Here is a 243,978-nt window from a genome sequence, read left to right on the forward strand (position 1 = left end):
TAAAAAGCATGAGAGCATGGACACATCCTTGTTACACTCCATTGGTAATTGGAAAATCTTGAGAGCATTGTCCACTATCCAGAATCAGGCCGTGAAAGTGATGTACAACCCTGATGAACTTCTCCAGGCAACCAAATTTTGACATAATTTTCCAAAAACCTCATGACTGACAGTATCAAAAATCTTAGTCAGATCTACAAACCTCTGTTCTCCTTCTGTCCTTTTTCCTGGAGTTGTTGAGCAGCAAACACCATGTTCCTTGACCCTTTCTGAAGCCTCACTGGCTCTCAGGTAGGTGACCATCTTATAATCCTGTTGAGAAGGACTCTGCCAAGAATCTTACCAGCAATGACTAAAAGAGAAACATCCCTGTGATTGTCAATCTATTGTGATTGACGATATTTTCCCTTTACCTTTATATAGATAAATGGTGGAGGCATCCTTGGATTCTTTGGTGTTAATCTCTTCATGTCATATAATCTGAAAAATTCCAGTCAGCTTTTGTATGAGCAATGGACACCCTCCCACCCATCTTGTAGATCTGAGCTGGAATAGAATCAGCACCAGGTACTTTGGCACTTGAAAGGAGCCTAATGGCATTCAAAACCTCTTCTTCAGTTACAACTTCAGCTAGGGATGGATTGACTTCAACTTGAAGTAAATGATCAATGATTTCTGAGTTGATTGATGACAGTCTGTTAAGAACACTATGGAATTGTGATTCCATCAGCACTGAGTAGTTGAGATGCATTATATGTCTTTGGCCCATAAGACTTCATAAAAGCATTTTGGATTGTTACTATCTGCATAAAACTGAATTTCATCTGCCTTCTGAGTCAAGATCCTGCATTTCTCTAAGCTTCGCTTATATTTTGCTTTTGATGGAATTAAATGCTGCCTTTTTAGAAATGGATGAACTATCCTGTAGTTAAACCCTCTGGAGTTCTCGTTTTTTCATTTTGCAGCATTCTGTATTCTCCCATCATTTTCATCAAACCAGTCTTGATGTTTGCAGGTGTTCTGACTCAGATGAGCAAATGCAGTGTTGTACACCAGATCTCTGAAAGCTACCCTTTTCTGCTCCTTTTCTGCTCCTCTGTTGACAACTATGTGTTGGTTCAGTTTTCCCCTCCAAGTTATCAACAAACTGTTCCCATTCAGGGAGACACTCTAATCTCTTGACATTACTTCTTCTGATAGCCATTTTGTTTAGGGACTGCTGCTTCAGTTGAATGAGAATATTTAACTTGGAGAGTATGAGTCTGTGATCTGGTCAGCACCTTGCACCACATTGCTTTTATCACTCTCATCTGTCTGACTCTTTTCCTTACATCACATAGTCTATTAGATGCTAATATTTTCTGCAATTGTGTTTAGGTAAATGGAAGACAATGTTTGTGATGAAAAGGTCATGAGATGCACAAGTCTTCAGTAGTAAGTGACCACTGCTGTTGGTGTTTCCAACCCCATTCCTCCCAAAGACTCCATGCCATGCCTGGTAGAACGAGTTTATACTAGCATTAAAGTCACCCAGAATTATAAGCTTGTCCTTTTTTTATTATATTGATGATAAGGGTCTTCAGGTCTTCATAAACTTTTTCTTTGATTTCATTAGGGTCCATGGTGGAAGCACAGGCACTGATGATGGTGGTATGGCATTTTTGTGTAAATGGCAATCTCATTGTCATGAGCCTGTGATTCACTCCTTTTGATAGGCGTGTAGGTTTATTGATGAGATTAATTTTGATTGCAAAATCTACCCCAGCTTCATGGTACTCCCTTTCACTGAAACCAATCAAGAAAAATGTGTAAGCTTACTTACAGTTTGCCAGCCTTGTTTCACTCAGGGTGCTATTTACATATGATAACTGTTGGGTTCTCTTGCAACAAGTCCTGTTCATCTTTTAGGTCTATTGGATCTTGTGTTGTCTATGAGTGTGCATACATTTCTTACTCCAATGGTGAGTGGAATCTTCTTTGAAGAAGTTTTTTTGCAGGTTTTTTTTTCATGTCTTGACTGTAGGATGCCATCCCTGCCTCAGTGGTAATCAGGCCAGGGTTAGGTAAGCAGGCAATTTTTAGGGGACCATTTCTAGCATCTTCCTCACACCAGGAGGTGAGCAGTGCAATCCTTAAAAGGAATGCTCATACACCCAGGGAGATGCTGAATTCCACTGCTTCTTTCAGTGGGGAACTGACCCTATGGTCTGGGCCACTGTTTGCTAGGGTGTGGCTACTATGCAAGGGTTGTGACTACAGCTCCTAGGGTATTCACACCTACTGCTTCATCATTTGTTTGAGAACAGAATAGTAAAGTAGTATGGGTGATGTCTTTTGATTCCTGCATAAATTGGACTTAAGTGAGACAGAGTTGCATGACTTTATTGGCCTCATTCTCTCTTCCAAAATCAAGATCCAGTAGTATGACAGAGTCAAGGCAACTGGTGATGGCTCTAGTTGCAGTGGATGACCTTGGCTTCTTGGAATTCTAACCAAATGGTTTGCTGGGGTGTGGCCACTATGCATACTACTGCTTCTTGGAGTCACTGGTGAGAATTCAGTGACTTAACAGTTTCTAAGTTTCATGTAGTGGAGTTTGTTTTGCACCAGAAATTCAGGCCATCACAGGTGGAAAGCAATCTCACATCAGAGGCTTGCTAACCCTTGCATCAGAGGTATTAATCTTTCTTGAACACACCCTATATCCCATATACATACATATGTATGTATACACACACACACACACACACACACACACACACTCACACTCACAGAGAGACAGAGATAATGATGATGATGATGATGATGATACTTGTCCTTCCTTTTCTAAGAAGTTCATGACATTAGGGTGGTGACACCATGACAAGCAAGTGGAATGGATTTGAGTGAGGGGGTGCTGTGCTAAGTTACCCAGCCTCATTTTCTCCTTCAGAGCCATCTCAATCCAGTGGCCAGACATGAATCAGGATGACTGGAGATAGATAGCCCTGGATGCAAGGCAATCAGAATTAAGTGACTTGCTTAAGGTCACACAGCTAGGAAGTTTCAAGTGCCTGAGGTTAGATTTGAACTCAGGTCTTCCTGACTCCAAGGCTAGTGCTCTATCCACTGTACCACATCATTGTCCTACAAATATATATATATATATATATATATATATATATATATATTATATATAATATATATACATACACATAAATAAAAATAAAATAAACTTATACACATATATGTATGGATTGATATGTATATACCATTTATATATTTGTATGAATATATATTATATATATACAACTATAATCATTCACACACATTTATATACACACATATGTGTGTCTGTTATTAAGACTTTAAGGTTGAGGTCTGAAAAACTCTGAAAATTTTGTAACTTTTTTGGACTGTCTATTTGTGATAGGTTTCACAAAAATGTGCAATTTAGTTTCTCATCCTAAGTTACAAGTGAATCACTTCATAAGAAGAGGGTATGTTTTGAGGCAAGATTCAGTCAATAATCAAACTAGGAGAACAAAGACCAGAAATAGAAACAGAAAAAGGCAAGGAAGGAGTCTGCCCCTTGGTGCTTGAAGAGATCTGAGTCCAACTAAGTCCAGCTAAGCAGATGACTCATGGGCAAGTTTTTGGACTGAGAGAAGAATGTTTTTCAAGTTTCACACCTATTACTAACCTAGTTGGAGAATTCACTACTAGTTACTGGTTGACAGTTAATTGAGAAAAGGAGATATTTGTCTGCTTTGCCTTTTTTTTTGCCACCTAGGACCTGAGAGAGGAAAAATCTCACAAGGATTTGCCTTGGTTTTTATTGTCTTATTTTGCTCAGGAAGTAGAAACCTCTTAAAGTTCTGTCTAGAAAGCTGACCTGACTAACTAACTCTTTGGATCCCAGAATTTCAAGAGCTGCTTTTGCCAAGAGAGCATAAAAGATTACCTTAGGAGCCATCAGTTGAGGAGTGATTTGAGCAGCTAACAGAGAACTGACCTCATCTGTCAAGTGGCTTTTGGGGCAGATCGTTTCCTAAGAAGATCAAGCCTGTAGTCAAGAAGCATTAATTTACCTGGGCATACAATTTCCCACCTCATGCACCTTCCTTTTAGGTTTCTGGAAGCTTGTGCCCACTTTGCCCTACTTTGCATTAGTGGGAGAGTGTGACTAAGCTTTACAGGTAGACTGTTATCATTATTCTTGATTTGTATTCTAGTTAGTAAATGTTTTATAATTGAGTGTTATCTTAACTTTGGATATGTTTAAATGGGAAGCACACTGGTGGGAGCTCAAAAGCTACAGTTGTGAATTTTGGATGTATAACTTAATCACATAGGTTTAATCCCAGGACGCTGGCAGTGACTTGTGGTCACCTAACTGCCTTCTCTGTGAAAATTCCTGTCTCTGAAAATGAGTGTTGATTGGGTGAATGAGCTAACCTAGCCCAGAGAAGAGAGAAGAATTGGATGTTGAGTTGCTCGTGCTCATAGCCATGCCCATGCTATCATATGTATAAATCAGATCTCTTCCCACCATGTTGTACTGGGAGAATGACCAGGAGAAACTCTTGACAAGCTGCTATTCACTAAGTACAAGGCTTAAGCAGTGGCAGAAGATTGTTTAACAAACTTCCAAATACCTCCAAATCTTTTCATTTGTTTTGTTTTGTTTTGTTTTTTCTATATCTCCCAAGGTCTTTTCAAAAACAAAGACAGCCTCAAAGTCAATTTACTCCCTGATCTATGGTTCAAACCTGCAGATGAAGTTACTACTGGGCAGAGGCAGCCTGTAATAATTAGGGGAAAGACCTTGGAAAATTGGAAGAAAGAGGTGATTCTGAAAACTGAGGCAAATATGTTCATGTATATATAATTACATATATTATATATACAGACAAATATATGTGGGTATGTCTCCCATATAATCAGATATGCTAGCCTATTATGTCATGATTGCAAAGGTAAGAAGGTAATATTGACCTCCCTTTCTCTGCCCTCCCTATATACTTCAGGCTTTATGTTACCTTCCTGGGACTTGTTTGTTTGTTTTTTTTCCCCTTCAAGATTGTCCTTGATATTCATTTTAATCTGATTTTGTCCATTACAAAAAATGACACCCAGCAGACTCTAACTTGACTTGGATTGAAAAAAAATACTTGTGAGATGATTTTGTCAAGGGGCTATGGAGTCAAAGGCAAGGTAAATTGACGTTTGAAAAATAGGCCAACACATTTCTATGATTCCAATCCATTGGGAAGATTGTCTAGGACTGTCCCAGTTGTTTGTTCTATCCATTTCCCTAAAACCCTTCCAAAAAAAGTGATGATCCCCCTGGCTAATGGGAAAAATGCCTAATTACTTTAAAAGTACCCCAATTTTGGTTTTAGACTTAAATATATTGATTCCCCTTTTTTCTCTCTCAGGGATTTCTCTAGTTTCTGTGGATCTGACTCTTATCTCTATGCAAATTATTCCCAAATCTATATATCCTATATTCATATCCTGTCCCATCCCTCCAACTGTCTGCTTGACATTTTCACCAACACTGCTTTGAGATTTCTCTGACTTTTCCATCATGCCTGAGGAATCTCATTATTTGAAAACCTCATCATTCTTCTTTAAGATCAGTCTTGATCACATCTCATCCATACCTTCTTCCCTTCTCCATTTAAGGAGGGGACTCAGGACAGACATCTTATTTCCCACCAGGCTGCACTATTGGGGAACTTTTCTGACTTCTCCAGCATGCCTGCTTGTCCTGTCTATACACAGGCACCGTAACATAATCTGTTTCTTTACCCAAAGGTTTGTTAAGAAACCTAGTTCTTTTCTCAGGGGGGGTTAACCCGAAATATATGTACACACACACACACACACACACACACACACACACACACACACAAACACGATTATGATTGTACCCATAATTTTTGGTGCAAAACAAACTCCACTACATGAACCTTAGAGACTGTTCTGGGTTTAAAATGAACTCATTATTGTACAAAAATTCTTTTTTGTTCTTTTTATTCTGTTGGGAACTTAAATACTGTGCTAATTTAAAAACAAATCTATAAGACTCAAAGATAGTTCCATCATGGTGAAGTCACTTCACCAGTATGGCCCTTGGTGGTTAGGTCCCAGCTCATAGACTCCTGCTGATTTTTTTCAGACAGAAAAATTTTAGACCTAGGAAATCAGTAAATGCCACAAAACAGGGCTTGATGTATTGCTTTGTTGATTGTCTAGACTTAAGAAAGAAATGAAGATAAGGTTAATAATGCAGATAAAGGGACCAGAACACCCTGAAAGGCAACAGAGAAACTTCCTCTGGAGACAGATCAGAAACTTTAGACATTGTTATAGACAGGAAAAGATAAATCCAGTCCTGCAACATTTCCAGGGAAGTTCCCCTGAGGAAGTCTCTTTGGAGGACTGGCCCGGCAAGCAGCAGGACTATTATAGGACTAGTGGGCCTCTGACCCTGACAAGTTGCACAGCTTAATGGAAAGACTTAAAGACCCTGTCCTTGACAAGTACTTGAGGGCAAAAGGAAATGAAACTGTGAACTCATGTACTTCAACTGCATACATGAATGTGAATTATCTGATAGTCCTGGTCAAACACAGCAGTGTCATAGATAGAAAAAAAATTTAAGTGAAAAAGGAAAAACTGCTGCCCCAATTCCTGTTGGTAATCAACTTTCTAGTGAGATTATTATTGAGAATGATGGTACCATCTGAAGCCAGAGTCTTAACAGAATGACTCAAGTAGTCATGGGACTAACAGGGCTGGACTGACCTAACCTCAAGCATCCATCCTGACTGTTAAAGAAATGAAAAGAATATAGACTAATATTCAAATTTCATTATCTATTCAAGAATTTTTATTCATTTTGTTTTTAAAATTCATTTTATTCATTTTTATTCAAAATTCAAATTTATATTATCAGTTTGCATTTCATATAAGCTGATATATTTCAAACTTGTATGATTGTATTTTATACAAACTGATGATGTAAAATCTTTTGGTTTTATTATAATTTTTTTTAAAAAGCTGGGACAATTTCCTTTTTACCTACATAGTTTTCATTTTTGATTTCTTAAAATCTAGCTATCTTTTATCTAGGTTTTTATCTAGTCATTGAATGGACATTACCCCAAACAACCCAAGACTGGGGAAAAACCTTAATCTAGAAAGGCCAATCACATGAGCAAGTCAAGACATCATCCTCACACCACCATCAAAACCATTTTGTTATATAGATAAATCCAGATATGTCTTATTATCTATCAATTAACATTGCCTCATTGCTTTCTAGTTGAGTAAGAGAAGTGTTTCATCTGGGAAAGGGAAGTTTATATATACTCATTGTAGAGACTAACATTGATTTGTTACAAGAAAAAAAGAAACTAACTCTGCTTGTGCTGATTTTTTTAAGGTAATATAACAGGTTATTATAGAGAAGAAACTAAATTTAACAACTGTAACCTTGAATGTCAAAGGACTAAACTTACCAAGTTAGGGGAATGGGAGGTAAAAAACAAAACAACACACAGTGAATGCATGTTAAGTATTAATATTATTTTTATTATTTATGCTGAGTTCATGTATGATTTACATCCTCTGATTAGTACTTTTAACCATGCCAGTTTTTGTTGTCATGTCTGAGATCATGGTTACTGCCCCTACTTTTCTGAATTTTACTGAATAAAAAAATTATTTTTATATAGTGTCCCTAAAATCTTAGTATAGTTTTGCACTATACTAGTTTAAATAACTGTCCCACTTTTTGCAAAGAAAAAAGATTGGAGAAAGAGAAGGAATTTGACCAACCCAAATGATTTATAACTAAAATTTCTGTTCTTATACTTCTTTCTTCCCTTCCCCCAGACCCCAACATGAAGTTTCTTTTATTTCTACCTCTCTTCCTCCCACCTCCTTCCCTCCCTTTCTCCTTTCTTTCTTCCCTCCCTCCCTCCTTCCCTCCCTCGCTTTCTTCTTTCCTTCCTTCTCGTCTGACAGACAGAATGTGATGGATATGAAGGAGTGATGATTATATGCTGGAGCCAAGTCTAAGTGTTTTTCAAGAGCCAATTGTTAAATTTTCAGTTGAAAATCTACCCCTTAGAAATCAATAATTACTACAAATTAGGGTTTGAGTTATCATTTTGTTGATTTCTAGACTTTAAAAAAGTGTTAATGCAGACTAAACTTAAAAATGTGAGTGTGTACATCCTCCCTTCTCTCCACCCCTAAAGAACCCAGTTATTAAACATTCACTAGCAGCTCTTGTATTGCTCTGTAAACATTACTTGAGTTCTTCAAAGATGCAGTAAAAGTCATCACTAGACTGGGGGCATGGTCAATAATGAAAATAACAATATTAATAATGGCATTTATATTGTTCTTTATTGTTTGCAAAGCACCTTAATTCATTATTTCATTTGAACCTCATAACACCTGGGAAGATCTAACTTTGATCATCTTGGATATTTTCTAGAATTGTTATTTTTGACTATTTTTATTTTTCTGGAAGTTTACTTCTAAGATTTTTCACTTTCTGGACTAAGTTATTTATATTTCTTCCATTTTCCTATCAGATGACTTATTTTCAAGTTAAATTTTTTTAAACTACTGCTTCATATCTTTCTCACAGAACTTGTGGACAATTTATTCTCCTTTTCTGCCTGCCTTCTCTTCCCTTCCTCTCCCAGTTCTGCTTATACTTATTATAGGGTTACTGTCTTTATCTGGTACTTTTTGGGTTTTGTGTATTTTTTGTGTATTATGAAGTTTAGTGTTTTCTTCTGTTGACTCATATTTCCTCTGGTTCTTCTCTTAGGCTTCAAGTTTGTTTATCAGGTTTGCTTATACTGGCTTCTATAGTGAAAACCCTTTCTTTTCTTCTGTCAAATTCAGGTTGTCTTTTTATGTAGTTCTAAATTGAAGGAACTAACTGCTCTTGTTCTTGGTTTTTCCTTATTATTTTACCTCTGGTCTTTTTAGATTTTACTGTTACTGTGTGTGGGAGATCTGAGATCCTCTACCACTTTTCACATCATTATGTTGCTAGTAGTCTCCATGGGAATAGTATATTCTGAACCTTGGTTATTGTACTACTCTGCTGGGCTGGGTGGGAGCAGAGTAGGTGGGACTTCTGGAACCTTGGTTATCTTTCAGGTTGGGTGGTGGTGTAGGATTATGTACTTAAAAACACCAACAAGATGGGTATAAAAAGATTGTATGTCTACAATATTCCCAAGTGAGTACTGAACATAATTAAAAATATTAATAGGAAGTATTTAAAAATATAAAATTTAATAGAACATAGATAATGTTAACATGGTTTTCTAAGTGAATATGCAGTCCATAGTGATCCGTATGCTCAGGTTTTTATTTGATTTTTATACCACTGTGTAGAATAGTTGGTGAAGCCTAAAACCACTTGGAATGACATAGAAGATAAAGAATTTGGGAAATACATAATGAGGATGAAACAGAGGAATGATATAGTAGTGATGGAGGATTTTATTTATCTGGACAGCCACCTGACCAACTAATAATGTCCTAGATAATATAATAATTTTTCCTTCTTTAACAAAACTAAAATCATTCTCTTTAATTAACAAAACTAAAAATCAATCACTCCTGGGTCCAGGGGGGCTGCGACATTCACTCTCCCCCTACTTTTCTAAAGGTCCCTTTTGTTCTCAGTCCATGTGTACAGGCTGGATACAGTCCTGGGGTACTTGTCCATTAACTAGATGGATTGGGGTTTTTCTTGAACTTTGGATTGGGAACTTTTTTTTGGCAAGGCAGATGGGGCTAAGTGGCACAGCTAGTTAATTATTAAATGTCTGAGGACACATTTGAATCCAAGTCCTGATTCCAGGGTAGGTGCTCTATCCATTGTGCCACCTAGCTGCTGCAATTGGGATCTTTCTTGAACTCTGTTTCTTTATAATATAATCTGGTAGTTTCAGGGGAATAAAATTATTTAAAGTTTAATTGTAACTCAAATCTAGGTTGAGAGAAGGGGGGGTAGAAATAGGAGGGAACTGAAAACATATATAATACTAATCAGGTAGAGGAAAGCTATTTGTTTTTTCCTTCAAAAGCCCTGCTTAACAAGCTCACATTAATTAAGTAGCAAATCAAAACGATTATATTCCCCTGAGAGACTTAAAATACCAAAATATGAAGCATTTCTGTAGGAGTGCTAAATTAGTATTTCATCTTCACACTAGTTCTGGGTCAATGTCTTTTAGCAAAGCAGGTCAGGGCTTGGCTTATCCCCTTTCTGGTGGACATCCTCTCTGAGAAGATATAGTTGCAGAACACTCCTGCCTGCTGTCAATCAATTCACAGTGAGGGACCCAGGACTATTGATCTCTTGAACTTCGAAGGCAAACTCCAAGGCTGTATTGTGTCTAGGCTAGGAGCACAAAACTGAAAAAGCAGCTAAGGATCTAAGGCTCAGTTTCAGGTTAATCTAGGCAGGAAAAATTTCCACTGACACATCAACAAACACAACTCTGTGAGAGTGGAGGTTACTGGTCCCCCCCCCCCAACTCCTGCTGGGATTTCTTGAAGAAGTCTTTTATGCTGAAAGTTCTGAAGAGATAAAGGAAGAGAGGTAGTGGAAACTGTTCATCTTTTTTAACTGATAAATTGCTGAAATGGGTTGGAGGGATAAGGAGAGGACCAAGGGATCGTTCAGGGCTTGCTGCCACCTCAAAATCCTGATCCCTTTATCATTGAGCTACACTGTTCTCAGAAGATGCCAAGGGAACTACCCACAAGCTCTATGCTGGTATATACTTCAAAAGATAGAGGAAATGAGAGGAACTACCACTGTTCTTGTCTGGATTGTCACTAAGAAGGAGGAATTGGATGCTGAAGCAGAAATGATGGGAAGCTGGGGTGGAGTGACCACAAAGAATTTGTGAAAGAAGAGAGGGAAACAGTGTGGTTTAACATCCCCTTTGATTCAAGAAGAGCAAGATTTCAGCAGATTGAGACAGGATGATACTGAGGATGTAAAATGGCATTGGGACAGTTGATGAAAAGTCAACTCAGAAAAGAAATGGAATTGCCTATGGAAAAAAGCAAAGAAACCAGCTGTGATTAGATTATAGAATACATTCAGGAAAGTAGTGTCAGATTAGAAGGAAATGGGAACTAGATTGTGGAAACTTTAAAAAACCAAGTAATGTAATTTATATTTTATCTCAGAGGTAATAGGAAGTCATTGAAGCTTTTAGGCAAGTGTTATGATCAGGTCATTTTTAGGAGCATCAGTTTAGCAGCTGTGCAGAGGAGAGACTTAGAAGAAGAGGGGGGGAAGGGAAAAAATGTCAATATTCCAGGTGTTGAAGTTCAGGGTGATTGTAGTCCAAGTGATTGTGCAACAGATGTTGAGGAGGTGGAACCAATAAAGTTTAGCAATTAATTGGATATGAGAGCATGAGAGATAAAGGCAATGAAGAATAGAATATGAACTCCTAGGTTACAACCTAGACTGGATGATTAGAAGCACTGTAGTGTTCTTAACATAAGTGGGAGGGGGTTGAATTTTGGAGAAAGATAATGAACTGTTTTAGACATGTTGAATTTTAATGGGAGATTCAGAGACTAGAGGTAAGGAGACCATTGAAGAATAGATATGAAGATTTGGGAGTCATCAGCATGGTGCATCTATGAGAGTTGATGAAGGAGTTTAGAGAAAAGACTCAAGAGAGGTGGGGTCCAGGATAATGATCCTGTAAAGATTCTGAGAAGGATCAGACAGGTAGAAGAGAGTAAAACTCAGGGAGAAGAAAATACCCAAGACAAGAAGGATTGAGAAAGAACCAATGGACTTAGTAATAGAGATCATTGGAGACTTTGGAGAGAACAGTTGCAGTTGAGTGGTGGGGTACAGAAGTCATCTTGGAATGGACTGAGTAGGTGAAAAGTGAGAGAGTGAAGGTAATGAATTCAGAAAGCTTTTTCTAGAAGTTTGGTTTTGGAAGGGATGAGGATTAATAAGGTTCTTCTAATTTTGGAAAGAGATTTAGAGAATTCCTTGCTTCCCAAGATCATTTCTGATATTCTGCCATCATTTCTGACTTGCTGCCATCCTTCACCAACTTTTCCTTTAGGCTCAAACTAGTGCCACATCCAGCCCTTGGTGGCAGTTAACTATTGGCCCTCAGGTCATTTTTCATTTTCACTGTTTTCCTTTCCTGTCTGCTACAACTCCTGCCCTTTACACTAGGGAACTTTGTTATTCATGCTGATTCCTTCAAATTCTATTTCCTTGTTCTATTGAATCCTCCTCCATTTAATGATTATGGATGTTATTTTCTGAGAGCAAGAACTCTGAAATTCTTTCATCTGACCATATCCTCATATCATTCCATTTCTCCCTATATCTTTCTCCTAGATCTATCCTTCATTCTTAGTGTGATCTCCATTACACCTGTCCTCTAGTACTTTTCTAAGCCATCACCTGTTTTAATTTCATTTTTATCTTTTCCCAATCTGTACCATTTAATTAATCAGTTGAACTAGTTACAATGTCTTTTGTTCTTCCATCTTACTCATAACAAATTCTGATCCTGGATTACTTCCAGTATCTGCTGATAGAGGTGTAGAACTTCATACATCCTTGTTGATTGAGTCCAATCTAAATTTATCTGAACTAGATCTTCACCTACAGCAAAGCAATCCTTTCATTTCTCTCTTCTTTATAATACACCCCTCCATAACTGCTCCAAATCTTCTCTCTTACAACTTCCAATAACATCCTGATGAGGATTTTCCCTCATACTTGAGAAAATTGAGTCTGTTATCTTCTGAGCTCCCTCTTTTCCTCTTCTCTATCTCACAAACCCTCAACATCACCCCCCCTTGCCTTTCTGTCTCTGATGAAGAGTTGGCCTCTCCTCAACAAGGCCTACATTTACCCTTATTTTCACCTCTCATCTTCTTTAACATGTTGCCCCTACAATCATCCTTTCTCTTTCTGTCTCTCTCATCTTCAACTTTTTATTATCTCCTGGTTCTTGCTGCCTATGAATATTATCTAAATCTCCCCTATTTATCAGCAGCCATGTAAGATCATCTACCACAGCCACCTTCACTAGACTACACTATCCCCTAAAGCTGTTGTGATACACACACACATGCATATGTATGTATATATATATATATATATATATATATATATATATTTCCTTTCTCAGACAAATTTCTAGAAAAAGGTAACCAATTATTGTATTAATTTCTTCTTTCACTTTCTTCTCAATCCTTTGAATGTGGCTTCCTTTTGAAACTGCTTTTTTTCAAAAAATACCAATGAATAGTGAAATCCTTCAACCACTTTCTCCTGAATTCTCTTTCCTTCTGGAATTTTCATGACATCATTCTCTCTTCATTTTCCTCCCATCTGTCTGAGCACTTCTTAATCTCCTTTGCCAATCATGATACATATCACAGCACCCAACTGTGGGTTACCACTGGAGTGGTAAGTGTTTTAAAAACTTACTCTCTAGGAAAAAATTTATGCACAATACTTTTTTTTAAGGTTTATTTGCAAAGGCAAATGGGGTTAAGTGACTTGCCCAAGGCCACACAACTAAGTAATTATTAAGTGTCTGAGACCACATTTGAACCCAGGTACTCCTGACTCCAGGGCCAGTGCTTTATCCACTGCACCACCTAGCCACCCCTGCACAATACTTTTAATCTACTTCATTAACATTTTCTCCATCACTTTAAATGTAAAAAAATTAAAAAAACAATAAATCAAGCCTTGATTTGTATCTGCCAAAACTATCCCACTGAAAATTTTATAATCAGTTCTCTAGAGCTAATTTGAGTTGGCTCCAGCATACTACTGATACCTAGATTCTGTCTTAGGGTGCTTTCTCTTCTCTCACCATAATCCCTCTCTGAGTAAACACATCAACTCGTGGGTTTAAGAATCATCTCTATCAGATCTATATAGCTAGTCTATCCTTTAACCTTTAGCCTCACATCACTAAATTGTCTGTCAAACATTTTGACGTGAATGTCCCATAAACTAAATAAACCCAAAAGAAATACTTTCTTCTTTGCAAACTTCTTTTCTGTTTAGAGTATCACTTTTCTTCCAGTCACTTAAGTTCAGCCTGTTGGTACTTCCTAGATTCTCCTCTTCCCCCACAATTCAATCATTGCCAAATCCTGTCATTTCTACTTCAACAAAGATCTTGCATTTCCCTTTTTTTCACTCATACAACCACAACCATAGTTTCAATCTTCATCATTGCCTAGACTATTTCAATAGTCTCCTAGTTTGTCTCCCTGCCTCAAGTCTCTTTCTAATCCAAACTATTCTCCATTCAGTTGTCAGAGTATAAAAGCAAGTCTTACTTCTCTACTCAGTAAACTCTAGTGGTGCCCGATTATCTCTAGAGTCATATGTAAATTTTGTCATTTAAACTATTTTACAATCTGTCTCCCTATCATTCCAGGTTTATTACACATTCTTCTCCATGCATACCATGGAGTAGCCAAATTAGTTTCTTTAATTAAGAATCTTCATGTGTGACACACCCATTCTGCCAATCTTTATAGACTCTGTTCCTGCCTTGGAATTCATTCTTTCCTCATCCCTATTCCTTAGATCTCTAGTTTCCTTTAAGGCCTGGTTTAAGCACCACCTTCTAGATGCAGCTTGCCTTGATCTTCCCATCTGTTAGTCTTTTTCCCTTAAAAATTAACTTGCAATTATTTTATATATTCCTATGTAATACCTATTTCAAAACCTTCTCTTACAGAAGCTTTAATAATTGTAGCTTTAAGAATAAAATGGGGGCAGCTAGGTGGTGCAATGGATAGAGTACTGGTCCTGGAATCAGGAGTGCCTGGGTTCAAATCCAGTCTCAGACACTTAATAATTACCTAGCTGTGTGGCCTTGGGCAAGCCACTTAACCCCATTACCTTGGAAAAACTAAAAAAAATAAAATAAAATGGAATGAAGTATAACTGGCCTTTTTAAAACCTATCAGACTATTCAATGTGAAGATGCTGCTTTTATGTCATGGCTAGAGGGAAGTTGAAGACGGAGGGAAAGAGATGGAGGAATCTTCTATCCAAATTGTATGGATTTATTTACAAGTCTCTCCTGTTAGAATGTAAACTCGAAAGCAGTGACTACTTATTGTTTTTCTTTGTAGCCTCAATATGTAATACACATTTACTATGTCTGTCACTTAGTAAAAGTGCTGATTGATGAAACTATTTTAAGCTTTATCTTGAGATGAGGGCTAACGAGTCTTGAGAAGAGTTTGCTTGGTAACTTAAGAATAGGGGAATTGTTTTTAGGAGAGATCATTTGCAGGTATAGTTAAGGTTAGAAGTAACTGTGATCATTCTCACATATAAAACATTGTAAATGTTTTGATTATTAGACTGTTAATATGTTATGTATTTAGTAACTTGAATATCATTTACTTATAGGAGCTTAAGGGTTTTCAGGACATATGAGTAACCACTTTGGGAAAGAAGTTTCTCTAGTTTATTAAATGAACAATAAATTGAGGTTGGAACTCTGAACTATTCAAGATGTAATTTAGTAATTAATGAAGTGTCCAGACATGCTCCTGTATTATCCCAGAACTAGGAGTTATCAGAATGAATATGGTCATCATTTACATTAGCAGACTAAAGGGTGACCTACAGGTGGGTGTGAGCAATGCTATAACCCCATTATACATACGTGAAAATACATGCTCACTCATTTGGGGGTATGTATACATACATATTTTTCCTTGGTTTTATTATAAACTCCTTAAAGTCAGACTATTTCACTTGGGTTTTTTTATCCCTCTCCTAAGATGTTTAAAAATGCTGGAAGGGAGAAGATACAGGTTGCGGATTTCAATGTATGGTAGCATCAAGTACAAATTTATTATGGATGAGGAGGATCTGGGCACGTTTGTAGACAGCAGAGGAGGCAATGGATAAGGGGAGGCTGAAAATTAGCAGGAGAGGAAGACTAGGGGCAGCTAGGTGGCACAGTGGATAGAGCACCAGCCCTGGAGTCAGGAGTACCTGAGTTCAAATCCGGCCTCAGACACTTAATAATTACCTAGCTGTGTGGCCTTGGGCAAGCCAATTATCCCCATTGCCTTGCAAAAACCTAAAAAATAAAAGAGAGGAAGACTAAAGGTTCAAGTTGCTGAAGAAGACAGGTGAGGATGAGTTCAAGGGCTCACAAGTAGAGAGGATGGCATTGAGAAGGGACACCTCATTTGCTGGAACTGAAGCAACAAGAGAATGGGGATTAAAAACCAACATATTTGAAGTGAGGAATTGGGTAGGAGAATGAGCTCATAATCAGTGATCTAAGTTTTTTCAGTGAATTATGAGGAAAGGTCCTCTGTAGAGAAGATGGTATTGTCTGTGGCATAAAGAGGAGAAAAAAAGTCACTGTGAACATCAATCAAAAAAAAAAAGAATAAAAGGCTTACTATATAGGAACGAGGGCCCAGTTAAGATATGGGTAACAAATATATAGGGGAACTGAGGACAACTGTTTGAATTTCTCCAACAGCATAAAGTGGAGGAGGTAGATGTGGGAATAATTCAGGGTTGGAGTTTGAAAGAAATAATTGATAGAATTGGGTAACTAAAAGGTCAATATTTCGAAGGTATGAAAAGCAGGCTAGAGTAGCTATTTGTTGCAGATTTAGGACGGATAAGCCATAGAGCGTCATTCACAACTCTTCTCTCTTCCTCATCACCATAGTCAATCAATTGACCAGTTGCCCACCATCTTTCAGATCCATTCCCTTCAGATCATTCACCCAGTCAGCAGAAGCCCTCATCACTGGTGATTCTTCACAACTGGTCTAGCTCCCTCTTCCAGTGTCTCCCCTCTCCAATCTTTCATGTAACTGTGAAGATACATCTACAAATATAGGCTTGACCATGCCCTTCCTCTTACCTCAGCCCCCTTGGTTCCAATCTTCAGGGTATCATGATTGCTTTTCCAATAAAATACAAACTCCTCAAAGCTCTTCTTAGGTTGGGGGTTGATTTCACATTATTTCTTTTCATACACATCACTTGGCCTTCCGTTTCTCTGTACAATTTTAACTCTATTTCTAGAATGCATTTTTACCTCTTGGGTTTTTTTTGGGGGGGTTGGTAGCAAATGTCAGAGAGAAATACTTGTTGAATGTTAGGTTCTATTCTGCTTCTGGATGGCTACACAGACTCTGGGCAGTTGACAAACTTTCTGAAAGGGCCATCAAGGCAAAGGAAGGTGGTGCAGTACAGGAAGCTAGAGGGCTGGAGTCAGAAGATCCAAGTTCAAGTTCAACCTCTGACCTTACTAGCTTAATTCTGGGCAAGTCATTTGTTTGCCTGTTCACTCAATAGAAAAATGAGGATAATCATAGCCCTTTTCAGTATTATTGTGAGGATCGAATATATCCTATGTGCCAGGTATATGAATGCTCATTCCTTTCTTTCCTTTCTTAGTGGAAAGGATGATTCTGGGTGGGACTAAGAATCTGCTTTCATTATTTTTAGGGATTGCTATTCTAAACTATTAAAAAGTTTATGCTTTTCTCCAATAGCCAAAATCTTCACCAAGGGTAATTCATGGGATATGCTGCATTAGATGAACCAGGTTTTAATTTTAAATTGGTTTACAGAATTTCAATTTTTCTCAAAGAAGATTTAATTCTGGAACAGAACAAAGACATTTCAAATTAAAAAATAACAAAAAAACCCATGAATGTTCATCTGTCTGTGAGTTAGTTAACTTTTGTTTTTTTTTAGATTTTTCAAGGCAATGGGGTTAAGTGGCTTGCCCAAGGCCACATGGCTAGGTAATTACTGTTTGAGGTTGGATTTGAACCCAGGTACTCCTGACTCCAAGGTCAATGCTCTATCCACTGTACCACCTAGCCACCCCCTTAACTCTTATAAAGTGACAAAGGGCTATGTGATTCCTCAAGGCTTGTTTTGACTCTATAGGCAGCTATTCAGAAAAGCAGTAAAGACTTTACCTTCTCCCTGGCAGGTAGCTATGCCAAAGTGGACAAAATGATCATCTACAATTAAGGGGACAGTGCTCCTAGGATCTAAAGTCAGTCCCCGTGACAAAGACTTTAGTTTTTTATGTCTTGTGTGTGCATGCACACAACCTTCAACAACCGTAACCAAAGCAGTTCTGTTCTGGTTGCTGCTATGTGCAGTTGGCTATTTGTAGTTTTAGTTTCAGATTTGAGGGAAACAAAAACTCTCCATCCTTTTGAAGCTGCAGGCTCTGGAAGTGCTGTGGTTCTATGGCTTTCTCTGCAACTGAGTTTTGGAAAGGGTGGCCAGTGTGGCCTTCAATTGCTTCCTTAATCTTAGTGCTTTCCTTCTGATACAATCCCTTGTGCCTCTTTGCTTGCTGTTCCCACAATTAAGGCATGAGCTCCTTGAGCACATGTACTATTTTTATTTGTTTTCTAGCATTAATGTTTTCTGATGAGGAAGGAATGGCAGTAAAGGTGATTTTTTTTATCTGCTAAATTCTCCTTTTAAAGGTCATCCTTAATTTGGTTTTTGAATCTAAGCATTGGATAACAAGGCAGTGTGGTGCCATGGGGAGGACCAGGGCAGAAATCTTCCCACTGCCCCAGGGCTCAGCAAGTTATTTATCTTCTTTGGGATGGACTAAATTGCCTCTTAGATCCTTCTGGTCTTAAATCTATGATCAGATGACTTGGGAATAAGACATCTTCATTTTAGGTTAGAACAAATCATATAAAAGACTTCTATACCAGAAGTTCCAAAGAGAAACAACGAAATGAAGTTGATTGCTGCCACGAAGCACCAAATATGGGAACATTTATGTGATTGTTTTATTTATACAACTATAAAGGTTGACAGTAGTAATTTTTTGTTGGGTAACACCTTGTATTAGCACTGCTAAATTATGCTGCTATAAATTTAGTTCAGGATCAGAATGAAATATAGGAGTGAGGGAGAAGAAAAAAGATCCCCCCCAACCACCCCCATTAAAACATGGAAACTTTTTACTTTACTTGTATGACTTCCCATAAGCCTCCTGATTTTTAGTCTAAGATCACAGGAAGCAAGGATTTCACTTTTTTGGAAAAGAGACTGCAAGCTAGGTTACTGCAAACAAGACAGAAAGCCCAATTTAGGTCTCTTAGCACAATGAGAGCAAAGGCAGAGTCCTAAATGTGCCTGATAATTCTTTTCTTTCAACCACCTTTAGCTAACCCTAGCACATATGTATCATAGTCTCTCTTTTACAAGCTATTGTTCAGAGGAAACTCAAGGAGGCATCTGTGGCATCTGCCTGAACTACAAAGAAAGCAGGGTGAGGTCTGACTAGACCCCTTGTGAATCCAGCCCCCAAAGTGGAATCAATGATTCAGGTCTCTAAAGAGAATTGAGAAGGCATGGGATGTTGGGCAAGGGGATTGCTTGCCTTAGGCAGACCTAACAACAGCTGCCTCTAATCCCACTGAAAATGACCAAACAGATTGATCCATCTTACTTTGATAACACAAGGGAGAAAACAGCTTCCCTTCTGAAAAAAGTGAAAAGGGAATGGGAGAAAAAGAGGGAAGAAGAGACAAAAATGATAAATGTAAATTTCTCTTTGTTATTAAACCTAGCTACAAGTTTCCTATAGTCCAGTTATCAATTTAAATTGCATTAAAGGAAGAAGCCTAATGGGGTCCCCCTCAGGAGTTCACTGCTTCAGGCTGGCAGGCCCTGGGCTTGCACTGAGGGAACCTCTTATGTTTAGTGGTGTTTGGGCCTGACGCCCCTTTTTGGATGAGGGGCTGGGTTGGTTTGGCTCCACGATGGTTCCAGTTCCATTGTTCCCTGCTGAGAGGGTCTGGCCTTGCTCATTTGTGTTTCCTGGAGACTGTGGAGCACTCTGATACCTGGACCCAAATGAATACCACGAGCCATTTCGGTAACGGCCCATGTTATCATGTCGCCCTTGGTTCGTGGGACCATTAGACCTTTGGCCTTGAGGACGGTAGCCTTGACCTCCTCTTCTATTTCCCTGTGACATCTGGGAAACAAAGAAGAAAGACTTAATAAATAAACATTAGCAACAGTATTTTGTTCTTAAGAGTGTCTATTTAGGAATTCCCAGGCTGGAACTCTAAGGAATAAAATGGAACACTATCAATCACCCCAACCCAAATCACAGCATCAGAATCCATGAAAGCTGAGGGCTAATTAATCTCTCCCTATCATTTCCCTACTCAAGAAATTTTCCTCTAGGATTCACTTTCTCTAGCTATTCAGGCTGGAAAAGGTATGGAAGAAGAGACTATCAAAGAAACATATTATAGGATTTGTTCATCTACCATTGATAGGTGTCATATCATTGTGCTGACCTTTTCATACTTTCAAGAAATTTGGAGAGAGTTAACTATCTATTTGGCACTAATTAAAACTATCACTAGTGCTTCATTTCATCATAGATGAGATAAAATCATATACAAAGTAATATATTGTGAGTGCTTCTGTTCTCATTGGAACTCAAAGAGCCTAAAATATAGTTGTCCTTTTCTTTAATATCAAGACTGCTAAACATTCTATACATTCTTATAAAGAAAAATCCCACTGATTTTGATTTCTAAAATATTTTTCCTCCAAATTAAATGATAAAATTTTTCCCTCAAGGACTGTGAATCTGATTTCAACTTTCAAGCCATTTTTTCCCCTTATCTACTCTACCTCAACCCCAGTCATTTCCCTTTTCTTCTATTGGTCCTATGCTGTATTAGTAGGGAGTTGTATCTTTTACTGTACTTGTGGTACTTGTCTATTTTGTGAACAAAGACATAATTCCCACTGTAATTAATGGGCAGTTCACCTACAACAGCTGGGATGACTCCCAAAACAAAACATGCAACAGTACTTGGGACTGGGTAACCTACACTGGTTGGTAGTTGAGAATGTACCAAATGCTCCTTCTGTGACTATGTGGGACTTTAGGGGTTCAGAATGGTGTAAAGAGGGAAGGAAATGAAGCTAAACTCATGTGGAAAACTGGGTGGTTTTGAGTTATCAGTCTGTCAGCATTTTAATTCAATGGCTTTTCATCCAAATTCAACGGGGAACATCAAGTTACCTCTCTATGAGGCTGGTAAGACCGGCTGTTGGGATTTGCTATGGTTGTAGGCATCTCTCCTGCTGGTGGGTTTTTCTTGTTGGCATTTGTAAGGCTAGGAGCAGAGGCACAGGTGGAACTGGAAGGAACAGTTGCATCACTGGGGCTGCTTAATGACATAGATGTAACTGAGCTACACCGAGATCTAGTTGAGTAGCTGTTCTTTGGATGGGACACTAAAAGGAAAACATTAACAGCTCATGTTAATGGCACGAGATGATGCACTCCACTGTTCCGTAGAGAAGAACTAATAATCATCACACTGAGGAGGAGCTCCAGGGACCAGATACCAGACTTGAGAATGCACTGCTCTGTCCTCTTGCCTTTACCCTCTCTAATATATGACAACTACTAGGACCTGACTGAGTCTGGAAAGAGGCACACAGGCAATATGTTCAAGTTTCTCTGTAAGAACATGGTTAACCTGGAAATATGTTTTACAAGACTTTACTTTTATAATCATATTATTTGCCTTTCTTTTTTTAAAAAGATTTTATTTACTTTGAATTTTACAATTTTCCCCCTAATCTTACTTCCCTACCCCCAACCCCCCCACAGAAGGCAATTTGTTTCCATGGTATATATTGATCCAAATTGAATGTAATGAGAGAGAAATCATATCCTTAAGGAAGAAACAAAGTATAAGAGATAGCAATTTCAGACAATAAGATATCAGTTTTTTTCTAAATTTAAGGTAATAGTCCTTGGTCTTTGTTCAAACTCCAAAATTGTTTCTCTGGATACAGATGATATTCTCCATTGCAGACAGCCCCAAATTGTCCCAGATTGTTGCACTGATGGAATGAGTGAGTCCATCAAGGTTGATCATCACCCCCATGTTGCTGTTAGGATGTATAATGTTTTTCTGGTTCTGCTCATCTCATTCAGCATCAGTTCATGCAAATCCCTCCAGGCTTTCCTGAATTCCCATCCCTCCTGGTTTCTAATAGAACAATAGCGTTCCATGACATACATATACCATAGTTTGCTAAGCCATTCCCCATTTGAAGGACATTTACTTCATTTCCAATTCTTTGCCACCACAAACAGGGCTGCTATGAATATTTTTGTAAAAGTGATGTTTTTACCCTTTTATTATTTGCCTTTTTTAATGGGTCCAGGCAGGGAAAGGATCTGGAACTCAAAATTTTAAAAATATGTTAAATATAAGTAAATAATTTAAAAATGTTTTCATAAAGGAGAAACAAGACAGAGGAGTTAAAGATGAATAGAAATAATCTTCACAATTCATATATATCATCCCAAGTCTTTTCTTCTACCAGGAAAATAGAAACAGACTCATGTCAGGAAGATCCTTAAATAATCATTTTATTTAATGGTTTGAAAATTTCTCCCAGGAAAGCTTCTGTTTTCAAAACTGAACTAATAATAAGATCTGTGAGACTGGGTCTCTCTAGCTTGCTCAGGATGGAAGTGCAGTGGCAATTCACAGGCCCAATCCCCTAAATGATCTCAGCTGAGCCAACTGGTCCTCATTAGACAGCCCAGCAAATCTGGCTTCCAGGGTGTCAGATACTGTGGAGCTTTACCATACTTCAGAACTCCTGAACTCAAGCAATCTACTTGATCCCAAATCTTCAGGATCATGGTTTACAGGCCCAGATCACTGGCTCTTCCTTAAATAGTGCCCCAGGTCCAGAATTTCACCTTTAGGATTAATTAGCTCACTGGGTTTGGGAGTCAGAAAGAGTTAAGTTGGTATCTGGCCTCAGACTCTTACAAGTTGTGGGATTTAACCTCTGGTATCTCAATTTCCCTCAATAGCTAAATGGTTTTAATAATAACCCTGACCTTTCAGGGCTGTTATGAAGATCAAAGGAGATAATATTTGTAAAGTATTTTGCTGGCACATGGGGGGCTGTAGAAATACTAGCTATTTTTTTTTATCAAGACAAAAATCTAAAAGGGATCTCCAGGCAAATAGAATTCTTTATATGGAAGCAAAAAGACTCATTAGAGTAAAATAAAATTATTAAAAATACCTGAGAATTCATATGTATAGAATGAGAAATATTCATACCAGGTGCTACAAGCATTTACTAAAACTCATAGTTTGAGAATAAGAAGGGAACTTAGCAGCTCATTTCACAGATGAGGAAACTGAGGCTCAGAGAAGTGAGATGACAGAATCAAGGTCACACAGGTAATAAGTGGCAGAGCCAGATAAATTCCATTTTTCCATTGTACCAAGACCATCACAACCTCATTTTTGTAGAGGAAGAAATTGAGGTAAAGAGGATTTAAGTATCTTTATTATTGAGCTTCAGAGAAGAAACCAGGACTTTGGACTCACCGAGCCCTTCATTCCTTGCCCCAACTTCCATTAGAAGGACTTACTCTTATCACAGCCCTAGTCAGCATCCCTATCTTACCTTGTCCAAATGAATCAAAGCTCATCTTCAGCGTGTCAATATCACATGTGAACCGGGCTACCCGTCCTAGATCCTCATCATATTTACGCTCACTAACAAAGTGCTGAAAAGAAGGAAAAGGAAAATATTCAGGTGGGATAAACATTTCTAAACATTTCTCATTGTCACACAAAAACAAAGAAATTTTGTTTATATATACATATTTATGTAATCTTTCTCTTTTTTGCTTCAAAGTTTACAAGCTTCAGTAGAAAGAGTAAATCATTTCACTAGAAGTTTTTCCTTTTTTTAAAAAATTCTGATCCAAATAAAAATAGCATTTTCATATACGTTGTAGAATAGGAGAGGACTGCATATGAAAATACCTATTTCTACTATGTAGAGCTTGCTTTTCTTTTAAAGTACATGACAGCTTCAACATAGAGCTTCCTGCTTGTCTGTGATTTCTTCTAGCTTTTATTCTCTTTTCATTAGGGAGCTGGGGGAAGAATTTGTTTTACTAATGCTCCTCTGCCTCTCAACTCTTTTGCATTTCAAGAAAAAAACAAAATAATACCTTCAAAACAAATATGCATATTTAAGTAAAGCAAAATCCCATAATACTCATGTCCAAAAAAGTATATTTCATTACTACCAGAGGTCTGAAATTGAACTCATTCATTTTTGCAAATTCTTAAGACAAAATACTTGTCTTCATTTTTAGAGGGTGGTAGGGGTGGAGGCTACATGGAACTAAATAAATTTATATGATAGTCAGATTTCTCAATATGATCATAAGGAAAAGAGAAAGGAGAAAACAACATGAAACTGACTTTCCACCATTGGTACCTCCCATTTTTCTACTTACTCAAATTAAAATCAAACAGGAAATTAACATTTATCAGTTACATATTTCCCATTTGATTTTTCTTTGTGATTTTATTTTTTAAGTTGAGTCTACATGTTTATGATTTCATCCTGTTAAAGATGTTGTTCCATAGCCTCATATTACAAACCTAAGCTTCTTCTTTGACTCTGAGTAAAGGAAGCTCATGAGTTCAAAGTTTATCTCTTATTGAGGCAGCTAGGTGGTGCAGAGGATAGAGCAGCAGTCCTGGAGTTAGGAAGATCTGGGTTCAAATTCAGTCTCAGACAATAATTACTTAGTTGTGTGACCTTGGGCAAGTCACTTATCCCCACTGTATTGCAAAAACAAAAAAAAAATAGTATGTCACTATTATTTAAAGAAAAACTCTGAGCTAAAGTTTAGAAGTTCAATACTCTCACAAAGCACTCTTAATTTTAAGGGAAATGTTATCCTAGTATCATCTACAAATCACAGATTTGTTATCCTTCATAACTTCAGCTCCTTAGAAATTCCATTACATCTGTGTATTATTCTTGAAAGCATTCACCAAAACTGACCTGGCCCCATCTCTACTTCTTTGTCCAATTAAAGGTGGTCTTAAACTCACCAGAAGCCAGTAAGTCTACATCCCTAGTCCACTATCAATGGTTTCAGGAAATAGTTGGGTCCCTTAAATCCATCCTCTAAGACAGAGAAGAGTGGTCCTAATCCCATGGGGATTTTCCTTAATATAGCCAGTTATGTCTCCTCCCCACCCATGCTGCCAACCTTTAACCAACTGCATCATTTTCTCTGTTCAGTTCTTTGCTCTACGTTTATAAGAATGAGTTGTATCTTCTATCCTTTGTCTTTTGGCTAGAAACTGGGGCAACCATTAGACCCATTTATTAATAGGTTCATATCCTGTCAAATAACTATTGTCTTGTTTGGAGAGAGTGTGCCTCAGTTTACTTTTGTTGAATTTCAGGAGCCATGGGAAATAGAGGCAGCAAAATAAACTGGGAAACAGACAAGCAAACAGACATGAGGTGCAGTCCTGTTGGGTGATAATTTGCTATACTTTATCAAATCAAGTCTTACTTTCATTCTCTACAAGTCATAGTTCACAAATCCTTGCTTTAAATTATTTGTTCAAAAAAGATAATTTGTGATGTGTGTCGCCGCGTGTCCTGAGGACAGAGCCGGGCTGCCCGCCGCCCGAGACCATCGCCATTGCCGAGTGGCTGAGGCCTGGGACATGCTGCGGGTCCACTGCCTGCGTGGCGGGAGCCGGGGCGCCAAGGCGGTGCATTACATCGGGTCTCGGCTGAGGGGAGCCCTCACAGGATGGGTGCAGCAAACTTTCCAGAGCACCCAGGCTGCAGCAGCCTCCAGGAAGCCCCTTGCTGCTGAGGAAAAGGCCATAGAGCCTGCCATGAAGGACTGCCCCGTCTCCTCCTATAACAAGTGGGACCCGCTGGAGGAGGTGATTTTAGGAAGGGCTGAAAATGCCTGCATGCCCCCCTTCACCGTGGAAGTCAAGGCCAACACATATGAAAAGTATTGGCCACTTTATCAGCAGCATGGAGGCCAGTACTTTCCCAAGGAGCATTTGAAAAAGGCTGTTGCTGAAATTGAAGAAATGTGCAATATTTTGAAAATGGAAGGAGTTACTGTTAAGAGACCTGATCCCATTGATTGGTCTTTAAAGTACAAAACACCAGATTTTGAGTCTACAGGTTTGTATGGTGCAATGCCCAGAGACATTCTGATAGTAGTTGGAAATGAAATCATTGAAGCTCCCATGGCATGGCGTGCATGCTTCTTTGAGTATCGAGCATACAGATCAATTATCAAAGATTATTTCCATCGTGGGGCTAAGTGGAAAACTGCTCCTAAACCCACAATGGCCAATGAGCTTTATGATCAGGATTATCCAATCTATTCCGTAGAAGACAGACACAAATTTATGACGACTGAATATGAACCATGTTTTGATGCTGCTGACTTCATTCGAGCTGGAAGAGATATTTTTGCACAGAGAAGCCAGGTAACAAATTACCTGGGCATTGAGTGGATGCGTAGGCATCTTGCTCCAGACTACAGGGTGCATATCATCTCCTTTAAAGATCCCAATCCAATGCATATTGATGCCACCTTCAATATCATTGGACCTGGCCTTGTGCTTTCCAACCCGGACCGACGTGTCATCAGATTGAACTTTTCAAGAAATCAGGATGGACTATAGTTACTCCTCCAACTCCAATCATCCCAGATGACCACCCACTCTGGATGTCATCCAAATGGCTCTCCATGAATGTCTTAATGCTGGATGAAAAACGTGTTATGGTAGATGCCAATGAAATTGCAACTCAAAACCTGTTCGAAAAACTAGGTATTTCAACAATTAAAGTTAATATTCGTAATGCCAATTCACTGGGAGGAGGTTTCCATTGTTGGAACTGTGATGTCTGTTGGCGTGGCACCCTGCAATCCTACTTTGACTAGAATTGGCCTGAAGAGTGGTGGTAGCTGCTTAGATTGAAATAAGCCTAGGAAGCTTAAGGTATAAGCTTCATTTTACTGCTAAAATAAATGCATGAGCTAGCTATATAGTGCTTTAAGCTATCATATTCTTAACAGTTTATTCTCACTCTCTTTCCATATAAAAGAAAAAAAAACTTAATTGCTTAGTCTTTGGGCTGACTTTTTGAAACACTTTGTGAACACTTGACAGAATGTGTTTCAAGACAAAGGTTAGCTGCTAGAATAACTTGGCCACTAATGTTTAACCATCTACCTCTGTTTAATGTTCTATCCAAAAGGCAGCTTTGGAATGATAGCCCTGAATTTAATATATATATATATATATATATATATATATATATATATATATATATATATATATATATGTATGTATGTCACTTTTTTTTCTAAGTAAGAAAAATACTTAAGTACTCAGATTTTAAGTGGTACCAGATAATTGCCTCTTTTTTATAACGGTGTTTTGGTTAATTTTTTATTTCTTTTTTTTTTAAGATAAGCTAAACTATGCAAACATCAAAGGGAATTTTCCAGGAATTCTGTTAATATGCTCATCTCAACATTCAACATTAGTATTATTTGCTTCTAAAAACACTTTCATATGACTTACCTCATTTCAATTGAAATATTTTTGTCCACATTTTCTGTTATTTTAAAGTTCTTACAAAAATATTCAATGTAGTAAGCTATAATAGTAATTTCCCACTCTTAAACTTCTTGGTGTACTATACACTAACTACTGCATCTGCAAGTTCCCTTTCTTTGGTAAGTTAAGATTTGTTTACATAAGTGCAAATTCTTTAATGCATAGCTGAGAGATAAGAGCATTCAGTAGTTGATGCAAAAAAAATCTACATACATATAATATGACCTGGTTTTAATGTTGGATACTAGACATGTATTTTTTTATGCTAATAAAAATTTTTGTGTTCAAAAAAAAGATAATTTGTAAAATGAGTACAGCTTTTGTTGCAAGTAATTTAATACTCGGAAGATTTTTTTTCTTTGGTTCATTCATAGGCTTATGCAAACTTAGTGGTACTTGAGAAGCAGGCTTTGATATGTGAAGAGAGAGTAGAAGGGTTAATGTATAGTTTTAGGTTGCCTGCCTTATAATTGGGACTGAAGACAACCCCTCAAGACCATTCATAAGTCAAAATTAAATTAGCTGGGAATCTTTGAAGTAAAATATCAGCCCAAACTTGAATGTCGAACAGTTCAAAAAAAGATGTAGAAAACATCTACATCCCAAACAGAAGGCAGTCACTGAAGTGAAGCTGACCATTTTCTAAAAGGTGTAGTATTGTTCTATACCGGGGGGAAAAAAAGCAAACAAAAACCCTTCTCTTTTCTTTCCAAAGAAAGTAGTAGTTCATACCAACATGCCCCCAAACTTAACACAATAACAAAGCTTCAAAAATGCTGGTATTATTCACAATCTCAACAATGGCATAGATGATGGAAGCCTAAAACTGGCAATCTGACAGGTAATTAAATCAATAAATAAATCAATAAGCATTTATTAAACATCTATTAAATATACAATGTTGGGTACTGTGACAGGTGCTAGAGATACAAAGTCAAAATGTGAAATAGTCTCTGATCTCAAAAATTACATTCTATTTGGAGAAACAATTTATACATAAATCTGCACATAAAGAATATAAAAGATATAACGCTAAGATGATGGAACATCAAGAAGCAGTACAGTACGTTCTACCTCCTCTATCTCTATTATGTCTTGATCTTAAGAAAAGAATAGAAAGAAAGAAGAGTAATACACTGGGGTTGAAGGGTGAGGGAGAATTATTTCATATAGTACATACACAGATAGATATCTATACAAAAACAAAGTAAAGGAGTGATTCTTACCTGAACTGATCAAAAGATAGCAAAAGGGTACAGAAATTCATTTAACATGGAGATAAGAACGAATGGCAAAAACACAGAAAGGCTGGTTAACCGAGAAGGATATGAACAGACAATTGTCAGATGAAGAAATTAAAGCTATTTATAGTCATATGAAAAAATGCTAGAAATCACCACTGATAAGAAAAATGCAAATTATCAGATTGGCTAAGATGAAAAGAAGAAAATGATCAATGTTGGAGAGGATGTGGAAAGATGGGGATATTAATGCAATGTTGGTGGAGTGCTAAAATCATTCAACCATTCTAGAGAGCAATTTGGAACTATGTCCAAAGGACAATAAAACTGAGTGTACCCTTTGACCTAGCAATATCAATGCTTGATCTATATCCCAAAGAGATAATAAAAAAAAAACCAAGAAAAGTACCACATGTTTAAGAATATGTATAGCAGATCTTTTTGAAGGGACAAAGAATTGGAAATTGAAGAGATGCCCATCAATTGGGGAATGGCTGAACAAGTCATGGAATACGAATGTTATGAAGTACTAATATTCTATGGAAACCACGAGTAGCTAGACTTTAGACAAACTTGGATGAGCTGATGCTGAATGAAGGGAGCAGAACCAAGAGAACACTGTACACGTTAACTACAACACTGTGAGATGATCAACTATGATGGACACAATTTCTCTCAGCAGTTCAGAGATCAAGGACTACCCTGAGAGATAGTTAAGGAAAATGCCATACACATCAATGTAACAAACTATGGATTCTGAATATAGAGCAAAGCATACTATGTTCATTTAAAAAAAAACTTCTATTATATTTTTCCTTTTTTTTTTTTAGGTTTTTTTGCAAGGCAAATGGGGTTAAGTGGCTTGCCCAAGGCCACACAGCTAGGTAATTATTAAGTGTCTGAGACTGAATTTGAACCCAGGCACTCCTGACTCCAGGGCTGGTGCTTTATCCACTGTGCCACCTAGCTGCCCTGTTCCTTTCTTTCTCATGGTTTTCCCCCCCTTAATTCTAATTTCTCTTTCACACCATGACTAATAATGAATTATGTTAATCATGAATGTACATGTACAACTTTTACTATTTTCCTCCCTACCATAGTGAGGGAGGAGAAAAGGGAGGATGGTGGAAAAATGTGGAACTTACAGACTTGCAAATAGATGAATGTTAAAAACTACCTTTGCATATAACTAGAAAAATTAAAACAAAATTTCAATTTAAAAAAAGGAAGAGAGAAGAAGGAATTAAGGAGAACTCTAAGGATATGTAAAACTCTAAGGATATGTAAATTTTTCTTAATTGGCAAAGAAAGGGAATCTGATGGAATACTATTGTGCTGTAAGAAATGAAGATTGGGGCAGCTAGGGGGCACACTGGATAGAGCACTGGTCTTGAAGTCAGGAGAACCAGAGTTCAAATCTGATCTCAGACACTTATTAATTGCCTAGCTTTTTTGGTAAAGGTCACTTTTTGGGCAGGTGACTTATGCCCATTGTCTTGGAAAAAACAACAAAAACAATAAAAAACCAATAAAAAAAAGAAATGAAGGATTTCAGAGAAACCTGGCAAAACTTAAATGAACTAATTTAGAAGGAAGTAAATATAACGAGAATAATTTATACAGGAACCATAACATGGTAAAACAACTCTGAAAGAATTAGATATTGATCTATGTAAATTAACCACGATTTGAGAGCATTAATGATAAAAACATGCTAACCACTTTTTTTTTTTAATTTTGCAAGGCAAATGAGGTTAAGTGGCTTGCCCAAGGCCATACAGCTAGCTAATTATTAAGTGTCTGAGATCGGATTTGAACCCAGGTATTCCTGACTCCAAGGCTGGTGGTTTATCCACTATGCCACCTAGCAGCCCCAGAATGATTTTTTTTTTTTTAGGTTTTTGCAAGGCAATGAGGTTAAGTGGCTTGCCCAAGGCCACACAGCTAGGTAATTATTAAATGTCTGAGGCTGGATTTGAACTCAGGTACTCCTGACTCCAGGGCTGGTGCTCTATCTACTGTGCCACCTAGCCACCCCACTAACTACTTTTTTTCCTAAATTTATTTTTTATTCTCATTTTGTACAAATGTTTTTTTTACATTAATAAAATATTCTTGTTTACAAGTAAACAAAATACCCCTCTTCCCCCATGAATATAGATAGACTTGCTTGGGCGAAAAAAGTAAAGGGGAGAGAAAAAAATTAAAATAAAAAAATAATAGTAATAATTGTAGGTATGGCCAGGTGGTGCAATGGATGAAGCACCAGCCCTGGAGCCACGAGCACCCAAGCCCATATCCAGCCTCGTAAACCCAACAATCACCCAGCCGTGTGACATGCAAGCTCCCCGATCCCCACTGCCCTACATAAACCAAAAAGAAGGAAAAAAAAAAAGACCCAAAATAAAATAAAATAGTAATAATAGTACGGGTGGCTGGGTGGTAGACAGTGCATTGTCCCTTGAGCCAGGAGCACCTGGGTCCAAATCCGTCCCCAGACACCCAAAGATCACCCTGCTATATGTGGCCCCAGGCAGGCCATCCAGCCCCACTTGCCCTGCACCCTCCCCCAAATAATAATAACAAAAATGTGCTTGAGTCTTTGTTCCAACACCAACAACTCTGTCATGGGTGGATCTCATTCTTTATGATAAGTCCATCACAAAAGTTACTTCCATATTTTTCCACCGTTGCCATTGCTGATCACAACTCCTTCCTTTCTTATTTCTCCACTATCATGTACTCTATTTTCTCTCTCCTTTCACTCTGACTCTGCTGTAGGGTCGTTGACTGGCTCAGCAGGCAGATCCCTGGTCCTGGGGCCAGAAGCCCTGAGCCCCCATACCACCCCTTAGGCCCAGAATCCACCTGGCCTCATGGTCCCGGACAGGCCATCCAATCCCAGCCCCTTGCAAGAAGTAAAAAAGAAAATGTGTTATATCTGACCACTCTTCCTCCATGGTCCATCCTCTCCTCCTTTATTCACATTCCCCACCCCTTCCCCCTGCTCCCCCCTCCTTCTTACTCCAGATGTCTATACCCCATTGAGTATATTTGCTGTTTCCTCTCCTAGCCACCTCTGATGAGAGCAAAGGTTCCCTCATTCCCCATTGCCTCTCCCCTTCCATATCATTGCAATAGCTCATTGTAATAAAAAAAAATCTTATGTGAAATATCTTGGACTATTCCCCCTCTCCTTTTTCTTTCTCCCATTCCATTTCCCTTTTTTTCCTATTGACTCCATTTTTATACCATATTTTATCTTCGAATTCAGCTTTCTCCTGTGCTTCAACTATAAAAGCTCTCTTTACCTGTTCTATTAACTGAGAAGGTTCATATGAGTATTATCAGTGTCATTTTTCTATGCAGGAATACATGCAGTTCATCCTCTTTAAGTCCCTCATATTTCCCCCCTCTCCTCCAAACTCCATGCTTCACTTGAGTCCTGTATCTGAAGATCAAACCTTCTGTTCAGTTCTGGCCATTCCAAAAAGAACATTTGAAATTCCCCTGGTTCATTGAAAGTCCATCTTTTTCCCTGGAAGAGGACATTCAGCCTTGCTGGGTAGTACATTCTTGGCTGCATTCTAAGCTCTTTTGCCTTCCAGTATATTGTATTCCAAGCCCTATGAGCTTCCAATGTAGTTGCTGCTAAGTCCTGTGTGATCCTGACTGCAGCTCCACGATATTTGAACTGTGTCCTTCTGGCTGCTTGTAATATTTTCTCTTTGACTTGGGAGTTCTGGAACTTGGCTATAATATTCCTAGGGGTTGGTTTTTGGGGATCTCTTTCTCAGGAGGATCGGTGGATTCTCTCCATTTCTATTTTGCCCTCTGCTTCTAGAATATCAGGGCAATTTTCCTGTAGTAATTCTTTGAAAATGATGTCAAGGCTCTTTTCCTGGTCATGACTTTCAGGTATTCCAATAATTTTTAAATTATCTTTCCTAAGTCTGTTTTCCGTATCAGTTGTTTTTTCAATGAGATATTTCAAATTTTCTTCTAATTTTTCATTTTTTTGGTTTTAAAGTATTGATTCCTGATTTCTGGTAAATTCATCAATCTTCCTGAATTCTATTCTTTGTCTGAAAGATTTGTTCTCCTCAGAGAGTTTTCTTATCTCTTTTTCCATCTGGCCAATTTTGCTTTTTAAAGCATTCTTCTCCTCAATAACTTTTTGAACTGTTTTGTCCATTTGACCTAAGCTGGTTTTTAGCATGCTATTTTCTTCAGCATTTTTTTGGATTTCCTTGACTAAGCTGCTGACTTCATTTTCATGCTTTTCCTGCATCTCTCTCCTTTCCTTTCCCAGTTTTTCTTCCAACTCCCTCATTTGATTTTTTGATCTCTGTCATAGCCTGAGCCCAATTTCTGTTTTTCTTGGAGTCTTTAGATGCAGGAGCTTGTGCTTCCTCATCTTCAGACTGAGTATTTTGATCCTTCTTGGGCTCATTTGCAAAATATTTCTCAATAGTCTTCCTTTTGTTTCTCTGCTTGCTCATTTTCCCAGCCTGGGCCTGGTTTGGGGTGCTTCCTGAGCTTTTGGGACACTCCCACAAGGGTCTCAGTGTGTGAGGCTCTGTCCTCCCTCTTGGTCTGTGAATGACCATAAGCACCTCCCTCTGCCACAGGGCTGAGGTGGGGGGGGGGGCTGCTGTTCTATGGGGGGGCCTAGACTGCGATCAAGATCTGAATGTAGTCAGAGTCCCAGAGTCCTGTTCCTGGGGCTGAGGACAGAGCTCTGCAGTCTCTCTTCACTCCCCTCCCTCAGCTCAATGGGCTTGTGCCCTGGGGGCTCCTGCTCACTGGCTCAGCCTGCTTCTGTTTCCTGGATCAGGGCTGGGCTCCATGTGCTCACTCTGGCAGAGGTCCCCTGCTGTTCCCCCACTTTGTGCCCGGTGCTCCTCAGGGTGCAGCTCAGGAGGCTCCCCCGCTGCTGTGAGCCGCGGCTCCCAGCACCCTGGGGTTCTTTCACTCTGGTTGGCCACCCCTCTGGCAGGCCGCCTCTCCGATCCCAGGGAGCAGAGCCTTTCTGCTCTTTTCCAGGTTACCTTGAGTAGGAGAACTGCCTCACTGGGTCCCTTTGTGGGTTCTGTCTCTTGAAAGTTTAGAGTCCTTAGCTGATGAGTTTTATCAGAGAGCTCCTAAGACTCGATCCCTTCTTGTCGCCATCTTGGCTCCTAACTACTTCTTGGTAAGAGAAGTGAAGGACTTTTATGAGTGTGCAGAATTGGATGCGTTTTCTTGGATGTAGAATTTTGCTTAACTCTATGTTTGAAATGGGTTTTGCTTTTCTTTGTTCTCAAATGGGAAGGGGAGAGTTGGGGGGACAGAATGTAGACTTTTGATGATAGAAAAAATATAATAATTTAAAAATGAATGAATGTACATAAAATAAACAACAAATATAACAAGATGATTAGAAAGGGAGGGAACTAGTAGTTTGGGCGGGGGAGGGTTCAGCAAAGATGTAAAAAGTAAGTCTTAAACTACACCTTGAAGAAGTGAGGGATTTTATGAGGCAGCAATGAAGAGGGAGTGCATTCTAAATATGGAGGATGGCCACTGAAAAGGTATAGTGATGGGAAACAGGATACCATATGTGAGAAACAAACTGGGAAGAATAATACAAAATATGATGAATAATATAAATAGATAATAAAATATATAAATATATAAACAGATTGGGCCAGGTAACTAAAGGCTTTAAAAGTTCAAAGGCATTTTTTATTTTATTTTAGAAAGAAATAAAATTCATTAATTGATACAATTTACGTATTTCTCATAATGGTGTATATATCAGTCCTAATTAAGAGGTAATATTTATTCCAAAGAAGTAGCTTGAATCTAGGTCAATTTTTTGTCCATCTTATAATTATAAAACAAATCCTAGTACTCACTTGAGCAAAAGATTTAGCAGGGTTAAAGAAGAAAAGTTAGCTCAACTTGAGGCATTTTTGAGTCCTAAAATCCTTAACTGCACTCACCCTTTTCAGCACACTAGAAATCTGGAGAGAAACAGAACCTTAGTGAGCCTGCAGAAATATTTCCAGAAGCTTTTCAGCCATGTAGGAGAACTAGATGAAGCCTTGATAGAGTCAGATTTTTCTTATCTATTCAGTTCAAAGGGGTTTTCCATATTCTCCCAGAGAACTGAATGGGACTGACAGGTATGAAAGAGTGGGAGATTTTTTTTTTTTAAATTTGCACTGTTGTTTTAGTTACACAGGAAAATGAAGTTAATTTCAATCAGAAAAAGGATTGAGTAGTCACAATATAGCACTAATTTCCTGAGAAACAAGAGGGACTTTGATACTCAGGCTACCACTTTTTATTTTAAGTTACATGGTTGTTCTAAAGTTGTCACAGCAATAATCTTCCTTTTGAATATTTCAATAAATCTAAATGGTTGGAAGAGAGAACAGGAAAAAGGTCAAATCATACTGATCCTATGTTCCACAACTTTGTTATTATTGCTAGAGAGTTATTTAGAGAGCTTGTCTCCTCAATAAGCCAGCAACTTGAGGCACTCCTTAACTGTACTCACCCTTAACTGTACTCGACAAATTTTCCAAGAATTCTTTTGCACCTAGATTGAGAAGGACTATTCTATTTAAGGAACCAAAAAAGAAAGAAGCTTGAACATGGAACCTGTGATCTTTATAGATTGTAGTTTATAGATTTATAGATTAGTTAGCAAGATATACAAGACCTTTTTTCCAATGATAATCAATGAAAGTGAAATTAAAAATCCCACAAAATAGATCATACACACACACACACACACACACACACACACACACACACACATACATTTTAGGTTTTTACAAGGCAAACGGGGTTAAGTGGCTTGCCCAAGTCCACACAGCTAGGTAATTATTAAGTGTCTGAGACCGGATTTGAACCCAGGTACTCCTGACTCCAGGGCCGGTGCTTTATCCACTACGCCAACTAGCCGCCCCTATATCACATATTTTTACATAAACTGAGACAAATAGTTGGCATAGTGGATAGGTTGCTGAAACACAGGATTCAGAAAGACTGCTTTATATTTTACTAGATGTGTTAGGCAAGTCACTTTACTTCTCAGTCTCAGTTTGTTCATCCAAGAAATGGGGATAATATAATAGTATCTACCTCACAAGGCTGATGTGAGGAAGGTACTCAAATGAGATAACACATGTAAGGGGGTTTAGTAAAACTTAAGAGCACCACAAAATGCTAACTATCCCTATTACTACTAATAAATTAAGGCTGCCTCCCTCTGGGAGGCCAGTCCCCTCTAGGGGAGCATAATCCCCCAAATAAATGTCTTCACTTGAATTTAAAAAATAATAAAACAAATTTATGAGATAGGCGAAAAGGAGAAGTAAACCTTTACCTTGATGTCAGCTCTAAGTTCTACCAATTGTTCCTCTGACATTCGAACAGCCACACCAGTCATCTTCTTGAGCATCTCAGCTTTTTTTTGTCGACTGAGCAATATTTCCACTGAAGAGAAGAAAAAAAGCTGCTGGGAGACTGAACCTTGAAAATTTTATTCTTTGCAACGCAACATCTAGATTGAAACACTGGGTTTCAAAGGGTCCGATGCTGCCAACCCTTCTGAAAAGTCTTTGATGGCCTAAGTTTTAATTCTTGGTCTATCTATGTAAGCATAAACATAAACCAGAATTCCTTTCTAAATTTTGTTCAAAGCCACATTTAAAAGAAGTTCACTCATCATCTAAGAGTGATTTAATGAGGGAATTATAACAGAAGGACAGCCTGAGTGTTTGATAATGGTAAGACACCTTATAGAAAGGCCATTGACAAACTGGATATATGAATGAAAAAGAAGAGCATTTATTTTGACCATGTGAACAGAAAAAGAAAGATGGTTCTAGCTCTCAAGAAGCTCATAGTCAAATTGGGGGAAGATAATATGAAATAGAGGTCACTTGCAGGGCAGACAGGTCTAGGTTCAGCAGTAGGGAAAATGGCAAGGTCTGGGGCGGGGAGATGCCTGCCCCTATAAAGGATTTATAGGATGACAAGCACATATGATCTAAGTTAAGAAGTTTGAAGGAGTATCCTTATCAATGAGATTATAGATCTATGGTGGAAGAAATACCACAACGTGAAATAATGTCTACTTGCTACAGTTTTCAAAAGTTTTAATTAAAAATTACTTACTTGGGGTGGCTAGGTGGCACAGTGGATAGAGCACTGGCCCTAGAGTCAAGAGGACCTCAATTCAAATCCGGCCTCAGACGCTTAATAATTACTTAGCTGTGTGGTCCTGGGCAAGCCACTTAACCCCATTGCCTTACCAAAAAAAAAAAAAAATTACTTACTTGCTTCAGCTTTTACTTTGTCCATTTCAGCTAGCAATGCTACTTCCCGATCCATTAGGCTAAGAAATGAAAGAAGAGAGAAAAGATGTGATAAGGAACCCCCAAAAGAAAACAGTATGCTGTTTTTATCAGACTGGGCAAAAGTTGATAAATATCTGGAAGGCACCTCAGTGCCCAAGTCCTCTGTAAAAAGGAATCCAACCAGTGCTCAGCCAACAGCCTCTGCATGAAAATCTACAAGCCCACTGCACTTATAGAGAGCTTTATTATAATCCTTTGGCATACAAAACTAGAGAGCCAAGGTGACTGTGAACTATTACCAACACTACTCTTAAGACTGTACATCCAAATAGTTCTGAATTCTAGTGGCATTCTTGTCTTATTCAAAACTTTCCACTTTCCCATAAGAATTCGATATAGGTTAATAAAAGCTTTGTTAAAAGCTAGGTAAATTAAACCTATAGCATTTCACTCATTAACTACTTAAATAATTTTGTCGCAAAAGAATATGAAGTTAATCTGGCATCATCTGCTTCTGATGAAGCTATGCTGGATGTTAGTAATCACTGCTTTCCTTTCTCTATCTTCACCAACCACCTCTTTAATGATCTGCTCTAGAATTTTCCTAGGAATTGAAGGCATACTCACTGGCCTATATCTTGTTGTATGGTTAATATATAGGATATAAGATTTTCCATGGTAAGGCCTTATAGTTTAGCTACAGAGAATTAATGACCCTCAGTTTACCTCTTTTATACAGAGAATCACTGACCCCCCAATTCATCCCTGATGAGTAGGATTGATCTCATGTACATTTTTTTTTAGTTTTTGCTAGACAATGGCATTAAGTGGCTTGCCCAAGTCCACACAGCTAGGTAATTATTAAGTGTCTGAGGCCGGATTTGAACTCCTGACTCCAGGGCCAGTGCTCTATCCACTGAACCACCTAGCTGCCCTCATGCACATATTTAAAACAGCTTGAGTAATTAAACGAACCACTGAAAGTCCTTGACTGGTCCCAGCCAGACTCTCAAGACTACAGTTGATTAACATTGCCTATCTCTTCAGGAACTAGCCATTCCTGAATGTAAACACCATAATTCTTGGGGTTCAGGGAGAGGTGGCTCCCTCCTTGGACAACCTGGAAAATTTGGTTTTATTCCACAAAAAATTGACAAGAAGCCTTCTTTGCTCTCAAGCCATTTAAGATCTAATTAGACCCTCTTCAGATTGGAGTTTCACCCATGGAGAGGATGCTCTGCCTAGGGCTTTCCCAATCGGACTCTGAAGGCTGTACCCCCTGGGACTCCCTAGCCGCTGTTGATTCAGATGTCAAAGTTCCCCCGATTGGTGATGTTTTCTTTTAATATCTATGTTTATGTAGGCTTTGTTTTTCTTTTTATTACATTGGGACTGATTGGTTACTTTTGCTTTAAAACTTATTTCTACCTGTTTTATAATCACTTTATTAAATATACTCTTTTTTAGTTTTGTTGGTGTGAACGTGTCATTTTGTAGGAGAGAACTGACACCAAAACTCCTTAATCAAACAAAATTGGTCTCACAAACAGGATCACTCTACAAAATGCCGTTTTTTAAGAAAAATACAGAAAAGGAAAGAGATATGTATATACTGTGTTGGGAAGATTTACAATATTCATCCCTTGCTAGAGAATGGGCGTATGGCAAGGGGCCAGGTGAAGATAGGGGAAGCCATATGAAACAAGGGTCTCCCACGTAAGTAACTGAATGTTTGAAGCAAACAACTGTGGAAAAAGGCAAAGGAATGGCAGGAGTCTGTAAAAGGGGCTGGGATCAGAAAGATAAGACTGTGGAAGAAATTCTACAATGTCAGAACTTTATTTTAGGAGATCAGATATGCAACTGTCAGAGTGTTAGCTGAAAAAGCTGCCATTACAATGTCATAGTTTAAATATAGGAAGAAAAAATGGAAGATTGATAAAAAAAAGAAAATTTATGCTATGGTGGGAGATGCAGATATATATGATTTGGCTTTGGTTGGAGCAGCCTGCTACAATACCTTAGTCCAGAGGGGCCCCCGGATACAAAAATTTGAAAATGACATTGACATTGCTGCTTAGTGAAGCAGGCAAGCCTCTAGCAGAAGTTTTGGACAAAATCTCCCAATTAGAGAACTCAGGCAACTGTGTGTATACTGATGGCAATAAATCTCAATATTGGAGTGGTGAACATGCTGCTAGTCAGTCTCAAAATAAGTACAAAAATAGAATGTCCCAAAAAGATTTGTTTATTGCCCTGCTATGAGCAGGAGTGGATAGGAATAAGACTGATGGACTCCCTACTCCTAACTTGTTTAGGATGAATAAAGAGAAAAAGGATAAGAAAGTAGAAATAGGGAAATTAGGGCCACTCCATCAGCACCCTCCTTTTACCCATATTTGATCTCTCTTAAAGAAGAATAGCAGATAGGGACCAAACCCCAGTAAGAGAGATCAGACGAGGAATTAACGGCCTCTCATAAGGTTAATTAATTTTAAATTGGAAAAATGGATATGCAACTGTTACTAAAGTTTGTTTGTTTCTTTGTTTTGTTTTGATATTGGGGCAAGACCTCTTTGATGTATGGCAATCCTAGTATATTTAGAAATGGAATGTCCGTTAAAATTACAGGCTTGGAAGGAAAAGAAATTAAAGTAAAACAAGTTAAAATAATGATGAAGATAGGTCAATTACCCAAAAAGGAGTACTCAGTGATGATTGTTCCCTTTCTCCCAGAGTACATATTAGTACATTTTAAGGGGGATGACTCTAAATTTACCTGATGAGAAATTATTCTTGCTAAAGTACAAGGATGATCACAATCTGTAAAATTTTAAGTATACAATGGAATCAGGGACATAGAAAAATTTTGCCCAAGAACTTGTAAATAGAACTATGCCTATTTAGCTGTGAAAGTAAGGTATTAAATAAGTCATTGGATCTGGTTAAGAACAGTATGTGTTAAAATAAAAGAAGAAGAAGAAGAAGAAGAAGAAGAAAGGGGGGTGAATAAAGTCTGAAACATGCTTAAATAATATATTAAGAGAAAATGCAAGTTGTGCAGTCTGAATACTGGATTTAAGGACCTGTGAAGAGAATAATGAAAGGGGTGCAAGGAAAAATTAAGAGGCATAGAAAAGGATGGGTTTTTTTTGAAGTATATCAAATTTATGGAAGCTAAAGCATGTAGAATGAAGGTATGAGCAAGTTTGACTGTATAAATAAGATATTGGTTTTGGAAGTTTTAAAAATTTATTTAAAATCAATATAAAGTAGGAAAGAATATAGAGAGCTATGAATCAACTAATAAGTTATGGAATTTCTTCTGGGAGTGTGCAACCCAGATTTGTACTAAATTGAGATGTATTCTTAAAAGTGATTGGGGCAATTTTAAAAATTTAACATTAGACTGCTACCTGTAGGGGAGAACTATACTCCTTTTGAACAATTTCTGGCTGCATATTGAGTATTAGAAGAAACTGAACAGCTCCCTTTAAAACATGAAGTTCTATTAAGACCCCAAATACCTATTATGAGCTGGATAAATGGGGACTCCAGCCTCTCATAAGATAGGACATGCACAGAAGTCCATTATAATTAAATGGAAATGGTATATACAGAACAGAGCTAAACCAGGAGAATCTGATGTCTCTCCCCTGCTTGAGAAAGTGTCTGAATTAACCTTAGTGCAGTCTCCACTGACTACTCCCCCTCGGAAGGCAGTTTCACCAGTCAAATGGAATCAAGGATTTGATGCCTTGAGTCCTGAACAAAAGAAACACACTTGGTTCACAGATGACTCTGTTAAATATTTAGGACAAATTAGGCATTGGAAGGCTGTAGCAAATAATATTTTGGAAAGGACAGAAAATCAGTCAGTGGACAGAACTGTATTGAAACAGGAGTGGAAACAATGTAATAATGTAATATTTTTTACAGACACCTGGGCAGTAGCAAATGGCCTAACCACTTAGATGACCACGTGACATACAAAAAATTGGGATTTTCATGGGAAGCAAGTTTGGGGTCATGAAATGTGGAAAGATATATGTATTTGGGTCCAGTATATTAATGTCTCAGTCTTTTATGTAGATGCCCATGTCAGTGTGGACACTCCGGAATGTGAGTACAATGCATATGCAGATGAGTTGGCAAAGACTGGAATCACACAATTGCTCCCAAAGAAACTGAAGAACCTGAAGATTTATTCAATTTGGCCAGACGGCTCCACGTCTGCAGGACATCTCACAGGTGGGCCCTTGCTCGGGGTATATCAATTCCCTTTTCACTGTTAAGACAAGTTACTGATCAATGTACCCAAAGTCAATTATTTGAAAGACAAATTCCCAACACTATTATTGGGGAAATAGGAAGGGGAACTCTGCCTGTCCAAATTTGGGAAATTGATCATATTTGGCCTTTGCCTTTTAGTCAAGGGTGTCAATATGCCTGTACCTGCATGGACAGCTATTCTGGAGTACTCATAGCCTGCCCCTACAGAAGAGCTACTCAAAAAAACACCTGTAAAACATTAGATGCTACAACTTTATATTATGGTTCTCCTATGCAAACACAGAGAGATAATGTGTCACATTTTAAAGGCAAAGAAATTGACCTCCTAAAAGATATTATGGTCAGTTAATCACCAGATCAAATATTGCTATTCAAAATGTACAAGTGGTGGGTGGGGCTATAGATAGTGATTATATAGGAGAAATCAAGGTGTATCTTCATAATTTTAGCACCCCCAATACATCCATAGCTTTTAAAGGAGCAAAAGTGTGTCAATTAATAATTATACCATGTTTAAAAGTAGAATGGGAACAGATCAAAGAACCACCCTCCTATACCACCTGCAGTGAAGGTTTTGGCTCGACTAATATTAAAGTGGGGGCTAAGATTTGGATAAGGACACATTTACATGAGACACCTAAGACTATGGAAATTATTGTTGTAATCTGTTATTTAGGGAGTGATAAATGGTATACTGTTCCATTAACTCAAGTGTTTTTTACACGAATTAAGTGTTTATTAGGGTGTTTCCTAATGTGGGTTCTTCTCAATGGATCAGCCTCATGGACTCCTGGAGTCCTCCTGAGATTCAATCACACCTGCGTCCATTTGTGGTAGAGGGACTCCACATCTTCCAGACAACAAGATAACTTCACCTGTCCTAACCAACCATGCCACATTGTTAATTGGACTACTATAAATGCTACTTTCTGGCAAGCTCCTTCCCCTGTGTGAACTGTATTGATATGCAATGCTGCTATAGTGAATATCACTATATGTTCTTGGGTAAATACCTTATGCTGCCTTAAGGCCATTCCATTTACTACCACACAGACTAGATTTCCCCACATGATGCTGCCATATAAAACTGTTCTAGATGGGTAATTACCCATGAAACTACTTTGTCATTCAATTTTACCAAGGACCAAGACAAATATCTTGTGTGTACTAATTCTACCAACATTACAAATCAATATCCGTATGTAGAATATGCTAATTATGGTGGCAAAAGTCATTACAAGGTCCTCCCTCAATTATTAGAACTCCCCATAGCTGTGTTAATGTATCTCAAAGTTCCCAAACATTTTTGTTGAATTATAATATCACTTTCCCCTTACTAAAGACTTGTACTAGCAAAAGGGGAAAATGTGCTTAGTATGATACCCTACTTGGTGGGGCTGGAACTGATTTGGGCTTAGTAAATTCAGTAGATCTTGAGGCCCTGGCCAGCAGACTGCGCAGTGCGGGACAGGATGTCGCTCAGGCTTTAACAATTAATGTTCAATGGTTGCCCATGATGGTCCTACCCCACCAACTAACCCTAAGATAATGAAAAGCAATTTTTAAACCATTTTTAATGCTTCTACCTTAGCTAACTTGCATATTGATTCTAATATCTCTACCCTATTTAACTGGACTCAATGTTCCCTGGAAAACATATATATGCTGTTGCAAAAGAAAAATGATCAGTGATTACTACAATCAGGAAATGCCAAATTGTAGGAAAATGCTTTTAGGAACTACCTCCCTAGAGATCATTGGATTGTAACATCTGTAACCTCTCCTCTTGTACTTATACTTCCTGCATAGGCACTGTTACTCATTTTAAGGTCAATACTACTATAACCATGTGTAATTTTCATGTCATTCCTTTTGTACTATATGATTACTATTTGCATTCATAGTTTAGCTGATTGTATTGTGTGTAATTCAGGAATAGGGTGTGGAATGGTTACATGGCAGATGGAGCCCTGTCTTTTGGACCATTCCTCTAATCTCTGTGATTTGACAATACTATCTTCAGTCTAATTTCTCTATGTTATATGAAGTATTACCTCTAATATTCAAATTGATCTGTCTTCTGTTGGCCAGACTGCCCCCTTTTCAGGCTTCCTGTCCAACATTTCATATCTCCACTGGCAGGGTAATGATTGTTTACTTTTTTCCCCTGACCAAGTGGATGAAGTAACTCTTAACTGGGTACCCAAATCTTTACCTCTTCCAAATATATATATATATATATATCTTTAGAACCTCTTATACAAATATTAAATGATTGAGATTCTCTACTATTGGAGAAAAATGAAAGAGCTCTTAATGAACACCGAACACAAATCCACATAGTTGTTGGTAAACTACTTGAGGCTTCTCACCTAGTAACTATTGATACTAATCATCATTGGTATGACTTTTTATTTAGATCAGCTTCAGCTCAAAAGTATCTTTCCATACTAGTACATCCTCTTCTTAATGTCTGCTGCACTGCTTCTTTTGTTATTCTTGTATAATATACATACACACACACACACACACACACACACACACACACAAGAATAAAGAAAATGTATGGGAAATTAACCCCCAAATTGGAATGGCCTATACCATGCCTAATCTTAGGGCCAAATGTATGGTTAATACATAGGATATAAGATTTTCCATGGTAAGGCCTTAGCTACAGAGAATTAATGACCCTCAGTTTACCTCTTTTACACAGAGAATCACTGACTCCCAATTCGCCCCTGATGTACAGGGAGGGGAGATGAGCAGGATGGATCTCATGCACATATTTGAAACAGCTTGAGTAATTAAAAGAACTGCAGAACTGGTCCTGGCCAGACTCTCAAGGCCATATTTGATTAACATTGCCTATCTCTTCAGGAACTAGCCATTCCTGAATGTAAACACCATAATTCTTGGAGTTCAGGGAAGGGTGGCTCCCTCCTCGGACAATCTGGAAAATTTGGTTTTATTCCACAAAAAGTTGGCAAGAAGCCTCCGTTGTTCTAAAGCTGTTTAAAATATAATTAGACCCTCTTTGGATTGGATGCTCTGCCTGGGGCTTTCCCAATCGGACTCTGAAGGCTGTACCCCCTGGGACTCCCCAGCTGCTTTTGATTCAGATGTTGAAGCTTCCCCGATTGGTGATGTTTTCTTTTAATATCTATGTTTATGTAGGCTTTGCTCTTCTTTCTATTATATTGGGACTTATTGGTTACTTTTGCTGTAAAACTTATTTCTACCTGTTTTATAATCACTTTATTAAATATACTCTTTATAGTTTTGTTGGTGTCATAAAACTCCTTAATCAAACACTTGTAGATTCTGTTCCTTTTTTCTGGTGGGGGGGGGTTCTGTGGTGCCACAATTCTGTGGTGCTTCTCCCATTTTCTATAATCAATGACTGCTTCTGCAATCACATAAGAGCCATATGATTCATAGGCGCTCTCTCACTATATCCTTTACCCTTACTTATTCTTGGTATCAATCAACTAACCAACTTTCTATTGGCTTTTTTTTTTGTTCTTTCATCTCCAAGTCTTCTGTCCGATTTGACAGAAGAAACAAAAGCAAGAACTGAAAAGTTCTAACTTCTTTCTGTTGTCAGTGCCCATCATGCTATCCATCAAAATCAAAGATTTTATCTCTTTTTTGATTTTCCCTTTTTCTACTAAAACTGATAGGAATGGAGGTCTGTAATGTCATTAGTCTAAGGAATTTCTGGATAGAAAAATTCCCTTTACCACTTCTCTGTCACTTTGAGTCTTAAGAGAATTGCCCAGAACCAAGTGGTTTATTCAGGGTCAAAATGCCAGTATGTGTTATATAGAAGGTCCTTGAATTTAAGTTTTCCTGGTTTTGAAGTCAGCTCTTTATTGTAACTAGATCCTATTTCCTATTCTAGTATTATTTAAAGACAAACAAAAAAACTAACTCTTTCAACTGTTTTATTTTCCCTTACCAGCTTCAACTTATTCTGAGCTTTAGCATTTGTACTATTATTTTTCCAAGACCATGTCATGTTCTTAAATTTATTTTCTATTACTTGGTCTTACCCTCTACACCTCTGCATATTCATTTTGAAAAACAAAATCCTGAGTTTGTTGTCATCTTTTCTGTATGTTCAAGGAGATCGCTTTAGAGCAATCCTATTTTCCCTCCTCACTGGAATTATTTCCCTTTGAGTCTTCAAATTTAATTTCTTGAGCATCTCCTGTGTTGACTTTCCCTTGGCTTTTTATTCTGTGGAACACCACCTGTCTTTTTCCTGAAAAATTTCTTCAAAACTATAGTGCACATCAGATTATATTCAAATTCTCCCTCCTTTGCTATGACAGAGAGTGACCTAGAAAGGAGTGACCCCCACCCCAGCAACACACAAGCAACAAGTTTCATCATGATACTATCAGAATTTTTCCCTCATTGGTCTTCTACCTTTTGATGGATGAAATTATCATTGACTCAAGTCAAGAAGTTATCCTTTTGGCAGAGAGTGAGGGGGCTCTAAACAGATATCTAGGTAACTGGAGTCTCCCCCACACCACTATATAGTGCCTTTGTGATGACAGGCTTGTGATGTTTCCTAAATGACTGTTTTTCTCTTTCTGTGCAGGTGGTCTTTAGTATATGTTAACATGATAATTTCTATTTCTTCCTCTATTGACCTTTATCTAAATATTCTCCTTGTGCTATCTCTGGTTCCTGGGTTTCCTGACATGATTTCCTTAATACAGTGCTAATCTACCTGTGTGTGTAGTGTGTGTGTGTGTGTGTGTGTGTGTATGTATGTATGCATGCGTGCGTATTTATGTTTTAAATAAGGTTTAACCATTCAGAACTACTATCCTGTCATCCTTATTAACTCCTACTTCATCAGAAGCTCTATAACCATTGTTTGTTGCCTAAAACTTGGGTATTTGTATTTTACCATTTGTGGCTAGAGGGTTTATTACAGTTTTTTTTTTTAATTTTAAGGTAATGGGGTTAAATGACTTGCCCAAGGTCATACAGCTGGGCAATTATTAAGTGTCTGAGGTTAGATTTGAACTCAGGTCCTCCTGACTCCAGGGCCGGAGCTCTATCCACTGCGCCACCTAGCTGTCCCCACTACTGATTCTTTTCTTAGATTTTTGGTTTGTAAACTTCTGAGTATCTCAACTCCTACATTTTCTATTTTATAGTTACTCTTCATGGTAGTAGCTTGAAGGATATACGTGGATGGTCATTTTCCCCCCACATCCTTTTAAAAGTGCTTTTGTTTAGATCTCTCAGGACATCTGACAAACATATTTTTACCAGTCTACCCCCAACATTTTAAGTTATGTTCTTGAAATCCAAATCCCATGTTCAGAAATCACATTCTTATCCAATTTTCACTTCCCAAATTAATTTTTCTCCTCTTCATCCCTTGATTTCAACAGTAAGGAAAATATAACTTTACTGATTTGATTTTAATTTTTACCAAATACCATATATATATATATATATATATATATATATATATATATATATATATATATATATTAGATTTTTGCAAGGCAATGGGGTTAAGTGGCTTGCCTAAGGCCACACGGCTAGGTAATTATTAAGTGTCTGAGACCAGATTTGAACCCAGGTACTACTGACTCCAGGGCCAGTGCTCTATCCACTGCGCCACCTAGCCGCCCCGAATACCATATATTTAATGCCATATAGAATACATTAAAGATTCACAGCCTTACTCTTTCAGCAAAAGAACAATTTTAACCAGTTTTTAAATGAACTTATGAAATTGTTCCTTCTAAATACTGAAACGGTAACAGAGATTCAGAAATCCTATCCTTTAGTCCTATAGTTTTAACACAACTAGTTACTGTTTCCAGCAGATGGCAGTAGAAAACTTCAAAACACATTAATGGCTACATTCAAATGCAAAGTCCAAGTGGAAATTAAACATGCACCTCACACATTTTTCATCTTATATCGTTGTCAAGAAACCTGACAGCTTTGCTTCCAATAAATTTTCAGCCAATACCCCTGCCAGGACATAGAAAATTCAGCCACGATTAGTTTGTGTTTATGAAACACACTACAGTTTCACAAACCTAAAGGTTTACTAAATGGCTAAAAATCAAGAGGAATTCAAGAAATTGTGCTGATTTCATGAGAAGAATTTAACAGTCAACTAAAAAATGGTTGTCAAACAACTCTGTCTTGATAAGGATTGTGTGTGTGTGTGTGTGTATGTGTGTGTGTGTGTGTATAAAATAATAAAGATAAGGAGGTGTTTTAAGTTTTCAATGAAATCAATATTCCTTTATCTCTTTGTCTGCTATGAGAAAGTTCTTTGATCAAACTTGGTAGAATTAAAGCCCAGCTAGTCACTGATTCTCTTTTAGGCTCAGCCATAAAAGCAAGATAGTGTTTAGGGCAAAAGACAGAAGGAACATTATGAGCTGAGACAGATGTAGAAAGAAATGGTCTCATGAAGCCCAGATGACTAACTTGGGAGCAGCATGAAAACACCATGAGAGAAGAAAGGACATCAGGGTCTTGCAGCACAGAAGGTATGTGAGTTGCTTGGGCCTCTACCAGTGTACTTTATGTGTGCCAATTCTTCCCTCTGACATTGCGTCTAGTTATAAGGGTTTTTTCTTGTTATAATTTTTCTCCTGACATCTCTATAAAATATGCCTTTATTTTAGGTTAAATGTGACTGCTGGTTCTTAAGGATGAGCCTGTGTGTTGAGGCTTGTAGGCTATAGTTTTAAAATCACAGCAGATGGCAGTAGTGTTCATCCCTTCTTACATTCTCCTCAAGGAAGTCAATTTGCATGTGTGAGTTGAGGACAGTTCAGAGAAGAGCTACCTGGTGGACACTTCATCTGGCACATACTTGGGGTATTCTATGGATTCACACAGATCCACCACAGATTCCCTATGTAGGCTCTTCCTTTGCTGTATTTTTGCAAAGAAAACCATGAGACAAACCACGAAGTGTTTTTTTTTTTTGTTGCTTTGCTTTCAGACTATTAATTATTTTCTTAGTATGCTTCCTTTATAAGTCAGAACAATTGCTCTGAACTGGTTTTGCATGACTGAATGCTCAAATACTAATATGTGCTTATTATTAGAGGACTTTTAAAGGAGTGGCTCATGATTTGGAGGGCAAGGACACTGAAAGTGTTCTATGTATATTTTTGGCTTTTTTTTTTGCAAGGCAAATGGGGTTAAGTGGTTTGCCCAAGGCCAGCCTTAAGTGTCAGGTTGGATTTGAACTCAGGTACTCCTGACTCCAGGGCTGGTGCTCTATCCACTGCACCACCTAGACGCCCCTAAACTTCCCTTTATTTTAAAACTTTTTTAGGTTACTTCCCTTTATTTTAAAGAGAAGAAACTGAATCCTTGGAAGCTGAGGAATATGTCCAATCTCCCAAAAGGACTCCAATCTAAGTCCTAAATTCAGCATTCTTCTCATTAACCCACAGTGTGGCTGATTGAGGCAAAGAAATAAAGTCTTATAATAAATCCAGTTTCCTTAGGGAAGACTCCCAAAGGAATTAGATAACATAAGCTGTTTAAATTTTTCCATTTACTACTTAAGTGTGCTCAATCAAGTCATTTCAACATTTGGAATGCATCTGTAAAATGAGGAGGCAGAAAGGTTGAAAAGGATGGCTCTAAGTCATGACAGCTCTAAACGTATGATTCTATGGATCTAATCTCTATTGGGACAAGTAAAGGTGCTCACTTTGAATTTAAATACAGGACAAACCTAATAATCATTATGAAAGCTGTTGAGATCAACAGGATAATGGACACTTAGGTTGACCATTCTAATCATCAATATAACTGGTGGCAGAGAGTGCCTGCTGAATGCATACTTTTCCAACTTTGGAATAGATCCAGAGAAATGTCTTTGGCAACTTTTTAATGCCCTGAGAAAGGAAACACATAGTAAGGGAGAAACAAAATTGTTCTTATTGTAAGAGTGGATGTGCCACAGAATCTTCTTTTTTCAGGAATGGGAAAGAAAGACTGTGCCTTTTGAAATGGAATAATTTTAGAAATTATCTGAAAGAACAAGTGATCAAATGTTATTACCAGGTACAGCAATCCATATGCATTACTTACAGTGGGAGGATGAAAGAAGATTGGAAAAATCTGGATTTTGAGTAAGAGAACTAGAGAGGATTTATACTATGCTAAATTATCCTGGATTGCTTGATTGGTAGGCAGTAGATTTTTACTGCTGGAGTTACATCAAGTAACCTCTGAGAGTCTGACAACCAAGAAAGACAAAATAAAAACAATTTTGATCTGCACATTGAGATTTTACAAGGCATCTTGAGGGTTTCAACACCTTATAAAAAAATGGTATAGATTTGGTACACTTAAATGACCTCAGTATTTTTGGAAGAGCATGGGGGAGAAAGACTAACTTAAGCAATGGATTGGTTATAGAAAGCTAGCATTAACAGCTTTAAAGTCTCTGTCAAATATGTGGGTCACATATAGTTTTTAGCATAAAGTGAGATCTGATCCAGAGAAAGAAATCCTCAGCTAGTTGTGTTTAAAGAATATTTGAGAATTTGTTAGGATTTAGTTGCTATTATCACAAATTAGCAAAGAGCTCTACCCCTACTGCCAAATCATTCAAAGATTTTTAATAAGGAAGAATCATAAACAACAAGAAAGGCCAGCTTGATCTAAAGGGAGATTTACAGGGAGAGAAATGCAAACAAATGTTTTAAGGATCTGTTCTATTGACTTAACTTATTTTTACACAGGCGCAGTGCTGGTTTATGTAAATCCCAAGAGGCCTTTTGTACTTAATACTAATGTTAGCTCAAAGGTCTGGGAGCAGTGCTAGATCAAGAGAATAAGGATCAACTAGAAACCCACTACACTCATCAACAGAGGATTTACTGATAGAGATTAGGTATCCTGCACAGGAATTGGAATTCTTGACTCTAAAATAGGTTCTCTCTCTCCCTCTCAGTTTTAATCAATGGTGATGCAAAAAGCAAACAAATTGGTCATTGTGACATTTTTTAAAAAGTACAGAACATAATAGAAAAGAATTCAAAAGGAAATACATATAAGTAAAGTAGTTTTTGAAAGAAATGTGGAGCCCACTAGGCATTTAGATGCCCAGGTCAAAGGGAGTGCCAGCTCCTGGCAACAGAAGCAGTTTCCTGACCTGGCAACCCAGGGAACACCAAGAACAACTTGGAAGATTAGCAAGGAAACCTCTGCCAGAGTGAGTGGGAGCCAGCATGGTCCTCAGCATAGCCACAGCCATCAGCATAGCTGTGGCCCTCAGTGCAGTCCAGATCCCAGGAAACAGAAACAGGTGCACAGAGTCACCTGGCAGGGAGCCACACAGCAGCTGCTCCACAGAAGGTAGGGGGGTGGGAGGAGACTATCGAGGTCTCTCCTCTGGCCCTGGAACAGGACTCTTGTGTTTGATTCTAGTCAAACCCTGGTTGCAGTCTCAGAGCCCCCATTGCCATCCACAGACCACAGCACAGGCAGGAGAGCAGTCAGAGACTGTCCAAAGACCCTGAAGGAACTGAGGTCCCTGAAAGGGTGTCCCAATAATAGTCATCAGCTTGGGAAGCACTACAAACCAGGCACAGACTGGGAAAATGAGTAAACAGAAAAAAAAGGAACCTGACCATAGACAATTACTTTAGTCCCATGGAGGTCAAATCACACAATCAGAAGATGAGCAAGTTCCAGCTTCTGCATCTAAATCCTCCAAGAAATATAGAAGTTGGTCTCAGGCTATTTTAGAGCTCAAAAAAGATTCTGAAAAATCAAGTAAGGGAAGTAGAGGGAAAATTGGGAAGAGAAATGAGAGAGATACAGGAAAAACATGAAAACCAAGTCAATAGCTTAGTCAAGGAGATCCAAAAAAATGCTGAAGAAAATAACATACTAAAAACTAGTTTAGGTCAAATGAAAAAACAGTTCAAAAAGTTAATGAGGAGAAAAATACCTTAAAAAGCAGAATTAGATGGAAAAGGAGATAAGAAAGCTCTCTGAAGAAAACAAATTCTTCAAATGTACAATGGAGCCAAAGGAAGCTGATGACTTTGCAAGGAATCAAGACACAATAAAACAATATCAAAAGAATGAAAACTAGAGGAAAACATGAAATATCTCACTAAAAAAACAGTAGATCTGGAAAGCAGATCCAGTAGAGACAATTTAAAAATTATTGGGCTACCTGAAAGTCATGATCAGGAAAAGAGTCTTGACTTCATTTTTAAAGAATTTCTACAGGAAAATTGTCCTCATAGGCTATAAGCAGAGGGCAAAATAGAAATTGAGAGAATCCACTGATCTCCTACAGAAAGAGATCCCAAAAAATAACCCCCAAGAATATTATAGTCAAGTTGCAGAACTCCCAAGTCAAAGAGAAAATACTACAAGCAGCCAGAAAAAAACAATTCAAATATTGTGGAGCTGCAGTCAGGATTATCCAGGACTTAGCAACACCCACAATAAGGGCTTGTAGGGCTTGGAATATATTCTGGAAGGCAAAAAAGCTCAGAATGCAACCGAGAATCAACTACCCAGCAAAATTGAACATCCTCTTTTAGAAAAGATGGACTTTCAATGAACCAGGGGAATTTCAAGTGTTCCTATTGAAATGAGCAGAGCTGAACAAAAAGTATGATCTTCAAGTACAGGACTCAGGTGAAACAGTAAGGATAAATTATGAAGGATTTAATGATGATGAACTACATGTATTCCTGCATGGGAACATGATACAGATAATACTCACATGAACCTTCTCATTTACTAGAGCAGTTAGGAGTTTTTATAGTCAAGACACAGGAAAGAGTTGAATTTGAAGGTATATTTTAAAAAATGGAGTCAATGTGTGAAAAGGAAATGTACTGGGTGAAAGGAAAGGAGGTAGAGTAGACTAAAATATTTCATGTAAGAGTCAAGAAATAGCTTTTGCAATGGTATGGAAGTGGTGAAGGTGAGGGGGTTTGAGGGAACCTTCATTTGCATCAGAAATGGCTCAGAAAAGAAACAACATTTATACTTAAGAAGGCATAGAAATTTAGAAGAAAAGGGAGAGAAATGGGATGGGGGAAGGGGGGGTGGAAAGGGATAGAGGAGAGGGTAGATCATGGGAGAGGATAGTCACATATATATTTTCTTTTTTACTTTCTCCAAGGTGGTGGGATTGGGTGGTCTGCTTGGGACCACGGGGCTCGGTGGGTGCTGAGTCTCTGGGACGGGTAGGCTTGGGGCCTCTTGGCCCCAGGGCCAATGCACTGTTCACTGTGACACTCGATTGTCTGACAGAAGGTGAGGGACAGAGTGAAAGGAGAGAGAAAATATAATATTGGTAGTGGGGAAAAATGGATGGAGGGAATTACAATCAGCAACATCAACTGTGGAAGTAACTTCTCTGATGGACTTATAATAAAGAATGCAATCCACCACAGAGACAGAGCTGATGGTATCGGAACACAGACAGAAGTAGGTTTTTTTTTCTTTCTTTCACTTTATTTCTCATGAAGTTTTTTATTTTTGTGGGGGGAGGGGGTATTCTTACAACAAGACTATTTTAGTAATGTATAAATAAAATTTAAAAACAACTAAAAAAATAAATTAAAAATTAAAAAACCACAAATTATATTTCTCACCAAAAAAAAGAAAAAAAGTATAGGGTCAGCTAAGTGGCGCAGTAGATACAGCACCAGTCCTGGAGTCAGGGGGACCTGAGTTCAAATCCGGCCTCAGACACTTAATAACCGCTTAGCTGTATGACCTTGGGCAAGTCACTTAACCCCACTGCTTTTCAAAAAAATAAAAAAAGGAAAGAAATGTGTAGAATTTATTAAATATTTTTTAAAAGTTATATGAAATAGAAAGTCATGGTTTTATATTAAATCCTCTTTTGTGCCCTGCTATATTGAAATAGTGTTTTTAAAGTCCAGAATTTTAAAAATTTTTCAAAAATTAATAATAAGTAGGCAACTACTGATAAGTTAAAAGTCTAGGTGTATGGAGCTAAATTTCAATATGGATGAAATACATTATTACTTATTGACATATTTTGACCAATGTCAGACTGGATGCTGATTGCATGGGATGGGCAATTATACTATCCTCCAGAAAAGATCAAAGTGGATACAGATGTTCTTGTCTAATAGTTCATACAGTACTGAAGTCAAAGGTGTGATTGCTATCAGGAAGCTGGACTGAAATTGAATAAAAGCTCAATGGATAGCTTGGGATTTCCATCATAAGGCATACTGTCAACTTTGTTGCACTAAACATATTCTCTTTGCCTCAGCTTTCCTTAGATGACTGGAAGAGACTATGAAAAGATGAAAGATGAAGGGAGTGCATCAACTTGGGTGAATGGCTGAAGAGGTTACACATGAATGTGACAAAATATTATTGTACTTTGAGTAATAATGAAGGGAATGGTTTCAGAAAAACCTGGAAAGTCTTACGTGAATAGATGCAAACAAAGTAAAGTGAGCTGAATAAGAACAATTTATATAGTAACAGCAATATTATAAAGATAATCAACTCTCAAGATTTAATGAAATAAACAATCACAATTTTAAAGGATTCATGATGAAACATGAATTTCAGAGTGAGCGAGAGAGAGAATTGTTAAGACTCAGAGTGCAGATTAAAGTGTATTTTCTTCTTTTTCTTTTTTTTTGGACATGGCAATATAGGGTGTTTATCTTTCATGACTACATATATTTGTAATAGATTTTGTCTTGTCTTTTGAATGGGTAGGAGAAGACTAAGGAGGAGGGAATTTGGAAATGAAAACAAATAAAACTTAATTAATAAACAAGATGACCCTCCAAGATTAATTCCTAAAAGGTTTATGAAGTCCTGGACTACTCATGTTTTAGTAAAAGGAAGCAATAGGATCTCCTCCAAGAATTTTGTTCTATGTTCATGAAAATTCCACATAATGACTGTTGACATATGGGTTTCTCCATCTTCCTATAATAATTGTTCACTGTCTATTAGGAAGAAACTATCTTCAACCATCAACTTCCATTCTCTCCTCCCTATTCTCTTCAACCCAATTCCATTCATTTTCTATTCTAATCCCCTCTGAAAACCCTGTTCCCTAATGAATAAACTACCATTTATTCTGGCCTCTTCCTCTCATATTTCTTCTATTTGTTTTCATTGTGACATTCCCCTAGACAACCCTGCATCCCTGATGATCTTTTCTAGCACTGACCGGAACTTACACTGGTCCTAGAGGGGAAGCCAAAATATTCCCTGCTTCTCAGCACTTCAAGGTTTCCCTTTTTGAACTATCATATATAGCTTCCTCTCCTTCCCAACTTCTTCCCTTTATACTAAAAGATTTTTGAAATTATGTTGTGCTCTTTCAAACTCCCTAACCTACCATTTTCTCAATCTCCTCTATCTAATGACCTAGTCCTTTCACTTGACCTCAGATGTGACCATTAATCAAGTATTCTACTTCCTTAATAAAAAACTGACATTTCTCTATTTGACTGTAACCTCCTATCATTCCATTTTCCCTTAACCAAATCAATTCCACACTGTCATCTCCTCTTGAATCTTTTACGTATTTGTCAAATTAATTTTCATCCCTTATCAAGTCTCAACTCTGAATTATTCCCACATGCTCTTGGAGCATGGAGCTAGAAGAAACCACATAGTACCACCTGGGTACACTACAAATTATTATTATTCAACTTCAACTGGGCCTTATCTACAATATGAAAATCCTTTTATTCTTTCCTAAGTGCTTCTTTATCTCACTGCCAACAAAAAGATATTCCAAATCCAAGATTTCTGGGTTGTCGTTTTCTTTGAAGCCTACTCTATCTCCCTCTCCCCTTTAACTTCATTAGCTATATCTATGCAGATGGGGAGCTATGTGTTGGGTATGGAGTAAGGAAAATCTGAGTTTTGAGTCCTATTTCAGAAATCTACTAGCTATGTACCCTGGGCAAGTCACTTAACCCCTTTAGCTTTAGTTTTTCATCTGTAAAATGATTTAGAAGAGGAAATAACAAATGACTTCAAGATCTTTGCCAAGAAAACTACAATGGGTTTACAAAGAATTGAACAGAACTAAAATGACTGAACAACAATATACAGATAACACTATTTGTGTGCATACACATATATATACACATAAGTTTATACAAATCCCTACACCCATACACACACACACACACACACACACACACAGCCCCAGTATCTCCCTTGAACTCCAAATCTGCATCACTAATTGGCTACTGGACATTTCAGAGTGGATGTTCCAGAGACATCTCAAAATCAATTGCCATTATCAAACTCTCTAACAAAGAGTTTCTTAGGTATTATGGGGAAAATATTTTTTAGGGAAAGGTTTTAAACCTGCAAAGAAACAACTCTAAAAAAAAGAGACTTTGAAAGCAATCTACTTAAGGAGATTTAGGCCACCCCAGCCACTTCCATGGTGGAGTCAGGGTGGTGGCGTGAAGCTAATAAATTCCCAGAGCTTTTCCCTACCAAAGATATATGAAGTGTCTATTCTGACACTCACACTATTGATCCCACCATGAAAAAGAGAAGATTCAAAGAAGTTTTCAACTTCAGACATCGTGGAGGATCTTCAGTGAAGGTCTGTCTCTTTGGGGGGAAAGGGAAAGAAAAGTCCAGGAGGTGGGAAAGCAGGAAAGCCAGCAGGAGGCTTTTAGCCACAGTGCAATCCAGGTCCTGACAGCTTAATAATAACAGAGGATCCCAACCTCACACAAAGTCTGAACCTAGAAACACCAGGTAGAAGACAGAACTGGGTTGGGAACAATCCTCTATTAAGTCAGAACCTAGACATAAAGGTGGAGGAAAAAAAAATCTGCAGAGGCATGGGCTGCATAGCTGCCATCTTGGCCAACAACAAGCCAGGGATCAGACCCCATCCCCAGAAAAAACAAAAGCTTGGATCTATACTCCTTATATCCTAGGAGCACAATACAACAAAGATGAGAAAAAAAGCTAAAAGAGTGCTCACTATAGAAAAGTACTTCACAGATAAAGATGACAGCAATGACAGGTCTGAAGAAGAAAGCTGTGAAACATCACTCACAAGAGAAATATCAAAAGAGTTTCAAATACAAATTGGACTCAAATACAAAACTGTATCAAAGAACTTGAAAAAGAATTTAAAAACCAAAGAAGAGAGGAAAAAATAAAAATAAAAAAAAAAAAGAAATGAAAGTCATGCTGGAAAATTGTGAAAAGCTGACCAGAGAATTCAACACCTTTAAAAAGGAAACACAAAAGGTAATTGAAGAAAAAATCCTAAAAAGTAGAATTGAACCAATGAATCCACAAGACTACAAGATTCCATCAAACAAAATTAAAAGGCTGAAAAAAACGAAGAAAATGTAAAGTACCTTCTAGGGAAAATGAAAGACCTGGAAAACAGATCCAGGAAAGACAATCTATGAATCACTGGACTATTAGAAAGCTTGGACCAAACAGAGGAACCTAGAAAACATGCAGAAAATTATAAGGGAAAACTTCCCCAATCTACTAGAACAAGATAACAATATAACAATTGAAAGAATCCACAGAACCCATCCAGAAAGAGACCCCAGAACCCTCAAATAAAAGAGAGAATATCGCAAGCAGCAAAGAGAAAACAATTCAAATACAAAGGGAACACAAACAGACTAACACAGGACCCAGCAGCCTCAACAGTGAAGGATCAGAAGAACTGGAATAACATTTCAGAGAGCTAAGGACCTGGGATTACAACCCAGAATGTACTACCTTGCAAAATTCAGCATATATTGTCAGGGAAAAAGATAGCTGCTCAATGAAATCTGTTGGTGGGTTTATAATAAATTTTGCATATATTAATAATTCAAGTTTGAATATGATGCTATGCATGTATTAAAATAATTCTATTGGCATATTCTAATAGGACACCAAGGGCCCTGCAGTACTAGTGCCGTGAATTGCCTGGTTTTGTTCTCTGGGTGTATACTTCTCTTACTAATATATTCAATATCAGTTTGTCGCTTCTTTTTACCTGACATGAAAGATAGTTGTGGAAGAGTATACCTCAAGTTAATCAATTAGGGGAATGTTTGTTACTACTACTCTTCTAAAGCCACTCCAATATTATGTACTAGTTGACTAGAAAAGGTCACAATCTCACAAAATAAATAATTTATAAGTGTGGATCCATAGAATACCTTGAGCCTAGAGTTGTGCCCCCCTGTGACTCAAATTGCAAGTGTGAATTGCTCGGGAGGTCCTGAAGAATAGGCATTAAACAGAAAAAAAGTATTCTTTTTGCTACAAAATACTTCCTGATTCACATAAAGATGTTTATTAAAATGAGTAAATGCCCAAATAGTCTTGACTAAGATATTGTTAAAAAATATCAGCTTAGAAGAAGTAATACAAGAAAAGCACTAAGTCTTAGATACTTGTACAAATAAGAAAACTCTAAGTCTTTCAAGTTAATAGCCCACAGTATCATAAAATCACACAACTGGAAGGAATTTAGAGGCCTTTACCAGATGCATGGTCCCTTGTCCAATCATAGTCATCTAGCCTTTGGTTAAATAACTCTGATGACAAGGAATTCACTACTTCAAGGGAGTTCATTCTATTTTTAGAACTTTAGGGAATTCTTCCTTTAAAATGAGCATAGTTCTTGCTTCTTATTATAATCTATTATAAATATGTCTACATTTAATTTAGTCCAACAAGTATTTGCTGGGTTTCTACCATGTTTTCTCAAAATTCAAATGATGTTATCTCATTGATGTGGGAGTTGTTTCTAACAATGCAGATTAATTGCAATAACATTAAAAGCTCTTTACAATCCAATCCCATCAGATTTTTTCCAGATATTTTGGTCCATCTAGTCATTCTTGTGAATGTCTTCCAAAAAGTTCTGTTTAAGAAAGTGAGCTGCTATTCTCAGCAATACAATGATCCAAAACAATCCCAAAGGACTAATGATGAAGTATACTATCCACCTCCAAAGATAGAACTGATAGTATTTGAATAGACTGAGGTAAGCTATTTTTTACTTTCATTCCTTTTCTTTTATTCATCTTCTTGTAAAAAATAATTAATATGAAAATGTTTTACATGATTGCACATGTATAACCTATATCTGTTTGCCTCAGGGAGTGCGGAGGGGAGGGATGGCCAGAAGGAGGGGTAGGATTTTAAACTTAAAAAACCCAAATGTTAAAAAATTGTTTTAACATTCAATTGGGGAGGAGAATTTTTACACACACACACACACACACACACACACACACACACGAATTTTTTTTAGAAAGATTTTATTTGTTTTACAATTTTTCTCCCTATTCTTCCTTGACAGAGACTATTCATTATAGTCTTTTTTTGTTATTCTCAGTAATTTGTTAAACAATCACTTGATAAATGTTTAATTGTTTAAATAATGTTTTCCCTTCTTTCTCAGTTTTTAACATCTTAATATTCACTCACCTTCAAAGACTTTTAACTATTCAGAACTGTTGCCACTATATTCAGTCTTTGTCTATCAGCAGGATGGAATCCTCCCCTTCTTAAAAATATAATTAATAGTTTTCTGATTCCAATTTCAGTAATGCCGTAGTGACAAAGACAATTAATTTCAACAATAATGGAAACAAATCAGATAATCACATAGATAATTATTTCAGGGGATGTTTTGAAATCATTTGATGGTACTTTTTTGAAAACATTTGCATTTGACTACAATTGATAGATCATAGTAGGACTGATTTAGATTAATTTCCATTACTTAATCCAAGTTAGAAACCTAAGGAAGACAAGTTGAAAAATGATGGAAACATCATTTTTTCCTTTGCAGTAATTTTAACCATGTTCAAAGAAACAAAAAAAACCCCATATCCAAATGGGATTTAAATAATTAGTCTGGAAACTAGTAGGGGGGGCAGAGCCAAGATGGTGACAGGAGAAGTGCCTCTCCTAAGTGTTCTCTCCATAATATTTCATATATATATGTATATATAATATTACATATATATATGAATTTTTTAAGAAAGATTTTGAGTTTTACAAATTTCCTCCTATTCTTGCTTCCCTCCTCCCACCGCCCACAGAAGGCAGTCTTAAGTCTTTACATTGTTTCCATGGTATACATTGATCTAAGTTGAATATGATGAGAGAGAAATCATGTCCTTAAGGAAGAAAAATGAAGTATAAGAGATCTCAAAATTATATAATAACAGTTTTTAATATGAATTCTTAATAATTAAGTCCATTGTCAAAAAAAATAAATTGCTATGGGTAGTAGGGTGGGGATTATTTGGCATTCTTACCTGAAGCTGGTTAAGCCAAAAGGACATGAACCTGCTGTGTCTATTTTCCTTCTTTCAAAAATGAGGAACAGTGAGCCACAAACAGTCTGGGAGATGAGTCCATGCTTGGATTTTCTGGTTTGACCCAGCCCAGTGATGGCTGAGATGTGGCAGTGAAAACTAGTTGTCATAATGCAAAGAGTCCTGAGAGTCAGAAAGACCCAACTTCAAAACTAGGATCAGATACTTCCTAGATGGGAAAGTCATTTAATCTCATTTGCCCCAACTTCAAAATCTGTAAAATCTTACAACATTGTTGTAAGGATCAAAATGAAATAATTATTATTTAAAAATTTTAGAGGCAGCTAGGTGGCATGTGGATAAGCGCATTGGCCCTGGAGTCAGGAGTACCTGAGTTCAAATCCAACCTCAGACACTTACTAATTACCTAGCTGTGTGAACTTGGGCAAATCACTTAACCCCATTGCCTTAAATAAAAATTTTTAAAAAATTAAAAGTTTTTTTTATACCAGAAAAGAATATTCTGTATACCAAATAAAACAAAATGGACTATTATATGAAACTACAAACCTCAATTATTATATTGTTTTTTTAAAAAAAGTATACAATAAATTCAATGTGTTAACTTTTAAAGCTTGTTCTGCTTGCGTTTCCTTCTTAACTTTCTACTCTCTTCTGTGCATTTAGGTTTGTTTGTTTGGGTTTTTTTGCAAGGCAATGGGGTTAAGTGGCTTGTCCAAGGCCACACAGCTAGGTAATTAGTAAGTGTCTGAGGCCGGATTTGAACTCAGGTACTCCTGACTGCAGGGCCAGTGTTCTATCCACTGCGCCACCTAGTCGCCCCTCTTCTGTGCATTTAAAAAGATGCTTCAATGATTTTTTTCAGCTCTCCTATTGCTAGATACACTTTTTCTCTTCCATAGTCTAATTTAACAGAATTTAGTAATATGGAGGATGGAATGCATTTTTCCATCTACCTTGCTTTGGTTATGCTTTCTTCACTTTGCAACGGTTCATACAATTCTTCCCATGCTCCTTTGTATTCTTCACACCTATTTTTTTTATAGTATAGTTATATTGTGTGTACATGCCACATTTAGTTTATTAATTCCTTGAATGGTATCTGCTTTGTTTTGACTAGTATAAAAAGGGTTATTATACATATTATCTATGGGACTTTTCTACTAAATGTTGATTTCTTTGGGGCTAATACCAGTAGTGAGTGATCTTAGTGACTTTCTTAATTTAATTTCAAATTGCTTTCCAGAATATCTGGAAAACTACTGGTTACATTTTATAGCCTGTCCACATGTACCAAATGCCTTTGCATTGCCCTCTGATATATTAATTTTGAATTTTTCAGACTGACGCATTTTTATATTTTATTTTCATATAGCAATATTAGTAGAGTGTTAAAGTTAAATCTTTGTTTATGAAAGTTTTATGGAACTATCATGATCTGCCTTGTTCTCTCCCTGATCATCTATAGCATTTAATATTATTGACTACTTTTTTCCTCCCTGTGTTTTCATGATATTCTCTTCTGATTGTTCTTCTACCAGACTGCACCTTTGCTAAAAAGCATGTCACATTTACTAACAGCAGGTGTACAGGGGCTTTCTTCTCACCATATTCTTTTTTTTTTATTAGGTTTTTGCAAGGCAAATGGGGTTAAGTAGCTTGCCCAAGGCCACACAGCTAGGTAATTATTAAGTGTCTGAGACCAGATTTAAACCCAGGTACTCCTGACTCCAGGGCCGGTGCTTTATCCATTACGCCACCTAGCCACCCCTTCTCACTATATTCTCTTTACTGACCTTATCAACTCAATGATAAGTCCTATGCAATGGTTCAATGATTAATTAGCCCTATGCAAGTGATTCTCAGATTTTTATATCCAGCCCTATTCCCAAACACCAAATGCCTACTGAATATTTCAAATTCAATGTCCCATAGGCATGTGACACATTCAAAATAGAACTCATTGTCTTTGCCCCTAACTCTGGCTCTGTTCCCAACTTCCCTATAAATATCAAAGGTCATTCTACCAGTTCACAACCATGAGTATTCACCCTACGTTACAAATCAGATTCTAGTGATCATAATCTGTTACTTGGATCATTAAAAAAGGGACATATAATATACAAAAATAGTTACAGCAGCTCTTTTTGAGGTAGCAAGAAATTGAAAATTGAGGGGCATCAATTGGGGAATGACTGAACTTGTTGTGGTATATGAATGTAATGGAATACTACTGTTCTGTAAGAAACAGGCATATTTCAGAAAAACCGGGAAAGACTTAAATGAATTGATATTGAGTAAGGTGAGCAGAACCAGGAGAACACTGTACACAGTAAGAGCAACATTGTATGATGATCAGCTACAATACTTAGCTCTTCTTAGCAATACAGTGATCAAATACAATTCTAAAAGATTTGTGGAAAACGCCATCCCCATCTGGAAAAAAACAATAGAGTCTGAATGAAGATGAAAGCATGCTTTTTTCACTTTTTAAAAATTTGTTTCTTGTTTTTTCTTTCTTATGATTTCCCCCTTTAGTTCTGATCTTTCTTTCACAACATGACTAATATGGAAATTTGTTTAACATGATTGTTCAAGAATAACCCATATCAGATTGCTTGCTGTCTTGGGAAGGGAGGGGGAAAATTTTACATTTAAATGGAAAAGAAGAAATAAAAATAAGGTTAAAAAAAACAAAACCACCTCACTTGAACTACTGTGATTTGGTCTCCCCATTCAGTCCCCAAAGTAATTTTTCTAAAATGTCCCATAAAGATCATGGGGTCTTTTTCTTTCTGACTTCTAGATAAAACCTATATCTGCTATTTTCTCCATTTAAATGTTGTTTTTTGAGAAAAGGAACTTTCTTTTCTGTTTCTTTCTCTAGCAGTAATCATGGACCTTTGCATCCAATAAGTACTTAACAAATGCTATTTCCTTTCACTCATTCATTTTATGGCCTTTTTGGTCAACAGAAAAGTAGTAAGGATTGGGTCCATTGTTGAGTATCACTGCCAAAAACGACTTATTGTTTATTAAAATTCCCATTGAGAATAACTTTAATTCATATATAGATGATTTTCTTAAGATTTTTCTATGAGAGGAGAGTTTAGTAGTTGCTCATTTTCTTGTATTAAGAAGGTCTAAGGGGCGGCTAGGTATATTAATAACTCACTTCTCTTAAAACTTTATGCCTCCAGCATTGGAATAAGCTTCGTTTCCTGTTCCTATTGTCTTTAGTGCCATTTCTCACTCTACACTAAGCACATCCACAATTGTGATATAAGGGTTAAAGTAAAATTGTTTCAACTTTCCTTGAAAATAATTTGTATGGTCTATCTTTTCCATTTTATCTTCCATTTGTTGTTCTCTTTCCATTTTTGTTCTTAAATTCTTTTAGAATGACTTTGCTTAGTAAACTCTTTTTTTTCAAGTTTTCTTTAAACTGATATTATCTTACATTGCTTCTTTCTGCTTTATAAAACATTTTCCATAAGAATTCATATCTTTCTAAGATTTTACTAATAAATTTGTATTCTAAACAGCTGTTGCCTTTGGCTGCTATCTGTCCATGGTAAGCAAGTCATATGTTTACTGACTAAGGTTGGTGATCATTGTGACAACAGATTTATATAAAATTACTGTACAAAATTATTATAATAAATGTCATTTCAACTGTCAGTTTTCCGTGGTCAATTACTTCTTTAAAGAATTTGATTGTTTAACTTTATGTTCTATCTTTTTCTTTTTTCTTGCTTTTAGTTATCCTAATCTTTATTCTGAAAAGTGGATGTTCTCACTGTACAGAAATAGGTGCATTCCCCCATCAATAACAAGTCTTTTCCTGTTCATAAAAATATTTTTTAAGATTTTATTTGGTGGTCATTATGTCCAGCACCAATGAATCTTTTACACAAATAAAATGCTAATATAAAGATGTGAGGCTTCTCTCATTTCCTACCTGCTTTCTTATTTTTTCCAGCCTTTGCAATTTAATTGCCAAACTTTCTTTGTAGAATCTCTTTTTGTAACTATTCATCCTCAGTAATCAATACAGGTACATAAACTACAATTATTTTCAGGGTAATGATTTTGTAAATAATTATTATTACCAATATCAAACAGATGAACGTTTTTTGTTGCCTCTAGGTGTATAAAAATCAACTTTATCAATTCCTGTTTTGACCAGGCTTATCTGAACTTACTTTTCAGTACTTAGTTACCACTCTTTTCTTTTACCTGTCTAGTGAGAGATTTTTTAAGACTTAGCTGACTCAGATACCTTAAGCAGTATATTTATTCACTGATCACTAGTCAAGAATTTAATTTAATATTTGTTATAATAATCATATATATTTAATGTTATTTATATTTTTATATTACTAATGCTATGTCAAGTCATATATATTTATATAAAATTTACAGATCATCTAAAAAGTGTTATTCTAAGAGCCTTCTGCCTCCTTCAATCTAATACTGTCAAATAAATCTGAGATTCATTTTGCGTACTTTTTTGTTTCATGGGTTGTCATATCAAAGAATTTCATCACTGATTGGAAATTTTGCTTTGAGACATGGGTTCAAATCCTACCTCAGATACTACCTATGACCATAGGTTAATAAGTTTCAGGGGTTGTCCTCCACTCTATTTTAGCACTAAATTTATGATTTTATAATAGCCTTGTAATATTTAGCTTAGGTTGGTCCCAGAAGGCAGATTTAGTGGTTTTTCCAGGGCCATATTTGAAGCTTTTCTAATATGGAAAAAACTGAATGAACTTGCACTAAAAATACTTTAAAATGGTATGAGAAATAGAGAAGAGATTGAAGCATAGTCCTTGTCATCATGGAGCTAAATCTTTTTTTTTTTAAGAGAAAATACCAAATCACTTACTTAACTGTGTGACCCTGGGCAAGTCACTTAAACCCTTTTGCCTTGCAAAATACCAAAAAAAAAAAAAAAAAAAAAGAATATACACCAGATACTCAATAATTATGGCAATAACAACAAAAACAAAAACAAAAAATCCTTGTCATGATACACATGGAACTTTCTCTAATCCTATGGAGAGAAAGCATGGAGCTGATTATTACTTTACAAAATGATATAAGAACTTGCAAAATTATCTGTTTCACCAAAGAATTGATTATGAAGAACCCTGTCATAATCCAGGAAATTTAACTGGAGCATCACTTTAGTCATCAAGGTGTCCATCTGATTTTATTTCTCTTGCTGAATCATCTTAGAATGTAGATACTGCTTCCAACAGAAGACAAATTTTGCTTCTCAAGTGAAACTTGTAAAATTTTAAGAGAATTTTAACAAATAAATGTTTTATTCTCAACTTAATATCCCCTCCTCCATGAAATAAGCTAAGCTACATGATATTTCTAATTAAGATGGGGGGAGTACAAAAATATTTATTACAGTTCTTTTCTGGTGACAAAGAATTGGAATTGAGGGAATGCACATTAGTTGGCTGAATAAGTTGTGGCATATAATTGTGATAGAAAGAATTACATGAACTGTAAAGTGAGCAGAACCAGAACACTGTACACAGCAATAGTAATGAATGTGAATGACTTAGCTGTTCTCAGCAATACAGTGATCCAAGACAGCTTGGACTTATGATGAAAAATGCTATCTATTCCCAGAGAAAGAAATGATGGAGACTGGGATTGAAGGATACCTATTTTTTACTTTATTTTTTTCTTAGGTTTCTGTTTTGGTCTATGTTTCTTTTACAACTAATATGGAAATATATTTTGCATGACTACTACATGTATAATCTATATCAAATTGCTTGCCTTCTCAATGAGGGAGATGAGAGGGGAGGGAGAGAATTTGGAACGCATTTTAAAAATAAATATTTATGTTTCTATATGTAATTAGGGAAAAATACTAAATTAAAAAATAAGGATAGGGAGAAAGTAAATCAATCAACAAGCATTTATTAAATGCTTACTATTTGTGTCAGGCACCGTACTGAAGATAGAAAAGAAAGGCAACTAAAAGTATACTCCTGGGGCGGCTAGGTGGCGCAGTGGATAGAGCACTGGCCTTGGAGTCAGGAGTACCTGAGTTCAAATCTGGCCTCAGACACTTAATAATTACCTAGCTGTGTGGCCTTGGGCAAGCCACTTAACCCCATTGCCTTGAAAAAAAAAAACAAAACTAAAAAAAGTATACTCCCTGTCTTAAGTTCACATACTTAGAATAGGTATTGAAGAAACAAAATTTTCAATCTTTGCAGAAGATAAGATGGTATATTTAAAGAATCCTAGAAAATCAACCAATAAAACTACTTGAAATAATGAACAACTTTAGTAAAGTTTCAGGACATAAAATAAATCCATAAACATCATCAGCATTTCTATAAATTACTGAAAAAATCCAGCAGCAAGAGTTAAATTCCATTTTAAGTAGCTCTAGACAATATAATATATTTGAGAGTCTCCTGCCAAGACAAACTCAGAAATTAAATGAAAATAACTATAAAATACTTTTCAAACAACTAAAATCAGATCTAAATAATTGGGTAAATGTCAATTGCTCATGGGTAAGCTGAGCTAATATAATAAAAATGATAATTCTACCTAAATCAAATTACTTATTCACTGTCATAACTACCAAAAAGTTACTTTATTGAGCTAGAAATAAATTCATATGAAGGAACAAAAAGGTCAAGAAAATCAAGGGAATTAACGAAAATAAATGGAAAGCAAGGTAGCCTAGCCCCACTAAATCTAAAATTATATTATAAAGCAGCAGTCATCAAAACTGGTACTGGCTAAGAAATAAACTGGTGGATCAAAGGAATAGATTAGGTACAGAAGAAAGAGTAATAAATGACTACAGTAATATACTGTTTGATAACCCCAAAAACTCCAGCTTCTGGAATAAAAACTCATTCTTTGATTTAAAAAAAAAACTGCTGGGAAAACTGGAAGACAGAATGGCAGGAACTAGGTGTAGACCAACACCTCACACCGTAAAACAAGATAAAGTCAAAATGGGTACATGATTTAAACATAAAGGGTGATGCCATAAGCCAATCAGGAGAACAAAGAATAGTTTATCTATTAGATATATAGAAAGGGAAGAGTTTATAACCAAAGGGGAGAGAGAACATTATAAAATGCAAAATGGATTAATATTGGATATGTTAAAATTGAAAAATTTTTGCACAAATAAAACCAATACAACCAAGAATAAAAAAGGAATGCAGAAAGCTAGGAAACAATTTTTACAGCTAGTGTTTTGATAAAGGATTCATTCATGACATATAGAGAGAACTGAGTCAAATTTATAAGAATACAAGTCATTTTCCAATTGATAAAAGATCAAAGAATAGGAACAGGCAGTTCTCAGCTGAAGAAATTAAAGCTATGGTTCTTATGGAAAAATCATTACTGATTAGAGAAATGAAGATTAAACCAATTCCAAGGTGCCACCTCACACCTATCATCAATATATCACACCAATACAAAAAAAAAGGAAAATGATCAATGTTGAAGGGGATGTAGGAAAACTGGGACACATGCACCATTAGTAGAGTTGCAAACTGATCCTACCTTTCTGGAGAACAATTACGTCCAAAGGGCAATACAACTACTAGGTCTATATTCTGGAGAGATCAAAAGGATAAAAACCCACATGTACAAAAATATTTATAGTAGCTCTTCTCGTACTCGCAAAGAATTGGAAATTGAGGGGATGCCCTTAAAACAGGGAATAGCTGAACAAATCGATATGAATGTGATGAAGTATTTTATTCTCTAAGATGAGACTTCAGAAAAGCCTGGAAAGACTTGCATGAAACTGATGCGGAATGAAATGAGAGAACCAGAAGAAATATTGTACACATCAACAGCAACATTGTGTGATGATCTACTACACTAGCTCAACTCAACAGTACAATGATCAGACAATTCTAAAGAACTTGTGATGAAAATATCATCCACATCCAGAGAAGGAACTATGAGTCTGAATGAAGCTTACTATTTTCAATTTTTAAAACTTGTTTTATGTATTATGTCTTCCCCTCTTATGGTTTTTTCCCTTTTTGATTTGATTCTCCTTTCACATCATTAACATAGTTATAAATATATCAGATTGTATATTATATTGCATTCTGTCAGGGAAGGGGGAAAAGGAGGAGGGAAGAAAAACTCAAACCTTAAAAAATGATTGTTGTAAATTATCTTTGCAGTAGTTGGAAAAATAAAATATTTTTTAAAAGTTCACAATCTAAAGGCTGTTTTTTTTCAGGTTTTTGCAAGGCAAATATGGTTAAGTGGTTTGCCCAAGGCCACACAGCTAGATAATTATTAAGTATCTGAGGATGGATTTGAACTCAGGTACTCCTGACCCTAGGGCCAGTGCTCTAAACACTGTACCAACTAGCTGCCCCAAAAGTTCACAATCTAATAGAGAAATCAATGTATCTACAAGAAATATATAGATAAATGAGAGGTAATCTTAGAAGAAGGCATTAGCAGTGAGGAAGAACCGAAAAGACCTCGGTTTAGGAGACAGTATTTGAGGTAGTCTTGAAGAAGCCAGGAAAAGGTAAGCATAGGGCAATATCAGTTAAAAAAAGCAGAGTGTTAACACACACACACACACACACACACACACACACACACACACACACACACAATTTCTTGAACAGAAATCCTTGAGCTTTAATTATAGAATGGTATTTTAAATGGAATATTTCACAGGCATATCAAACTTACCATGTCAAAAATAAAACTCTTTTTCTCCCCCACAATCCATCCTTCTTCTAAACCTTATTTCTGTTGTGGTCACTATCATCTTTCCAGTCACTGAGGTTCATAGCCTTTTTGTTATCTTAGGCTCTTCACTCTTCTTCGTTTCATATTCATTCAGTTGCCAAATCTTGTCACTTCTATCTCAATCATTCTTATTCCTTTTTCTCCAATCAGAAGGTCAATTCAGTGGTTTAGGCCCTTAGAATTTCTAATCTGAACAACTGCAAAAGACTACTAATCAGTCTCCTAGACTCAAGTCTTGTCATACTCCCAAACATCAAAGAGTGAGAAAGTGATTTTTATAAAAGCACATTTTTCTAATGTGATTTTTCCAATCATGTCATTCCCCTACTGAAACTCCAATGACCAATATGCCTCTGTTTGACTTTTAAAGCCCTACAAAACTTGGTGCAACTTTCTCACATATTATTCCCCTTCATGTACTTTATTATAGTCTAGCTAAACTGGCTTTCTTGGCAGAATATAGATTTCTTGAGGAGAGAGACTAATTCATTATAGTCTTTTTTTGTTATCCTCATCCTCAGTAATTTGTTAAACAAGCACTTGATAAATGTTTAATTGTTTAAATAATGTTTTCTCTTCTTTCTCAGTTTTTTAACAATCTTAATATTCACTCATCTTCAAAGACTGTTCAGAACTGTTGCCACTATATCTTTGTTTATCAGCAGGATGGAATTCTCCCCTTCTTAAAAATATAATTAATAGTTTTCTGATTCCAACTTCAGTAATGCCATAGTGACAAAGAATTAATTTCCATTTGTTCAACAACAAAATAATGGAAACAAAACAGATAATCACATAGATAATTATTTCAGGGGATGATCTGAAATCATTTGATGGTACTTCTTTGAAAACATTTGCATTTGACTACAATTGATAGATCATTGTAGGGCTGATGTAGATTAATTTCCATTATTTAATCCAAATTAGAAGACAAGGAAGACAGATGAAAAATGATGGAAACATTTTTTCCTTTTGCAGTGATTTTAACCATGTTCAAAATAACAAAAAAAAATCCAAATGGGCTTTAAAATTTAGTCTGGAAACTAGTAGAGGGGGGTGGATCCAAGATGGTGACAAGAGAAGAGCTTCTCCTAGGTGTTCTCTCCATAATATTTCAAAAATCATAAAATTATGACTCTAACTAAATTGTCAAGAGATAGAACCCACAAAAAGATCCAGTGAGGCAATTCTCCAGACCAAGGTAACCTGGAAAGCAGTGGAAAGACTCCGCTCCACGGGATTAGAGGGGTGGCCTGCCAGAGTGAAAGAACTTCAGCCTCCCAGTGGCAGCCCCAGGGCGCCTTGGGAGCCATGGCTCACAGCAGCAAGGGCAGTTTCTTGATCTACACCCCCAGGAGCACCAGGCACAACCTGGAAGATCAGCAGTGGGGACCTCAGGGCACTCAGCTTGCAGCTATGGCCATAGCAGCCCAGATTCAGGAAACAGAAGCAGGCGGAACCCATAAGCAGGAGTCCCTGGGCAACTGAGCCTTGAGTGCTCAGCCTACCAAAGGTAGGGGACTGGAAGAGAGACTTCCAAGGTCTGTCCTCTGTACTTGGAACAGGACCACATTCAGATCCTGATCACAGTCTAGGCCCCCCCATAGAACAGTAGCCCCCTTCCCCAGCCCCATGGCAGAGAGGTGTGCTTGCAGTCATTCACAGACCAGGAGGGAAGACAGAGCTTCATACACTGAGATCCTTTTTTTTTTGGGGGGGGGGGTGTCCCAATAATACTCAAAAGCTCAGGAAGCACCCCAAAACCAGACACAGGATGGGGAAATGAATAAACAGAGAAAAAAGAGGAACACCATTGAGAAATACATTGTCTGTGATCCCAAGAAGAATCAAAATACTCAATCTGAAGATGAGGAAGTACAAGCTCTTGCATCTAAAGACTCCATGAAAATGGATGTTGGGTTCAGGCTATGACAGATTCTGAAAATCAAGTAAGGGAGATAGAAGAAAAATTGGAAAAAGGAATGAGAAAGATGCAGGAAAAACATGAAAAAGAAGTCAGCAGCTTAGTCAAGGAGATCTAAAAAAAAAATGCTGCAGAAAATAATATGTTAAAAACCAGCATAAGTCAAATAGATAAAACAGTTCAAAAAGGTATTGAGGAGAAGAATGCTTTAAAAAGCAGAATTAGCCAGACAGAAAAGGAGATAAGAAAGCTCTCTGAGGAAAACAAATCCTTCAGATATAGAAAGGAGTTAAAGGAAGCTGTTGCCTTTATGAGAAGTCAAGACACAAAACTTCAACACCAAAAGAATGAAAAATTAGAAGAAAACGTGAAACATCTCATTGAAAAAAAATGGATTGGGAAAACAGATTCAGGAAAGATAATTTAAAAATTATTGGGATATCTGAAAGTCATGATCAGGAAAAGAGCCTTGACATCATTTTTAAAGAATTCCTACAGGAAAATTGCCCAGATATTCAAGAAGCAGAGGGCCTTGTACAATGCTGGCAAATAGTAAGCACTGAGTAAATGTTAACTATGGTTAAAAAAAAGAGTTAGCCTGAAAAAAGATCAATCAACAAAGTACCTACAATGTGCCAAACACTGTACTAAGCAAAACCAGTTCCTGGTCTTAAAGAGTTTACAACCTAATAGGAGAGAAAACATGAAAAGAAATATATACAAAACAAGTTATATAGAGAATAAGAAATATCACAAGGAAGATACTAGAAATTAAGAAGGGGCCAGGAAAGGCTTCCTGAAAAAAAAGGATAGAGAACCTTTTTTTCTGTGAAGGGCCCAAACTTCAAAAATTAACCTGCTATATTTAATCTAACATTTAATTAATTCACCCTTAAAAAGCTCCAAGATTTATTGAATTTCAAAGTCCAGACTATGGCTGCCTTGGCAGTGCCAGATCACATAATTTTGCCAGTCTTATAGGGTCCCAGGCCAGATGTCCCCCATATCCCTAATAAAAGATGGAATTTTAGTTGGTACTTAAAGCAAATTAGGAAGTCAGTATTTAGAGGGGAGGAGGGAGAACATTCTAGGCATGGAAGACAGAGAAAATGCTTGGAACCTAGAGAAGGAGTATCTTTTTTTATGGATCAAAAAGGAGGTCAGTGTCACTGGAAAGAAGATTGAATGGCAGGATCTAAGACAAGTATAGGAAGACTATAAAGATAAGAGGAGACTAAGTTATGAAGGATTTTGACCACCAAACAGAGCATTTTGTATGTGATGATGTATAGGGAGTCATCGGAGTTTACTAAGTAGGAGGGTTAAAACAGCTGGAATTGATTCAGAAAAATCACTTTGGTAATTAAATGGAGGATAGACATGGGAGAGATTCAAGAGACTTGGGAGAATATGACAATAAAAATGAGATCTATTGGGATATGGTAAAATAAGGGGAAAGTTTCTTGAAAGAACTGAGTTAACTCCTTTTATTTTTAGAAGAAAAAAAAGATTTTTTTACTTCCAAGAGAGAGTGAGAGCTTCTGGCACTGCTTTTCAATATTTTAAGCTCCCCATGAAAAAGATTTAATTTTATGCTGCCACCAATATACTACTGCAGTAGTTCAGGCATAAAGCAATGAAGATTTGCATTAGAGTGGTAGCAGAAGGGGGCATAAAGAAAAAGTTAAAATCTACAAGTCTTGGCAACAGGTTGTATATATGGTGGGTGACATTAAGGACTTGAGAATAAATTCCAGATTTCAAGCCTGAGGGACCGAGAGAATGGCATAGCTATTTATAATAATAGGAAAGGTAGGGGCAGCTAGATGGTGAATGGATAGAGCACCAGCCCTGGAGACTGGAGGAAAGTTAGGAGGTGGGGAGGAAACCAGCGGAAAAGACAGAAGGTCCATCTCAATAGTGAAAAATGCCTTTGAAGAACCAGTGGCATCATTTCTCAAAATAGCCTCATCCTGTTCTTTGTTCTTCTCGTAACAATTATAGGCATATGAATCATAGAATCAAGGAAAGTAAAGCTCCCAAGTGGTCATTTATTTTATAGAACTATATTCTTCAATTTTCTACATGGGGAAGGTAAAAAGCTATAGCCAAAATATGAAGACCTTATGACAAGTAACTAACCACATTTAAATTTGAAATTGGGATTCCCAGTGTTAGGATATTAGTATTTTTAAATACTTACATGAGATAGTTATGAATCCAATATATAAAGTTCAGAAGAGAAAGAGCTATGTGTGAAAGGGAAAAATGGAGAGTAGAAACAAAAGAGATACAAAAAGACAGGAAAGATGATGATTGATCTATTTAATATGATTGCACAGTCTCAGTATAGTATCCATCTAGTAAAGTCTATTAAGTCAGTTCTTGTAGATTAGTACACATTCCAAATACAGTATCTAGGAATATTTATGTATATACATACAATGGAGACAGCTTGAGAAATTTAGAAAAAGCAAAAACCAAAACAAAGTTTTAGAGAATTGAAACTGGAAGTTAACTTGGAGACTATGGTTCTGATCAATTTGGCATACAAGGTCTTTCATCAAATGCTCCTGATCCATCATGTCTAACCTTCCCATTCTATTCTTTCCAACACAGAGTCTCTATTCAGAAAGACTAATTGTTCCCTCTTCTGTTAGTACATATAATATTTCCCTCATGGCAATCCAAATCTCATAATGCTTTTGAAATTCATCTAAATACTCAGTTCTTCCAAACTTTTCCTAATAAATCCTATTGTACCCTAAAAGATCATGTTTTTATTGTCAAATTCCCTCAAAATTTATTTCCATTTAACATTTTCACAGTTGCATTATAAGTATGTAAGAAATAACCAGGAATTAGAGGACTTGGTTTTGAGTACTAAATCTGATACTTACTAGTCATGTATTCTATAGCAAGTCACTTAAGAAAAGTGAGGGTTAACAGCAACATGGGGGTGATGATCAACCTTAATGAACTTGCTCATTTCATCAATGTAATAATCAGGGACAATTTTAGAGTACCTGCAACAGATAATATCATCTTTTGAAAGAACTGTGGCATTTAACAAAGTCTATTACCTTCAATCTAAAAAAAAGTGTCTTATGTACTACATAATTTTGCTATCTTGAATATTTTATTTTCTCCTCAATGTTATGATTCCACTTTCAACATATTCAGTTTTGATCAATACATATCATGGAAACAATGTAAAGATTATCAGGGGCAGCTAGGTGGTGCAGAGTAGATAGAGAGCATCAGCCCTGGAGTCAGACCTGAGTTCAGATTTGGCTTCAGACACTTAATAATTGCCTTGCTTTGTGACCTAGGGCAAGACATTTAACCGTATTGCCTTAAATAAATAAAAATTTAAAAAAAAGATTATCAGGCTGCCTCCTGTAGAGGGGTGAGGGGAGGGAAAGGAGAGTGGGAGAAAAAATGCAAAATTCAAAACCTTACAAAAATGATAGGTGGAAACTACAATTGTATATAATTGGAAAACAAATTTTTTTAAAAAAAGAAGTGAGGGTTAGAGAGTTTATCTTCAAAAATCAAAGCAGCAGGGTGGCTAGGTGGTGCAGTGGATAAAACACCGGCCATGGAGTCAAGAGTACCTGGGTTCAAATCCGAACTCAGACACCTAATAATTACCTAGCTGTGTGGCCCTTGGGCAAGCCATTTAACCCATTTGCCTTGCAAAAACCTAAAAAAACAAAACAAAAATCAAACAGTAACATCCAGCCTTGTTAACCCACCAAGGTTGTTCTGGGGCTGAAACAAAAATTACATACATGTAAACACTGTAAATTATTTATTTTATGAGTGTCATTTTATCTAACTAAATTTAATTTGTTTCCTTAATATTAAGCAAATTAAATTCAGTTATTCAATCCATAGGACTATTTCATGGTGGGTAATAAAATAAACATTTACGTTGTTTATTTTGTCTTTTTCTTTTGTAAAAGATCATTTTAGAAAATAAGGCACTCTATTAGAGAAATGCAAATTAAATCATCTCTGGGGTACCACCTCACACCTCTCAGACTGGCCAATATAATCAGAAAGGACAATGATCAATGTTGGAAGGGATATGGAAAATCTGGGACACTAATACATTGTTGGTGGAGCTGTGAACTTACCCAACCTTTCTGGAGAGCAATTTGAAATTATGCCCAAAGGGCAATAAAAATGTGCATACTCTTTGATCCAGCAATACCACTACTAGGTTTGTACCCTGAAGAGATTATGAAAAAGGGTAAAAATATCACTTGTACAAAAATATTCATAGAAGCCCTGTTTGTGGTGGCCAAAATATTGGAAATTAAGTGAATGTCCTTCAATTGGGGAATGGTTTAACAAACAGTGGTATAGGTATGTGATGGAACACTACTATTCTATTAGAAACTAGGAAGGATGGGAATTCAGGGAAGCCTAGAAGGATTTGCATGAACTGATGCTGAGCAAGATGAGTAGAACCAGAAAAACACTGTATACCCTAACAGCAACATGGGGGTGATAATCAACCTTGATGGACTTGCTCATTTCATCAGTGCAACAATCAGGGACGATTTTGGGCTGTCTGCAATGGAGAATAGAATCTGTATCCAGAGAAAGAATTGTGAAGTTTGAACAAAGACCAAAGACTATTATCTTCAATTTAGAAAAAAAAAACTTATCTTATTATGTAATTTTTGCATCTCTTATACTTTATTTTTCTTCCTTAAGGATATGATTTCTCTCATCACATTCAACTTAGATCATTGTATACCATGGAAACAATGTAAAGACTAACAGACTGCCTTCTGTGGGGGTGGGAGGAGGGAAGCAAAAACAGGGGAAAAATTGTAAAACTCAAAATAAAAAAAGGAAAATAAGGCACTCTGACCACTTTGGAAGCACTTGCTAAATACATCCCTAAGCTAGATGATTTACACAGTACTTCATGTTTATGCTATATCTCAGTAACACAGCAGTCAAATATCACCACTTTCTTGTTTCCATGATATGCAGTTATTCCAAAAATACCTTGGTCTACAAGGCAGGAATAGAAGCTTGAATCTTTGGAGCTTTTGATATGGTTTCAAATACATCTGGGGGAGGCAGGGGAGAGAGGAAGGGAGCCACTAGTAAGTTGAGTTTAATAGAGGAAGCTAGAAGAAATTCTGAGAGATGAGTAACTCCTTCAATGGGAAGTTCTTGAATCCTTGAATTCTTAACTCCTAAGATCTGACTACAAATGAATGTGATTATATACATTTATCTGTGTAGTCTCATATTTTTCCTCTTCTTTCTTCCTCAAAATTCTCTTTTCTCAAATTCTTATTTTTGATATCTGAAAATAATTACTAAACATTTTCTTTTTATTTAAAAAAGGTGTGAACTTCTGGCATTTTTTCACTTAAACTACTGATATAGTCCAAGGAGATATATTTGTTCCAGTTTCCGGTTTCATAATATATTATACTAGTCTTAGACTTAAGTCAGCTGATGGCTCAGAGAACCAGATAGATTTAATTAATAAAAATGCTGCCTTGAATCTGAATATGATTGCTTTGCTAATGGATTTGGTGTTTCTTTTTGTTTGTTTGCTTCTGCAAGGCAACCTGGATAAGCGACTTGCCCAAAGCCACACAGCTAGGTAATTTTTAAGTGTCCCAAGTCAAATTTGAACTCAGGTCCACCTGACTCCAGGGCTGGTGCTCTAGCCATTGCGTCACCTAGCTGCACCAGAATTTGGTATTTCAACAACTAGAAGGCACTAGGGTGTTCACTCATGCAGATACAAGTCAATTTTCACATTAAAGAAAAATCACTATGCTGTGCAATTTTTCCTAATGTCCTCAGAGGAGAGGCACTTCTAGTAACTTGGTCCTGGAATTCACTGCTTTCTTTTTTGACAAACCATGGCTTCCTAAGTGACACTGACCTAATGCTGAAGTAGCAAGGGCAAAGGGCACCAAAACAAGGCAGTTTAAAACTCTCCTAGCCCATACAAAAGAGGTATGCACAGGCAAAAAAAGGGCAGTTAAAATCTTTTCTCAAGGTTAACTGACCTGGTACTTGTATCTGCTAAACAACCCTAAATACAAAGTTTCCCAAAAGGAAACTATTACAATAAGGCATTTACCTCAGCTCCAAGTAAGATTTAGGTAAGAATTTACATGCTTACCTCACAGAACTCTTATTTCCTGATTCATAAAGCTTTTTAATTGAATTGAATCCTATAATCTTGTATCCTACACATTTTTCAATGCAAATATTGTTGAACTACTCGTTTAGGATTTAATGAGATAATCTTGACCAAAGGACACTAGAATTCTCCTCAAGAAAAAAACTTGAAGGGATTTTCTTCAAATATTGTATGGGGGGGGGGGGGAGCAGAGGGGACATTAGGGTTGGAAATTAAACTGATTTTATCAGTTTGGTGAAAGCAAAGAAACCAAAGGAAACATTGAACTACCTCAAAAGAAACAGCAACATTGGTACACTTTTCTAGTAGCTTAGAGACAATTCTCATACAACAACTATGGAATCGGTAAATCACCCTGGGGCTTTAAAATGCACAGGACACTGTAGCAATGAAAAAAAAATTGCATGCTCTACTTCCTTTGTATGTTTTGGGGAAAATTAGATTCCTTGGGGGTGAATATGTACTTCTCCACAAAGTGTATTCTTCATTTAAAAGAAAATATTTTTAAAAATGTTATTGATGCCTTTGTTTTTTTAAATCACAATCATTTCCATATCTGCTTTTATCACCCCCCCCCAATTTCAATACTCTTTCCCTTGTAACAAAGAAACAAAAACAGTAACACAAAAAACAAAAACCAATTGACCCACTGGGCTCATCTGAAGCATATGCAAACATTTTATATCCACAATGTCTCAGCTCTCCACTGAAAGAAGCAAGATGCATTTTTTCATCTCTTCTTAGGTCAAAATTATACAGCATCCAATTTCATTTTGTTGTTCTTTATAACTTACATTGTTGTTGCATGTGTCATAAATATCATCTTCCTGATTCTGCTTATTTAATTCTTTATCAATTCATAAAGTCTTTCTGTATTTCACTTAATTTCCTGATACTGTTTCTCACAGCTCAGTAACATTTCATTATATTCATAGACCAGAAATTTTTGGCCATTTCCTCATCAATGTGAATCCCTTTTTATTTCCATTTTTTTCACTTCTTTTGGATTCAAAAGTTCATAAACATGTCAGTGTATATATGAGATAAAGGAGAGACTATGGAGAAAAGATTTATTTCTAAACATAAGTGAAAAGTATTATTAAATTATAAACAAGAACTGGACTATAATAATTAAAACCTAAAACCAAAAAAACCTACATCATCTGAATCAGATATAACATCAGTCAGATACTTGATTACAGGTTTCAAACATATGACACATGTTCTGTGGACCACATGCCACCCACAACATTCCCAAATAGGTCCAAACTAAAATGAAAGGTAATTGGAAAATAAATTATTGTCAAACAGAGGGAATACAACATATTTTAAAACTAAGCACTGGGGCAAGGGAAAGAAAATAAAAGTATAAAGACAGGTAAAGAAGAATTAAAATTATCCAAATTTGCTGAGGATATGGTGGTTTATTTGAAAAATCCTAGGGAATCTGCAAAGTTACTAATTAAGATAAATTAATAGCTACAGTAAAGTTGCAGGCTACAAAACAAAAATTATTTTAAGGTTATCAGCATTTCAACACTCCTGGGCCTATACCCTGAAGTGATGATGAAAAAACGTAAAAATATCACTTGTACAAAAATATTCATAGCAGCCCTGTTTGTGATGGCAAAGAACTGGAAATCAAGTAAATGTCCTTCAATTGGGGAATGGCTTAGCAAACTGTGGTATATGTATGTCACAGAATACTACTGTTCTATTAGAAACCAGGAGGATGGGAATTCAGGGAAGCCTGGAAGGATCTGCATGAACTGATGATGAAGCGAGATGAGCAGAAGTAGAAACACACTGTACACCCTAACAGCAACATGGGGGTGATGATCAACCTTGATGGACTTGCTCATTTCATCAGTGCAACAATCAGGGACAATTTGGGGCTATCTGCAATGGAGAATACTATCTATATCCAGAGAAAGAACTGTGTAGTTTTACCTTTAATTTAAGGAAAAAACTGACATCTTATTGTCTGATCTTGCTATCTCTTATACTTTATGTTTCTTCCTTAAGGATATGATTTCTGGGGCGGAGCCAAGATGGTGACAGGAGAAGAGCCTCTCTTAAGTGCTCTCTATATATAATATTTCAAAAATCATAAAATAAGGACTCTAACTGAATTTTCAAGAGACAGAACCCACAGAAGAATCCAGTGAGGCAGTTCTCCAGCCTAAAGTAACCTGGAAAATAGTGGAAAGGCTCCACTCCACGGGGATAGAGGGGCAGCCATCAGAGTGAAGGAAATTCAGCCTCCCAGAGGCAGCCCCAGGGCGCCTGGGGGTTGGGCTCATGGCAGTGGGGGCAGTTTTCTGACCTACACCCCGTGGAGCACCAGGCACAACTTGGAAGATGGGGGGGGGGGGCTCTGCCACAGCAAGTGTGAAGCCTAGACCTCAGGACACTCATCAAACAGTGAGGCACCCCGCAGCCCAGATCCAGGAAATGAAAGCAGGTGGAGCCCAGAAGCAGGAGCCCCCAGGCTTGAGTACTTGAGCCTTGAGTACTCAGCATACCAAGTAGGGGAGTGGAGAGAGACTTCTGAGGTCTGTCCTCTGTACTTGGAACAGGACTCTGGGGCTCTGACCACATTCAGATTCTGATCACAGTCTAGGCCCCCCATAGAACAGTAGGACCTCCCCCCACCTCAGCCCTGTGACTGTGGTCATTCACAGACCAGGAGGGAAAACATAGCTTCATACACTGAGATCCTTGTGGGGAGGTGTGTCCCAGTAATACTCAAAAGCTCAGGAAGTATCCCAAAACCAGGCACAGGCTGGAGAAATGAGCAGACAGAGAAAAAAAAGAGTACCATTGAGAAATACTTTGTCTATGATCCCAAGAAGGATCAAAATACTCAGACTAAAGATGAGGAAGTCCAAGCTCTTGCATCTGAAGACTCCAAGAAAATGCAAGTTGAGCTCAGACTAGGACAGAGTTCAACTTTATATTTTTTTTTAGGTTTTTTTTTTTTTGCAAGGCATACAGGGTTAAGTGGCTTGCCCAAGGCCACACAGCTAGGTAATTATTAAGTGTCTGAGGCTGGATTTGAACCCAGGTACTCCTGACTCCAGGGTTGGTACTTTATCCACTGCCACCTAGCTGCCCTTTTTTAGTTTTTTTGCAAGGCAAATGGGGTTAAGTGGCTTGCCCAAGGCCACACAGCTAGGTCATTATTAAGTGTCTGAGACCGGATTAGAACCCAGGTACTCCTGACTCCAGGGCCGGTGCTCTATCCACTGCGCCACCTAGCCTCCCCTAGGACACAGTTCAAAAAAAGATTTTGAAAATCAAGTGAGGGAAAGAAAAGAAAAATTGGGAACAGAAATGAGAGAGATGAAGGAAAAACATGAAAAGAAGTCAGCAGCTTAGTCAAGGAGATCCAAAAAAAAGATGCTGCAGAAAACAATATGTTAAAAACCAGCATAAGTCAAATGGATAAAACAGTTCAAAAAGGTATTGAGGAGAAGAATGCTTTAAAAAGCAGAATTAGCCAGACAGAAAAGGATATAAGAAAGCTCTCTGAGGAAAACAAATCCTTCAGATGTAGAATGGAGCTAAAGGGAGCTGTTGACTTTATGAGAAGTCAAGACACAAAACTTCACCAAAAGAATGAAAAATTAGAAGAAAACGTGAAACATCTCATTGAAAAAACAATTGATCGGGAAAACAGATTCAGGAAAGATAATTTAAAAATTATTGGGATATCTGAAAGTCATGATCAGGAAAAGAGCCCTGACCTCATTTTTAAAGAATTCCTAGGGGCGGCTAGGTGGCACAGTGGATAGAGCACCGGCCCTGGAGTCAGGAGTACCTGGGTTCTAATCCGGCCTCAGACACTTAATAATTATCTAGCTGTGTGGCCTTGGGCAAGCCACTTAACCCCATTTCCCTTGAAAACAATCTTATAAAAAAAAAATTCCTATAGAAAAACTGCCCAGATATTCTAGAAGCAGAGGGAAAAACAGAAACTGAGAGAATCCACTGATCTCCCCCAGAAAGAAATCCAAAAAAGAAAAAAACCCAAGAATATTATAGTCAAGTTCCAGAACTTCCAAGTCAAAGGGAAAATATTATAAGCCGCCAGAACAAAACAATTCAAATATTGTGGAGCTACAGTCAGAATCACACAGAACTTAGCAGCAACTACATTAAGGGCTCGTAGGACTTGGAATATAATATTCCCAAAGGCAAAAGAGCTCGGAATGCAACCAACAATCAATTACCCAGCAAAACTGAACATCCTTTTCCAGGGGAAAAGATAGACTTTCAACGAACCAGGGGAATTTCAATTGTTCCTGTTGAAACAACCAGAGCTGAATAGAAAGTTTGATCTTCAAACACAGGACTCAAGTGAAGCATATTGAGTGGAGGAGAAGGGTAAAATATAAGAGACTTAATGATGATGAACTGCATGTATTCCTGCATAGAAAAATGATAGTGATAATACTCATATGAAACTTCTCATTTAATAGAGCAGGTAGAAGGAGCTTTCATAGATGAAGTCCAGGAGAGAGCTGAATTTGAAGATATAATATATTGTAAAAATAGAGTCAATGGCTATAAGGGAAATGTAATGGGAATAAGAGAAAGGAGAGGTGGCATAGGCTAAGATATTTCAGATAAGATTTTTTTTTATTGCATTGAGTTACTGCAATGATATGGAAAGGGAAAAGGTGAGGGGGAATGAGGGAACCTGAGCTCTCATCAGAGGTGGCTCAAAGAGGAAATAGCCTATATACTCAATGAGGTATAGACATCTAGGGTAAAAAGGAGAGAAGGGGGACAGGGGGAAGGGGGGAATGTGAGTGATGGAGGAGAGGGTGGACCATGGGGGAGAGTGGTCAGATATAACACATTTTCTTTTTTACTTCTTAGAAGGGGCTGGGATTGGATGGTCTGTCTGGGACCACAGGGGCCTGGTGGTTGCTGGGCCTTAGGGGTGGTATGTGGGCTCCGGGCCTCTTGGCCCCAGGGCTGGTGATCAGTCTGCTACACCACTAACCTACCCTACAACACATTTAAGAAGAGGGACAGAGTGAAAGGAGAGAGAAAATATAGTGTATGGTAGTGGGGAAGTACAAATGGAGGGAGTTGCAATCACCAATAGCAACAGTGGAAAAATATGGAAGTAGCTTTTGTGATAAGACTTATCATAAAGAATGTGATCCACCTGCAACAGAGTTGGTGACATTGGAACACAGACTAAAGCACATTTATTATTATTACTGTCATTATTATTATTATCATTATTGTTATTATTATTATTTTTATTTTGGGTGGGGGGCTTTTCAGGGCAGGTGGGGTTGCATGGCTTGCCCAGGGCCACATAGCTGGGTGATTGTTGGGTGTCTGAGGCTGGATTTGAGCCTGGGTGCTCCTAGTTCCAGGGTTGGTGCTCTCTCCACTGTGCCACCAAGCTTCCCTGATTATTATTTTTTTCTCTTTACTTTATTGCTCATGAGGGTCTATACTTTTGGGGAGAGGGGGTATTATGTTTACTCTTAAGCAAGAATATTTTAATAATGTATAAAAATTATTTGTACAAAAATAAAAATAAATATAAAGGATATGATTTCTCTCATCATATTCAATTTGGATTGATGTATACCATGGAAACAGTGTAGGGACTGGCAAATTGCCTTCTGTGGGGGATGGAGGGAGGGAAGTAAGATTGGAGGAAAAATTGTAAAACTCAAAATAAATAAAATCTTAAAAAAAGATTATCAGCATTTCTATATAATAAAAACAAACACTAAGAAGCAATGGTAAGAAAATCCCATTTCATATAATTATAAAACAAATAAAATATCTGGGGGGAAGTGTCAACTTATTTAAGCACAACAAAAATTTGCATAGATTCAGTTACAAAGTATATGATTTTGAAATAAAGAATAGCTTAAGTAGTTAGAGAAATAGTCAGTGTTTTTGGCTAAACTGTGCCAATGTAATAAAAATGTCAAAAATCACCAAAATTAATTTATACTCTTAATGCTATCCTAACCAAATAACCAAATCATCAAAATAATTCTTTAGAGAATGATAGCCAATGATAAAATTCATTTGGAAAAATAAAAATATATAAAAAATCAAGAGAAATGATAAAAAAAAGACAAGAAAGGGAAATTATTACTTCTGGACCTCAAACTATATTAAAAAGCAACAGTATTCAACAACCATCTGGTATTGGCTAAAGAAGAGAGAGAGAGAGATCAATGGAAAAGACTAGACAAAGAAGATTCAAAAACAACAAAATTCAATAACCTAGTATTTGATGAAATGAAAAATATAAATCACCCAGGGAAAAACACTTTATTTCATAAAAACTGCTGGAAGAACTGGAAAGCAATCTGATAGAAATTAAATTTAAACAACTATGTTCCTCAATAAATTCTAAGTATATGCCACCATAATAAGGAAGAGCATACTAAAAAAAAAAATCAGAAAAGAAACAGACCCATACACCTCTCACACCTATGTGTAGGAAACAGTATTCTTACTCAAATAAGAGATAGAGGTAATTATACAAGATCAGCAAAAGCTTCTTCACAGACAAAATTAATGCATGTAGAATAAGAAGGGAAATGACTGAATGGGGAAAAAAAATCTTCTATCAAATTTCCCTTATAAGGGTTTGGTATCCAAAGTTACATCAATAATGAATAAATACACATAAGATTAATAACCATTCCCCAATAGATAAGTGGTCAAAAGATATGAGCACATAATTATTAAAAGAAGAGCAAAGTATTCATAACCACATGAACTAATGCTCCAAATTACTATCAGTAAGAGAAATAAATACAAATTAAAATAACCTTGGAGTTTCACCTTGGATTCTGCAAATTGGCAAATGTGACAAAAAATGGCAATGCTCAATGTTAAAGAGATTGTGAAATGATTGGCAAACTAATACACATTGCTTGTGGAGCTGTGAAATGATATAATCATTTTGGAAAGAAATTGGAATTATACAAATAAAGTGACTAAAATGTCCATACCCTCTGAACCAGAGACTCCATTACTGGGGCTCATATTCCAAGGAAGTCATTGATAAGAAGGAAGTCCTCATATACTCCAAAATACTTACAGCAGCATATTTTGTGATAGCTAAGAATTGGAAACAAATTAATGTCCATCAATTGGGGAATGGCTAAACAAATTTTGGTACATAAATGTAATGGAACTTTACTTGTGTTGTAAGAAATGATTTGAGGAATACAAAAAAGCATGTAAAGATTCATATGAGTTGATGCAGAGTGAAGTTAAGTAGAGTCAAGAAAACATTATATCCAGTAACTGCTACATGGTAAATGGGAATTACTACATGCTAAAAATCAAAAGTAAAACTTCATAAAATTGTTTATAATCACACCTGACTTGAATTAGGAGAGACAAAGAAGACATCCACCAGCTTAACCCTCAGCTGGAGATGGGAGATCTACAGGTGTCATACATGCATATGTTTTTGGATTTTTTCCAAGTCAGTGAATAATTGTATTTTTTTTCTCTCTAAAAACACCATTTATTATATAAATTGTCCCTCTGGGATGGGGGGAGGAGGAGATAATTGGGATACCATGGTGATGTAAAAAAAAAACAGAAGACATAAATAAAAACTTATTTTTAAAAAAAGTGACAATGGATATGAAGAAATTTTTTTTAAAAGGGAAGGCTTGTTACAAGTGATGTGGAACTACCTGATGCTAGAACAAAAGAACAGTGATGATTACAATAAAACAAATAAAAGCAAAACCAAAGGGGTCAGACTGGATCCTGGAAAAAAAGGTGAAACACACATTGCTTGAGGTGTGGTGTGTTATCAACTTTTGTCTGGTTTTGATGAATTGTTTATTTCAAGGTGGAATATTCACTTACATAATGGTATATGCATTAGAAAGTGACTGTGGCATGAAAAAACAAAAAAGACAACAACAAAACTAAAGAAAGAAAAATTTAAAAGTAAAAAAAGTTTGCTAATTTTTGATTTAGAGGAGTCTTACAAAAATAACAATTCAAGTCTCAGAGCCATATACACTCTATTTTACAATCATTCCCTAACATTCCTTCTATTTGATGTCCAAACGGCCTTATTAAACCCTCTCTAACTCTTAAGGTGACATTGCACCCTGAGATAGTATAATAAAAATCTAAATGAACAAATTTTTTTCCCCATAGGTACAAAGGGTATTTAAATAGATTATTGGTATGTGTGATCACCTCTGTGATACAATTTAATTTACCAACTCTGAAGCTCAGCAAAGGCTTGCTTCATTTTCTTAATGGAGGCATCCATTTCTTCTTTAACCACAACCTGATACCGTGCAAGAGAAACTGTACAACGCTGTAGGTCTTTCACAGATTTCTCAATATTGGAACCTAGGAAAAGAAGCAGTAAGAAATGATAGTGAGAGGTTTGTAAGTCTCTTGAAAGTTTGAATCTGGAAACCTATATATAAGTCATGTGGAATTAAGAATCTTTTCCAAATGATCCCCCCCAAAAGCAAAAACTGCTGATATTTTAAGCTGTAGTATGAAAACAAATCACAGGTTCTTTAAATGTCCATAATCTTCCCAATCCCCCTAAAATGGCTGAATTTAGACTAAGCAGTTTTACCAAGTGAATAGTATAATATATATATTTTTTAGGTTTTTGCCAGGCAAATGGGGTTAAGTGGCTTGCCCAAGGCCACACAGCTAGGTAAGCATTAAGTCTCTGAGGCCATATTTGAACTCGGGTACTCCTGACTCCAGGGCCAGTGCTCTATCCACTGCACCACCTAGACGCCCCTAAACTATACTATTAAGCATGGAAAAACTAGGTTAGGTTTGCTAGGTGACACAATGGTTAGAGCACTGGCTCTGGAATCAGGAGGACTGAGTTCAAGTCACTTAAACCCTCATTGTCTTGCAAAAACAAAACAAACAAAAAGAATGAAAAACTAACAGTACATAAATTTGCCAGACTTGTATGTAAATTAAAGAAATCTCTGAAATATTTTAAAATAATCATTAGCTCTTTCTAGGTTCACTATTCACCAGCATCATTTTGGGATACTTAATGGTGATGAGAGTCAAGTGACTACAGAAATACAGGATAGGGGCAGCTAGGTGGTGCAGTGGAGAGAGTACGAGCCCTAGAGTAAGGAGGACCTGAGTTCAAATTCGACCCTGGACACTTAATAATTACTTAGCTGTTTGACCCTGGGCAAGTCACTTAACCCCACAGCCTTAAATAAAAATTTTAAAAAAGAAATACACAGGGTAGTATCATGACACAGATTCTCTATTTTGATTTAAATTCTTCCTTATCATAGTTTTACTTTTCTTTTAGTGTCTTATCTAAATTTCTTTAAGGCCTTGGGCCTATGAAATCTATGCTAATTTTCCTGACTGGTTTTGTGCATAAGAAAAAATAAATCAGGCATATTATGAATCTTTCTAATTGTTTCATTTGCAACAGATGAAGAGAAATTCCATGCATATAAAGATGAGAAGGATTTTGAGCTCTATTGAACTAGGTCAGGTTAAGGACCAGCTAAGAAAAAGAAAACACTTTTAATTAAAAAATGGTGTTAGGAATCTGCATATTGCTTAGTGTCTTTTTACACTTTGCCTCTTAAAAATGAAATAAATCAGAGCTGTCAAATTCAGGTCACCTTGCAGCATTCCTGAGTGCAGCCTGAACCAGATTAAAATATAATGGGGAATATTTAACAAAATAAATAAAATACAATAGAACACATATGTAATAAAATATAGTATTCTAAGTCAATAAAGGTCAAATGAGATCATTATAGATTCAGTATGATAGTTCTTGTTGCTTTTTGAGCCCAACACCAATGAAACAGACAACCATGCACCAAAATGCATGACCACAGTTACTAATCAAATGTTTTTATTATCTCATCAGCTTAGATACTCCCTCCAATTACAGAGGTTAAAATGTGTTCATTTCTACTGTTGCTGTACAACTCTTGACAATGCCCTCCCCACTGGTTTGCCCCTTAGAAGCGCCACCTTATGAGCCGGGGAACCTTCCTCACCTTCTCCCAACATTAATCCTAGGATACCAGTGAACTGGTCAGACTGGACATCACCCTCACTATGTGACTGATCCATTTTTCTTGATGACATTTTTTACTCTTGTTTTTAAAAGTTCCTTATTTGTTACAGGTTATCACCTGTTCACATTTTTCATGCACCTTTCTAATGCTCTCTTTGAGATACTCATTTTCAGTTCTTCAGTGATTTGTTTCCTGTATCTAACAGCCATTTTATACTACTATATTAAATTATTGGCTGTTTGTAGTAATATTCCTTATATAAAAAATGTAAAAGAGCCATCACTACTAATATTTTCTGAGCAATGTTATCTAAAGTAGTGATCTTAGATATAGAAGTCTTAAGTCCATTAAGTACATAAAACTGGATTTTGAAGAGATTGTAAAGGTCTATTTAAAAACTGGGTTTCACATTATTTTATGGCTTTTTACTATTAGGTCAACCAAAAATAAAAAATTTAAAGGAAAAAGCATATAAGCTGAGAAGTTTTTGTAGTTTGGCAATAAAAGGAGGAGCTGAATGTTTGAAGTTGAGACTGACAGAAAAGGGATTGCTGTCATTTCAACAAGACTATGGTGTGAGATAACCATATCTGAATTGCTTTCAGATTCCAACTGTGCACAAGGAGGCTGACAAAAGAGCCCTAGAAGTAACTGACAAAAGAACAGAAAAGAGAGCCAAGTTTATACAACTAACTGTTCTAGATTATTGAAATCCTATCAATAAAATCATAAAGGTAAATTTTCTGACTGTTGCTCAAGACACTATTTTTTAGCTCCTTCTCAAGATAAGGCTCTGCTTTACCTAGTTTTTTGTTAGTAGAGGAGAGTGGTACATCTTCTATTGTGGAGAGAGAACCCAGGCTTGAAAACTGAGTGCCTGGAATGGATCTAGACAGAGATTTGGTGGGATTCCTGGACTCATGTTTCAGAGACTGTTGAGAAGTTTGAGTGGCATTCATGATCAGAGACTTGGACTCAAAATCAGAAACACCATTCTCCAGCACTGACACTGCCAAAGAAAAGGGAGAAAGTTACAACATCAAGTTTGGGGAAAATTAAGATAACTTGTTCTAAGAAAAAACAGAAAAGGTCAAAATGTTTTGGGAAAACCAATATCCCTTAAATGACTGCAATCAAAATGATCGAATCAAAAAGAACAAATACAGGCTTAGGTAAATAGTTATTAGTTGCTCCTGTCTTCCTTTCCCCATTTATCCTATGAATGATCAGGCAGATGAATATGGTGTCCCATTTCCAAATATTTTATTCCCTTGGCTTTGGGGTAAGGAAGTTAAAAGAATCAATATATTACCAGTTCCTTCCAACTCTATTTGATATCTTGAAAGAAGGGGAAGTTTGCATTAAACCACAAAAGCAGGAACCAGAATTGCTAGTTAAAGGTGAACACAAATTTGTTTAAAAAATAAAAGAGGAAACCCAAGGAAAATAAGGGATCTTTTGTGATCAGAAGATTTAGTAAGGGATAAATTAAAAGCACATTTTTGTTCAAGTTTAAGGAAAGAAAAATAATCTTAGACATGTCATATAAAATTTAATTCTTATATTTTTATTACATTTGCAAATCACTAATAGGAGGAAAAGAGGAAGTAGTTAACAAAGAAATGATAAAACTATTCAATGAAGAATTCAGATAAGTTCAGATGACAGAGCAAGCAGAACCAGGATAATAGTATATATAATGACTACAACAATATAACAGAAAGAACAAAAATAAAAAGAGTTTAGAAAATTCACACTACTTTCTTCTTTAAAGGGGTGGAAGTGCTATAGCATATACTACCAAACTTGGATGATATATTGGTTAGTTTTGCAAAACTATTAATTTTTGTTGTTGTTGTTATATGAATAGGGAAAGAGGGAGGCAATCTGTTTGGAAATGAGAGTGATATAAAAAATAGTATATCAACAAAAAATTTAAAAACTAAATCATTGAAAAAAAAGCCTACCCCTGAATCCTAGTTAAGAAAAATAGGGGCTTTATGAAAACCAAGAATGTGGTTCAGATGAAAATTACTAACTCACACTTATAAAATGCTTTAAGTTTGACAAAATGCCTACCTCAAAACTGGTAGATATTACTTGTAAGATAGAGATAATAAAACAATCTGCTTCACAGAAAATTGAGCTTAAAAAAGTAAGCTTAAATGATTTGACAGACAGTATCAAAACTTAAATTCAAATTCAACTCTTCTGACTCCATGTTCTGATTCCTACTACACGAAACTGTCTCAAGGTTACATTCATCATGCCTGTCTAGTGCACATACATATATGTCTACACAAACCTTTTCCCCTCTCCTTTTCTCAGCATTATCAGTTTAATCAATTTTCAAAGTATTTTATTTTAATTATATTTTACACAAAAGTGTCCACTCCCACTACTCAGCAGCAGCATCTAGGTACTAAGTTACCATCATGTCTGTGAAACTGGGGGATTTCTGGAAGAAGAGAAAAGAAGAGAGCGCACGTTTATTAAGCACCTATTATGCACAAGGCTGGGTAAAGTCTTTTGCAATCTTTTCTCATTTAAGTTAGACAACCACATTATTATAATTTGGCCCATAAAACCCTCAGTTAAGACACTGAAAAACTAGTCAACTGGATTCAATTTATTTAGCCTCTCTCTCAGCCACCAGCCAGTGTCTTTCAGTCAAGTTCCACTTAAAAACAAAACAAACAAAAGAGAAATTTCAGACAGCTCACCTGTTCTATCAGCTATGTCTGGTGTGGCAGATTCAGAATCTTCCAATTCTCTGGCATCTATTGAAAGTATCTCCAAGCCTTCACTCAGAGAGTCCACAGACTCCGTGTCATTCGCTGCCCCATTGACATGGTAACCATTAATCCCACCTTTATCCAAAGAAGCTACAGACTGCTCCTCTTGAGAGGCTGCCAGTTTATTTGTGTCCGGTAGGTTGTTACTTGCTTCTGCTGCAGGTTTTGGTTTGCTTTTCTTCTTTTTGTTCTAGGAGTTGTTAAAGATGGAAAGTGGGAGTGGAAAGAGGAGAAAGTACCCCATAACCCAAAGAGAAAGTTTAATTGCTAAACCCTTTAGCAACTTGTAAATTTAATCAGTAAGCATTGTTTAAGTGCTAGACTTTACTTCAGGGGCGGGGAGTGAAGAGGGACTATGAATAGAAAGAAAAAAAATTAAAGATTTGGGCCCTGGAGGAGTGTATATTCTAATGTAAGTATGTATATATGGATATATTTTTGTATGTATGTATATATGTATGTAAGTAAAAACAGTACATGTACAAAATAATTCCATGAATGTATCAGAGTCAGTGCAAAGGTATGGAGATGAGATGGGAGTGTAATGTGTGAGGAAGAACTAAGGAAGGGGGAAATAAAGAATTTGTGGTTATAATAAGACTGGAAAGGTAGGTTGGGGTTAGGTGGTGAAAGTCCTTAAAAATCAAATAGATGAGTTTATATTTTATATCAGAAACAGTAGGGGAGCCAACGGTTTACTGAATAGGAGTGCAAAATGGTCAGAAGTGCACATTAAGAAAAGCACTTTGGCAGTAGTATGTAGAATGGATTGGAGACCGCGGAAGCCTGAGTCTGGCAGCTACTATAAAAGTTCAGAGAATATATTATAAAGGTGGGCTTTGGGAAAAGATAATGAATTCTGTTTTGGATATATTAAAGTTTGAGATAGCAGTCAATATTGCTGGCCTGGAGATTGACTATACCGAAATAATTCAAATGTGGCAGCCATTGGCAGAAAGATAATAATTGAATTCTGGAAACTGATAAGGTCAATAAGAGAATTGACAATACAAAGAATAAAAAAGGGCACAGGATAGAGCTTCAGAAAAGAAATAGTTTGTTTTCTACTTTATGTTAATTAGAATGTAAGCTCACTGCAAATAGGGAAACTCAATTTTTTCAACTGTTATCCCCAGTAACTAGTACCTAACAATGTACCTAACACATGGGAGGTACTTAATACATACTCATTAACTGACTATTAAATAAGTTCAAGATGTATTTATTACACCCATATATCAGACTTGCTGATATTAATGTGTAACCAGAAATCCTGCCCACCACATGCAAAAATAGATCCAAAAATTCAGAATGATTATGGAAGGACACAAAGATGTCAGTTACCTAGACAATGAAAATGTTTAATTAAAAGTATAACAAATCGATTACAAAAAAGAATATCAACATTTCAGAACTAATATTAACATCAAGTTAATAAATCCAAAGAAGGAAAATCACAGCAAATGATATCAAGGTCAAATCTGAGTAGATCTCATAAATTGAAAGGGTAATGAAACATTTTTCCATGGTTGCAAAATTGGGAAAATATTTATTAACAAGCTTTCATCTAGTTAACCTGTTTCCAAAAAGACCTTTGGTTTTTAGTTGTAAAGGTGCCCCTTTGATCCATACATGGAAATTCTTAGCATCTCCTGAGAAACATCCAACAGGTTTAAGGCTAAGAGCATTTCTTTGGGCACCATTAGGTTTTGAGTTCCAGTTCTATAATTTCAGGGTCCACAATACAATGGGTGAGGAGTAAGAGCAATTGTTTGACCTAAAAAAAAAAGTTAGCCTTCTAACTGACTCAGGACACAAATGATTCTGAAAACCACTGGACAGATCATTTTCTTGAGCATTTCTGCTTTCCATGACATGCTCTACAATTTCACTTTCTGTCTAAAATCAATATCCCCCTCTGCAAATACAATACAGTAAAGCTCTCTGTTCAGAATTTTAAATCTTTATGTTGCATTGACATGGATTTGCTATCTCATTTTAGACATAGTTCCATCTCATTGATGGAAGAAAGTGACCATTATTTAAAATAGGTGAACAGAAAATATTCATAGAATGAATATATCTTTGTAAGTTTTGGTGTGTTTTTTTTTTTTGTCAAAACAGAGATTAAAAGCATAATACTAAACTCCATTCAAGTTACCTTTTTCTTGCCTGTTATTGTCCATTCTTTTAGTACTTCACTGGCATTGCCTGCAAGAGGAAAGCAACAATTTCCCCCCATAATTAATCAGAAACTAGTGTCTATGACTTGCAATAGTTGGAGAATTTCCAAAAGCTTATGATGGAAAATCAAATTTTAACATATTTGGCTTTGGGAAGTCTGCCTATTGTGACAGAATCACAGAATTTGAGAGCTAGAAGGAAACTCAGGAACGATCTACTCCTGCCCATACATGACAGGAATCTCTGATATAACATACTTGAAAAGGAGTCATCCTTGCTTTTCATTGAGGATCTCCAGGAGAAGAATCCACTACCTACCTCTCAAGGTAGTTTTTCCTGACATCAAATTTAAATTAGGTTCTTTCCAACTTCCACCTAGTATTGCTTCTGGCTCTGGAAATAAAACAAATCTAATCCTATCACCACACAATAGCCTTTCAAATACTTAAAGACAGCTATCATGTCTCCCCTTTCCTGCATGATTAAACATATGGAGTAACTTCAACTAATTCAGACAACTTCTCCTTAAATTTTTTTCCAGAAAACTCTTCTAAAGAAAAAAAAATAGTCTAATCTCACAAATATAGCCACTGAGGAGACGTATTCACTTTATACCTTAGAAAAAAGCAAAGTTATTTTTTACCCACATAGACCAATGCTATTTCCTATGCTTCTAACACATCAGTTTGCAAAGAGTTTCACATCACAAGCTCTCAGAACATGAATTAAATGATGATTTTAGTTAGAAAATAAATGAAGGTGGGAAAGTAAAAATTATCAGTATCATACTTTTTCAAACCCATTTTTATAATTTTAGAAAAAAGTATAATATGATTTTGTGATTTGGTAGAAACGTCTTGCTCCTTGGTTTCTACTAGTGTTTCTCTTCTAGGGTTTGTAGAATTTAATACTACTGTTTTTTTCAGATGGTGAAATTGAGGTCGAAAGAAGGAAAATCACAGCAAATGATGTCAAGACCAAGTCTGAGCAGATCTCATAAATTGAAGGGGCAATGAATAATTTTTTCCATGGCTGCAAAATTGGGAAAATATTTATCAATCTCAATACAACTGTCATTGGCACTATGGTTTTTCTTCTTGAATAGCAATAATAAACCATATTTTGAGAGGAAAAGATAAATCTTCTAAATGAACTATCATATAAGATATCTGAATGAATTTTTTTTTATAAAATGTCTACTTTTACTCCTAAGACTAGCCTCATCATGCCCTTGGAAAACCCCTAAAGCAAATTCTTTATTTGGAGGAATTGTATCAGCTTTGGTACTCATTCCTTTTCACTTATCCTCAATACTCTTTCCCAGAGCTTCCATTTAAAGATGAGCAGTCATCTTTTTTCTCCTTAACCCAGCAACTCCTTGAATTAGGGAACCGAGTACCATTTGGGATGGTCTTATCTCCCCTAGAGGAAGCAAGTTCCTTGAGGGTAGGAATTGTCTTTTTTTTAAAATCATACTTATATCTCTAGCACTTGATACAGTGTTGGGCAAACAGGAGTTTAATAAATATTTATTGACTGATTTAAAGTCCTCCATTTATATAGTGTACTTAGTAAGTGTGAAGCTGACTTACCTTCCATGAATGCTTGAACTGTTTTGTCCACACAGTTATCAAAATGCTGTAAGACCAGGATGATTTCATTGTTACTTCGATTGGGGACTATGGCACGTACTGCATTGATCTGTGAAAAGATGAGAGTGGTGGTCATTTTACTTATTAACCTTTTAAAATAATTGCCAAGAGTAATAGCATATTTCTTAGGGCACTGAAAAAAAGTGACATGTATTTCTTTAATAATTTTTATCACTCTATAGTATTAGTCAAAGCACATATTACTATCTCAGGAAAATTTAGGCATGTGTACACTACAGAAAATTAATTTTAAGAAAGTGATGCTCAGAGCCAATAACTTTTTAGAAGGAAGTTGATATTGAGAAATGTTTGTAATGAGCACTGGGGAGGGGAAGGAGTCAAGATGGAGGAATGAGAAGAGAAGCATGTTTGCCTAATTTGTCTAGCACACTTTTTCATAACAATCTAGAAAACATATCAGACTGAATTCTGGTAGACTAGCCAGGGGAGTTTAGAAAGAGGTTTATAGAAACTTGGGTAGGGGGTAGCAAGGAGTGCAGTATGGCAGTAGGAGACAGGAGCATTCTAGAGCCTAGGGACAAAAAAGAAAGTAGACACAGAGTATCAGGGCAGGAAGCATATCTGAGGGGACCCTGAACTTGCTCTGGGTACAGGAATGGATACTATCTCTTTAAATTTATTTATTTATTTATTTTTGGATTTTACAATTTCCCCCTAACCTTGTTTCCCTCCCCTCACCCCCCAGAAGGCAGTCTGATAGCCTTTACATTGTTTCCATGCTATACACTGATCTAAACTGAATGTATTGAGAGAGGAATCATATCCTTAAGGAAAAAAAAATAATGAGATAACAAAATTACATAATAAGTTAATAGTTTTTTTTAATTAAAGTTAATAGTCTTTGCTCAGACTCCACAATTCTTTCTATGAATACTGATGGTATTCTCCATCACAGATACCCTAATTGTCCCTGATTGGTGCACTGATGGAATGAGTAAGTCCATTACAGTTGATCATCAGCCCCATGTTGCTGTTAGGGTGTAAAATGTTCTTCTGGTTCTGCTCATCTCACTCAGCATCAGTTCATGCAAATCCTTCCAGGCTTCTCTGAAATCCCATCCCTCCTGGTTTCTAATAGAATAACAGTGTTCCATAACATACATATACCTCTGTGAAGGCAAAAAGAAAAGGATGGATAGATTATATCATGGAAACAACAAACAATAATTTGAACAGACTTCCAGAGATAGTGAAGTGGAGAAGGGCCTAGAGTGCTATGGTCCAAGAAGAAGAACTGGGCAGGTCTGAATGACTAAACAACAGCATGTGTTAGGCTCTGTCTTAAGCACTGGGGATACAAATAAAATGAAAAATAGTCCCTGCCCTCAAGGACTTTACAGTATGGTAGGGGAAGATAAGATAAACAATATTTGATAAGAGTCAGGAGGAAGCTAAAAAAGCAGGGTGGGAACATATGTGCCACCAGCAGGGTATCTGGCAGGACATGATGTTCTGTGAAATTCAAACTAAGCTGAGCTACTGATGGAAGATAAAGTTACCAGGAAAATTCAGATTCTAGTCCTCTATAAAGGAAAGCTTTGGGAGGAATTTAGTACTCTAAATCAGAGGGAAAAGAAGACAATGGTTAATAACTAATTATAAAAAATAGTATTTGTTAAAAGAAAAAAAAATGAATGTAACAGATAAAACATTGAAAGAAATCCAAAAACAAATGCAATATTTAACACCTGGGGCCTTCCCATCTCCAAGAGTTGGGAGTATCCTCATATCTCCTCATTTTCAGTCCTGATCTTTATAATTTTGTTATCTTTACTTTTGATGTTTTTGGTGAGTAGCTGTTCTTTCTTTTTATGATTGTAGTTACTAGGTATATTGTTTCCTTTGCTTTACTTGCTTCCTTTTGCATCAGTGAGCAAAATTTTTTCCATTCTTTATATTCATCACATACATTCATTACAGCACAATACTATTCCATTACGTTCATGTACTACAATTTTTTTAGCTACTCCCCAATTAATGGTCATTTAATTTGTTTCCAATGCTTTATAAGAAATGCTGAGGGGTGGCTAGGTGGCACAGTGGATAGAGCACCAGCCCTGGAGCCAGGAGTACCTGAGTTCAAATCCAGCCTCAGACACTTAATAATTACCTAGCTGTGTGGCCTTGGGCAAGCCACTTAACCTCATTAGCCTTCCAAAAATCTTAAAAAAAAAATGCTGATGTAAACATTTTGGTGTTTATGGGGGTCTTTTTTCTTACCAAGAGATTCCTTACCAAAAGATTCCTTCTTTCTATAATGAAATTTCTGTTTCAATTGTCAACTTAGTTGCTTCATTTGAATAATTCTTTATTTCTTTCCAAAATTATAGTATTATTCAAATCTCCAACAATGTACTAGTATCCATATCACCATAAATCCCTCCAATACTGACTACTGCCATTTGTGGGTTGTATTTGCCAATTGCAGGGTGGAAGTAAAACTGAAGGATGTTTTTATTTAGATTACTCTTATTATTAGTCGTCAAGAGCATTCTTTCATGTGGTTGTAAGTATTATGTAATTCCTTTAAGAAATGCTTGTTCAAGAGATAAGCAGAACCAGAAGAACACTGTACATCCTAACAGAAACATGGGGGCGATTATCAACCTTAATGGACTTGCTCATTCCATCAGTGCAACAATGAGGCACAATTTTGGGGTATATACAATGGAGAATACCACCTGTATCCAGGAGAAAGACTTGTGGAGTTTGACCAAAGACTATTATCTTTAATTAAAAAAAAAAACATTATCTTTTTATGTAATTTTGCTACCTCTTACATTTTATTTTTCTTCCTTAAGGATATGATTTCTCTCTCATCACATTCAACCTAGATCAATGTATACCATGGAAATAATGTAAAGACTTAACAGACTGCCTTCTGTGGGGAGTGGGGGGAGGGAAGCAAGATTAGGGGAAAATTGTAAAATTCAAAATAAATAAATTAATTATAAAAAAAGAAATGCTTGTTTATATCCTTTGAACACTTATTGGTCAAAAACTAATAGTTTTACATATGTATTTATTAATACACTGACAAATTGATAAATCTTGGATACTAAACCCTTATTAAGGAAATCTGATACAAGGATTTGTACCCATTTGACTATTTCCCTTCTTATCCTAGGTGCATTAATTTTGTCTATGCAGAAAAAAGCTTTCCGATTCCATTTAATTGAAGTTATGTTTGATCTTTTGCAATGGCTTCAATCTCATTTGATTAAGAATAGATTTCCCGGGGGTGGAGCCACGATGGCAACAAGAAGGGATCCAGTCTTGGGAGCTCTCTGATGAAATTCATTGGCTGGGGACTCTAACTGAACTTTCGAGGGACGGAACCCACAGGGGGACCCGGTGGGGCAGTTCTCCTACTCAGGATGACCTGGAGAAGCGGGGGGGGGGGCACGCTCTGCTCTCTGGGTCGGAGGGGCAGCAAGCCAGAGGGGTGGCCCACCAGAGCCGGGGAGCCTCAGCCTCCCGGAGGCAGCCCCAGGGCGCTGGGGGTCTCAGCTCACAACAGCGGGGGAGTCTCCTGAACTGCACCCCGAGGAGTGAGGGAACCGTGGGGGACCTCTGCTGGGGTGAGCACATGAAGCCCAGCCCTCAGGACACACAGAGAGCAGCTTGGTCTTTCCCCAGCCCTGATCCAGGAAACAGAAGCAGGTGGAGCCGGTAGGCAGGAGCCCCCAGGGCATGAGCCCATGGAGCTGAGGGAGGGGAGTGAAGAGAGACTGTGAGCTTGGTCCTCTGCCCCTGAAACAGGACTCTGGGGCTCTGACCACATTCAGATCCTGACCACAGTCTAGCCCCCCCCATAGAACAGCAGCCCCCCCCCACATCGGCCCCTTGGCAGAGGGGGGGCGCTTATGGTCATTCACAGACCAGGAGGGAGGACAGAGCCTCACACACTGAGACCCTTGTGAGAGTGTCCCAAAAGCTCAAGAAACACCCCAAACCAGGCCCAGGCTGGGAAAATGAGCAAGCAGAGAAACAAAAAGAAGACTATTGAGAAATATTTTGCAAATGAGCCCAAGAAGGACCAAAATACTCAGTCTGAAGATGAGGAAGCACAAGCTCCTGCATCTAAAGACTCCAAGAAAAACAGAAATTGGGCTCAGGCTATGACAGAGCTCAAAAAAGACTTTGAAAATCAAATGAGGGAGTTGGAAGAAAAACTGGGAAAAGAAAGGAGAGAGATGCAGGAAAAACATGAAAATGAAGTCAGCAGCTTAGTCAAGGAAATCCAAAAAAATGCTGAAGAAAATAGCATGCTAAAAACCAGCTTAGGTCAAATGGATAGAACAGTTCAAAAAGTTATTGAGGAGAAGAATGCTTTAAAAAGCAAAATTGGCCAGATGGAAAAAGAGATAAGAAAACTCTCTGAGGAGAACAAATCCTTCAGACAAAGAATAGAATTCAGGGAGATTGATGAATTTACCAAAAATCAGGAATCAATACTTCAAAACCAAAAAGATGAAAAATTAGAAGAAAATGTGAAATATCTCATTGAAAAAAACAACTGATACGGAAAACAGCCTTAGGAAAGATAATTTAAAAATTATTGGAATACCTGAAAGTCATGATCAGGAAAAGAGCCTTGACATCATTTTCAAAGAATTACTACAGGAAAATTGCCCTGATATTCTAGAAGCAGAGGGCAAAATAGAAATGGAGAGAATCCACTGATCCCCCAGAGAAAGAGATCCCAAAAAACCAACCCCTAGGAATATTATAGCCAAGTTCCAGAACTCCCAAGTCAAAGAGAAAATATTACAAGCAGCCAGAAGGACACAGTTCAAATGTCGTGGAGCTGCAGTTAGGATCACACAGGACTTAGCAGCAGCTACATTGGAAGCTTGTAGGGCTTGGAATACAATATACCGGAAGGCAAGAGAGCTTAGAATGCAGCCAAGAATGAACTACCCAGCAAGGCTGAATGTCCTCTTCCAGGGAAAAAGAGGGACTTTCAATGAACCAGAGGAATTTCAAAGGTTCCTTTTGGAATGGCCAGAGCTGAACAGAAGGTTTGATCTTCAGATACAGGACTCAAGTGAAGCATGGAGATTGGAGGAGAGGGGGGAAATATGAGGGACTTAATGAGGATGAACTGCATGTATTCCTGCATAGAAAAATGACACTGATAATACTCATATGAACCTTCTCAGTTAATAGAGCAAGTAGAGAGAGCTTTTATAGTTGAAGCACAGGAGAAAGCTGAATTCGAAGATAAAATATGGTGTAAAAATGGAGTCAATAGAAAAAAAAGGGAAATGGAATGGGAGAAAGAAAAAGGAGAGGGGGAATAGTCCAAGATATTTCACATAGATTTTTTTTTAATTACAATGAGCTATTGCAATGATATGGAAGGGGGGAGGCAAGGGGGAATGAGGGAAACTTTGCTCTCATGAGAGATGGCTAGGAGAGGAAACAGCAAATATACTCAATGGGGTACAGACATCTGGAGTAAGAAGGAGGGGGGAGCAGGGGGAAGGGGTGGGGATGTGAATAAAGGAGGAGAGGATGGGCCATGGTGGGACAGTGGCCAGATATAACACATTTTCTTTCTTACTTCTTGCAAGGGGCTGGGAATGGAAGGCCTGCCCAGGACCACAGGGCCAGGTGGATTCTGGGCCTAAGGGGTGGTATGGGGGCTCAGGGCTTCTTGGCCCGGGGACCAGGGATCTATCTGCTGCACCACTCAGCTACCCTACAGCAGAGTCATAGTAAAAGGAGAGAGAGAAAATAGAGTACATGGTAGTGGAGAAATAAGAAAGGAGGGAGTTGCGATCAGCAATGGCAAAGGTGGAAAAATATGGAAATAACTTTTGTGATGGACTTATCATAAAGAATGAGATCCACCCATGACAGAGTTGTTGGTGTTGGAACAAAGACTCAAGCACATTTTTTGTTATGATTATTTGGGGGAGGGTGCAGGGCAAGTGGGGCTGGATGGCCTGCCTGGGGCCACATAGCGGGGTGATCTTTGGGTGTCTGGGGGCCAGATTTGGACCCAGGTGCTCCTGGCTCAAGGGCCAATGCTCTGTCTGTCACCCAGCCACCCCTACTATTATTACTATTTTATTTTATTTTGGATCTTTTTTTTCTTTCTTTTTTTGGGGGGGGTTTTACAGGGCAGTGGGGATCAGGTGGCCTGCATGTCACACGGCTGGGTGATTGTTGGGTTTATGAGGCTGGATGTGGACTTGGGTGCTCGTGGCTCCAGGGCTGTTGCTTCGTCCATTGCGCCACCTGGCCATACCTACAATTATTACTATTATTATTTTTTTATTTTAATTTTTTTCCTCTCCCCTTTACTTTTTTCGCCCAAACAAGTCTATCTATATTCATGGGGGAGGAGGAGGGGTATTTTGTTTACTTGTAAAGAAGAATATTTTATTAATGTAAAAAAAAAAACATTTGTACAAAATGAGAATAAAAAAATAAAATAAAAAAAAGAACATTTCCCAGCCGCCTAGCGTGCGGCGTTCCCCGAGTGAGGCTGCAATGGGGGAGCAGTGGGCCGGCGAAGTGGCTGAGGCGACGTCTGCGGCTCCAGTTTCGGCCTCGAAGCCGGCAAACGCAGCTCCCAAGGAGCTTCTGTCGTTGGACCCGAAGCTGCAGACTGAGTTTCAGAAGCGGGTGGCGAGTGTCCACAAGCGCAGGGCTAATAAGCCAGAGAAATTGACTCCTGGAGTGGTTTATTTGGGTCACCTTCCCAGAGGACTCTATGAACCTCAACTCAAGGAATACTTCACTCAATCTGGAACTGTCAAAAGACTCAGGCTCTCCCAAAGTAAAAAGTAAGGGCTATGGATTTCTGGAATTTGAATCTGATGATGTTGCTAAGATTGTTGCTGATACAATGAACAACTACCTTTTTTGCGAAAGGCTATTGAAGTGTCATTTTGTGCCACCTGAAAAAGTACATGAAGAACTTTTCAAAGGCTGTGACATTCCATTTTCAAAGCCTTCTCATCCAGCAGTAAAACGCTATAACAAGGAACGGACATATGAAGAAAAGATAAGAATGGAGGAGCAATTTAAAAAGAAAGAAAATAAGCTCCGAAAGAGATTAGCTGAAAAGGGAATCGATTATACATTTCCTAAATTAGTTTTACGGAACAGGAGAAAAAAGAAAGTTGCAGGGACTACTGTTCAGAAGTCTGTTGATAATGAGGATTTATCCAAGAGGGAAAAAACAAGTATTTCAGATACTGCCTTTGAGTCTCTGGATAGCCAGGGCCCCTCACCCACTTGTTCACCAACATTCTTAGAAAGGTGTAAAACTCAAGTAGCTGAAATGAATGATGATGATGAAGATAATGAAATTGTACTTTAACTCCCACCAATTGTTAAAAAGAAAGCAACACCATCAACTCAGACTTCACCAAGTTCAAGAAGAAAAAAGGCAAAGAACAATAAAGGATTATCCTGAATATTACATCTGCCTAGGGAATTTGGGTTTTGTTATTAGAACCTATTCTTGTATATGATGGCAGTTTTGAGTGGTTCTTCTTAACCATTTGTTTATTATTAATTTTGTGGGGGAAATCTTTTATAAAATTCTTCTAATATTAAAAAAAAAAGAATAGATTTCCCATCCATGCTGGTGATGATGAAGATGAAGATGAAATATTAAGAAAAGTATTATCTTTGCTTGCTTGCCATGTTCTGAGTGGGAGAAATACACATTCTGATGACATTTGTTTTCCATCCCATTGTAGCTAGATACATAGCTCCACTGGGGGACACAAGGGACCACACTTGAATAGAAACTTCTTTAAGTCTTTCCCAAACCTATCTCTAGGGTCTTTCAAACAGAAACTGGGTACTAGATAGGTGGTGAGAAATACTTCAGCCCACTCTGAGATGCAAATCCACTAAAGATGTAAATTGCCTCAAATACCTCTCCCTACCTTTTCCCAGCTTGTAATACAAATGTGGTTTTCCTATATAAGTCCAATCTTTACAGATGGAAGTAGCTGTTCTTACCAGATCAGTTCAACTGGCCTCTATTCCAATCTCCTGCCCCTTTCCTCTCCCTCCCTCCCTTAATTATCTGACTATTCAGCTGCTCATTCCTCAAGGGATCAGCCACTCCCAACTGCCTTTATTTCCCACCTCTCTTCTTTGACTTCTGTTTACTACAGTAATTCTTTTTAATTTTTCATACCAAAATAATAGCTTGTTAATTTAATATTCAGCATCCCAGTCATCAAAAACAAAACTCTAGGGGACAGCTAGGTGGCACAATGGATAGAGCACAGGCCCTGGAGTCAGGAGTACCTGAGTTCAAATCTGGCCTCAGACACTTAACAATTACCTAGCTGTGTGGCCTTGGGCAAGCCACTTAACCCCACTGCCTAGCAAAAAAAAAAAAAAATTAAAAAATAAAACTCTAACAAACAAAGGACAGAAGGAAAAGTTTTCTATAGCATGAATAAGTGAACTGCATCCTGAGCCCCCCCCCCCTTTCTGTGCCACAGGTGGGAAGGAGGTGGTTATTCCTTCTTCCAATAAATTAGGAAGTACAGAATTCAGGGGAAGCAACTGCTCATTTCTGGACTGGTTTAAGATCATCAATGAACTGGCCCTGTCTCAATTAGCAACTTCACACCATCCACTATCATATTCATCAGCCTGACCTCTGAGAAGCTGGTCAGTCAGCTCTGAAATATCAAGGACACCACCCACAGCTGCTTTGTCCACATCCTGTCACCTTTTGCAGCCTCAGCTTCCTTAGCACTTCATAAAACTTCTCATGCTTTCCCAGGTAAGCAAGTTTGATATGGAGACCTGCATGTAGGCCTGAACCCACACTGGAAAGGTATGTCAGGATATAGCCTAGAAGGGGTTCCACATGAACTCCTAGTTCTTGGTCTTAAAAAGGGTTTCTATCTGGGTAAACCTGGTTCAGAAGTATGTGAAGACCTCCTACATGTAACCTGCCTTCTGCATGGAGATGATGACCCTCAGTTGATTTTCCTCATTGATCCATATCAGAAAGGTCTTGTTGTCATTGTGCCAAATGCCCCTGCCATTGGGCCAGTCTCAGGTCATGCCAGAGGTCAAAAGGAATGGGGTGACAGGCAGGCTTGTCATAGAGGAAGTGGTCATCAATCAGCTGCTGCTGTTCCTGCTCAGCCATGTTCCTTCAAAGCATTCAGGTCACCTTCCAGGCTGGCCAGAGCTTCCACAGCTACAATGTAGGGGGCAGGCAGAATCCACAGATGATCCAGACACTTCAAACACAAGAACTTAGCACATAGCTGGTATCCAGGTCATCACCACCCCGCAGATTGTCAGGATTAAGATCAGTCATGCTCATCTGAAGGCTTGTGGCTTCTATGCTGATCCTCAATGCAAACAGTTCCTTGAACACATCTCTTCATCTCCAGCCACACAGCCTAAGTCATGATGAATAGGTGCCCTGGGTTATCCACATTGTTCTGGATATTATCATCCATGAAGAAGCCACTGGGAGGGGTGGATCATGGAGCCAAGATGGTGACAGGAGAAGAGCTTCTTTTAGGTGTTCTCTCCATAATATTTCTAAAATCTTAAAATCATGACTGTAACTAAATTTTCGAGACAGAACCCATAGAAAGGACCAGTGAGGCAATTCTCCAGACCAAGGTAAACTGGAAAATAGTGAGAAAACTCCACTCCCCATAGTTAGAGTGGTGGCCCCACCAGAGTGAAAAGAAACTTCAGCCTCCCCAAAAGAGCTCCAGGGTACCTTGGAACTGAAGCTCCCACAGCAGAAGCAATTTCCTGACCTGCACCCCGGAGAGCACCAGGCACAACTTGGGAGGATGGGGGGGGGGACCTCTGCCAGAGTTAAGTACATAAAGCTCAGGTCCGTGCAGCCCGTATCCAGTTAACAGAAGCAGGCATGGAGCCAGCAAGCAGGAGCCTCCAGGTAACAGAGCCCTGAGTGCTCAGCCCACCAAAGGTAGGGGAGGGAGACCTCTGAGGTCTGTCCTCTGTACCTGGAACAGGACTCTAGGCTCTGACCATATTCAGATCCTGATCACAGTCTAGACCCCACATAGAACAGCCCCCCCCCCCATCCTCATGGCAGAGGAGTGAGCTTGTGGTTAGTCACTCACCAGGAAAGAAGTCAGAGTTTCACACACTGAGATCCCTGGTGGTGGTGGGGGGTGTCCCAATAATACTCAAAAGCTCAGGAAGCACCCCCAAACCAGGCACAGGCTGGAGAAATGAGTAAACAGAGAAAAAAAGAGTACCACTGAGAAATACTTTGTCTATGATCCCAAGAAGGATCAAAATACTCAATCTGAAGATGAGGAAGTACAAACTCTTGCATCTAAAGACTCCAAGAAAATGGAAGTTGGGCTCAGGCTAGGACAGAGCTCAAAAAAGATTCTGAAAATCAAGCAAGGGAGATAGAAGAAAAATTGGGAAAAGAAATGAGAGAGATGCAGTAAAAACATGAAAAAAGAAGTCAGCAACTTAGTCAAGGAGATCCAAAAAAATGCTGAAGAAAATAATGTTAAAAACCAGCATAAGTCAAATGGATAAAACAGTTCAAAAAGGTATTGAGGAGAAGAATGCTTTAAAAAGCAGAACTGGCAAGATGGAAAAGGAGATAAGAAAGCTCTCTGAGGAAAACAAATCCTTCAGATGTAGAATGGAACTAAAGTAAGCTGCTGACTTTATGAAAAGTCAAGACACAATACTTCAACACTAAAAGAATGAAAAATTAGAAGAAAATGTGAAATATCTCATTGAAAAAACAACTGATCTGGAAAACAGATTCAGGAAAGATAATTTAAAAATTATTGGGATATCTGAAAGTCATTGATCAGAAAAAGAGCCCTGACCTCATTTTAAAAGCATTCCTATGGGAAAAATTGCCCTGATATCCTAGAAGCAGAGGGCAAAATAGAAATGGAGAGAATCCACTGATCTCCCCTGGAAAGAGATCCAAAAAAAACAACCCCCAGGAATACTGTAGCCAAGTTCTAGAACTCCCAAGTCAAAGAGAAAATAATACAAGGAGCCAGAACAAAACAATTCAAATATCATGGAGCTGCAGTCAGGATCACACAGGACTCAGCAAAAGCTACATTAAGGGCTTGTAGGGCTTGGAATATAATATTCCTGAAGGCAAAAGAGCTTGGAATGCAACTGAGAATCAACTATCCAGCAAAACTGAACATCCTCTTCCAGGGAAAAGATGGACTTTGAATGAACCAGAGGAATTTCAAGTGTTTTTATTGAAATAACCAGAGCTGAACATAAAGTTTGACCTTCAAATACAGGCCTCAGGTAAAGCATATAGAGTGGAAGAGAAGGGTAAAATAGGAGGGACTTAATGATGATGAATTGCAAGTATTCCTGCATAGAAAAATGACACTGATAATACTCATATGAAACTTCTCATTTAATAGAGCAGGTAGAAGGAGCTTTTATAAATAAAGCACAGGAGAGAGCTGAATTGGAAGACATAATATATTGTAAAAATGGAGTCAATGGCTAAAAGGGAAATGTACTGTAAGAGAAAGGAGAAGTGGAATAGGCTAATAATTTCTTTTTGTTGTTGTTGTTTTCTTTTGTTTTTTAGGTTTTTGCAAGGCAAAAGGGGTTAAGTGGCTTGCCCCAGGCCACACAGCTAGATAATTATTAAGTGTCTGAGACCAGATTTGAACCCAGGTACTCCTGACTCCAGGGCTGGTGCTTTATCCACTATACCACCTAGCCGCCCCAGCTAATACATTTCTTATAAAAGATACATATTTTTTTTTTTTTTGCAATGAGTTACTGCAATGATTTGGAAGGGGAGAAGGCAAGGGGGAATGAGGGAACCTTCACTCTCATCAGAAATGGCTCAGAGAGGAAACAGTATATATACTCAATGGGGTATAGACATCTAGATTAAAAAGGAGAGAAGGGGAAAGGGGGAAAGGAGGAAGGGGGAGGATGTGGTTGATAAAGGAGAGGGTAGATCATAGGAAAGACTAGTCAGATATAACACATTTTCTTTTTTACTTGTTCCAAGGGGCTGGGATTGGGTGACTTGTCTGGGAACACAGGGCTGAGTGGCTGCTGGGTCTTAGGGGTGGTATATGGGCTTGGGGCCTCTTGGCCCCAGATCTGGTGATCAGTCTGCTGCGTCATTTTAGAAGAGGGACAGAGTGAAAGGAGAGAGAAAATATAATATATGGTAGTGGGGAGGTATGAATGGAGGGAATTACAATCAGCATCAGTAACAGTGGAAAGATATGGAAGTAACTTTTGTGATGGACTTATCATAAAGAATGTGATCCACCCCAGACAGAGCTGATGGTATCAGAACAGAAACTGAAAGACATTTTTATTCTCTTTCTTTTACTTTATTTCTAATGAGGGTCTATATTTTTTGGGGGAGGGGCTATTATGTTTACTCTTAAACAAGAATATTTTAGTAATGTATAAAAAAAATATCACTTGTACAAAAATAAAAATATAGAAAAAGAAAAAAGAAAAAAACCCTTCCCCAGTCCCTCTTAATCCCTGGGTCTTTTCTCTGGTCATTATTTCCAGTGCACCCTATATAAAGCTTGCATTGTATAGATTTGTTTGCATGTTGTCTCCCTGGGAGAATCTCAGCTCCTTGAAAGCAGGGGCTGTGTTCTTGTATCCCCTCACACTATATCTGGCAAATAGGAGGTATTTAATACAGTAAATGTTTATTGATAAATTCATTGATTCTGTCCCCTAGAACCAAAGAGAACTCCCTCTACAAAAAAAACATAAAAAAGAAGCCACTGGATGTAGTCTTATCCTAGAGTTTTTCACTGAGTTCTGGCATCAACATTTGACTATATGGTTGCTTTGTGAGGAGTTGGAATATCCTTTCTCAGCAAGGTAGTGGGACTTCAGTAAGTTGTGGCTACTGGAGAATGGTACAGTGGCAGGAGGTGAGGATGCTTTGAGGATCACAGAAGAGGTACAGAAGATGCTGCTGCTGTGCCAAGATCCCAGACCACTTTAGCTCAAGCTCAGTCACTGAATCTCACTAGAATTCTTAAATAAACCTTTCTGTCCCTAAAATTTCTTCTGGGTCAGAGTCAATCTTTACATGAATTCTTTTATGTTCTGCTTGAACCTTTAGCTGACTACATTTTCCTCAGCTTCAGGGAAAGTTATACTGATCCACTTCTTTTCTAGTTTTTTTTTCAGCTTGATCATTACCATTAAAATAGTGCATTCATTTAGAATGGAATATGAAATATAGTATAAGGTACTGGTCTAAACCTAATTTCTTCTAGATTGCTTTTCAGCTTTCTAAGCATTTTCACTAAATAAAGGCATTTCTTTTCTCCTAGGTAATTTATGTTTTCTATTTTATCAAAACATTGGGTTAAGTTCTATAGTTTCTGATTCTCTTGCTCAGTAATGTCTGTGGTGTCTGACTTATCAAGACTCCAATATGAAAATGATACCCTGTTTTTCCATCTCATGCCCTATAAAAGGCATGCTCTCCTACTGCTAGAGCCTGCTCAGACCTGTCCACTCTTTCCCTCAATAAAAAGCTTTGCACTGACTTCCATTTATATTGCTGTCCACCTTATACATGGACCCACCTTTTTGACCTTTCATATGGTGCCAAAATCTGGGAGAAGAGTAGCATGGAATACTAAAGGCCTGAAATCAGGCAAGCAGTGAGATATGACAGCACACTCAGGCTAACTCCCTGATGTTGCCAAATGAAACTCTTGCAACCCTCTCCTGCACCCACCAAACCCCTGATATTTAAGGACAAAAGTTATAACCTGGTCACTTCAAAAGACAGGACTAAGTCCAAAGGTAAGACTCCTTCCCAAGCACTCTCCTTTCTTTCCTAGCCAGAACACCCAGGGTGTTCCTTTCTGAAATCCTAGCTAGGGCGGGGAACTGCCTCAAAACAAAGAAGCAAATCAGGGACATCTCTTTTTCTATTTAAACCAAAACTGTGGAGGGCAGGGACTCCCTGTGTGTGTTGTGGTCATAGTCACTGGGCTCTTCTGTGGATCCTCACCTCTTGTAACTTTCCTCCTCATGGGATTCTCGAATTCCAAAAATTCCCCAATACTTTCACTGACTTGATCTATTTGTTACAGAAGCAAGACAAGTAGAAGGAAATTCCATACATCCAGCAGTTTTTTAAACTAAGGTGGTAACCCCACCCTTTGCCATTCCTGCTCAACTTCTCAAATCCTCTTGTTCCACCTTAATGTGACCCTCCCAAAAACAAGTCTAAATTCCCCAACTACATCAGACCTCCCCTACTATCTCTACTCTACCAATCTGACAACTCCTGACCCCCCAGTATTGGGACTGTACTCTGGCTCTGCCTTACTCTTTGCTGAACCATACCAATTCTGAACCCCCTGGGATTGTCTCCTAAAGAACTGAGAAAAATTTGCAGGACAAGCTTGGAAGAATAAACATATGGTCTCTTTTTACTTTAGAAAGTCAGATGAAATGAAGCTTGAACAGGTCAATAAATCAAAAACACTATAAATTGATTAGACAAAACTTCCTCCCTCTGGAATCCTCCCTCCTCACTTAGTTTTCTTCTTGCTGTCTCCTTTCCACTGCTCTACAGCTAGGGGATGGGAGGATCACTCATCCTTGACCAAAGTGGCTTGGTGCCAGCAGGTAAAATTTACCTCGAAATTGCAACCTTGAAAGGGGATAATCTATTCTCCCATTCCTTGAGTTTGGACTCCATTCTGGGAATTTTTCTATAGTTAATCCTTCCTCTTTTCTTCTTATGGTTTTTCTCAAGAGAAAAATAGCTATCAAATATTTCAACTCCTATATAATCTAGGACCCACCCCCTTCTGGGAATTATGCCAACAGAAATATCTCAAGAGTAAAATCATGTATTAATATTATGGTCACTATAGCTATATTATATGGTTAAAAAAGTAAAGTTTTTGACAGTTATGATTACAAATATGAAAAATTCTTTCAAAAACTGGAACACTGGGAAATTACAATTGCACTGCTGAAAAACAAGAATAATACTAAAGAAATTTAAAGATTTATAAACCTCGAGTTTTTGAAAGGAAACTCATTTAAGGGTATTTTGTTTATGACTTGAATTCATAAAATTGTTAACTGAGTTACAAAGAAAATCTTGAAAGGAAAAAGACTTTTGAAACATCTAGTCATAGATCTTCAACAAAAGTTTTCAATTTGGATATCTAATTTGACATTATTCCAAGTGATAAAGGTAAAGGCAAATAGATTTGAAATTTGTAAATTTGTTAAGCTGTTATTATTGTTTAAAGACACTAAAAGAAAACAAAGAAAAATCGGTGGAGAAGTTCTTTAATGCTATTCAACAGTCTTTTGTAACTACCTGAATCTTTTTCTACCCTTGCATAAAGTTTAGAGGAAGTTATATTTATAACTATTGGTTACCATTATGAAAAAGTAAATTATTTGATCTTATAAGTGAAACCTAAGGGTTAAAGAGTATATTAGTCATGCAATTTCTAAAAAGTGAACCTGACTTGTTTCAGACCTGCAAGTTCCTATCTAATACAGAAATGATTTCTAATGATTTTGTCTTTCCACCAGAATAAATTAAAATTGCAAAAAAGGAAAAAAAAACAAGTGATGAATTTTAAGTGAAATTTCTTATGTATGTCTGAACTGGTAAACTTTTACTACTTTTAGCAACCCATGAGATAAAACAACTGTATCTTACAGCCTTAAGCTATAACTGATGGAGTTTGTTATTTAGGGTAAAAAAAAGACACTTGGAATTATGATAAATTTTAAGTTCCGATTTTAGGCATCATTGTCTGATGAATCATGAATCATTAAATCAGTAATCTACCATTCAGAAGAACTTCTTTATGTCACAAACTACTCAGAGGAAAAGTGAACCTAAATTTTCACAGGTGAAAGTGTCCAGAAACAGACCAAAATAACAATCTTTGGTCTCAATCCAAAACAGACTCCTGGCTCAGTTTTCCCATTGTGCTTCTTTGAAAAGGAGTGTTTTCCACCTGGCTATTCCTGTGTAACTGCATGGCTGACTATTAACTGACACCTACCTAAAATCAAATAGAGCTAAAAATGTTCAATCTTGCTGTGTGTGTGTGTGTGTGTGTTGAATAACCAAGTGCTAATTTGATTTTGTTTTAATTATGTCCCAGCTTTTTTTCTCTCTTTAGCAAATTTCCACAATCAGAGCAGGTAAGCCAATGAAAGACATGGGTGTGTGCACAATATGACCTGGTACCATGTAGTATTTCCCTACATACTACTAAGACCAATGTTGCCTAGATTGGGTAACTACCATAAGACGATGATGGTGTTTGTCCTTTGTTCTCCATATCAGGGAAGTGATACCATGACAAGCATATGAATTGAATTTGAGTGAGAAAGGGGCTCAGTCACCAATCTCACTTTCTCCTCCAAACCAACTGGATCCAGTGGCCAGATATGGATCAGGATGACTGGAGATGGCTCTGGATGTGAGGCAATCAGGGTTCAATGACTTTCCCAAGGTCAAACAAGTATCAAAAGTCTGAGGCCAGATTCAAACTCCTGTCTTTCTGACTCCCACCACTTAGTTGCCCAACTACCATATGATGCATACTAGATATACTGGTTCAACTATCCAACTACCGAAGTCATGGAATACTATTTTGCTATTCACATTTCCCTATATTGTTGTTGTTTTCCTTTCTGCTTGTTATATGCATATTATCAACTCCCAATAGGTTGAACTCTGGACTGAGTGAATCATGGAAAGACCACAAGTTGAAGATCTTCACTTTTTCTTCAAGGGGAAAATGCCTGTCTTTGATGACCTCTGCTAAGTGGCCCCTGGTGCTTATAGTTTTGCTTATCCTCATTTATCGTCTACTTTGTTCTGCAAAACTAAAAATACATATGGCCCTTGTGGATATCCCTTGGCTATGTTCTCCTAGTTACTCTTTATTTCCCCTTCACATTCTTTTTATTCTGGTTGATAATAATACTATTTTCCTAGCCTAACCTCCTACTGGCTATGCCCTGGGAACCCTAATTCTGTTTGTGAAACCCCTATGGTGACAAACTGGAACTCAAAGACCACAGTACTGGGGTATCTCCCCGATAAACTCCCTGTGAACCTACAAAGATTCCTCAGGAACCAGCTAAAGCAGAAGTCACATTTCATGTTTCATTCTCACCTCCTTATTCTGATATCCTCTACCCACCACCTCCATATCAGCATGCTCAATAATAACCTGTTTCTAGGTCTCTTTTCCATGGGTACTGATGTTGGAAACCTCTCCTATTCTCTCTGTGCTTATATTTCTTCCTCCTTAGACCAGGAAAGTTCTGAACTAGCAAGTCAGCCCTCTGAAATCACCCACAATCACCCTATCCAAAGGGTTTCTAGGCCCTTCTATACAAAATTGCTCAAAATGACTGTCTCATTTAAAAATTCTAACTGTGATTACAGTCTGTTTCCCTAGATCAAGATGTCGCCTTCTTCCAATCTGCCAGCACATCCAACCTTCCTGCACATCCTATGTTGCCCCTCCTCAGCAGAAAGCAGTCACCAAAGACTGGACCACTGTCCCAATTCCCAAGAAGCATCCACCCAGATGGCACAATACCCCCATTTTTTTTTTTAACATTTAGAAACCTCCTATCACGGTGTGTTGTTAGAACAAATAGCTAGAATCCCTCCAAGCATTATGTGGGGTTAACAACACTCTGTTCCCCACATTGTCCAGAGACAACAGTCTAATCCCATAGTCTTTGTGGGCAAGGGATTTTCCCTTGACCAGTGCAAGCTCAGTTATTCTCCTACCTAACCAATTTTAATCTGTAACTGACCCTAATCCCTTTGTAAAACTAAAACAAAAAGCCTGAAATGTTGGATCCAGGCCTGGATTTTACTCTTACCCAGGAGAGCCCTGTTTGATTCCCAGAAGCAAAACTTAACAGATAAAATGAATCCTAACTTCTATAGAAACTTCAAACTACTCTCAATCTTCAAGGAGACCCCAAATGATCCTCAAATCCCTATGGAAAACATAACACCCTGTTTCCTATAACATATACTCTATAAAGTGTATTCCCCAATTACTGCTGGAGTCTGTTCTGACCTAGCCCGCCAGTTCCTTCCTTCAATAAACAGCTTTACATTCTATTTGCTTCCATTGCTGTCCTCCTTAGACAACTGGCCTACCTTTTGACCTTTCAGTATCTTTACCAAGAAAATCCCAGATGGATCATAAAAGAGTTAGGCATGACTCAACAGCAAGAAGCATTCCTTTTTTTTTTTTTTAAAGATTTTGCAAGGCAATGGGGTTAAGTAGCTTGCCCAAGGTCACACAGCTGGGTAATTATTAAGTGTCTTGAGGCAAGATTTGAACTCAGGTACTCCTGACTCCGCCACCTAGCTACCCCAGCAAGAAGCATTCTTATAGTAACCATATTCTTTCTGTAATTCTTCAGAGTTGCTATGGGGATCAAATAAGTAAACTCATATAAATTGCTATGTTAACCCTATTAACAAATGAATAGTGGGTGCTTATTGTAAAGAGAACAATGACTTGGCTTCTCTGGTCACCAAGAACTCCTCAGTTTATATTCTGCTCTTTCTTAAGGCCAAAACCTCTGGTAACTTTTATCTTTGGTTAGGCCAAACTCTAGGAAGGTTAACACTTTTATTTCCAAAAGGTCAAAACTCACTAAAGATCTCTCCTCATTTCAGGGAGCTCCCTCCTTTAGACTCCTAAGAGTCATATAAATGCTAGTATTTTTTTTTATCATGAGTCCTTGGGAATCATAGATGGTCACTGCATTAAGAATCTATTTCTTTATTTTTTTCTAGTTCTATAAAATAATGCTTTGGTTGTTTGGTATAGAATAAACAAATTAATTTAGATATTACTATCATTTTTATTATGCTGGTCTGTCCTAATCATGAATAATTTATTATGTCCCCAAATGATCAGTTCTATCTTTATGTCCTTTAACAAGTGTTTATTTATATATGTATAGTTATTTTTTATTTGCATAGTTGTACTCACATAGTTTCAATGTGTATCTTGGCAGGTAGATTCCCAAATATTTTATATATTCTGTAGATGTTTTAAAATGAAATTTCTATATCTCTTCCTGCTGATATTTCTTAGTAATACCCAAAAACGTGATTTATGTGAGTTTATTTTCCATTCTGTAACTTACAGTTTTTTTCTCAATTTTTTAATTTCATTTTTTAGGACTATCTAAGCAAACCATTATTTGCAAAAAAAAGGGATAATTTTGTCCCATCTTTGCTTATGCTTATTCCCTCAATTTTTTCTTATATTGTAAGTTTAGTTAGCATTTTGAGCACTACATCAAATAGTAATGGCAATAATGGACATTCCTTTCTTCATTCATAACATGATTGATATGGATCTATGTTTAGCATGGTTATACTTGTAGTGCCTTATCAGATTGGAAAGGGGGACAAAGAAGGGAAGGGAGAAAGGGAGAAAAAAATTAAAACTTGAATCCTTGCAAAAAAAATGGTTGGTGAAAACTACCATGGCATGTGGTGGAAAAGCAAATAAATATTTAAATTTTAAAAAATAATGGAAATTCTTGTGATGAGGTCAATTAACTTCCATGAAAGTACTTTGCTTTCCCCTGGCACAAGACAAGCCCCTATCAATAAAAACAAAAAATCTCTGCCCTAACCTGAAAACATTAAGTTTTTGAGCTACTATACCTACACCCATCCCATTTATTCAAAGTAGTCAAACTACTTGAAGTCCACTTACTACCTTCTCATTGCTAAACCCACCCAAAAGCTCCTATTCAAGATTCCCATTATCTATAATACAAATATCACTTGAAGACTCTAAATTGACCCCTCAGGATGTGAGCAGTCTATGTATTATTCACCTTTTAATCCCTCCTCCTTTACCCCTTTCCCAGCAGGTACCTTATAGAACCCTGGCCTGCCTTATCCCCTTGTTATCAGACTGGCTGTAATGCCCTCACAATTGTCCTTAACCTCTCTCTTAACTTTACTACTTTAATAAGGAATTCCAATGAATTCCCTAAGAAATCTAGCCAATTTCCTTGTTACTTTAATATCCAAAAAAAAAAATGAATAAAAGAGTAAACTTTTTTTGTACCTAAGTTCATCTGGGTCAAGAGTTGATCTTTACAAAAATTATTGGGAAAACTGGAATTTAGTACTGGAAAAACTAGGCAAAAACCCACATCTCATACCCTATAGCAAAATAAAATGGGTACAGGATTTAGACATAAAGTGCCACACCATAGATCAATTAACAGCCCAAGAAATATTCTGTCAAATCTTTGGAAAGGGGAGAAATTATGACCAAGCAGGAAATAGAGTACATTATAAATTGCAAAATGGATGATTTTGACTTTTAGAAGGAAAACAGAAGGCTGGGAAACAATTTTCATAGCTAGGGGTTCTGATAAAGGTCTCATTTCTGAAATATATATAGAAATGCATCAAATTTATAAGGTTACAAGTCATCCCCCAATTGATAAATGGTCAAGGATAATGAACAGTTTTCAAATGAAGAAATAAGTTATATATAATCATATTAAAAATGCTCCAAATCATTACTGATTAGAGAAATGTAAATTAAAACAACTATGAGGCAAAACCTCACACCTATCAGATTGGCTAAGATGACAAAAAAGGAAAATGATCAATGTTGGATAGGTTGTGGGAGGACTGGGACATTAATGCCTTGCTGGTGAGGTTGTGAACTGATCCAACCATTCTGGAAAGCAAAATGGAACTATGTACAAAGAGCAATGAAACTGATCATGCATTTTGACCCAGCAATTCCAATACTAGGCTATATCCAGAAGAAATCATAAAAAATGGGAAAAGTCTCACATGTTTCATGCTCTTTTTATTGTGCCCAAGAATTGAAAATTGAGGGGATCCCTACAATTGAGGAAATGACTGAACAAGTTATGGTATATATAAATGTTATGGAATACTATTGTTTACAAGAAACTATGAATGGTTGGACTCTAAAGAAGCATAGAATGAATTACTAGAACTGATGCTGAGTGAAGGGAGCAGAATCAACAGAACAATGTATACATTAATCACATTGTGAGTTGATCAACCTTGATGGAAACAGCTCCTCTAGGCAGTACAGAGAGTTAGGACAATCATATTATACTGGCTATAGACAATACCATCACCATCCAGAGGAAGAAAAAGAAAAAAAAACCCAAAAAACCCCATCAGATTCTGAATGAACACTACATTTACTTTTTTTTTTTAAGGTTTTTGCAAGGCAAATGGGGTTAAGTGGCTTGCCCAAGGCCACACAGCTAGGTAATTATTAAGTGTCTGAGACCGGATTTGAAGCCAGGTACTCTTGACTCCAAGGCTGGTGCTTTATCCACTACACCACCTAGCCGCCCTACATTTACTTTTAAAAATTTTCTCTTATGTATTTCTTTCCTATATAATGCTTTTCTTTCTTTTCCCTTAATTCTAATTCCTCATACCGAAAATGACTAATCTGTAAATATGTTAAACACAAATATATATGTACAATAGTCACCTGACTATTCACTGCTGAGGGAAGGAAGGTGGGAGGAAATTATGTAATTTAAAAATACGCATATGCATGTGGATGGTTGTTGAAAAACTTTCTCTAGGAGTAAAGTTCATAATGTGTGTTCAAGGCAAAAGTTTCTATCAATGAAAACTATAGTAATAATGATGATGATGATGATGAGTTCCTCTCAATTAATAACATACATAAACTAAGAATGATGTAAGCCAAAATAAAGTATGCTGACCAGAGCATGATCTGAGCATGACCAGTTCATAGTCTTATATGCTTGGGACTCCAGCCAAAATGGAGGCTGGTATGGTACCCAGGTGTCTAGAACTCAAAATCAGCACTAAATCGAGGAAATCCCAAAATATCAAACAAACTGTACTAACATACATTTCAATTCCCCTTTTCTTTGTATGTTTACTATAATTACCATGGGAATTTTGCAGGAATCCATGATTGTCATCTAGTGATCACCCTAGATTGCCTTGATTTTATAATCAAATTGGAATTCTTGGCTCATTTCTTCAAAAAATAGATATTAATCTGAATTCTTTATGTAATAAAATCCTGAATCGGACCTCTAGTTTATTTCTACCATATTTAATGCTGGTATTAGATTTTTTAGAAAGCTACTATATATATACATACACACACACACACACACAAAACATCATTTTGGGCAGCTAAGTAGCACAGGGGATAGAGCACTGGCCTTAGGGTCAGAAGGACCTGAGTTTGAATCCAGCTTCAGAAACTTGACACTTAGTTCTCTGATCTTGGGTAAGTCACTTAAACTCTGATTGCCTCACATCCAGGATTATCTCCAGTTGCCCTGATCCAAATATGGTGATGCAGATGATACTGGAGGAGAAAGTGAGGCTGGTGATTTAGCACAGTAACCCCTCACTCAAATCCAATTCATGTGCTTTCAATGCTATCACTGCCCTGATGTCATCATGGTCTTTTGTGAATGAAGGACAAATATCATCACCATCATCATATCAGTTTAAGGAAAAATCTTTTTATACCTTTTAAAAAAAATGGATGCAGTATTTTGTCAAAAGCTTTTCACATATCAATATATAATAGGATTTTTGTTATTCTTGTTAAAATGGTGTTATGTTGACACTTAATATTGAATCAGCTCTGCATTCATAGCATAAATTCAATCTGATTGTGGTATTTAATTTTTGTGTCCTATTGCTATAGTCTATTTGTTAATAGTTTGATTATTTGTATATCAGTATCATTTTTGTATCATAAAAGGAATTTTCCAGGACTCTTTTTCCTAGTTTATCAAACAGATTATATAATACTGGAGCTAACTGTTCCTTAAATATTTAATACCACCCATCTTCCTTTAGGGACTCATTTATGATTAATTCAATTTTCTTTTCGGATAGTGTCAAGTCCTCTGTTTCTTGTTTTGTTAATCTAGGCAGTTATTAGTTTTGTAAATATGAACCCATTTCACTTGGATTGTTAGGTTTTATTGGCATATAATTGGATAAAGTATTTTCTAATAATTTTCTTTATTTCTTCATCTACTGTAAATTCAACCTTTCCTTTTTCATTATGACCAATTGGATTTCCTCTTTTTTTAGGTTTTTTTTTTTTTTTGCAAGGCAAACAGGGTTAAGTGGTTTGCCCAAGGCCACACAGCTAGGTAATTATTAAGTGTCTGAGACTGGATTTGAACCCAGGTAACTCCTGACTCCAGGGCCGGTGCTTTATCCACTACGCCACCTAGTGGCCCCGTGGCTTATCTTTTTTTTTTTTTTTAAAAAAAAATAACTCCTATTTACATTAATTTGATTGTGGTTTGTTTTGCTTTTAATTTTGTTAATTTCTTCTTTGATTTTTAGGATTTCTATTTTGAACTGTAATTTCTAGCTTTTAATATTTATTGGTTTTCTTCTCTTTTTTCTTTAGTTGCCTGTCCAATTCATTGGTCTATTCTTTCTCTCTTTTACAGATGAAAATGTTTAGGGATATAAATTTTTCTTTAATTGATTTTTGCTATATGACCCAAATTTTGCTATGTTCATTAACTTCAATAAAATTATCTATCACTTAATCCTAACAAATGAATGAGAAAAAGAATATAAAGTTATTTAATATATTGGTAAAAAACAATGCATATATTTTCAGATTTTTTGACATATTGATGGATTGTTGATTTTTCCCCCCTCTTTTTTTGTTAAAAAAAAATTCATTATTATGTGGAATGGCTCTCTGGGAGGGAAAGTGTACAGAAAAAATTTAAGGAAAAACAAAATATATCAACTAGAATGTATTATTGGGTTTGTTTGAACAAGAGAGGTCATTGGTATCACTTTGGAGGAAGTTCAAAGGGGAGTAGGAAGTCTATAATGAATGATTGCTGGAAATAGCAGGTATTATAGGTAACTAAGAGCTTGGCATTGAAAGATGAGAAAGAGATAAGATGATAGTTTGAGGGAATGTCTTTTAAGGATTTCAGAAATCTAGGGAAGTTTGCAGGAAATGAGAAAGGAGCAAAGAGAAAAGAAGAGATTGAATAGAGGGTGAGGGTCAAATTCCCAAATTTGAAGAAAGGTGGGATAAATGACATTAGAAAGATGATTGATTTTCTTCAGGAGAAAGGTCATCATTTCCTTGGAAGCTGGAAGAAAAGAAAAGAAAAATGAGCTTTTGAAGTGTGGAGTAAAGGAGGTAAGGGAATCTTATAAAGTTAGCCTCAAATCCTCTTGGAAAAATAGTGACAAGGTCATCTACTAAGAAAATATGTATTGAGGGAATTGTAGAAGGATTGAAGGGAAAATGAAGAACAGTCATTCAGAAAAGAATAACAAGGATGATGATGATGATGTTTGTCCTTCATTCTAGAAGAAGACCATGAAAAGCACATGAGTTGGTTTTGAGTGATGGGGTGCTTGTGCTAAGTCACCAGCCTTATTTTCTTCTCTGTAGCCATCTGCAGATGGCCCTGCATGAGAGACAATTAGGGTTAAATGACTTGTCCAAGGGTCATACAACTAGTAAGTGTCAAGTGCCTGAGAATGGATTTGAACTTCTGTTTTCCTGACTCCAAGGTCAGTGCTCTATCTACTCTACCACCTAGCTGCCTTAAAAAAAGATCAATATAAAGGACTGCAGTGCCACTGTGAGGCCCTAGTTAAAATCAGAGAACATGAACTTAGTCCTTGATTGGTAAGAGGATATGAATAAACAATTTTCAAACAAGAAGCGCAAACTATTAGCAATCATATGAATGTACCAAATTACTATTAATAAAGACAGAATCATTTCACATCCAGCAATTTGGCAAATATGAGAAAAGACTGTCATTAATGGAAGAATTGTATAAAGACTGACATAGTAACAAACACATTTTTTTTGTAGAGTTGTTAAGAGGTTCAATCATTCTGGAAAACAATTTGGAATCAAACTCCTCCTTGAAAGTAACAAATGTCAGGAACCAAGATGGTGACATGAGGACAGCATTTCCCAGGAATGAGTTCTCTTCTAAAATATTCCAAAACCTTAAAATTATGACTCAATTAAATTTCTGAGAGATAGAACCCACAGAAAGGTCTAGTGAGGTAATTCTCCAGCCCAAGGAAACCTGAAAGATCATGGGAAGGCTCTGTTCCATGGGGTTGGAGGGGATGGCAGTGCAGCCAGTTATCAATAGATGGGAGTGGGAGAAGAAGCTCCAGCCTTCCAGGAAAAGTCCACAGGGCACCTGGGTCCCTGGGGGTGCCAGCTCGTGACAGTAGAAGCAGTTTCCAGACCTACTAACCCAGGGAACACCAAGTACAACTTGGAAGATCAGTGGGGAAATCTCTGTCAAGAGTGAGCACAGAGGGGTGGCTAGGTGGCACAGTGGATAAAGCACCAGCCCTGGAGTCAGGAGTACCTGGGTTTAAATCTGGTCATATACACTTAATAATTACCTAGCTGTGTGGCCTTGGGCAAGCCACTTAAACCCATCTACCTTGCAAAAAAACCTAAAAAAAAATAAATAAAAAAAAAAGAGTGAGCACAGAGCCCAGGCCAGCATGGACCTTAGCACAGCCACAGGCCAGCAGAAAGCCACCCAGCAGTTACTCCCAGAGTGCTTAGCCCACAGAAGTCAAGGGGGTAGGAAGAGACTATCAAGGTCTCTCCTGTGTCCCTGGAACTGGTACTCTGTTCATATTCAGATCCTGGTCATAGTCTGGGTCCCCTATACTAACAGAGTGGAGCAGAGACTCTCCTCCCAGCTCCAGGGCAGAGGGGAGTACATAAACCAAAGCACAGGCCAGGTAAGCAGTCAGAGCCTCTCATAAGACACTGAAAGAACTGAGGTCCTTGCTGGAAGCACCCCAAAACAGGGCACAGGCTGGGGAAATGAGTAAATAGGAAAAAAAAAGGAACCTGACCATAGACAATTACTTTGGTCCCATAGAGGATCAAAACACACACTCAGAAGATGATAAAGTTCAAGCTTCTCTATCCAAAGCCTCCAAGAAAAATAGGAGTTGGGCTCAGGCTATAGCAGAGCTCAAAAAAGATTTTGAAAATCAAGTAAAGGAGGTAGAGGAAAAACTGGGAAGAGAAATGAGAGATATGCAGGAAAAATATGAAAGCCAAGTTAGCAGTTTAGTCAAGGAAATCAAAAAATGCTAAAGAAAACATGTTAAAAACTAGTGGAAAATGGAAAAAGAAGTCTAAAAAGTTAATGAGGGGGCGGCTAGGTGGCCCAGTGGATAAAGCACCGGCCCTGGAGTCAGGAGGACCTGAGTTCAAATCTGGTCTCAGACACTTAATAATTGCCTAGCTGTGTGGCCTTGGGCAAGCCACTTAACCCCATTTGCCTTGCAAAAAAAACCCCTAAAAAACAAAACAAAACAAAAAGTTAATGAGGAGAATAATAACTTAAAAAGCAGAACTGGCCAGATGGAAAAGAAGATAAGAAAGCTCTCTTGAAGAAAACAACTCCTTCAAATGTAGAATGGAGCTAAAGGAAGCTGATGACTTTGCAAGGAATCAAGAAACAATAAAACAATATTAAAAACCTAGAAGAAAATGTGAACTATCTCACTGGAAAAACAACTGACCAGATTCAGGAGAGACAATTAAAAATTTTGGGGCTACCTGAAAGTCATGATCAGGAAAAGAGCCTTGACTTCATTTTAAAAGAATTTCTACAGGAAAATTGCCCTGATATTCGAGAAGATGATAAAATAGAAATTGAGAGAATTCAATGATCTCCTGAAAGAGATTAAAAAAAATAACTCCCAGGAATATTGCAGCCAAATTCCAGAACTCCCAAGTCAAAGAGAAAATATTACAAGCATCCAGAAAGAATCAATTCAAATATCATGGTGTTGCAGTCAGGATTACACAGGATTTAGTAGCATCCACATTAAGTGCTCATAGGGCTTGGAATATAATATTCTGGAAGGCAAAAGAGCTTGGATGGAACCAAGAAATCAACTACCCAGCAAAACTGAACACCCTCTTCCAGGGGAAAAGATGGACATTCAGTGAAATAGGAGAATTTCAAATGTTCCTGTTGAAATGGCCAGAACTGAACAGAAAGTTTGATCTTCAGGTACAGGACTCTGGTGAAGAGAGGGTAGACGGGAAGGGTAAATTATGAGGGACTTAATGATGATGAACTTCATGTATTTCTGCATGGGAAGATGATATTGACAATACTCATATGACCCTTCTCATTTATTAAAGCAGTTAGAAGGAGCATATTTAGACAAGGCACAGGAGGGAGCTGAACTGGAAGGTATAATGTATTGTAAAAGGAAAGGAGAGGTAGAATGGGTTAAGATATTTCATGTAAAAGAATCAAGAAAAAGTTTTTGCAATGGAGTGAAAGGGGAGAAGGTGAGGAGGAATAAGGAGCCTTCACCCTCATTGGAAATGGCTCAGAAAGGAAACAATATATACACTTAATAAGGTAGAGAAATGTAGAGGAAAAAGGAGAGGAAAAGGGATAGTGGAAAGGGGACAGGGAGAGGGGAGGGGGGTGTAGGTGATAGAGGATAGGGTAGGCTCATGAGAGAGGATAGTCATTTTTTTTACTTTGTGCAAAGTGGTGGGATTGGGTGGCATGTCCAGGACCACAGGGCTGGGTGGGTGCTGGGTCTCTGGGACAGGATGTAGGCTTGGGGCCTCTTGGTCCTAGGGCCGGTGCTCTGTCCACTGTGCCACTCAGCTGTCCCACAGCACTGAAGGAGAGAGTGAAAGGAGAGAGAAAATATAATAAAGGGAATGGGAGGAATGGATGGAGGGAATTATTATCAGCAACAGCCACTGTAGAAAAATATGGAAGTAACTTATCTAATGGACTTATGCGATTCACCCCAGAAACAGAGCTGGTGGTAACCGAACACAGACTGAAACACATTTTTTTTTCTCTTTCACTTTATTTCTCATGAGGTTTTTTATTGTTTTTGGGGGCGGACATTATGTTTACTCTTACAACAAGACTATTTTAGTAATGTGTGAATAAATAAAAATGTAAATTCAAAAAGAAAATAACAAAAGTCTAAAGTTACAGGAAAGGTGACATAGATATCAAAATATTCATAGCAACTATTTTTGTAGGAGCAAAGAACTAAAAATTAAGAAGACCACTGTCATTAACTATCTACTGCCTGGGGGAAGGTTAAAATAAATTATGCTTCATGAATGTAACAGAATATATATATATGTATATATATATGTAATATATATGTAATATATATTACACATATATAATATATATCCATTAGAGAAAATACTCAATTTTAAAATATTAAAATAACCATGACCACAACCACAACATAAAAAGAAGGAATAAAAACAAAACTAAATGTTATGTAATTCTAATGAGCAAAAAGTTTGGGCTTTGGAGTAGAAAGGGTGAGAAAATGTATCTCCTAAATCACTTTGCATTAATATGGAATAACATATACTTGTAGATAGGACTTTTGGGGGGAAGCTGAACTGTCTTTTTAAAAATCTATTACAAAGAATGACTCCATGAAGAAGGATCAGAAGGAATATCCATTAAGTAAAAGTGATTCAAAAATAAAAAATAGCAATAAAAATAAGACATTTAAAAAGTCAATCTGTAGGGGATGCTTCCTCTAGTGGCATTCAGTAGTATAACAACAGAAAAGAAGAAGTTAAATGATAGAGGTGACTTGAATATTGGTAGGGCAGGACAGCTTGTAGCTGAAATGGCCCCCTATAAAAATAATATTTGAAGACAGAAACACTTGGGTGAAACAAGAGACAGAAGATCATTGACTAGGAAAAAAAATGTAACATGATTAAGGTAAAGGAAAGAATGGAAAAACAAGAGGCTGTGACCAGAAAAGGAGAATTTCAGAGTTCAAGGTGACAGAAGTGGCACAGTTATCTAGGACAGTAAGAATTAAAAGCATGATAATTCAACTGGGTGGTTAAGGTGAATATGTAGGCCACTAGAGTTTAAAGGGGTTAATGAATTAGAAAACTAATGGAGCATCAATAAGTATATTAAAGTTCTAAAATATGAGTTGAGAGGATGACTCTTGAGTTAGGCACCCCTCACCTAGATGATTGCAACAGCCTCCCTGCCTCAAGGCTGTCATCACTCCAATCCATTCTATATAACTGCCAAAGTAATTTTCCTTAAGCACAGATGTGATCATGTGAGTTCTCTATTTAAGGAACTCTAGGGGCTTAGATTACCAACAGAATAAAATATAAACTCCTGTGTTTAGCTTTTAAAGCCCTACTAAATACATTTTGCCATAAGCTATCTTTCTTGTTTTGATGAATATCAATCTAGTCAAACTAGCCTTCTTTTTGTTCTTCACACAATACTCTGCAGACTTAATACATTTGTACTGGTCATCCCCTATGCCTGAAATACTTTCCCTCCTAATCTCCAAATCCAAGAATCCTTCTCTTTCTTTAAGATGCAATTCAATTCCCACACCCCTCCCCCTTTTATTGGCCCCCCAAATTTTCCTGCTACCCACTCTCATACCTCCCAAACTACCTGGTATTTAACTAATTTGTATATAGTTGCATTTATTCACTTTAGGTTTATGATCTATATATTTTAATATGTACTTGTTGCTTCCTCAAAGAGAATGTAACCTCTGCCTTGTTGATCCTATCTGTGAGATCCTGGGCGTGGCATTTAATTTTGTTTGCCCAGTTTTCTCATCTGTTAAATGAGCATAGTATCTTCCTCCCAGGATTATTGAGGTTCAATGGGATATTTATTAAAGCCTTAGTACAATACCTAGCACACAGTAAGTGCTACATAAATTTTAGGTATTATTTCATTGTATTACTATCTCTTAACATCTGGTACAAAAACTGGAACATTTATTTTTGTTCAGTTGTGTCCAATTTGGAGTTTTCTTGGTAGAAAGACTAGAGTTTTGTCATTTCTTTCTCCAATTCATTTTATAGATGAGAAAACTGAGTTAAACTGAGTTATATAGCTAGTAAGTGACTGGGGTCATATTTGAACTCAAGAAGATAAATTCTTCTGACCTCAGGTCTGGTTTGCAACACAGTAGGTAATAGATGTTGATTAGACAAATCTAAATTCTCATTCTTTTTTTTTTTTTTTAGGTTTTTGCAAGGCAAACGGGGTTAAGTGGCTTGCCCAAGACCACACAGCTAGGTAATTATTAAGTGTCTGAGACCAGATTTGAACCCAGGTACTCCTGACTCCAGGGCCGGTGCTTTATCCACTACGCCACCTAGCCGCCACTAAATTCTCATTCTTGAATCCAAAAAATGACCAGGACTAGCAGCAGATCATAATAAAAGATCAGATAGTTTCAGTGAACTAAAAGGTCAATATGAGTCAACAATGTGATGTAGCAGGAAAAAATATCTAATATAATCTTAGGTACATTCAGTGAGACATCAAAGGTAGCAACCATCCCACTATATTCTGACCCCATCAGACCTGTACATTGTGTTCTGCTGGCAAAAGGTCTCATGCTATATGAGAATTGGTTTAACTAGTGTATATTGTTTAGCCTGTAGATTATTTGGAAGATGTTATATAAAAAGGGAATAGGTTTCTTTTGAACAATGGGTAGAAATTGAAAGCAAATTTTAGATAGAAATTTCTTAATTATAAAATTGAATGGGCTGTTTGGGGAATAATGAGTCCCTCTTACTAGAGGTTTACAAACAAAAACAAATACTCATCAGATATGTTATAAAAAGGAATTTTTATTCAGCTAAGAGTTGAACTAAAAGACCCATGAGATTCCTTCCAATTCTGAACCTAGGTGATTCTGATTATATTTCGGGACAGGCCCTTAAGTATATTTGGATCTTTAAGGCAAGAGATCATTAATAGAATTTCTCAGCATCTCTGATGAATGTGAATTCCCTTCAGAAAGACCCTGTCAACTCCCCAACAGTCATATGGCAAAGACTAATCCCAACATCCCATGCCTAACACTAACATTAATCCATGCACCAGAACACCCTACTCCCACGATCAATCAGGACCTGAATTCTAACCATGCATACTCTACCAATAAGAGTTTAGAGATATTCAATAATGAGAACCCTCTCTAACACAAGAGCATAGCTGCTACCCTTTTAAGAGTCTAGTCTAATTAAACTGGTTGGTATAGAGCAAAAAACTTTTTGACACTTAAAATTTTTCCTTCCATCTGCTCAGCTAAGGGCACTCAAGTTTACAAACCAGTAACGCCACCCCCCCCCCCCTTACCTTCTCCTTCATGTTCTCAAAAGTTCCTCCCTGGGCCAGGACAGTATTGGACTGCAAATCAAAAATGAATCCTGATGCATCTATAAGAATGAGAAAAGGAAAATGAATTAGGACATTAGGTGGCACAATGGATAGATTGCTAGACCTGGAATTAATAACACCTGAATTCAAATCTAACTTCAGGTATTTATTAGCTAGGTGACCCTGTTTTTGTTATTTAACCTCAGATGGAATACACCCTCACCCCAATTCCCTGACTCCCTCATAGGGTCCCATTAGAATAGAATCCCTCATAGGGTCCCATTAGAATAGAATATTAAGTACACCTTGACCTAACTCCTTTTTAGGCCAGTCAATAAGAAAGCAGTACCCATGGGATAATAACCTGTACCTTTGGGTGAACTTATGATAAAATCAAGCTAATTATAATCTCATTACCATACATTAATAGCCCCTAAGTGGGCTTCTCTGTACCCATTCTGGTTTATTGCATGTGCAGTTACACCAAGGCTAAGTGACTTCCTTTTAGCAATAAACCTCATCCTGTACTGCTTGTCAAAAACAAAGCCCTTTAAAAATCCTTGTTTTGATTTCCTAGGCTGCTAGCAAGTTTATCCCACTGATTGTGTAATCATTAATAAATGCCATTGTTTGGTTTTAGAGATGGCTTGGGTCTTGTAGAGACAATACCATAGGAAAACTCAAACCTCATCATATCTATCCAACTCAATTTCAGCAAAAGTGGGGGTAATCATAGTACCTACCTCCAGGGTTGTGATGAGAATCAAATAAAAAATGTATGAAGTGGTTTGCAAAACTTCAAAAGGACATAAATGCTATAATTGGTATTATTAATATTAATCAACACAAATCGGAGTTATTTGATAGACTTCCAAAAGACTAGTCAGGAGTAACTGCTTTTGAGCAAAGTAAGAAGCTGCTGAACAATTTACATAATGCCTAATTATAATAGAAAGAAAAACCACTTTTAAAGTTTTCAGAATCTGATCAATGTAGTAAAATCCTGATTTCAGTCACTTGTGAAATAATTCCTTTGACCAGTGGAATGAGGTGTACATTTTTAGAGATAGCTAATGAATTTGTTTTGCTTGATTTTTAATTTGTTATGAAGAAAGGTTCTGTGGGGCAGAGAAGGAAGAGTCAAAGGGAACTGATAGTGACAAAAGAGGAGGGAAAGCAAATAAAGCACTTTAAAGAAAAAAAAAAAGAAACCGCTATTTTCCTGTTAAAATAAACCACATTTTACAACCTGCATTATTTGCCTAAAGCTTCTAAATAGCTAATGCTAGTTGTACTTAGTAATACAACCTATAAATTTGATTGACAGAAATATTCCTAGCTTATTGAGAAATGTTAAACATGTCTAAATCAGTTTGTTATTTCTTTTGTCTGATAGTCCAGAAATCTTTACTAATTTTATCTGTCTCAAAACAATCTTGTCAAATTCTAATGTGGCAAGCAAATAATTTTTCAATACAAATGCAAATGATATAATGTAGACAGTTCAAAGGTATAATTACAAAATAGTTTGGTACTAAGAAAAACAATTCACACATTCAAAACTGGGCTGCTAAAATTACTTCTTGGTATAGCAATTAAGCTGTTTACATCATTTAATATAAAATGTTTTATATCCAACCCAATGGTTTCTACATTAAGTTCTTTATTAGAGGATCTTAGAACATCAAAAATGTGCACTTTTAAAAATTAGACTTGGTACTAAAAGCAAACATACATTTTCAGATTCAATAAGCATTTTAGTACATTAACATTTTTTCAATGACAACAGCAAAGATCTACTTTCTTGTCTCTAATATTGTTCTTCCTTTTTATTTTTCTTCATTGAAGCTTTTCCTTCTCTGTCCTCTAATGAAGGGGGTTAAAAGAATTATAGAAAGCCTGAATTGGAAAAGACAGAGATCCTCTAATCCAAATCAACCCAATAACAGCATCTTCACTATTACTAGCAATCAGTTACAGATGAGTCAGAAATCACTCACTAATGTCCAAAGCTGACCATTAAATTTTTGAACAGTTTATTTTTAGGGTTTTTCTGTACTATGTTTGTTTGTCACTTCTACCCAGTGGTATTACTTCTCATCTCTAAGAATACCTGGCAACCATTTGTTCTCACTAAGTTGTTTTGGTTCCCACTAAGTTTTTTCTTTTTCAGGTTACAAGTTCCTTGGCCTTCTAATTCTCTCCATCAATGTGCTATTTTAATGATTTGAACAATCACTTTTATGTTAATTACTCTCAGATCCATAGTTTCAGTCCAGATGTTTTACTCATACTCCAGAATCATGTTCTGCAACTCCCCACTGACAAAATCTAGTTAAATGCATGACGACTAAACTGAACTTAATGATTCCAGCTCCCCTAATCACCTGAACTCCAATTACAAAAGTCATTATCACCTCATCTGTATCTTTCATTGATTTTCATTTTCTAATCATTCCTTATTTCTACTGAAATGACTCTCATCTAGGCCCTTAAGAACTGAATCATATGATGAAAAAGGGTAAAAACATCACTTGTACAAAAATATTCATAGCAGCCCTGTTTGTGGTAGCAAAGAATTGGAAATCAAGTAAATATCCTTCAATTGGGGAATGGCTTAACAAACTGTGGTATGTGTATGTCACGGAACACTACTGTTTTATTAGAAACCAGGAGGGTTGGGATTCAGGGAAGCCTGGAGGGATTTGCATGAACTGATGCTGAGTGAGATGAGCAGAACCAGAAAATCACTGTACACCCTGACATGGGGGTGATGTTCAACCTTGATGGACTTGCTCATTCCATTAGTGCAACAACCAGGGACAATTTTGGGCTCTCTACAAAGGAGAATACCATCTGTATCCAGATAAAGAGCTGTGGAGTTTGAACAAAGTTCAAGGACTATTTCCTTTAATTTAGAAAAAAACAGGTATCTTATTGTCTGATCTTGTTATCTCTTATGCTTTTTGTTTCTTCCTTAAAGATGTGGTTTCTCTCTCATCACACTCATTTTGGATCAATGTACAACATGGAAACAAAATAAGGACTGACAGATTGCTTTCTGGGGGGGGGGAATAAGATTGGGAGAAAAATTTTAAAACTCAAATCTTTAATTAAAAAAAAGAACTGAATCATAACTGGCTATCCCATCTCAAGTCCACATCACTAGCTACCCAATCTTCTTCATTTAATTTAAATATTTTGTTTTTAACACTATGTGCAACAGTAGTTTTTATCAATTATTTTTTGTGAGGTTTTAAATTTTACAAGTTTTCTCCCTCCTCCCCTTTCTCCTGACAGAAAGCAATTTGAAATACTGCCTACTCTTAAAACATCACTTTCAACATATTAAAGTGCTTAAGGTTACCAAATGATTGGATAAAGTCAAAATTTCTTAATTAGGCATTCAATACTTAATTTACCTTTCCAAACTTACCTACTGCAATTTTTCAAAATGCCCTCCCCACTTCTTAGAAAAAGGTGCTTTCTTATTCTATCCCTCAGTCCTCATCCCACAAAAATCCTATTCCAAAAGCAAACTTGTTTCCTTTTCCTTCCATTTTATGGCTCTTGTGTGTTGACTCCCTCCTAATGTTAACTCATCATCCTTGGTTACACTTTCATCCATGACTCAGTGGTTGTGATGGAGGAGTCAGAATGCTTCTTGCTGCCCACTTTTTCTTACACTTTCTTTTCTCTCTTCCACTTATCACTCCCAAACTCCTTCTCCTTAGATGATCATTCATTCTAAATTTATCACAAAAATCAAGATTCAAGTAATTTTTATCTATTAATCCCCTGGACACTCATTCTCAATGAATTCAGTAACTGGCTCAGTCTCTGTCCAATCAGACTCCAGTCTTTATTCCAGAGAACTTCAACACCCACATTCCTTTCTCAGACTCATCAAATGAATCAGTTCATACTTTTCGTTTCACCCCAGCTCCAGAGACAGTCATACCCTTGATCCAGCCTACACTCACAAGTATGGTACTTCTACATCCATGAACTATATAAATTTCTTTATCTGATCACAATCTTTTATCTTTCCATCTTCCTCATAGCTACTAACTGTGACTCAGCTTCACCATAACTTCTAATCCCTACATTAACTACACATTCCTTCCTTACCTACTTCAACCCTTGGGTTCAATTATTCAATTATTTTTATAGTCATATCCCTTGTCACTTTATCCTATCACTATGTCTTGCCAAGACCCAACCTTTCCACTTGCTGTCCTCTTTTGCTGCTAAAGAAACTAGAGAAAAGCAAGCTGACTGGATTTCAAATCTGTTACAAATTCTCAACTGGTTCCCCAATGCAGCAAGGAAATTATTTAATACTTCCTTAATCCAATTATTATTCCACTTATCAGCTATTCCAAATCTTTTTGTTTCTTCTGAAGTCTCCTATGATACCTCTACACTTTCATTTAAAAACTTTATCTCATATTTTCAAGAAAAAATTAAAGGACAGTCTCAAAGAGCTAAATCACTCAGATATCTTCTCTCAGTATCACCTCCTACACCCCTGACTCACAGGAAGAGGCAGCCTTTCTCTTTGCCAAGGTAAACATTTCTACAGATACTACTTATCCCATTCAATCCTGTCTTTTCTAGCAGATTATCCTCATCTCTACTCTTTCACTAATCGTCAAGGACTTCTTTTCCTGGTCACTTCAGTTGTCTACAAACATGCCAAATATCTCCACTATCCTTTAAAACTCTCACATGGGGCAGCTAGGTTGCACAGTGGATAGAGCACTGGTCCTGTAGTCAGGAGTACCTGAGTTCAAATCCAACCTCAGACACTTAATAATTACCTAGCTGTGTGGCCTTGGGCAAGCCACTTAACCCCACTGCCTTGCAAAAAACCTAAAAAACCAAAAAAAACAACTCCCCCCCAAAAAAACACTCTCAGTTAACCTGACCATCACCTGTAGTTACTGTCTTAGAGCTCTCCGGTTTGTGTTTAAACTTGAGAAAGCTGTCAACAATAGATGTCTCTACATCCTTTTCTCTGTCTTCTAAACCCTCTGCAATCTTGCTTCCAAATTCATCATTCAAGAAACTGCTCTCTCCAAAATTACTCATCATCTCTTAAGACTAATGGTCTTAATCCCCCACCTTCTTGACCTCTCTACAGCCTTTGACATTTATAATAATAGGTCTCCTCTCTGACCCCCCCAACCTTCCCTCTGAAATTATCTTCTATTCACCATCATATCTGTTATGTAATCAGTTGTTTGCAAGTTGTCTCCCCTATTTGAATTCAAGCCCTCAGATTTGTCACACAGATTGACTTACCATATCTCATACCTCCTTACTCTTTTCCCTGACCAAACCTTTCTCTCCTTCAAGCCTCAGCTCGAGGTCCACATATCCCCAGTAAGTCATCCTCAATAATTTCAGTCCACAGTAATTTCTTTTTTCTCTAAATCACTCACCCAGATACATGGATAGTTTTATGGGCTGCTGATATCTTTTGGGTATTTTGTGTTTTTTTGTTTACTTCAGTTCTGCCAAGGAGAACCAGAAATATCAGAACAAATCAGTAAATATTTATTAATTGCTATGTCCCAGGTTAAGTGCTAGAGATACAAAGAAAATGGAAAAAAATGACTAAGAGGGAATGGTAGTCAAAATAAAGAAACATTAAAAAGAGAATCTAATTACCCTCTTGATGAATTTAAGTCACCTGATCCAAATGAATTATCATCTCAGGTATTGAAAATAGTAGCAAATATGATTGTTGTGACACTATCAGGAATATTTGGAAAATTGTGAAAAACAGGAGAGGTACTCCCCCCCCCACTTTGGAGAAGGGTAAACTCAATTTCAAAAAAGACAAATGACTAGTCTGGAAACTATAGCCAATGAATTTGACTCCAATTCCTGGGAAAATTCTAGCCAGATTATGAAAGAGATGGTTGGTGAACATCTAGAAAGGGAAGAAAGGATTACCAAAGCTTAGCATGGTTATCAGTATGCTAAATTTGCTAGATTTGAAGTTTCAGATCAGGAGCTTTTTCAGAGCAGTGCCTTTGCAAATAGCAAGTACTTAATTTATTCCTGATTCATTATTTTCTTCCTTAAATCTTATCTTCAAGTCAATTATTTCCAGGTTCTGCAAATGAAATCTCATGTGAAATGGTTTCAAATCCTTCACCATCTTCAATGTCATTCTCAGGAGTCTCTCTAACTTTATCTTAAACTGTGGTGACCAATAATTCCAAATCTCTAGAAAAGGTCTTAACAGGGGGCAAGGTACAAAAAGTACTACATCACTTGTTAATTCTTGGGAGCTATGCCACCCCAATGCAAACCAAGATTGGCCACTACATCATACAGCTGAATCCTATTCATGTCCACCAAAAATACTGTAAAGCAAGGCATCTTTGGTTTTTTGGGGGTTTTTTTGCAAGGCAAATGGGGTTAAGTGGCTTGCCCAAGGCCACACAGCTAGGTAATTATTAAGTGTCTGAGACCGGATTTGAACCCAGGTACTCCTGACTCCAGGGCCAGTGCTTTATCCACTGCGCCGCCTAGCCACCCCGCAAGGCATCTTTGGACAGATGTGTATCACCTTAGGCACTTTATACAACTTGTTTATAATGTCTTAAGATTTATGTAACCCTCAAAAATGGCATGATGTTGACTTTGTTCTATGCCCCTATAAATGCTTTGCCCTGTGGGTAGACAGTGTGGACTTACATTCAAGAATATAAGACTTTGGGGACTTGTGAACTGATTTGTGTGAGGATTTGAGGTCCCTGTACCCCCTGCACATATGGAAAATTGTGAAAAAACAATTGCTGCAGCAGTTACACAATAAAGGGTATGAGTCTTCCTTGGCTCCACAGCATTACTTTGGTGTCTCTGCATTCCAAGAACTTGCAGGAAAGACAAAAACTCCTGACTTATGATTGGTAGAGTCGGCAGAACTTGTTGAGGCCAGCATGAATGCTGAGCAAAGAGTGAAGGAGTGGTCAGAAGTCAGCATGTGGTATACAGGGGTCATTGTTTTGTCAGACTAGGCGCCATCCTAGGATTGGGATTTTGTGACAGGAAACCCATCTCCATGGAGAAGGCTCTGGGAAGTCATCCGGAGTCCTCAGAGAAGTGTAGTGCCTGGAATACTGCCAGGGGAGTAGGATTAATGTTTTTGGCTGTCCTCCAAGAAGTAGAGGACAAGATCCTAGGGGCTGAAGGCTGGATATGGACCTAGAGAATTCCATTTGGGAACCAACCCAGTGGGAGGCACTGGAGAAAATGGAAGTTATTATTAGTTGACTCCAATGAGGAGTCCCCAACTCCCTCCTTTGGTGGACTGGGATCTGAGGGTGAATAGGACTTCCATATCAGGGCAGGAGATAGAATGGCTGGCTGCCATCTCTGTGCATCCAGTGTGGCCCAACATAGGTGATCTCTCAGGCTGAGGTAAGCAAAAGGCAATCTTGTGCTAAACTGCAGCAAGTACTCCATGAGATGGACATGAAAAATGCGATTTAAACCTGCAGTCAAAATCAGTTTTTGTCTTCACATGGGAAAGAAGGTAATGAATTTTTACTGTGCTCCCTTCAAGGCTATTTGCATAGCCTCACATTATGTCATGACTTAGTGGCAGAGGTTTGGCAAAGTGGGCTTGCTTGGTTCACCAGTGATTTGGAAAAAAACCTGGGACAATATAAAGATGGGATGGACTTCCCTGAATTATGTAAATCCATTATTTACAGATTAGGATTATTTGAAAAAAAAACAACCATACATACCTTGTGCATTGAGCTATCTACTACAAAGTATTCTTGTTCACATTGTTTTGCATATTACTGCTTGTTGTTTGTGGATATTGTGTATTATTATGTTATTGTGGTTTGTAAATGAAATACTCATCCCTGGTGATGAAGAAGGCCTGGTACCTGTGACATAATATGGTAATTCAAGGGGAGGAAATGGAAAGCAAGGCACATTTTGCTGGATATGAATGCCATATTCAAGTATGGATGTGAATCCCCTTAGTCACTGTTATACAATTTGTTAATAACATCTTTCAAAATGGGCATGATATTCTATGCCCCTATAAATGAAATGCTTTGCTCTGTGGGCAGACAGTGGGGACCCACATGCACAGACTTGAGATTTCAAGGACTTGATTTGTGGCAGATTTGTATGTGGACTTGCTGTCCCTGTAACTCTTTAACCTCCCCCCCTCCTTCCCTAGGCTACACAATAAATGACATGAATCTCCTCCTGTAGGTCCACAGCATTCCTTTGGCCTCTGTGAATCCAGGAATCTGCAGCTAGGAGAAAAATTCATGACTTACAAACACCCAGAGCAACAACTGGAAGAAGGCCTTCAAGGTAGTATTTGCTACTCCATATACCTTTCAGTCAATTGTATGACTATAAAACTAAGGGCTGCTCTGGAATATCATTTGTAACAGCTTGTTTCTCTGTTCCTTTCTTGTGCTCTTGCTGAGCATGCAAATTATCCCCATAAAAATTTTGTAGAAATGGAAAAGTAGGTATAGAGGTTAGTAGTTATTAATATTCATTTATTCACCTTTTTCTATTTTGGCAATAAAAAAGCCTTAAGTCTATTTTTCTGAGTCTTTTGGAATTTTCTTCTCTTTCACATAATTTGATATTTGATTACTTATGTCCTCTTAGATAAAATTCTGAATACCAGAAAGATCAACATTGTCTAAATCATAGTTACAGAACTTTTATTTTATAATTCTACAGTGCTATATATACGGTAGGCTCTTATTTTGTTTTTGGGAACAGAAATATCAACATTATAGCAAAACTTAAATCAGTAGGTTTGTTACAATTGATCATCAACCTGTGACCTTTTGGATAAGATCAAGAAGAGGTTTAGATAAAGCAAATGTGATTTTATCATGCCTGTGTGCTTGCTAAATTTAACATTCCCAGATACTGAAAATTATCTAAGATTCACTTTGGCAGTGGAATATTAACACATGAAATTAACCTTAATTGCTACTTTACAACACCATTGTTATATAAAAAACCCCATATGCCTGAACTCACTTGTTCTCAAACAATGTTAAAATGAAGGTTTCAAGTCTCTCTACAGATGTAAAAACAGGGTTATTTAAAACTTACTTCCATAAAACAAACCTTTAGGATATCAATGAAGTTGTTTTATCTTGGAAAATAACCAGAATTTTTCTTTTTTATAACTCACTCCTGTGAAATGGATTAGAATTTGAGATAAAGAATAATTAGCTCTCAGGATCATACAAAAGCAGATAGCATGCTGGATTTGGCTATCAGGTTATAGCTTGCCTAGTCCCTGATTAGACTTTCAGCAAAGCAAGAATATTCCAAAGTTATTAAAAAGGGGAAACTTGGGAAGTGGGGATAAAAATGAATCCAATTTATTACTTATTCATATTTCTTTCTTTGCAAGTGTAATGAGTATCTTTAATTCCTCCAAATAACTCTAAATCTTACACTCATAGGGATGACACAAGGGCAATACAAGTTCTGGTAGCTCTTATACCAAATTTTAAAGGCTTGAAAAGTTTGTCCAGTCTAGCTAAGTTAGAGGGTTGATCATCAGGTGATGCATTTTTTTCAGCCAAAGAAACTCTTAGCTATCCTAATAAAATCATGGAACAGACCTTTGATTTAACATACAAAAGAGTCATCAATTCTTGGGAGTCTTTAAAGAAAAAATACATTGGAAATACTAACGTTATGTTTTTCATTAGACTTTCACTGCTGAATTCATCATTTCATTCCTCATTCTGTGTTTTTAAATATTCCTTATTGCTATGGAAAAGACTGATAAATAGCAGAATTTGGAAGTTAAAATGCTCAAATAGTGACAACATAGCAGGATTAAGATTGGAAGAAAAAACAGAAGGAGAAACTATGCTCATCAATTACCAATCAATCATGAGTTTAGATTTAATCTTTTATAAAAGCCATTTTTGACACTACCATTCAAATGAAAAGATTAGGTTAGAACCATAAAATCAATATAGAATTTGTATGAAGTATCTAGATTTGAGCAAGGATTCTTTACTGTTTTTGTGTCATGGACCTCTTTAGTAACCTGGTGAAACTACTCTCAAAATAGTAAGAGTGTGAGGGAGGGAGGGAGGGAGACAAAGGAGTGTTATTGGATATTGATTTAACTGTGTATCACAGTCTGGATAATAAGCATTTTTCATTTTTTCCATGTAGATGGTAGATGAATCTTTTGAATCAATATAGATCATACACAGGAGGCTCTGAAATGTTCTGAGGCTGGATGTATTTATATTATATACAATATCTTTTGCAAATAGGAATATTGGAAAAAATCTCACCAACCTTTGGGAATTTTCCTTTTTAAGACTGGCCTCTACACTGGATGCCTCCCATGACAGTTATGAATAATTTTGGTGGACAGACATCTGTTTTATGTGTCTTATGTGATAGTAAAAATCAGAGGTCAAACAAAATTCTGTTTTGTTATAGTTTTCCAGGAATCTTGTATAATTTTGACCTATGTTTGGAAGACAACTTGGAAGAAAGACTTTAAGAGGTAGCATTTTGCTCTTATCACTCCCCCACATCCAATTTTTTAAATCAACAAATATTAAGTGCAAACTAGGATGATTCTACACCATGTATCTTACAAGTCAATCATATGATGCTTAAAGTGTGGTGAATGGAAAAATATCACCAGCAAAAATTTACCAGTTCTCTCAAAATACCCTCAAATAAAAGACAAATGTCTATAGATGATTCCCATTAAATCTTTACATTTTGTTTATGTCCTCTTGGTTGCCTCTTCTTTCTTGGTAGTAATAAGGTCCAAGATGTTTTACCAAAACTTTAGTACCTAACCCTCCTTTGAATACCTTAAGAATGCATACATTAATGCCCTCACAACTGTGCTGACTCTAGGACAAATCTCTTCTGTGTATACTTGGGAGCAGTTTAGTAGCTTTTTCTATCTTTGGTGTCTTCAGTATCATTTTAAGTTCCATAATCATATTCAGTGCTAGAGTTCAAATGTGCTATCTTGGATGTCACTGTCATTAATGATTAAAAAAAAGAATTTGTTATAAAGATCTCTACAGATTTTCCTCCATCTTTTATCTGTTGATTATTCTTATAACTTTTTTCTAAAGTACCTACATATAACTTTTATACAAGCATAGTCTTGTTGAAAGAACCTTAGAAATAATTTATTAAAATTTCATCTTCTAAATAAACTGAGATTCAGAAAGTTTAAACAATTTCTCTCAGTTCCATAAGGGAGTACTGAGACAGTATCTGAACCTCAGTCTCTAAAGTCAAAGTTCTTTTTCACTTTTCACTTTTTCAGAAATTCCACTGGTTCTATTTTATGAGGTAATACCAGACTTCTACCAGCCTTTTCCATGTACAAATGAATTTACATTCTAAACTAGTATTTCCTTTGCTATAAGTAAGTCAAATGTTTGTTACATTTCAGGTTCATTGGTTTCCTTACTATGATCATTTATTTACATTTATATAGGTTAAGTTCTGCATAAAATTATTGCAATCCTGGTCAATTCCTTTTCTTCTGACCACATTCCACTTTTCAGCATCAATAACTTTAAACAACAATTTTAAACATGTCAGGTTGGAAATGTTTTTTTTAGTTGCACTCCTTTTGATCTTTGCTCTAACTAGCTGGTGATCTGACTACACAGACAGCTGATTCAAGACTTCCACACATCTGTTAAGCTATAATAAATGTTATTTGGAGTAATGGCTTTTTCTCTGCTTAGCATGACCAGTGTTGAACCAAGTCTTTTTTCAAAGAAAGTCATCATCAAAAGGGTAAAAACATCACTTGTACAAAAATATTCATAGCAGCCCTGTTTGTGGTGGCAAAGAATTGTAAATCAAGTAAATGCCCTTCAATTGGGGAATGGCTTAGCAAACTGTGGTATATGTATGTCATGGAACACTATTGTTCTATTAGAAACCAGGAGGGATGGGATTTCAAGGAAGCCTGGAGGGATTTGCGTGAACTGATGCTGAGTGAGATGAGCAGAACCAGAAAAACAGTGAACACCCTAATGGCAACATGGGGGTGATGATCAATTTTGATGGACTTGCTCATTCCATCAGTGCAACGATCAGGGACAATTTGGGGCTGTCTTAGATGAAGAATACCATCCATTTCCAGAGAAAGATCTGTGGAGTTTGGACGAAGACCAAGGACTATTACCTTTAATTTGGGGGGGGGGGGACCTGTTACCTTATTGTCTGATCTTGCTATCTATTATACTTCATGTTCTTCCTTAAGGATATGATTTCTCTCTCATCACATTCAATTTGGATCAGTGCATACCATGGAAACAATGTAAAGACTGGCAAATTGCCTTCTGTGGGGGGTGGGGGGAGGGAAGTAAGATTAGGGAAAAAATTATAAAACTAAGTAACTACCTAAATAAATTAAAGAAAGAAATAAAGAAAATCTTTAAAAAAAAACAAAGAAAGTCATCATGATGCAAAAGTCTGGTTTTTTCATTCCTTATTTTGGATCATTATTTTTTCATATTTTTTTGCTGTTTTTGTCTATTCCAGTCTTTGTATTAAAATTGCTGAGTATCAAAGTGTGTTTTGATTCAATATGAAGGACCTTATTGAAGTACTTGGGGGGCAGTTAGGTGGCACAGTGTATAGTATAGAGCACTGGCCCTGAAATCAGGAGGACCCAAAACCGGCCTTAGACACTTGTTAATTGCCTGTGTGACCCTGGGCAAGTCACTTAACTCCATTGCCTTAAATTTTTTAAAAAGTACTTATATTATTTCTCTCTTCCTTTTTATCTTTTGCAACAAATTATTTTAATTTAGTTGCAATCATTTTCATCATGGTCCTTCTATTCCTTGTGTGTGACTATTCAGTAGAACTCATTCTAAAAGATCTCACATTTAGGATATTCACAACTAAATTAAAGTTCATAGATAATTTAAACATACTGTGATTCTTAGCCCCTTCTGTCTTGAGTTTTATCACTCTGCTACCATGACTTCAGAATTAGAAGGAGTCTCAAAAATCCAGAGTCATTTCCATGTCACGATAAGGCCCTCAAGATGGGAAAACATAAATGTAAAATAAGAGGGACCCTGCCCTCAAAGGAGCTTATGTAAACATAGGTGAATATGTAAGCATGTGTAAACAAAGTGAATATAAAGTAGAATATTAAAGTACACAAAAATACAAAGAACTATAAAATCAAATTAGCATGTTACCCATCAATGTTTTGAGACCAGTTGAAACAAAGTACAAGAAGAGAATAGTAATTCAGGAATTAAATTCTGGTTCATCAAACAAATCTACTTGAATAATCATTAAAAAGGTTCTTCTATCAACTATCATAATTCTTAAAATACATAAAGGACCTAATACCAATTTTTAATTCTATTGTAAACCAAGAGTACTAGAAAGAAACAATGAATAATTCAGTATCTTAATTTATTCACTCAAATCTCACTGCATTCTATAACATGAACTAGTGACAGAAAACTGACTTCAAAAGTTTTGCTTCTATGCACTAGAATTTCTTTATATTCCTCTAGATCTTATAGAAATGATGTTTTGACAATTCCCATAGTCACTTTTCAGCTATCTGGCAACTCTTCTGTCTACTCAGACAAAAATAATCTATCTTTGAGAAAAAAAAATAATGGGGGGTGGAAAGTAGGAAGAAAGGAGGCTAGCAGTACCAGATTTGAAAATGTATATAAAATATATTTTATATGGTTAAAAAAAATTCAATCAATGACTGGTTGATTGGTACTTGTCTTTTGTTATCAAAGAAGACCAAAATGACATCACTATGTTTGAGACAATTTATAGCATGTCCAATATGAGTTAGGAATGCTCTACTATAGGTTGGGCACAAATAGTCCATGTGAACACCTGGGATGGGTACTGTTGTGCTCTCTGTAGTAATGCTGGAATGCTAGATGGTTTAGCTCTAGAAAGGAATTCAGTGTCTGGTATCTTCTTCTGACAGGTGATCTTCAGAATCATCCTAAGACAATTTAAATGGAAGTGATTCAGCTTCCTGACATGATGCTGGTAGACTGTCCAGGTTTCACAGGCATAATAGCAAAGAGGCCAACACAACAGCTTCAGTTTGGTAGTTAGTTCAACACCTCCTCTCTCCCACACTTTCTTTCAGAGTCTCCCAAATATTGAGCTAGCTCTGGCAATGTGTGTGCCAACCTCATTGTCAATGTGTACCTCCTTAGAAAGGCAGTACACTGCCAAGAGAAGTGAATCTGTCCACAGGACTCAAAACTTCTCCATTTGCTGTAATCGATGATTCCTCATTTGAATGGTGTGATGCTGGTTGATGGAACACCTATGTTTTCTAGGTGGTATAGTAGATAGAGCACTGGCCCTGGGATTCAGGAGGATAGTAGTTCAAATCCAGCCTCAGACACTTGCCACTTATTGTATGACCTTGAGCAAGTCACTTAACCCTGATTACCTGGCATCCAGGGCCACCTCCAGTTGTCCTGATTCACATCTGGCCACTGGACCAGATGGTTCTGGAGGAGAAAGTAAGGCTGAAGACTTAGCACAGCACCCTCTCACTCATATGCAATCAATGAAACATGTTAGATATACAACAAATAGACTTAAAAGAACATATTGGGGTGGTGAGGTAGTGCAGTGGATACAGCACCAACCCTGGAGTCAGGAGGACCTGAGTTCAAATCCAGCCTCAGACACTAAATAATTACCTAGCTGTGTGGCCTTGGGCAAGTCACTTAACCTCATTGCCTTGCAAAAATTTTTAAAAAAAAAGAATCTAGTAATATAATGTTCAATAAACTTCACTGGGTCTCATAATTCAACAAAAACTGCCAAGAGAACTGGAAAGGAGCTTGGCAGAAATTTGGTTTAAACAAAAATTTCATAACATATTCCACAAAAAGTTCCAAATGGATACATGACCTCTATTTTAAAAGGTCATATCTAACAAATTAGAGAAGCAAGAAATAAACATTTTCCCCAATATGGTTGGGACATATTTGGAACATACAAAATTCTGTATAAACTCAATACATTTAAAATTAGAAGGGAAATAGTTAATTGGGGGGGGGGGAAGAACTTTCAGAGTCTATCTACCAAAAAATACAGAACTATATACCATATTTCTCCATGTAAAAGAGGTACCCTTTGTCAAAAAATTTGGGTTCAATAAACTGGGAGCATCTTAAACAGTGGTTGTAGATTTTTTTACCTACATTTTCCACTTTTTCATGCTTGTTGTCTTTGTGTTCATCGTTTGACATTTGTTACTGGTATACTGGTTACATTTTGTCACATTCTACCCAGAAACGGCTCAAAAAAGATTTTCGTACAATGTTGAATTCAAGTTCAAAGTGATCCATTTTGAAAAAGTGAATAGAAATCATGTTGCTGAATGTACCGCTTCAGCTCCTGAGAATACAATCAGAGACTGCTATAGGAAGAAGAAACCCCACTGAAAATGCCAGAGCAGGAGGAGACCAGGAGAGGCAAGTCAGACACATGGCCTGAGTTAGAGAGGGAACTGAAGAGATGGATTGAAGAGCAAAGGGCGATTGGAATTCCTGTGATCACAAAGAAGGTTCAGCATGAGGCAAGAAGACTTGCTGATGAAAAAGAAGTGACTGATTTCAAAGGAAGACACAATTTGGTGCTTCAGGTTCATGAAACAGAATGGACTAAGCCTGTGTCCACGCACTGGACTTGCCCAAAAGATGCCTGAAAGTCATGAACAGAAGGTCCTTGAATTTCATGATGAATAAAATAAGTTCAATAACTTTATGTATTACATTTTTTTTCAAATTTTGGGCCCCCAAATTAAGATGTGCCTTATACATGGGGAAATATGGTAAATACAACTTCAAAATACTCTTTTCAGAAAAAAAGACAGATATAATTGGAGAAATTTTCATTGTTCATAGGAAAGATAAGTCAATATAATATATATACTACTTAAATTAATGATGAATGTTTAATACTTTACCAATCAAATTACCAAAGGATTACTTTACAGAACTAGAAAAAATGATTATGACATTCATCTTTGATACTTGGGAGAAAAGATCAAGAATTTCAAGAGAAAAACTATGCAAAAAAAAAGTAGTATCTGATCTCAAAATATACTACAAAGGAGTAATCATCAAAATGGTTTGGTATCAGTTAAAAAAAATAGAGGTCAGGGTTAGCTAGGTGAAGCAACAGACACAGCACCAGCCCTGTAGTCAGGAGGACCGCAAATCCTGCCTCAGACACCTAATAATTGTCTAGCTGTGTAACCTTGGATAGGTCACTTAACCACATTGCCTTAAATTTTTTTTTAAAAAGAGGTCAATAAATAGAAAAGATTAGACACATGACATATAAAAGTAAACAAACAGGAGCATAGAACTAAATAAACTCAAAAATTGAAGCTACTGGAGTAAGGTCTCACTTCTAAACAAAGACTTCTATTAGGAAAAGGGGTCTGACAAAAAAGGACAATTTATTTTGCTTTACCTTATGGTACAACCTGTTTCTTGTTTTGTTTTATACTTACCCTGGCTGGCTTCTTCTCAGAACTTCTGCAGGATTCTAGCTATCTTATTGTGCAGTCTTAGACGAGATGGTTATCAGTAAGTCAACAGATATTTATTAAGTGCCATTATTATATGTAATGTCTTATTACATATAATATCATATTTTAATATTATATAACAAATACTGTGCTCACAATTGAGGACACAAAGAAAATAAAAACAAAACAAAAAGAATCCTTGCTCTACAGGAACTTACATTAAGAGGGACTCAGAAAAGGTTTCTTGTAGCAGGTGGAATTTAAGCTTGTATGTGAAAGGGAGTCAGACCATAAAAATGAAGAGGGAGAAAATTCCAGGCATGGAATGAAACCAATGAAAATGCAGACTCTAAAGATGTAATATTTTGTTTAAGTAGTAGCAATGACATCAATGTCACTGGGTGGCAGAGGAGTAATGTTTAAGACTGTCAGGAGGGAAGTCAGGTGATAAAAGGCTTTAAAAGTCCAACAGAAGATTCTAAAGTTGATCCTAGAGGACATAAGAAATCACTTAGGCAATGGGGGGGAGGGAATAGATGAGAGTTCAAAATCACCATAATTGGAGGATAAGAAAGGATGGGGATTTGTTAGTCATTAAGTAATGAGTTCAAGTAGATTAACATGCCTGGGACTTTACCTCAGGATATAGATTTCTCAGTGTTAAAAATACTAGTTTATAATTATTTCTCTTTAGTTTTCTTCATATATATTTTATAATTATTTCTCTTCAGTTATATATATGTACATATATATATATATATGTATATATCTAAATAACCCTATTGGGTGGAGGAGGAGGAGGGAAGACAAAAAGAAATTTACATGATATTTGTTGTATATTTGAGAGGAATATCAAGTTGCATATAGCAGATTTGCGGTTTAATGTGCAATCATCTTTTTTATTGTACTGTTATGGAAATGCTTGTTTTACTCTATAAATTAAAAATAAAAGTTAAAAAAGTAGAATTTGTTAAAATTAGGGAGAAAAATATACTTGTTAATTTAAAAATAAAATTTAATTTCAAAAGTTATTCAATGAACAAGCATTGGGAATGGGAGGGGAGTTGGATGGACTACAGCACACCAAAAGAAAACATTCATTTGGAGTAACAAAAGGACTAGAAAAGAAATTCTTAACTTTTTGTTTTTCTTGGACCTCTTTGGTAGTCTGGAGAAACTTCTGTACTCCTCAGAATAATGCTTTTAAATGCAAAAGAGTAAAAAAGGATACCAATTATTTTGAAATTTATTTGTCAAAAATAGTTTTAGAGTGGCTAGGTGGCGCATTGGATAGAGCACTGGCCCTCGAGTCAGGAGTACCTGAGTTCAAATCCGGCCTCAGATACTTAATAATTACCTAGCTTGTGGTCTTGGGCAAGCCACTTAACCCTATTTGCCTTGCAAAAATCTAAAAATAAATAGTTTTAACTTCAAGAACTCCAGGTTAAAAACACTTAGTCTAGAGACTCTTAAGAAAAACAATGAAAAAAATAGGAGACATCCCTTATAGAATTTAAATTAAATAAGATAAAGTGATTATCATCAAAACTATTTGGTAATAGGGGTAGCTAGGTGGCACAGTGGATAGAGCACGGGCCCTGGAGTCAGGAGTACCTGAGCTCAAATCCGGCCTCAAACACTTAATAATTACCTAGCTATGTGGCCTTGGGCAAGCCACTTAACCCCATTGCCTTATTTAAAAAAAAAAAAACAACCCAAAAAACTATTTGGCAATAGTTAAAAATAGAAAAGCAGAGCAAGTAGAAAAGATTAGATAAGAATCAAAAACAGCTGATCTCAATAACCTAGGGCCTGATAATCTATTGAATGGAAACCAAGTAAAATTACTTGGCAAAAATTAGGCTTACACCAATACCTACATATTGACCACGACTTCTTTGATATCTGACCAAGTTCTAAGCACTGTACATTGCCTGCCTCAGTTCTTATCTGTTCATTCTGCTGGGAGAAGTGTTCACATGCTTGGGATAAATATCAACCTAACTTATGGTCTGAGGCCCATCAGTTACCTTCAACCTGATTGAGCCTGTCTGTCAAAATGGTTTACTGGGATGTGGCCACTGCACATGCTATAACTCCTCAGTCACAGGTGGGACCTGGGTGGACCCAAAAACGGATGAGTAGTCCTAAAAAAAGTTTGCCAAGTCCTCACACCAGAGGTGCTATTCCTCCCTGAATACTTCATACACCAGGTCATCTTTAATTCTGCCATGCCATTGGACTCTGATGATTCTGGAAGAGAATGAAGCTGATGACTTTGTGCAATTCTGCTTCACTTAAATCCAATTCATGAACATCAACCTGTCATTAGTCTTCTTTGAAAGCAAAGGAAAAACAACAATATAACTTAAAATGAAAGCTACTATTTAAATTAATTTCCAAGATTTAGTAACTGGGCAGCAATCTACAAAATGATTAATTTATAGAACTACCACCACCAAAAGAATAACATTCATTTGGAAAAACAAAAGATCTAGACCAGGGATTCTTAACATGCATATTGTTGAAACCCTTTGGCAGTCAATAAGGTCAAAATGGATATGCAACCTAAAACCAATTAAGTATATTTATAAGAAATCAGGATCAGGTATCTTTCACAGCTATAATTAGGGGAAATGATTCTTAACAAAATCAATCACAAAAAAAAAATAAGACATTTTTGATTGCATGAAACTAAAGCTATGACTTGACCCAACTACTCTGGAAAACAATTTGTAATTATGAAAAAAATTATTAAAATGTCCATAATCCAGAAATTCCACTATTCTCACAGTATTTCTCATATATGCTCCCTTCTCTCCATTCATACAATCACACCCTGGTATGAATTCATATAACTTTCCCCCTAAACTACTGGATTAGTTTACTGATTATTCTTCTGGCCTTTGTTTACTGCCCACCACTCCAATGTATCCTCCGTTTAATAACCAAAGTAATCTTTCTAAAGCACAATATTTAATCATCTTACTCCAGTCTACTCAAATTACAGTAGCTACTTATTTAAAATGAATGCTATTACCTAAATTAATTTAAAATATTTAGCAAGTGAACAGCAGACTGTGGAACCAATTTATAGAACCATCATCAAAAGAACAACATTCATTTGGAAGAACAAAAAGACTAAAATCATTGAAATTATCTTCTACTTACACTTTGCATGTAGTCTCCTCCATTAGAATATAATCTTCTTGAGGGGAGAATACTGAACCCTACCACTGGGCCCAGTGGCACATAAGGAGTACTTGATAAATTCTTGTATAGTATATACTTAAATATGTATTCACAGTCTCCCCATTAGAACATAATCTCTTTGAAAACAGTCATTTTTGCATTCTTTGTATTTATATCTTCAGTACCTACACATGAAAAACACTTAACAAATGCTTGTTAACTGATATTGTGGAAGGTGAAAAGTCTAGATCTGATGAGTGATTGGGGTGGGGTGAAAAGGAGTTGAGAACAAAATCAGGGTTGAGAGTTTGGAGGACTAGAAGGATGAATGTGGAATAGTGCATATGCTCTAAAAAACTTGATATACTGGCTAGTTTTACACAAGTCTTTTCTCCCCTTTTAAGTCTCCTTCCTTCTCTCTGTCAGAAGGAATGACTAGTTGAGTAGAGGAAGAGAAAGTAGTCTATTCAGAAATGAATACGATGTAAAGACAAAGGCAACAATAAAAATGAGATACAAATTTTTAAAATATATATCCATTATTAATGGAAAAACAAATCAAAGTACAGGAATTTATAGTGTCATCTCTTATATTGCACCTTTTCAGCTGTGCCATTTTCAGCTGATTCAATCAATATTTGGTCCCACACCTTTGATACTATTTCACCTCATTACCTGTGGTCAAATAAGCATGCACAGATAGCAAAGGTTAGTTTGGCTGGAATTAAATCAATAGTCAAAAAATCAATAAACAAAACATAAATTAATGCTGATAAACTATTTTACACTTGAGAAAAAAGAAGAGAGTCTCAGGAGATTTACAACAGTTTTAAATTTTTTATTAAAAAGTAAGAACAGATCTTCAAAAAAGGGATTAAGAGGATAATGGATTCCATCAGTGCAACAATCAGGGACAATTTGGGGCTGTCTGCAATGGAGAATACCATCTGTATACAGAAAAAAGAACTGTGGAGTTTCAACAAAGACCTTTAATTTAGAAAAAAACTGGCATCTTATTGTCTGATCTTGCTATCTCTTATACTTTATGTTTCTTCCTTGAGGATAAGATTTCTCTCTCATCACATTCAATCTGGATCAATGTATACCACGGAAACAATGTAAAGACTGGCAAATTGCCTTCTGTGGAGGGAGGGAAGTAAGATTAGGGGAAAAATTGTAAAACTCGAAATAAATAAAATCTTTAAAAAAAGAGGATATAATGGAACTATAAAAAGAGATAAGGGAAGCAAAACAAAATGTAAAAGGATGGCTTAAACCAAGATGATATATGTATGCCTGAGACATTTGCCTTACATAATTCTCCAAAAGTACACCATTCTATCATTCTGAAATTATATTTTCCATAGTTAAAAATTTGAAAATTACCATTCCTTTACTATGTCTTGTGCTAAGGATCAAACTAAAACTCATGATGTTATTAGCAAAGTCTTTCTCAATATATATAATGTCTGTATAAATTGGTTTTCCTAAGTACATCATATGGATAGCTATGATGACTAGTCCAAAACAAAGAACAACCATAATTCTATTAATTAATAGGTAATCTTTTAAAAAGATTTGCATTGAATGCAGATAAGCAGGCAGTCAAGGGCCTTTGACTCTTCTGTTGTTAATTTTGCTTTAATTTGGCACATATTCTTTATTGATGATGTATTTCTTTACTCTTGTTACTTTGAGTATCCTCCTGGATATATCTTGAAGGATGTTGTTTCTCTCCTTTTCAGATAAATTTTAAACTTAGCATTTGCACTGGGAAATTTCCAAACTCTAGGAGAGAATTATGATTCCCCCTCCCTTCCAGAGTATAGTATGATGGAGAGGTCAGGATTTTTATTAAGGACACAGACAAGCAATTAAATACCACCTTACTCCACCCCTCTTCTCAGTTCAGCCATGCTAAAAGATTTCCCCAGGTCTCTGGTGTCTGCAACAGAATAAGTTGCTAGCCTCTATTACAGAAATTTAACCTCTAAGTAAAGTCTTAAGGGTCTCATTGTTTAAAAGGATTTGCTGGTTCCAGCATTAATTCTGCCAATTCCTCTGTGACCGCTGATTGGATAGTAGAGTCAGCCCACTTCTTACAAACCTTCTCGGTAATAATAGACTCTAGAGAATAGCTAGGAGGCAATGGTATTGATTTTAATGTCTAATCTTTTCTGTCTTGTGCCATTTTTCATCAGTCTGAGGGTAGATCTCCCACATATGAAATAACCCTTACAAATAAAAAAAAAAATTCACTTCCTTCCCTTTCAGATTTTTCTCAATTCCACTTCAGGAGGGAAATACTTAATCATAAAAACCATAAGGCAGTAAATGAAGATACTGAAAGCCATTGATTGTTAAAATAACAACAAAAATCTCTTATCTTTTAAGTAAAATCAAAACAAATCATTTATTGATCCTCAAACATTCTAGTATGTTTTATTTTGGGGGTATTTTGGAATGTTTTTGTAACCTAATGGAGATACTAAACAACAATAGAATGTGTTCTCGAGTCCTCTCAAGAGGCCTAGGTCCAAATGCCGCTTCTGTCAAGTTATTAGCTTGTTAAAATGGTCAAATTACAATCTCATCGAGTTTCAGTTTTCTCCCATTTACAAGATAAGGATAATGAGATATGTAGTATCAATCTCACAAGGCTGTAGTGATAATATATGTAAATTACTCTGTAAACTTCAAAGCACTATATAATCACAATTATAGTTACTGGCAAAGTGGATTAGTCTTTAGTCAAGAGGGCCTGAATTCAAAATCTGCCTCAAATATTTCCTAGTTGTCGGACCCTGAGTGAGTCCCGTAACTTTTCTGTGCTAAAGAAAGATTATAACAGCACCTGCCTCCCAGAGTTGTAGGAATCAAATGAGATAATGTATATAAAATGCTTTGCAAATCTAAAAAAAAAATAAAAGCTAGGTGCTACTGCTGCAATGCAACTCTCATTACTATAGCTACTATATCTATTTAATTTTATGATATGTTTTATGCAATTAAAAAACTGCAGTACTAAACAAACTATTTTGAGATGTCAACTCTCATTTATATGTAGTAATGAATGACTGGGACAATACGAAAAATAAAAATCCATAAATCATTTCCAAAATACAAATTTCTGATTTTAACCTGACTCTCTTCCAATATAAATCTTTCAATGACAAAGCAGTAAAACTGACTAAGAGTTTCAATTCTGGGGGGCAGCTAGGTGGCTAAGTGGATAGAGCACCGGCCCTGGAGTCAGGAGTACCTGAGTTCAAATCCGGCCTCAGACACTTAATAATTACCTAGCTGTGTGGCCTTGGGCAAGCCACTTAACCCCATTGGCTCACAAAAAAACTAAGGAAAAAAAGGAGTTTCAATTCTTCTACTTAGTCATTGATATCTTATAAGAAAGGAAATATGCAATGATGGAGGGGGAAAAAGTCAGCTGGTGGGATAATATGAGACCCAGATAATAACAAACTAGAAAATCAGTCTGAAAATAATAAACTATACTTTTACAAAATGCCTCTTTAGGTACTACATCAGCATTAGAGCTTAAAGAAGAATGTGTTTTTTTAAAAAGATAACTGCCTCTTAAAAATTCAAAACTCCCTAACAGTAGAAAACTCTTTCTAAAGCTCCTCATGCTTTTAACCTCTCATTCTATCTTCATTCTTAGAGGTTAAAATAGATCATAGACTTCCAGTGCTTTAGAAATTTCTAAAAGAGTTTTAGCTAAATATCTACTTTAGGTCTAGAAAAATTTCAGTTTGTATCCTTAAAAGACAGCCCCGATATTCTTCTTAAAACTTACAAATACTTTTTATTCCTCCCTTCTCTTCCCTGAGTAAAGAAATAGGTCAATTCTGATTGCATGATTCTATAACTAATAAAATCCTAAGCTCTCCTTTAAGTTAAAATATTACAAAGTTGTGTTTTTGAAATAAAGATTTTTCATTCCTCACTCTGTTTTATTTATTTATTTTTTTAGGTTTTTGCAAGGCAAATGGGATAAGTGGCTTGCCCAAGGTCACACAGCTAGGTAATTACTAAATGTCTGAGACCAGATTTGAGCCCAGCTACTCCTGACTCCCGGGCTGGTGCTTTATCCACTGTGCCACCTAGCCACCCTCACTCTATGTTTTAAAATTGTAATAATAAGTTGACACTGATCAATAATTTATCTAGATTATCTAGATTCAGATACTTATCTATCAGCAATTTCTCTGTGTGGACACTTTAAAAAAAAATGGTATACCTAAATAATCAAAAGATGTCACTCAACATAATGAGCAACCTGAAAGTGTTGTCTTAAAGCTTAACTTTTATATTAGTTAATACCTTTAGCAACTTGTACATACAAAACTGTCAGAAAGTAGCATAAGTATGTGGTAACAAAGCAGGCTAGAAAGAAATATCTTTTTCCTTTTTTTTTTCCTGTATTTAACAAATTTCCTTTCTCTGTACTGTTCTTTACAAGCAAACCCCCTAAACCCTAAAAGCAAGGAATGTTCCTAAGAAAATAGGCACTCTGTTAAAATAGTTAATCTTATAAAACTGTTAGACCTTCCCTATTTCTATATTTACAGTATTAGCTCACTATGCAATCCTATCTAGTTGCCTCCAAGTAATATTATCTGTCTCTTCCATTAAACATAATAAATTCTTTAAGGCTTCCCTTGAGTTAACAAAAATTCTAACTCCCAGGCAAACACCTTCAGTTAAGTACTTATCCTAAATTTAAGAATGTGTGGTTAACCTAAAACTCTGCATCCCTTAGACATATGCAAGAAGACAACTTTATGTCATACATTAAGCCACTCATTAGTCCCTCTCTGGTACCTCCCTGGTACCTCCAGTCCTGCCCCTAAGTCCCTTCCCCAAGGGTTCTTATAAAAAGTCCACCTCTCCCTCTCTACTAGACTGATCAGGGAGATTGCTTTTAGCAAGCCTCAGTTTCAGCCCTGTTGTTATAGCAACTGTCATACCTCCTTTGCCTGGTCACTATTTTTTTGAACTAAACAATACTTTTATTCCATCAGAAACATTTTAAATAAATTTAAATTTAAAAGAATTCAGTACCTAATTAACAATATTCATTATTTATAGCAACAAACAAACCAAATGGAATATTTTATTTTTCTTATGGTCAAAATAGGAATGAGTTCACTCCCTGGACCAGTCATACTCTGCCACACTAGGCCCTCATAATCTTCCAGAATCTCTCTCCCTTGCATCTTCTCCTGTTTTCCATTTCTCATTCTTTCCTTTCGTTTTAATGAACAAATACCTTTTTTTCATCTTACCCAAAATTGAATTTTATTTTTCCAATTATATGCAATGGTAGTTTTTCAAAATTCATCCATTTGCAAATTTATGAGGTTCGCAGTTTTCTAATACCTTCCCTTCCCTCCCCATGGGGGAAAACTGATAAAAATTGTTTTCATTCATGTTTAACATATTTACATTTTAGTATGCTGTGAAAGAAGAATTAGAACTAAGAGGAAAGAAAAACACCATAAAAAGGAGGGGAAAAAGTGAATATAGTATGCATTCTGTTTTTTTCTTCTGGATGTGTATGACATTTCCATCCTAGCTTTTAAGTATTCTCTTAACTTCCATAGGAAGGCTGGTATTGCTTTTGTATTGCTTATTTACTTGTGGTAAACTTTATAATAGTGGGGTTTTTTTAATTCTTACATTGCTCAGAGAGCTCTATGATTTTCTCACAGCTGTCTCTAGGATCTCCCCCACCCCCCACCCCCCGACCCTAGCTGACCTCTCTGGTTGCAGTAATAATCCCTGAAAAATAAAAACAATTGATATAAATGAGTAAAAGATTCTATGATGCCCTCTCACCTTTATCACATTCCCAAACTTCCTCTCTGTACCTCTTTCAAAAATTGCTTCAAAACTCCCTTTCTTCTACCAAAGATTTCCCAATAAAAACAGTAACAGGATTGTACTGAAGTGATATTGTTAAGATTTCACAATTTCGCTGTAAATAATATTAGTTCTTGAGAATAGAATCTAATCATTCAATGCTATTCCAATTACAGTGATAGCTGGATACTTATTGGTTTCATGACTTGTCAAACCATTACTAATACATTTTGATGAGAAAAAAATGTTTCAGTGTGCCATGACTGCTCAATGCAAGAGAAAATGTCCACTCTAGATGAAACAGAGGTCCAACAGAATAGTTCAAAGGTCAGTCTCAAGGTGGCTCACCAAGAGTGCAGAACTCCCACTTACTCACTGTTTGGGCCTAGACTGCTTCAGAGTTAAAGCAAATGGCAATTGTTTCTGTTTTGGCCAGAAGTCCTGATCCCCTCCCAGTCGAATTTTTTTTTTTTGGACTAAGCAAAATGGCTATTCTTGGACTCTTTGCCCATCTCTAACCTTAATCACTGAATGGACTTTGCCTCAGTCAAACTATAACCAAGGAAAGACCACAACTTTAAAAGGCCAAGGTCTCCCACTGCATCCAAGGCTGAATCTTATCTGGCCACTGGAACCAGATGGCTCTGGAGGAGAAAGTGAGGATGGTGACTTTGTACAGCTCCCCTCACTCAAATCCAATTCATTGCATATCATGGCATCACCTACCTGCTGTCATGGTCTTCTTTGCTCTCAATCAAAGGACAAACAACAACAACTCATTGTGCCAGGAACCCCTCTCAGAACAAGTAAAGTGAAGTAAAATTTTATTTTTATGTAATTACTTTTTTATTCATTTATATTTAGTTTTAAGGTTCTGTAATACAAAAAGTTATTTTTTTTAATATTGGCTCAGTAAAATGTGAAAGTTCTGAGAATTTTCACAAATTATTTCTAATGGAAAAAATTTGTTCCCTACTCGGAGGTTTTTCACTTATCAAGAGTTCCCAAACAAATTAACAATGAGTATCAAAGTACCGCTGTACTTAGGAAAAGTAATAATTTTAATAATTCATTTTGTGATAACAATGGTTATACCACTGTTTCTAATGCTAGCCTGACCTTGACCAGATGAAACCAGAATGATCTGGTTTCCTTCTACCTTTAGTCAGTTCATGCCATATTATTTTCATTGCTCTCTTTTCCTATTTTTTAAATTTCATGATTTTTATGAATGGATAATTACTTTAGGTAAAAGTACAAAAACCATGGCTTTTAAAGAGTATATTATTGACATTGTAGCAGTTTCTGGTGTGTTGAAGTCTATAACATTTAAAGAATCACTAGAAGACCACAATGAAACAGATCAGGCTCATTAAAGGACAAAATAAAGTGGGGTTAAAAAATAAAAAATTTGGGACAGCTAGGTGACACAGTAGATAGAGCACAGGTCCAGAGTCAGGAGGACCTGAGTCCAATCAGACTTTATACTTAATTAGCTGTGTAACCTTGGGCAAATCACTTAAGTGAAACCCCAGTGCCTTGCAAAAATCCAAAAAAGAAAAAGAAAAATTTTTAAAGAATCTGAAAACTAATGTTGCAAAATCAGTCCTTAAAAAACAAGCAAAGACCCTCAGAGAGAGATCTGGCAGTTGGAGGAGTTGTACTTAATTTTCACCCTTGTTATAGTGTGACACAAGAGTCTTTTGGAAAAAACAGGAATTCAGTGTTTGATTGTTTTTTAAAGCTGATAACAGTTGCTTTGAAGAAAAACTTATAATCCAAGACACACAAATGAAGAAGTCAAGAACAGAAAAAATGTCATTTTTACTAATGAAGTAAATTTTTTCACTCAAGATTTTATCAAAACTATTGTCAGTTGGGCAGTCACTTAACTCCATTGCCTTACCAAAAAAAAAACTTAACTATTGTCAGAAGTCCAAGTGAACCCGTAAGATGACGTGGTCATCTTCATCAAGTTGTAAAATATCTAATCAAAATAGGTTTGGGAATTTTTAAAATTTCTAGTGGATATGTCCTCCATAGAGAAAATAGTAACTATGATAAATCAACTGACATACAGAAGGAAAAACTGTTCCAAAATTATAGAAATTCTCAAAGAGAGACAAAGTACTGCATCATAGGCTAAATATCACAGAAGAATAAGAATAAGAAATGTATCCAAGGGGCACATAGATGGGACAGTAGATAGAGCACTGGCTCTATTCAAATCCGGTCTCAGACACATTGCCTGGCAAGTCACTTGGACAAGTCACCTAGCCCCATTGCCTTAAATAAATAAAATTTTAAAAGAAGAAATGTATCTAAGATATGGAGATAAGCATGCTTCACTGCCCTAGGAATTATGGGCTTTAACATCTGTCAAAAGTTATACTTAACATGATTAATGTGGATTAATGATGAAGAATTAACGGTGTTAAAATCTTGTGAACCCAGTTATCACTTCTATTACAATAGATAAGAATAGAAGCAACAACAAAAAAAAAAATAGATGCTTCTCGTGAGTAGAGATGTCATTCTTTTTATTTTTAACTCCAAAATTTAGTGCATAGGATATATTAAGTAAACACTAAATGTTTACTGGGATAACTAGGTGGCACAATGGATGGAGTACTGGTGCTGAAGTCTAGAAAATTCATCTCCCTGAGTTCAAATCTGGTCTCAGAAATTTATTGGTTTTGTGATCCTGGGCAAGTCACTTAACTGTTAGCCTCAGTGTCCTCATCTGTAAAATGAGCTGGAGAAGGAAATGTCAAACCTCTCTAGTATCTCTGCTAAGAAAGTCCCAAATAGGGTCTCAAAGAGTAGGACATACCTGAACATCAACAACAACATTTATTAACTGATTGACTGATTCTAATTTTATGTGAATAAATTACAGAGAATTAACACATTTCATCACTCCTGCACTAAGGAAAAACATTGGCATAGACATTACACTCTGGCATAGACATTAAATTATACAAAGTCCTCCTTCAGAAAGATGCATTACACCAAAAAGCACTCAGTAAACATTTGTGGAATGAAGTGGGTCTGAGTTATTACTCAGTAGTGCTTTTCTTCATCTAACTGATTCCCTAAAATATTTCCCATAACAATTTTTCTAACAATTTCTCGATTCTCAAGGTCAGAGTTCCATCATTAGCCTTCAATTTCAGAAATAAGCCAATCTCTTTTTGCCTATGAAGACAAGGTTATTTAATATAAGCTTTGTCATTTCAATATTATCCACCAACAAAATTATAAGCAAACTAGAAGATCAAGGAGTGGGAGTAGTTTACCTATCAAATCTATAGAAAGGGAAACAGTTTATGACCAAAGAAGAGATAGAGAACATCATTTAAGGAGCAGCTAGGTGGCTCAGTGAATATAGAGCACCGGCCCTGGAATCAGGAATACCTGAGCTCAAATCCGGCCTCAGACACTTAATAATTACCTAGCTGTGTGGCCTTGGGCAAGCCATTTAACCCCATTGCCTTGCAAAAAAACCTTAAAAAAAATGAAAGAGAACATCATTAAAAATGAACTATATCATTTTGATTACATTCAATTAAAAAGCTTTTTTTGCACAGACAAAACCACTGTAAAAAAGATCAAAAGAAAAGTAGTAAATTGGGAAACAATTTTTGCAACTAGTATTTCTCACAAAGGACTCATTTCTAAAATATACAGAGAACTGAGTCAGATTTTCAAAAAAACAAGCCATTTCCCAATTGACAAATGGTCAAAGGATATGCAAAGGCAATTTACAGATGAGTAAATCAAAGCAATCCATAGTCATATGAAAAAATTGCTCCAAATCATTGCTTATTAGAGAAATCCAAATTAAAGCATCTCTGAGATACCACCTCACACCTCTCAGACTGGCCAGTATAACCAGAAAGGACAATGATCAATGTTGGAAGGGATGCAGGAAATCTGAGACACTAATACATTGCTGGTGGGGCTGTGAACTCATCCAACCTTTCTGGAGAGCAATTTGGGATTATGTCCAAAGGGCAACAAAAACATGCATACCCTTTGATCCAGCAATACCACTACTGGGTCTATACCCTGTACAAAAATATTTATAACAGCCCTGTTTGTGGTGGCAAAAAAAATTGGAAATTAAGTGAATGTCCTTCAACTAGGGAATGGCTTAACAAACTGGTATATTTATGTGATGGAACACTATAGTTCTATTAGAAACCAGGAAGGATGGGAATTCAGGGAAGCCTGGAAGGATTTGCATAACTGATGCTGAGGGAGATGAGCAGAACTAGAAAAACATTGTACACCCTAACAGTAACATGGGGTGATGATCAAACTTGATGGACTTGCTCATTCCATCAGTGCAACAACCAGGGACAATTATGGGCTATCTGCAATGGAGAATACTATCTGTATCCAGAGAAAAAAATTATGCATTTTGAACAAAGACCAAAGACTATTACCATCAAATTAGAAAAAAAATCGTTATCTTATTATGTAATTTTACTACCTCATACTTTATTTTTCTTCCTTAAGGATATGATTTCTCTGTCATCACATTAAACTGAGATCAATGTGTAACATGGAACCAATGTAAAGACTAACAGAATGCCTTCTGTGGGGGGGGGAGCAAGAATGGGGGGAAAATTTAAAACAAAATAAAATCTTTCTTAAAAAATATTATCCATCAACTTTTTTTTACTCTGTGCCTCTTCAAAAATCTATTTTGCTTCTGACCACTAGCTCCCTTAATCTACCCTCCCTTCTCTTAGACCCTCTCTCCTTTCTTATCCTCTTTCCCTCATACTTCTTCGTATGCAAGGAGCACAACTAGACAAAACTGAATGTGCATGTCATTCCCTTTGGAGTCAATTCCAAAGAGAATCCAAAAGAATCCAAAGAATTCAAAAATTCAAGCATTGCTCACCCTTCTATCTTCTCCTTTATGTTAAAACCTTTTTCTTTCATGCTTCTTTTTTTTGATTTGTTTTTGTAAGGCAATGGGGTTAAGTGACTTGCCCAAGATCACACAGCTAAGTGATTATTAAGTGTCTGAGGCCGGATTTGAGCTCAGGTCTTCTTGACTCCAGGGGCTGGTGCTCTGTCCACTGTGCCTTCATGCTTCTTTTAATACGAGACAATTTTTCCATTCTTCCTCTTCCTTCCCCCGTCTCCCAGTGCATCTTTCATTTTCATCCCATTATTTTTTTTAAATCATTCTTTCACAAGCAACTCACCCCCAAGCCCCCATCCATGTATATTCCATCTAATTGATCTAATAATTATAAAATTAGTAAGAGTTATAATTATCGGGGCAGTTAGGTGGCGCAGTGGATAGAGCACTGGCCCTGGAGTCAGGAGTACCTGGAGTACCTAGCTGTGTGGCCTTGGGCAAGTCACTTAACCCCATTGCCTTGCAAAAACAAAACAAAACAAAACTAAACTAAACTAAACTAAAAAAAACAAGAGTTATAATTATCATCTTCCCATATAGGAATAGAAACATTTCAACCTTTTTCAACCTTATTCCCTTATGAGTTCTCCTTCATGTTTACCTTTTTATGCTTCTCTTGAATCTTATTATTTGAATGGCAAATTTTCTATTCAGGAATGCTTGAAAATCCTCTCTTCTTCATCCATGAAAGGATTATATTCAGTTTTCCTGAATAACTTATTCTGATTGTAATCCTAGTTCCTTTGATTTCTGGAATATTATATTCCAAACACTCTTCTCCTTTGAGGTGGAGCTGCTAAATTCTATGTGAACATGACTATGATTTCACAGTATTTGAATTGTTTCCTTCTGGCTGCTTGCAATATTGTCTTCTTGACTTGGGAGATTTGGCTATAATATTTCTGAAAGTTTTCATTTTGGGATCTCTTTCAGGAGATGATCAGTGCAATCTGTGGCCACAAGTGCTATCACTCCTTTGGCCTTGGGACTATAATCTAAAACTGCATATGAGCAATTCAACAGGGTCTTGAACCCAGTGCCAGCAAAAAGTCCCCTGCAATCTCCTTCTGACCAGTTGTTTAACCTTGCCTACCATCAGCCACCACCAGTGGACTGAGAGTGCAGTTGTCCCCAAGGCTTACTTGCTGGCACTGCAGGGCAACCTACAGCACTCCAGGTGAGACAAACCTCCCTCCTGCCAACCTCCTAGGTTGTCCTGGGCTATAAAATTGTTTTAGCCAATCTTTTGTTGCTTCAACCACTCCAAAATTTGATATGAGGTATTATTTTAGAGTTCTTTGGAGGTAAATGCTGAAAGATCAAAGGGATTAATAAAACTAAAAACAAAACACTGAATTAGCAATTCATCCTACATATTCCCATCAGATTCATCTCCTTAAAATACTAATTTCCTTATGTCATGCCCTACTGAGATTATTTTATTGGTTCCAGTCTATTCATAAGATAAAATCAAACTTAAAAACTCAGTATGTGACCCTCAAAGACACAATCTCACCCTACCTATAATTTTAATTCTTTATCTTTAAGAACCTTCCACTCTAATATATCAATATATACTAAAATGCCATGATTATTCCTGATTCTAAAGCTTTGTTTATGCTGACAGTCTTGATCAGAGTGTCATTCTGTATGTCATTTGCCTATCCAATCCTACTTACTCTTCTAAATCCTAACCAAATGACACCTCTCTAAAAAGTATTATGTTCTCTAGACTAAAGTGATTCTCTGTTATGGATAATGCATTCTATGTCTGCATGTCTCATTTTGGCAAAATCATATATTGTCTTACATTGAACTTTAACTCTCATGTATGTTGTATCTTTTTTCCTAGTCCAGATTGAGGGGAGACTCCTGTGAGGAAGGCAAAAGTTAGTGGGGAGAAATTTTCTTTTACTGCTTTAAAGTTTCATTAGCTGAAAGAACACATGAAAACAGTTTTGTACATACAGAAGTAATTTAACAGCTACTTTTCAACAAATGAATGAGAGGAAGGATCACCAGTAACAAAGGTCACATGAAGTAAGGAAGCTCACTCTTTTTGTTCCATCCAATTTCAGTGGTTATTTAAACTGGGACTACAAAGTTCTCTGTCTATAGTTCTCTACCATCATTTGTTTCCTACAATTCCCATGACTGTTAGGCTCCACAAAAGAAACTTTCATCAAAGACAATTTTTATAAATTCCCTTTAACTATTACTTCCCCAGGATCTGTGGTATTTATAGACCGTTTCCCTCCGTATTGCCATATGGCTTACTCTCTTCATTGTAACATCTCTAATGTTACAGATTTATAACTTAGCAATAACTTGTAACTAGCATGATTCAGAATCGAGTAACTAAGTTCAAAAAATAGATGTTAATTATTCAGTGTGAAGTTATTAGCTTTCTAAAGGATTATTTCTACTTTGCCCTAAACTGTCGAATATTTCTGTCAATGACTTTATACGTGGTATGCTCATTAGACATAATGACATTGACAAAGTCAAGATCCAAAAAGATCTTGACAGGCTACAGGACTGGACTGAATTTAATAAAATATACTTAAGAAAAATTTAGGTTTATAAAATAAAATAAATCTCACAAGAATAGTAATAGAAAAAGATTGAGGGATTTTAGTGGGCTGCATGTTCTATATGAGTCAACAGTGGAATGAAGCAACCAAAAAACTGAATGTAGTCTCAGGCAATATCACATAGCTTTGAGAAAAAAGGAATGATGGTCCCTCCATACTTTGCCATAATGAAATCATATCTAGAGTATTACAATTCAATTCTGGGTACCACTGTTTAAGTAGAATGTTTATCATCTGGAGCACAGGGGGAAGAACAATCAGGATATTGAAGTGCCTTGAATCCATGTTAGGTGAAGAATGGCTGAAGGAATCTAGAAAGCTTAGTCTGGAGAAATAAAGACTTAATATGAAGATCTATCAAGTGGGAGAATAGTTATAAGTTGGAGTTGGAAAAGTTGGAAAAGAACTTAAAAGTATAGAAGAGGAAACTATGGTTCAGATAGCTTCAGATAACTTGCCAAAGGTCACACAGCTAGAAATATCAAGAGACATGGTGTGAAACCAGATTTTCTAACTTCAGAGCCAGCATTTTTTGAATTACAATTTTAGCTGCAAATTTATACTTGACATAAGGATGAACTTTCTAACAAATTATCCAAAAGTAGAATGGGTCATGTTGGAGCTGTGAGTTGGTTTTTGAAGCAAAGTCTGGATGACCACTTCTTGGATTTCTTGCAATAAGTTAATTTTTTAGCTATAGGTTGGATCAAAGGGCCACTGAACTTTTTTCCAACTCTGAAACCCTTTAACTCAAGTTTATATATTCATAGCATCCACCACTAAAACACCAAATTCTAGCCAAATTAAGGCAGGCTGAGGTTTCTTCTTGCCTATTCTAAATAGAAAGCAAATGGAGTATATGTAATTATATAGGACAAAAGTGTTACACCTACCAGTATATAGAACTGACTCATATATTTATTTTTTTAAAAAAAAAATCATGACTTAGGTCTTCAGAATGAATATTTAGCTGCTCCCCAATCAAAAATCAATTTCAACATTTTATAAATCTGTATATCAGTGGAAATTTAAAAATCTGGAGGGAAGAGAAAGAGTAAATCTTTTAGCTTATTTATTATTTTTACTATTATTAAGGTGAGGTAGATTTTTAAAATAAAACTATTTCCATTTAAATTCTTTTACAACAGAAAACACCAAAAGATATTCAAATTTTCAGTGACTTATGTTATCATGAATTAACAAATCTACTGGAGACATAAAAACAAATCTCAGAATGTCACCATGTAAATGGGATAGATAATTCAAACCACTTACAGATATTTTTGTCTAATAAATTTATTCAGTTAATGCTAAAATAGCTGTGGTTCTGATATCCTAAAACAACCTGAGGCAACAGAGTAAATCCGTCATTTTATAAATGGGTGGACAAGCTTATAATATTAATTATATAAAAGGGTATACAAGATTGTAATATTTTATATACTTATCATGCTCTTTACAATGAGTTAGTCCATCACCACATATATCCTGGAGGAGCAGTGAAGATGGACAGGAAGAAAGTGAGCTGAGTACCATTTGGGAAATCATGCAATATTTTTAAATGATCCTGAGCTGCTCTCTGATACACACACACACACACACACACACACACACACATATATATACACACACACACACACACACACAAAAAAAACATCTTTTAAGATCAGCATTCTCCCAGTGAGGCTGTACAGTTACAATAATGTATGACATAATATTTGAAGAATTGAAATTGCTAGTGACTCAAAGAACAGAAGAGAAATACAAAGTGGGTATAAAACCTTAGGCAAATTAAAAATTATGGCTTCAATTCAGTGTATGGAGTAAGGAATATCATTTAGGAAACATATGTTCAGAAAAAAAAACAGGCCACTCTACATTGGGACCCATAAAATGTTAAAAGACCAATGGCAAGGCCTCAAGCAGATAAACAGGACATTTTTTTCTGGAACTCAGGGATAATAATCATAGAGGATGAAGAGGAATACTTTGTAACAATGGAGAAAGAAAAATAAACATAGTGAGATAATGGAGCCTTTAAAGTTAGGTTATATCATACTTTTTGGTTCATAGATTATTAATGCATTGAAATGATTTATATGTACAGATTTGTTTGTTCTATAAATGTCTTTGATCCTTTTTTTATTACCACACCATGCCCAGGACCTTTATTTAATATGATTATGGCAGATTAATAATTCCTATTCAGTTCTCACTAATCACAAGCTAATAAATATCCCAATAAAACTGACCTAATCAAATATGGAAAACAAAATTAGAGTAAAAAAAAAATTACCTTGAGGATCTGACCATCTGCATCAGTAAGTAGTAAAGCAACCTAAGGGGCTTTCTTCATAGGTACTGCTTGCAATGTACCCATTTTTTTCTTTTTTGGGGTAGTAAAAAAAAATCAGAAACCAAGTGCATGACCATCTTTTGAGGAATGACTAAGTGAACCGTTGTATACAAATAGGATAGACCATCACTGAACCCTAACAAACAATAAACAAAGAACTTATTGATACATGAGGCTTATATAAACTAATATTAATGAAGTAAGCAGAATCAGAGAACTAATATGCATGATAACTACAACAATGTACACAAATACAAAGAACCAAAACTGACTGCTATGAATCTTATGCACGGACTCGGAAAAGAAGTGGAAAAAACATGAATCTCTTTCCTTTCACTACAAGGTAGTCAACTATTTCACACTCTCAAATACAACTGGTGTGCTGGTTGGTTTTTTTCCCTTTTTTCCCTTTCTTTTTTAATTTTTATAGAGGGATGGTTTTTTGCATAATGGGGGGAAGAATATATATGGAAAAGAGTGGGAAATTGCAATGAAGGGCATAATTTTAAACGCTTAATGCTTCTGACAGGATCTCTCAATAACTAATGTTTTTTAAAATGTAAAAAAAAGGTGCTTAATATAAAAAGGAAACCACTAAATATACTGGATTTGTCTTCTAGGAAAGTGGGAAGTGCACAAGGCATTTTCCCACTTGCAGGATAAAATCATCTTGCATAATATTTCTAGTATAACTGACAAAAGAAATTTGAATTATTGATGACCAAAGTTTGAAAAATCAAATGTTGGGGGAAAAAAGATCAACATTTGATATGGAAAACTGTATCACAAAGGAGAAGTCAGTTTCTTTTGGTCACTTCTATTATTCCTGAAAATTAAGATTTCCAATTTGATAGATTCCTTCCAAAATGAAACCAGTTTTTTGAAGAAGTGTGTGTGTGTGTGTGTGTGTGTGTGTGTGTGTATGTGTGTGTGTGTATATGTGTGTGTGTGTGTGTGTGTGTGTGTGTGTTTATCTTAAAAAAGGAAATGTGAAATAAGAAAGTTAACATTTAAAGGAGATTCCTTCTCACTCAACACAAAAGACCTGACATAGTGCAATGTCCTGATTTAAACCTGCCAAGATACCCTATAAATAATAGTAGATGCTTATATGTTGAACGAATATATTGAAACACACCTCCAATGACTTATAATATACCCTGTAATTTTCTTCTTATGACTAGATTAATCTAATTTGCAATTATTTTAACAGTATAATTTTTCTTTTTAAGTTTGTATATATATGCCTATTTCAAGAAAAGTTTTAGTATGAAACAACATATGATCAAAACCTTTTCACTCCAGAGCTTGTTCTTTTGCATTGGTCTGTCTCCAAGGAGATGTCAAGACCTGTAAATAGAAGTTCTTACTTTTCTTGTATGAGTACCCTAACTCCATTGCTCTAACAAATGCCTATTCCTTAATTCCAGATTAAAAGACATTTTTCAAAATATGCATTGATTCTGACACTCCAACTTAAATTACAATTTGATTAAGACATAACAATACCACTATTGGTTCTATACCCGAAAGAGATTATTATTATTTCATTTGTACAAAAATATTCATAGCAACCCTGTTTGTGGTGACAAAGAATTGGAAATTAAGTGAATGTCTTTCAACTGGGGAATGGCTTAACAAACTGTGGTATATGTATGTCATGGAACACTATCATTCTATTAGAAACCAGGAGGGATGGGAATTCAGAGAAGCCTAGAAGGACTTGCATGAACTGATGCTGAGAGAGATGAGCAGAAACAGAAAAATACTGTATACCCTAAGAGCAACATGTGGGTGATGATCAACCTTAATGGACTTGCTCATTCCATCAGTACAACAATGAGGCACAATTTTGGAATATCTGCGATGGAGGATACCATCTGTACCCAGAGAAAGAATTGCAAACCTTGAACAAAGACCAGACTGTTACCTCTAATTTTAAAAAACTGTTATCTTATTATGTAATTTTGCTATCTCTTATACTTTATTTTTTTCCTTAAGGATATAATTTCTCTCTCATCACATTCAACTTAGATCAATATATATCATGGAAACAATATAAAGACTAACAGATTGCCTTCTGTGGGGGGTGAGGGGGGAAGCAAGATTAGGAGAAAAATTGTAAAACTCAAAATAAAATCTTTCAAAACAAAAAAAAAAGACATAACTCTCACTTTGGCAAAACTGAATGTCTTAACACTAGAATTTTTTTTTCCTGATTATCTTAGAACATCGTATTCTAATCAATAATTTTCAGACAATAAACAAAGATCTATGGCATGATTTTCACACAGAGTAAACAAGTATTTACCCTGCTAAAATCATAATAGTAATTACAGAAAGATGAAATTATGGATCTATTATAAGCACAATTTTTAAAATAAAAAGCATTAACAAATGCAATCTTACCCTTCTGATTTTGTTTCTTAGACATCGTAGTTTCTCTGCTTTCCACAAGAGAGTAGAAAATTATTCCTTTGCCTTGGATGAATTTTGTACAATTTGATCTTGTCTTCAATTTGAAACAATAGGAATCTGTGGTTGAAGGTGGCAAATTCCACTTGCCAAGAATGAAAAGGTGGCTACAATTGTCAGAAATTTTGCTCACTGGTTCCTGTTAGCTTCGACCTTCTAGATAACAACTTCTTGTCAGGAAGTTTGACTGCAGAAGATCATGTCTCCTTGTCGGTCTTTTTTCTATAGATAGATTCTAGAAGGGGGGGGGAAAGAAAAGTAGTTAATATTCCGAAAAGCTATTGCATGCAATAAAGCCTCTGAAAGCCATGGATGAAATGCTTATAAACGTTACCTAAAATTAAAAATTATCGTGAAGTGAAAATCTAAATGATAAATTAGAGAATATACTTCCTACCTCCATTCCCCACTCTTTACCAGCCCTCCCCCCCCAAAAAACTTTTAGATTTATATTTAAGACAATTTTACAACAAAGAAACCATTTATTCTCATTATACATTACATTCTCTCTCTCCTAATCATTATATTCTTACAAAAAAAAAACCCAATTCCTTTAACCACCTATTTACAATCTCACCTAAAACTTTCATTCTACATCTTGTGGATCTATTTCACTACCATCTTTTCACTTATCCTCACTTAACCTGTCAATCAATGAACAAATTTTATTTTTTGTCTATTATGTCAGGCCCTGTGCAAAGGGCCTGATATAAAAAGACAGTTTCCTGTCCTCAAGAAGCTCATAGTCTAATGTAAACATAGTCACAAAGTATAAACTAGATATGACACTATAACCAAGGGGGACTGGGAAAGGCTTCCTGCAGAAGATTAGATTTTAAATAGGATTTGAAAGTAAGAGAAGCCAGGAGATACCATTGAGGAGGAAGGGCATTGCAAGCTTAGGGACAATCAGTAAAAATGTCCATAGTGAGAGTTGAATTTAGTATCACCGGTCCAAAGAATATGTCAAAGGAAGAAAGATGCAAGAAGACTGAAGAGGGGTGGGCAGTTTATGAAGATCTTTGAACATCAAACAGATTTCGTATTTGATCCTAGAAGTGAAAGAGAGCCATTGAACTTACTACATAGGGAAGTTTATGGGGGGGGGTCAGAAAGAGAGCAATTGTCAGAGTGAACTTTAGGAAGATCACTTTGGCAGCTAAATAAAAGATGGACTAGAATAAGAAGAGCCTTATGGCTGGCAGACAACCAGAAATCTATCACAACAGTTCAAGTATGAGATGATGAAGTCTGGATCTTATCCTCTAAGTGTTGGAAAAAGGAAGAGGGCATATTCAAAAAGGTATTACAAAGGTAAAATTGACAGTTCTTGAAAACAGAACGGATGGAAGGAAGGAAGGGGAAGGTTATGAAAAGGGAGTGAGAAGTCAAGGATTACATGAAAGACTGAGAGGGTAGTTGTATCCTGGACAGTAACAAGAAGTTAGAAAGATGGGAGGATTTAGGAGAAAAGATATTAAGTGTAAATTTTTTTCTTGGACTAAGCAAAAGAGGCCATTCGTGGCCTCTTTGCCTCATCTCTCTTTTACCCAGCCTAATCACTGAATGGGTTTTGCCTCAGTCAAACTGTGATACCAGTAGGAAGACCACAGCTTTAAAAGGCCAAGGTCTCCCACTGCATACAAGGTCATCTGCAGCTGTCCTGATCCCTATCTGGCTACTGGACCCAGATGGCTCCAGAGGAGAAAGTAAGGCTAATAACTTTGCACAACACCTCCTCACTTAAATCCAATTCAGTTGCATGTCATGGTATCATCTCCATGACTCAGGGTCTTCTTCAAGAGCAAAGGACAAACAACAACCCATTATGCCAGGAATTCCTCTCAGTACAGGTAAAGTGAAATTAATTTATTTTTAGGTAATTAATTGCTTTTTTATCCATGTCTATTTATTTTTAAGGATCATTATTACAAAACAGCTTTATTACTTAATATTTCCCAGTAAAATGCGAAAGTGGGAAATTTTGAAGAAATCAAAGTATCAATAGGTATATGAAGAATACGTATGTGATGATGAGCATCTAAATCACATTGAGCTGGGAAAAAAACAAGTCAGAAGAATGCTACTGGGGCTACAGATAATTCAGATGAACAAAATTCTGCTGTAGGTTCCTCTGTTAGTCCTCAGTCCATGTGAGAAGAGCTCCAGTCCTTCATGTCCTGGCTGTTTTTGTACTCAGGTGAACAAGAAGGTATATCAATTGCCCAAGCTTTAGTCCACTGAGCCAATTAAATATGGAGAATGTTTCTGGTACATTTTTTTTTTTGGTAAGGCAATGGGGTTAAGTGACTTGCCCAAGGACACACAGCTAGGTAATTAAGTGTCCAAGTCTGGATTTGAACTCAGATCTACATGACTCCAGGGCAGGTGCTCTATCCACTGCGCCACCTAGTACCTTTCTTTGAAAAACTAGACTAAGTTGGCCTGATTCAGGGTCTTAAGATATTGCTCCTACCATACAGTGATCATGATCTTGGACAAGGCAAGAGTAATAACAGACATGATTGAAACCAGGGAACTGCATTATACTTACATAAACAATTATCAATTCCTGATATACATGCATTAAATGGCAAAGATCTAAATACTTAAATTGCAGAAAGTAAAACTTAACAGTTGAGGACCACACAACATACTCAAACCTAAATCAATCTTACAAAAATATAAGCAACAAAGACACTAAAGATCTGAAGAGAATTTTTAGAAATCAAACATAACAGATATCTAAATATTATTGAGAACAGTTCTGATATAACTCATGGGGGCAGCTAGGTGGCGCAGTGGATAGAGTACCGGCCCTAGAGTCTTGAGTACCTGAGTTCAAATCCAGCCTCAGACACTTAACAGTTACCTAGCTGTGTAGCCTTGGGCAAGCCGCTTAATCCCATTTGCCTTGCAAAAACCTAAAAAAAAAAAGAAAAGTGGATATTCTGATATAATTCATGGTTTATAAACATGAATTTGTTCCAACACAACAGGGAACACTTTGGGTATGAGGTAAGTTTCATGTATGCTTGCTTTCTTCTAAGGGAAGTAATAAGAATGCCCCAAACTGCATATCCTATTTCACAATCATTCACAAGCAGCAGATCTTCCTGTGCCCATTTCAGCTACTTTTCATATTTCTTGCATATCTCCTGATCCAATAGGAATTATGGATGGAAGAAGTCTGGTCTGAATCTCAGGAATATCCCTATACCTGGAGTTTTTACTTGAACATCTTGTTTTACAGAAAGCAAGGACAGTTACCATTTTAAACATGTTACATGTTTCTTTCTTCCTTTATTTCCTTTTTTTTTTTTTTTTTTTGGTTTTTACAAGGTGAGGTTAAGTGACTTGCCCAAAATCATACAGAAATTAAATAACAGGTCAAATTTGAACTCGGGTCCTCCTGACTCCAGGGTCGGTACTTTATCCACTCTGTCATCTATATGCCCCTATTTATGTTTCTTAACCATTTAACATGTGTGAAACTGAGGTACTTTTTTATCAAGTTGTTTTCATTGTCCAATCTTGCACACAGTGGTGCAGTAATGTGTACATCTCATAGCATATATTTCTCAACTGCATAATATATAAAAAGCCTCATAAGTAAATGTAAAAAGTAAAAATATTAAATCCATCTTTTATATACAAATTATTTTCAATAGTGTCAATCTTGCACACAGTGGTGCATTAATGTGTACATCTCATAGCATATATTTCTCAACTGCATAATACATAAAAAGCCTCATAAGTAAATGTAAAAAAGTAAAAAGATTAAATCCATCTTTTATATACAAATTATTTTCAATAGTGTCTTTAAATAAAAAAAAATTAATTGTAGACTAAATAATTTTTTTCAAGGCAACTGAGGTTAAGTGGCTTGCCCAAGGCCACACAGCTAGGACTGGATTTGAACCCAGGTACTCCTGACTCCAGGGCGGGTGCTTTATCCACTATGCCACCTAGACGCCTCTGAGACTAAACAATTTAATCCTTAAGAACAGGTGGGTCTAAGACAAATCAGTGAAACAGCTAATTTCAAAGACAATTACAACACTGAGACAACTTTTGGGACTGTACCAAAGCAGCTCCTAGGGAAAATGCATATATACACTTTCATCAAAAAAAAAAAAAAAAAAATGAGAAATGCAGAATTGGGTATGAACCTAAAATATCTATAAAACCAACAAATAAAAATCTGAACTAAACACTAAAATAGAAATTTTGAAATCAAAGATGTTAACTTATTTGGTTTTTTATTTTTTATTTTAGGTTTTTGCAAGGCAATGGGGTTAAATGGCTTGCCCAAAGGTCACACAGCTAGGTAATTATTAAGTGTCTGAGGCCGGATTTGAACTCAGGTAGATATTCCTGACTCCAGGGCCGGTGTTCTATCCACTGTGCCACCTAGCCACCTCTATGTTATTGAATTTGAAACAAAAAAAAATCCAAAAACCCAGTGAAAATAAAAGATCTGGGTTTGGGGATTTTTTTTTTGGGGGGGGGGCAGAGGTGAAGAGACAAAAAAAGTAAATTAAGTAGTTAAATAATTTAAGGGAGGAAATCAAACAGCCAGTTTATGTGGGCAACTGACAAAATATGAAGGATAATTTACAAGGAAAGATGAAATAAAAGACCATCAAACTATTTTCCTCAATTAAAATACCAACAAAATTGCTAACTTACAGAATATTTATGAAAATGTAAATTCAGAGTTTCTCAAAATAAAATAAACAAATCTCATAAAAATAAATTTAACAAGTTATAAAAATTTTCCAAAGGGTGGGAAGGATACACAGATTCAGAAGGAATTTCAAGTGAATTCTATCAATCAATCAAAAAACAATTAATACTAACAACAAGCTCTGTAAATGTAAAAAAAAGGGGGGGACCTTATTTATTTTTCTTTTGCAACATCGGGGGGTAGGAGGAGTAAAAGACTGTACCAAGATTTCTGGGATAATCCAAGCATGAAAGAGGGAGTGAGATAAAGAGAATGAAATACATATTCTCATCAGGAGTGATATGGTTAGAATTGAATAAGATTATTTTAGCAACTGTGTGGATCATGGATCGATTGAAGAACAGAAAGAATGGGAGTCAAGAATCCAATAAGGAAGTTACGAACATGAGGGGATAAAAGGCTGAACTAGGGTAGGTGACAGATGTATGAACAGAGAGAAGGGGTAGAAAGTTACAATAACTTTTTAAAGTTACTAAGTGTGGGTGGCTAGGTGACACAGTGGATAGAACACCGGTCTTGGAGTCAGGAGTACCTGGGTTCAAATCCGACCTCAGACATTTAATAATTACCTAGCCTGTGGCCTTGGGCAAGCCACTTAACCCCATTGCCTTGAAAAAAAAAGTCTAATAAAGATAATTAAGTGGTAGTCTACAACAATTTTTTTTTTTTGCTTTATTCATTTCCCATTTTTCCAGAATCAATGGTTTATTTGAATAGGTCCCATTAGGACTGTTAAGTACATGATTTTATTTTTATCCTTTCTTATAGTTTTGTTGACTTTAAACTTTGCTCTAAAACATCAATGCTCAGACAGTACTCAGTAGATTAAGAAATGAATCTGATTTTGGTAAAGCATTTCCTGTATGAAACTGACTGTCATATCTGTTGATGCTGTGTGGTGTTAGCCATGTCAACTCTTTTCATAAAGAAATTATTTAGTATGTGATTGTACATGTACAACCTATAACAGATTTGTATGCTGCCATAGTGAGGGGGGGGAATAAAAGGATGGTGGTAGAAACATGTAGAACTCAAAAGTTAAAGAATGCTGAAAACTATCTGCATATTAACTGGAAAAAAATTGAAAAAAATTTTTAAAAAAGAATGTTAATGAATTTTTTTAACTATGTTTACAATTACTGCATTCTCTAGCACTAGGGAACACTAGGGTCATCTATGTGAAACATAGCAAACAGTTTGTAAATCCACAGGTGGTAAAGTGCCCAAGAAGCAGCTCACTACAAAAGATGCCTGCAAGAGTGTACCTTTGAAAAGGGATAAGCTAGATCAGGGTGAAATAATCATGCTTGTTATTGCCATTACTACTTAATATTGTCCTAGAAATGTTAGTTTTAGCAATAAGAGAAGGAAAAAGGAATTAGAATACGTAATGCGGAAACAAAACTATTGTTCATTGCATATGATATAATGGTTATTAGAGAATCAACTAAAACACTACTTGAAATAATTAGAGAAGTTGCAGGATATAAAATAAACTCACATAAATCATCAGTATTTCTGTATATTACCAACAAAGCCCAATGGCAAGAGATAGAAAGAGTTATTCCATTCAAAATCACTTGACAATATAAAAATACTGGAAGTCTACCTGCCAAGACAAAATCCAGTAATTACATGAATACAATTACAAAACACTTTTCATACAAAGTCAGACTTAAACAACTAGACAAATATCAATCATTCATGAATAGGCCAGCCTAATATAATAAAAATGGCAATTCTACCTAAATTAAACTACAAAAAAAATTATTTCAAAGAGCTAGAAAAAGCAAGGAAAAATTATTTGAAAAACTTAAAAGATCAAGAATATCAAGGTAATTAATGAATAAAAAGCCCAAAGGAAGGTGGCCTCGCTTACCAGATCTAAAACTATACTATAAAGCAGCAGTTGTCATTGTAACTAGTTGTTACTGATTAAGAAATAGAATGGTGGCTCAATAGAATAGGCTAGGTTCACAAGAAATAGTAATAAATAATTATAATTATCTACTATTTGATAAACTCAAAGACTCCATTTTCTGGGATAAAAACTTACTATTTAACAAAAACTGCAAAATAATGTGACAGAAACTAGGCATAAACCAATATTTTACATCCTCTACCAAGGTAAGTTTGAAATGGGTACATGATCTATGATGGAGAATACCATCTGTATCCAGAGAAAGAATCATGGAGTTTGAAAAAGACCAAAGACTATTACCTCTAATTTAAAAAAAAATAGTTATCTTACTATTTAATTTTGCTATCTCTTATACTTTATTTCTCTCTCATCACATTCAACTTAGATCAATGTATACTATGGAAACAAAGTAAAGACTAAGACTGCATTCTGTGGGGGGGGAGGGAAGCAAGATTATGGGAAAAATTGTGAAACTCAAAATAAATAAAATTTTTTCTTTTGTAAACAACAAAAAAGAAATGAGTATATGATTTAAACACAAGCCTTGATAAAGTTTCTGGGATAAAAACACTCTCTTTGATAAAAACTGATAAGAAAATGAAGTTAATATGGCAGAAACTTAGATTAGACCAACATCTCATACCCTATTCCAAGTTAAAATCAAAAGGGATACAGGATTTAGACATAAAAGACAATATTATAAGCAAACTAGGAGATCAAGAAATAGTTTAGCTGTCAGATCTATGGAAAGGGAAGCAGTTTATGACCAAAGAAGAGATAGAGAACATCATTAAAAACAACTAGTTGATTTTGATTACATTAAAAGGCTTTTGCACAAATAAAATATATAATATATATATAAATATTACATATAATATGTATAGAAATTAAAATAATATATATAAGGAACTGAGTCAAATTTATAAAAAAAAAACAATCCCTCCCCAATTGACAAATGATCAAAGGATATGTAGAGGCAATTTACAGATGAGGAAATCAAAGCAATCCATAGTCATATGAAAAATTTCCCTAAACCATTACTGATTAGAGAAATGCAAGTTAAAGCATCTTTGAGGTACCACCTCAAATCTCTCAGACTGGTCAATATGATGAGAAAGGACAATGATCAATGTTGGAAGGGATGTGGGAAATATGGGACTCTAATGCATTGCTGGTGGAACTGTGAACTCATCCAAACTTTCTGGAGAGCAATTTGGAATTACATTCAAAGGGCAATAAAAATATGCATACCCTTTGATCCAGCAATACCACTACTGGGTCTATACCCTGAAGAGATAGTGAAAAAGTATAAAAACATCACCTGTGCAAACATATTCATAATAGCTCTGTTTGTGGTGGCAAAGAATTAGAAATTGAGTGAATGTCCATCAGTTAGGGAATGACTGAACAAATTGTGGTATGTGTACATTATGGAATACCACTGTTCTATTAGAAACCAAATGGGATAGGAATTCAGAGAAGCCTGGAGAGATCTGCATGAACTGATGCTGAGTGAGATAAGCAGAACCAAAAGACCATTGTATACTATAACAGCAACATAGGGGTGATGATCAACCTTTTAATGGACTTGCTCATTCTATCAATGCAATAATCAGGGACAATTTTGGGGTATCTACGATGGAGAATACCATCTGCATCCAGGAAAAAGAATTGCAGAATTTGAACAAAAACAAAAGACTATTACTTTTAATTTAAAAAGAAAAAAACCCTGTAATCTTATTATGTAATTTTTCTATCTCTTATATTTTCTTTTTTTTCCTTAAGGATATGATTTCTCTATGAACACATTCAACTTAGATCAATGTATTGCATGGAAGCAATGTAAAGACTAACAGATTGCCTTCTGTGGGAGGTGGAGGGAAGTAAGTGAGATTAGGGGAAAAAAATTGTAAAATTCAAAATTAAAGAAATTAATTCAAGAGAGAACTGATGAACTTTCAGTACAAACTGAGGTATAATTTTCTTGTTTTATTTCTTTTGCTTTTTTTGAAATATGGCTAATATGGAAACATGTTTTACATGAATTCATAAATATAATTGACACCAGATTGTGTATATTCTCAACGGGTAAGAAAAAGAATAGGAGGAAGAGAAAGAATTTAGAACTCAAAATTTAAAAAGAATGCTAAAATAAATCAATCATGAAATTTTTGAAGCAAGAAATCATGAAAATAAACTGCCCAAATCTCTTAAAATTCAAGAGAAAAGTGAAAGTAAGAATTTTGAAAGGAGAATTATAAAAAGTTCAAGTGGTAATGAATGCCTTACTAGAGCAGTAACAAACAGCAAGGAGAATAGAAGGGTACATATATTTTACATTCATTAATTTCTGCCTTTAGGATTTATGCTGTTCCATTCAACTACAACATCTTCATTTTGTCTTTCCATCCATGTTTACAATTTTTCATTAGTCAAGACATCAAAGTAATTTTCTCTATAAAACCCTCCACTCTTGCTTTGGACTCATTTCTTTCACATAGAGACTTATCTCATCATGGTTTTGATATATTACAGGTCAGCATAAGAAATTAGGATAAAGTTGAGAGAAGCACTGAACGTAAATGGAATCGTTTTTGCCTTTGGATTTCTAGCTGGATATACAATTTGTGTTTTGAACAAAATTTAAACAATTGTAATAACTCAAAAAAAAAAAGTAAACATACCCCCTCTAGAAATAGGCAATGGGAGGCCAATATGATACTATAGAAAAAGCAATGAGCTGGGGCAGCTAGGTGGCGTAGTGGATAAAGCACCGGGCCTGGAGTCAGGAGTACCTGGGTTCAAATCCAGTCTCAGACACTTAATAATTACCTAGCTGTGTGGCCTTGGGCAAGCCACTTAACCCCATTTGCCTTGCAAAAAACCTAAAAAAACAAAAAACAAAACAGCAATGAGCTGAATATTGTTGGAGATCAATTATCTACTAGCCATGTAATATCAGACAAGTTATTTACTCCTCTCAGCCTCAGGATATTCATATATAAAATGAATGATTTGAACAATTCCATAAGACCCGTAATGATATAATAAAGGATATAGAATGAGATACACTTTTTGGTCATGGTCAAAGCAAGAATTTTGCTTGACTTGTACATATTTACTACAAAGAGTTTGGTTTTTCCTTTTTTGTTGAAGGAAAATGAAAAGGACAGAAATGGGATTTTTATTCACTAAAAAAATTAAATTTTAAAAAGCCAAGAATCAACAAAATTAAATTTGAGGAAAATATTTTTTAAATGTACTGAAGGGTTTAAACCTGATGATTTCTAAATGCCCTTGTATCTTTAATTTTTATGACTCCCATTTAAAATTCTATTCAATAATCAAGTTTTTGAAACCTTTACCTTACATAATTTGATTTTAAAGTCAGTCTCTTAACAGCTGTCCCTAATACCAAAAGAAATGAATATCATAATTAAACACCTCACTCTATTTTACTTTCAGTTTATAGTGATTAAAATCTAAATTTTCATTTGTAGCATTTTAACAGTGAAATGAGAGAAAAGTTGATCACCTACAATTCTCATTTTTGCATGCTAATATATTTGTGCAAATGTACTATATTCTCACATCAGAATGATTAGAATAATAATAGAAAATCAGAAGAATTCTAGCCTAAAAAATGAAAGTTATTTAACAGCAATTACAGATCAATAAAATCTTATCTTAGAAAAATAAGACAAAATCATGGGAGTTTTGTACAACTGTGAATAAAACTGATATGAGCAACTAAATCTAAATTATTATTGCTAATAGAAGCTAATAATTACATATGTGATCCTCATAGCAATTCTGAGAGGTAGATGAGAAAAAGATGAGAAAATATATCTCAGATGAGAAAAACCGAGACAGAAAGGTTATTTTACTTCTCCAGTGTGGTCACACTGTTAAGTAAATGCCTGAGGCTGCATCTGAAGTTGGGTTTTTCTCATTCCAGGTCCATCACCTAGTTGCCCATATAAGGGTCAAGATGAAAATATAGTTTAAAAGATGTTCACACAGCACCAAACCTTTATTAGTAGTTTTATAAACTCAACAAAAGGCAAGTTAAAGAAAAATGTCAATCCAGAAAATAAAAGGGATGGGATATCAATTAAGATAAAACCTGTATTTTTTTTATGTATTGGTGTAATTTAAAGGAAACACCAATAAGAAAAAACAATGCATTCTAACTACAAATGACTAAATCTCAAGGACCTTAAAAAAAATGAGGGTTTTCTTCATGGGAAAATAGGATATTTTATTACTTCTTTAGGAAAAGTTAGCCTTAAGAAAGAGGTGACCCAAGGTTTCAAAAAAAAAGGAATAGGGTAAAATGGTGTTTAAGACCAACACCAAATGTACCTTATATATCAATTTTTTCCCAAATGTATGAACGCCCACTTTTAAAACATTTAAATTCCTGCCATAATAGCTTAAATTTGGTTTTCCCCACATTGGGAAATTAAAATGGAAGCTACCATACAACTAACCATTCAGTTGATGGGTTTGGAATCAGAAACCGAGGTTCATATCCTGGCTCTGTCACATACTATGAGATAATGAATAAGTTATTCAACCTCTTTTTTTGCCTGAATCCCATTTTCTATAAATAATGGACTAGATGGTCTCTAAGCTTTATATCCTTTTTTTTTTTTAGGTTTTTGCAAGGCAAATGGGGTTAAGTGGCTTGCCCAAGGCCACACAGCTAGGTAATTATTAAGTGTCTGAGACCGGATTTGAACCCAGTTACTCCTGACTCCAAGGCCGGTGCTTTATCTACTGCCACCTAGCTGCCCCTAAAGCTATATATCCTTAATGGGTAACCACTAAGCATTCAAATAAATAAATGGAGATATGACATCATCTAGCTGGATATTCTCAGAGATGACAGAAACAATTCTTCAACACTTTCTCATTCTGTTCTTTTCTACCTCCAAAGTTCCTTAATATGTGATTAGCCCATATTCTTTTCAAATCAGACATTTTCCTGATGACCTCTTTTAATGCAGGGAAGATGCTGTGATTGGAAACAAATTCTGTGGAAGGAAAAATATTATTTGTACCTATATTGGGAAATTCTGTTGTTCTAATTAACTCCATAACAGGATGAGAGTGGCCTTGGATTTTCCACCTTTCCTACCACTTCCCCCTTCCCCCAGCTTCCAGTTTCCAGCTACCTGATCTTGCCCATGTCACTGGCATGACAGGAAATGACATGTTGAACTTAGAGGTCATACATCTTTGGATAGGAAGGACCAGTATGTAGCTTGTCCACTGGAGAATACCTGAGCAAGGTGCTAGACCACTCCCAAGTATCACCCTCTGTCCAACCCACTATGAAAGTATATTTAAGAAAAAATGCCGCACCTTCTTGCTTCTTCTTGACTCTACCTTGCAAGAATGGCTTTCTCTCACTCTCTTTCCTAGGCCTCGTGCTCCCAACCAAGGCACCTCTAGAGCACCATGGGCCCCCAAACCTTGTGACCAGAGTCTGTCCTTTCTCTCTCTCCCTCACTCCCTCTCTCTCTCAAATTTTGCCTAGCCTGTCCTCAAAGTGCTTACTGCTTTTCTAGTAGTTTTAATCTGTATACTTTGTAAGCCTTCTTTAATAAATCCTGAGCAGTTCAAAATCCCAGGGCTTATGTGAATTCAATCATTTTCACTAATCCTCGATCTCTATTGGAGACCCTAGTTCTCATCTATATTACTCCCAGTACTTCCTCAAAGTTTCTTATTTTTTTTTATAATGCAGTCTACTCAGAACCAAACTGCTTCACCTCCCTCTGTATAACACTCTTGTTCAACCCCCAAAGGCCTAGTGTTCCTTATCTTTTGTTTTAATTCTTTGTTTTTTAATTTAAGGCAATGGGGTTTAAGCGACTTGCCCAAGATCACAAGCTAGGCAATTATTAAGTGACTGAGGTCCCTCTGACTCCAGGGTTGGTGCTCTATGTATACACTGCAACACCTAGCTGCCCCCTAGTGCTCCTTATCTTGAAGTCAATCAATATTACCAGTCAAATACTGGTAGACCTGTTTTCTGGGGAAACTCTGAGGCCTTAAAAAGTTTGCAATCTGCTGAAGATAAAGTCTATACTCCTCTTTTTAAATTCTGGTCTCAATCAATTAATCAAGTATTTATTGAATGCCTACATATATGCAAAATACATAAAAGGTAATAGGGGAAGAAGCACTATCAGCTGATGGTAATCAGGAAAGGCTTCCTGTTATGATATAGTACTTAGAACAGAACTTTCAAGGAAACTAGGGATTCTTAGCTGTAAAGGGATCCTATCTTAATATTGGGGTTTCAAGGAGTAAAGAAAAAGCAAGAGATGTACCATATATAAGAAACAGTAAGAGGAAATTGGAAAGATAGGTTGGAACTAGATTGTAAAAAAATTTTTTTAACTTTTTTTTGCTGACTGTGTTTTTTTTAGTTTTTGCAAGGCAATAGGGTTAAGTGACTTGCCCAAGGTCACACAGCTAGGTAATTATTAAGTGTCTAAGGCCAGATTTGAACACAGGTCCTCCTGACTCCAGGGCCAGTGCTCTATCGACTGCCACCTAGCTGTCCCCTGTAAAAAGCTTTAAAATGCAGACATTTGTACTTTATCCTAAGAATAAGGGGAAATCTTTGAAGCTTATTGAGTAGCAGAAAGAACAAAACTGCATTTGAATTAAGACCACTTAGGTTGAAGTTTGGATGGTGAAGGGATAGATGACAAGCAACTAGGGGACCGCTGTAATAGCCAGGCATAAGGTGACTAAAGCTAATAAAAAGGGAGACAAAATAGAGTGATATTGCGGAAGTAGAAATTATAAGTTCAGGCATTTGGTTATATATATATATATATGTGTGGGTTGAAGCGGAGTGAAGAATTAAGAATGACATTAAGCCTGCAAATTTGGGTGACTAATTTTGGAAGCGTGGATCGGAAGCGAAGTATAATGAATTGTTTTGGGCTTGTCGAGTTTGAGTTGCCTAATGATTATCTGGTTTGAACTGTCCAATGGGGCAGCTAGTGATGTAGGACTAAAGCTCAGGGGTGTGTCCAGGAGCTAGGCAGAAAGACCTTACAGCCATTTGCTTGGGGTTAAACAAATATGCTGTGGAAGGAGAAATAGCTACCAGTATCCTTTGCTTCTTTCCCTTATGTAATTGGACATAAGAGGAGAAAATTGATCAATGACATCTTGTAGGGGCTTATAATTTAGGTTACCCAGCTCCAAAAGTACATAACAATGCAGAATGGAGGAGCCCTGAAGTCCACTTCAGAGAAAACTTGGATATACTGTATCTACTTAATACTTGGTGAAAGAAAAGACCTTTACAAGATTTTAAATGTTCTCTTTCCTTCTCACTGAATTAAATTTAAGAACAAAGGACTGGTGGAAGAGCGCTCCTTCTTCAACACTACTAGACAAGCCTATGTCTGGGATGCGGCTATATTGTGCATATATGTATGTGACTGGGCCTTGTGAGATCTCAAAAGATCAAAAGAATCACAAGATGTCTAGCAGTTAAGTCCAAGAATGAGATAACCTTAAGAAGCAACCTGCTTGACCCAGGCCAACAGTAGATTAATAACTCACTGACAAGATGTTGTGTCCTGTAAGAAAGCTACTTTATCCATCAGTTACGACATTTTCAAGCAGTGAATTTGGAAGGATCAATGTCTGTAGTAGTAGCTGATCTGAATTAAAGCCTACTACCATCCCTGAGAACCAGGATGTAGAAGATATCAAAAGAATACAACTTAGTTCAGGGAGACATTACTATACTTTGTTTCCTGCTCTTTCCAAAAATAATTTTATAAAAATGAGTTTTTTTGTAATTAACTTTGTAAAAGCTCATTGATGACTATCAGTTTAATTGATATTGGAGAAATAATCACTGATGATAATACTGGAGAGAAAACAGAATGGGAGTTGTTCAAGTTATTAACATTAGAAGGCTTACACCCAAATCATTCTAGGGTAGCCCCAGAATTCTGAGGGGTGGATGTAGCTAGGGGCACTCTAGGTATCTGACCTACAAGTGAGGGAATTGGAACAAGGATCCATAAAGCCTTGCTATACTTGGGAGGTATTAAACTGTCCTTGAGACTTGAGTGGATCAGGAGACTAAGGCTAAGTCACCTAAATACAAAAAAAAACCACGAGGAGTTGCTACAGGGTCTTAAGGGCAGACCAGCAAACCATTATGGACAACACAAAGGCAAGGAAACTGCTCAAATGAATCAATATTGTACCCCTGAATAAAAATCCACTCCCCTACTCTGAATTTTCTTTCTTTGCTACAGCTAAGTAAATCTTTTAACTGTTAGTTTAAAAAGTTAAAACTATTATACTACGTGTTTCATTTTGTTACAATCTCAAAACTTAAGGACCAGCCTGACCTCATTAGCCCTAGTCTACTTTATGAACTGATATGGTCACCAATAGAGAGAAAAGAGATCAAGGACAGGATCTTTAGTTACACTCACAGAAAAAAGGAGTCATTTAGATATACTAACCAAGCAAAGGAGAGAAAATAGTCAGGTAGGAGAATCTACAGAGAATATTTCACAAAAACCTAACAAGGGGAGAGAAACCAAAATGAGAGTGTCAAATGCTCTTAAGGAGAAAGAGAACTGAGGTCATCAGATTTGGCAATTAAGACATATATTGATAAGTTTGAAGACACTGGTTTTACTGAGTGATATTACTAAAAAAGTAGACTGCAGATTTGAGAAGTGGGAGAAGAAGCAAAGATATAAAGAGAATTCCTTTTCTAAGCTGTGAGAGAAATACAGGATTAAAAACAAAAGGATGTGATGGTCTAGTGAAAGCTTTTTTTTCATTTTTATTAAAGATATTATTTGAGTTTTACAATTTTCCCCCAATCTTGCTTCCCTCCCCCCACCCCCACCCCACAGATAGCACTCCATCAGTCTTTACTTTGTTTCCATGTTGTACCTTGATCCAAATTGGGTGTGATGAGAGAGAAATCATAACCTTAAAGAGAACAGAATTCTCAGAGGTAACCAGATCAAACAATAAGACATCTGGGTTTTTTTTTTTCCGAATTAAAGGGAATAGTCCTTGTACTTTGTTCAAACTCCACAGCTCCTTATCTGGATACAGATGGTACTCTCCTTTGCAGACAGCCAAAAATTGTTCCCAATTGTTGCGCTGATGCAATGTGCAAGTCCTTCAAGGTTGAACATCACTCCCATGTTGCTGTAAGGGTGTACAGTATTTTTCTGGTTCTGCTCATCTCACTCAGCATCAGTTCATGCAAATCCTTCCAGGTTTCCCTGATAGTGAAAGCTTTTTAAGGAGATCTGGGTGTGTTTAAAAGTAACAGGGGAAAAGACTGTAGGCAGGTTCAACTGGTCCATTTGTACTATTTATTCCAGATATATCTGTGGATGGATGGAGATAGATAACAGATGGAGAACCTCTAGAGGTTGCCCATCTAACTATATATTGCTATCTCAACCACAGATATGTTTAATCCACTTAATTTTTCCTATGTGAATGGAAATGCTAAAGTTTTTTAAGCAGAGAATGCTCTGCAATGTCCCAGGGTTAATGCATGTCACCCACAGACATCTACAGCAACTGGAAAACTTCACCTTCCATAAGAACCATCTCTTCTACCTTAATTCTATCAGTAATTGGTATTCTCTTGACCGCTTTTTGAGGGCTGGGGTGGCAGAGAAGTAATAAAGTCTCGATCCAAAAATTTTTATAAACCTTTCAAATACCTTAACATTCTCACAATTGGGTTGTTCTTAGCATAGTATTCCTCTATGTAAAACTGTGTGTATAATTTGGTTGTTTTCCCTACATTTGAACTCTTCAGAGCCCTTTTCTCTATATGCATATCCAGAACTAGTTAAAGTTCAAGCTTTTGCAATCCCTAATGGTTTAGTATGTTTAAAAAATCTCTGAAAATCTTTTCCATTTTTTTTTTGTTGTTGGCATCCTTTCATTTTCATTTCTGAAATCCTTCAGGTGACTTTAGTTGATCCTCTAATCAAACTTTCTTAAAAATGGTTTCATCCAAAGCAAAAAAAAAAACAAAAAACAAAAAAAACCACTACAGAATCTAATGAACACTACATTACCTTTTAAAAAATTTCTCTTCTATATTTCTTTTCTCTCATGGTTTTCTTTCTTGTTCCTTAATCCTAATTCCTAATACTGAAAATGACAAATCTGTAAATATGTTAAACACAAATGTGTATGTATAATATCCATCTGACTTTGCCACAGAGGGGAGGGGGGTGGAAAGGGAAGGTGGAAGGAAATTATGTTACTTAAAAATATGCCTATGTGGGGCAGCTGGATGGTGCAGTGGATAGAGCACTGACTCTGGAGTCAGGAGGACTCTAGTTCAAATCCAGCCTCAAACACTTAATAATTACCTAGCTATGTGACCTTGGGGTCATTTTGATCTCCTTATGATTATTTATATCGGTATGATAGGACTTATATTTAATGTATTTCCTTGATGCAGCTTCTCTACTATACTCCTCCAAAACAAAACAAAACAAAAAAACCCTAAGATAGCCTCCTCTTCTTAAAGAATTAGCTTTCCTTCATAAGAAACTGTGGAACCTGACTAGATTATCTTACAAAAATTCCTGGTCATTTAAAGGCATTAAAGAGTCATTTGGATTTCTGAAGAGCACATAAGTCACATATACTGCCCTGTTTATTTTTATTTTAGGTTTATATTTTGATTACTTTTTGACAAAGTTTAAGCAGTCCTAATGAAGCCCAGATGACATTGCTTTTATTGTAATTAGTATTCACTCATCTCTCCCCTTTCTTTGATCTTCTTTTCTTTCCCCCAAAAAGCCTAACAACTGTTAAATTTAATTGTTCTAGGACTAGGAATTGGGTATTACTAAATGTGTATTGGCAAGTGAATCTGTTAAACTGGCTGTACCCATGACAACTACTCCCCAGAGAGTCCTGCTGTCCTCAGATATGGGGGGGGGGCAGTAAGCTGGGATTGCTCTGGGTTGTTAAGACTCTAGAATCTCTGAAAGCTCTGCTAAATCTGGAAAAAATGACCCACACAAGTACTCCAAAGCATTAGTTAAGATTGTAATCACTTCCTTCTTTAGATCCTGGGTATTTTAACTTACTTTCTGTTTCAGGGAGCATCTGAACTATAATAAGACCTTTCTCATTCTGGCTGGGGGCAGGTATGAGCTTCTCTGCTTGTTTGGTTGAGATGGGATCCCAAAGTCATTTCCTTTGCTAGCTGTAAGTTCAGTAACCTCCTGGATCCTTGAAATATGCTTTAAATAAGCACTCAGATTTATGATAAATTGCTCCCAGTTTTTGCTAGTGTCTCCTTCAGGATAAGGAAGGCATTTGGGGTTGTCTTAGAAAACCAGTAGCATTTGTGCCCCTGGAGAGGTCTGGGTCATGTATCTAAAGGCAAAAAGACTCTAAATTCTATTGTCCATCTTCTTTTATCTCCTGGACATTAGGATTTGTTCTCTGGTGATCAAGAACACCTGAACTGCCTTATGATTTTTTTTTTTTTGTCTTGGCTATACCCATTAGTAAGTTCTGCCTGTCCAGGCTGCAAAAGCATCATTTGTCTCTCTTGGCCTGCACGAGCTTGCTGATAGTAGGTTTTCTCACCTTGATATGGCTTAATTGAGGACTTGGATAGGCTTTGAAGCTCTGGATAGCACTTGAACTATGGCTGAAACCTCCCATATGGAAGAATGAGTACACCCAACAAAAGCTACACAAGGGCTTTAGGAAATATTCAGAACTAGGTGGACACTGCATGGTTACTCACTTTCATGTTCAGACCATGGTTGAAAAGGTGGTTATGTAATAACTGACAAACTCAAACAGGGTCCTGATGCAAAGACATACAAGAGGGCCTTGGGGATATGTTCTGAGATAACTCCAACCAAGACCCTGAAATCCAACCCTCCAAAAATTATTGCAAATTATTCCCTGTTTTAGCTTCTGGGATTATAGTGTTAATGGATCCTACACATGTAGAACTCAAGTCTCGGGATCACTGTGTCTGCAGAACCTTATGATTTCTCTGTAATAAGCTGTATCTCCATGTAGAGAAAATGGGGGAAGGGGAAGTGTTCAGAGAAGTTATGCTTGTTGCATATCCTTGCCTTAACTGTCCAGTGACTTTCAAATACCTCATTTCATCCAAACATAGAATCTGAACCTGAAGGGTGGTGAATTTAGAACTATCTCTGACAAATCAATGTTTCTTAATGTGAATATCCTTTCCATTATCCATTATCCATTTTTCATTATCAATAACAATGTTATGTCTTAGCATCAAATCTCTTTTTCTCATTTTTCCACCTTCTGGAATCAGAGATTTAGAACTGGAATGGACCATACAGAATGAGACCAATCTTTTCATTATATAAATGAAATGAGGTCCAGAGAGAAGTTTCAAGGCAGTGATAGATAGAGATGCAAATACCAGCCCTAAGTTCCCTTTCTAGTTTTTTGTTTTTTATCTTTGTTCTGACTAATCACCGGTATGACTGTATGCAGACATCTGTCTCAAGAATGATTCATATATCAATATTTCATTTCATTCCATATTTACTGTTATACCTACATGGTCCGAAACTACTGGTTTCTTTCTCACAGAAAGAATTCAAGACATGTAATATAGTCTCCAAGTCTATCTTATTTCTTATTCTTCCTCAGTGATTTCAAATATATTTTTCACCACCATCACTTCTTTCCATCTTTGTACGAAGTGTTTATGGATTTAATTTAAATGGTATAAAATTCTTTGTAAGTACAACATAGGACTGAAGGCCATTTCTTATTTTTCTTTGTTTCAGAGGTTTCCATGGTCAAAGACTCCACCATCAAGTAAAAAGAGTATTAGTGATCTCTTGGAACTTCACAATCCTCAGAAACTTGGAGGGCTACTGAGATCATTTTTAAAGGCTGTCCAGGATGAAAGAATCTGGCAGAACTACTTAGCCAAAATGGCCCTCAAGAGCACAAGGTCAGCTAAGGAGGAGGCTGCATGTCAATAGTTCCTGCGGCTAAAAAACCTGGGGCTGCTAAATCATTTGAGTTGCAAGTTGCAATAAAGCTAAAGTCAACTGGGTGTCTACATTAGGTCCATTTCAATATAAACCCCTAGGAATCAAGGGCCACAACTATTGAAGGGTGAAGAGGATTAGAGCAGAAAAACAGAGCAGATTAATGAGTGGCTGACACATTTCCACTATGGACCTATTATAGGTAAATGTAGTCTCCAATCACCCCAAAAGGTACATCTCCACACTAAGATAAGGAAAAGAAATAGACAATTAACTAGTAACCATTGGTCATTTGTATTTATAAATATATTTATATAAATGTAAAAATAAAAATAAATATCAAAGGTTAAAACCAGGTTAAACTATTTCTCTAATAACTATTCTTTCATATGCCTAAAAAAGGTAATGAATTAAGTTGACCTGGTCCAGTTAAAAAATTCTAATGTTTCAGACCAAACAAAAAAAATACTTATATGATATCTAATTAATGGCTTCAGGTTAACTCTGAGGGGAAGAAAAAGCAGAATTAGTAATAACTAGGAATATGAATAGGATGACTTCTCCATAACATGGAAGCAGATAGCAGAACTGATAAGAAACCAGAATCCAACAATGCTGTTTATAGGATATGAGACAAACTTGAAAAACAAAAAGACACATGTAGAGTTAAAATAAAGGTCTGGAGCCAAATCTAATATGCTTTAATTAAACTAAGAAAAAAAAAGCAGGAATAGAATCATTATCTCAGAGCAAGGGCAAAAATAGACTTAATTAAAAGGGATAAATAGGGAAACTGCATTTTGCTAAAAAGTATCCTAGACAATGAAGTAAATGGCAAGTTTCTCACATAAAGGCCTAACTTCTCAAATATATACTGAGTACAGAACTGAGTCAAATTTATAAAAATAAGATCCATTCCCCAATTGACAAAAGGTCAATGATATAAACAAGGAGTTTTCAGAAAAAGAAATCAAAGCTATCTAAGTCACATGGGAAAAAATGGCCTAAATCACAATTGATTTGAGAAAGGCAAATAAATGAACTTGGAAGTACCACCTCACACCTGTCAACAATGACAAATACTAGAAGGAATTAGGTAAAACCAAAACTGATGGGTGGCTAGGTGCAGTGAATAGAGCACCGGCCCTGGAGTCAGGTGTACCTAAGTTCAACTCAGACCTCAGACACTTAATAATTACCTAGCTGTGTGGACTTGGACAGGTCACTTTAAGCCCATTTGCCTCAAAAAAATAAAAACCTAAAAAAACACAAAACAAAACAAAATTGATGAATTGTTGATGGAATGGTGAAGTAGTTCAACTATTCTAAAGAATAATTTGGAACTAAGCTCAAAGGGCTATAAACACCTTTTAACTTGACAATATCATCACTCAGGCTATATCCCAAAGAGATCAAAGAAAAAGGACCCATATGTACAAAAATATTAATAGCAGCTCTTCTTGTGGTAGCAAATAACTGGAAATAGAGGGGAAGCTCAAGAATTAGGGAATGGCTAAACAAATTGTATATGATTGTGATGGGGATATCATTTACTAATTTGCCTAGGGGATGGTTTCAGAAAAAAAACATGCCAAGACAGAAATGAACTGATGCAAAATGAAATGAGAAGAAACAAAGATCACTGCGCACTCTTATAGCAACGTGGTAATGATAAATGATAATCAACTGTGAAAAATTCAGCTACTCTGGTCAATACAATGTTTCAAAACAATTCCAAAGGGGTCCTGATTAAAAAAAAAAAACCTATTCATCTCCAGAGACAGAACTGATGAACTCTGAATGTAACTTGAAGAATAATTTTCTCACTTCGTTTTTAACTTTAAAAAAATATGGCTAATATGGAAATGTTTTACATGATTTCACATGTTAAAATTGCTATCATGTTTTGCCTTCTCGGTGGATGATGGGGGGAGGCAGGGTGAGAGAATCTGGAAGTCAAGATTTTAAAAAGAATGTTAAAAATAAATAAGAAAATGAAAAATAAGCAATTTCTGCTTCTGCAATTTTAGGCTTTCCCTATACTTTCTATTCAGAAAATTAACTCACCTCCAGTGAGACTCTGCTAGAAGCAATGTTTCAGGTTTCACTGTCACCTTCATAAATAGGCCAAGCCTCAGGGAACAAGAGTAGAATGAGAAACAAAAAGGACAATAGTTAAGGAGGTAGCAAGATGTGAAGTGAGCAGAGAAAGAGAAGAGAAACAAATATTTATTAAGTGTCTCTTATGGGTCAGACCCTGGGTTAAAGACTTTAAAAACATCTCATTTGATCTTCACAACCAACCTGGAGGGAGATGCTTTTTTGAACCCCATTGTACAGTTCGCGAAACTGAAGAAGACTGAAGTTCAATGACTTCCCCAGGGACATTCAGCTGGTCTTCCTGACTCCAGGCCTAACATTATCCACCACACCACCTAGATGGACTGAGCTCATCCCATAAACATGCATAGCCACTTGCTATAGATCCAGTTCACATACATTCATGGCATCACCTCTCTGATGATTAAGAATGAAGGACAAACAACAACACAGAACTGAGCTTCCTTGGCCTGAAAACAGAAGAGTGTGATAAGGGGGCAGCTAGGAGGAGCGGTGGATAGAGTACCAGCCCTAAAGCCAGGAGGATCTGAGTTCAAATTTGACCTCAGACACATAATTAACTAGCTGTGTGACCCTGGGCAAGTCACTTAGCCCAGATGCTTTAAATTAAAAAAAATTAAAAGAAGAGCAGAAGGATGTAAACTTTGGGATGAAGAAACAATTCCTTTGTGGGTCCTTCTGCCCCAGTGATAGAAGGAAAGGATGCTTGCCTATATCAAAAAGAATTGGCCATTAAACTAAGAAAAATGGCTCCTCTGAATATACTTTAACCTTATTGGAGAAAAAGATGGTCAAAAAGGCATACAAGAGGAAGGGTAAAGCCTGAAAAAGGATAATCACAAACAAAACAAACTTTGAAAGGTGGACCTTAGGGAAATAGGGAAAATGGGATGGGGGAGGGGGTTAAAAAGAGAAAAAACCCCGAAAGGTTGGTGTATGCTTGGTGAAGAGAAGAGGATCATAGGAATAAGTACAGACTACTTTAATTATAAATGACTAATGCTGATCAGATTCTTTCTCTTTCTCTATCCCCTTCTATTTGTAATAGAAGGGATAGGGATGGGGGTGGGAGAGAGGTTAATAACAGGTTATGATGGAGAGAAATATACTATTATAACAGTGATGAGTATATGGAATAGGTTTAGCTATAGAGGGGGAAGCAGATGGATTTGGAAAGCAGAATTCCAAAACATGCTTTATAAAAGCACACTTGAAAAATAAAGGTTCGTACAAAATTAAAATTAGGGACTTTAGACAATTTTATTATGTATCTGGCAAATTCAAAACAAGAGACATAGCAAACAAGATCTCAGACAAACCAAGAGTAAAAACAGATATGATCAAAAGAAATAAAGAAAATACAATAAGTATAAAATCACCATAGAAAAGGAATTAATATAAGTATATATATATATATATATATATATATATATATATATATATATATGCACCAAATGACCTAACATTTTAAAAATTTAAAATAAGTTAATCAAATTACAGGGGGAAAAGGACAGAAAACTATTATAGTTGGGGAACTGAATGTACTTTTTAAAGATCTAAACAAATCTCAGAAAAATATTTTTAAAAGTTAAGGACCTGAATAGAATTTTCAAAAAGTCATGCATGATAAATCTCTGGCAATTACTAAATAGAAACATAAAATAGTATATACATAATTCTTAGTAGTGTGTGTCAAGAACTAACCACACACACCTCAAAAATCCTCATAAGTGAAAGAAATATTAAACATTAGTTGAACATTAATATTAAATACAGTGCAACAAAGGACCTTTGGAAAATGGATTCAAACTTAAAGTAATTAATTTCAACAAACTGGTAGCTCATAGAATAAATCAAAGAAGCAAAAATCTCAGGGGAAATCTCAGGGGAATCTCAGGGGAAACTGTATACTTTTAAATACTTTTTTTCAACAAGAGAATGAACATTGGAATAAATTGAATATTCAAGATCTAAAAATTGAAAAACCAAAACTTCCAAACGTAGAAACAAAGTTCTTAAAATCAAAGAGAAAACCTGAAAATTCAAAAAATCATAGGTGAATAAATTTAGCAGCTATGAATATATATATATATAAATCATTACTTCATCTGAACAAAAAAGGGAGAATCAATTTGTGATTATCAAAAATGAAAAAGAATTCATAATAAATGAAAATTATCAAACTATTTTGTCCGAAGATTCCAAAAGCCCAATTAATAAACCATCTTATATACCTCCATACCTCCTGACAAAGGCACAATGGACTCAGACTATGGAATGAAGCATATATTGAACATGGTCAATGTGAAAATGTGTTTTGCTCTACTAAAGTCTGTTACAAAGATTTTGATTTTCTTTTTTCTTTTTCAATGGAGTTTTAAAATAAGTATAATTTATTTAAGAATTGCATAAGCAACTCTCCAAAGACTAAATCAAAAGTCAATAATATTCAAAGATTAAGTGAGTAATATTTTTAAACATATTGTTACATTCAAGATAAATACATTAAGAAAAAAGAATATATCAACATTCAAAACTTCTCAACAAACTAAACAGAAAACTAAAAACATTTCTTAATACTACCATCCCCAGTGGAATCCTAGGTTATGCAAGTAAATTTTTAGAGCATCAATTTAATACCTGATACTATCAGGAAAAGGATAAAATTATGTCACTAACAATCTCTTTACTCAAGATTTATTCTGATCTTCCCAAACCTTTTTCAGTCTTTTTCTCATTTCATATACATACTCCTCAAGCAAGTAATTATTTTGTAAAAAGGAAAGAGATATCTCAGATTCTGAGATAATTTGCTATCTACAGCTTTCATAAATTCACACTAGTGTATCACCATTATGCTTCCAATATATACATTATGCAAGCATCCTATAATGCATTAAACTATTCTAAAAGATGTACTTTTTTATAATTTCTATTAGTGGGAGAAGGAATAAAATAACATCAAATCTGAGACCATGAAAACATTGCTCTACCCACCCAGTGACATTAATGCATCATTCTGGGGTGAAGCATTCTAGGTAGAGCATGTTTACAGAGAACATTTTTAAAGGTCATATGATCCGGCTCCTTGCTGGAAAGTCATCTAGTCAAACTCCCTTATTTTAAGAAAAAGGAAGAGAGGCTTCAAAGACGTTAAGGGACTTATCCAAGAGAAAAACTTAAATTCCTCACCATTTTCAATATATTCAGGCAATTATAGTTTGGTTCTAGTAAAAGTAAATTCAAAAAAAAAACTGCTCCTGGTTCTTCTCAGTGTCCCTTTAAATAACCAAGAAGTCAATTAGTCTATAAATATTAAGCACCTAAAATTTATAGGGCATTGTTATCTCCATCACTGGAAAATCAAAGAAGGACAAACAGATAGCCCTTGTTCTCAAGTAGTAGTATAATGGGGGAGATAATAAGCAAACAACTATGTGCAAATGGGAGGGAGGGGGGGAGAGGGGGGGGAGAGGGGGAGGGAGGGAGGGAGGGAGGGAGGGAGAGAGAGAGAGAGAGAGAGAGAGAGAGAGAGAAATAGAGATGAATAGACAGATGGATAGATGATAAAACTGGAAATAAACTGGTAAATTCTCTCCCAAAAGGGAGAGAATAAGCATTTATATGGTGCCTACTTGGTGTCAGCCACTTTACAAATATTAACTCATTTGACCTTAGAACAGATCTTATTTAGGTCATAGAATTAAGGGGGATGAGGCAGCTAGGTGGCATAGTGGATAAAGCACCAGCCCTGGAGTCAGGAGTACCTGGGTTCAAATCCGGTCTCAGACAATAATTACCTAGCTGTGTGGCCTTGGGCAAACCACTTAACCCCGTTTGCCTTGCAAAAAAAAAAAAAAAAAAAAGAATTAGGGGGATCAAGAAAAGCTATTTAATAGTAGGTAGGATTTAGTTAAGACTTGTAAGAAACCAAGAGGCAGAGATGAGATGAGGCAGGTAGAGAATTCCAGGCATGAAAAAGTCAGTCAAGAGATGGAGAGTCTTGTTCAAGAAACCACATGGAGATCAGTGTCACTGAATCACAAAAGTTCCAGGGGGGGGAGGAAGAGGGGAAGTTATAAAAGGCTTTGAACACTAAACAGAGGAGAAGATCCTGAAGTAAAAGGGAAGCACTGAAATTTACTTAATACGGGGGAGGGGGAAGGAAGAAAGAAGATTAAAAATTGAACTTTAAAAAGATCTCTGGCAACTGAGTAAAGATCAGACAACAATAATGGAGAAAGGCTTCTTGTGGCAGGGAAATCAACCAGCAAGTTACTATATTGTTCCAGGTGCGAGGTGATGTGGGCCTGCACTTGTAGTGGGGGTATAAGAGGAGAAAAGTCAGTATTTTGCATAATATTATTTAAAGGTTCCACTCTTCTACTTCTACTTACATATTTTTCCAATATCAAATCAAAAAGACCTGGAATAATTTTAAGTCAACCAGTAAGCTTCTTTAACTGCCCTAAACTCAAGGATATTGCAAGGACACTGAGAATATAACCACCATATGGAAATATTCACCATTACAAAATAATCTTTTTTCTAAGTGGGAGGAAGCAATGTAGTAGTCAGCCATAACCTTTCACAGTAAAAGCTACCCTTTAATTCTCCATGTTACATGAGGCTCTGTGGGCTGACACTCTGAAATGTGTACCTTCATATATTTATAATCTACTGGGAAAAGATAAAAATTGTTCCCACCACCATTGTCTCTATTCCTTCATGGGAAAACAGAAAAGGGAGGAGAAGAATGGTGGACAAAATAAACAACAAAAATAAAAGGGGAAATAAAACAAGAGAATTATAGATAATGTACATAGGTAGGTGACTATCAAATTACAATAAGCCACTGAATCTTCCTCTTATTACTACTACCTCATTATTCCTACTAAATATAAGCTCCTTGAGGACATAGACTATATGTTTCTCTACTGTGTACAATAGTAGAGAGTAGTGGCCCAGTAGTTACTTAATGTTTACTAAATTCAATTCCTCTTTATCTATCCCAGGTAAGGAAGGAGAAAATAAAGAGTTCCTTGAGAGAATGAAGAAGACAAACATTGTATCTGAATCACTCACATTTTGCTAGTCATGATGTGGCAGAAGAGGAGGATTGATTAATGAGGAGGGAATGGGTCCCAAGTGTGGTTAGGCAGTTGATCTGGGATTAAGGAAAAAAAAGAGGACTACTCCTATTACAAGTGATAGATGAGAAGTATGGTGGGAAATTCAGAGTGTTGGACCCTAAAAAGTCACACCTTCCTTTAGCAACCTAGATGAAGTAGGAGAATGGACTGATGGGGAAAACCTAGTAAGAATTAAACACTGTCACTTGACCAAAACTTTTAATTTGGTAAAGTTTGGTGAAGAGAATCCAAAGCTAACTGCAAGCAAAATGGCTCTTCCCTTTCCATTTAAGTACCCTGAATGCATCTTGAGCTATCTTCTGGTCCCCAGTTCCAAAACTATCTAGTTATTTTCTCCAAGTGTATCTCAAAAAGGTAGTAAAGAATTAAATCACTAATAATCCTCTATTTGTAAATGATAATAATAAAAAAAAACAAATCTCCCCACTATGAAGGAGATGTTTGGAGCAGTCTGGTAAATGAGAGGCTATTGTAGCAAAATAGAAAAATGAATCTGGGGGAGAGGGGAGTGGAACCAAGATGACATGTTAATTAACGATTTATCACTCCCCCCGATTAAAAAAAAATCAGTGATTATCACTTATAGGATAAAACACAATCTCAGCCTAGTTTTTAAAGGGCTCCACAATGTAGCTCCCACCTACATTTCCAGACACATTTCTTATGCACTGAATGCATTCAACATTCCAGTTAATGTGACTTACTAGCCACTTCTCAAACTCTATAAACTAACACTTTAACATAAGCTATACTCTCATTTCCAGGAAAAACTCTCAGTGATACCTCTTCCTTTAAGTTTCAGTTCACAGTCTACTCTGAACCATCACTCTCTCCCATGCAGCAGTGGGGGGGCCTCGCTCTCTTTAAAATGACTCTTTCTTAAATGGTTTAACTCCCCAGTAGAAGAATTAGCAGAATGACTTACATAGTTTACTATGCTTAAATATTTGCTGGAAAATAACTAGAACTTGACTGTGAAGATCAGGGGAGAGTCAAGTCAAAAATGACTCTAAGACATCAAAGTTGAAAGACTGGTATCACTAACCAAAAAAATAAGGAAACTTTGTTCCTCATTTGTTAAAAAAAAAATGAAGATGTCAAGCTAGATTACTTCTAGGTTTCTTCTAATAAGTTCCTTGAGGGCAGTGATTGTTTTTGCCTACTGGTTTGTATCCCCACAACTTAACACAGTATCTTGGAACAGAATAAATGCTTGTTAAGTGAGAAACTATGATTAGCAAAAAATGCAAAATGGGATTGAAAGAAGAGGACAGATGTTTAGTTTAAGACAGGTTAATTTTGAATTTCAGATACACAGGTTAAAGTACATTATATGGGGGAGGCTAAGTGGCACAGTGGACAGAGCACTGGCCCTGGAGTCAAGAGGACCTGAAGTTCAAATGTGAACTCAAGACACTTAATAATTACCTAGCTGTGTAACCTTGGGCAAGTCACTTAACCCCCACTGCCTTGCCAAAAAAAAAAGTACATTATATCTATGGCATATAACTATGTAACAGTTTTTCACCATAAGAAGTAACAAAAATAAATTCAGAGAAAAAAAGATTTAGATGAACTGAAACAAAGGTAAAGTTTTGTTATTGTTCATTTGTTTCAGTTGTATCCAACCCCATTTGGAATTTTCTCCAGATTATTTTACAAATAAATAACTGAAGTAAATAGTGTGAAGTGTTCTGCTCAGGGTCACACAGCTGATAAGACTCTGAAGCCTCATTTGAACTCAAGTCTTCCTGACTCCCCATACAGCCCTGTATATCACATCTAGATGCCCCAGAGTTTGTAAAGCAAAAGACTCAATAAATATACACAATGACCACAATGAAATAAAAGGGAAAAAATGAAACAAAAGTAAATGTATATAATTATAATGGAAAAACATAGGCCCAGAGAAGAGATGAGAAAATGTATCCACTTCACTTCACTGTTGTTGCAGGCCGGGATATTTGGAGTGGCTTGAGTTAACCCCAACATTTCCACACCGACAACCAGTCTTTGAGAAATTAAAACTCTCAGGAAAACATATGTGGCGATTTGGGATAACTTTGCCTAATAAAGACTGAGCTTAGATCCAGTTGTAGATTTTTGGGCAAAGAGAAAATAAAAGCAGTTTTAAGACTAAGACAGGAAGCTCCTGAGACCATTTTATTGCTATTTATCTTACTGCTGGCAGCTTTTATCTGCTTCCCCACCTCCCACCCCATGAACTGCCTTTAATGGTTTAAAATTGCACTGGGGGGGGGGTGGCTAGGTTGCACAGTGGATAGAGCACCAGCCCTGGAGTCAGGAGTACCTGAGTTCAAATCTGACCTCAAACACTTAATAATTACCTAGCTGTGTGGCCTTGGGCAAGCCACTTAACCCCATTGCCTTGCAAAAAAAAATAAATAAAATAAAAAATAAAATAAAATTGCACTAAGACTTGGGATATTTGAAAATATTGGATTTGAAAATGATTATATAAAAATAAAAGATACCAATAAACCACTTTAAGTATCTTACAATCAACTGGAAATGCAAGATAGGAGCTGGGCAAAGTTCAGTACTAGTGATATGGATTGGAGATAACTTTTGACAGTAAAAGTAGAAATAAGAACTTTGGTAGGAATCAAAACTTTGGGAAATGCTTACTCCTATGGGTCAAAATAAGCAGACATTGATGGAAAATAAAGAAATCAGTCAGAATAGTCAAAGAAGTTATCACAGACTCAAAGTAACTCAAGGAACAGGTCAACAGTATAAAATTCTATAAAGACAGGGAAAAGGAAAATAAAAATGGAGAAAGCGGCAAGAGCTTATCCTGTGTTCCATTGAAAATATACATTTTTTCTTGTAAGTCATGTGCCTTAATTTTACATACACCAGTATTCTCAGAAAAGTCAAGAACTGTCTCATTAAAAAAAAAAGCACATATGCATGGAATGGAATAATATTTACGTGATAAAAATGAAAAGATGTTTCAAAGGAATCTAGGAAGATTTTAAATTGACAAAGTAAAATGAGCAGAATTCAGAGAACAATTTATTAATAAGATACACAAAATATAACTGATGAATAATCTTACTATATTAATTTACAATAACATATAGAAAAATCACCTCAAAAGAATCAAGAATTTTGATCAGTGTATAACAATGGTATCAAACTCAAATAGAAACTGATTCATTGTAGGTCAGATCAAGTTAGAAAAACCACAAATTAACATTATCTGTGAGATACAGTATTTTTATTTATTTTGTAAAACATTTCCCAAAAATGTTTTATTCTGGCTCTATTCAAAAATTTTCTTGCAAGTCCCATGGGAGTTTGACACCTTTTAAGTACATAACCACAATTCCAGAAGACCGATGTCCAACTTCTGAGAGAAAGCTAATGAACTAAAGGTGCAGAATAAGTCATATAATATAGGAATTTGTTGTGTTTGATTATTATGTTTTTACTTGGGAAGGGAAGATGAAAGGGGAGGGGACAGGAGGGGCTAGATTACCAAAAGAAAAGAAAATAGAAGAGATAAGCAGAATTTCGAATACCAAATGTTAAAGTTCTTATATTATTATTGTAGATGTTCATTCTTCTGAAAAAGACCAATGACATCATAGGGTGATGACTTGAATGTGAAGCACTAAGCAGTCAGCCTCACTCTCTTTGTCTCTTTAAGTCATCCAAGTCCAGTAGCAAGAGAACGTCAAGTTGACTAGAGATGAATGAGATGCAGATGATTTTGGAGTTTTTTGGTCTAATCAAGTTCTAAGTGCTCCACAGCACCTGTTTCAGCAGCTTTCATGGTCACTGGAAGAAACTGTTCTCACCTGCTCATTCTGCTAGGAGAAGCTGTTACATTCTTGGGTACAAATCTTCCTAACACTCTCAAGATCTGTGGGATACCCTTTATCTGGGTTAGCCAGTCTGCTATGACAGTTTCACCAGGGTGTGTGGCCATTGCACATGTTACAGCTTCTTGGAGCCACAGGAGATATTTGGGTGACAGGTGGATAAAGCAACTAGGCCCTAAATATATAAACACAGTCATAAAATACTTAAGAGGAAAAGTAAGCTATATAGAGATTTGTGGTTTCAATGTCTATAATAATCCTCTTTGTATGTTATATTCTGTATATGAAAAATGTTCATTGTATTTTTTGTGTTCAGAATTTTAAAAATAAATAAAATAAGTTCTTAATGACAGTGCTAATAATTCCTGGACCAAAATTTAGTAGGAATTTTGGAAAGTAAGCCTTCCAGTAAGTGGAATCCACAGCTTCCTGAAATCATTTATGATTTAAACACAAGAAGACATACAAATACAATTTTTTCTAATCTACTGTTAATACCGTTAACCAATCTAGATCAGAGCTGTCGAACCTTACTTTTAAAAGTTTTTATTGAAAAAATAGACAATATATTTTGATTTGCCATTTTAGTGAGAGCTCTGCTGTAGCTTGGCTTCGTCTACTAAAGCATTCAGTAAGCCCACTAGCTGGTCACATTTTGGACACCTTTGTCAAGACATTACAAAAGACTCAAAGGAAGTAAGTCACAGATCTAATACCTATTCAAGTACCAGCCATAATCCTAGATTACTTATTTAACTCCTCTGTCTCAATTTTATTATCATCTATAAAACAAGGGTAATAATTCTTGCACAGTCTCAAAGTAAGACATGCCTGGATTCGAATTTGAATCCAAATTGTCACCATGAATAAATCATTTCTCCTCTCAATGCCACAAACAGCTTTTTGAAAGCTGCTTAACTAAAACAGTAGAAGGTGTTTCCATACTGGAAGTTTCATGGAGCAATGAAATCAGCTCCTCTTGCTAAAATACTTGCTATCACTCACTGTACAGGGTTATTTATTTATTTGGGGGGAAGTGGGCAAGGCAATGGATTTAAGTAACTTGCCTAAGATCACACAGCTAGGTAATTATTAAGTGTCTGAGGCCACATTTGCACTAGGTCCTCCTGACTCCAGAGCTGGTGCTCTATCTACTGCGCCACCTAGCTGCCCCTGTCCAGAATTATTAAAAAGAATTTTGTAAATCTTAAAGAACTATATAAATATTATTATTACAGTGATCTGTTTGACTTTTATATGCCAACATTTTAAAAAAAAGTTTTGAGTTCCAAATTCCATACCTACTTTCCCTCACTCTCCCTGAGACAATAAGCAATCTGATTTTATACAAGTGCAATCATGTAAAACATTTCCATGACAGCCATTTTGTACAAGAGTTGAATTTAAAAAAAAAAAAGATTAAAAAAAGTAAAAAATTTAACATGCTTCAGTCTGTACTCAGATAGTGTCCATTCTTTCTCTGGAGGCAGATAGTATATTTCATCCTTAATCCTTTTGGATCACTATATTACTGATAACAGCTAAATTATTATATAGTTCTTTATACAATACTGCTATTACTGTGCAGAACATTCTCCCGGTTCTGTTAATTTTGTATCAGTTTATGTCTTTTCAGATTTTTCTGAAATCATGCTGCTTGTTATTTCTTATAGCACAATAACATTCTTCTATCACAATCATATACCATTCTCCAATGAATAAGCATCCTCTCAATTTCCAATACTTAGCCACTAAAAAAAAAAGCTACTATAAATATTTTTGTACAAAGAGGTTCTACTCCTTTTTTATGGATGTTTTTGGGATATAGAGCAAGTAATGGTCTTGCTGGATCAAAGGGTAAGCCCAGTTTTGGAACCCTTTGGGCATAGTTCCCAAATAGCAGTTGAGCTTATTCTTAAACAAGAATCCTATCTATAACATGCCCAAGTAGATATAGGCTTCCAGGGATAGGAAACCTGTATATTCTGAGGCATTCCATTCCATTCTGTTAGAAAGGTTTCCCCATGGGGCAGCTAGGTGGCGTAGTGATAAAGCACCGGCCTTGGAGTCAGGAGTACCTGGGTTCAAATCTGGTCTCAGACACTTAATAATTACCTAGCTGTGTGGCCTTGGGCAAGCCACTTAACCCATTTGCCTTGCAAAAACATAAAAAAAATAGAAAGGTTTCCCCTGACAGTGAGCAAGTTTTTCTTTCTGAAACTTTTGTTTATTGCTTCTATGTTCTCTATAGCCAAAAAACAAATCTAATCTTTCTTCAACATAAAAGACTTTCAATACATAAAGACAGATATGTCCCCACTATCTTCATTTTTCCAGGCTAAAACTTATCCAGTTTTTCAATTAACCCTCATATGGCATGGTCTCCAGGCTGGATGCCTTTCTCTGAACGTGCTAGTTTGTCCATATTCTTCTTGATGTGAGAAGTGAACATAATACTCCTGATGGAGTCAAGAGAAAGTAGGATTATAATTTTCTTTGTTCTGGACTCTATGCATCTATTTATGTAAATGAAAATAAAGGAGGAAGGGGAAGAGGAAAAGAAGGGCAAAAAAAGAAAATTAAAGGGAGTGTGTGTGTGTGTGTGTGTGTGTGTGTGTATGAATGTGTATAAATATATGGCTATGTGTGTATATAGTACATACATATGTATGTACCTTATTAAGACTTTTGGTCTCCACCAAGTCATAACGCTCTAAAAGAAAAGACAATCTTAGCTGCAGTATTTGTTGGCTGAATAATGTGGCTTAAAGGACTATTGACCCACCCAATTTCAAGGGAAGGTTTTAGTCATTAGATCTTCACAAACTGAAGTTGACATTGTTTAGCTAGTCCTAAAGGCATGAGCCCAAAAACTAAGGATAGGACGCGTAACCTAGCAGACATAGAACAACAAATGCCCAACAATTACCAAAGGACCACTAAGACCAAAGGACTACAGCCAAGCAGTGTGCCCAAACACCAAGGAAATAGCACAACATGCCAATAGAGACAACATTCCCAAGTCACTTCAAGATCCCTAGGAAGCAGCAGAGATACCAAGACACTAGCAGAGCAACATACCATCAAGAGTCCATGTGCAGAGGGGCGGAGCCAAGATGGTGACAAGAAAGGATCCAGTCTTAGGAGCTCTCTGATAAAATTCATCAGCTAAGGACTCTAACTAAACTTTCAAGAGACAGAACCCACAGAGGGTCCCAGTGAGGCAGTTCTCCCACTCAAGGTAATCTGGAAAAGAGCAGAAAGGCTCTGCTCCCCGGGATTGGAGAGGCAGCCCGCCAGAGGGGTGGCCTGCCAGAGGGGTAGCCCACCAAAGCCAAAGAACCTCAGCCTCCCAGAGGCAGCCCCAGTGCGCTGGGAGTCTCAGCTCACAGCAGTGGGGAAGTCTCCCGAGCTGCACCCCGAGGAGCACCAGGCACAAAGTGGGGGAACAGCGGGGAACCTCTGCCAGAGAGATCACGTGGAGCCCAGCCCTCGGGGCACACAGGGAGCAGCTTAGTCTTTCTGCAGTCCAAACCTGGAAACAGAAGCAGGCTGAGCCAGTAAGCAGGAGCCCCCAGTGCATGAGCCCATTGAGCTGAGGGAAGGGAGTGAAGAGAGATTGCAGAGCTCTGTCCTCTGCCTCTGGAACAGGACTCTGGGGCTCTGACTGCATTCAGATCCTAATAGCAGTCTAGGCCCCCCCATAGAACAGCAAGCCCCCCCCCCCACCTCAGCCCCGTGGCAGAGGGAGGTACTTATGGTCATTCTCAGACCAGGAGGGAGGACAGAGCCTCACACCACTGAGACCCTTGTGGGAGTGTACCAAAAGCTCAAGAAACACCCCAAACCCGGCCCAGGCTGGGAAAATGAGCAAGCAGAGAAACAAAAAGAAGACTATTGAGAAATATTTTGCAAATGAGACCAAGAAGGACCAAAATACTCAGTCTGAAGATGAGGAAGCACAAGCTCCTGCATCTAAAGACTCCAAGAAAAACAGAAATTGGGCTCAGGCTATGACAGAGCTCAAAAAAGACTTTGAAAATCAAATGAGGGAGTTGGAAGAAAAACTGGGAAAAGAAAGGAGAGAGATGCAGGAAAAGCATGAAAATGAAGTCAGCAGCTTAGTCAAGGAAATCCAAAAAAATGCTGAATAGCATGCTAAAAACCAGCTTAGGTCAAATGGATAAAACAGTTCAAAAAGTTATTGAGGAGAAGAATGCTTTAAAAAGCAAAACTGGCCAGATGGAGAGATAAGAAAACTCTCTGAGGAGAACAAATCCTTCAGACAAAGAATAGAATTCAGGGAGATTGATGAATTTAACAGAAATCAGGAATCAATACTTCAAAACCAAAAAAATGAAAAATTAGAAGAAAATGTGAAATATCTCATTGAAAAAACAAGAATATTTTATTAATGTAAAAAAACATTTGTACAAAATGAGAATAAAAAAAAAATTTTTTAAAAAGAGTCCATGTGCAGTCACCAAGAAACTAATGGAACACTGGGTCCAGGAAAGCGATGTGGCACACCAAAGAGCAGGCTCATTAAAAGCAGTACAGTGGCATCACCAGAAAAAAAAAATCAATGGTCTTATAGCATTAAAGGTGTCCTGGCCAATGAATGAAGCATTAAGCACTTCCAATGAGTACTGTGTTAAGTGACAGAGCAACAAATTGAAAAATTAGCACTGTCCTTGCTCTCAAGGAGTTCACATTCTAAAAGGAAGACAAAGCCTTTGGGAAATTTCAGCTGCACATCAAATGGATGGGTCCCATAGTTTTTAGGGAACTAAAAGCTACTTCCATCATTTCCACTGATAAAATCCTTTCAGTTGCAGATGCTAAACCACTTGACACTAGGCATTCCAAAGCTGTTCACCTTAGGGCCCAAGATAGAGGCAGCTTGACTTGCCTGTCTCATGCTGCTTTCTACAAACTTAGTACCTGAGTTTAGCTCCTTCAGGCTGCCTTTTTTTCAGCTAGACTGGCCTGCCTGTAGTCCCCATGTGGGGTAATACCCCTTTTTTTGTATTCTCACAACTGATATATATTTCTATAGAAAAGTATGCTGTCTGACTGACTAAAGAAAAATTAAGGCCTCAGATACTCAATAATTACCCAGCTTTGTGACCTGGGGCAAGTCACTTTGACAAGTCTCCTTGGGCAAGTCCGAATGCCTGGAAAAAAGAAAAAGTAAGCAGAAGGAATCATGAACTATATTTTTACTAAACTGAGGTCCTAACAAGTACCTTAAACAAGGAGTATAGAGGCCCCAAGTTGCTATATACTGTTTACTAATTTTTCCCTGTGTGTGAGATTCTATTTGGGAATTTTACAATTTTTTTATTATAAAGGTATTCACTTCCAATTGAGCCACATCAGTATGCTATTGTTGCCATTTCTGGTCAAATAACTATATCGTATACTATTTTGCTACCTCGTATTTTAATTCATTGTGAAGTGTGTGAGACTGTCTAAAAATAGGACAGATGACCTAGGTGCAATTCTCTGTAGGGAGAGTGGGGAAGATTTCATGATTCTAATTATTTTGATCTCTTTATTTCATCCTTCCTCTTCACTTGACACCAGGAGAGTCAAGGTACAATGAGCAGGGTAAAAACAATACTAGATCAACTGCACAAGAAATCTTAATATGTTATGTATAGGACTTCTACAACAAAGTTTTCTAAAAAAGAGACTGTGGTATTTATAGAAAAATACTTTCTTATGAGGGCAAAACATCTGTATGACACCATTAACAAAGAGACTAAACTGAAATAAATGTTGGCATTTGAAAAAAGACAAACCACCTTTTTTGATATGGTTTGCTATTTCCTTGTTTTAGGTGTATCACTTGACAGCGTATTATCAACATTAATAGAATTCAAAGAAAAAGAGATCTTGTTCAATTTTTTCCCCATTGTTATTTTATGAGTCAAAGAATCATCAACTTCCTAGCAACAATATTAATTGCAACTCTGCAGTATAGATTCTGGCTATGTATAGTTATCAAACTTAAAAAAAAAAATTAAATGCAATAATAATGTAGTCCATGGAAGCAAAATGTAAATAAACCATTAATACTGAGCATATTTCAAAAGCCAAAGAGAAACATAGGACTAGTTGGTCAATTCAATTATATTTGGTCCATCTCTCCAATTCCCATTTTCTGTCTCCAATGGAGTAAATCAGGAATTTAATCTACTCTGGCTTAACTTTTTTAAGTTAGATTTGCAAAACCAAGATGATGCTATCAAATATTTCTTTAAAGAACTTTTCTATTTATGTGGACTTGAAACCTCCTAAAGTACCCTGTGGGCAATGTCCTATTTTTGTTGTTGTGTCTGACTCTTTGTGAACCTGTGGACCAATTTGCACAGGTGGTTTGCCATTTCCTTCTCTAGTGGATTAAAGTAAACCCAAGGGTTTACTAGGCCCAGGGTCACACTACTAGCAAATGTTTGAGGTCACATTTGAACTCAGGTCAACTTCAGGCAGTATTCTACTCACTGAGTCACCTAGCTATCTCCTATGGGCAAGGCAACATTTAGCAATTACAGGCTGTGTCTTCTGTATCCTGAAAACGCATACATATGGTACATCGTATTAGATGGCTTTGCAGTATATCAGCAGATTATGTGGTCTTAGACTAAAAACAAAGTCCATATATTATTGTGAATCCAGCAATCCTAAAAAAATTACCTCATACTGCCGACTTAGAAACAGTAATCAAAGCATTAAGGAACTGAAAAAAAGCATCACAAAACCTAGCCATATATTTTACAAACTAGTAAATTCAAGTCCTCCATCTTTAAGAAAATCAAAGGAATGATTCAATTATAAGACAAGGGTCTTTCAGCTGCATATTCAACTCTGAACAAAGTTCTATGAAACATATTAAGACAAATTTTTTAAGAAAGAGGCCCCAACTCACTGCTAATGAGGTCTTGATGCGACTAACCTAACAAAATATGGCAATATAAAAAACTATAACTAGACACAACAGAAATTTTTTTTAAAGATTTTTTTCAAGGCAATGGGGTTAAGTGGCTTGCCCAAGGCCACACGGCTAAGTAATTATTAAGTGTCTGAGGTCGGATTTGAACCCAGGTACTCCTGACTCCAAGGCCGGTGCTCTATCCACTGCACCACCTAGCCGCCCTGAAATATTTCAATAAAACAATAATACATGGGGTGGCTAGGTGGTATAGTAGATAGAGCACCGGCCCTGGAGTCAGGAGTACCTGGGTTCAAATCCCGCCTCAGACACTTAATAATTACCTAGCCGTGTGGCCTTGGGCAAGCCACTTAACCCCATTGCCTTGCAAAAGAAAAACAAAAACAACAATAATACACAATCCAAATCAATGTTACACGGTGGTAGAAAATAGTAGGGAAAACAGTAGTGGGCTGAGATATTAGAATCATTGATTGTGTGGATAATTTGAGGAAGAGTATTGGTAAAGCTCCTGAGCTGGACATTGAAAACAACAGAAATTGGTATTTGTTACTAAATAGCCTATTTTGTTTGTTTTTGGTTTTTTTTGCAAGGCAATGGGGTTAAGTGGCTTGCCCAAGGTCACACGGCTAGGTAATTACTAAGTGTCTGAGGCGGGATTTGAATTCAGGTCCTCCTGACTCCAGGGCCAGTACTCTATCTGCTGCGCCACCTAGCTGCCCCCTAAGTAGCCTATTTTGGCAAAAAAGTTAGGTTTTATAAATTGGTCTTTTCAGACACATCTTACAATCAACAGCAGCAGCAACTTCAAGTCAAAAAAGGAAATAACATATTTACTTACCTACTCTTGATTCATTCCACAATTAGCTGAAAGCTTACCACAATGTCTTAGTGGTCCTCTAAAATAATGTACTCAAAATTAAATCATTTTATAATAATTACTTTATATTAAAGCTTCCCCAAATTACTACATCCTTCCCCTTTCTCAATAATGCAGGATTACTACTAAGTCCACCTGCAGAAAACAATCATTTCTATTTACTTGTTAAGTCAGAAACTGGCTGGTTATACTTTGGGCTCCAAAGCTACACCCAAGGTGAGTTGCTAGCTAGCATCATTCATATCAGGCACTTGGGTCAGATTCAAGTAATTCTAATTCTCTAGTCACCTGGAAAAACATGCTGACCTACAGTCAATCCCAGGAATCCAGAAAACTGGCTAGAATCTTAATGGGTATTTTAGAACCAATCTGTCTTGAAGGGATCATATTGCCTCAAAGTGAGCTTACCATTATTTAAAGATAATTACACTTGGATCAAGATCTACTCTGAGAAATCTCAGAACAACTTTAGGCTAACCAAGAAGCAAGAGAAACAAAGTAAAATATGAAAGATGTGTTGGGGAGTCTTTATATTTATAGCAATACAGAGACAATTACTTTTATAGCACTTAGAAAAAATGAAGTAGGAGGCCAGGCACAACTTGAGACCATTTTTGTCACTCTGCAGTGACAGTATTTCAGCATATTTCACACTTGCCAACATGTAATAACTCACTTTAGCTATACAGAAACATGGATTGCAACAATGAATTGCTGGCTCAGTACAAACCAAGTTAACATCCCCAAACTTCCTTTCCTTTTCTTCCCACAGTCTGAAATCATCTGCTAAGAACAGGAAAGACACATTAGAAAAAGTGGTCAGCAAACAAAATGAATTTTTTTCCAGGTGAAAAAGGATTAAAATACTCTGAGTGTCCTCGAAGACAGATTAACTAGCTGGATTGCTCCACACTGTCAATGCATACATACACAGAAGATTTTTGATAAGATGTTAATATATGTTTGCATGTGTGGCTGAAAAGTTCAATGCACAATAAACAATACCTTCCATACTGTAAACATGTAAAGACAACACATTTGTTAAAATAAGTATTTATTTATATCTTTTGTTTTTACAGAATCTGTATTTCCCAATATATCCCACACTAACTTCCCCTCCTAAAGATTCATTCCTTATAAAAAGAATTTATAAAAGAATTTAAAAGAGTTCAGCAAACAATCAAAAGACTGATGTTATTTGTCATGTGCCACATGCTTGGATACCTTTTCTTTGGATGCCAGTTTGACTGCTGTAATTTCAAAGCATCATTTCAATTATTCTGTCATTGTTGTCCTTTTCATTTACACTGTGGGTATTTTCCCCTGGTTCTGCTTACTTTAATGAACCTCACGTCATATAAGTCTTCTCATTCTTCTGAATTCATATTCTTCAGTGAAGACCAGTAATGTGCCATTACATTCATGTACCATAACTTCAGCTATTATCCAAATGACTACATTTACTTTGTTTCTTTACTATTATAAAAAGTGTTGCTATAAATATTTTGGTGTATGTGGGATCTTTCTTTTTGCAACTGACCTCCATGGGATCTCTGGGTCAAAAGATAAAGACATTTAGTCACGCTCATTGCATAATTTCATATTGCTTTCCAGAATGAGTAGACCAATTCACAGTCCCCCCCCAATCAATACATTACTGTGTATATGTCTCTCCACAGTTCCCCCAATATTGACCAAAACCTCTTTTAACATCTTTGGCTAACAACAACTGGGTATGAAGTGAAACCTCAGAGCAAAGAGACAACATATTTAACAAAACTTCCTATCACCTGCTCTCCAGCTGAATTTTTCAATTGATTAATAACCAAGAGACTCAAGTCAAAATGAAATTTAACCTTTGCCAGATAGGCCAACACACACACACACACACACACACACACACACACACACACACACACACACACGGCTAAAAACCAAATCTGTGAACTGATATCTTATTGCCTGATCTTGCTATCTCTTACACTTTATGTTTCTTCCTTAAGGATATAATTTCTCTTTCATCACATTCAATTTGGATCAATTGGAAATAATGTAAGATTGGCAAACTGCCTTCTCTGGGGGGTGGGGGGAGGGAAGTAAGATTAGAGGCTAAAATTGTAAAACTCAAAATAAATAAAATCTTTATAATTTAAAAAAAAACAAATCTGTGGATTCCTGGACAGGTAAATTTCATGTATCAATTGAAGTTGATAACTTCCTTGCAATTTAGTATCTTAGAGAATATCTAGAGCAGTGAGAGGTTAACAGAATTATTTAGGGTCAAAGAGGCAATGTATGTCAGGTAGTACTTGAATCCAAGTCTCCTTGGCTTCAAAACCAACTCTCTAATCAACTATATACCATGTTGACTCATATTCTACATGAGATAATATATGAAATGCAAACCTTAAGTTCCCAAATAAATGGGGTAGTGTTGCTGATAGTTGTTTCTTTCTCAAGAGTTCTTACTTTCAGCATTTCAGTATAAGATTATCTAGTGATCTATTTTGCCTAAAAAAAATCTATTTGATTTGAACCTCATAATAATGCTGTGAAATAGGTACCACAGATTATCCACAATTTATAAATGAGGCAACTGAAGCTCACAAAGGTTAACTCCCCAGTTATGAAATGATAGAAAGATTCAAACCTTTTAACTCCAAATCCAATATTCTTTCATAATAAAGCCATATCTAAAAGTAACTAAAGTATGGTAATCACAAACTGTGGCCAAATCAAATAGAAACAAGTTTGTAAATGGTCATCATTAATGGGTATAGTGCCCCCTCTAAGACCCCAATTTGCTATCTGGTTAAAATAAAAATGTAAGAGTAAAAAATAGGAAGCATGAAATTTCATTATATGCCCTCAAAATATCATAGAGGCTGAAAACTATTCTATAGGAACTACAAAAGAAGGATCTACCCTTCTAAAGGTAAATAAAACCAGTCCCCCCAGGAGAGAAACCAGTTCTTTCAATGGGACAGGATAGGAAAAGATCAACTTTATGTTCTTAAAGTAAAATGGCTCCTTCAAGAAATTTGGAACTACACCCAAAGGGCAACAAAAATGAGCATATCCTTTGACCCAGCAATACCATTACTGGGTCTATACCCTGAAGAGATCATGAAAAAGGGTAAAAACATCACTTGTACAAAAATATTTATAGCAGCCCTGTTTGTGGTGGCAAAGAATTGGAAATCAAGTAAATGTCCTTCAATTGGGGAATGGCTTAGCAAACTGTGGTATATGTATGTCATGGAACACTATTATTCTATTAGAAATCAGGAGGGAGGGGATTTCAGGGAAGCCTGGAAGCATTTGCATGAACTGATGCTGAGTGAGATGAGCAGAACCAGAAAAACACTGTATAACCTAACAGCAACATGGGGGTGATGTTCAACCTTGAAGGACTCGGTCATTCCATCAATGCAACAATTAGGAACAATATTGGGCTGTCTGCAAAGGAGAGTGCCATCTGTATCCAGATAAAGAGTCGTGGAGTTTGAACAAAGTTCAAGGACTATTCCCTTTAACTTAGGAAAAAAAAAACAGATATCTTATTGCCAGATCTTGTTATTTCTTAGACTTTTTGTCTCCTCCTTAAGGATATGATTTCTCTCTCATCACACTCAATTTGGATCAATATACAACATGGAAACAAAGTAAAGACCCACAGATTGCTTTCGGGGGGGGGGGGGGGAGTAAGATTGGGGGAAAATTGTCAAATAATATCTTTAATAAAAATAAATTTCCTTCAGAATGCCCTAGGTTTAAAATGGTGCTTGCTTCAAAAAGAACATCATAAGCAGCAACAGAGATTAACTGTGTTTCTTATCCATCAGAATCTGGAGCTTTCTGATCCATTAAGATCACCCTTTCATTCCCAAATTGTTTTGTCCCACCACCTGCAATCATTCTCTCATGGCCCAATTGATTCTCTCTACTCTGACCATCTCTTTCCTTCACCATTTCCAAGTTGCTTATCTACATTTAGGGTGTATATAGTTATTGTTGGGCTGTTTCAGTCTTGGCCAACTCTTTGTGATCTCATTTTGAGATTTTCTTGGCAAAGAACATAGAGTGGTTTGTCATTTCTTTCTCCAGCTAATTTTACAAATGAGGAAACTGAGACAAACAGGGTGAAGTGACTTGTCCAGAGTCATACAACCAATAAGGGTCTGAAGCTGGATTTGCACTCATAAAAATAAATTTTCCTAATTCCAAATGGTAAGTACCAAATATAAAGTTACCATAAAATGTACCATGAAGAATACTCAAACACCCTGTGGATTTTTCCATAGTTTTCTGAGGTTTTGGCCCATAATGGTCTATCTACATTTAAGAGTGCTACATATACCACATATAAAGGCTAAAAAAACCCAGAAGATGTGTCTACCAGACCAAGTCATGAATAGCATTGTTGCTACTCATATTTGTAGCCCTAGGTAACTGAAAGACAAAGCATCCTGGGAGATAAGAGTTAGCCTCAAAAGTCAGTTAGACCTGGGGCTCCAGTCCTACCTCTGCCATGTTAGCTCTATTTACAGTCAAGGAAATGTCCCAAGCAACTTTCTAAGGCTAGTTGCAGAACAGTTTATGATCTGAATTGGTAGTCAGTGTCTATCTTAAAACACCAATGAGGGGGGCGGCGAGGTGGCACAGTGGATAAAGCACCGGCCTTGGAGTCAGGAGTACCTGGGTTCAAATCCAGTCTCAGACACTTAATAATTACCTAGCTGTGTGGCCTTGGGCAAGCCACTTAATTCCATTTGCCTTGCAAAAAAAAACACTGAAAACAAAACACCAATGACATCAACATGTCAACATATACCTCCCTCCCTTTACAGAAGTAAGGGACAGACTATTGAAGCAGGCTTGGGTGATGTGTTGGTTAGGTTTGCTTAGGTTTTTTTCCTTTATTCTTTATTACAAGGGATGCTGTGAAGGATAAGAGAGCTAGAAGGATATATTTGGAAATGAACCAAAAGGAATCAAAAAAATTTAAGACAGTAAAAAATCACAGATACAGGCCAAAAAAATACGGGCTAACGGAAGTGCTCTCAAACAACAAATAGCAAGATACTCAGCAAATAGCCCTGATGTGTCCCCAATTTACCAGAGTCAGTATTTCATCTGGCCTGAGTTTCAACCAGTTTATTTTATTTACTATTGCAACTTGCTTAAGAATCTAGGAAAATAAAAAACCAAGCAAGCAATCAAGATTTTAGTAACGAGACTGTTCAGTCATTAATGAAGTCACTACACATCAAATTCTCAAATCTCTAATGGATTTGCTTTTCGCAAGCTGCCAAGAGAAGAGGCTGTTTAGAACACTAAACACATAAAATGAATTTTAGGACAGGTGAAAAGTAGCTTATTGTCACTAGCTTGGTTCCTAAGATATAAACTTTATCATCTCCCAACAACTTTAAGAAAGCAGAACCTTAAAGAAAAAAGTTTTAAACTAGATTTATAAATATCTGACCACACACAGCCATATACAGGATTTCAAGAAACAATGTTAGTAATTCAACCTAGACTGTCATAAGACATTTTTTAAATACCCATAATCTTTTCAAACCATTCTGAAAATGGAAGATAGATAAAAAGTATTACCATCAAGAAACAACCCAGAGAAGTGGGATCACTGTCATGAAATCGAACAATTTTGTATATAAAATAAATGGACCATTGCTAGTGAGACAACATGACTGGAACAAGGCAGACCTAGTTTAGCTTTTTGTCAGGGCTGCTTTATACATTTCGGGGGGGGGGGGGGGCAAGTTAATTTAGCAGAGGAAACAAACTCCTGGCCTTCACCAGAGCCACAGATCACCGAATTGCAACTTGACAAGTCAGCCAAGTTCCTATCCCTAAACTCTTCCCTCCGCTCCTGTCTACTAGCCAAAGGAAATTTATATAAAATCATCATTTACCTATTGCGCATAGGGAAAATGTTATGTGTATGCTGTATCATCACAGAACAGATAATCACCAAATTACAAAAGAAAAGGGGGTGAGGACTGAGAAAGATCTGGATTCCAAATAAATAGAATCATCCTGAAGGACCCGAAAAAAACAAAAGGAAGCAGTCTACCTACCCTTTCCTCCCCAACAGGTCTCGCCTCCCGCCTCCCGCACACTAAGGTTTTCCGGGGCTCCTCCATCACTGATTGCGCCCCCCGCCTCGCCCAGTGCCCTCCCCCGAGCCCCGCGCGGCCGCCCCGGCCCAGTCCCTGCGCCCCTCCACCACGGCGAGCTCCGGGCCCCGCAGGACGCTATTGTGTGCCCGGGGCGGCCCTAACCGCCTCCCCTCCCCCCGCCCGCCGCCTCCCAGGGCGCAGCCACAGGCCGGGCCCTCCCCCCACCCCGGGGTCGCTCAGCGCCTCTGCCGGGCGCCCTCATTGCCTCCCTCCCCTCCCCCACTCACCTCGCCCCTCCCCCGCCGCCGCTTGCCGCTTCGGGGGCCTCCCGGGCCGGGGCTCCGCGTCCGGGACGCCCGGGGGGGTCTGACCGGAGGAGAGGACCGCCGCCTCCTCGGCCGCCGCCTCCCCCACCTCCCGCCTCAGCCGGGCCCCAGGGCGCCGCGCAGGGACTCGCCTCCGGGGCTGAGGGGCAGCGGCCGCGGCGCCTCCAAGCCGACCCCCTCCGGGGGGATATGTGCCCGCCCCGCCCGACAGTCCCAATCCGCGCGTGCGCCCCAAGCGCTCCGAGCGCCGGGCGCGTGCCCGCGGCGGCGCGGGCGAACCCGGCGCCGAGCTCGAGGCCGTTGGGGCCCCCCGGCGCGCCCCCGCCCCCGGGCTGGAGGCGCGCTCGCGGAGCCTAGGTGAGAGTCCGCGGCGGGCGGCGTCGCGGCGCACGCGCACAACCGTCTCCGCGCGGCCCGGCGGCCGGTAGAGGCGCGCGTCGGCTGGCGCCGCGGCCACGGGGCCGACCTCCCCCCCGGGGCTTACCGAAGCGGAGCGGCCGCGGAGAGGGCTCCAGCTCCGCCCCTGGCTTCCTCCCGTTCCCTTCTGCCTCGTCTGGGTTTGCCTCGGAAGCCTCCTTCGCCGCCGGGGGGGGGGGGGGGGGGGGGGGAGAATGTTTGGTAACCCGGAGCAACCGCCAGGTGGGGGCGTGGCCTCGGCGGGCCTGCGTGTGCCCGCCCGGGGCTGGTGCATGCAGCCGCCACGGCCTTGATGACCACCCGTCAGTTACCCTTGTCGGGCATCGAGGACACAAAGCGAAAAAAGGATGGGCGAGGCGGCGTGCAGATACCATGTTGTCTCTGCCATGACACGTGTGCACACGTGCTGCCAGGTGATCTCCACAAGTTTCAGTCATACAACAAGGAGGTCTGTGGACCTCTTCTCTGTCTCTCTTCCCAAACACCAAGCTTGCTCTGGAATGCCTTGTCTCCCTCCTTATTCCTGCGAACTTCCCGGGAAAGTACACTGCCCTGGTAAGGGAGCTTCTCCTCGGGGTTCAAAACGCCTCCCTTTGCTCTAACCAGTGGTTCCACACGTGGATGGCGAGGTGTGGGCCCAAGGAGCACCTGTGCGGTTCTGTGTGGTCACACAGCACAGGCAGCAGAGAGTGATCCGTACTTGCTGGCATCTCAGTTTCAGAAGCTGCACTGGGTCATCTGAAAACAGAAGATCATGCACCCACACCCCTCCACTTTGGTCTTGACTGTAGCCTTTTCAAGTTGAAGAATGTAGGACAGCTGACCTTGATGCCTGTCTTTATCCTCCACGAAGAAGGTTGATAACATGGCTGAAACCGTGAAACTAAAAAACAGGAGAGCAAGAACACTGAGGTCCTTTCTCAAGCTGAACTGACAAGCATTCAAACCTGCCCAGAGAGAACACAACTAGAATGGGCTGGGCACATTGTTAGAATATCAAAAGGAATATTTTATGGAGAATTCAGAGCAAAGGCTCAAGGGGAGGGGTCAGAAGAAGCAATACAGGGATACCCTGAGATCTTTCAAGAACTTTGAAATCGGTTGTTCAACATGGGATATATTGGCAAAGGACGACCCAGCATGGCTTGCCCTCATCAGAGAGGGTGATGTGTTCCAAGAGCAAGGCAGAATTGAGACAGCTCAAAGGAAAGAGATTGGATATTTTGCTTTACTTCTACACTAATGATTTTCCTTTGCTCCTCCATCATTTATTCTTTGTTTTCTCCATATCCCATTTCCCCCTTCCTCTCCTCTGTTCTATTTGAAAACGCTACCACTGTCTTCTTCAGATTCTTTGTATTTCATGACACACCCCAACCCCAGATGTTCACATGGATTATGCTCACGATGCACATTCCAAGCTCATATTATTCTGATCAGCTGCAGTCTATAACTTCTCTCTAATCTAGTGATATCACTTTGGTCTTCTTCAATAATGAACCAATCATATATATACATATATACATATCAAAAAACAACTTCTCAAGTAAAAAGATGAAGTACAGTGTTAAAAGTTTTAGTGAACTGCAAGTTCAATCAATATGAATCAATAGCCAACTATTCCATGGAAAATTCCATGGAATCCTAGTATATGTAAGTAATATATCAGAACCCAAATTCCCTGTGTCCTTTGCTGTCCTCAGACCTGAATTTACCTCTGTGATTTCCACCATTGCATGTGTGGACATTTAAAGTCTCAGCCATGTGGAGTTTGTGCCTCTTAGACTTAGCAGGTGCCTAACACCATATGAGTCAATATACCCTGATGATTACTAATAAGATGCATTTCCAGATGGGGACAAAGTACACCATCCTCAGAGAAGCTAAATGCTACTGTAATTGTATTGCATGTTCTTGCTGTGTTAAGGCAAAGTAAATCTACTCTTGTTAAATGTTCAGTGATTAGGGTGCCTCATTTCATCCCAACATCAAACCTGAACGAAGAAGTTATTGGCATTAGAACAACAATAATAAGTAGTAATAGTCCCTCAAACTTTCAGGTCCCTCTAGAGTTTTTGTTTATTTTCTATTCGTGCTGTTGTTTGTTTTCATTCCATCTTTATACCTCAGTTCAACTGCTTTTATCACAGTCCTGAATAATACCAGAAAACACTTGCAAAACCTATCATTGGCTATTACAATCTTATTAATGCTCACTGAACTGTGCTCTATAAGAGCTACAACTTTTACATATACCTATGGAGTAATATCCATTCTTTTATTTATTTTAAATTTTTTTTCACTGGAGCTTCATGGAAAAGAAAGTTTCAATGTTTACTTCCAAAGTCTTGAGTTTCAAATTCTCTCCCATCCGCCTACTCCACTCTCCCTATTGAGAAAGCAAGTTACTTTCTGTAGGTTAAAAATATGTAGCCATGAAACACATCACTACAATAGTCATATTGTAAAAATAAACACAAAGAAAGAGAAACTTCAAAAAAAAGTTAGAGGAAAAAAGTGCATTTCAGTCTGTATTCAGACACCATCAGCTCTTTCTTTGGGATGGATAGCATTATAAGTCCATCAGAGAAAATGCTTCAATATTTTTCCCACCCATTTCCCCCTACCCCCATTTATTCTCTTTCTCCTTTCATCCTATCCATTCTCAAAAATGTGTTGTATCTGACTACCCTCTTCACAATCTTCCCTCTCTTCTATCACCTACACCTCTCTCCACTCCCCCTGTATGCTTTTTCCCTATCCTTTTCCTTTCCTATTTTCCTTTAGGGTAGGATAGATTTCTATACCTAATTGAGTGTGTATATTAGTTTCTCTCTGAGCCACTTCTGATGAAAGTAAAGACTCACTTCCCCTTCACCTCATCCCTCTTCCACTTCTTTGCAAAAACTTTTCCTTACCTCTTTATGTGAAATAACTTACCCCATTCAACCTCTCTTTGCCCTTTCTCTCAGTCCATTCCTTTCTTGCCCATTAATTCTATCTTTTTAATATATTATACCTTCTAATTCAACTCCTTCCTGTGCCTTGTCTAAATATGCTCCTTTTAACTGCTCTAATAAATGAGAAAGTTCATATGAATTATCAGTATCTTCCCATGAGGAATACAAGCAATTCAATATCAGGGATTCCTCATGGTTTGCCCTTCCAATCTACCCTCTCTGTGCTTCACCTGAATCCTGTATTTGAAAATCAAACTTTCTGTTCAGCTTGATCATTTCATCAGGAAAGTTTGAAAGTCTCCTATTTCATTAAATGTCCATCTTTTCCCCTGAAAGAGCATGTTCAATTTTTCTGGGTAGTTCATTCTTGGTTGAAATCCAATTGCTTTTCAGAATAGCATATTCCAAGCCCTACAAGCCCCTTAATATAGACACTGCCAGATCTTTCATTATGCTCTCTGTTAGCTCCATGATATCTGAATTGTTTCTTTCTGGCTGCTTATAATATTTTCTCCTTGACTTGAAAGTTAATAAAATTTTATAATATTCCTGGAAGTTTTCATTTTGAGATCTCTAGCAGATTATCAGTGTATTCTTCCAACTTCTATTTTACCCCCTACTTCTAGGAGATCAGAACAATTTTCCTGGAGAATTTCTTGAAAAATGAAGCCCAGGATCCTTTTTTTGGTCAAGATTTTCAGGTAATACAATAATTCCTAAACTTTCTCTCCTGGATCTGTTTTCCTTGTCAGTTGTTTTTCCCATGAGATATTTCACTTTTCTTCTAGTTTTTCATTCTTTTGGTTATGGTTTCTTGATTTCTCACAAAGTAATCAGCTTCCCTTAGCTTCATTCTACATTTGAAGAAATTTTCTTCAGAAAGCTTTTGTATCTCCTTATTCATCTGTCCAGTTCTGCTTTTTAAGATCTTCTTCTCCTCATTGGCCTTTTGGACTGCTTTTTTTTTCCATTTAACCCAAAATGGTTTGGGGTGGTTTTTTTTTTTTAGATTTTTCAAGGCAATGGGGTTAAGTGGCTTGCCCAAGGCCACATGGCTAGGTAATTATTAAGTGTCTCAGGTCAGATTTGAACCCAGGTACTCCTGAATCCAAGGCCGGTGCTCTATCCACTGCGCCACCTAGCCGCCCCTCAAAATGGTTTTTAAGATGTTATTTTCTTCAGTACTTTTTTTGTAATTACTTCAACTAACTACTGACTTGGTTTTCATGGTTTTCCCAAATTGTTCTCATTTCTCTTCCTAATCCTTACTTGATTTTCAAAATCTTTTTTTGAGCTCTTCTATTGCCTGAAACTAATTCATATTTTTCATGGAGGCTATGGATATAGAAGTTTTGATCTTATTATCTTCTGAGTGTGTATTTTGATCTTCCATTGGACCAAAATAATTGTCTATGGTTCAGATTTTTTTCTTCTGTTTGCTCATTCCCCAGCCTATGACTTGATTTTTAATTCTTTGTTAAGGTGGGGCTCTGCTTCCAGGGTGAAGGGTGCACTGTCCCAAGCTTTTAAGGGTTTTTACATCTGCTTTCAGGGACACTTATCCCCAGAGACCTCAGTTCCTCCAAGATCCTATGGGAGGCTCTGACTGCTCTCCTGCCTGACCTTGACCAGAATAAGTCAAATTGAGCTGGTTTCTAGAACTTCAGTTCTTCCATTGATTTTGAAGAAGACCAATCATATCACAGTCTTGACTTGAATGTGAATTGGATTTAAGTAAGTCAGAGTTGTATAGTCATCAATCTCACTCTCTCTTCCCAAGTCACAACATACCATAGTGAGACAAAAGTCAAGATGACTGGCCATGGCCTAGGATGCATTGGATGACCACCTTGGTCTTTCCAATGATTGACCAAGCTCTAAGTGCTCCACAATGCCTGTTTCGTGGTGGTTGTAACAAGTGGTTCTCATCTGCAGGGGGAAGTCTTCACATTTACAGACATGCCCCCTAACTCATGGAAGGGTTTGAGGCCTGTCAGATGCCCTCAACCTGGTTTAGCCTGTCTGCTGAGACAATTTACCCTAGTAAATTGATGTGGGCACTGTATATGCTGCATACTATAGCTTCTTAGAGCCACAGGTAAGAGTTTAGTGAAGATGGACAACAAAGGTGGATGAGTCACCTGAAAAAGGATGGTAAACCCTCACACCAGAGATGCTAGCCCTCTTGAACACCCCATATACCCCAGAACTTTAGTTACTTCTTTTGCAGTTCAGGCCATGTTTTACTTTCCCTTTTTGTAATTTTTTAAAGAATGAATATTGCTGAGGTGGAGTCAAGATGGCCAAGTAAAGGTAGGAATTCCTAAAAGTTTTCCCCAGACCACTCCAAATACCTTTAATGAATGACTCTAACCAAATTCTAGTGTGGCAGATTCCACAGAAACAATTTTCCAGCTTAGGACAACTTGGAGGATCCAAGGAAAGGGTCTACTGCACTGGGGTTAGAAAGGGCCTGCAGCACAGCCTGGGATACTGAAGCAAACAGGCTCCAACCATTCAGAACAGCCTAGGGGGAACCTGGGTCCATGACAGCAGGGCAGTTTTCAGACCTCTCAGCCCAGGAATTGCCCAGGATAATTGGGAAGCTCAGTGGGAAAATTGCCATACCAGTGTGAGCATGGAGTCCAGTCAAGAGCAGACTCAGCCCCAGGAGACCAGGATCACCTGGCAGGGAGACACCTGGCAGCTGATTCCAGACCATCCAGCCCACGGATGGTAAGGGGATTGGGGGAGACTGCAGAGGCCCCTTTGCTTTCCCTGAGGCAGTTCTCTGTTGCTTTGCCCATATTCTGATACAAGTCTGGTCCCAGTTTCAGGAAAAGGAGCTTTACTGTCATAGCAAAGCAGGAAACCTCCTTATGGTTCCAGGGCAGAGGGGAGTGCTTGTGGTCATTCACCCTGGGAAGGTCACTTAACCCTGTTTGCCTCAGTTTCCTCATCTGCAAAATGAGCAAGAGAATGAAATGGCAAACTATTCCAGTATCTTTGCCAAGAAAACCCCAAATGGAGTCACAAAGAGTCAGAAATAACAAACAACTAAAGGACAATAAAAAAAAATGCCCCAGTCACTCTGCTTAGCTCTGGAGAAAGGTCAATGTTGTTGGTTGGAAATGGTAAACGTAGTGCCCATCCTCATGAACTACATAGTCTGGACATGGTTTGACCTTTGGAGAATTCAATTATACTGGAGCATGGTACTCTATATATGAGCCCAGAAAGAAGGAATTTATGAATGTGACTCAATGATTTGGTGGCAAAGCTAAGATAAAACAGAGCAGTAATGTAATATTCATTACTCACAAACACTTTGTACCAACTTAAGTATGCCTTGTTAAATAAGTCCTGCATTTTATATAAAATAATGCCAAGCTTTAAAAAAATTAGAATGATTTTATATATTCATTTCAATTATGTAAAAATATACATACAATCATAAGGATGAATCCTTATGTATTGCATAAATCTTTATGATTATATTCATTTTTGCATAATTGAAAGAATCCATTTATTTCTGTTGTAGCTGTATATGTATGTGTTTGTTTTACTGGAAAACTGATTAAATATATATTTTTTTATTTCCAAGACTACATACCAAGATCAACAAGGATGGACCTATTTCACTTGGTCTGCCTTAGCTTTTATTATATAAGCATATCTCATCTTTATTGAGCTTCATCTTATTGCACTTCACAGATATTATAAATTGAAGATTTGTAGAAACCACGATTCTGTTGGTGCCTTTTTTCTAATAGCATATGCTCACATCATATTTCTTTGTCATATTTTGGTAATTCTCAGATTACTTCAAATTTTTTCATTATTTTCTATCATAGTGATCTGTGATCTTTGATGTTACCATTTTAATTGTTTTGGGGCACCACCAACTGTGCCCATAGGAGTTATTGAACTTAATAAGTATCATGGAATGACTATTCCTTGTCTCTCTCTTTTGAGGCCTGCCTATTTCCTAAAACACAACAATATTAAAATTAGACCAATTAATAACCCTACAGTGACCTCTAAGACTTTAAGTTCAAGTCAATCTATGTCACAAATTTCATTTTTGTCTTAATTTAAGAAATTACCAGGGCACCCCCCAGGCTTTATCAACCATTGCCCTGATCAGCCAGTGGCCATCAACATCGAGGCTTGATTCTCCACCAGCAAAAAAATTATGATTTGCTGAATGCTCAGATGATGGTTAGCATTCTTTAGCAATAAAGTATTTTTAATTGAGTATGTACATTGATATCATTATTAACCCTACACTCTAACATTAAGAGACTATAGTAAAGTATAAACATAACTTTTATATGCACTAGGAAAACAAGAAGTTCCTGTGACTTCTTTATTGGGATATTTAATTTATTGCAATGGCCTGGAATTGAATCCACAATGTCTCTGAGATATGTGTGGGTATGTGTGTATATATGTCTATATATATGTATATATGTGAAATATATAGATATATATATAATTATATACATATATATATATATATGTGGAGAGAGACAGAGGAGAATCTTTGACTATGTGGATCACAATAAAATGTGGCAAATCCTCAAAGAAATGGGAGTAATAAATCATCTTAACTCATCTGAAAAAAGTAACTTAAAACTAAACATGAAACAACTGATTAGTTTAAGATGGAAAAGGAATACAAGGATATATATTGTCACCTTGTTTATTTAAATTATATTCAGAGTACATCAGGTAAAATGCCAGGCTGGATGAATCAAAAACTGGAATTAAGGTTGCCAGGAGAAATATCAACAATCTCATATATGCAAATATTGACACTCTAATGGAAGAAAAGGAACAGGAATTAAGCGACTTCTTGATGAGGGTGAAAAAGGAGAGTGTAAAAACTGGCTTGAAGCTTAGTATCAAAAAACCAAAAATCTTGGCAACTGGTCCCATTATTTCCTGGCAAATGGAGGGAAAAGAAATAGAAGCAGAGTCAGATCTTATTTTCTTAGGTTCAGAGATCATTGCAGACAGAGACTGCAGCTGTGAAATTAAAAGATACTTGCTTCTTGGAAAGCTAAAGCAAATCTGGACAGCATATTAAAAAGCAGAGACATTACCTTGCTGATTAATGTCTGAAATGTCAAAACTATGGTTTTCCCAGTAGCAATGTATGGCTGTATAAGGAAAGCTAGCATTGCAGAATAGATGCTTTCAAATTGTGGTACTAGAGAGCCCTTTGGACAGCAAGGAGATCAAATCAGTCAATATTTAAAGAAAATAAGACCATTCACTAGGGAGGTAGAGTCAAGATGGCAGAATAAAGGCAGGAATTCCCACAAGCTCTCCCCCAGACCACTCCAAATCTCTTTAAACAATCGCTCTAAGCAAATTCTAAACTGGAAAAACCTACAAAAAGACTGAATGAAACAATTTTCCATCCCAAAACAATTTGGAAGATCTGCAGGAGAGGTCTGTTACGTCAGGCTTAGAAAGGGCTGCAGTAGTCCCCCAGCAAACCAGCTCCAGTCCATCCAGGAACAGCCCATGGGGTGCCTGGATCTCTGGAGGCACCTAGGTCAGTGGCAGAGTGGTGATTTCCAGACTTCTTAGCCCAAGGATGCCAAGGACAGTTGGGAAGGGTAAGTGGGAAAATTGTTACACCAGAGTGAGTGCAGAGTCCAGATCAGTAGTGCCTGGATACTAATGCAAGAATTGTTTGGCCTAGCCTATATTACATTGTTTTCTTGGAAAAATACAAAAAAAAAGAAAAGTTTTTTTTTTAATTGCTTGGTCAACTATACAGGAGAGTAAACACTGAGTAGATGGAATGGTTTATGCTACTGCAAACAGACTAGTGATTCCTCAGTTTCCTGTTCATTCTCCTTCCCATTCTCTCTGGAAAGGTACAATCTCTGATTCTTAAGAGTTTGTTTTATATTTCCTTTGTGTTTTAAAATTAGTTATTAAGATGAAAATGGTTAACCATTGCATTTCTAATCCATGTGTTTTATTAATCAAATTCAGCAGAAGGGGTGGGATGACTAAAAGAAAGAGAAATTTTACAGCTGTGGTATAAAAAAAATGCTAGAAAAATTACTTGAGCTGGACAAAAGAGAATTATTGATTCACATAGTTTAATTTCCCAAACCTGGGAGTAAATGTAGAGCTGGATCAATCCTGGATAATGAGTCACAGTTTTGGTGGGAACATGGCTGTGATGAGCTGAAGTGAGGATGAAAGGTAGCTTTTTGACCATTTTCTCTTCCTTTTGGTTTCCCAAGGTGGTCCTGAAAGAAAAGTCATTCCTCTGGAGGACTGGAATGAAGGAGGGATCCAGAAAGAAAGCCATATCCAAGAAGGGAAGTTGGAGTACCTCAGAAAGAATGAGGAAAATAATCTAACCCTCCTCACCAGAACAATTCTGTTATCTTAAATCATAGCACTCTATGCAAAGAAAACAAACTCAAAGAAATTGAATGACTTCTGTCTATACAGCTATTCAGTGGCAGAGCTAGAACAAGTAGTGGCCTTATTTCTGGCATTTGACCTTTGTTAAGACATTACTAATGGCTGAGAAGGATATGTTATAGTGTTGTGATCATATTTCTGATAGAATTTCAGCTTGTATATATACTCAATCATTAATTCATTAAATGAGGAGTTAAACATGAATGTACATGTGTAACCTATATCAGATTACTCACTGTCATGAGAAGGGGAGAAGAGGAAGTGAGGGAGGGAGAAAAATGTGGAACTCAAATGCTTACCAAAAGAGAAATGTTGAAAACTCTCTTTGCATGTAATTGAAAAAATAAAATGACATTTAAAAAAGTGAAGAGTTATAAAGGGTCTCTGTGATATTCACAGAAAATATAAGACAAGTTGCCCTCCAAAAGATTACAAGATGATGAGACAAGATGTCAGATGAGAACTAAAGAGTAACTTCAAGACAAGAGAAAGTGTAAATTAGTAAGAGTAGAAAAGGAATTCTTAGAAGACTGATGAATCAGTCACTTCAGAATGGAGTTGGGTCAGGAAGGGTTTCATTGAGGCTGAACCTTGAAGTATAAAATATGAATGGACAGAAAGGAAAGGGAGGGACATTTTAGGTGGGAAAATTAGCATCAGCAGGAATGAGCAGATCCTCTGGGGAAAGAAATTGGGACTAAATTGAGAAATGATAAGAAGATGAGCTTATTTGGGGCAAAATATTTTTGTGATGGTACTTCCAGGGACCAAACCAAATTACTGCCATACCATAGCTTATTTCAATCATGAAATGGAATTAAGGTCCTTCATGGAAGGGGTTAAGCTACCAATGTAACATTTTCTTAATAAGAATGCTATTTTATCCTGGGTAAACCAGTTGGTGGTTGTAGAACCAGGGAGTTCTAAATATTTGCTTATGGCAGAAATGGAGATAGTCAACCATAGCAAAAGGACTTTGGGAAGTATGGAGGATGAGAGGAAAAGAGGTTGAAGAGGAAAACAAGGAGATTAAAGAATTATTGGTATATAACTGGACAAGTTTTAAATTTATATAGCCCTTTTCTCATTTTTATTTCATATAGAAAATTTCATTCCAGTGCAGAAATGGGGGGGGGGGGGGGTAAAGGGAGAAGAAAGGGAAGGAGTGTGGGTTAGATAAAAAAAAAAAATCAAGTCTGACAAAAGGAGCAAAAGTCATTGCATTGCAGAACTGAAAGAATCCAAGACATCATATGTCACCAAAATGACTCATGTTATCCCTAAGTTCCCAAGGAGAGCTTTATTGGTGGCATTATCTGATCAAATGACACCTAATAAATATAGAGTGGAAACTTGCTCTGGCTAGTAGTCTACATTTAAATCTTGTACACAATAACACCTCCCCTCTCAGTCGAAATTAATTCTAGAAATGAAACCCATTAAAAAAAAAAAAAAGCCCCAGCTAGAGTTGGGTTAGATAGTTTACAATTTGTGGCAGCCTTATGGTGCCACCTTTAGGTCTTTCCTAGAAATGCCACTTAGTCTACATTATTTCCATTTGCTTCCAGATCTTCATGTCAACCAAAGTAAATTATGAATTATCAAGAATATAGAGAAAAACACAACAGATAAACATCGATACTTCTTAAATTTAATTGGGCGAAGAGTAAGGAACCAACATCCTTTATTTCAATTGCACATTTATATATTTCCTAATTTGGACTCTGCTTCACAGAACAGGAAAATTTCCATCATATCTGGTAAGTTTAGAGGATTGTCCTCAGATTAATGTTCTAGGGATTGTAAATTTCCCTTACATTTAAAAAATAAAGCTACTACAAGAAATTTGATCTAGTGAAAGGTGTTTAGAAAAATTAGAAGACCTGGGCTCTGTCTCAAAGTTTATGATCTTAGATTTAATGTGGGCTTCAGTTTCATCTACACAATGAGGAGGACCTTTGCAGGTCTAACATTCTAGGTTTCTAAAGAAAAAAATTAAGATAATAGAGTTGGGTCAGGAAGGGTTTCAGTGAGGCTGGACTTTGAAGTATAAAATAAGAATGGGCAGAAAGGAAAGGGAAGGACATTTTAGGTAGGAAAAATAGCATCAGTAGAAATGAGCAGATCCTTTAAGGAAGGAAATTGGGGCTAAATTGAGAAATGATAAAAAGATGAGCTGATTTGGGGCAAAATATCTTTGTGATGATATTCCCATGGACTAAATCAACTTGCTGCCATATTCAGCAGTCACACTTTCACAGCTTATTACAATCATGAAACGGAATCAAGGTCCTTCGTGGAAGGGGTTAGCTTCTAAATTCTAAAATGATTTGAGGACGAAACTGTGTAAAAGTGTTCAGTCTGTTTCATAGGACACCAAATTTATGTGGAAATATCTTTTGAAGGAGTAATTTTGGTAATTCTATTTCAGAACAGGGAAGAGAGCCAATAAAAAGAAAGAATAGAGCATAGGCTAAATGTTTTTCATAGAATGACAGAAATTGGAACTAGAAGAGACCATAGAATTCCATTGAGACCAATCTACAGATTTTGCAGATGAAGAAACAGATCCAACTAGAAAAATCACAAAAGCATAACCAATATGGATAGTCTTCCAATCTAAATAAATAAAGCCTTTTCCCCCATGACAAACCGTCAGGAAATGATAGTACTAACTGACATTTATATAGCACTTTATGAACTAGCATATTCCATATATCATTTTATTTGATCCACATAATTGTATGAAATGACTGTAGGCATTATCCTATTTGGTAGAGGAAAATGAGACTGGGATAGATTAAATGATGTGCCTGATATTAGATATATAACAGATGAACTGTCCCCAAATATAGTACTTGCTCTTTTCTGTTTCCTCTTACTTTCTAGGAAAGGAAGAGCTGAATCATTCATTGATCCCCACCTGCCTACTTCCTTTTTCTCAAAATCAGAAGCTGCAAGAACCACTATGTTAACACAATTTTAGTCAAGGGCAGTATAATAGTCCTCAGGTTCACTTCTTCTCCCCCACCCATCCCAAATGATGTTTTATCAAACTAAATGTTTATTGACATTAAATCAGAGCCCTCAATTAGGAAAAATCTAACATTCAGAGGGTGCTTTAAGTCTGCCCTATTTTAAATTTTATTCATTTCCAGCTGTTTGCTTCTTTAAATTTAAGGCAAAAATCAAGATACAGGAAAGAGAAGCAGAATGTTTTATTAATGCCTATTACTGACCAGGAAAAGGAAGAGGAAGATTATAGAAAGAGTGAACTTTTTGGAACTTTTCCCATCTTAATCAACTTAAATCTGAATTTTCTTTTAGATGCCTGCAGATCCACCACAGCTCAATTCTCTTTTCATTTTCTTGTTTCACCTGTGTCCCCTGTATCACTATTTCTTTCCAATCCAATTTCTTCAGTCCTGATCGGCATTTTTAGTCTCTACTCTTCTCAGTCCATTCTCTCTCACAGACCATGACTGTCTCTTTTAAAACTCCTTCATGTAACTTAAATCTGGTTTCTGAATCAGAAAGAATCTAAATTTCTTTCTGGGTTAAGAAGGAATACTTGTCCTCAGCTACAAATTTCAGCTTGCCAGTTAGTTCTCAAACCCCTTGGATCCTAAGACTTCCATCATGGTAAAATCTCACAATACCTCAAATTCAAATCCTGTTTTTCTGGATTAAAAATAAAACAAAGACAACACGGAGGGACAAAAAAAAAAATCCTGTTCAATTATATTACATAAAAGTCATAGCCTTTCTGTTAACATTAATATCAAGTTTTTCAAGAGATTTTCGTAAAAGTGTTTGTTGAGAAGTGTCTATTATATCTAAACTAGATAGGATGGAAGCAAAGAGTCACACTGAGCTTGTCAATCATCCTCAAATACTAAGTCCTTTTAACGTGTGTAGCAAGAAGCAGGTCCCAAAGTTCACCCCAACCAGGAAGGACAACTCTGAATATGTTCCATGGAATGCATGGAGCAGGCTTTTGTTTTAAACTTTAAAAAAATTAGCAATCAAAAAATAAGACTGCGGAATAGTACTATGAAGAGAAAGGAAGCAACTTAAAACATTCTGTAGGATAATTGAGGCTGCCCAAGATCTCAGTCCTATGATACTTCTCCCAATATTCCTTTAAAAAAATTTAAGAAGCATTTTCTCTTCCCTCTCTAACATTAGAGAAAGAAAAAAAAACATTTGTAATAAATATCCAAAGTCAAGTAAAACCAATTCCTACATTACCTAGATCCAAAAATTTAAGTTTCATTCTACATTTTTAAGTCTATCACATCTTTGTCAGAAGTAGGTAGAATGCTTCATTCTGGAATTATGGTTAGTCCTTGTGTTAATGATCAGAGATCTTATGTATTTCAAAGTTGTTCCTCTTTTTAAAGTATTGTTATGACGTAAATCATTCTCTTTGTTCTCTGAAATAGTTCTTTCCAGGCTTCTCCAAAACTATTCCCTTCATCATTTCTCAAGACATTATAGTATTCCATCCTCTTCATGATACCATAAATGGTTTGGTCACTCCCCAAGTGATGGGAATATCATTAATTCCAAATTCTTTGCCACTGCAACAAGAGATGCTATAGTATAATATACATGTATTAAACACACACACACACACACACACACATATGCTTACATACAAAGGGGCCCTTTCCTCTTTCTTCCATTTCTTTACAGTATAACCCTAGCAGTGCTCATGGTGGGTCAAAGAATAGTCACTGTTTAGTGACTTTTTGGGGGACAGTTCCAAACTGCTTTCCAGAATAGCTAGGTTTCCCAACAGTTTGTTTTTCAGCAATCTAATTTTTGTCATTTTCCTTGTCAATTTTGTCAATCAGGTAGATACAAGATACAAACTTGGAACTATTTTACTGTTCATTTCTCTAATTGTTAGTGATTTTGAGAAGATTTTCATGTTATCAAAGAAATTTGCTTCAGAGAATTTTTCTCAGTTGACTCTTTTCTAATCTTGGTTGCTTAGATTTTGTTTGTGCAAAAACTTTTTAGTATTATGTAAACAGAATTGTCCATTTATCTTCAGTAGTCCTCTATATCCCTTATTTGGTCATGAGCCCTTAGGTCTTAAAATTAATTTTTTCCAATTCTTCTAATTTATTTATGTGACCTTTCATATCTAAGTCACACTAACATTTATTTATTTATTTCTCCCAATTTTCCTGGAAAATCCACTATTTCCTCTCCTAAAAAAATCCATCTCTTTTTCTGACCTCCCTATTTTCTTCTAGAATACCATTATTTGTCTAGTCATCCTTTCTTGAAACTCTGAGGTTTCCTCAATTCTTCACTCCCCATCCAATTAATCACTAATTAGAATCAAGTGTATGTTCACAACTTCTCTCTATCTCCATCTTTCTGCCCATAAAGCCACTCCCTAATTCAGGTACTTATCATCATCTGCCTCACATAATTGCAATAGCTATCTAATTGGTCTCCCAGTATCAAGTCTCTTCCTTCTTTTATCCATCCATATCAATGGTTTCAAACAAATAGAAATGGACTACTAAATCTTATATAAGGATCCCTGTGGACTGCATATTGACTTAGAAAACCACATATTAACATTTTATGTTCTATTACTTATTATTTTGTTAAATATTTCCCAATTACATTTTAACCCCTTGTGTGACATTTTTATTTCTCATAGTCTTAAAGGACAGCCCCAACCCTATCATTTCCTTTGCTCAAAAAGTTCCAATGATTCCTATTATTTAATCATATCCAACTCTTCTCAACTTCATTTGGGGGTTTTTTGGGCAAAGATACTGGGGGGGCTTTCCATTTTCTTCAGCTCATTTAGCAGATGAGAAAAATGAGGTAAACAAGGTTATGTGATTTTCCCAGGTTCTCACAGTTACTAAGTATCTACAGCCAAATTCAAACTCAGGGAGTTCCTTGTACCACTAAGCTTCCCTGGCTCTCTATTATCCCTCTGATCAAATACAAATGCCTCTGATATTTCAGGCTCTTAGCCTACATTTCCAGGTTTATGACATGTTACTTCCCTTCATTTGCTCTATAATCTAGTCAAATTAGTCTGCTTTCTGTTTCTTGCATAAACAACAATCCATCTCCCATTTTTGTGCTTTTGCAAAGGCTGGTCATCCTTACCTAGAATTCATCCTGTCTTCAACTCTCCCTTTTGGAATTCCTACTTTACTTCAAAATTCAAGCCTATGGAATAACCTCATTTTAAAAAATGAATGGACCAAAAAAACAAATTGGAGAAAGAATTAACCATTTTATCCTAGATAATGATAATGATGAAACAACATACCAAAATCTACGGGATTCATTCAAAGCAACTCTCAGGGGATATATTATAGCTCTAAATGCTTATATGAATAAATTGGAGAAAGAGGAAATCAATGAACTAAACATACAACTAAAAAATTAGAGAAAGAACAAATCAAAAATCCCCAATCAAATACCAAATTAGAAATTCTAAAAATTAAAGGAGAAATTAATAAAATCAAAAGCAAAAAAACCATTGAATTAATAAATAAAACCAAAAGTTGGTATTATGAAAAAACCAATAAAATTGATAAACCTCTGGTCAATTTGATTCAAAAAAAGAAGAAAAACAAATTGCTAGTATTATAAATGAAAAGGGTGAACTCACCACCAATGAGGAGGAAATTAAAGTAATAATTCGAAATTATTTTGCCCAACTCTATGCCAATAAATTTGATAATCTAAGTGAAATGGATCAATATTTACAAAAATATAAGTTGCCCAGGTTAAATGAAGAAGAGATTAAATACCTAAACAACCCTATCTCAGAAAAAGAAATTCAACAAGCCATTATTGAACTCCCTAAAAAAAATCTCCAGGGCCAGATGGATTCACAAGTGAATTCTACCAAACATTTAAGGAACAATTGGTTCCAATCCTATATAAACTCTTTGGAAAAAGTGGGAAAGATGGAACTCTGCCTAACTCTTTCCAACATGGTACTGTTACCTAAACCAGGAAGAGTTAAAACAGAGAAAGAAAATTATAGACCTATTTCCCTGATGAATATAGATGCAAAAATCCTAAATAAAATCTTAGCAAAACAACTACAACAAGTCATCACAAGGATAATACATTATGATCAAGTAGGATTTATTCCAGGAATGCAGGGATGGTTAAATATTAGGAAAACTGTTAGTATACTCAATTATATCAACAGCAAACCTATCAGAAATCATACGATCATAACAATAGATGCTGAAAAAGCTTTTGACAAAATACAGCATCCATTCCTATTAAAAACACTAGAGAGTGTAGGAATAAATGGACTGTTCCTTAAAATAATTAGCAGTATCTATCTGAAACCATCAACAAGCATTATATTCAATGGGGAGAGGCTAGAGGCATTCCCAGTAAGATCAGGGGTCAAACAAGGGTGCACATTATCACCACTACTATTCAATATTGTATTAGAAATGTTACCATCAGCAATTAGAGAAGAAAAAGAAATTGAAGGAATTAGAATTGGGAAGGAAGAGACAAAACTCTCACTCTTCGCAGATGACATGATGGTCTACCTAGAGAATCCCAAGAAATCATCTAAAAAACTACTGGAAACAATTAGCAATTTTAGCAAAGTTGCAGGTTATAAAATAAACCCTCATAAATCCTCAACTTTTTCTATATATGTCTAGCAAGAAACAGCAGGAAGAGCTAGAAAGAGAAATCCCATTCAAAGTAACCTCAGACAGTGTAAAATATTTGGGAGTCTATTTGCCAAGACAGACTCAGAATCTTTTTGAAAACAATTATAAAACACTTCTCACACAAATCAAATCAGATTTAAATAACTGGGCAAATATCAACTGCTCGCGGATAGGTAGAGCTAATATAATAAAAATGACAATTCTACCAAAACTAAACTATCTGCTTAGTGCCCTACCAATCAAAATTCCAAAAAACTACTTTAATGAGTTAGAAAAAATTGTAAGTAAATTCATATGGAGAAATAAGTCAAGAATTGCCAGGAGCTTAATGAAAAAAAGTGCAAAAGAAGGTGGCTTAGCCCTACCTGATCTAAAATTATATTATAAAGTATCAGTCATCAAAACTGTTTGGTATTAGCTAAGAAATAGAGTGGTGGACCAGTGGAATAGACTAGGTGTAAAAGCAGGAGAGGATTATAGTAATCTGCTGTTTGATAAACCCAAAGAGTCCAGCCATTGGGATAAAAACTCCCTCTTTGATTAAAAACTGCTGGGATAATTGGAAGTTAGTATGGAAGAAACTTAGATTAGACCAACACCTCACACCCTTTACCAAGATAAGATCCAAATGGTTACAGGACATAGACATAAAAAACAATACTATAAGCAAATTAGAAGATCAAGGACTAGTCTACCTGTCAGATCTATGGAAAGGGGAACAGTTTATGACTAGGGAAGAGTTGGAGAACATCACTAAAAACCAATTAGATGATTTCGATTACATTAAATTAAAAAGCTTTTGCACAGATAAAACCAATGTAATCAAGATCAAAAGAAAAGCAGTAAATTGGGAAACAATCTTTACAAATAATGATTCTGACAAAGGACTCATTTCTAAAATATATGGAGAACTGAGTCATATTTTTAAAACAAAAAGCCATTCCCCAATTGACAAATGGTCAAAGGATATGCAAAGGCAATTTACAGATGAGGAGATCAAAGTAAACCACAGCCATATGAAAAAATGCTCTAAATCATTAATTATTAGGGAAATACAAATTAAAGCTTCTCTGAGGTACCACCTCACACCTCTCAGATTGGCCAGTATGACCAGGAAGGATAATGATCATTGTTGGAAGGGATGTGGGAAATCTGGGACACTGTTACACTGTTGGTGGAGCTGTGAACTCATCCAACCCTTCTGGAGAGCTATTTGGAACTATACCCAAAGGGCAACAAAAATGTGCATACCCTTTAACCCAGTAATACCACTACTGGGTCTATACCTTGAAGAGATGAGGAAAAAGGGTAAAAACATTACTTGTACAAAAATATTTATAGCAGCCCTGTTTGTGGTGGCAAAGAATTAGAAATCCAGTAAATGTCCTTCAATTGGGGAATGGCTTAGCAAACTGTGGTATATGTATGTCATGGAACACTACTGTTACATTAGAAACCAGGAGGGACGGGATTTCAGGAAAACCTGGAGGGATTTGCATGAACTGATGCTGAGTGAGATGAGCAGAACCAGAAAAACACTGTACACCCTAACAGCAACATGGGAGTGATATTCAACCTTGAAGGACTTGCTCATTCCATCAGTGCAACAATTGGGAACAATTTTGGGCTGTCTGCAAAGGAGAGTACCATCTGTATCCAGATAAGGAGCTGTGGAGTTTGAACAAAGTACAAGGACTATTCCCTTTAATTTGGAAAAAAAAAAAACAGATATCTTATTGTCTGAGCTTGTTACCTCTGAGAATTCTGTTCTCTTTAAGTATGTGATTTCTCTCTCATCACACCCAAATTGGATCAAGGTAAAACACGGAAACAAAGTAAAGACTGACAGAGTGCTATCTGTGGGGTGGGGGTGGGGGAGGGAAGCAAGATTGGGGGAAAATTGTAAAACTCAAATAATATCTTTAATAAAAATAAAAAATAAAGTGAAAAAAAATTCAAGCCTATGCTTACTTGTGGGCTTTTCTGATGCCCCAAGCTATTGGTGGTTCCCTTCCATCTAATAAATATTACTTTGATATTCTCTGGATTTTGCATGTCCTTCCATATATGAATGTAGTTTCCCTTAATAAAAGGTATACTAGAAGGTAAACTTCTTGCAGGCAGGTCTTCTTCATTTTTATCTTTGTATCCCTATCCCCTGATATATTGTATGGACACATATTAAACACTTAATCAATCCTTGCAGATTGGTTGATCCATAATACTACTTAAGAAAAGAAATATAGAAGAAGAGGGATTGCTAAAACTTTCCCTAATCTTCCAAATAGATGTGATTTCTTCCTGTTTCCCATAGAACTTTGTTTCTCTTCATGGCACATGGCACCATCTTGTTTTATATTTATTTGTGTACTAGTTTTAGAAGAAATAGTATTTTTATTTTGTATATCTGAAAATGCCTGGTACAATGCCTACAAAGAAGAGACGCTCTTGAGTTTCCCTTTGCAAAATTACCATCTCCAGTATATGGGAAATAGGAAGGGGAGGACTGAAATAGATGGCACATGCCATGAAAGAACAATTATTTTTTATGTTTCATAGCATTCCCCTCACCCCATTGTTATTTAAGATTAAAAAAATAAAGGAAAAAACATAAGATTAAAAACTTTACCATAGAGCCATATTTCCTAATGCAATAGGATCTTTTCATCCTCTAACAATATCAGGTTTACTGCATCACCACCACCCCCTCTCTCCTAAAAAAGACAGAATTTCCCAGGAAAAGCCCATGGCAAAGGAAAGGTTTCTTAATACCTCATTGTCTCCTTTTCCCAACTTGTCATGAGTCTCTGGACTTCCTAGACTTACTGAGGATTTCATAAGCAGCCTGGATCTCTAAGAATTGTCTTTGAGCTTCCTCCCCCTGGTGCCTGTTGTGATCTGGGTGCCAAATCTTCACTAATTCTCGGTAGCTTCGGTTGATTTCATCAGATGTTGCCCCATCATGAAGACCTAAAACCTTAGGGAAAAGAAAAGAAACTGGCAAACTAGAATCATGTAGGTTGGCAATGATTGCTGTCCCTTCATACAGTCTATTTTGTATCATTTTCTGGAGTACATTTTTGTGGACAATGGGTAGTAGACACCACAGTTGACAGGTAATTCCTTTGCTTTCATTAAATATTTGTCTATCTGGGTTCTTTAGATGTAGCTTGCTAGTATATTCCATAAGCCCCAAAATATCATCAATCCCTTAGAAACTTTCCTTATTGTCTAGTATGTTTTTTGGTGCTTTAGCTAAATTATTCTGAAATAATCACAGAATTAGATAACAATCTATACACACATGCACACATGCAATCATATAAAGTTTATGTTTAACTCATTATTTCAAAAACAGAATGCAACATTCTTCAGAACGAAATTTTTTCCCATTACAATTAATTAATAAATATTCATTAAATGAGAGTGGAATGAACCACTTTCAGCTAGGGGAAATCTCAAAATATTTCCACAAAAAATATGCTTCATAGAGGAGGCAGCATTTAAATTAGACCTTAAAGAATCTCAACACAGAGAGATGGGCAAGAAGAAGTGCTGGTAAACTCTTGCAGGTAGGAAAGCATAATATGTAGCTACTCTTTCCCTGAAGCATAGAATTTAGGAGAGAAAGCTGGCAAGCAGGTTGGAGATAGAAGATGGAAGACTTTCCTTAGACGATAAGGAGCCATTAAAAGTTTTTGAGCAATGGAATAATAATAATAATAATAATAATAGTTAAAATTTACATAATGCTTATAAGTGTGCTTTACAATTGTTATCTCAATTGATCCTCATAACCACTCTGGGAAGACAGGTGCTATAATCTTCATTTTGCAGATGAGAAAACTGAGACAAACAGAGGCTAAGTGACTTATCCTGGGGTCACATGGCTAGTAAATGCCTGAGTCTGAATTTGAACTCATCTTCCTGACTCCAGGTCGAGCTAGCCTAACCTATTGTGCCACCTAACTGCCCATAGGTCTATACATTGGGACCTTAATTTGAGATCTGAGTCCCATTCTCCCCAGGGATCAATAGTTTTAGGAAAATAAACTCCTAAGAACTGGGATTTGCCTCCAGTTTTGTCTTCCTATAGTCTGACTTGGATATGTATATAGGGGCAGCAATGGCCCTGGAGTCAGGAAGACTTAGTCTCAAATCTGGTCTCAGATACTTAATAGCTGTATGACCCTGGACAAGTCACTTAACTTCAGTTTCTTTATCTGTAAAAATAGAAATAATAATAGCACCTGCTTCCCAGGGTTTTTTGTGAGGATGAAATGAGAGAAATATTTTTTAGTTAGTTTTTTTTTCAAGGCAATGGGATTAAGTGGCTTGCCCAAGGCCACACAGCTAGGTAATTATTATGTGTCTGAGGTTGGATTTGAACTCAGGTACTCCTGAGTCCAGGGCCAGTACTCTATCCACTGTGCCACCTAGCTGCCCCAGAAATATTTTTAAAATGTAAAACATTTTACTATGTTCACTTTTTTTAAACTTCCACTATAATTTCCCTCTTTTTCTCATGGTTTTTCCTCCCTCACTTCTAATTAATAAATTCTAATTCCTCTTTCACAATATGACTAATATGGAATTATGTTAAATATGATTGTACATATACAACTACCAGTTTGTATGTGGAGGGAGAAGGTAAGGGAGGATGGTAAAAAAAATGTGGAACTCATAATACTTGCAAATAAACGGATGTTGAAAACTACCTTTGCATGTAATTGGAGAAATTAAATAAAATTTCAGTAAAGGTTAAAAAAAAGCAAAACACTTAACTGAGTACCTAGTACATAATAAGTGATATGTGTACATACAGATATTAACTTTTATTATATTATTAATTTTTAAAGTACTTAGCTCACTGTCTGGCAAACACTGAATGCTATATAAACATCAGCTATTATTATTGTTTTTGTTATAATTGTTATTATTATTATACTAATCCACCAGTTCTATAGGTTGTCCATGGAACTAAAATATTACAGTCTGGAAAACAGACATTCTTCATCCACTCATTTTTTCCTGTGTGGATAGTTTGATCAAATTCTTTTGAATGATTACAGATCTCATTTAAGAACTGTGTTTGTGCTGAACATCCTAGATGACAGTGGCAATGTGTGCCTTACACTGTATTATACCTTGATTGAGAACTGGACCCACAATTTAATAGAAAGAAGAGAAAGAATTTTATGACTATGGTCTCTTTTTGTCCTCACAACAATCCTAGGATGCAGGTGTTAATATTATCCCCATTTTATAAATTTGAGAAACTGTAGAGTGTTGTTGTTGAGGTCCTCTTTCCTCTAGGGCTGGAGTGAGTTAAATTGATAATAGTTAATTAATCACTAGTATCAATGATACTGAGAATATATTTATTGAAATCAGGTCCTCCTCACTCCAAGGTTAGCTCCACTCTGATACCTAGCTGCTCTTGTTTTTAATGACATATAGCAAAGGCTAATCTTTTCAACCTCGATATTTTTCCAGTTATGACCTATAGGTGTGAATAATGGAATGCCATAGTCTCTAAAGTATTAATTAATGTTCATCCAAAGGTCAATAGAGAGATTTAAGGTTCACATGAATAGGCCACACATATAAATCAATAAGTATTTAGAAAAGCACCTTCTACAACACCAGGCATATCAGTAACAAAAAATGTGCACAAAAGTGAAATTACTGAGGACGCATATGACTATAAAAGTGGCCTAGCAGTGGGGCAGGAGTGGGGAAGAACACGTCAATCATGTAGTGAGAACAAGGGATAAATAATTTGAACACTCCATTGGTACTGACACAGTGCCAGGATTTGTAGAGGAAGTATAATAAATGGAACTCCTTTGAGGATTTCCCTTATACATGGACAAGAGTAGAACAAGATGAGGAGGCAAGGGAGAATTGGTACCAATAAGATCATAGATCTATTTAAATCTTGAAGTTAGCTCCCACTTTTAATGCCCAGAGAGATAAACTGATTCAAGGGAATTTATTTCTAAGTCTATGCTCAGGAAACTCAAGGAAATTGTTTTCCTTCTAAATCATGGGCTGGAAAAAGTCACACAAACAGGTCAACTAGAAATACCACAATTGTATGATATTCAGTCTCAATTGATTCATTACCAATTCACACTAATCTTTTTATTCCTCTTTGATTGATGCTACCATGATGGCTTTTCCAAATTTTGTTTTCTTTCTTAAATTCAGCTTCACATTATCTCTCATCAGCTAAGTTCTGTGCTTACTTTATCAAGGAAATCAAGGTCTTCTCTTGAGTATTCCCTTATCTACTCAACACCTTATACTCTATATCTTCCCTTCTACTTGCCAAAGTCAACTCCTCTACTTGGGTCCTGAATACATCTCTGTCATCATTCCCTCTCTCATCTCCAGTTTTTCCCTATATACTGGCTCCTTTCCCATTGCCTACTAACATCCTTAAAAAATCAAATAAATTTAAAAAAACTTCAAATTGCATTAGAAGAGGAATAGTAAAGTGGATGGGTGGAGGAGATTAGTAAATCTGATATCTAAAAAACTGACATAAATTTGTAACTCCAAAAACAATTTCCCAATAAATGATCAAAGAATATAAAATTTTCAAAAGAATTGCAAGTTTGATATCAAAACATACTTGAAATCATTAATATTTTGCATTAATTGTAATCATTGCAGCTAAAATACATGACATTTCATCTTATCCCTTGCAAATTGTCAAAGAGGAAAAAATATGGAAATATTCATTCAATGTTGGAGGAATTATGAGATGATAGGAACACTATTACTGTTTTTGGATCTGTAAAATGATCCAACCATTTTTGGTTTTCAGTTTGAAAGTATACAAGAAAATGACTAAACTATTTGATTTAGAAATCCTTCTACTAGGTCCTCTTTGAGAAGGAAGGACAACCCACAACTGTGAGTAGTAGTACCAGTTGTCTCACTAGGGAACCAACTGGAACTGACCAGCTGGGCAACAGAGCTCCCTTCCCTTTTCCTTTCCTTCCCTTCCCTTCATGGTGAGACAGGTGACTTTGCACAGTCCTCCCTCATTTAAATCCTATTCATTCCCAAGTCATGGTATCACCTTCCTGATGTCATGGTCCTCTTTGAGAAGGAAGGACAAAAAACAACAACAATGCACTACTAACTCTATATCCTGAAAGAAGTGAAGGCAAACTGAGTTCCAATATTCCAAAATATTCAGATAAATACAGAGTGGGTGCCCCAAAATTATTAATTATTATTATTTTTAACAACAATAATAATAATTTATTAGTGCTTTATGAATATGATCTCCTGGGAAATTCTGGGAGGCAGATGTTAACATTGTTTTCATTTTACAGATGAGGAAACTGAGACAGACAGAAATTAAGTGACTTGCCCAGGATCACACAGTGTCTGTGGTGCAATTTGAAGTCAGAACTTTAGGTGCTGCACCCTATCCACTGATGTGCCATTGATAGTTGTGTAGGTAGGAGAAAAATAATGGTTTATGAATGTAATAGAATGCTATCATGCAGTGAAGAAATACAAGGAATACTTGGAATTAAATACTTGGAATTAAATACAAGGAATTAAAGAAACAGAAATAAACAGAACCAAAGGTACAATGGGAATTAAGGAAGAGTAAATTAGCAAATAATGATTCAATTCTGGGTATGGGCATGAAGGTCTTTCTATTGCCAACCCAAATGGGGAGATTATATGTATCTACTCTTGTGTGATGACATGTAATGGAGGAATCTTGCTTCTGATCCAAAACAAAGCATGAGCAGGTATGCTGTGATTCCTGTCCACCTACTATCTAATGAAAAAAGCCTTTTAATTGATCATTTAGTCTTAACTTAATGTACATATTAAAAAAGTATATAATTTAGCATTTCATCTTCCACCATATTTTAAGCCATAGTCTAGGACAAAGGTCCTGTCCCATACCAAGACTAAGTTCAATCTTAGGAAAAACTCCCTAATCACTCTTTTTTTTTTTAAACTCTTCCCCACTACCCTTTGGAAACATCAAAATATAGTTCATATCCAGGTCTTTCCAGAAAAAGTCAAGGACCCCTCAGGTCATATGCAAACATTCTGACTAACAATATATCAAACTCAGGATAGTCTGAAAGCATAGACTTAAAAAGACTTGTACCTGAGTCTATTAAGAGTCAAAACAACAATCTTCCTCCCAGGACCAATACAATCCTGTAGATTCATGTTTTTTATTTTAAAATTGAGGATTTTCACCACAGCCATCAAAGGGGAAGCAATCTGGGTAGTTAGGGAGTCAATCCACTCCCTCCAGTGAATCCCCTTACTTACAGGGGTCTATATGACCCTCTAAACTTGTAGCACTCCCCTGGTGTTAAGGCTAGGAGAAAGAAGTGGGGAACATTAAAGAATTAACTCTTTTACATAGTCCACACATTTCACAGTAGTAGAGGAGGGTGAGAAATGAGTAAATATTCTACATTGTTACTCTATCCCTTGCTATTTTTCTCCTTTGACTCTGACTTGGTTCTAGAACAACTTCCCATGGTTCAGGTATTCCTCAATATCCCAAACTCTTCCTCTTTCCAAGAGTCAAGGAACTAGAGTTCTTTTACTGATCATGATAGCATCTCTCTCTGTTGGCCTATGATTCTTCCTTTCCTGAGACAATATGTCCCCTAAAGGAACCATCTCCCTTAAAGATGCAGAGGTTTCCCAAAAACCAGATCTTTAAATTTTTTCCTTTAAACTTATTTCCATTTCTCTCACTTCTGTTGTCTAATGTCCAAAGATTAGTCCAGGGCCTAAAAATTTACTCTAAATCAGATCACCTAGAACAAGAGAAGTTCACTCCTCAGGACTGTAGGGTTCAAATCCCTACTCAAATATTAATGGAATATGTGATTCTGGACAAGTTACTCACAACCTCTGTCTTTTAGAATTAGCATAAGAATTAAAGAAGATCATATATAAAATATTTTACAAGTCTTAAATACTATATAAAATGTTTTATAAGGGAGATATCACTATTAAAGAAAATCTCGAATCTGATGTTTAGAGAGATGTTCTGCCCTCATATAAGGAAATTTTTTCCCTCTGTTAATTATTTCTATTTATATTGTGTCACCTCAAGCTATTATTCTCTTTCTAATTCTTTAATTTTCAAATTCTTTGATTCATCTATAACCAATAATCACTCACTATCTTAACTCATTCAGCTTGCTTTGCATATATTTATTTGCATGTAGTTTCCCTTCATTAGACTGTAAGCTCCTTAAGAGCAAAGCAGGGAGGATCTTTTGACTCTTTTTTATCCTCAGTGTTTAGCACAGTGCCTGGACATAGTAAGTGCTTTATAATGTTTATTGATTTATTGGTTAATTTCATAATACCCACCCCCATCTGCTAACACTCACTCACAGGAACTACTCCAGGTTCAGGGTCCTCTGTGTACCTGTATTTATTTTTTTTTCTTTTCTCTATTTTTTTAATGAGAGACAGTCAAGGTTAAGTGACTTGCCCAAGGTCATACAACTAGTGAATATCAAATGTCTGAAGCTAGATTTGAACTCAGATCTTACTGACTCCAAAGTTAGTGCTTTATCTACCATATATCCACCACTTAGCTGCCCTGTTCTACACTTCTAAGACTATAGCTGAAAGCCGCCCCCATCAATGCCTTTACCTTTCGTAATCATTCAGAAGACATAATTAGCTCAAAGTGAATCCATTCTCTGAAATAGAATAGTAAGAGCAGTGACTACAAAACATCCCCATAAACCTGAAGTACATTCCACCACAAATATATTTGGTATCTCAGTGGGAAAGGTGGGCACACACATAGGAAGGCAATTCACAACTCTGACTGGCATTGCAGGTACTTGTTATCATTCCTCCTCTAGTGCTCTTCTGCTGGGAAGGTCGCCCTGCTGGGAAGGCTCCCAGGGCCAACCCCCTCTCTCTAGCTCATCCTGACTCTCTAGCTAGACTCTTGGGGCCTACTTGCTGTATAAAGCATTTCCTACTGGGTAAATTGCACTATTCTGAGATGTTATTGCCTCTGAATAAAGAAAAGAGAAAGAAATCCCCTTCTCTCCACCCTACATGCTAAAATAAAGAGTAAAAGAATGCTTCCCTTTTGAGAGCTGTGATTGTCTTCCATAGTTAGCTCTCTCTAATCTATTGTCAAATCTGACTCTCAAATCTTGCTCTAGCTCATGTTTTTAAAGCCATCAGAGCCAATAAACAGCAGCCCTATAATTCCATCAGGTTGATTGTGGAATTTTTTTATTCTTCCAGAAAAGAACACTTCTTTATACTGGTCTATCAAGACAGGAAACTTTAACCAAGTTTGAAATGGGCCAATTCTACTTTTATAATGTTTATATTATGTGAATATACTCAGGATGTAAACCCCTCGTGTTTTGTGCCCTTTATTAGCTATTATTACACTCATTTAAAGTCCTTAAAGGGAAAAACCTTAAACCTTAACACTTCATTGTTTCTGTTACCTGCCCAGTGAATCTTACAACTTCATTAAATAATCAGGGAGTCTCAATTGATAATCATTTCTTCCTAGGAACTAAACTCAACTACTTCCTTCCTTGGGTACACCTGGAGTATACTCATAATAAGCTGTCCTCCATTTCAGGAATACATTCTTCCTTCATTTTAGCTTCTCAGAGCTTTGTCATCTGTCAAGGATTAACTCAGATACTACCTCCTCTATGAAGTCTTCCAGGATCACCTCTCAAGTTAATTCCCCTTCTCAAATTACCTTGCTTTTCCCCCTTATCTGTGTATATGTTTTATTTCCGCAATATACTAATCTTAGAGGGAATACTATTGCATTTCTGTGGTGTGATGCACATGATAGGTACAAATGTTTGTTGAATTGGTTTTGGCAGATGTGAATACAGCACTGCCATATAAAAATCATTAGCTCCAAAAAGACAGTAACAAGTCCAAATCCTTGCCTTGAAGAAGAGGCTTAGGTGAATTTAAAAAAAAAAACCAAACAAACCTAGAAAATCTTACTTGGTAAGCTAGCTGTTGTTTTTCATCCTGAAAGCTTCTGACAAACTCAGACAGCTTCTCCAACTCCTGGAAGAAGGTGCTTCCAAAACCAGGATTTCCCACCAGAAGCCAGACTCGGTAAGGCAGGATAAGGATAGATTCCACAATGCGACTGAAGACAGGGAAGAAGGTGAACCAATACAAGAAGGAGCCAATGGTCTCTGTTACACACTGGAGAGTGGCAGCCATGTTGCAGAAGATGCTATAGGCTACGGGCCCCGTGAAAGCCAAGTAAGCAAGTCCTAGACGGTAGAATCGAAGAGTGAGTGTCCTAGCACCCAAAGGAGCCTTGTAGCGGCGATGTCTCTGTGCCATGATGCTGGCAGCCAGGCTGATGGGCAGAATGGCTATGGGGCGGCCATAGAAAAGAGGAGAGGTCAAAAATGCTGCCCCTAAAGTACTCTTAAAGTCTGAAGTCTGGTTGCCCACAGTGGCCACTAACAATACCCCTAAACCAACAGCTAATGGAAGACCCACTATATAGAAACTTGTCATGAAGGAGAGGCCAATCAGAGCCACACAGCCAAAATAGATGCCCACTAGGATCTGAGCAGCAAAGCGCAATGGGCTTAGACTGGGTATCAGTTCTTCATGGTTCTTTCTTTGCCCTTGGGCTTGATTGGCTTGTGCCACAAAACTGGGGAGCTTCCAGAACTCCAAAAGCCAACCTATCCCACCTCCTCCCAAAGTAAGCATCCATAGCAAGGCATGACTATCACGCCCTAGGTATAAATGATGGAGCCCAACAGGGCCCCCTATTGCCCAAAGAGCATAGGTTACCAGTAGCCCCTTGGCCATTTGCTTAGGAATCTCAGAAGTTTCACAGATCTGTTTGCAACTCATATAATTCAGAGTTTGATAATGTTTGAGTCCTTAAAAGAAACATGATGCCATCCAAGTAGAGAAGATTCCTCGGCCTCTGAAGAAGAAAGTAGCAATAATAGAGTTAGAAGACTATGTCCCCGTTCTTTATTGTACCCACATCACTTTTCCCCTCAACACTAATCCCAGCAAAGGCTAAGTCTGGGATTTCTTAAATTTTCTTAAATGCCATGATTTCCTTCATTCCATCCAACTATCCTTTAAACTTACCTTATTTTATCAGTTCTTGTCTTTACCACCTATCAGACTCAAGGGCAGAGGCATTTTAAAATTCATTCATTTAGGGGTGGCTAGGTGGTGTAGTGGATAAAAGCACCAGCCCTGGAGTCAGGAGTACCTGGGTTCAAATATGGTCTCAGACACTTAATAATTACCTAGCTATGCGGCCTTGGGCAAGCCACTTAACCCCGTTTGCCTTGCAAAAATCTAAAAAAAAAAATCCATTCATTTAAATTGCAGACTCCTAATTAATTTTGATAAATCATTCCTCTAAGCATACTTAAACCACCAAACACATTCATCAGACATGTGGAAAACTTTTCAATGGTTTCCTCAAAATTCTAAACACCTTTAAAAGTCCCAACTCACAGCCAGAGTCTATGACTACTCTCATTATACAAGTTCTTCCTCTCCCCACAGTTTCTAATATTTCTCCACATTCTGCACCTAGTCTAGCAGCATCAGATTGAGTCACAGGTCTAAACAAAATTCTCTATGCTTTGGCAGTTTTTACTTCAAGGTCCACCAGATTAGAGGTAGGGAAAAAAGGTTCTTTCTAGGAGTAGGAATCTCTCTGAACAACACAGAAGTTTTTTTTTTTTCCTAAAGAAGCCTTGAAAAGCAATGGTACTATGGCCACATTTCTACCTAGATTCAATTCAGAAGATCCATTCTGCCCACTTTCAGGCTCGTTCTCCCTCCCCTACCTACTTTCTAGGCTACCCACTCTCTCAGATCCAATTATCACCTTCCTAAAAGAAGCTGAGAAAATCTCTAGGATAGCAGACCTATAAATAAAGTATCAATGTTCTTCCTGCCCTATTCTACTAAATGTGCAAAAAGTATAGTCCATTGAGAAAAAATTCAAAAATCTAGTTGGAAGTTCTCCTCAACTTACCAGTCAACTCCCTTAAGTGACAGAAACAGCAGCCTACTCACTCTCCAGCTCTTCAAATTCTAGTTGAACTTTGTACATCTCAGCCCACAGATTAGATGGGCAAAGGTCATCTAGGCCCAGTTTTCTCTGGCTCTTCCCCCAGCCTAACCTACTCCTCCTTCTTCTTCCCTCTCTCTCCAAAGCTCTCTTCTTACTCTAAGATTTCCTTCTCTTCACTCTCTTCTTTTTTTTTCCTAAGGTGTGTACTAATTAATATAAGTAAATATTCAGTGCTTTCTCTGACCATTCTCCTCCCTACTTTAAGTCTTGGCTACCTTCTCCTCTTTCCTCATTCCCACTGCTTCAATTTCCTGTCACTCCTTCAGTCAATTAGTTTGATCTAGACAGTGGTCTCTATAGTGCTGGGAATGCACCTAATTAGAGTGTGCAAGATGAAACATTGGAGTTTGAGAAAAAATATTAGTTCTATTTTAAAACAATAAATTATTCTTTACTATTAATTAACATACGGTTTAGTGTTGGTGCCCTTAGCACATAGTAGGTTCTTAATAAATATTTGATTGATTGTTTGTCCTCACTAATCCTCTATGTCAGATGATCATGTGCCAATATGGCAAATAAATTATCCTAAGGGAAGAGGAGTTCCACTTGGTGGAACAATTGACAGAGACACACTTATTCATTTGATTTCATTGTGTTTCATTTGTACAATATTGCTTAAGTGTGCTCAGCTAAATGGATTTATTAATTATATTATCTGGTTTTAACTAAGCTATCCCTCATAAAATGGTCAAGTGGCTTAAAAAGATCCACAGAAAGATAATACTAATTATTATAATACTAATATTGCAAGTGTTTGTAAAGACAAATGTTTGTAAAGGCAGAACTGGCACTTTTAAAGAAAGCTTTGCCAGATACATGGTAAAAACAATGTTGTCAATCTAATTAGATCTGACAAGAAGTCAGTTTTCAAAATTTGTAATTATTGTGAGAATATTATTTGAAATAATGGATGTATATCCTCTAGGAGTTTTAAAATTTTTTTGTATCATGAACTTTATATGGATTCCTTTTTAGAATCATGTTTTTAAATGCATTTTAAAAAACTATAGCATTACAGAGGAAATCAGTTACATTGAAATATAGTTATAAAAATTAAAAATAACAACAAAACAAAACAAGTTCACAGACCCCCAGGTTAAGAACCTCTGTCTTAATTATATATTATAAATTGAGTTATTATTTAATGTTAATATAAAACCAACATAGCAAAACATTTAAAAACTAAGTATTTTGCCAAAAACGATGTCACCTATAAAAACTCTCATAACTGCATACTTTAAAATTTAGAAATATATTTTCTAAACTATTTTGAAATCTTCTAAAGGATGAGTTTTCATGAATTGTGAACCCATTTATTAAAGATACAAAAATGCAACATATTTCAATTAGTATGCAAGGACTGATTAAAATTAGAGAAGCTAAATTTCCAAAAACCTTTGCATGGTGGTTGAATTTGCAAAATAAATATCATGACTTAGTAAGTACAGACAAAGATGCCTTTCTTTCATTTGATTACAAATATTTTGTGAGCTCTTTATATTTTTTTAAGCTGAGATTACCATTAAAATTAAGAATTGAAATAAATTGAACTCAGAACCAAATCTTTGAATTGTTGTATCTCAATGTACCAAACTAGGGCTTTAAAAAATAATGGGGTAGATGAAATTGCATTGGTGTCACTTAAAATATTGTTTTAATAAAATATTATGGTGAGAACAAAGGGATTTTGTACACTAAACAAAATAAAAAATTTTACCTCATCCTTTAAAATTTTTATTTTATATGTTGATGTATATTATATGGTTTCCTCAGTTTCTTCCCTCTTTTTTAAATGAGGATAGCACATCACAAGGTGAGGGGATCAAATAAGATAACAAACCTTAAGATGCAAAGTAAAAGTTAGCTATTATCACTAATAATAATACACAATGAGAAATACACATTGTATACATTTTCAGCTTCTTTTGAAATGTTAGGTGTTTGAGTTAAAAAATGTTTGAGGACCTGGATATCTCTTAACTAATCTCCCCATTTCTGAAAGATGACAGTCTTAAAGGGTTAAAGCTGCCTCAGGGCAAAGGCTGTATGCAGAAGGGTCATGTAGGTCATTTAGTTTCACCTGTTCTAGGTCCCAGGGGTATCTTAGTGAATCAGGGTCATCACCCCAGCCAGGCTAGACAAGAGTGTGACTCAAGGGAGCAACCAATCATGCTTTTTTTTAAAAGTAGGGACATATATTTGCATATACATAAGCACACAATCTCAGAGACATAACAACCTCCTCTTCCCCTCCCCCAAGACAGTTCCTGAATTATTGTATCCCTATCATACTTCTCAAATACATCCTGTTCTCACTCACAAGGCCATAATCCTAGTTCAGATTCTCATCATTTCTTACTTTAATAATTGCAATAGTCTCTATATTCCAAACCCTTCCTAGCTGCTAATGTGATATTTTTAAAGCTGACTTGATCCTGTCCCTTCTCTGCTCAAAAAGCTCCAGAGGTTTCTTATTGCCTCTGGCATCAAAAACAAATTCCTCTTTGTGTCACTTTAAAGCCCTAACAATCTGGTCCTTTCCAAGTCAATCTTTCCCAGCTTTTTACACTGTGATGGTCCAACTAAGTTGGTCTCCAAGCTTGTCTTCACATTCAACATTCCATCTCTCATGCTTTTCAATGCTGTCTTCTCCTTTGGTTTACTGGAATGTCCTCAGTTCTGCCTTTCAATTCCTAGCCTCCCTCAAAATACAGTTCCTGTACTATGTCCTCCATGAGGCATTTCCTGTTCAGCCAACAAACATTTATTGAGCATCTACACTGTGCTGAGCCCTGAGAACCTAAAGTCAAAAATGAAACTTTCCCTGTCCTCCAGGAGCTTGTATTCAAAAAGGGGGAGAATATAAACATGTATGTGCACATACATACACACATACACACACCCACACTACCTGTGATGGGCACCTCTCTCCCAAAAGTCACTTTAGATTCTCAGATTCAATCCAGATGCAGTCTGATCTCCCAGATCAGATTTTTCTCAAATTCTCTCATTGATCTTATATCTCCCCTAAACCATCTTTACACACAGTTATGTCAGGTTCTCCCCAAAAGAGACCAAAAAAGTCCATTCTAGTAAATGTATCCACTGCATAAGTAAATATCAAATATAGGACAGTTTTTTATTTCTTCCACCACAGAAGAACTGTTTAAAACCCAAATGAGTCATAAGTGAGCATTAGCATATGCTTGAAGCATAAAACAATAACTAATCACACTGAGCAGACTCCTCTGGGAAGGAAAAGAATTTCAGTACAGTGGAATATTCCTTTCAACTCACATGTACCTGCTTGAGTAACTCACCAGGTCTAGTTCAGCTGCAGCATCTTCCTGTTGGTGGCCATTTCTTCCTAGAAGTGATATAGTTGTAGGAAACAACCCAGTGGTTATCCAGAGCTGACTTCAGAAGCCAGGAACCCTTAAACTTATTAGCCTCCACGACTGGAAGCCCATTTCTCAGATTCAACATTTTGTGACCTGGGTATGGGAGGAAAACCAGAATAGATCCAATATCAGGCTCATCTAGGCAAGCACATATTATCCTGGCCATGCTCTAGAGTTGTAGTCATCATTACTAATCGAGGCAGGTTGGGGTGGGAAATCTTTCTGCTTCCCAGACATCCAAGCAACCTGCCCCAGTCCTCAGCAACATGCTCAATAAGGAGAATAGCTTTTCTCTCTTTATATAACCTACTGAGTAGGCGGCTCTTTCTGGATCATTTGACAATCACTTTCAATGCAACACTCCCCCACTACTCACGCTCCCTTCCCCCTCTAGTTACAGGGACTATCCAGCCAACCAGAAAGCTGATCCCCCCTTTCCTCTATCAAGGGGCTATAGGACATGCAACATGGGATGCACTCCAGTCCAACCCCACTATGTAAGCACAGGATATACAAAAATAAAGTAAACACAAGGTCATTTTTAGGCAGTAAAGAAGAGCGGATATTTAGGAGGGAGAATCATATAAGACTTCATGTGGTAGATGACATTTGAGCTGAATTTTGAAGCAAAAGGGTAAGATAAAGAGGAAATACATTCCAGAATGAATAAGTGGAAACCCCCAGCTATAAATTCTTCCCTGAAATTATCTTGCATATTTACCTTATCTATTTTGTATTTACTTATATGGGAACATGTTATACACCCCATCCCTCCATATTAAATGCTTAATAAATGCTTGTTGATTGATTGATCCAGCCTATAAATGCCCTTCAGCCTTCTGTCTCTAGCCCCAACCACCAGGGCAAAGCTGATGCCTCTAACCTTTTCACATGCCTCCCTGCTTCGTGGTGCTCTTTTTTTTTTAAAACTTCTTTTCTCCTTTAAGGATCCCCTTGCTGTTTATTTTAGCCGGATTTCACCTTGGTAAAAATGCTGGAGGGTAAGGAGTCGGGAAAAGAGTAAACCCTGACTTCCCCACCCCAGCCTTCTTCACTACTGTGGGCCAGGAGTAGAACTGGCCCAGGCAGCCCAGAGTTGCCTGCTGCATCTCTCCTGATCTGTCGGAGGAATACAGACAAGGGGCGGATTGGACCTTCATTCTTCCTCCGACCTTGTGTGCAAGGATGGTTAGAAAGAAAGAAAAAAGATGATACTCCTTGTATTTTCTAATCCCATGTTTTATTTTCTCCTCCCATAGCAGCCGCTGCTTAATCTAAACCTGTAATTCCCTACTCTCCCAAATTCACTGAATCTAACCTTTCCCCCTCCCTTAGAGAGGGTCCCCACTTGCAGCTGGGGATGGGGGGGGTGTTAGTGGGACTAGTTAGAGCAGGAGGGATATATTCGAAGTAGCGGGAGGAGGTAGGGAGCTGGAGGTGGCGCGAGGGTGCGAGGCTAGGATGCTGAATAATGAATGAGTCCTAATTGGGCGGCCGAGGCAGCGCAGCTCGGCTCTAAGCTCTGCAAACAAGCCGGGCGGCGACGGAGGAAGTTGGGCAAACAAGCCCTCTCCTCACACTCTGGAACCACAGCCTTGGCACGCACCCGCTGGTGGAGGGGAAGCTGAGGGAGGAGAAAGCGGGCTAAGACCGAAAGAATAGATTGGGAGGGAGGTTTCACTGGGATACCTGAGGCCTCTCTGCCTCGGGCAAAGATTGTTCGGTGAGGCCCGTGAGACAGCCGCCGGAGCTTGAGATCTCCTAGAGCCTGCACTTCAAGGCTGAAATGTAAATATCCACTTCCCGAGTGGGAACGAGGAAAGGGGAAAATG

At 36.9% G+C, this 243,978-nt stretch overlaps 2 protein-coding genes and 3 pseudogenes across 5 annotated transcripts; 2 read left to right on the top strand and 3 right to left on the bottom strand.

The window, feature by feature from the left end:
• Nucleotides 1-18,873: 18,873 nt before the first annotated feature.
• On the bottom strand, nt 18,874-162,884 carry SPATS2 (spermatogenesis associated serine rich 2). The gene is made up of 12 exons (XM_074225991.1): nt 162,800-162,884; nt 124,803-124,882; nt 93,417-93,525; nt 91,802-91,851; nt 89,569-89,830; nt 87,648-87,854; nt 85,022-85,157; nt 37,184-37,242; nt 36,229-36,338; nt 23,591-23,693; nt 21,159-21,373; nt 18,874-20,087 (listed from the first exon to the last, which is right to left on the bottom strand). The coding sequence occupies exons 1-12, from the start codon at nt 162,822-162,824 to the stop codon at nt 19,755-19,757; spliced, it is 1,689 nt and encodes a 562-aa protein (XP_074082092.1). The 5' UTR covers nt 162,825-162,884; the 3' UTR covers nt 18,874-19,754.
• On the top strand, nt 25,675-26,940 carry LOC141514857 (glycine amidinotransferase, mitochondrial pseudogene; annotated as a pseudogene).
• LOC141514854 (MKI67 FHA domain-interacting nucleolar phosphoprotein pseudogene) lies at nt 100,002-101,061 on the top strand (annotated as a pseudogene).
• On the bottom strand, nt 101,522-121,742 carry LOC141514855 (creatine kinase B-type pseudogene; annotated as a pseudogene).
• Nucleotides 162,885-163,025: 141 nt separating the features above from the next.
• On the bottom strand, nt 163,026-238,697 carry DNAJC22 (DnaJ heat shock protein family (Hsp40) member C22). Of its 4 annotated transcripts, none has more exons than XM_074225995.1 (4): nt 238,644-238,697; nt 236,606-237,563; nt 228,347-228,551; nt 163,026-163,100 (listed from the first exon to the last, which is right to left on the bottom strand). In XM_074225995.1, exons 2-3 carry the CDS (start codon nt 237,485-237,487, stop codon nt 228,372-228,374), a joined length of 1,062 nt encoding a protein of 353 aa, XP_074082096.1. In that variant the 5' UTR covers nt 237,488-237,563; nt 238,644-238,697; the 3' UTR covers nt 163,026-163,100; nt 228,347-228,371. The 4 variants fall into 4 exon arrangements, with proteins under 4 accessions (XP_074082096.1, XP_074082095.1, XP_074082093.1 ...); XM_074225994.1 differs by lacking the exon at nt 163,026-163,100 and adding an exon at nt 216,114-216,362; XM_074225992.1 differs by lacking the exon at nt 163,026-163,100 and adding an exon at nt 216,114-217,693.
• Nucleotides 238,698-243,978: the final 5,281 nt, after the last annotated feature.

This window comes from Macrotis lagotis, chromosome 2, assembly GCF_037893015.1.
Source record: "Macrotis lagotis isolate mMagLag1 chromosome 2, bilby.v1.9.chrom.fasta, whole genome shotgun sequence".
NCBI classification, from domain to species: Eukaryota; Metazoa; Chordata; class Mammalia; order Peramelemorphia; family Peramelidae; genus Macrotis; species Macrotis lagotis.

Excerpts from the sequence above, each read along its gene's own strand:
- SPATS2 (XM_074225991.1), bottom strand. The coding sequence starts at position 162,824 with ATGTCTAAGAAACAAAATCAGAAGG. Across the intron at positions 89,831-91,801 it reads CAATAACAGGCAAGAAAAAG|AACAAAAAGAAGAAAAGCAA; the intron begins GTAACTTGAATG and ends AACAACTCCTAG. Across the intron at positions 21,374-23,590 it reads CTTTGATTCATTTGGACAAG|TGTCCCATCCAAAGAACAGC; the intron begins GTAAGATAGGGA and ends TTTTCCTTTTAG.
- DNAJC22 (XM_074225995.1), bottom strand. The coding sequence starts at position 237,487 with ATGAGTTGCAAACAGATCTGTGAAACTTCTGAGATTCCTAAGCAAATG. Across the intron at positions 228,552-236,605 it reads AACAACAGCTAGCTTACCAA|GTTTTAGGTCTTCATGATGG; the intron begins GTAAGATTTTCT and ends CTTTTCCCTAAG.